Raw genomic sequence first — 288358 nt, 5'->3', positions numbered from 1 at the left:
ACGGGCTCCTGCTCCTCAATCTTGTTGTCTTCAGCCGGCGCCATTTTCCAAAATGGCGGCGAAAAATGGCGGCGGCCATAGACGAACACGATTGGACGGCAGGAAGTCCTTCCGGACCCCCGCTGGACTTTTGGCAAGTCTCGTGGGGGTCAGGAGGCCCCCCACAAGCTGGCCAAAAGTTCCTGGAGGTCCAGCGGGGGTCAGGGAGCGATTTCCCGCCGCGAATCGTTTTCGTACGGAAAATGGCGCCGGCAGGAGATCGACTGCAGGAGGTCGTTCAGCGAGGCGCCGGAACCCTCGCTGAACGACCTCCTGCAGTCGATCTCCTGCCGGCGCCATTTTCCGTACGAAAACGATTCGCGGCGGGAAATCGCTCCCTGACCCCCGCTGGACCTCCAGGAACTTTTGGCCAGCTTGTGGGGGGCCTCCTGACCCCCACGAGACTTGCCAAAAGTCCAGCGGGGGTCCGGAAGGACCTCCTGCCGTCCAATCGTGTTCGTCTATGGCCGCCGCCATTTTTCGCCGCCATTTTGGAAAATGGCGCCGGCTGAAGACAACAAGATTGAGGAGCAGGAGCCCGTTCCGGACCGCTGCCATTCCGGACCGCTGCTGGACCCGCAGGTTATTTAACTCATTTGGGGGGGGGTTCGGGAGGGTGGGGGATTTAATTTAAAGGGTCGGGGGTGGGTTTTAGGGGGTTTTAGTGTGCCGGCTCACGATTCTAACGATTTATAACGATAAATCGTTAGAATCTCTATTGTATTGTGTTCCATAACGGTTTAAGACGATATTAAAATTATCGGACGATAATTTTAATCGTCCTAAAACGATTCACATCCCTACTATATGCAACACCTTGCACTTGTTCACATTAAATTTCATCTGCCATTTGGATGCCCAATCTTCCAGTCTTGCAAGGTCCTCCTGTAATGTATCACAGTCCGCTTGTGATTTAACTACTCTGAATAATTTTGTGTCATCCGCAAATTTGATAATCTCACTCGTCGTATTCTTTTCCAGATCAGTTATATATATATTGAAAAGCACCGGTCCAAGTACAGATCCCTGAGGCACACCACTGTTTACCCTTTTCCACTGAGAAAATTGACCATTTAATCCTATTCTCTGTTTCCTGTCTTTTTAGTTTTCGTAGAAGCCTCTCATGAGGGACTTTGTCAAACGCCTTCTGAAAATCCAAATACACTACATCTACCGGTTCACCTTTATCCACATGTTTATTAACCCCTTCAAAAAATTGAAGCAGATTTGTTAGGCAAGACTTCCCTTGGGTAAATCCATGTTGACTGTTTTCTATTAAACCATGTCTTTCTATATGCTCTACAATTTTGATCTTGAGAATAGTTTCCACTATTTTTCCCGGCACTGAAGTCAGGCTCACTGGCCTATAGTTACCTGGATCGCCCCTGAAGCCTTTTTTAAATATTGGGGTTACATTGGCCATCCTCCAGTCTTCAGGTACAATGGATGATTTTAATGATAGGTTACAAATTTTAACTAATAGATCAGAAATTTCATTTTTTAGTTCCTTCAGTACCCTAGGATGATTACCATCCGGTCCAGGTGATTTGCTACTTTTTAGTTTGTCAATCTGGCCTACTACATCTTCCAGGTTCACAGTGATTTCATTCAGTTCGTCTGATTTATCACCCCTGAAAACCATTTCCAGAACTGGTATCTCCCCAACATCCTCATTAGTAAACACGGAAGCAAAGAATTCATTTAGTCTTTCTGCAATGGCCTTATCTTCCCTAAGAGCCCCTTTAACCCCTCTGTCATCTAATGGTCCAACCGACTCCCTCACAGGTTTCTTGCTTCGGATATATTTTTTAAAGTTTTTATTATGAGTTTTTGCCTCTATGGCCAACTTCATTTCAAATTCTCTCTTCGCCTGTCTTATCAATGTTTTACACGTAACTTGACAATGCTTATGTTTTATCCTATTTTCTTCAGATGGATCCTTCTTCCAGTTTTTGAAGGATTTTTTTTGGCTAAAATAGCCTCTTTCACCTCACCTCAACATCTGGACCAGTGGCGTAGCCAGAACTGATTTTTTGAGTGGGCACAAGGTTATACTTGTGCATTTAAAAACTTTAATAAATTGATCCAGATTAATAAGGAATTTTTAATGCTGGTAAGTGCTTGAAATAATTGAAGTAAAATATTTTAAAGTTTCATGCAAGATGCATTATGGCTGTTGCAAACTACTTAGGAAGCCATTGTAGGGTTCAGTATATGGCATTATTTATCAATAAGAATACAACCAGTAAGTCTCAGACCTGCATGCCATTGTCTACAGCCCTCCCATGTTAACCTTGTGCCCACCCAAAAAATCAGTTCTGGCTACGCCACTGGTCCAGATGTTGAGGCTCCAGATAAGGAAAGGGAGGGGTGCTGGAGGGAACTAAGCTTTCTTCTTGTCCCATGATGGTCGAGCACAAATGAGGAAGAGGAGAACCTGACCTGAACAAGGAATAATATAATGCATCCTTGGCAGTGTGGACAGAGATCACTGGGCAGACTGGATGAGATGCTTGGTCTTATTTGTGCCATCCTGTACTAAGTTCATTCAGACTTCCATCTAGTGGAAAGGTTTATTGACTCCTTGACATTAAAGGAGAGAGTTCAGACTTTTTCTAGAAATAGGTTTCTGACTCCACACTGCCTCTTATGGGTTTTAAAATCCTATTGTGATTTTTAAAAGCTGTAAGAAAATGTGTGTGCAAAAAGGCAGAAGCAATCACAAGCCAAGGGTGTATCGATCCTTTTTGCATTTTTATTTGTGAACATTGAAGCCAGTGGAGAAAAGCAGACTCTGTCGTCATCAGCTCTGCAGTGGTCCATGCCAGGATGATAGCGGGAGAGCTGACTGTAATTTGAAATTTCTTGAAATATCTGAGGACACTGGTGGAGGGGGAGGGATGGCCTGCTTTACTTTGGTGTTACTGATACATGAGCTGAATAAGATCAAACGGTAGGAACCAGAGGAGCAGATCCTTATCTACCTGATGTAAAAACAAGCGACTCTGTAATTTAAAACAGTTCTGCCCTCAAAATATCAGTTTTCCTGTTTCTTGCATTTGTTTGCAATTCTGCTACTCCTTATTTGTAGGATTGTTCCTCCAGTAATATTCGACATGCATTTTTTAAACATTCTTTTGAGGATTATGACCCTAGTATCTGTTTATAAAACTTTCCATCCCTAAGGTCTCTTCTGTATGAAGATACTATCGAACAGATTTTGGAAATATGGAGGACTATAAATCTTGTATAAATAAATAAATAAATAAATATTAGCACATGCTCCTGATGTTGAACAGGACAGTAGCAGCTTGCTGTACTTACTTAGTTCATAGGGGTGGCTATGACTTAATAACAGAAGCATTCCAAAACTGCAGCCAGAAGTCATTGCCCCATGTAGAGAAACGTACTTAAAGCTGATCCAACCTGACGAGGTATCCCACAAGAGGGCCTGCTAAGTACTGCAGCCGCTTCTTGGCTTCTGGATGTCACTGTTAGAGGTCAGCTCTTGGAATCAGAACAATTACCCTGCTCTCCCTTTATAAATCTCTGAGCCATTTGGGTGCAGGAAGAAGCAACTCTTGCCAAACTGAAGGGAGCAGGTGCTTCCTGCCCCAGCACAGAAATGGGAGGATGAGTAGCTGCATTGTCGTACTCCAGTGCCCGGCCCTCATGAAATGAAGAGCTGCATTCTGGTGCCTTGGGTGGAAGGAGATATACACAAACGACATGCCAGCTAAACATTACAGCACCGCCACGATTATATCTGTTAACTGCAAAAACTGCTTTTAAGCCAGAAGCTCGGCGAACAAAGGACAGAAGTTGTTCTCATATTAGCCTGCTTGCCATGTTTAATCAATCACAAGGGAACTGTAATTACTTTACTCTCTTCTTAACAAACTTTAAAGAAATGAAGTCTTGAACCTACAAAGTAAATGTCATCTGTTTGGATACTCGCAGTTTTATAGGTAATTTGTAACAGCTTTTATGCAGATAGCTGATAATTATTTCCTTTCATGCTCATCTTCATTTCCACAGTTCACTGTTAAAACAAACAGAAGGGCTCCAGATGCCAGAAAGGAATTGATGTTAAGTTGTCTAATCTTCATGATTTGGTGCTCACATTACGAACATGTTGAAGGGCCACTCTGCTACTGCACTTCTCAGCAATGTGCTGCTTTTGGACAGGGGCGTACAGCTCTGAGGGTGGGGAGAAAAAGGGCTGGAAAAGACATCCACGCATACAGCCTACTTCCGAGAGATATTCGTGTAACCCCTGGGCTGAGGTCCTCACTGAGGAGTCCAAGGGCACACTTTGTTTTCATGGGCTTACTGCGCTCACGGTTTCAATACTTTCCACTAACCCCGCTGCTTTCCAGGATTCCCTGTCGGGGAGGGGGGCGGGGAGAAAGAATTCTCTCCAAGGCCCCGTACGTTGTTTTATCAGTCTTTAGAATGCGCAGTAAGAATCACGCTGGGCGATGAACGTGGCACCAACAAAACTTTGCCGATAACTGATTTTAAAGTCACGTGAATAACAATTTACAAGCCCGTTACATCAATCCTTTTTTCAAGAAAGCTGGTGGCTTTGTACTGATGGTTTAATCTGATCCTTTTGCTTGCATATCCCATCCCTATTTCAGGGGCGGTTTTGGAGCTTCCTGATACTTGAATGAATCTAGATGGCATAATTTAAAGTCCCATTACTCATACCTTGATTCAGATGTCAAGAATACGCTTCTTGCTTCTTATCCAGCCTCCTCCCGGAATATCCTGATGAAATTGTAGAGGTTAGAACTGGGTAGATGCCAGGGTTCTCCTTGCTTCCTCTTCCAGGACCTCTGAAGGGTTACCGGATCTCTCTGGTGAGAGACTCCTCTGGAAAGCTTCTCTCCCAATGATGGTGACTAAATTCCCTTGGCAACAGGGGACTTTAGTTAGCCAGCAAAAATAAAAACTAGTCTTCGACATGCAAACAGAAATAAGACAGCATGGGCCAATACTTCCTTCAGCAAAAATGACACAAAAAAACCCCCCAGAAGGACAAAATATTCCTTAAGACTGGGAAAAGAGACATCCCCTCTATCTGTCCTTACTCAGGCCTTGATCCATAAGGCCTACAGAGTCCTCTCCCAAAAAGAAGAAAAAACAGATCAGGATCAGAAAGAACACTATCCCACCTCCTGGCAAAGATAACTCAAAATCCATAACCATATTCTTTCGCCACCCCTACTGAATTCCCCCCTCAGTTCTCTCCTCCCAGTATACTATTATACTTTTTCTTGTATTTAAGCATGATATTTTGTGTGTAAATATTTGTACAGTTTAAAATTAGTTTCCCTTACCCCTCCACCCCCCTCCACATCCCCTCCCTCAATATCTCCCCAGTTTCTATGTAAAACCTCCTCCCTCCACCCCGTCCCCCCCCCCCTTTTGCCCCCCTCCCCTCTAGTTCTTTTATCAGTTGCATTGTAAAGCCCTGTTGGCCAATTTATTGTTCTATGGAAACCGATGTGATGTTTTCTTAACGAATGTCGGTATATTAAAAACTTTAAATAAATAAATAAATAAATAAATAAATAAATAAATAAATAAATAAATAACCTCTCTAGGTGTTTCCCCCATTTAATATCAATAAGAAACAATCAACACACAACCCACATGGGAGAGCTTTCATCCACTTGATTTGCCCTGACTCTACCTACCTGAATGATATGGTCTTCTTAGTAGAGACCCAGTAGGGCTCTCTATATTTAAAAATAATCTCTACTTCTACAACATGTGAAGTTGTCAACGTTAAAAAGAGTATGCAGCCGCTGATGTTGAGTACTGACCTAGGGCATAGCCAGTGTTTGTATGAAATTAGTTCCCTTTAAGATGCGTGGGCACATAATCCTGTGTGTACGCAAAAGGCCATATTTACTAAAATGTGATGTAATGTAAAGCATCACCTCACTGTGGCCTATTTACTAATAACATGTGTGAACATAGAGTAATGCATTTTAGTAAATAGACTCTTTAGTGAGAAGGATGACATAAGTAAACATAGTGACAAAAGGGAATAGTGCAAGGAGGGGCAAAGAGAGGATCAGTAGAGGCGGGAGGATACATGTTAGGAGGGGCAGAAAGAAACAGGAGTGAGAGGGCAAGCGTGGGAGCAAGTCATAGTAACTGTTGCACGCCCCAACCGCGTCCGGCCCGCGCACGGGCCTGCTCACCTTCCTGGCTTCTCTGAAGGTCCCAGGACAGCCTCCCCAATGGCAGCCGCAAGTTCCTCCAGGCCTCGGCGTCCCACGGCGGTGGTCGCTGGGTCTTCCACTGTGCACCAGGCTTCACACTGGAGTCCGGCGCCTCCCTTGGCGTTGGCCATGCCCCTATGCGTGCGGACCACCCGGCCTCTTGTAGGGCCAGGGGCGGGTCCTAGCTCCGCGACACGCCCTGATTAAAGGAGCTATTTAAGGAAGTTCCTGCCTGCACTTCCTTGCCTTGGCAATCGGTTTGCTTTGTGCTAGATTGTCACTGCGTGCTAAAATTTGTTCTAGTCTCATTCCAGTCTCATTCCAGTCTTGTTCCAGCTTTGTTCCAGGATCCTACTATTCCAGCCTTGTTCCTGCATCCTTCTGTTCCTGCATCTTTCTGCCCCAGTGTTCGTCTGTTCGTCTCCCCAAGCAGTACCCTCGGACTGTCTCTCTGGTACTGACCTCAGCTTGTTCCTGACTACTCTGCCTGCTGCCTGCCTTCTGACCTCAGCTTGCCTGAAACCTTGTCTGACTTCCTGAACCTGACCTCTCGATGTTTGACCACTCCTCGGACTGACCTTTGGATTTGACCTCGGCCTGATTGACTACGTCCTGATTCTGGCTCTGTCCCTTGCCTTGTCATCGCCTTCGCTGTACTGGCCTTCTTTGCTCCATCTGATCTCCAGTCTCGAACCCAACTGTGCTCCTCTGTTGTCCATGAGCATGCCAGTCTACCATCTCTCCCGGAGACCCTGCAAGTCCCACCTAAGTCCAAGCGGTCCAGGTCCCTACGGGCTCCACCCGGGGGGATCTCGGGCTTCCAGTGGTGAAACTCATCCTAGCCTCTGTCTCCTCCAGTGCTTCGCCCCTGGGGGCAGGTGTTTCCTGGTCCCTACCAGGAGACCATTCTCTCCTGCTCCAGGACAAGGGTCCACCTCTCTCCCCGCCCTCCTCCATAGTAAATGACAGCAGATAAAGACCAGTTGGTCCATCCAGTCTGCCCAGGATAAATTCTTCCTCTGGTTTCCTACCTCTTTGGGGTAAATGATTATATAAATTTCCATACTTTAACCAACTCCAGCTCACCCCAGAACCCCATGCCTTTTACTCTGTCTCAACCCTGTTTCCACCCTTGCCCTTCATACCTGTCTCTTCTATCTCTGCTGGTTTAGGCATTATCATCTTCCTCCTTGACTCCTCCCTACTCCCCTCCCTTCACCCCCCCTCACCTTATATTTTTTGACTAAATCTTATATTATATGTTAGCTCCCATTATTGTACATATTGTATATACTTGCTAATTTTGTTTATATCTCCCCCCCTCAATTACTCTCTTGTTAACATGTTATATTTGTTCGATGTAATGCGCCATCCCAGGCGTCTGTTTGCGTTACACTGTGAACCGATGTGATATCACTGATGAATGTCGGTATATAAAAACTTTTAAATAAATAAATAAATAAATAAATAAATAAATAAATAATCAACACCCAGGCCCTCTTCCATGTTTTACCACCAAATTTTCTATCAATCCACTCAGCCACCAAAATTTAAAAAAAAAACAAAACCCTATCCCACAAACTTCTTATCCCCATCTATGAGCCTAAATAGACATAAACTATCCTCAATCACTCTTCCCTGCTGATGAGGGATTGCTCCTGCCACATTTGTACCTACAAATAGCATAGAAAGTGAGCAAGGGCCCAAGAGGGGGGTTAAAATGTGGGTGATTATGAACGTTTTCAGCGGAGGAGGGGCAGGGCAGGGTGAGCTGTTTACTTTTATAAAGTAAATGGAAAATTATCACAATTTCATTCATTTTTCTTTCATTTTCTTTCTTAAAAATTATCTTGAATATTTCAGCTGTGGAAACCTCCACAACAGAAGGGCAAAAATAACTGGGGAATGTGCCTGACCCCTAAAGATGTACTGTAGATTAATGTTGAAACTTTTATGCAGCAAATAAATTGTAATTGCCCAGTTAATTATATGGAATTAAGGGTTAACAAGAGAAAGAGAGAGAGAGAGAGAGAGAGAGAGAGAGAGAGAGAGAGAGAGAGAGAGAGAGAGAGACTTACTATAATGCCTATGCCCTACATAGGTATTTGAATCCCTATGGGAGGGCTACCTACTAACTCGGGGTGGGGATTAGGTATGAGCGTCGGGGGTTGGGGGCCACTTTCGCATTCCACATGAGACCTACGGACAGAACAGTGGTCTCTAGTGCAGATTTGCTGGCCGTCGGAGTGAGGACGCTCACTCCAAGAAGTGGTTTGGGCAACGTTCTCTCTACCTAGCTTGATGGACACTCTACCTGGGCAACAACATGCTAGGTGGAGAGAATGTTGCCCAAATCTCCTTTGGAGTGAGCGTCCTCACTCCGACGGCCAGCAAATCTGCACTAGAGACCACTGTTCTGTCCGTAGGTCTCATGTGGAATGCGAAAGTGGCCCCCAACCCCCGACGCTCATACCTAATCCCCACCCCGAGTTAGTAGGTAGCCCTCCCATAGGGATTCAAATACCTATGTAGGGCATAGGCACTATAGTAAGTCTCTCTCTCTCTCTCTCTCTCTCTCTCTCTCTCTCTCTCTCTCTCTCTCTCTCTCTCTCTCTCTCTCTCTCTCTCTCTCTCAAAACCAGCAAATATCATGCACCGCAATAAAAGACTAAAAGGATCATCGCACACTGGGAAAACATTGTGTGCAGTGCTAATGTTTTCGCGAAAACATCGCCGCACGCGATGTTTCCCCACTGCACGAAAGAAGCCTCATTTGCATTGGTAACGCCCCCTAATGCGTTATTGGAAAATGAGGCCCTTAATAGGGATGTGAATCGGGCTTCAGACGATTGAAAATATCGTCGATATTTTCAAAATCGTCAGAAATCGGGGGCTCCTCTGAAATGATAGGAAAACCCCACGATATTGATCGTGGGGGTTCTCTTATCATTTTGGGGGAGGGCGGGAAAAACAGCACACAAAAATAACCTCTAAACCCACCCCGACCCTTTAAAACGAATCCCTTTGCTTCCCCCACCCTCCTGACCCCCCAAAAACCATTTTACAGGTACCTGGTGGTCCAGTGGGGGTCCTGGGAGTGATCTCTTGCTCCCAGGCTGTCGGCTGCCACTAATCAAAATGGTGCCGATGGCCCTTTGCCCTTACCATGTGACAGGGTATTCGTGCCATTGACTGGCCCCTGTCACATGGTAGGAGCACTGGATGGCCCGTGCCATTTTTAAAGATATCTTTGAGTCCTGGGGCTCCTGAGACTCCCTCACCATCGGTCCATAAAAAATCAGCTGATTCTACATCTCCCATTCGACCTAAGATGTCATCAATGGGAGAAGTGTTCGAGGCAGAAATAGTTGATGGAAAAAATGGACTGAGTCAGGGCGAGAAAGTTTTGATCGCCTTGAAGGAGAAGAACATTGGGACATTAAGTGGGATTGGTAAAATAAAGCCAACTACCACAGAGGGAGAAGGCACATCAGAAAAGGGTTGTGTGGGAGATATTTCCTTAGGATCTAAGTTCAAAATACCCGAGATTAAATTGTCTGAGAAACCAGAAGTAGTAACTTTAGATGCTATATGGAATGTTGTATCGGCAATAGAAAAAAACAATGATTTCCTTGACTCAAGGCTTTCAAGGCTTTCAAGAACAAAATGCAATTGTTAATCCGGTAGTATTGTCTAATTCCAATAAATTACAAAATCTGGACTCTCAAGTAGCCCAGATAAGTGAAGTTCAGTCAAATTTGATTCAGGGAGAATCTAGAATAGATAAGAGGATAGAGAGTCTAGAGAATAGACTTAGATATAATAATCTAAGAATAATAAATTTCCCCAAGTGCAAACTTGTTTCCCCTAAGGAACAATTAAATAATTATTTTTGGGAATTGTTAACTCTCTCTTCAATTAATATGCCCAATATAATTAAAGCATATTTTGTGTCAGATAATTCTAAGAAATCTGTGGGGGAAGATATTCCTAAAAATGACTCTTCAGCAGTATCCCCATTAGAAGATCTTTCGGGATTTTTAGAAACTTCCCAAGAAAAACAGATAGAGAGGAGGGGTATATTATTAGTTACTTTTGCCTCTTCTGTTGAGAGAGACAACATATTAAGAATTTTCCTTAGAAATAGGAACAAACAGTACTTGGGTGAAAAGGTCTGGATATACCCTGATGTAGTTAGGACAACGCAATTACGTCGTAAAAAATTTTGAATATGTGTCCAAGAGTTCATGCCTTGGGCGCACAGATATTGATTAAATTTCCTTGTAAATGTGTTATGTCAATAGATAAAGAACGTTATGTATTTTTTGAACCAGATCTGTTAGAAAAATTTTTGGTTTCAAGAGAACAGCAACCTAATTCTGAAGTGAACTCAGTAGGTAAATAATTATACCCTATCACTTTCTAAATATCGAAATAGAAAAGTTAAATTTATTAAGGTTAAATGTATGCTCTATTTTCCTTATAATGGTCTCTCAGAATTTCATGGTAATAATAAGGATATAGCATAAATGAAAAATGTTATGTATAATAAATGTTTAAAATAACTTATATGGTTATATATTATATAATATGAATGCTATTCCTTATGATAAGGTATGTAAATCCTTATTTGTGTTTATATTGGAAAATTAATAAAGTATAAATATAAAAAAAAAAAAAAAGGAATTGTAGTTTAAAAAAAATATTTTAATATGGAGAGTATATTAAATAAAGGAATAAGTGTAAAGTTATTCAGAGGTAGATATTGATTATTTTATATTTGTATTAATGAGAATAGGTTAATGAAGATTGACAGATTAATTGAGAAGTGAAGTCCCTGTATGTGGAAGAAATAATAGATGCAATAAGTTGATCGGATGTTCCCTATATATGAAAGAAATAATAGATGTGAGAAGTTGATCCCCTGAGGAAACCACAGGGGTCTTTTGTCGGGAGTATTCTGAAGAACAAGAAAGGAAGTATTTTGGGAGTATTTTGAAGAACAAGAAAGGGAGTATTCTGAAGGATAAGAAAATAAGTGGTTTAAAGGAGAGTAAAATAAAGAAAAGTTTAGAGGGAATATTAAAGAATAGAATATAAGGGTAAAACATAAGGGAATAATTAAATTAAAAATAGGCTGCTATGGTAAAAAAATGTGAGATTTTATATGACAGTGTATTGTGCAATATGTATTGTAAATTGTATTATTGTTGTGAATGAATGTGGAGTATGAGTGATATGTTATATATGAAAATATGTGATGTTAATGTGTTTTAAAAAACTTTTGTAATAAAGTAATAAATACTATTGATAATATATACAGATATATATTGTATGATTATTCATGCATGACTCAAAGTCATACAGAGAGAGACTGAAAGAACTAAAATGTACTCTCTAGAACAGGAGTAGGCAACGTTGGTTGGGTTTTCAGGTTATCCACAATGACTATGCATGAGATCCATTTTCATGCAATGGAGGCAATACATGCAAATGTATTTCATGAATATTCAGAGTGGATTGCTTGAAAATCTGAGCAGCTTGCAGCACTTGAGGACCCAAGTTACTTATCCCTGTTTTGGAAGAAAGAAGGGAAAGGGGGAGATAGAATGCAATTATTCAAATATCTTTCAGGCTTCTATAAGGTACCAGAACAGGAGTGTGGCCAAAACTGGAGTTTTTGGGCAGGCCCAGGTTAACATGGTTGGGCATTGTGACCTGCCTCCCCACACCCCTCCCCAATCCTTTTCCCCATTATATATGGTTCTTCATGGTAGTGGCTACAAAATACTTTTAATTTTTGGCAACACTCTATTTTCTGTCTCTTCACAGTCACCATGTCTGTCCCTACTGTTTCTCATTCTTCTTCTGTGGTTAGGGCAACTACTTTATGCAAGTGTTAATCTCTCGGGCTGCTGAAGAGCAAGTATGCATATAGACATCCACCTGACCCAGACATTCCCAAAATTTGAAGGAGGCCCAGCGGAAGGGAGATAATTAATTACCTGCCACAAGTAAACAAAGAGTTTGATGGCCTCAAAGGGCAGTGGTGTTTCCCATTCAAGTTAGCCTCCTTAAAAGACATCAACTGGCAGTGATTCCAATGCTTCCAGACCCTCTAACCCAGTGGTTCTCAACCTTTCTAATGCCGTGACCCCGCAATACAGTTCCTCATGTTGCGGTGACCCCTCGCCCCGCCCTCGCCCCGTGAGGGTGGGGTGAGGGCGGGGCTTTGGTCATATGGGGGCGGGGTTATGGATGGGGTTGGATTTTAGTGCACACTTATCATTTAATTATGACATTTATAATGTGAATGTAACTCAACTCACCATAGGTTCTCACATGCATGGCACACTGACCCATGATCGTCACGGGGCTAGATGTAAAAGTACAGTTTGTATCCACAGGAACCCCCCTGATCCACAATAATGGATGTAAAGCAGAATTATGACATTCCCCATACAACTCACCCTACAAAAAAGATATTCTGGTTCTAGTGACATCTCAGTAACAGCAACTCAAACTCCTTCTATTTCCAGGCTCAATAGCCCTACTTATGAAAAGACAGCAGTTTACCACCAATGCATGTCCTCTGAGAAAACACAACAAATAAGACTGATACAAACGCTTACATGCTAGCAAAATATCTCATCTCGGTAACAGACACAGAACTGACCTAACATACTCCCAGGATCTGTAGTAATGCACATAAACTAATCCGCACACAGTTACACCTGTATTATGGAATACACTCAAACAGGAGCAACCCTATCTATGAAAAGGCAACACTACAAATATTAAATCAGGTCCTAAAAACCAATACACCTCTTATTAGGAAAACAGAACTAGCAAGCAGCTATATATCCCCACACAGAAATAATTGTAAAACTATACTAATAAGCAGAATAAATGTTTCAAAACAGCTATGAACATCCAACAATTAAAAACTCATAAAAACTATTAAACATTCTCCAAACACCAATAAAATATTTCAAAAAAGCAGACATCACACAATTAAAATGGCAGTCAAGAAAAATAAACTTAAAAAGCCACCTTTACTTACCCCCTCCAGCAGCTCTCCTACTCCCCTTCCCTGCAGGCCGTGGCACTCACCAGAAGCAGCAGTAGAAGCTAAGCTCTATACTTATGGTCCTCTTCCTTAGTGCCCATGTCTCTCACACACACACACACACCATACCAGTCATGCCCCCATGACCAGTTTCTGTCTCTCACACACCAATCATCTCCCAAACAGTCTTTGGCACACACACACCAGTCACCTTCCTGAACAGTTTCTCTCATGCCATACACACACACACACACAGGCTTCCCACTCCCGTGTTCTACTTACATATACGGGCTTCTCACTCTCATAATCACTTTCTCACACACACACACACACACACACACACACACACCAGTCACCTTCCTGAACAGTTTCTCTCATGCCATACACACACACACACACAGGCTTCCCACTCCTGTGTTCTACTTACATATATGGGCTTCTCACTCTCATAATCACTTTCTCTGTCTCTCTCTCTCTCACACACACACACACACACTCACTCACTCACTCACTCACCAGTCTCTCACTCCCATGCTTGTTCTCTCCACGTGCACAGGCTTCTCATTCCCTGAATCACATTCTCTCATATTCACACACACACACCAGTCTTTTTCTCTCACACGCACCATCACCTTACCAAGCAGTCTCTCTCTCTCATGCATGCACACTCACCCAGGTTTCTCACTCCCATGCTTTCTTTCACCCCCACAACACCAGGCTTCTTACGCCCATGCTTTCTCACATACCCAGACTTCTCACTTCCATGCTTTTTCTCTCTCTCACACACACACATCAGTCACCTCCCTGACTAATGTCTCACACTCTCACATACACATCAGTCATCTCCCTGAGCAATCACTTTCATTGTCTCTCACATACACACACACATCAGCTCTCTTACCAGTCAATCACACAGGCTGGCTGGCTGCTTCTCTCTCTTTCTCTCACTCACTTCCTTCCCCACCCCTCCCACCCCCCGAGCACAAATGGGAGCTGCAGCAGCCTCTGCTGGCCAAGAAAGAAGAATCCCATCGGCCGCGGGAGGCTCATTCTGCTGTCTCCTTTCTCCATTACCGGCTGCTTCTATTGCTCGAGGACCGATGCTGCAGCCGCTGCTGCTACTTTTTCGCACGGCGCAGCGCGGCGCGGCTCTCTCTCCTTCCCACGCACCGCGATTCACTTCCTGTTCCGGGTCACGGGAGGGGGGGGCAGGCGCAGGAAGAAGAAAAGGCCCAGCCACGGGTGCACAGCTTCTTCTAGCGCCGCTGCCGTTCCCGCTGGGCTTGAACGTGCTGACAGCCCGGCGGCAACGGCAGCGGGAGAGACCGGGAGCGCGCGACACAAGGCGACCCCTGTGTTTTGGGCGTTCGACCCCCGCCGGGGTCGCGACCCATAGGTTGAGAACCACTGCTCTAACCCCTGTACCTTTAAGGGATTGACCCAGATTGGACATTACCCTGCTGCTAGGGGTGGGGGCCTGAGCCAAAGGTGAGGGCACAGGCCCCTGAGGCCCACTTGTGGCTCTACCTCTGTACTAGAAGGTAGCATTTTCCATCCAATGCAAAGCTCAAGAACAGGGGCTGCTCTATGAAGTTAAAGAGAGAGAAACGCAAAAGGAATGTGAGAAAATGCTTTTCCACTGAGAGGAGGGAAAACATCTGAAAGAGACTTTCGGTGGAATTGATAGGAACTAAAACAGTGGCAGAATTCAAACATGCATAGGACAGTTTAAAAAAAAAAAAGGGCCTTTGTGGTGGGGGAGGGAAGATAGGAAGTAGACCACAGATCAGGCAAGTAGACATAAATGGGTATCATCTGTGGGTTTTTTGTTTTATAAGGGGGTGTTTTTTGATGTGTTAGGATAATGCCCTCATCTTTTAAAACATTTTTCTTTCACATACAGAGGACAATTTTGGAACTGCGTGCACTGGTGCAAATTCTGTGGGTACTTTTTACCTACTAATTTTCAAAGGAAAAGTACGCGCATACTTTCCCTATCAAAATTATCCCAGAAAAACTACCCGCCTACGTTTACACCTACTAATTTGTGCAGGCAGCTATTCCAAGACAAATGTGAATCATCATCCTCCATCTGGCAACTGAAGGGCTGGATCAAGAAAGTGAAAAAGGAACCAGCAAATCACTGGGCTCCTGGTTTGTGGCTATCCGGAGTATAAATTACAAAGGTTTAGGTCAATCCATCTCTGCTCTTTGACTTCTGAGTAGATGCTGCGCCCCGCATGACGCTTGTGCAGATACAGTTTGTTGAGCTACACATAGCAGTGGGCCTTCAGGAGAGCAGGAAGAGGAATCTCCAGGTCACCACCAACAAGTATGCCAACAGAAAGAGCCGGGATCGTTATTCTCACTGAAGGAGTCACTGGACCCCCCTCTTTCACTGGGTCTTTGCTTAACTTGATGACCCGCGGTTCCCATGGTTCTTTTAACATATTCCATGGTTAGGGAAAAGATGACAAGAGTGACATTTCAGTTTCTCACCACTGGCCCCATTAAAAACTGCCCTGTCACTTAAAGAAAAGTGTACCAGACTTAGCATTAAGCTCATTCGGTGTCTCTCTCAATTTTCTCTTGACCAGTTTCCCCATGAGAGGTCAACATCAGTGAAACAAGGGCTTCAACAACATATTTGAGAGACATAGTGCACCGATTGGGTTGCAAAGTAATGGGTATTCTATGTTATACAATCCGAGGGTAAAAATAAGCTTGTCTACAGCACAATGGGTTTTATGCATCTCACATTTGTGAGCTAGTTTGAATGAGCCTTTGGCATAAATGGTATGCTTGTACTTAGTTCATTGTTAAGGTCATTGTCTGATTATTTTCAAAGTTAGCAGTAACAGTGTGAGTTTGTTTTAAGATTATATATGTATTCATTTTATACTAATTTTTTAAGGCCTCAGTTTATGTGAACTGTTTAATATTTTTTGTATGCAATTTCTATGTGATTTGTGTTACATGGCACTTTATCATTTCAGAAATATATAATGATGTCACATGTATAGCTAACTATTAAAACTGAAGAATGTTCAGTTATTTTATGCATATTTTGTTAATAAAAGTAAGTTATTTTTAATGAACATTCAGCATTAGTGCTCTGTTTCATTATCTCATCTTGCATGAGATTCTTTTCTCTCTCTCGTTTTCTCTTTCTATATATATATATATATATATATATATACAGTATGTGCTGAAATATAACAAAAGATTGCCATACAATGCCTTGCAGAATGCAAATGTCCACACATCATCAAATCGTCTTAAAATACCATTCACTGTAATGAGCTCCATTTGACCTCATGCCCTTTGTGATTCTACAGAGTGATCCACCTGGCAAAGGGGTCAGCTTAGAAGCCTACCAGCTTCCAACGCAATTTAAAGCATCAATGTTTTTTATCTTAAAACTGGAAAAAAAAATGCTTGCCTAATCACTCCTCACTTATTGTGAGCAGTACATATGGTTTAACTTTGCACCCAGTTTCCCACAGAACAACTTAATGTTAACACCCAGAGACACCTGTCTTAGATTAGCTAAACAGTTTATATCTATAAGAAATGAGCAAACTGAATAGATGTATGGGTAACTCAGAGCCGTATTTTTTTTATCCTCCTCAAAATGCTTCAGCAACTTGTAAATAGTTTAGCAGTATACACCAGAGAAAGAGGCAACTCTACCTTCCTGCCAGACCTCAGAGCACCTGAAAGCCTTCTGTCCATTTGCAAACACATTTTTGCCATTCCACACTGACAAGACAAGTGCAAACTCTGAAGTGGTCAGCACAGATGGCCAAAGAGGGTAGGAAAGGTTTTCTTGGGTCACCTTTTTGGGGGCTCTAAGTAAATTTTATGGTTCCAGCTGTCTGGATGATTTGCAGAGGACATCAACAGTAGACGGCACCCCGCTGTGAATCCTGATCCTAATAAGCTAAGCTAAAGCAGTTGGCCCCCAAAATGATCTTCAACAATGTTAGGAAAGCAAAACCAATTCCTTCCCAGAAACAGCCAGCTTGCGATTTCCTGCCAGCTCATTTGAGTGACTGTAAGAAGGCAAACCTCTGCCCCTTATATCTTCAACTGAAGACTTAACTCTAGAATAGGCATGTATGCAGTCTTAGATAATACAAAAAGCCAGAAGGAGATGACTGAGGAACGTGATTTTGGTTACGCAACGATTGCTTCCGTAGCCCTCACATTCTGGAACCCATAACCACAAATTCAACCCAAGCAATAATTCAGTAAATATAAGTAAGATATTTCCTAAGCTAATTTTTTGTATTGTTCCCCTCCTTTATTTGCAATATTAGCTTAATTTTCATTATGAGAAAACAATAATCTATAGTTATGTTTGCATTTAGACGATATCAATGACATTTTTTTTTCATTTATTTTAGAGTGTTAGTTGGGAAACCTAAAGAAGAACAAAAGTCTTAACTTTCACGTGGGCTCTTGCGGAAAGGTAGTGGATACTGGATAGCAGTCTAGCAGGGAACATGCAACACAGTAACACAGCAATGACGGCAGAAGAGGACCAAATGGTCCATCCAGTCTGCGCTGCAGTTTTCTTATGCTATTATCTGCCGCGCTGTGCAGGTTTATTTCCCTGTTTCTCTTCTAGTGGGTGAGGAGCCCTCTTGAAAATTTAGACAGTGCCGCTTGACGTGCATTGCTTATGGCCTTGGCCACAGAAGCAGGCCTGGGCTTTTCCCCTTATGTCTGCGTGTCACTTAGCATCACACCAATTACATAAATGGCTAATTGAAATATTTACAAATATGCTTCGTTATTAGTCATCCGATGCAGATTTGATGCCACAGAGGGTAAAATATTTTTACAGCTGAAAAGAAGATTCCTTCTAAAATGATAGGCAAGCACAGAAAAACGACATTTTGCCTTCTCCGGCAACTTAGTTTTCCTTCCTCAGCTGATGATTTTTAAAGGAATCTACCCAGGTAACTAAGAAGTTGCCCAGTTAAATTCCCCAAGCGGAACATTGCCCGCCCATCAGTGCTCAAAGCACACATGCTAGGAAATGGGAAAAGGCAGGGTCAGGGGAAGAACAGCAAAGCATGCATGGGGGTTTCATTTTGTGAAGCGAGTGCAAATAAGCTAACTGCAGTCCCTGCGGCCCCTCTCTTTTGAAGGGAAACTCTGCGGGGAGGGACCCTCTGAAAATCAGATGGCGGGACTGGGAATATAAAGTATCCATGGATCTGTGAGCTCCCTACAGGGTTTAAAACTTCCCCTTAATGGACGCGAGAAGAAGAAAGGCATTTTTAAAGATGGGCGAATGAGCGCAGAGTAACTTGTTTATGCTAACTCCACAATTTTGCCCATTTGCCTTCAATTGGAAGTCATCCATTTAACACTTAGCAAACAGGATATGTGGATTTTGGAGCATTAAGAACAAATCTATATTTTTAAGAGGATGCTCTGATCGTATTAGGAGAAGGGGGATCAACCCAACCAGTAGGCTCTACTTTCACCATTATCTTCCCATTTAGAGAAATTCTAAGATGTTTTGGGCCTGTAAATATATATTTCACCGGCAAATTAATCAAACCCTTACAAGGGTAGTGCAGGAAATATTCAGAGCCAAGATCAAGAATCTCTTGGTGCATTGCAAGGAAATGTTTCTTCCTAGTCTGGGATGCTGGCAAACATCTGAAAACATCCATATTTGTTTTTCCCATAAATAAATCATCTGTATGTTGGAAAAATAATCTAAGGGTCTAATTGTGATCTGGCTCCAACAAAAGGGTTGCGATATCTACTTTTCCTTTCAGAGACTCTTCCAGATATAGAGTAACAGGGATAGTTTCAAAGGAAAATGTAAATGTAACACACTTTCATAGCAATTTTCAAAAGCCCATTTACCCGCATTAAATTCAAGGCTTTTGAAAATTGCTATAATATATGCTATGGATTGCCAACTCCAGTCCTCAAGAACAACAAACAAATCAGGTTTTCAGGATATCTACAACGAATATGCATGAGATAAATTAGCGTGCACTGCCCCTATTGTATTCATTCCTACCAGCAAATGGAGACGGAGTAAGCTGACATCACAGTGTATATACACCCCTGCAGTTACATCACCCTGCCAGATGGTGGATGTACATCTCCCCACTGAGGATTGCTTCATTTTAAAATAAAATAAATTTGCCCCGTTTTCCCCCAGTTGAGAATTCCTGAGGTGATTTCCGTGATCCCTCAGATGTGTGCCTTGGTCTGGTAGCTGGTTTTGCCGGCTTGGACTTAGCTGCTTGAGCAGCTGAAAGGCAGCAGGTGCAGGAAGCCGAGTGCGGCGGTGACGACAGATACCCTCTCCCACCACAGCCGGAGATCATCTTTGTGCTCAGCCAGGTATGGCTGAGCTCCGATAATTAAAAAAAAAAAAGAAATAGATATAGAGACTTAGCAGGAGGATTTTTTTTTGGTGTGCAGGGTTTCCTTCTCTCCTGGTTTCCGTGCTCGGTGCGCCAGTCTGACGTTCGTTCCGTTCCGTGGGAGGTCGAGTGATTTGGGCAGCCTGTTGGGTTGAGCAGCCTCCTTAGGCTAGGCCTCACTCTGAGGCTTTCCTCTGTGCACCGAGTGGTAGGTCGCAATGGCTTTTCGTGTACTTTCTAAGGTTGCCCTCTACAGGATTATTGGTCCAGCGTGTGCATCTTGCTTTGCATACAGGTTGTGCGCCCATGTTGTGCCTTGTAGTCTGTGTGTCCATGTTAAGCAACGCATAGTGGCCATGCGCTTACCTATACGCACAAGTGATACTGTGTCCTTAAGTTTTTTGTGCACTTAATTTTTGGCCATGTAGGTAAGTGCCTAGGGGTATGTGCCTCAGTGTTGGATGCTTAACTTCTAGGTGCCTAGTTGAGCGCCTATCTAAAAAAAAAAACCCAGCTAGATGCACTCCTCCGGCCACCGCTCAGCGCATTGTCAGCCATCATGGTGCCTGTGCCTTAGAAGCCTAAGCTTCTTTCTCTTTGCACTGCTTGTTATATTCGGGCAGCTCAGCCAGGAGTGCCTGCTGATTGTGCCAGCGCTGTTTGGAGGCTCAGGGTGAATTGTCTTCCTCTGATTTCACTAAGCCTTCCCAGCCGGATGTGGATCTGGGTAAAGGCGATTCAGGTGGGGTGCCTGATTTTGGAACTCCCCTAACTGGTTCCTCAGCAGGGGAAGGTAGATCAGTGAGTACATCTCAGGTTACTGCCAATCTGGTTGCTTCTATACTTTCATGGGCAGAATTTTTTCAGGGTTTTCAGTCCTTTCTACAGGCACAGTCCTCAGCCCTGTCCCATGCTCCTAGAGCAGAGGCACAGGGGAAAATCCCTGCCTGGCTTTTTTGTTGGGCACCAGAGTACTCCTGGAGTGGCAGTGGGTCCTCTGGATGGAGATCCAGATGGCACAGATGATGACGCCGATCTTGCCTCTCTTGAGGATGGGGAAATTCCCCTGGATTAGAACTACGCTGCGGTTCTTTCAAAGAGATAAACTGCCAGCTCTGATTTCCCAGACCTTGAAAATTGCTTGGAGTTCCTGGGGCAGATTCAGCATCTAAGCCAAAGAGAAATCCCACTTTGGTTTCCTTGCATAGTTTTCCCCCTATGATGGAAGCCATTCAAGAATTGATTGATCTTGAGTGGGGCATCCCAGAGGCTACTTTGAAAGGGGGTCAGATTTTGGAAGGCCTGTACCCTCTGGATCCAGTGATAAGAGATCGCTTATGTTTTTCTCAAAGTGGAAATGCACTTTTGTGTGCAGTCTCCAAACGGATCACTATTCCCATGGAAGGAGAAGCGGCCTTGAAGAATACTCAAGCTAAAAAGATTGAGACTATCCTTAAGCAAGCATTTGAAGCAGTGGCAATTACCTTGCAGATTGCTTCTTGTTGTTCCTTGGTGGCTCGCTCTTGTTTGCTTCTTTCCCAGGAGGTTGATGACTCTAGGTAAAATCCAGGGCAATTATGGAACCAGCTTCTGCCTTCTTGGTGGAGGCAGCTGTGATATTGTCCCCACTTAAGCCAGAGGGCTGGCTTTGATAGTAGCGGCCAGGTATCAATTATGGTTGAGAAATTGGTTGTCTGATGTGATCTCCAAGGCTAACCTCACCAAATTGCCCCTTAAAGGCTCGCTTTTGTTTGGTTGCGAATTGGAGAAACTGACCAATAAGTGGGGCAAATCTCCAGTTCCTCATTTGCCAGAGGATAAGAAGCAGGCACAGCACTCCCTTCACATGAGAGGGCGTGCTAGAGGATCCAAGCATTTTCGATCCTGCAGAGGAGCGACCTTCAGAGGACATGACCCTTCGGTGGGTCTCAGTCCTTTCATCCCCAACAACCAGAAGAGGTGCAGGCTTGGTTAATGGAACCTCCCAAGCCTCTCAATGAAGGCTTGCTGGCCCACCCCTGGGAACAGGAGATAGAGGGACGCCTCTCTCTAGTTTATCAGAGGTGGGTCAAAATCACATCAGATCAGTGGGTCCTGGAGGTGATATGAGAGGAATATGAACTGAGGTTTTGCAGTGTTTCCTCAGGACAGGTTCATGGTGTCTCCCTGCCACTCACCAGTAAAAAAAAACAAAAAACAGGCAGTGGAAACTGCATTGGCAAGGCTCCTCAGTATGAGGGCTGTGGTCCCAGTGCCCACGTCTCAAGAAAATATGGGCAATGTTCCATTATTTCATTGTGTCAAAGAAGGAGGACTCTTTTTGTCCCATCCTAGACCTTAAAGGCATCAATCGTCATCTGCAAGTGAAGCATTTTAGCATGAAGGCATTGCACTCAGTGATAATGGCCTTACAGTCGGGGGAATTTCTTGCCTCTCCGGATCTGTCAGAAGCATATATCCATATTCCCATTCAACTAGAACATCAACACTTCCTGTGGTTCACAGTTCTGGGACACCACTTTCAGTTTTAGATGCTGCCCTTGGTTTGGCCACCACTCCCAGAACCTGTTCCAAGATAATGGTGGTAATTGCGGCAGAGTTGAGAAAGGATAGATGCCTAGTTCACCTGTATTCCAAGTAGCTGGAAGAGAGCTGCCTGGTGATTCATAAGGTGATTTCCCTGTTGCGGGAGCTTGGCTGGTGGTTAACCTAAATCTTACCTCGCAACTCCGCCTTCACACATCAAAAAGACCTATCAGATATAACTACAAAGGTTCTCTACACACTCCCCCCGATTAAAACCTCGCTAGCCAAACGAGCACTCTCCACAGCGGGGCCCACCCTTTGGAACTCACTACCGCCAGATCTTCGACTCGAAACTTGCCATCTAACATTCAAGAAAAACCTTAAAACATGGCTCTTCCGGCAAGCCTTCCCAGAATTGCAGGATCACTTCGACACAGGACAAAGAACAAAATAGTGCTATATAAAGTCCACCGCTAACTTATTACCCTCAGGAACATCAGGACCTTATTGCTTGTTTTAAAGTAACTCTACACATTCTCTGTTTAATACTATGTTTACTGTTTAATTGTTTAATGTAACGACCTTATTGATTGTTAAATGTAACGCTACACGTTCTCCGTTCAATACTTTGTTTATTGTTTTATGTAACGCCCCCCCGGCAACAGTTGTGTTAAATGGAAACCGACTTGATTTGATATATATATATCAAGAAAGTCGGTATATAAAAACCCTAAATAAATAAATAAATAAATAAATAAATAAATAAGAGCAGCCTTCAGTCTACTCAGTTGCTGGAATATCTGGGGGTTCAGTTTGATAAGAAGCAGGCCAAGGTGCTCCTGCCGAAAACTCAAATTCAGAAGTTGCTAGCTCAACTCCATCTGTTGTTGAACAATCTGCGCCCAACCATATGGTTTTACCTGCAGGTCCTTGGCTTGATAGCGGCAACCCTAGAAGTGGTGCTGTGGACGAGGGTGCATATGCGTCCTCTTCAGTTCTCCCTACTGTCTCGGTGGAATCCGCAGTCTTAGGTCTATTCTATTTGGCTCCACCTGCTGATGGAGGTCTTCTCCCAACTGCAGTGGTGACTGCAGGCAGATCATCTATGGAAGGGAGTTTCGCTCTCCCCTCTGGACTGGCTAGCCTTGACAACAGATGCGAGTCTCCTTGGTTGGGAAGTTTACTATCAGGAGCTGATGGAGCAAGGGCACTGGAGTGCAGAGAGTCTCTCTGGAACATCAATTGCCTGGAGGCCAGGGTGGTCCAGTTGCATGTTTATAGTTCAGTGACAGGCTGCAGGGTTGCTCAGTTTGCATAATGTCAAACAATGCAACGACTGTGGCTTAAATCAATCGCCAGGGAGGTACCAAGAGCCAGTAAGTGTCGCAGGAAATAGATCATCTTATGCAATGGGCAGAGGTGTATCTCCAGATGATCTCAGCCTTGCACATCGTAGGCTAAGTCATCGTAAGAGCAGACGTTTTCAGTAGGGAGAGTCTGGACCCAGGAGAGTGGGCGTTTTCAGACAAGGAGTTTCAGCTGATTCGGGATCAATGGGGTCTCCCATTCCTGGACCTGTTAGCGACTTTGCACACTGTAAAAGTTTTGCGCTTCTTCAGCCACAGAAGAGATCTGAGGTAATTGGGGATCAATGCCCTACTGCAGGAGTGACCGGAAGACAAGTTACTGTATACTTTTCCTCCATGGCTCATGTTGGGCAGATTGATTCTAAGGATCAAACACCACAGAGGAATGGTGTTTTTGATTGCTCCAGATTGGCCCAGGAGACCGTGGCATTCAGATCTATGGAGGGTCCTGCTGGATTCAACTCTTCGACTTCCGGCACACAGGAACCTGTTGCAGCAGGGTCCTGTCCTTCACAAAGATCTGACTCGATTTTGTCTTATGGTATGGCTCTTGACAGGGCTCACTTGCTGAAATGTGGATACTCTGTGGCAGTGATCTCTGCCTTGCTAAGAGCTAGAAAGTTCTCCACTTCCTTGGCCTATGTGTGGATTTGGAGAGTGTTTGTGGCCTGGTGTGAGGATCGTGGTACTTTTCCTTGTTCGGTCAAGATACCATTCATTTTGGAATTTTTGCAGGATAGCTTGAATAAAGGCTTGGCCCTTGTTCCTTAAGGGTTCAAGTAACTGCTCTCACCTGTTTCAAGGGTCTGGTCAATGGTAGATCCTTGTCAGTTCATTCTGATGTGGTCTGATTTCTGAAAAGAGTTGAACATCTTCATCCTCTTTTGCATTTCCAGTGCCCCTATGGAATCTCAATTTGGTTTTGGATTTTTAGGTAGGCCCTACGTTTCAACTGCTACATACAGTACACTGTCCTTGCGGTTTCTGACCTCAACAACAGTGTTCCTTGTGGTAAATTGTTCTGCACACAGGGTTTCTGAGCTGCAGGCCTTGTCCTGCCAGGAGCCGTTTCTCTTTTTACCAAAAGAGGTTGCTGAGTTTCAATTTAACGAGTGTGTCTCCCTGCCATCTCTGGTGAGGAAGAGAGATGTAGAAGAGTCTCACCTGTTGCAGCCCTTGGATGTCAAGTGGCATTTTGTCAGATATCTGGAGGTTACTGGGCCTTTGCATAGCTCAGGTTGCCTATTTGTCCTCCATGGCGGTACTAGACAGGGAGAGCCAGTCTTGCGGGCTACAATAGCTTGCTGGATATAGGAGGTAGTCACGACCACATATGTGGATGCTGGGAAGCTGTTACCTAGTTGGGTTCAGGCGCCCATTCCACTCTAGCTCAGGCAGTGTCATGGGCAGAAGTTAGATTGTTGTCTCCCGTCGACATTTGCCGAGCTGTGATGTGGTCCTCCTTACACACCTTTCCAGGATCTCAGATGGCTTCCAAGGCTCCAGGTAGGCCCAAAATGTAACTCAGGAAAATATCCAACCTTCCTTTCAAACTGTCAACTAAAAGTGTCCCCAGCGCCCTTTGCAGAGCTCTGCTGTAAAACCTCCTACAGGGAACATACATTACAGCCCCACAATTGGAAGGCTGCTAAATGAATGGATCCTCCCCCTAATTATCTCTTTAACTGCACTATTCTATATGGTCCCAGGGCTTACTGGTAACCTGGTAAGGTGCCTGGGTTACATTTATATTATCCCATAAATGCATAGCTTGTATAGCTCTGCATATATTGTTAGGTCAAATTAAAAACTTATAAAAATGTTCACATTTTAATGCATTTTGGGGGGGAGGTTTAAGTGCCTTGAATGGTTTTCCATATTTCCAGAAACAAAGTCAGGATACAGATTTAAATGGCATCCGAATCTTTTATGACCTGTTATAGACAAACTGTGTAATTTTGATTGGCTGCTATTTCATAATTATTAATGAATACCCTGTTCAATAACCTATTTTCAACAAGTACAATATTCTCCTGGTTTTCCTTTATGTTCAACACATTGGCATTTTACTTTTAACCTTTCAGGCAGTATCTATATAATCCTGTGACTAATGATAAATCTAGAAACCAAGAAATAAACTTTGTATTGATCAGAGAGATGAACTAGGACCACAAACTCATTATTTTTCCCTATAGAAAAAAGATTGCTTTAGACTTTATGGACTATAAATAAGTGGCAATATATAATGGAGCAGATAACTAGTTTCTGTAGACAAACAAACGTCATGGAAAAGCAAATTGCAAAGTTAAAACACATTTTGCCAAAATAAGATACAGGCACATTAGTTGAATTAAAAATGTTGTGATTATTTCCCTCATCTTAAAAATAGAAAGTAAAAGTAAAGTGTGCTTGCATTTAGGAATGGGATGAAAAAATATAAGTTTCAATCATGATCCTAAATTTCACCTCTATTTCCACTATATCCTCACCAGCAGTATTTATCAGATTTGATTCCGGGTGCCTGTAAATTCAACAAAAAATTGACCTCTTTGGTACATATTTTATGGAAAAGCAGTATATTAAGTCTTCCAAAACTCAATCTCCAGTATCACCTCTGTCAATATTTGCAATTTATATGAATCAATATATCACAGCAGCATAGATACTCACTAGCTAGAGAAATAGTGGCCAAGTGTCAACCAATCGGCACTTTACATGGTAATGCTGGTCTTATTCATGGATCTGGAGCCATATTTCTGTGGAAGAGACAAAACTATGGCAAAAGAATCAGCAAACAGCAAGCCACTCACTATTCCTGAAGGTCCTCCAACATATTTTTCAAACTATCACCCTCCCATACATACTACATGTCTAATCAAATTTTAAGTATTCATTGGAATATCTTTGAAACCCCCAAACAGACAAAAATTAACTGAAGTCAGAGTATTATTATAACAGGGAAAGGGACATCATATGTGATTAATGGAGGGAGGAGTGTGGTGAACTAGAAATAGCATGGCTCCTCCTCTTTTATCTCCTGTAGAAGTTATGTTGATCAAATGCCAAAAGTGGTAGCCAAGCTATCCACACCATGATTCTGTTTGCATGCAAGAAACCAAATAAATAGAAACTATTTTTACAGTATAGATGATAATTTAATAAATGTAATTATAATGCATATGAAATGTATATTATAAATATACTTTCACATGGGGATCTATACAATAAAACTCATGCAAAACCAACTTTAAAGTGGGCTTGCAAACAAAATTTAATGGGCATGTTAAAAAGCCACTTAATGAGTGGGGCAAAAAAAAATATAGTATAAGCACAGTAAAGGCTGACAGAAATAGCGTGCTCATAGGGGCCGATTTTAATTCCTACGAGCGCGGGGTACATTTGTGCGCACTACCCGACGCGCACAAATGTACACCCGATTTTATAACATGTGCGTGCTGCCGCGCGCATGTTATAAAATCCAGGGTCGGCGCGCGCAAGGGGTGCACACATGTGCACCCCTTGCGCGCGTCGAGCCCAAGGAGAACCCCAATGGCTTTCCCCGTTCCTTCCAAGGCCGCTCCGAAATCGGAGTGGCCTCGGAGGAAACTTTTTTTTGGATCCCCCCACCTTTCCCTCCCTTTCCCTATTTAACCCACCCCCCCCCCGGCCCTACCTAAATCCCCCCCACTACCTTGTTCGATGGAGTTACGCCTGCCTCTGGCCTCTGGCAGGCGTAACTTGCGCGTGCCGGCTGGCCAGGTCCCGACACAGGCCGCTGTGTCGGGGCACTCGTCCATGCCCCCTCACCCCAGACACGCCCCGGACACACCCCCGGAACGCCCATTTTAGCAAGCCCCGGGACATATGCGCGTCCCGGGGCTTGCGCGCACTGCCGAGCCTATGCAAAATAGGCTCGGCGCGCGCAGGGGCAGATTTCCTCAGGTTACGTGCGGATGTTACGCGCGTAGCCTTTGAAAATCTGCCCCATAGTGTTCTTAAGCATGGAAACTGAAAAATGCATCAGCTAAATATCACTTATGGAAAGCATCCTACATAGCGTGAGCATACTATATGGAGCATACCCAGTTCTCTTTTTTATCTTGACTCACCCTGCTGGTTTCCAAAGTGTATTCAACCAAGCCTGGTACAGAGTCATTGCTTGTCAGTGCAGAAGGAAAAAGGGGGAGAGCAAGAACCCTCCAGGTGATGAGGAGGTTGAAGGAGAGCAGAAAGTTCCAGGAGAACAAAGAACTGACATGACTGTGTGCTTAGGACTAGCTTTCTTCTGTGTCAGTAAGGATCTTCAAAGAGTGGTATGAAAATACATGGTCGATGATAGAATGGAACGTACAAGGAGAAGACATACAAGGAGGAGAAATCTGGCCACTCTCACTCGGCACCGGCATCTGAACATTCCTCCCTTTATAACCGCCCTGTTGAATTAGCACCACAATGGCTGGGTGGCACAGTCTGCTACTGCCTCAAAGCTCACCAGCATGAGCTCTGCACTCAAACCAAAGTAATTGGTGGGCTCAAAAAAGCTTTTAGTCTACTCTTCAGTCTCAAGTCTCTGAATGCCTACAGTAGTCTTTGGCCACACTAACAGCATCAATCACAGCAAAGACATTTTTCCTTTGGTAATTTATTGCTTGGAAATGCATTCACCTTATATAAATAAAAACAGATATAGCTTTAGAATGCCCCAAATGGGAGTCAGTGGGTCTCCTCTGTCACCTCCTCCTCCTCTCTCTCTGTCATTCTCACCCTCATCGCCATGTCTTCCCTGTTCTAATGGTACCCTGTATAAGTTTTCTTTTCTACTGGGGAGGGGGGCACTAGTTAGTCATTTGCCTCCAGGATGAGCCCACAAGAAGAAGAACTCCTGCTTTTCTGACTAGTCAGAGGGTGGGGGGTGGACTTCCCACAAAAAAAAAAATAAAATAAAATAAGATTGTCATGGACAGATATTTACCCACCCTGAACAATTTGGAAGCGTGAGATATAAATAATTTAAAATAAAATAAATGCCGGCAATGCTCAGTATCCAGTCTAAACCCAGCAATGATAACAATGATCCCGAGAATCATGCCAATATCTTGGAGCCTGTCCACTTCCACACTAGTATGAAACCTCTGTGCCTTGAACATTGTAAAGAGTGGAGCAATGCTTGAAGAACCTGTGTGATATATCACCATTTTGACTGAGAAAACCTCTTTGTGGCATGAACATGTATAAGAATTTGTGCAAAAAGTGTGCCTTTGTTTTGTTTTATTTTTGGCAAAGATAAGTGTGATCAAGTGCAATCATCCCCAAGGGCCTATGGATGGAGTTGTACAAGATCATCTCCTGTCCATGGCCTTGATGTTTCAGGTCCTCTATTTCCAGTGAGCTGAGCACTCTCAGGCGCATGGCTCAGTTTAGCTAAAATACAGGTGCTATTTTTCCATAAAAAGCAGAAAGCTGGGGTTCATGATATGAATCTGGAGGGAGAAAGGCTCAGGAAATATAAGGAAATACTTCTTGATTAAGAATGACCTACAAGCAGAGGTGGTAGAAACCAATACTGTGATAGAATTTAAGCATATTTGGGATAGACAGAGAGGGCAGTGGAGATAACTTAGTTGAGAGGGCAGTGATATCAGGGGGTCTAGCCTTAAAATGGTTTTTGCTCATCACTAACAGGAAGAATATACCAGGCCATTGTGGGTGACTCCTTTTCATCTGTCAGCCCTATGGTGCTCCACAAGGATCAATCCTCTCACCAACCCTTTTCAATAGGCTATTTCCAGCTACTGATTGAACAATTACGAAATCCAGCATCCAATGCTTTTTCTAAGCCAACAAACAAAACAAAAAACTGGAAAGAAATGCGACTGAATAATAATGTTCTAAGAAATAAAGTCACATTAATCTCATGGTTTTATGAATAAGGAATACCCTCATACCAGGGCTGATGCACACTTCCGCCTACCGGCGTCTTTTACTTTTATGTACAAACACCAATTTGGCTGCCCATTAAAAGTGCAATCATAGGGTAACCTTTGTTTTCTAAGCCGACGGCATTCAGGGCTTTATGTCACTGGGATCCATCGTGCGAAAAACATAAACAGCTGTCTTGCAGAGATCAGAAAATGGGACATCCCTAACAAACGCAAACTCAATCCTCAAAAAACAGAAGCATTAATGCTGTGCCCTACAAAGAAAAATACTTAAAACTGTCACTGAATGATACCACACTCTCAGTGAAGGCTGAGGTCCGAAGCCTGGGCACCATCATTATAGATACCAAGCTAAGGGCCTGATTTACTAAAGCCTCTTTGCCCATTGACATAAAATGGGAGAAAAGCCTTTAGCAAATGAAGCTTTAAATATGGAAAATCAAAACACCTCAATTGCAGGAAATGCTTTCTTTGACCTTCAGAGGCTGAAGTCGGTCTGGCCACCTTTATATTCGCATTTGTTTTATCCCAATTAGACTATTGCAACACACTGTAAGTAGGTCTCTTTCAAAACTCCTAAAATGCCTGTAGATAGAGCAGAAAGATGCTGCATGGCTGTAATCTGACTTTGGCAAAAGATACCGCATTAGCCCAGTCCTCCAAAATCTACACTGGCTACCAGTCCTCTACTAGGCCCAATTCAAAGCCCTCTACATTGCCTTCAAATCACTAAGAGGTCAATTTTCAAGTTAGGCTCCTAACATTTGGAGTTAGGCTCCTAAATTGTCAATTTTGAAAATTTACTAGGGCTGAGTGCCTACATTTAGGCTCCTGGATTCATTTGGCTCCTGAATTTGGGAGCCTAAAAAGTGGGTGGCTACAGGGGCAGAGTTAAGATGGGTAAACAAAGTTAGGAGCTTAGCACTGATTTTCAGAACTAGGCACTTAATTTAGGACCCTAAATCTAGGAAAACAAACAGCAGGGCTAAGTTTAGAGGCCTAACTTTTAGGGCCCTAAATTTATGTGAATTTTCAAGTGACAAGTTAGGCACGTAACTCTGGCTGAAAATAGATGCCTAACATGCACCTAAATTAGGAGTCTAAATTTAGGATCTCTGCTACTTTTTAATATCAGTTTCTAAATGATCAGGACCCAATCTATCTGAAGGATTACCTGTCTCCCCACTAACCCTCTTGCATTCTGCAATCTGAAAAAGAGGCACTCCCAAAGACTCCAGGTTAGCCCAAACTCACAAATAACACCTTCATCTCATTCATCCCCAGATTATGGAGCTCTTTCCCAACAGAGGCCAACCTAGCCACCCTCATAATGACAGATCAAGAGCTGTCTCTTCTATCAGGCCTCCCCGCCCCCTGCCTTGTTAGCTGACAACCTCCCTCTCATCTTATGCCCACCCCTTTCAGAACATCCTCATGGCTGTCCTAGTTTGCCTAAACACTACCGTATACCAGTAATACCCATACCAGCTATCTATCTATGCGTTGTCTAGATATTGTGCATTATATTCATTTTGTATTGTTTATGTAATTGTTTATGCTATGCTTAAGTACTACGTAGTATCTTTCACTTTTTTTATATTATGTCTGTAAACTATTCAGCTAATCCTGTACCTTGCTCTAAGTGCTCCAGTAGGATAGCAAGTAACAAATCCTTGTAATACATGATAACTAAAAGAGCTGGGAAGAAGCCTAGATGTTGGTTTAAGAATGGGAACTTACACTCCCATCTACTCTGAATGGTAGAAGGACCCAAGAAGGAAGACCACAAAACACGTCTTGGAAAAGAAGTGATATGTTGCAGGCAATTAATCTCATCAGGCTAACAGCCAGGAGTGGGTATTTATTTATTTTCAAAAGTTTCTATAGCGCCTAGTCAGTGGATTCAAAGTGGTTCTAGCAGAGTAGAAACATTTGTAAAAATTAAAATAAATCAATAAAAGACATAAAAACAATGATAAAATAATCTAACCCTCAACTAAAATATCTCTATAGCAGACCAGGTTCAATAAAACATAGCTTGATAGTTAAACCATCTTAACAGTAATAGCCCATGCTCTTACGTGCAAAAGGCCACTTTAAAAATTCACACCCGATCCTGGTATGCATGCACCCATGCATGTAGAATGTTCCAACTTTAACTTTCTTCCTGTATAGTTACACGCATCCTTTTGGAAGTGAACAGGTATGAACATAAATGCTTCCCCCCAGCCCCACTTCCCTCTGGAGTACCATTTGCTTGTGCGGGTAGTAGTACAGGCAAAATGGAGTTTCCATACCAACTCCCTAATCGATTTTCAAAGTGTACCATTTGTACACATAAAACAGGGTTTTATGTGCATAAGTTGCTTTGATTACTCAAGCCCTAAACCAAGCCCTGGGAGAGTAACTTTCAAGCAGCCCACATAGCGGTAAAAGTCTATGTATGTATGCACCGTCAGGCCGATGCAATATCGGTACGTGGAAAACGGGTGCTCAATCGTGAGCGCCTGCTCTCCTAACACGCGTCGATCGACCTCTCTAGGGCACCCGATGCAATATACAAATGTATTTATTTATTTATTTTTAATTTTTATGTACCGATGTTCCTGTATAATATACATATCGCACTGGTTTACAAGGAACTGAAATTGTCGCCTCTGGGGCGGAATACATTGGAACAAGTTGAAATAAAGAACTTACAGAGAGATAAAAAGGACTACATTCAAAGAGACTATTAGCTGAAATAAAGTACAACTCAAAAACATATGTACAGTGGGATAGATGGACAGGGGTCTATAAAGTCATCGACTTCATCAGGCCTTAGCTCTCCGGGAATGCTTGGGTGAAAAGCCAAGTCTTTAGCTTCTTTTTGAATGTCATGGGGCAAGGTTCTTGACGGAGATCCGGAGGGAGCGAATTCCAAAGTGGGGGACCTGCAGTGGAAAGGGCACGTTTCCTCAGTGAGGTTTTTGCCGGCTGGGTGTGTAGCATGTTCTTGTACGCACTTCTTATCGGTCTCTTAGTAATGTGCTGCTGCAGTTGAAAAGTTAGGTTGAGGGGGGAGATGTTGTGTAGGGCCTTGTGTACCATCATGAGGGCTTTAAAGTGAATCCTGAATTTAATAGGCAGCCAGTGAAGGTTCTGGAGGATGGGGGTGATGTGATCCCTTTTGTTGGTATTTGTAAGGATTCTGGCCGTCACGTTCTGGACCATCTGAAGTGGTTTGATGGTGTTAGCGGGAAGGCCCAGAAGGAGTGAGTTGCAGTAATCCAGTTTCGGGAGGATGATGGATTGTAGTACCAGGCGGAAGTCTCGGAAATGCAGAAGTGGTTTTAATTTTTTTAATACTTGCAATTTAAAGAAGCATTCTTTGGTAGTATTGTTTATGAACTTGCTGAGGTTGAGTTGGTTGTCTAGTAGCACACCCAGGTCTCTTACTTGCGATGTGTGGTCGATTGAAGTGATAGAGCATTGGGTGGAAGTTGGAGGGTTGGGCGGGATGCTGTTTTCAGGGGCTATTAGGAGGATTTCGGTTTTGTTGGTGTTTAATACGAGGTTGAGGCTGGTGAGTAGGTTGTTGATTGCTGAGAGGCAGTTGTTCCAATAAGACCAAGTTTTGTGGAGAGTTTCAGCTATAGGGATGAGGATTTGTATGTCATCCACGTATAAGAAGTGTGTTAGCTTGAGGTTGGTTAGTAGATGGCAGAGTGGGAGGAGATAAATATTGAATAGATTGGGTGAAAGGGATGATCCTTGGGGTACCCCCAACTTTGAACTGATAAGGTGTGATTCTTTGTTATTGATCTTGCCCTTATAGAAACTGTTTTCAAGGAAAGATTTGAACCAAACGCCGATCCTGTGATGCCGATGTCAGCTAGACGCTGAAGGAGGCAAGTGTGGTTTACGGTGTCAAACGCTGAGGAGAGATCCAGTAGTGCGAGTAGGTAAGGTTGACCTTTTTCCAGATTAAGGAGGATGGTGTCTGATAGCGAGGTTAATAAAGATTCGGTGTTCAGGGACTTTCGGAATACGGTTTGAGGTGAGGATGTTGTTTTCTTCTAAGAATTCGGATAGTTGTTTGTTTACAACCTTCTCCATGACTTTGGCGATCATTGGCAAGTTAGCTATGGGTCTGAAGTTGGCTGGGTCTATGGGAGGAAGGTTGGGTTTTTTGAGGAGAGGCTTGAGCATTGCGAGCTTGAATTGGTCAGGGACTTGGCTTTGCGACAAAGAGCAGTTTATGATGTCTGCTACAGGTTTGGCAATGATGTTAGGGATGGAGAACAGCAAATTGGATGGGATGTGGTCTAAAGGATGAGACGAAGGTTTCATCTTCTTGAGGATGTTTTCAATTTCTAGGGCAGACGTCAGCTCGAAGGTGGCAAGAGAAGCTGGGGTTGAGTTATGTTGTTGGAGGGTTGTGTGTGAGAGTTGAGAACCGGAGGTGGATGAGTAATTCGGATGATGAGAGGGCCCCTTGAGGGGAGCGACGAGGGTGATGATTTTTCTCTCGAAGTAGTCCGCCAGTTCGTTGGCTTTGTTGGTAGCTTGGTCGTCTGGTATGAGGGGCATAGCTGGTTTTGTGAGGGCTGATACATAGGAAAACAGAGCTCTTGAGTCAAAGATGAAGTGGTGGATCTTTTTGGAGAAGAATTCTTTCTTGGTTCTGTTAATGACATTTCTGTATGAGTTTAGGCAAGATTTATAGGCTAAGAGGGTTGTGGTGGAAAGGCATTTACGCCACCTGTGTTCCTTATATCTGAGTTCCTGTTTGAGCGACTTCAACTCGGGGGGTGAACCAAGGTTTCCTGTTGTCCTTGTCCGGATGGAATGTTTTCTTGGTCATGGGGCACACTTGATCTGCAACCTTGTTGGTAATGTTAATCCAGGATGTCGTGGCAGTGTTGACGTCTGAAAGGTCAAGGTGAACTGCCGTGGTAAAAAGGAGGCACTAGGGGAAATTGTGCACCCCCTAGCGCCTCCTCGGCAGCGGGCACCCAAGAGAGGTGGCTGTCAGTGGGTTAGGAAACCAGACGCTCAATTTTTCAAGCATCCATTTTCCTAAGCTGTGCACAGGCACGGATTAGGAAAATGGGCATTTCTTAATTGAGCGTTCCTTTTCCTAACCTGACTGCCAGCATGGTTTTTTTTTTGACAGCTCTCCTTTTTGTGTTCCTTTGACTTAATATCCCCACGATTTTAAGTTGGAGGGACAACAGAAAAGCAGTATTTTCTGCTTTTCTGTACACTTTTTGGGCTCCTCGAAAATTTACGCCTGCTCCGGGCAGGCATTAATTTTTTAGGGTAAAACTGTGCACTTCGGGCGCATATATATATAATTTTTTTTTGCATCAACATGAATTTATATGTGATGAGCGCAACACGCTCTATTGGATGCATGTTTTGGATGCACTGACCCCCGTTTTGCATCAGGGTTATGGACGTGCATCTAAAATGTGCCTTCAATACCATGTTGACCTGTGTGCTGCGGCCAGCACACGGTATTGCATCGGCCTGTATATGTGCAGACTTGGCTGAGTCTTTTTGAAATAAACTGAGGCAGATACATTCACCTTGAAAATACTCAGATACCTGGGCCAGCTCTTCAGAGCAGAGAAACTTAACTGTGTTCATTTACATGCCGGGAAGTTAGCTTTCAGGCCGGCGCGCTGCCAAACTTCGGCGCATGTGTGTCGGCACATGCCCAGATACACGGCCATTTTATAACTTGTAGCATGTTATAAAATAGCCTGGCCATGTGCACATGTGCGCACCATTTTAAGTGGGTGCTCGTCTAGGAGCATAAATCCCGATTCTACCCCCCTAAATCAGGGTATCCTATAATGGGCGCATGTCCACACCATTGCCAATTTTACCATGTTGCCAACAGTTTGCCCGGTTAAGTGCTAGGTCCTCCAAAACCCCCAGTTTGATAGCCTGCACTTCCCCCCAGTTACCCCAGATCCTTTAAACCTGGCAGAAATGTCAAATTTCTTTTATTTTTAAAGTACACCTCCTCCATGGCAGAAGGAAAATTACGTGGCAGTGGACCTAGGCACATGCTGAGGCGCATAAGTATTTACATGCACATCTCATGGTCTCAGTCTGAAATGCTCATGTCCCGCCCAGACTTTTCGTGTTTTGAAATCAAGTGAGACATGCGTGCATCCAGATGGCTCTTAAAATTTAGTGGGCACACATCTCCTGATTTTGTCAAAGGCCAGGCATCTTATACTTTTTTGAAATCAACAAGTATGCACATAAGGGCCGATTCCACCCAGTGTGCACAAAAACGAGTTATGCACGTATTTTTACGTGCACTGATCCCAGGTCGCTTTTAGAACAGTCATTTGTTCAGCATAAAATCAGGTCTTATGCTTGGAAATGACTTGGAAAGTTCCTCCTTAAATGACTACATCTTAATCAATGTTTTATTGTAGTTCTATGGCTATCGAAGACTTGATATTTTCTTGATCATGATCTTTTGATAATTAAAGTCTACAAAAGTACTATAAGGAAGTATAATAATGGAAAAGTTAGTAACTATTAGAGATGTGTATCTTTTTTATTTTTTGCTCATGGTTGAGTTCGGGTCCCCCATGAGTAATTTCATTTTATCTGTGGTTTGGGATTTTTTTTTTCGTGGTTCCTGAATTTCGTGCTAGTGCGCACTAACTGTCTTAAAATGTTAGTGCGCACTAACACAAAATACAAATTTTTCTAAAATTTTTCGTAAAAATTTCTTTCGTTTTTGGATGCTCCTGAGCCATGACGAATTAGACAACATTGCTAAAACTGTCTAATTCGTTTAAAATGAACACACATCTCTAGTAACTATTAGTGAGCTTTATCAGACTTCAACCAGATATTCCCTGTGATAGAATCTGATTTAACATTTCTGGACTCAACCAATTTTGAAATTCTGGGACCCCCAGGTGAACGGAGTCAGCAGGGACTCCTGCTGCATTCATTCTTACCACTGACTTTTAGTGAACTTGGAGAAAAACCACAAAAACAAAGGGCACTTGATAATGCAAAAAGCAAAGGAATGTACCTTTCTTCGGATTTAAGCTATGGGATGCCAGTCTGTTGGAAAAGTCAATTGTTTTGACAGTTTAAACAAAGAAAATGAGAATAATATAAATGCACAGCTCATATCCTATAGGTATTATTTGTGACTTTGCAACTGCATTATTGTATCTACAGGTGTTGAAAGTGCAGATAGTGGATCTATTCAAGTCATAAATGGATCACGTGCTTGGTTGGACCATGCCACATAGGAGGCCTTATTCAAATTCATTTCAGTAGTTAAAATGACCATTATTAGAAGTGTTATTAAGGCTTATTTAACATTCTCCAATTTGTATTGTTGGGTTTTCATCTACTTACCGCATATTTGAATACATTTACTCTTGCTAACTTATAGAAGAAAGAAGCATGTTATCAAAGACTAGAGAAATGATATTCAGGAGATAAACAAGTGATGGAAAAGGTAAGAAGAGGATGAGGATCTTGGATAAGAGACATAGAGACAATATGGCAGAAGATGATCAGTCATGAAATCAAAGAGATACTTATGAGGCAAATAAAAGGGAAGAGAAAAGGTAAGACAGATGTTATGGAGAGGCAGAGAAAGCTTGAAAGCTTTATAGGAGCCAGAAAATAGATCTAGTCTTCCATGAGCGCAAGAGCTTTCCAAAATGATGTGACTCCAGGAGATCTATTGCATGAAACATCTGGAAATGAATAGGTAGACTGGGTGGACCAAGAAGTCCTTTTCTCTAGATATCTTCAATGTTTCACTGTAGCTTTCTGTAAATGATCTAAGAAACAGTAAGCAATGTATTTGAAAGAAGAAAGTTAATAATGAAATCTGCCCTTTAGGTGAGACATAACAGAAGTCCTATTGATTCTGTGGTCAACAGACAACTCATGTTATTCTTTGTTAGAGATGGGATGAGAAGCCCATAGTCATGGGCAAATTCTAGCACAGATGTATAAACTTCACTGCTGAAATTCTTTCTATAGAGACAACTTAAGTAGGCTCAGAAAGACAACTCTGTCCCTTTTTCTAATAGGGATGTTTTTTTGTTTGAAACAGGAAATTACAATAAAATCTCCTATTGCATTTCATTTTGAAAAAAAAAAATGAAAAAATGAATGAAATTGTATTCATTTTCATTTTGCTTTGTTTTCAAAAAAGGAAGAGCCACCAGCACCGGCCACAGCCCCGGGCTTTTCCTCTGCCCTGAAAAACACCAGCACTGGCACCATCAAAATTTAAATGCTGAGCCTCCCCACTCACAGTCCTTCCCCTATTCCATTCATGCCCCCTTCTCCCATCCTGGAGCCATTTTACCCACTCTGCTGAGTCTAAATGTCCAAAAGGGATATGAGTGATCCCTAGTCTCTCTGCCCTGCTGGATCGGTATATAAAAATGGCACCGACTATGTTTAAATACTGAACTGGTGGAGCATGAGCAACTGGGGTTCACTTCTGCATCACTTGGACATGTGGATCTCATGAACAGGGTACAACAGACTTGGGGGAGGGGGGATGAGATAGGGAATGGCCTGGGGTGGATGGGGCTTCAGCATTTGATTTAATTACTCTCTTTTTCCAAATCCAAGCTCAAGACAAGTCACAATTCGGGTACCGTAGGGGTTTTTTCCCTGCTATAGAGGGCTTACAGTCTAAGTTGTACTTGAGGCAATGGAGGGTGACATGACTTGTCCAAGGCTGCAAGCAGCATCCGAGGGAAAAGCAGGATTCGAACCTTGGCTTCCCTGGTTTTTAGCCTGCCACTCTACTCTTCTGGCGCGGGCACTGGTGATTTCTGTTGGGGAGAAATGGAAATCTGGCTCCTTCCTTTCATTTTGTTTTTTTATTCATTTCAAATAAAACAAAATGGAAGAAAGGAAAACAAAACAAAATGAAAAACTGTTAAGTGCACACCCCCATTTTCTAATGAACTTTCACTTAGGATACAAGTGTGATGCAAATGCATTAAAAACAACAGCAGCAGCCTCCTTCAATATCAGTTTGCTTTCCCTACTACCCACAATAAATCTCTCATTTTAGACAACTACAGTCTTTTTCCTCTCCGCTGCTACATAGAAGCTGACTCAAGATGAAAGAAGACATTCTGGCAGCAAATATTTCTATATATTGTTTTTCACTTTATTATACAGTATATTCTGGCATATGTTTCTGTTTTCAGGTCTTTTCATACGTAGCTCTCAATTGCTAGAGCTCTTGAAGTAGCTTTTGAAAACCTAATCTGAGCTAGGTGTGAAGAATTTATTCATGGAAGTTGCAGGCACCCTTAGATGTTGGAAACCTGAGGCTACATTTGTTGCCTGAAGCCTCTGCGGTCACTGGAGCCTCAGCGTGGACCTAGCTGCCTGTTTTCAGACAGGAAAGAAAGAGGTTTTTGTCTTTTAAAAATGCCGCTGTCGATGAACTCGACCCAAAATTCCCCTTTCAGGTCTTTTCCTGCGTAACTCTCTGCTCTATGGCTGGAGCACTTGAGGTAGCTCTTGAAAACCCAATCTGGGCTGGCTCCCTCCCTGCCACATTGCCCCTCACTCACTCACCCCTTTCCTCTGCTTTTCCTTATATAGATTGCATTTTGGCCCAAGATCTGATTGTTTTTGCTGATTTATCCAATTTGCACTGCCCTGCGAACCTACCTTTGCTCCAGAAGTGGTAATTTGCTGCATACTCTCTCATAATCCCTGCCCCCCATCCCAGTGGAAGGGAAAATTGCTTAACTAGCTGTGAAAGGATTGCCAGGTGGGGGTCTGGAAGCTGCTTTTCAGGTGCAGATCTGTCTCAAGTAATTAAAAAAAAAAAAAAAATCTCATCCATCCCACTGGCTGTTTTTTAAATTAGCTCGTAAGATATCTCTTTCCTTATGGCTTTACTTAATCACACCTACAGCCAATCGCGGCCTTGCCGGCCTAACTCGGAGCCTCTTTTTAAAATGTTTAATTCTGTGTCCAGAAAGCAGCGACTGTCCTTCATATGTCTCTGTGCAGTGCTGTGCACATCTGGCAGGCGCCATACAAATCCCGATAATAAATAAGAATAATCAGGTTGCTCATGCTGAGCACACGCTGGTAGAAACCGGCACCGCCCTGTGTGAAGGTCGGAGCAAAGCAAGCCAGGTGGTTTCATTCCTTTTTTTCGCTGAAGTGTGCACGAGGCGGTGGCACACCCTGGGTCTCCAGAGCCTGGAGGCCCCCACCCCCCACCCCACTCCCCACATCCTTTTCATAGAAATACTTACATAGTCACAGAAAACCACAATAACACAAACACAAAAGTGATCATTAGAGGTGTTCCATTTCTGGCCTTTGGGGGAAAAAAAACAGAAAAAAACATTTTTTTTTATTTGAATTGTTCTGTTTTTTTCCTGGGCCTTCGCATGTTACTGTGGCCTCGTTACATCACACTGACCGCCTCTTCATGTAGAGGGGATGTATTGATGTATGGGGACCATGCAGCCACACAACGGGGTCAATATTCAAAAGTGGCCAGCTTCATCAAATCACGTTAGGGCCCTATGGGTTTTATTTATTTATTTAGTTATTTAGTTATTTATTTAAATTCTTTTACTATACCGATACTCAAGACGAGGTCTTATCGTACCGGTTTACAATAGAACAAGGGGAAACCAATTAACAACTATGTAGAAGGTAAAGTTACATTAAACAGGGAGCGAAAACATGGGAGATGGAAGACAGGAAAGATATTATAACGATAACAACTGGAGAGTGATACAATAATCAACGAAAAAACAATAGGGTATGGAGGCATAAACATAATATATCCTGTGGAAGGAGGAGACATGGGGAGGTAAGAAGGGGGGGGGGTGTCAGGGCAGGGACTGGAGCGGGGGGGAGGAGTTAGGGAAGAGGTCGGAGGGGGAGAGTCAATGTTGGTTGATAGAGGTTACTTCAATGGTAAGCTTGTGTGAACAGCCAGGTTTTCAGTTTTTTTCTGAAGGAGAGATGGCATTGTTCCTGGCGTATATCTGGGGGAAGCGAATTCCAATGGAGCGGACCCGCTGTCGAAAGTGCTCGCTTATGAATAGAGTTGTGGATTGAGGATTTGTTAGGGGGGGCCTTGAGCAAACCTTTGTAGGCGGATCTGATCGGCCTTGCGGAAGTATGTAATTCGAGAGGGATGGTGAGTTGGAGTGTGGATTGCTGGTAGACGGATTTGTGGATGATAGTGAGAGCCTTAAAGAGTATTCTATATTGGATGGGTAGCCAGTGTAGGATTTTTAGGATTGGAGTGATGTGGTCCTTACGACGTGTGTTTGTAAGGATCCTGGCTGCTGCGTTGTGCAGCATCTGTAGAGGTTTAGTAGAGGAGGCAGGGAGACCGAGTAGTAGAGCGTTGCAATAGTCGATCTTTGAAAACAGTATGGCTTGAAGCACTGAACGGAAATCCTGGAAGTGTAAGAGCGGTCTTAGTTGCTTCAGGACCTGTAGCTTAAAGAAGCATTCTTTGGTTGTAGTGTTAATGAACTTTTTGAAATTCATTCTAGAGTCAAGGGTGGCCCCAAGGTCTCTAACCTGGCTTGCTAGTGGAATAATTGTATTATTAGCGAAGAGGTTGTTATCGCTAGGGGAGATAACCAGGAGTTCTGTTTTGGACGTATTAAGGACCAGGTTGAGACTCGAGAGAAGAAGGTTGATGGCGTGTAAGCAGTTGTTCCAAAAATTTAGAGTAGAGGAGATGGGGTCCGAGATGGGGATTATGATTTGCACATCGTCTGCGTATATAAAATGGGTGAGATTGAGTAGCTGACATAAAGGGAGTAGATAAATATTGAACAGGGTGGGGGAAAGTGAAGAACCCTGTGGTACTCCTTGTTTTGAAGGTATAGGGTGGGATTCTTTGTCATTTATTTTAACTTTGTAGTGCCTGTTGTTCAGAAAGGATTTGAACCATAGCAGTGCAGAGCCAGAGATGCCTATTTCTGTTAGATGGTTGATGAGGATAGAATGGTTTACCGTGTTGAACGCCGCTGAAATATCGAGTAGGACTAGGAGGTAGGATTGTCCCTTGTTGCCCGTTAAAGAAAGAAGGAGGGATTCTGTGTTTAGGCGTTTCCTGAATCCAAATTGAGACGGGTGGAGAATATTGTGCGAGTCAAGGTAGTCTGTGAGTCGGATGTTGACAAGCTTTTCCATTAGCTTGGCTATAAAAGGTAAGTTTGCAATGGGGTGGAAATTTGCAGGGTTAGCTGGGTCCAGGTTGGGTTTTTTTTAATGGGCAATGAATGTGTTTTAATGGGCAATGGGTTTTAATGGGCAATGAATGTGTGATGCATCGTGTGTTAGTATACACATATAATAATGAGTATGTAAAGCTAGAAAAGTATGCAAATGAGGGACTCCTACCAGATTTTGCGGTGAATAACACGGAATTTAATGTGGAAAATAAAACCTTTTTTTTGCGGTAGAGGGGGAAAAAGTTTTTATCAAGCAATAGCAGCTGTTATCACGGATTGCGGCTATTATCACACCTATTTTCGCACGCAATAAAATAAGGCCTTCCATCGGACACATCTACAAAGCCCTCCTGGGCCTATAAAAACAGCTATTCTTACCTGACCTGTCTTCCTAAAGCTACTATCAGGCTGATACAGTACACTGCGCTCCGGCGGAGCGCACTGTTAACCCGCATTTGGATGTGCGTTTTCGATGCGCTAGCTTTACCCCTTATTCAGTAAGGGGTAATAATGCGTCGAAAACACGTGTCCAACCCCTTGAAACTAATAGCGCCCGCAACATGCAAATGCATGTTGATGGCCCTATTAGTTATTCCCGCGCGATTCAGTAAGTAATATTTGCAGCCAAGCCACACATTTTACTTTCAGAAATTAGCGCCTACCCAAAGGTAGGCATTAATTTCTGCCGGCACCGGGAAAGTGCACAGAAAAGCAGTAAAAACTGCTTTTCTGTACACCCTCCGACTTAATATTATGGCGATATTAAGTCGGAGGTCCCAAAAGTTAAAAATAATTAAAAAAAAAAAAAAGTTAAATCGGCCTGTGGCTCGTGGGTTGAAAACCGGACGCTCAATTTTGCCGGCGTCCAGTTTCCGAATCCGTGGCTGTCGGCGGGTTTGAGAACCAATGCCGGCAAAATTGAGGTCGGCTGTCAAACTCGCTGACAGCCGCCGCTCCTGTCAAAAAAAGGCGCTAGGGACGCGCTAGTGTCCCTAGCGCCTCTTTTTACCGCGGGCCCTAATTTGAATTTTTTTTTACTGAATCGCGCGCACAGGAGAGTGGCCTGTGCGTATGCCGGGAGAGCGGGCGCTCGCCTGCTCACCCAAGACTTTTACTATATTGGCCTGTATGTTTGTGGGAAGTTTATTTGTAGCTGGATATTGGCCGTTTCAGGCAGCTAGGTGGCGACAACAACAAGAACCACAACAACAGGCAAGGGAAGTTGAAGCCCCTCCTAGTCCCTGCACTGGAGCCAGAGCCATCAGCCCTGCTGGTAGTGCTTTCTGGCCCATGGCAGAGCTTGCCATATAGGAGGGCACAGTGGCAATACAGGGAGCACATCTTTCATCCACAAATCACATTGCTGGGCATGCCTGAGGGACAGGTGGTATCACCTCAGCTATCAGGCTATCATATGGAGAACTCAGAGGGGATCTGGATCCGGTCATGGAAAGGTCCCACGCTATACCAGGCCTCACCAAACTATTGTGTAGCCTGTATTTCATGGCATCTGGCTCCTTCTAAATTACAGTTGGGGTCATCGGAGAAATGACCCAAACCTCATTTTTCCACTGTCTAGGTCAGGTCATAACAGCTACATTAATTGCTACATAACATTCCCTCGTGAAAGACAGGACTTGATGGAATTGAAGAAAGGGTTTTATGTCATTGCCAACTTTCCAAATGTACTGGGAGCTATTAACTACATTCATGTATCCATCATTCCACCCAGTGGCAGGCAGGAGATCTACTGCAACAGAAAATTCTTCCACTCCATCAACGTACAAGTGGGCTGTGACTCTCAAATGCACATCCTCAATGTGGTTGCCAAGTACCTGGAAGACACACATGATTGGCAATCGGCCCTGTTTGAAAATTTTGAGGACGGCCTCTTAAGTAAGAGTGATGCTTCTTTCACTAGTCCCTCTCCAGCTATGTGTTTACAGCAAATGGCACTGACGGGGGGGGGGGGGGGGGGGAGGCTGTCAGGGACAACATTGGTTACATGACAAAAGGCTTTTACAGTTAGGTCTACCAGCCTTCGAGCCAGGCTCTGTCTTTCTCTCTCCATGCTGAAGAGGCCTGCTAATGTGGCCAGCCCGAATAAGGCAATTGACACAAAGCTCTGTGTATGACCAGGCACTACACACTTTCTACTGGTTGACTTTAAGCAAATGGGTTTTCAAATCCTCCCATTCGGAGCTGGTGAAATGTCACTTGTTAACTCAATCCTTTTTGTGTACACAGTGCAGGGACTCCAACATCAGGTGTGCCCTGTTAGTGATCAGTTAGCCAGGATGTCGGCTACAGTTTGTCTTCACCATTACATGGGATCTATAGAAGCTGGGGGCTGTGCATTTAGGCCCTATCATAGTCACTGTGTCAGGTCAGACAATTGTGTATCTTTGGAGGACCTACAGCAGAACAGCCAGGGACATGCACTATCATACTATGAGGTTGTTTTTCAGCTATGACATGTGCGGCAGCTGTAATGAACTGTTTCAGTGTTACAGGAGTGCTAGAAATAGCTCATGGTAGCTTGGTTCTGAGTGACATGGACACATTTGCTAGGGACCCCAGATGCAGTTTTCCATAGCATAAGAAAGTGCTAGTGTTCATAGAGTTTCATAGTAAAAGGCAGCATGGACTTTGGATTTGGAAAGAGCCTTTTAAGGCTCATGCTAGGCTAGAGCATATCTTCTACTGTCTTATAGCATGCTGTGGGTTGGCAGTGAGATGACAAAGTCACAGGGATGTGCGTGATGCCACTATTCTCTCTTTGCCGTAGGAGATTCAGGATACGGTTGCAGGACCTGGCTTCTCACCCCTGTCACTATGCCCAACAGCAGGTGGAGATGAGGTACAATGAGGCTTTATTTTGTAACTGCTGTGTCATAGAATGCACCTTCAGAATTCTCAAAAGGAAATTTTGCTGTTTGGACAAAACAGGAGGCGTGTTAATGTATGCCCCACCCAGAGTTGCCGAGATAGTGCTGTTCTGCTGGGCATTCCATAATCTCGCTATACTCCATGGATTCCCAATGGACATAGTTCCATATCTACCAGAGGATTCCCCATGTCCCCCTGCAGAAGATGGGGACAGCACACAGACTGGCAGTCAGTTTCGGCAAAGGGTCATACAATTCTACTTTACCAGTTAGTCCTCAACTACTCCTTCCCCTTCCATGGAAGAGAACCCTGCAGAGTATTTCCAGCTGGTCTCCTCTTTACCTTTGTTTTATTCACAGGTTCTCTGTCTGGGTCAATGTCACAGAAACCAGCTAAGCCTAATTAGGCTACATCTAGACATTGGAGCAATAGGCTATAGTAAATAAAGTAGACACAAAATAAAGATTACACCAAAGACATGTGGCTGTCCTAATGTATTCTGAGGGATTGTCAGTCTAATAAAGCTATATCTGGCAATAGCATTCATGTAGGACTGTCCACACAGTATATATTAGAGATGTGATTTGGCCGAACCTTTGGTTCGGCCTTCATTATCGGCCCGCCGTGGGAAATTTCATTTCCCGCGGTTCGGGCCAATTTTTTTTCAGCTGTCCCAAACCGAAAAAAAACAAACAAACCATCTCAGCCCTTCAGATTTAATTAATTACAATCCCCCCCCCCCCCCCCCAAAACTTGCTTAAAGTCCCTGGTGGTCCAGCAGGAGTCCCGGGAGCAATCTCCCACTCTCGGGCTGTCGGCTGCCAGTAAATAAAATGGCGCCGGTGGCCCTTTGCCCTTACCATGTGACAGGGGCTATCGGTGCCATTGGCCGGCCTCTGTCACATGGTAGGAGCAATAGACCACCAGCGCCATCTTAAAAAATGGCACGGACCATCCATTGCTCCTACCATGTGACAGAGGCCGGCCAATGGCACCGATAGCCCTGTCACATGGTAAGGGCAAAGGGCCACTGGCGCCATTTTGTTTACTGGCAGCCGACGGCCCGAGTGGGGGAGATCACTCCCGGGACCCCTGCTGGACCACCAGGGACTTTAGGCAAGTTTTGGGGTTTGTCGGGAGGGTGGGGGATTATAATTAAATATGAAGAGTTGGGGTGGGTTTGGGGGGGGTTATGTGCCATTTCTCCCCCCCCCCCATGAAAAAGATAAGAAAACCACACAAAATTTTGTGGGTTTTCCTATTGTTTCAGGGACCCCCCAAACCGTGACGAAATAGGAAATATCATCTATATTTCCTATTTCATCGCAAATGAATGCACATCCCTAGTATATATAGCTTACCCTAGCTTTTGCCTTCTTGCTTGCCAGGGCAAAGCTAGGCTTTGGATCCTGTCCTAGCCTTGACGTGTGGGCAAGATAGTGGCATAGATATGATGGAACTCCAGTAGGGCCTAGGACATGAAGCCATTTCAAAATCTAATTTCATTTAAATACTTTCTCATAGGATATTCATAGACAGTCAATGGAGGCCAAATTTCAGGCTGATGACAGTTCATATTGTCTGGGCTCAGCATCTGTAGATATTATTGAGTAAGAGAGCCTAGCTTGGCAATAATAAGCACCTTATATGATACTATGTATGCATAATATTACATAATGTAGTGTTCTTTATTTTATGGTCCAACCTATTGTTCAGTCATTTAATAATTATCAGTATCATAAGGTTCAGAGAGCATTTGTTCAAGATATCATTCAGTTTTTCCACTCAAAGATGGGCTATCTTTGCTGTAGAGTTTAGGCATCTTAAGCACAAGCAGACCTTGAAAGATCCACTGAGTCCTTTTCTATTTTCATTATGAATTTTTGAGATTGATTATCTCCTAACAACACTTCATACATATGAGACTCTGTCCATTTGGTATGTAAGAAGGTACTTGACTGGGAAGATGTCAGTTTGTAAGAGAATACATGGATGAAGGGATAGTTACAAGTACAGTGAAGAGGGAAGAAAGTGCTAGCTTTATCATGCTGGGAATGGGAAAGGAGCATGTTGACTTGTCAATAAAGTGATAAGCGAAAAGAAACGTATAATGGGTTTTCTGTAAATAATCAAAATTATAATAATGCAAAAAGGTACCCTTCCAACTAGATTACACAACACGCAATGCACAATAACTTCTAATGGTGGAGGAAAAAACTTCAGAACCCAATGGATCAGCAAGAGGCTCACAGGTTAGATTAAATAATCATTAGTCAGAAAAACTTTCACAATTATTCTCTTATGGAAATGGGAACAACAAGTGAGGTGATCAAATTTGCAGATGACACAACATTTTTCAAAGTTGTTAAATCACAAGAGGATTGTAAAAAATTACAAGAGGACATTACAAAACCGAGAGACTGGGCATGCAAATGGCAAATGAAATTTAATGTGGACAAGTGCAAAGTGATGCACTTAGAGAAGAGTAACCCAAATTATAGCTATATAATGCAAAATTCCATATTATGAGTCACCATTCAGGAAAAGGATCTAGGGGTCATTGTTGAAAATACATTGAAATGTTCTGCTCAGTGTGCAGCAGCAGCAGCCAAGAAAGCATATAGAATGCTAGGGATTATTAAGAAGGGAATGGAGAATAAAACAGGGAATATCATAATGCCTCTGTATCGTTCCTGGTGCGACCTCATCTTGAGTATTGTGTGCAGTTCTGGCCACCATATGTTAAGAAAGATATAGCAGAATTAGAAAAGGATGACCAAGATGATAAAGGGACTGGAACAATTCACCTATGAAGAACGGCTAAAGAGGTCAGGACTCTTCAGCTTGGAGAAGAGATGGCTGAGGGTAGATATGATAGAGTTCTATAAAATAATGAGTGGAATGGAATGAGTAAATGTTAATCGGTTGTTTACTCTTTTGAAAAATACAAAGACCAGGGGACACACAATGAAATTAATAAATAATGCATTTAAAACTAATAGAAAATATTTTTTTACTCAAAGCATAATTAAGCTCTGGAATTCATTGCCAGAGGATGTGATGAAAGCTATTAGTGAAGCTGTGTTAAAAAAAAGATTGGACAAGTTCCTGGAGGGAAAAGTCCACTAACCATTATTAAGGTAGAATTGCAGAAGTCCACTGCTTATTCTTGGTATAAGCAGCTTGGAATCTATATACCCCCTGGGATCCTGCCAGGTACTTGTGACCTGGCTTGGCAACTTTGGAAACAGGATGCTGAGCTTGATGGACCTTTGGTCTGATCCAGTATGACAAGTCTAATAAGCACCCTCTTACATAATTTTGAAGTAATGAAAATCTTGACATAACTGAAGACTAGATGAAATAGCTGCAAACTCTGATGTGGCCAACATTTTGCCGATATGGCCGCATCAGGGAGATGTCTGGTCAAAAACTTCAAAATAGTCTTTTAAAAGAAAAAAATAAAAATTACTACTTGCTCTTTTGAAATGAATATATATATCAAAATCTCAAAAACTCACCATGCAAATTGTGAATCTAAATCCATCAAAACATTTTAATCGTGGCAGACCGCCTACAATCAATTTTTCAAATATAATGACAAAACGGCACTACATGTTAGAACTAAAGAGAATGTAACCAATTACATTCATAAGGAACAGGTGTAATGATTAGTCCTTTCAAATAAATCCACCTCTCAAAGGACTGTAGCTATCTAAAACAAAAACCTCACAGAAAATGTCCCCATTCAGTGCCGCTTTTTAAACTATTGAGAACAAAGATCCATCTCTGCACAAAATCAGGATTAGTTACATTTTTGATGTTGGAAAATCAAAGGATCCATGTATCCCAGTTTGTACAAATAAAAAAGAGTGATTATTTCAGAACAGGTAAAGGGGGCTCTGCACTAAAGCTTAAAATGCATGCTAAGGCTGTTTTAGATTGCACAAAACATAATGTACTATGCATGAAAGTCTGCGTGTGCAAGCTAAACCTGACTGAAAGGATGTTAGCATAAATGTGCATGCAAATGAAAGGACTTCATATGGAAATTAGACTTTAGCATGAGCATGAAAAGTTTCTTGGAATGGTCTACTCCATGTTCTATGTAGCATGTATTCGCTAAATCCTGATTTTTAACACCTGTCTTAGACCAGTTGTTAACTTTTTGCGCACATGCCACTGAAAGGGCTCAGCTAACAGGATGCATTGGGAGTTAGAGGAGAGTTAGAGGAGATGTGTCTGCTTCAACAGGAGTTATGGAAGACAGGATAATTTTTGTTTGTGCATTCAAGCTGAAATTTGGCACCTGGTTCATTAAGTGGTGCTTCAGGATGCACATTATAGTTTTAGAGATGGTCATTGTTGTGACGACAGGCGAAAATGTGGACCACTTGCCCAAGATAGAGTTGGCACAACATGAGAGGGCAAACCCTCACAGGTCCCCACCGTCGGGAAGTGAGGCTGGGCTGTTGCAGGTGCCGGCTGGAGCTTCACCAATACCAACCCAGTTCCCCACAGTTGAGACCTTGGGTGCGGGGGCCAGCTGGTCTTAGGTGGGCCCCTGTGAAGACAGTCGAATAGCAGCCGGGAGCGTCGTCCAAAGTCAGTCCAAGATCAGAAGCCAAGAGATCGCAGAAAGCCAGTCCGAGATCAGAAGCCAGAGAGTCGCCAATAGCCAGTCTGAGGTCGAAGCCAGAAGAGTCACCGATAGCCAGTCCGAGGTCGAAGCCAGAAGAATCACCGAAAGCCAGTCCGAGGTCAGAAGCCAGAAGATCCATCCGCAGGGACCCAAGGAGGAGGAGGAGCAGGAACAGGACTCGGAAGGCAGAGACAGGACTCGGAAGGCAGGAACAGGAAACAATGCAGCTCAGAAGATGTCACCAGAGTGAAGCAGACTCGTTGCCAAGACATGGAAGGATCGGAAATTGCGAGCCTAAATAGGCTGGATCAATGATGTCATCAGGGAGAGGTCCCAGAAGTTCCTGCTGTTGGCCCTTTAAGGATCAGCAGGAGGTGTGGCCGAGTGCCTAAGGAGGCCCCGACCGGAAGCAGGCTGCAAATGGCGTCGGGCCGCCACCCGACGCTGTGATGGAGGGACCGAAAGTCGTCCCCACAGCCGCGGAGTGCGGCACAAGGCTGGCGGCAGGAGCCGTGAACAAGGAGGAGGCTGGACACCTGCGGAGAGAGCGTCTCCCCACTGCCGCGCGAGCTCCGACAATTGCCCTGGTGCCGGAAATGGAGGTGAAGGGGGCCGGCCGCGGCCACCCGTGGCCAGAGTGCCAAACAGTACCCCCCCCCCCCCCTTAGGGCACCTCCTCGGGGGTTTAGGTTTGGAAGGGTGAGTCATATGAAAGTGTGCGAGGAAGTCCTTGTCCAAGATATTGGCGATAGGCTCCCAGGTATTCTCCTCGGGGCCAAAACCCTCCCAGGCTTGTAGGTATTCTCACTTCTTCCTGTGTTTCCTAACATCAAGGACTTCCCGTATTTGATAGGTGGAGTCATCCTCGGAGGAAAGAGGCTGCGGTTCAGGCAGTTTTTTCATTGCCCATGACAACACCACTGGCTTCAGAAGGGACACATGGAAAGAATTATGGATTTTAAGGGAAGACGGGAGTTGGATCTGGTATGAAACATCGTTTATGCGACGGAGTACAGGGAATGGACTGATGAAGCGAGGGGCAAGACGCATGATGGCAGTTTTAGTCAAATAAACTGCATACTTAGCCAGACCTTCTGGCCGGGTCTAAGAGGTGGGTTAGGTCTCCAGTGGAGATCCGAAAACCTTTTGACCGCTTGGCTAGTTTTGTGCAAAGTCTGTTGGGTGAAGGTCCAAAGTCGATGCATTTCCCTGGCGGACAGTTGAGTGGCTGGTGAAGGGTTGGTCATGGGGATGAGTAGAGGTAGGAGAGGTTATTTGCTGTAGACTACTTGGAAGGGCAAAGAGCCGGTGGTGGCAGATGGGTGAGAATTGAGGGCGAATTCGGCCCATGGTAGTAGATCTGCCCAATCGTCTTGTTTGTTATATACATACGCCCGCAGAAATTGTTTGAGGGTTCAGTTTGTTCTTTCGGTTTGCCCGTTGGTTTGTGGATGGTAGGCTGACGTATATTCCAGGGTAACATCGAATTTCTGACAAAGGAATTTCCAGAATTTAGTGGTGAACTGAGGCCCATGGTCCAATAGGATGACTTTGGGCAGGCCATGAAGATGGAAGACATGGTGGATAAACAGCTGAGCTAGTTGAGGAGCAGATGGTAATCCTGGTAAGGCCATGAAATGAGCCATTTTCGAGAACCGGTCCACGACAACCCAGATGGTAGTGTTGCCTTTGGAAGGCGGCAAATCAACAATAAAGTCTGTCGAGATGTGTGTCCAAGGTTCACTGGGAATAGGTAGTGGGTGAAGTAGACCTTGAGGTAGACCTGGGGTTTTTGTGACGAGCACACATGTGGCAGGATTCGACGTAGGATCGAGTGTCTTTGGCCATCCCTGGCCACCAATAAAACCGGCGGAGCGCAACCAGGTTTCAAAGTTGTTCGGGATGGCCCACGCTGTGAGAATCGTGTGCCCAGTTCAATACTTGCTTTCGGAGACAAGGTAGAACAAAGGTCTTCCCGGGGGGAACAGGCGTGGTGACAGCCAACAGAACTCAAGTTGGGTCGATGATGAAGCTAGGAGGGTCCAAGGTGTCTGTGATGTTAAAGGCTCGAGAAAGCGCATCCGCTTTCAAGTTCTTCAGGGCTGGGCGATACCGAAAGACGAAGTCAAATCTCATGAAAACTAAGGCCCAACAGGCCTGCTGGGGGTTGAGGCGTTGTGCCCAATGCAGATATTCTAGGTTTTATGGTCGGTATAGACTGTAATCTGGTGCTGAGCCCCCTCCAACCAGGGACGCCATTCTTCAAAGGCTATTTTAATAGCGAGGAGTTCTTTATCACCAATGGCGTAGTTGTGTTCTGCTGCAGAAAATTGGCAGGAGAGGAAGGAACAGGGATGAAGGGTGCTGTTGACAGAGTATTGACTGAGGACCACCCCGACTCCTTCCGTGGAAGCATCTACCTCGAGAATAAAAGGACGTTGGGGGTTAGGGTGAAGGAGACAGGGCTCACAGAAAAAGGCTTCTTTTAAGTGGAGAAAGGCAGAGACTGCCTTAGTCGGCCAATGCTTGGGGTTGGCTCCTTTGCAGTTCAAGGCAGTCAGAGGAGCCACCAGGGATGCATAGTTGAAGATGAAAGATCGGTAGTAGTTAGCAAAGCCCAAGAGTCGCTGTAAAGGTCGCAACCTGGAAGGCTGGGGCTAGTCTTGGATGGCTTTGAGTTTTTCAGGATCCATGCTCAACCCCTGGCTGGAAATGATATTCCCTAAGAATGAAAGAGCTTCTTGTTCGAAGATACATTTTTCGAGCTTGACAAAAAGCTGGTTCTCTCGAAGACGTTGGAGTACTTGGGAGATGTCCCTGTGGTGAGCTTGCAGAGACCGAGAGAATATCAAAATGTCATCGAGGTAAATGACAACTGAGTGGTACAGCAAATCTCTGAAGATTTCATTCATTAAGTTTTGGAAGAAGGCTGGGGCGTTACAAAGCCCGAAGGGCATAACTAGATATCATAGTGCCCATCTCTGGTATTGAAGGCCGTCTTCCATTCGTCACCTTCTTTGATCCAGATCAAGTTGTAGGCTCCCCTAAGATCCAATTTGGTAAAGACCTGCACCCCCTGGAGTCGGTTGAAGAGATCTGAAATTAATGGGAGTGGGTAGCGGTCCTTGATGGTTATGGAGTTGAGGCCAGAGTAATCGATACAGGGGCGGTGTCCTATTCTTTTTGCCCATGAAGAAGAACCCAGCTCCCACTGGAGAGGTGGACGTGCGGATGAACCCTCTATCCAGGTTTTCTTAGATATAGTTGGAGATGGCCTGGGTCTCGGTAGGGGAGAGAGGGTAGGTGCGCCCCCAGGGTGGCTCAGAGCCTGGTAGCAAATTGATAGAGCAGTCAAAGGAACGGTGAGGTGGTAGGGTCTCGGCCCCTTTCTTGGAGAACACATTTGCAAATTAAACATATTGTGGCGGCAACCCAGCTGGAAGGGTGGTCACAGCCACACATTGCCCAGGAGAGACAGGTTCGAGATACGTGCCTTGTCAGGCTGAACCCCAGCGGACCAACTGCAGTGTATTCCAGTCAAATTGGGGGGAATGCACTTGTAGTCAAGGAAGCCCTAGCACAATGGGGTGTATGGCCCGATTGAGTAAGTGGAAGGCTAAATACTCCTCATGGAGCACCCCAGTGTGGATTAGGATGGGTGCGGTAACATGGGTGATGTGGCCCAGTAGGGGCTCACCTTGGATGGACAAGAGCACCAGTGGGACCTGGGAGTGATGAAGCAGAAGTCGAAGATGTTCCACCAGGGTCTTCATAATAAAATTACACTCAGCTTCTGAGTCCATCAGGGCCAAGGTATGGAAGTCGAGGGACTCCTTCTTCAAGGTAACAGGTAATGTTAATGGAGGAGTGGGTGAAACAAGGCCTAGGAAGAGTCTTCCTTCAGGACCTAGGCCCGAAAGTTTCCCGGACGCACCGACATGCTGCCAAGACATGCCCTTCACCACCGCAGTGAAGGCAGAGGTCGCCTTGCCGACATCTAAGGTGTTCCTGAGGGGATAGTTTGCCCCGGCCCAATTGCATGGCTTCCTCTGTGGTGACTCCTGGAGAGCTCAAGTCGGCCTTTGGGGAAGGTGAACGCCAAGGACGTCTGAAGCCAGTGGAGGATTTCCTGGAGAATTGGACCTCCCGGGAGCATTCTTGGAGGCATCGGTCAATGCGCCCGGTCAAGTCAATGAGAGCATTTAAAGACTCCGGTAGCTCACGGACTGCGAGTTCAGCCTTGATTCTGGGACTCAAACCTTCCAGACAACCAGTGTCCCAGTGAAGTTTGGAGGACAAGGTTCGAAACTCGATTACGTACTCGGCTAGTGTCTGGGAGCCTTGGCGCAGGTGAAGACGCTTCGCCCCATAGGCCGCCTGCTGAGTGGGGTCTTCAAAGACGGTGCGGAAGAGACCCAGGAAACTGTTCAAGTCCTGCAAAACGGGGTCAGCATGTTCCCACAAGGGAGATGCCCAGGCTAGGGCTTTCCCATCAAGAAGAGACAAGATGTAGGTCGTCTTCATGATGTCTTCTGGAAAAAGGGATGGTTGAAGACAGAAGTGCATGCTGCACTGGTTAATGAAGCTCCTACAGGCCTGCGGGTCTCCAGTGAAGCGGGGAGGAACAGATAGCGGAATCACCGGGCGGTATCGGCAGTGAAGCGGTAGGCACCGGTGGTGTGATGGACATTGAGGGAGCAGAGGAGTCCAAACACCGATTCAGGTTTTATACTGCTGAGGCGAGTGACTCCAGGGCCTTCTGTTGCTCCAGGATCCTTTGGGCTAGGCCCGGAATGGCTTGGAGGGCAGAAGCCTCTGCCGGGTCCATGGACTTGGCAATCTGTTGTGACGACGGGCAAAATTGTGGACCCCTTGCCTGAAGTGGAATTGGAACAACCTGAGAGGGCGAACCCTCACAGGTCACCACCATCGGGAGGCAAGGCCGAGCTGTTGCAGGGGCCGGCTGGAGCTTCACCAATACCAACCCCGTTCTCCGCAGGTTGAGCCCTTGGGTGCAGGGGCAGGCTGGTCTTAGGTGGGCCCCTGTGAAGACAGTCGGATAGCAGCTGGGAGCATCGTCCAAAGTCAGTCCAAGATCAGAAGCCAAGAGATCGCCGAAAGCCAGTCCGAGGTCAGAAGCCAGAGAATCGACGATAGCCAGTCTGAGGTTGAAGCCAGAAGAGTCACCGATAGCCAGTCCGAGGTCGAAGCCAGAAGTATCACTGAAAGCCAGTCCGAGGTCAGAAGCCAGAAGATCCATCCGCAGGGACCCAAGAATGGGAGGAGGAGCAGGAACAGGACTCAGAAGGCAGGGACAGGAACTAACGCAGCTCAGAAGACTTCACCAGAGCGAAGCAGACTCATTGCCAAATTATGAAAGGATTGGAGAGGTAGGCCTAAAGAGGCCTGGGTCGATGATGTCATCAGGGAGAGGTCCCGGATGTTCCTGCTGCTGGCCCTTTAAGGATCAGCAGGAGGCGTGGCCGAGCGCCTATGGAGGCTTCAACCAGAAGCAGGCTGCTGATGGCGTCGGGCTGCTGCCCGACGCTGTGATGGAGGGACCGGAAGTCGTCCCCACAGCCACGGAGCATGGCGCAAGGCTGGTGGCAGGAGCTGCGAACAAGGAGGAGGCTGGACGCCTGCAGAGAGAGCATCTCCCCACTGCCGTACAAGCTCTGACGATTGCCCCAGCACCGGAAATGGAGGTGGGGGAGCCGGCCGCAGCCATCCGCAGCTGGAGCGCCTAACAGTCATGCTAAAATATAAAATATTTTTTGAGACAGTTTTAGTGCATAGGCCCAAAAGTAGTGTAATGTTGGTAAGTTGTTTAAAATTCAGTCTGCTTTGACCAGCAAACATTTCCCGCATAGAAGGGAGATGCACACCTGAAAAGGTGGAATACGTGATTTGTCAGATTTTACTTTTTCCAGCATGGATCATCTGCTTTAAGCAGCAGATACTTGCTGATATGTTGCCACTACAACGCAGGCTGTGGACCCTTGGCCTGAGTTGGAGTTGATGCTACCCGAGAGGGGTACTTCCCGCAGGTCACTAACATCAGGAGTCGAGGCCAGAGGAAAACAGGGGCCAGATGGAGCTACGCCACTACCAGCCCCCGTTCCCCGCACGTTGAGCCCTTGGGTACCGGGGCCAGCTGGTCTTAGATGGGCCTCTGTGGAGATGCTCTGGAGTACAGTCAGTGTGTCCGAGGGTCAGAGCAAGAGGCAAGCGGCTAGCAGGCAGGGCGAAGCCCAGGCTGAGGTTTGGTGGCAGGCGGCTGGCAGGCAAGGTGAAATCCTGTCCAAGGTACAATGGAAGGCAGCTAGCAGGCAAGGTGAAGTCCAGTCTGAGGTACAATGGAAGATGGCTAGCAGGCAAGGTAAAGTCCAGTCCGAGGATCAAAAGCCAGAGAGATCCATCCGAGGAAGAAGGCACGAGGAGCAAGGAGCTAGAAAAGGAGTCAGGAACTGGAACAGGAGTCAGGAACCGGAGTAGGAGTCAGGAACTGGAACAGGAGACAGGAACTGGAGAACTTCGAGGAAGCAGCACAGGATCCCAAGAGGAAGCAGCACAGGAGACTCATTGCCAAGCTGTCTGTTTTCAGCCTGGAGGAGCCTTAAATAGGCCCGGGTTGATGATGTCATCCTCTGGGGCCTGCGTAGGTTTCCCGCCGTTGGCCCTTTAAATCATGGCCGGAGCCGCGCTTGCTTAGGGGAAGCTGGCGGTGTTCCATGCACCGGCGAAGCCGGGGAGGCCCCAGCATCAGAGCGAGTGAGCGGAGCCAAACAGGGGAGACAGGCCACTGCAGCCAAGGGCCTGGGGACCGGCGGCATGGCAGGGAGGCGCTGAAGAGCAGGAGGAGCCGGCCTAGGGGTTCCACGGTTGATGAGTGCAACATGATATGAGAGTTCCAACTGGCAAAATGTCATGGATCATTAGTGTTCACATGCACCCTAGGCATCCTCTGGAAATTCTAATAGCTATATAATGGGGGAGCGGCTCATTAGTGTTCACATGCACCCTAATGCACCCTAGGCATCCTCTGGAAATTCTAATAGCTATATAATGAGGGAGCGGCTCATTAGTGTTCACATGCACCCTAATGCACCCTAGGCATCCTCTGGAAATTCTAATAGCTATATAATGGGGGAGCGGCTCATTAGTGTTCACATGCACCCTAATGCACCCTAGGCATCCTCTGGAAATTCTAATAGCTATATAATGAGGGAGCGGCTCATTAGTGTTCACATGCACCCTAATGCACCCTAGGCATCCTCTGGAAATTCTAATAGCTATATAATGAGGGAGCGGCTCATTAGTGTTCACATGCACCCTAATGCACCCTAGGCATCCTCTGGAAATTCTAATAGCTATATAATGAGGGAGCGGCTCATTAGTGTTCACATGCACCCTAATGCAGCCTAGGCATCCTCTGGAAATTCTAATAGCTATATAATGGGGGAGCGGCTCATTAGTGTTCACATGCACCCTAATGCACCCTAGGCATCCTCTGGAAATTCTAATAGCTATATAATGAGGGAGCGGCTCATTAGTGTTCACATGCACCCTAATGCACCCTAGGCATCCTCTGGAAATTCTAATAGCTATATAATGGGGGAGCGGCTCATTAGTGTTCACATGCACCCTAATGCAGCCTAGGCATCCTCTGGAAATTCTAATAGCTATATAATGGGGGAGCGGCTCATTAGTGTTCACATGCACCCTAATGCAGCCTAGGCATCCTCTGGAAATTCTAATAGCTATATAATGGGGGAGCGGCTCATTAGTGTTCACATGCACCCTAATGCACCCTAGGCATCCTCTGGAAATTCTAATAGCTATATAATGAGGGAGCGGCTCATTAGTGTTCACATGCACCCTAATGCAGCCTAGGCATCCTCTGGAAATTCTAATAGCTATATAATGAGGGAGCGGCTCATTAGTGTTCACATGCACCCTAATGCACCCTAGGCATCCTCTGGAAATTCTAATAGCTATATAATGGGGGAGCGGCTCATTAGTGTTCACATGCACCCTAATGCACCCTAGGCATCCTCTGGAAATTCTAATAGCTATATAATGAGGGAGCGGCTTGACAATATTTAGAAACTTGTTTATGAGTTAAATTTTTCACTGCTCCTAACAGTTTATGAGGAACTCAGAGGTTTGGAAACAATAAAACACCTTATTTTTCTGTAAAGATAAGCTTTTGCCTTGGTTGAACAGAACACAAATGACCTTTCTCGGAAAAAAGTACTTCACATCAGTGGCATACTGAAGGCAGAGGTGGGGAGTCAGGGAGGGGTCATGGCCCATGGGCATCAGGCTGCAGGAGGGCACTGGCTGGCCTGGATGCCACCCCCAGTACTTGTGCTGTTCAGGGAGTGTGCATATACCTGGGAAACCTGACCCGTTTTGTTCTGTTCCCTGCAGGCTGCCTGAGAGGAGGAGAAACAATAGAAAGTGGTGAGGCTGGATTATGGAGCAGAATAGCTCTTCCTTTCTTTGCTCTGCTCTGTCCAAACTCAGCCCAACCCCTGCAGATAATAGAAGGGGAGAGGGGCGCAACAGGAAGAGAAGGGCTGCATTAGGGAACAGAGTGGTTCCTCACTTTATTCATTCTGTTCCGATCTCAGCCCTACCACATCACCTCCTGTTCCCTGCCAGCTGCCTGAGAGGGGAAGAAAGCAGAGGGTTGCTCTTTGTTGTGTGATATTCTTGTACTAACCCTGTGTGCCCATGCGTAGCCAGGGGGCAGAAAACTAGGTTCAGGATGAAGAAGAAAGGGAAGCATGCTGGGCTCAGACTTGGTGGGAGAGAGTAGAGAGTGCTGGGGTTATCCAAGGAGGAGGGACAATAGAAAGAGAGAATGTGTATGTATCATTTACAGAGAGAGAGAGTCTGCTTGTGCCTCTGTGTATGTGTAAGAGAAAAGAAAGCCGTGGATCTGTGGGTGACTGTGACACTGCTCCCCCTCCCCCCCCCCCCCTTGCAGCCCTCAGTGCCACCTGTGTGAGATGATTCTTCCCTGCTGAGCCCTCCTCTGCCATTGCGCCCCGCACCTTCCCCTTCCCCTAGCTTTCAGCCTTGCTGCAGTTTTCACCCTCCGGTAGATGGCCAAAAACAGAACCTCAGTCCCCTGAATGGCTCTCGCTGTCCCTTAGTCACAACGAGGTCGATATTCAAGGCGTGTTCAGTGCTATTTAGTCAGATGAGCGGGACTTATGTGGCTAAGTAGCAGCCGCTGAATATGCGCCCACTTTCAGTGGCCGCAGACCGGAGGAGGAGCCCCTTGCCCCATCATCATGACACCTACAGAAAAGCCCCTCATCGAACAGCTGGGCCCGGATGTCTTTGAGGGGATGGCTGAGCAGCTGGATACCACACGAGCCAGGGTTGGTAAGTTCACCTCACTTGTAAATGTCAAGGCTGCTAAAGATGTCCACATATTTTGCCATAAGATGCTCACATTGACCTCCAAACCCCCCTAGTTTAATAGCCTTTACTCCTCTCAGTTAGGCCAGTCCCTTAAAACCCCTCCAATATGGCTAGTTTTCCTCTTTTTTTTTTAACTTACACCTCCTCCATAGAAGAAGTAAACTTGCACGGCACTAGACATGAGTACACGCCCAGGCACGTGAATACTTCCATGCAAATCTCTCTGCCCTGACCCGGAGCGTCCATGTCCCTCCCAGACTCTACCAGACCATGCCCCTTTTCGAACTGGAGACAGATGTGCGCGCAGGAGGAGACAGGTGTGCATCTGGGCGGCTTTTAAAATACAGTGGGTGCGTGCAACCCAACTTGTTCATGCATTCCCTAATTGGTGCGTGTGCCAGGCTTTTAAAATGTACATATACTAGAGAGCTAATCTGAAGACTTGTAACCTCCAAGTCCCAATTCAGGCTGTCTTGTGTGAATACCTATGGTGAATAAATAAATATATACTGTAACTCACATTTGGCATCTGGCAAGTAATACTCGTATTTTTAAATGTGTGAGTTTTGGTAGACATCCATATTGTATGATTCAGACCATGGCAACTCTCAATTACTCATGAATGAGGGAGTTTCTTGATGGCTGGCATAAATAGAAAATCAGGTGTTTCCAGCTCATGGGGAATATTATTTGCAAATATGCTAAATATACTAAGTATTCCAGAAATGAATACATCCCTTTTCTCACCTTCTTAGCAGAGTTGATATAAGTGAAATTCCAGTCAAATACTGCAAAATAAAGATTCTTTATTGATCATTAAGCACTGCAGTATGTTTCTCTCTCTCATGAAATCCTTCATGAGATGTCATGAGATATCCCAGATCTTGTATTACAAAAGCCTTTTTAAGAGCATGTGTTGCTGACAGTAATAGTCCGCTATAGTAGTCTAAGTCCAACAAAAAGGATGATTTAGTGTGTTTCTTTCCGTTCTCAGACAGAGCAGCAGCTATCACTAGATCTGTCAAAAGGCACTGGCAAGTATTATCGTTATGTCTATTTTTTTTCAAGAATCTCGGGTGGTGGTTTATACGAGGGGTAAGAACATCAGGGTGGCGCATGCAGATTCCCCTATAGTTATTGATGACACACAGCCGATTTGCCCAGTTTGGTTGTGGCAAGTGCAACTTGTTCATCCACCATGATAGATGTGGCATGGGAATATCCTGTTAGCAGAATTTGGATCACCCACCAACATTACATTGATTGTACTTCTGATTTTGTTATGTATCTCATTCAATGTTGTGTTTTTAGATTTATGTAGGGCAGACTAAGTAGGGCAACAGGTACCTCTTTTGTTAAGACAAGCAATTGATTGTTTGTAATTAACTGTGTTTAATGTTTCAAGATAAAAAGTTTAAAATGATAAAAGAAGAGCACTTCTGAATGTGAGACCCATGATGATAAGGGCTTCGTAGATGACAGTGTGACATACCTTACTGTTTCATGTTGATGTATGAAGGTCTCATTCACCGGGTTTTTTTGTGATTGATATTTACAGATGTTTAGAGGGTTTTGGCACATAGGTAGTGTCTGTTATTACAATCTTTCAATTGTTCCTAGCAGATTTTCTTTATCATTGCTATTATTTGTTGATGCAATAAATCCAGGTTTTGTCTTACACTTGCTGCAATAATAATTATTCTCATATGTACAGTCTGAATGTGCAATCATTTTTAAGCTATTATTTAAAATACATAAATGGATAGCCCCAAATTTTGCAGTATTCCAGAATGCTCCAATGTTTCTTATATAGATAATTCTGTATCCTTAGAATTAATACTAACAACTTACATTCAAATGTGAAATTTAAAGGAGCAGTTAATTCACTCTCTGTAGAAGGTTTGGGCTTGATTCACCCAACTTTAAGACATAGAACAAATTTAAGGCAGAAGGATCTTCCTTACATTTGGCAAATAAAAGTAATTGCATTCTGTTTTCCATTAAAGTATTCATGACCCTTATTGTCACTTTCACAATATCCAAAATCACTGATATCAGCAATGTCTAGAACAGAGGTGTTATGGTTAAGTGGAGATTGGGTGGATTCTTGGGTACAGTGGCAGATGACCACACCCATGGGGAGGGGCCCCATGGGGAGCCACAGTACTGGGCTAGACTCAGGACGCACAACACAGAATTAGATCTTTTATTGTACAGCTTGATGTGTACCACCAGAGGTGGCAGCAGTGAGGTAGTCTGGAGGTAGCAGTCTCAGTACCCTTGGCAGAGGGGACCCTTCTCACCCCATTGGTATATGCAGATGACGTTCAGGTTCTCATCCCGTTCACCGACTTCTTGTCTAATGCCCTCAAAACCTGGGATGAATGCCTCAATTCAATCAACAGTCTTCTCACCAACTTCAACCTCGCTCTAAACACCTCAAAAACAGAGCTTCTTTTTATCTCACCTGTCCGCCACATCCCCCCTCCAACTCTCCCCTCCCACCCTTCCTCACATCATGTCAGAGATCTTGGGGTCACCCTGGATAACCACCTTAATCTCCAAAAACACATATCTAACATAGTAAAGGACTGCTTCTTTAAACTTCATATACTGAAGAAATTAAGACCCCTCCTTCACCTCAGTGACTTCCGAACAGTCCTCCAAGCCACCATATTCACAAAGTTAGATTATTGCAATGCCTTATTCATGGGTCTGCCCTCAACCACAATCAAACCACTGCAGTTGCTGCAAAATGCAGCAGCTAGAATCCTCACAAACTCTCGCAGATCGGACCACATAACCCCAATTCTCAAAGACCTTCACTGGCTACCAATCCCAGCCAGAATCCATCATAAATGCCTAACAATTATCCACAAAACTCTACACAACAAAGAGATGCATTGGCTCAATGGTTCACTCCAATATCACTCCCCCAACAGACCAACCAGATCCGCCTACTTAGGAACCATGTCAACCCCTTCGCACAAACTTACTCAGCTCGCCTCCACTCGAGAAAGAGCCTTTTCCATAGCAGGACCATCTCTATGGAACTCGATGCCACCCGACCTACGCCTCGAGCATTGCACAACAACCTTCAACAAAAAGTTGAAAACCTGGCTGTTCAAACAGGCATTCACTTAATCTTATCATACCCCACACCTCTTAGCCTAGTAACAGAGATCGTAATGTAATATAATGTAGTATACCTACGGATAATGTAATTCAATACTCTGCTATTGTATCACACTATAATGTTAATGTTTTGTAATATAGTTTCGGTTAATCTTTTCCTAATTTCTGTATCTATCTTCCTCCCTCTAGGTCCCTCTGACCATTCTTCTCTCTTCCCCGTTCCTCATGAATCCCCTGTTAGATGTAACTATCTATTTCCTTTCCAACTGTAAAGTTGTTACCCCTGATTTATGTAAACCGATGTGATATTTGTTTGAATGTCGGTATATAAAAACTCCAAATAAATAAATAAATAAATAAATTCTGGTATAGGTTTCCCAGCAAGGCAATGCTGTGGAGGAGACAGACTGAGAGATTATTCACTAGATGGTAGCTGTAGGTATGTGATTCCACATACCTAGCTTGATGGACTCTCTACCTGGGTAACATCAAACTAGGTGGAGAGAACATTGCACAAATCTTGTCTTTGAGTGAGTTTCCTCACTCCGAAGGTCATCAAATCTTCACAAGAGAGCACTGTTCTGTTCATACGTCTCACTTTGAATGTCAAAGTGGCCCCTAACCCCCTACTCTAATACCTAAACCTCACCTCGAGTTACTAGGTGGGCCTCCCATAGGGATATAAATACCTATCTAGGGAGTGGCCATTATGTCTAGTCAGTCTCTGTCTCTGTCTCTTATTTAACATTTTACCTAAAGCAACTGCATTGGCTGCCAGTACAAAAAAAGGTTAGAATTGGTAGTAATTATTTTTAAAGCACTAATTATAGAAAATCATTGTTTATCTGCACATATTTTATGGTCCTCTTTACCAATGTTCTTGGACATTCCTACAATTTCAGATTGTCAAATAAAAAGATTTAGAAACAGAACATTTTCTATCAAAGGCTCACAGCTTTGGAATAGTATCCCATTAGAAGTAAGAGGCGAACTTGATCTTTGGAAGTTTAAGAAGAGACTTAAGACATTTCTTTTTAACCAAGTTTTTATTGATTTTTTTTTTTTTAGACTTGCCATACTGGGTCAGACCAAACGTCCATCAAGCCCAGAATCCTGTTTCTAACAGTGGCCAATCCAGGAAACAAGTACCTGGCAGGATCCCAAGGGGTTCTAAGCTGCTTATCCCAAAAATAAGCAGTGGATTTCTGCAACTCTACCTTAATAATAGTTAATGGACTTTTCCTCCAGGAATTTGTCTAAACTTTTTTTAAATGCAGCTACACTATGGGGCGGATTTTAAAAGGGCCGCGCGTGTAAATCCTTCTGGATTTACGCGCGCAGGGCAGGCGCGCCTATTTTGCATAGGCCGCCGGCGCGTGTAAAGCCCCGGGACGCGCGTAAGTCCCGGGGCTTTCGAAAAGGGGCGGGAGGGGGCGTGTCCGGGGCGTCCCCGAAACGACGCGGCATTTCGGGGGCAGGCCCGGGGGCGTGGCGCCGGCCCGGGGCCGTGGTCGAGGCCTCCGGACCAGCCCCCGGGACCGGAGGACGGAGCGGGGCTGCCGGCGACGCGCGCAAAGGTAAGGGGGGGTTTAGATAGGGCCGAGGGGGTGGGTTAGGTAGGGGAAGGTGGGGGGAGGGCGAAGAAAAGTTCCCTCCGAGGCCGCTCTGAAATCGGAGTGGCCTCGGAGGGAACAGGCAGCGCGCGCTGGGCTCGGCGCGCGCTGCATGTTCCCTCCGAGGTACGCGAGCACGTACTTTTGTTCGCGCAGCAGGTGCGAACAAAAGTACGCTGGATTTTATAAGATACGCACGGCTACGCGCGTATCTTATAAAATCCAGCGTACTTTTGTTCGCACCTGCTGCGCGAACAAAAGTACGTGCTCGCGTATCTTTTGAAGATCTACCTCTATAGCTTTCACCACATCCTCTGGGAATGAATTCCAGAGCTTAATTATACGATTAATAAAAAAATATTTTCCTTTATTAGTTTTAAATGTATTACCCAGTAACTTCATTGTATGTTTCCTGGTCTTTGTACTTTTCGAAAGATTAAACAACTGATTAACATTTACTCGTTCCATGCCACTCATTATGTTATAGACCTTTATCCTATCTCCCCTCAGCCGTCTCTTCTCCAAGCTGTAGAATCCTAACCTCTTTAGCCTTTCCTTTTAGAGTAATTGTTCGATCCCAGTTATCATTTTGGTCTCCCTTCTCTGTACGTTTTCTAATTCTGCTATACCTTTTTTGAGATGTAGTGAACTGTTTGTAATTGTACCTGATGATGTAAAATGTTTTATGCAGTAACATAATATTTACAGAAATGTTTTTACATGCTTTCTGTTTGGTATATATTGCTATACAGCCTATGGAAAACTATGCATGTTAGTTACAACCCACATGAATGTCAGAGATTTGCAGAATACAAATAAATAAAAAAATACAAATCTGCATAGAAAGAAACAGGGATAAAGTATGAAGAAAAGAAAATAATAAAGATGTCATTTCTGGTGTAAACAACATGTTTGCGGTTAGAAAGAAGTAGAAAATAAAGTTATAAAGGAGTTAAACATTTTTCGCATGTATGCTAAAGTATGAAAATACACAAAAAGGTGGTCCCAAGTAGATTGCACACTTTGCACTGCCTTCAGTCCTTTATCAAATGCACTGAACATCAAGAAGGAACATACATTTTGGAAACAATACAGCTCTGCTCTCCATAGCTGATGCTTTATTCTGCATTCCAACCCTCCTAATAATAATCATCATCATTTTTATTTATATACCACCTTTCATGAATAACACTTCCTAGTATAACATGCATGCACATCTATAGATTGCATATAATAGAGCTAAGTATTCAAAGGACTTGTGCTAGTACTAGAGATGTGACTAAACATAGGTTATGAGCCCTCTGGGGATAGGGAAATAATTACGGTGCCTGAACGCAGTCTGCTTTGAAGTATCTGAAAGGCAAAATATAAATCAAATGAATAAATGTAAATAAACATATGCAAGAGACAGTGTCAGCAAAGTTGTGATTGCGAGGAAATAAAACATTTCCTATTTTTCCACAAAAAAAAAATGTTTTGAAAGTGCTAAAATCATTCCCATTGAAACTACTGGGAGCTCTACAGTTGTGGCACCGTTGCAGCCCAGACCTACAGTATAACAGTATAGAGCAGATGTAAATATGTTTGAGTCAAAGGACGCTGAGCTGTGAATCAAGGGTGTATATGTATTTGGATAAATTGGTGTATATCTGTGAGTGGCTTGGAAGGCATTAACTCAGAGTTTATGGTGGATGTCTTTCCAGCATGTTCACAAGATTTTTTAAAAGGCTATGATGAATATTTTTGTTGGTGGTGATGGTGTTCAAAATCTGCTGAATATCTCCTTTTACAAGTTACTGTTGAGTAAATCCTGAGTAGTTTTCGTCATTCAATCTTCATCATCCAAAAAGGGATCAGCATGGGTCCATCTAATAGAAACACGAACAGCAATTTTCAAAGGCATTTGCTTGGGTAACAAAGCAGTCACCAGGGTAAATTTCCTGAGCTAAGTATTCCCCTCAGTAGCCAAAAGTATGGCACTGTGCTTGAAAACGAGCTCACAGGTTCACTGGGATGAGGATGTACCCACGGTCATCTGCTCCCCATGAGTTTTCAAGTTGCCCCCATGATGGGTGGTTCATGCATATTGTAAAGAAGCTGGTAATATGTTGCATGATCAGAAGGCTGGACTGACTAACAAAAGCATCCATAAAGAGGTGTTTTTGGTTTCCTGGGATATGCTGGGTCCCTGAGGCATGGGCCCTTTTTTAACAAAGGATAGGATCATTTTTATTCAACAAAGTTTGTGAATAAGTCCCTAATCTTTGGCAAACTGAGGGGGTCATTTTCCAAAGGTATCGCATGTGAAACCTAGATCGGAGTGGGTTCTGGGCAGCGTCCCCACCAGAAGGGGAGGATGCAGTGAAGACATCGCAAAGGTAAGGAACCTTATCACCATCAGTAACTTGGCCAATAGCACCACCATTCACGGTGGAGCTATTAGGGCCTCATTTTCCAATATCGCATTAAGGGGTGTTTCCCATGCAAATGAGGCTTTTTTTTGTGCAGCAGGGAAACTTCATGTGCCACGATAACATCTTCATGGTGCATGATAAACAACCAAAGAATCATTGCATTGCATGAACAGCCTGTTTCATGAAAGGTTTATCACAGTTCATGATGTTTCCACACAGCCTGTTTCAGTATCCTGCAGGGAGAGGGAGGGGGAGGGGAGTGGGAGGGGGAGAGAGAGTTGCTATAATGTCTACTCCCTAGACAGGTATTTGTATCCCTATGGGAGGCCCACCTAGTAACTCGAGGTGGGGATTAGGTAAGAGTGTAGGGGGTTGGGGCCACTTTCACATTCAACATGAGACGTACGAACAGAACAGTGGTCTCTTGTGAAGATTTGATGGCCTTCGGAGTAAGGAAACTCACTCCAAGATGAGATTTGGGCAATGTTCTCTCAACCTAGCTTGATGGACACTCTACCTGGGCAACAACAAGCTAGGTTGAGAGAACATTGCCCAAATCTCATCTTGGAGTGAGTTTCCTTACTCCGAAGGCCATCAAATCTTCACAAGAGACCACTGTTCTGTTCGTACGTCTCATGTTGAATGTGAAAGTGGCCCCAACCCCCTACACTCGTATCTAATCCCCACCTCGAGTTACTAGGTGGGCCTCCCATAGGGATACAATTACCTGTCTAGGGAGTAGACATTATAGCAAGGTACTCTCTCTCGCTCCCCCCCTAGCCTGCAGGATACTGAAATAGGCTGTCATGAATCACAATAAACCTTTACCAGCCTCTAGCACACAACATACCACAAATGAAAGGGTTGTAGCTATTAGCTGCGCTAACACTACAGCTGTTTTGCCGCACATGATAACTTTACATATGCTCCGCCCCCTGAATACAAAATTAAAAATTTGCATTCGCAAATCGCGTTAACGGCTGTTAGCACGATTTGCGGAATTATCTCCTGCGGTAACTCCTTGGAAAATGATCCCCTTAGTTTGCAAAAGCCGGCAGCAATCGCACTGCAGTGGTGCGATCGCTGCCGGCTTTCGCAGGCCCGCTCCCCATTACCGCCAGATTTTCTAAGTTCTGCGAATTTAGAAAATCCAGGCCTAAGCCCTAAATAAATCTACTTCTTGATCGCCTATTCCCATCTGTATTTCTGTAAACAAATAACGGTATCCCTGTACACTAATAATTAACTTGGAAAAGCTTCCATATATGGATGTTATGAACCAACAGTATTCATCTTCCCTCATTTAGTAAGCATTGTAAAACAAAGTTAACTAATTTTTATTTTTTTTTATGAACACATTCTTAGAAAATCATGCTTCTAAAAGCTTATATGGTGCTAGACCAAAGCAATCTTTTTTTTTTTTTTTTTAAATTTATGCTATTTAAACAAAAATAGACAGCAATTACAGCTTGCCAATGAATGGGTTAAATTATTACAATCCAAGTAAATAATACATATTGGCTGATCCACAATCTTATACACAATAAGGAATACCTCAGTAGAAAATCTGCTCCTCAGCCTTATATATAATAAAGTAATACTCCCGTTATAAGGTAATAGGGGAGATCCAGATTGCTAAACATTTAGAGCAAGTATGAGAAAACATGGAGATGTTTTATACTAGACTGAGGCTTGTAGCAGAAGATAATTATTTGCATTTTTATGCTTGAACTTGTAACCTTTTTATATATAATTGATACCACAGCATGATGTATAAATGCCTCAGCTTAATATGCTGAACAAGATGTCCAACTAAGATTAATTTCTTCAGTTCTCAGCCTGAGAAAATGCATGTGCAGGTGTACTCTTCAAGGATAAGGAAGCAGTAAATATCTATGACAAGATAAACCCCAAGATAAAATTATGAATTCTAAGTTCTCATTCATGCAGACATTCGATATCTTAATTTCATAAATGGATGGATTGCGCATACTGCAGATATTCTGGTTTTGATCAAAGGATGACTGACTTGAGAACTTACACATACTGTATTAATTTTGACATCTTAAGAAGCAAAATAAAAAAAATAAAACTCTAGATACATGAAAATTCAATTATACCACTTATGCTTCATCGGTTTCCAGTAACTTTTTTGTAAATTGTCAAGAAAAATACAAAACACAAGAAAAAAATGGAATTATTTTAAACCCATTCAACCCTCCATGCTTGATGGTCATAACCATTTCCCTTTCATGATCCACGTGCTACCTCCTTACAAATCCTCCTTGACCACCATAGTACAGGCACTTAGGGAAATACTACCAGAATCATCCAAGTTGATGGAGTTGACCCTGTCTTGCTCCTTTCTCTTACTGGCCACAAAAGATTTGCAATAAGTTTAGACTTGAAAGACAAATAATGCATTGCATTATCATTAGAAAATCCTAACTCCCAGGTCATCACCCAGCATAATGACAATTCCGAGGCTTGAGCGATTTTGAAGGCCAATCTCCCTGAATTAGAAAGCTCCGGGAATGCCTTCTACAACAGCTGTACCATGAAAATGAAGACGTACGGTACATGATTTTGTTGTGTACCAGAGTGCCAAAGAAGAATAGCATGCAATCCCATTAGGAAAATGCATTTATGATGTCCTGGCTGAAAAAATAGAAAATAGTAAGGAAACTATTTTGCTCCACCAAAGCATTATCTGCTGATTTCTGCCCACTTCAGACTCTATCTATCCAAACTAATTAATGCATTCTTTATAGTATTCTAGTAGCTTAAATTTGTTGACTGTATGAGTACATATGCAAAAGAAACATTCAGAAACAGTTTATCAAGTAGGGATATGCATTCATTTTCTTCTGGTTTGTAAAGTGCACGCAGTCATATTTGCCTGCATTTGAACATGCATAAAAATCTATTTAAAGGTGAATTTTAAAAGTTAGGCGCTTGCCAAAATCGGAAGAATTGTACGCACCTAGCACGTGCACGTATCCACCCGATTTTATAAGCCACCCACATACATGCACAAGTACCGGTGCATGAATATTTCACATCTGAGAAAAGAGGGGCGGAATGTGGGCAAGGCATGGGTGTTCCAGGGTGGGGCCAAGAGATAAGCGTGCAAGTAATTACACACCTGGGCACACCCAGATGTATTTCAGTGCAAATTTACTTCTGCTATGGATGAGGTATAAGTCTTAATAAAACTATTTCTAGGCATTTCTGAAGTGTTTCAGGGCTCTGGGCTAACTGGGGGTAGTGTGGGCTAAAGAACCAGAGGGCTTTGGAGGACCTTGCTCTATACTGGGCATACGAACTGGTGAGACTGGTCATGGCGTGGACGCATGCCTGTTATAAAATTCCCTCACTTGCATGCACACTTTTAAAATTAGGAGCACAAATATGCCCGGCAGGGCTATTTTATAACATACCTGCGTAGGCGCGCACAGGATATAAAATTGCCATGTATCTAGCCACGTACCCACACACGTGTGTATATGTGCACGCATGCACCCATTTGAAAGTTACTGTCTAAAGGGTAGATTTTTAAAAAATACACGCGCGCCTCCATGTGCCCGCGCTACCCGGCACGCGCACTTGGAGGTGCAATTTTATAACATTTATTATTTATTTTTAACTTTTCTATACCGACGTTCCTGTATAAAATACATATCACAACGGTTTACAATAGAACTGCCAAATTCGCTCGGGGGCGATACAATGAACAGGGGATACAATTAACAGTATCGAGGGGGAAATAAATCTTAACAAGTAGCAACTGAAATGAGAACTGAGAAAACAAAGAGATTCATGAACTGAAAGAGAAAACAAAGAGATCCATGAACTGAATGAATGACACTGGGCGATACAATGAGCCGGGGATGTGAGTAACTGTGGTGAGGGGATTAACCATAACTATAAAAGTGGAATCAGAATTGAGATCTGGGAGAATCCTAGGTTAAGGCATTGAGAGACTTACATTTGAGAGATCAAATGGCAGGGGGGCCCAGCCTTAAAGGCCAGCCTTAAATTTCCACAATTACAGAACTGAGTGACAAAACTTAAGTAAGATAGGGAGCAAAAAACTGATGTACAGCTTGACATGAGGAGCTTGATTACATACATTTTTAACTTTATAAAGGAATGGGTCCCGGGCTGGGACTGTTGAATCCACTAAGCTGCGGATTACAGTGAGAGCGTATATGTGTGATAAGAACAGAAGAGGTTACGGGGAATAAACAACAGTAAAGGGAAATTTCAGACTGAAAGCAAGGGTATGTTAAATGTTAAAATGTTAAATGTTAAATTTTATAACATGCATACCGGCGCATGCATGTTATAAAATCCGGGCCAGCGCACACGGGGGGGGGGGGGGGGGGAGATTTGCCCTGTTTACACGTGGCGACGAGATTGGGCTTCCCCCAGTTCCCTCCCTACCTACCCTTCCTCCCTCTTCCCCTCTCTTCCCAGATCCCTTTGAAGTCTCTACCTTTTGTTATTTTCTTTGTTTCTGAACTTACGCTGAGCTGGCGTAAGTTGCGCGCAACGGCAGGCTGCCGGCGCACGATCCCCCGGCATAGCAGCAAATGGCTGTTATACCAGCGGCCTTCAGCTCCACCATGCCCTGCCCCCTGATCGCCCCTCCCCACTCCCGGGACTGCCCCTTGATAGAGGCCTGGTTATTGTGCGCATAATGAGGGTTATGTGTGGGGCTGGTCCTCTTCTAAAATGCACGCAGCGCACGCAAGGCCCAGCCTCATGCGTAACCCCTGTTTTCCCCATGCACAGGGGATTTAAAATTTAGCTGTTAATGCACATAAAATGAAACAAAACAAAATTGCAAAATGCAATAAAAATAAAGCAAGAATCATCAAAATGAAACAAATAAAATTTTCTATGCACAGTCCTATTGTTACATGCAAAGGTGCACCGAGGAGAGGTTCTATTGGTGCACACTTTGGGATTTTATTTATTTATTCATTCTTATATTCCACAATTTCCAATCCAGTTGTCCAACACAGATCCCATAATAAACATTCAGAGATGTACATTAAACATTAATGCCAGACTATCTGCTGTTTGGAAACACTGTAAGGTGTAACTGTTCTTTGTAGCCTTCTCAACTTGAGAATATTTTAGTTATTGCTCTTGCTTTGAGAATTTTTGATTTGTCATACTAAAATCTATATCTATATATACTTTATTCTTGAATTGCAAATATTAAAATAAATGAGCAGTTCCTAATATAATCATGTCTAATATGTTTTTATAAATGAATGTTACTAGATTTATACAGTGTTACATATTACACAATGTGAACCTCGTGCATCACAGATATATATGTTATAATATTATGTTGGACCACTGTATATCATATATTTTTTTTTTTACACACTAAGATTATAATACCTTAACATTTTAATGCCCTGTTCCTAAAATCTTCATCAAACACAAATGAACAAATGCGGGGCCCCCTAATTAAACAAATCCTATTTGTTCAATTAGTTTGAAACTAAAAAAATGAAAAGTTGGCAGTTGGGCATTGGCCCAAGGCCATGGCCTTACCTAGGGAACAGGTCAAGGCTCAAATTAGGGGCCATGGTCCACATTAGAGCCTGACACCAGCGCCTCAGCCTAGGCCTCACCTAAGCCTAGGCCATGGCCCAACACAGGAGCTGTGGCTTAAACCCCAGGTCAAGGCTGGGGCTCAGCCTATACCCGGGCCTGAAAAATGTAGCCAGAGTCGAGAAATTTCCCAACTGCCACTTTTACGTGATTCTTCACAGATCCAATGTCGCAGTCAGGCCCAGGCCCAACATTGGGGTCTAGCCCAGAGGCTGGGTTTTGACACATGGACCTCAATCTACGCCAAGGCCTGGATCCAGGACCAGGCGTCTTCAGTCTTCTGTCTTCTTTCTTCTTGAAATGATGCCATCCGCTAGGGATGTGCCGGAGTAAATTAAAATGAAAGAAATGAATTAAACATTAAAAGAAACAATATTCGTGGGGACCCCCCCCCCCCCCCCAAAAAAAAAAAAAACTAAACTAAAAACAAAACTAATTTTTTACCCTTGCTCACTCCCAAATATAACATGTACACATAATAACCCCAATTTATACGTGGAGTCTTCAAAGGTGATACTGGCTGGGTGAGAAAATACTGCTGTAAGGGTCTGGAAGAGGAACTGAAAGAAGATATTTTGGATGGGAGAAGAGAAGGCTAAGAACTGTGAGGGGAAGAGGGACTGGGAGAGAAACTGAAAGGAACCTCTCTCTCTCTTTTTCCCTCACTGCCTCAGCAACAGGTCCAGCTACCGAGCTTAGAACATGCTGCTTCTCAAGCCTGCTCCAATCTTCATCTTTGGCCTGTTCCAGTCTTTGTCTCCACGTCCCCTAGTCCTCGCCTGCCTGACCTGCTCCTGCCTTGCCTATCTTCCTCAACTCTATCCTTTCCTCTTCTCCCTCGGATGGACATCTGGTTTGACCTCTGCCTGGACTCTGGATACTCCTAATCGCTGCCTGCCTCTGACCATTGCCCAGACCTGCCTCCGACCTTTGCCTGGCCTTGGGCCATGTCTCCAGTCATCAGCAGAGACCCTCACCTAAGTCCTGCCAGCCCCGGCACCCAAAGGCTCAACCTGAGGGGAACGTGGGCTGGTACAGGTGAAGGTGCTGTTTGGTTTCTGCTTCGCCTGGGTCCGCCTGCCGATGGCGAGAACCTGCAGGGCTCCTCCCTGCAGAGAGCGCCAATCTCGCCTCAGCCCAGGGGTCCACAGACATAAGAACATGCCACACTGGGACAGACAAAAAGGTTCATCAAGCCCAGTATCCTGTCTCCACAGTAGAAAAATCCAAGTCACAAGTACCCGGCAAGTACCCAAAACACCAAGGAAGGGAAGCCTAACATGCTGATGAGAGTTGGGAATCAGTGAAAAGATGTGCGAACCAAGCCTGCCAAGGAGGAAGGCTGGCTAAGGAGGGGTGAGGAGGAGCCTGCTGGCAAGTAGAGGGAGAGAAAAAGGAACCGGAAGGGGAACAGAGAAGGACAGGTTGGTAAGAAATGGAAAGCAGAGCAGGCTAAGGTGATATAAGGAGTGGAGCTAGAAGAGGGGTATTAAACCCCCTCCCCCAAACCTAAAATTCAAAGTATGCCCATGTAAAAGGGGGAGAATTAAGAGTGCAGATGGAGGAAGAGAAAGGGAGGGCAAAAAGAAAAAAAGATGGGGAGCGGAGGAGGAAGAGGAGATTAGGAGAATGAGAGGAAAACAGGGTTGAGAAAGAATGATGGTAATAGCTGAGGGTGGGGGAAGAGCCTGTGGTGTGGATGGGGGGTAATGGGGCAGGAAGGTGGAGACTGATGGGGATGAGCTGGGGTTGGGTGAGAAGAAAGACTGGCTGGATTTTGAGTCTTCCCTGGCTTTATTTTGGCCTGGCCACATGAATCTTCCCCATGTCCATATTACCTTCTCCTCTCTGGACAGTTAAATACTGGCTTGTCAGCCACACTCACAGCACATTGTATTCTGTTATGTTCTTTTTTGCTGGGGGCGCTGTAATTTGTGTTGAATTCCGCACCCCCAATCATTTTCAAATGTTGGCTCCTATGATGTGCTCTACTCGCGAGCTATTTTGCACATGCAAACAAGGCCTAAAAGTTAACAGCTGCCTCAGATCAGGTGTTCAGATTTGTTAGCATATATGCTGTGAGTTGAAACCCTCATGCTAGCCCTCTATGTCCTGCCCCCAGCACAGCCCCAAACCACATAACATGAAGCCCTGACCGGATACAGCCCTGGACCTTTCAACATGGCTCCCTAACTCTCCAGTACAGCCCTGGACCCCCCAGCATGGATCCCCCAACCTCCCTCCATTGTCACAAACCAGGATCCACTTTCAGTGAACCCTCCATCCTGAAACAACTCCATGCACCTCTCAAGGTAAACCCTCACCTCCCACCCTGAGACAGACCAACACCTTGTCTGAAGGCAAAACTCCTCACTGTGAGACACTCATCTCCCAGAAACAGACCCAAACCCCTGTTCCCTATAGACCTCCTTCCAACCCTCTACAACCATTCCAGAATTATTTCCTTAGCATTTCAGACGGTCCAGTCTGGGTTGGACACCTACAACTGAACAGTAGGTCAAAGTCAGGATGCTCAGCACCCGTACACTGTTCAGCAGTAGGTGCCTGCCCTGAGAGCTTACACAGGAAATTAAACTCCTGGGACAAGGTAGACTAAACTCACATTTCTGGTGGCCAAAGTTATTCTATTGCTGTGCCCAGTGTGGTAGAAGCAGCGAGACACAGCCACACTGGGCACAGCAACGGTATAACATGGCACCAGAAATGTGAGTTAAGTTTAACTCCTGCTCTGACCAGGAGTTAAATTTCCACCAATAAGAAACTGTGCCTTAAGCTGTCTTCTCTTTAATGCACCTCTCTAGATTGCTGGGGAATGGCTAATACCTTCTTTAACATGAGCTTTTTATGCGCTATCTACTAAAATCCAGCGTACTTTTGCTTGCGCCTGATGCGCCAGCAAAGTAGGCCAAATCGCGCGGTTTGAAAATCTACCCCATAGATTTTCAAACCGATTTCGGAGCGGCCTCGGAAGGCTCAGGATGGGAAGTCATTTTGCTATATGCTATTAGTTTATTTTGCAGACTGATGCTGTTAGTTGATACAATAGATGGTGCCAATTAAGATATGTTCTTTGAATGTTGATGGGCTGCATTCCCCAATTAACAGAAAAAGGGTTTTGAATGGGCTCAAGCATATGCATGCTAGCATTGCCGTTCTAAAGCAGACTCATTTAAATAATGATGAATATGATATATTAATAAGGGAATGGGTGAGGCAGTGCTTTTATTCATCTTTTTCTACTAGACAGTGCAAGTTGCCATACTCATTCATAAGGGGGTGCCTTTCCAGGTTGAGAGAATTGAAGATGTAAATTGGTGCTATATTTTATTTATTTATCGACTTTTATATACCGTCGTTCGGTTTCGCCATCACAACGGTTTACAAAGCTACGATGTTTAACAGTGTTTCCAAAACAGTTCATATGGTTGCTAACATAGAAGATATCATTTCGGAACTAGGTTTATAGATTAATCAAAACATATTACAGAACTGAGTAATAATCACAAGTTTCTTGGGTCCATCTGTTTTCCTAGTGTTAAAGGATGGGAGTGGAGTTTTGAGTCAGTGGGTGAGTTGGTAGGCTTTGATAAACATCCATGTTTCTTTTTTGAAAGTTTTTAAGTTTTCTTGTATTCTGAGTTCTATTGGAAGAGTGTTCCAGAGTTTGGGGCTTCCAAGTGAAATTGCTCTCTTTTGAGTTGAGGTGAGTTGTTTGGATCGAAAAGGAGGAATCTTTAATAGTCCTTTATTTTCTGATCTGAGGTTTCTGTTTGGAACATGCAATTTTATGGATGAACTAAGCCAGTTTGTTTGTTTTTCATATATTATTTTATGTGGTATTGATAGAAATTTGTATTTGATCCTAAATTTTATTGGGAGCCAGTGTAGAGATATAAGTGTGGGAATGATGTGATCATGTTTTTTAGATCCGGTGAGTATTCTTGCAGTTGTGTTTTGGAGGATCTGTAGTGGGTGGATTGTATTAAGAAGTAAGTTGAATAATAGGTAATTACAGTAGTCCAGGTTGGAGAATATGAGTAGTTGAAGGACTGATCTGAAGTTGTTGGGGGAGAGGAAAGGTTTCAATTGACGTAATGTTAGGAGTTTGTGATAACTGTCTTTGATTTTAGCTGTGATATGGTTTTTGAAGGAGAGTTCTTTGTCAATTATGACTCCAAGGTTGTGTGCATGATTGACTGGAGTGATAGCCACTTTTTGGTTTATTAAGTTGAGTGGAGGTGGTTGAGAAAAGTTGTTCTTTCCAGTATGATTATTAGGGATGTGAATCGTTTTTTGACGATTTAAAAAATCGTCCGATATATTTTAAATTGTCAAAAATCGTTAGAGGCGTGATACAATAGGAATTCCCCTGATTTATCATCAAAAATTGTAAATCGGGGGAGGGGGAGGGGAAGGGGGGGGCGGGAAAACCGGCACACTAAAACAACCCTAAAACCCACCCCGACCCTTTAAAATAAATCCCCCACCCTCCTGAACCCCCCCAAAATGTTTTAAATTACCTGGGGTCCAGTGGGGGCATCCCGGTGTGATCTTCCACTCTCGGGCCATGGCTGCGTTAATAGAAATGGTGCCGGCGCTACCTTTGCCCTGTCATATGACAGGGCAAAGGTAGCGCCGGCGCCATTTTGGTTCCTGTCACCCGACGTCACGAGCACAGGAGATCGCTCCCGGACCCCCACTGGACCCCCAGGGACTTTTGGCCAGCTTGGGGGGCCTCCTGACCCCCACAAGACTTGCCAAAAGTCCAGCAGGGGTCCGGGAGTGACCTCCTGCACTCGGGCCGTATTGCAAAATGGCGCCGGCCGTATTGCCGTATTGCAAAATGGCGCCGGCCGTATGGCCGTATGCCCGGCGCCATTTTGCAATACGGCAATACGGCCCGAGTAGCGCCCTGTCATATGACAGGGCGCTACTCGGCAAAAGTAGCGCCCTGTCATATGACAGGGCAAAGGTAGCGCCGACGCCATTTCTATTAACGCAGCCGTGGCCCGAGAGTGGAAGATCACACCGGGACCCCCCCACTGGACCCCAGGTAATTTAAAACATTTTGGGGGGGTTCGGGAGGGTGGGGAATTTATTTTAAAGGGTCGGGGTGGGTTTTAGGGTTGTTTTAGTGTGCCGGTTTTCCCGCCCTCCCCCGATTTACGATTTAAACGATTTAAAAAAAAACAAAACCGCGACGATCGGATTCCCTCCCCCCCCCCCAGAGAAAAATCGATCGTTAAGATGATCGATCACACGATTCACATCTCTAATGATTATTTCAGTCTTATCAAAGTTTAGTATGAGTTTCAAGTTGGATAGTAGTTGCTTTATTTTGTTTAGGTAGGTGGCTGTTTTTTTGTAGGTTTCTTCCAATGAGTTGATTATTGGGATTAATATTTGAATGTCATCTGCATATATGAAGTGGGTCAGGTTAAGGTTTGATAGGAGGTGGCAGATCGGAAGGAGATAAATGTTGAAGAGAGTCGCTGATAGCGTGGAGCCTTGGGGGACTCTGGTGTCAAGATTTATTTTTTAGAAAGGCTGTCATTGATCCATATTTGGTATGTTCCTTGTGATAGATATGATGTGAACCTTTGTAGAGTTTTATCTTTTGCATCAATTTCAGATAGTCGTTCAATCATAATAGAGTGATTTACCATGTCAAAGGCTGCTAATAGGTCGAGTAGTACCAGAAGGTAGCTGTGGCCATTTTCAAAACCTTTGAGCACGGTGTCATTCAAATAGTAATAATGTTTCCGTGTTCCGTTGTTTTCTGAAGCCAAATTGCGCGGGAAGTAGGATGTCGTTTTCTTCAAGGCGGTCGCTGGGATGGGGGTGTACGATTTTCTCAATGATTTTGGCAATGAAGGGTAGGTTTGATATGGGTTGGTAGTTCAGTGGATTTTCTGGATCGAGGTTGTTTTTTTTCAGAATGGGTTTAATAATTGCCGATTTTAGGCATTCTGGGTAGTTTCCTTCAGTGAGGGATAGGTTTATGATGTCAGTTAAAATTTTAGTTATTGAAGGTTCAATATTTTTAATCATTGTTATGGGAATGGAGTCAATAGGGTGTTTAGCTGGGTTCATTTTTTTGATGATTGTTTGGATTTCCAGTGATGATGCAGTTTCAAAGTTGGGCCAACTTAATGTTTGAGAGTTTTGTATTTTCTGGTCTTGTGAGTTGCTGTTGATGTTGAAGTTGTTATTTATGAGGTTTTTTATTTTTTTCATTAAAGAATTCTGCGAATTCGTTACTTGTGATCTTGGATGTTGAAGATAACTGGTCATCATTGAATGATTTGGTTAGGCTTTTTACAATAGTGAAAAGCATCTTTGGGTTATGTTGGTTTTTGTTTATTTTATTTGAGTAGAAGTATTTTTTTGTTTTGTGGATGAGTTTTTTGTATTCTGTTAGTTGTGCTCTGAATGCATTAAGTAGAGTGGATGATTTATTGTTGTTCCTCCAGGTTTTCTCTTTTTTCTGAGTTCTCGTTTGGCTGATTTGATATTTTCATTGTAACATTGGTTCTGATGTCTTGGATTTTTTATTGTTTTCTTTATCATGGGGTTTATCTTATCTGCTACTGTTTTAGTGATGGAGATCCAGGATGAAGTTGCGTTCTCTCCATTTGATAGGTCTATGTTTGTTTGTTCTGTTTGTAAGAATTCTTGAACTATTTCGATGTGAAAAGGTGGTCTGTATGTGAAGGATTTAGGTGGATTTTTTATTGTAGTAAATTTATGGTTTGAGTATAAATTTGCGTGGATTATAGAGTGATCTGACCAGGGTATCTTGGTGATCCTTGCTTGGTGGTTATTCCATGTGTTAGTATTTATGAAGATGAGGTCAAGTGTATGACCTGCTTTGTGCATTGGGCCATTGATGATTTGGCTAAGGCCTATTGATGAGTGCACGTCGATGATTGAGGAACATGTGTGGGAGTGGGGGATGGTATCTATGTGTATGTTGAAGTCACCTAAGATGATTATGGGTTTGTTGATGGATATTTTTGTCAAGAAGAATTCAATAAGTGGTGAGCAGTTTTGATCCAGAGTATTGGGGGGGGGGGCAGTATATCAGACAGATTTGTAGTTTTGGTGAGTCAAATAGTGCACTTTCCAGGGGGGTGTAGTTATTAGTTGGGAGTAATTTCATCTGTAGGTTTTTTTTTATAAGTAGCATTAAGTCTCTGCCTTTCTTTTTTGGTCTGGGAATTGAGAAGGTTTTGTAGAAAGGGTTATTGATTTGGTTGATTAGTACTGTGCCTGTGTTTTTTATCCATGTTTGCTATGAAGTCCGGTTTGTCATCTTGAAAGTCATTGATGATGGGAATTTTCTTTATTATGGATTGTGCATTAAAAAGTGTGAATAAAAGTGCTAAGTAGCTGCTGAATGTTTTTGTGTTGTTGTGAGTTAAGGTAGAGTGTTGGTATTTGTAGCTTTTTTATTTCATGCTTATGTCGTTTTGGTTAATTTCTAATTTCAGTTCATTTCTGTGGTTCTTGCTGTAGTCAGGGGGTTGAGGGTTTGTCATTTCTTGGGTCATTTAGGAAGAGAGTTTTATGATGATTTAGTGCTTATTAGAGTTAGCACTAAGGTTTTCACTAATGGGTGCACAAAGGGGAGTGCCCCTTTGTCACGCCCCTTCGGGCACGACGCATGGCGCGCAATGCTTGGTGGTTGCGACCGTTTTAAACGGTCCGCTGCTTGAGCTGATGACGTCGGGGGCGGGGCGGGGCGGGGCGGGCCTCCCATTCGCGGCTGTCCCTGTTTTTTTTTAAACTTTTTTCGGCACTTGCCTTCTTTTCCTTTTGCTTTCTTTTCTCTTCCTATCCCTCTGGGCGCCTGGCGTTGAGATTCATTGCAGCTCGAGTGTTGGTGGTTGCGACCGATTTAAATGGTCCGCAGCTTGAGCTGATGACGTCGGGGGGGATGGGGTGGGCCTCCCATTCGCGGCTGTCCCTGGTATTTTTTAAACTTTTTTAGGCACTTGCCTTCTTTTCTTTTTGCTTTCTTTTCTCTTCCTTTCCCAGTGGGCTCCTGTTGAGATTCGTTGTAATGGGCACCCTCTATGGGGTTAAGATATCACTAGTTAACTCGCTCTAAACAAATACTCTCATTGTTTTTTCTATATATTGGTCTCTAAACTTTCTAATTGGGCAGAGAATATTTGGGGTGGATTTCAATATTACAGATAACTCAATTATAGATTGCAATCCTTCTAAAACCCCTAAGAACTAGATGCTTGGAGTTACCTCCATATAGAGGATAAAAAATTTACATTTTACTCATATCCATCATGTGTACTCCAGGTTGGACTATTTATTATTATCGAAATTTTGGTATGATAAAATACTTGCAAGTGACATCACTGAGGTACCATATTCAGATCAGGCAGTGGTTTCGCTGCAGCTAACTATGGTGGATGAGCGTAATAGTATACTAGAATGGAGAATGGCACCCTCCCTTTTTCATAATAAGGAGTTTATGTAATTACTTCATGAAAAATGGAGAGAGTATATACTAGTGAATAACACGCTGAATATTAATGCCATTCCATTATGGAATGCGGAGAAAAAAGTACTTAGAGGTCATATAGTTTCATATCAAACAGGCAAAAGGAAAAGGCAAAGGAAACAAATCTTAGAACTCATGCATAAATTGTTGCAATTAAAAAGGATTCATATAAAATTAATGGACCCCAAAATTCAGCATGAGATGGATATGGTGCATGCTGAATTAAACAGTATTTTTGAACAAAAAGTGCAGAACAGTATTTTATTTTATAAATACAAACTCTTTCAATGGGGTAACAAGGCAGGTCATTTAGTTGCAAACTTAGAAATATGAACCAAAGAACATAAATAACTCGATTAGAACATAAAGGGAAGACAGTGGGGGTACACAACTGAGATTTTACAGATGTTTGTAAAAGTTTATTAAGAGTTATATACAGAAGGGAAGTCTGCTTCGATCATGCCACAAGAATATTTTAAAGATAGGGTCTTTCTACAGCTGTCTATGACACAACATGAGGCACTTGAGAAGCCCATTCAGGATCTTAAGATTAAATACAAGATACTGGGGGAGGAGGTGGTTTGTCCTTTAAGCAATATGTTTCAAGGGCAGCTTTTTAAACTGGGTTAAATTAATGTATAAGAAACCTTGAGCACAGATTAAGATTAACGGTGCAGTATCTGCTGCTAGTTTCCAATTATATAGAGGCACCAGATAGGGCTGTCCTTTATCGCCACTATTGTATGCTCTATCAATAGAACCTCTGACATCAGTTTTGAGAGACCTGCCTTCTTTTAAAGTGCTCTCTATTGGCAGAAAAGTATCAAGTTAAATCTGTTTGCAGATTACATGTTTATATTCATTGGTAATCCAAAAGAAAGCCTGGGTGATATAATGAATGCTTTGAAAAGTTTGGCACTTTTTCAGGCCTAAAAATAAATTAATGTAAATCAGAGGCTTTCCCAATAGATATAGCTCTTAAGGATAGATGGGATTCTCCTTTCCCATTGAGATGGAATACAAATGCAATGAAATATTTGGGTATTAGAGTGGCCCATTCTGAGAGTGTGCTTTATTAACATACTATTGTGGCTGCTTTGGACAATTATGCTAAGCTTGTAATGAAGTGGATTGATTATTTATCATTTTTGATGGGTAGGTGCACAGTTAACAAAATAATAATTTTATCCAAATTGTTGTACAACCTGCAGGTGTTACTATTGTGGATTAGAAATAAGGAAATTCAAAAATTCAGGTCTTTAGTAAAAAATGTTATATGGAGAAAAAAGAGAGCACATATATGATTTGATAAGGTGATCAGGCCAAGAGACAAGGGAGGATTAGCACTTCCTGCCTTGCAAGCTTATAATGCTGCCAGTGCCACATTATTGTGTTATATTCAAGACTGAATATCGCTGAAGTCTAAATTCAGTGCGGATCGTTTGCTATTGGAAATGGCTAGACCATTTAATCCAGTAAACATGTTACATTTTGCCAGACATCAAGGGCAAACATTCAATGCTTGGAGCTTTTGGTTCCCGGCACTTAGAAAAGTATGGAGATGGGGGAGGACCTTGCAACATCATGAGGGTGAGGGGTTCCCCTTTTTTTCTTCCTATTGGGTAATCCTGAATTCTCGGGGAGAAGAAATGATAATCCCTTTCAGGTTTGAAAGGATCTAGGACTGTACCATGTGGGTCAATTTATTCCCACAGAGCCAAAGATTTTATATTCTTTCCATCAGCTGCAGGAAGCGTAGACTATCTCCGGTAACAGCTTCTTTGCATATCTGCAGGCCTGCCAACACTGTTTTTCTTGTAGTAAAGGCGAACTATCGGTTATTTCCTTTTCTGAAGCAGACAAAACGTTTATGGAAACTATACCAAAGTTTAATAACTTATGTATTTAGATGAACCATAATAGGAAATTTCAGGATTGTTCACAGTTACAAAAACTAGATGTATTGGGAGAAGGGGGGGGGGGGATTGGGGAGTGGCTTTGGAGGGTGCTGATTATGGAAAAAGCCTCTGTGGCTTTATATGGAAATCAGCTACCAGCTGACTTGAGAGAGATACAATTAATTTAAGATCTTACCAGAGTATATTTAATGAGAGCAAGGGGGGCACGAATGCAACTTTAGGATAATGACATGTTTAAAACGAAATAACCAAACTGGCAATCTGTGCCATATGTTTTCTGAATGCCCAAACCTATAAGCATATTGGAAACAAATTCAGGATGTCCTCCACTGTGTCTTAGAAAAAAATTATTGCTTGGAATGGAATGATGACATATTTGCATAATTTTAGCGCAGATAGAAGATGACCAATAGGAGGAGTGAAATTTGCATGTGTTGCTCTTACTATTGCAAGGAAAATCATCTTCTCGTGTTGGAATTCTGAAGAGTCACCATCCTTTTTGTCCTGGAAGATTGAAATGCAGTCTTATGCAGTGATGGAGATACTTCGTCAAAGAGACTTATCTGGTCATAAGTCTCTATTGAGGCATAGAGAGAGTATTATAAGCTGTGGAAAAGATTTCAGAGCGTGTAATAACTGAAGTCATTCTGATTGGGTGTTATGGTGTTCAGAGTAGACAGGGTGTGAATGTATGGGTGAATGGTGTCTCTGCTTGGATGGATGGGGGCGTGGGAAGTGGCCGGATTCTAAATTACAAAAGCTATGAGTATTTTGGCCATTATAAAGTTTATAATGTTGTATTTTGGATTTGTATATATTGTTGCATGCCTATTCTTTTTTTTTTTTTAATGATGTTATCTGTATGCTGTGTTATGGCTCAAAGTAATAAAGATATTAAAAAAAAAAAAGAACTGAATTGAGAAGAGGGGGAGTCAGCAGAGTAATTGCTCTCATAAGAAAGCAGAAAAGCGAGCATCAGTCCTGAATCTAGTCCTCTTGTATCAAATGGACTGTCTTTTGCTTTACAGCCTTTTTAGGCCACTCATATCTGCTCAAGAGGCTTTTCTTCAAATTCCCTTTGTCACTGATATTAAACGTCAAGGGACCCACAGGAAAGCTTTTTCATATGCTGTCCCCAAATTCTGCAATGCTTTCTTAACAGTTGCCTGTTAGCTTAGAGAAACTTGCCCTCTCTTCCTGAGGTATTTTATGAATGTTTACTTTATTTATAGACATTTGATATTCTGCCTTTTCCCAAAAATGGTCTCAAGGCAAATTATAAACCAGACAAATTACAGTAGCAGCTGCATCATAGTGCAATCCTCATTTAGTTGTATCATAATTAATAATCACAGGAGTGACAACCACATTGGGCATCTACAGATATGAGAGGAATGTAGTATAGCATGTGCTAGGATAGAATCGGTATGTGCACAGAGGCAAGCATCATGCATGCATCAGCATCAAAAGAGAAGAGATGTTAGAATAAGAGTGCTTTGAGAGGTTGAGGTGATTTCATAATTAGAGTACTAGTAGCCCTTGCTTGGAAGAGAGTCACTGCCATAGGGCCTAGGAGGAGAGACTCTGCTATGGGACCTACAGGAAGGCCTAGGTAAATAGCCATGCATTAGTTTGCTTTCTGAAGGTAAGGTAGCTTGCTTTGATGCAAAGGGGTAGCAGCAATTTGTTTCCTTTGGGTCAGACCCTAGACGGTCCTAGGTCTCTGATTAGAAACAACATCTCTGTGAGCCTTCATCCCCTTCAGTCCCTCCCAACCTGGAGGACTGGGATTGGTTGCGTGTGCTTATTTAGTGAAGCCATTTTAGTATTCTGTGAGGTCTGAAGAGCCTTCTTGCTCGCTGATCATGGCTGCCACCCTTCCAAACTTCCTCTTCCCTGGCAGGGAGTCTCGCGAAACTCAAACCTCTCCACAGTGCCTCCGGGAGAATATTCTTAAAATAGTTTTCATACAATTGAAGGACCAGTTAGAACAAGAGAGATTGGAACATTAAAGCTTGGAAAGGGAAACAACTGTGTGCAGAAGAGGTTGGAATCCTTAGTCACTAAGAAAGATGAAGAGATATGAGCTCTATGCATGTTTCTTCAGCAAGGAGAGAAGTAACCTGTACTTTTGTCTGTCCTTTATAGCCTGCACCCGGAAGGGAACAAGGCCATCGTTATCTCAACTCTGAGACCTGTCCTCAGCCAAAGAAGCTCAGAGGAGACCATTCCTTTACCTACAGTTCAGTTTCAGTCCCAGGAATTGCAGGAACTAGGGGACAAAACCAATCATTTGGTTGTAAAGACTACTTCTCAAAACAAGAAACCTGCAGGGGTCCGTAAGACTCTTCGCGGATGGTACCCCACAAACTCATGATCTCTGGGGGGACTTAAGAGGGGGGGTACTGCTATGCTCAGTGATCTGTGGGCTATTTTCACAGACCATTGCTCTCACTTCCAGCCCAGCCTGAACAAATGCGCCATGTTCCGGCGCAATGTGGGCCCCCTTGTGTGCTGTGTTGCCACCTGCGGCAAGAGTGATGTTATCCAACATGGTCTAGGGGTCAGTAGGACTCACGGCTGAGATGCTACTGACAGGGCTCAAGGCTGTGCACTCCTAGTCTAAATTTAAAGGGACCGCATCAGGAAAGCCCCGTGGCCCCCATGATGAGGTCATTGTCTTGAGCCTATAAAAGGCCACTTCTCTGGTTGTCCAATGCCTTGGCAATAGGTCATCTTGCTTCAAGAAGTGCTTTTCCACCATATTCCTGTTCCTGATTCTTGTTCCTTATTCCTGGTTTCTGCTCCTGCTGTGTGTTCCTGATTCCTGTGTCACGTTCCTGTTCCTGTTTGGCAGTCCAGTTCATCTTGAGTTCTTGTCTTCATGGTCAGTCTACTTTGTCTGTATTCATCGTCTCCTGCTCCTGTGGTCCCCTTCCTCCTCTTCATTCTCTGTCTCTTTGGATTGGACTTCTGGCTTGACCTAGAAATGACTCTGATTCTGACTTCTATTGGATTTCTGGCTTGACCCTCAGACTGGACTATAACCCTGCTTGTCCTCCAGCTGCTTTGACCACTGCCTTCTCATCATCTCTAATAGAACTCTACCTGCCTGGACCAATGCTTGGACCACACACTCTCTGAACTCTGCCTAACTTTGCTTCTTTCTTCCATACTGGCCTGCAACCTCTTCTATGTGATTGATCTTCACCTCCACAGAGGCCTGCACCTAAGTCCAGCTGGCCCCTGCACACTAAGGCTCAACCTAAGGAGAACCAGGTCTGGTATTGATGAAGCTCCAACTGGGCCTCTGCTCCAGCCAGCTCTGCAGGCCAACAGTGGGGACCTGCAGGGCTCCTCCCTGCAGGTTGCATCAACTCCACCTTGGCCTAAGGATCCACTTTCACAACAGCAAATACTGAAAGACTGGATGAGGTCACAGATTGGCCTAATGTATATGCTGAAGAGGATCAGGGAAAGAACTGAATTCTGAGGTACTCTACAGGTGAGGTCTTTCAGTGTCAAAAATATGTTGGTTCATGAAACAGACTGGGTCCAGTTATTCAAGAAGGATTCAAACCATTTGAAGACTGTGCTTTTGAAGCCAATGTCTTTTAATCTTTGAATCAGGAGCTGGTGTTTGACTGTGCCAACATAGACATCAATGGTAGAATTTGATCTAAAGGCAGAAAATCTTCCAGTTCTGGGGAATTTTGTCAATTAAAAAAATTAGAAAACGTCTGTGAGCATTACAAAAGAGTGATTTTCCTTATCTTCCACCATTATCAAACATTCTGACATTAAATTCTATGGGAAACTAATAATAATATATACAGACACAGGCATTTTTCTGCAAGCTTTTGCATTTTTTTTTCTTTCATTGCTAACATTTATGCACTTTTGTAAGCTGAAAGCCAGAGGAAGTCTTAGCCAGTACTCGGATATGAACTGACATTTTCATTGGTTTGTTGTTCTTTAACTTTATGGTAGCCTACTTAATTATTTAAACTAACACATACAATTAAGCTGTCATACAGCACCATGCAGCGTGAGCATGTTATAACAGACATATCTGTGTTCCTAGCTCTTTCCCACACTCTGCAGTATCTGTTATCATTAAAAGTGAGAAGCATATAGCATGTGACAAGAGAGAAAATCCACAAGAAGGAATCTAAATGCAGAAGTCACTGAAATATGTAATGCAATATATTCATTTATTTATTTATTTAAAACATTCTCCCAGCATTGTATTGATTGCATGCAATGCAAAAATGTAGGCCAGCCTCTACTGGCACATATGAAAGGACATGTCCCTTCTCTTCCCACTGCCAGCAATGGAACTTGACTTGTACTGGGAGTCATCCTGAGGAGCATAGATATGTGAGTAATTCAGTTTTTTTATTTGCACAAATATGCAAACTATGAGGTAGATTTTCAAAGGGTTATACACGTAATATACGCGCATAACCCTTTAAACACCCCACCCCTCCGCGCGTCGAGCTTATTTTGCATAGACTTGGCGGCGCGCGCAAGCCCCGGGACGCGCGTATAAAATCAGGTATACATTTGTGCGCGCCGGGTAGCACGCACAAATGTACCCCACACGCGCTGGTTTAAAAATCTGCCCCTATATGTTTTGAGAGCCAATATCCATAGATAGGAATGGATTTATTAGCTATTCTCTCTCTCTCTCTCTCTCTATGCTTTTTATTTAACCAGCACTTGACTCTATCCTACAGAATTCCTAGGTAGTCTAAATGGCCAGTTCTCTGGAGGTAATCAGTTTATGGCACTGCAGTGAAACATCATTTGCCTCTTCCTGAAGATTCTGTGGCTCTTGTGTTCAATACACCAGCTGGAACTAGCATGACTACGTTGTAATATCTTGTCACCGTTTACTTTAATCATGTGCTTTTGATAATTCAGTAGGGATGTGCATTCATTTAAAATGAATAAGGAATGCAAACTGAATCAGGCACATTCAATCTGATTTGTTGAAAATTATAAAAAATGTCCAGTGCCCCAAAAATCAATTAAAAAATTTAATTTTGCATTTGTTTGTTTTTTCCATTAAAAGCTATGGAACAAGCAAAACAATAAGGGTACTTTTTAATTTTTATCCTGAAGGCAGCTAGCAACCAGTGACGTCACTTGACCCTAGAATGACTGGAGCTGAGGTAGGAAGGGACAGAGAAGAAACCAGGAAGCAGAACCAATCAAGGTGGAGCATTTTTTAAAATCCAGCCTATCCAAGCTGGCATCTGCATGGCTTGACATTGACTTCTCTTTTTTTTATCAAGCTGAAAGTGAAAGAAAAGAAACTTTTAAGTTTAGTGAGAGAAGATAGTTGTGTAGCACTGTGAGCTGAAAAAAATAGCAAAAAGAGTGAAAAAAACTGAGAAAATACTGATAGACTAGAAGTTAAAAGTGAGGTATATTCTAGCTTTGTTGTTGTCACACCCTGTGTTACTGTGTGTCAAAAATCTTTTTCTGTTTTTCAGTATTACAGCACACAGAGTGATACACAGTGTAACACTGAAAAAAACCCCAAAAGGAAAAGTCAGTCAGAAATCTCTTTAGTGGGTGCAGTAGTCAGTGTGCTGCCACAGACATTTTTAAACACAGAAATGCAGTTACTGACTAAAAAATATAGCAAAGAAGACAGGCTTGAATTTCTGCTTCTCTGAGTCTCATTTTGGAGTGGAAAAAGGATTCAAATAGTATATGTGTAAACTGTGCATGTGGTATGCTGTTTTTCCATACATTATCATATCTGAGGGAAAAAAAAACTGTACCACTACCAGGCACAGGCAGACACTCACTTGGCTGACAGTCAGTGCAGTGGCACTCGCAATGAACAAGAGATAGTGTGCTTGGTCTGCGTGCAGTTGTGTAGTGCACCCTCTAACTGTGAGTGTGTATCACAGTTTCACAGTGGTGTGTGTGTATGAGCAGTGAATAAGAGAAGTACACAAACTAACACTACTTGTAAAAAGACAAACCCCTTTCCTTAAGCAGAGCCGCTACTGCTGCTTCACGTCTTTCTCTCTGCCTTGGTGTGCTCATGCCATTATTACTTGTCTTCTGCTTTGTTGCTGTTTAGGTCCCTTATGGTGTTCAGGCCACTATTGTTAGTGTTCTTTGTTCCTCTTTAGGCACCTTACTATCCCTGAGAATGAGTAACAGGGATTATTGGCCACTATCAGAGACAGGATGCTGGTCTTAATAGAACTTGGTCTGATCCAGCATGCCAATTCTTATTAGGGATGTGAATCGTTTTTGAACGATTAAAATTATCGTCAGATAATTTTAAAATCGTCCTAAATCGTTAGAGTGCACGATACAATACAAATGCCCCCGATTTATCGTCAGGGGCATTTGTATTGTATCGTTAAATAGGGCACGGGAATTATTTGGGGGAGGGCGGGAAGACCGGCACACCAAAACAACCCCTAAACCCAGCCCGACCCTTTAAAACCAATTCCTTACCCTCCCCCACCCTCCCGAACCCCCCCAAAATGTTAAATTACCTGGTGGTCCAGTGGGGGGGGGTCCCGGCACGATCTCCCGCTCTCGGGCCATCGGCGCCATTTTGGCTGCCACTAATTAAAATGGTGCCGATGGCCCGATAAAAAAAAAACCCCACCCGACCCTTTAAATCGACCCCACCCTCCCGACCCCCCCAAAACCTTTTAAAATTACCTGGTGGTCCAGGGGGGCCTCGGGGGACCTCGGGGAGAGATCCAGGGGGGCCTCGGGAAGAGGAGAGATCCAGGGGGCCTCGGGGAGAGATTTCCCGTTCCCAGGTATCAGCTGTTCTAAAAAAAATGGCGCCGATGCCCTTTTGCCCTTACCATGTGACAGGGTATCTGTGCCATTGGCCAGCCCCTGTCACATGGTAGGAGCACTGGATGGCCGGTGCCATCTTTAAAGATGGCGCCGGCCATCTTTACTCATCAGCCCCTTTTATAGAGTATAGTATAATAGGGGCTGATGAGTAAAGATGGCCGGCGCCATCTTTAAAGATGGCGCCGGCCATCCAGTGCTCCTACCATGTGACAGGGGCCAGCCAATGGCACGGATACCCTGTCACATGGTAAGGGCAAAGGGGCATCGGCGCCATGTTTTTTTAGAACAGCTGATGCCTGGGAATGGGAAATCTCTCCCCGAGGCCCCCCTGGATCTCTCCTCTCCCTGAGGCCCCCCTGGATCTCTCCCCGAGGCCCCCCTGGACCACCAGGTAATTTTAAAAGGTTTTGGGGGGGTCGGGAGGGTGGGGTCGATTTAAAGGGTCGGGTGGGGTTTTTTTTTAGCGGCGCGGGCCTTCCTAAAAAAAAATTAGCGATGTGAATTGGAATCAGAAACGATTCCAATTCACATATCTTAACGATCAGATTTCCCCCCCCCCCCCAGCCAAATCTGATCGTTAAGATGATCTGGCACACGATTCACATCTCTAATTCTTATGTTCTTATGTTCATACCACTGCTACTACTGCCTCGCCTCTCTCACTGTGCTTTGGGGCATTCATGCCATTGTTGCTAGAGCCATTTGCTCCTATTTTGTTGCCTTGGTTTGTTCATGCCTCTATTTGGGCTATGTAGCCCCTCTCACAGAGCCTTGGGCATTAATGCCACTCTTCTTACTGCAATGCTCTGAACCCATGCTTTGTGGTTTAAAATGTAGAGATCTTGTCAGACCCGTACCAAGAACCATTCAGGATATTCCATTTGTGGAGGGAGGAAACAAATGAAACCTGTGGGCAGGTGGTTCCCCTGTGGGAGTCATGGTGTGTTCCTCTAATAATATAAATACTCAGACCACCATCTTACATTGCGGATTTTCTGTTTTCCTCCCAGGGGCAGCATGTCATGGCTGTTCCCTGATTTTTTGTTGCTTAAGTCTTAATGCCGCTATGAAGCCTTTTATTGTGGATGGGAGTTTCTTTCCAGCCTCTCCTTCCCTTTTATATTTTTAGGCTGACTTATTTGAGTTCTGAGTATCCATTAACTAGGGACTCAGTTAAGCTATTTTCTTTACTGGTCTAACATCAAATGGAGAGTTTGCTTCACTGAGACAGACCCTGATGATTATCTATATATCCAGAGGAGGGATGACTTACAGCCATCCAAAAGGAGAAGAAGGAGAAATGTTAAAATGAATTAGAATGGACCCCTTATAGGGCCCCATGAACATCTACAGGAGATTTTTGGAGAAGAGGAGTAACAGGATTATCGTTCTAATACTTCAGGGGAGAAGAGGGGGAATAGTTGGTACCTTCGAGATACCGTGAGGAGACTTATGGAGTATAAGAAGACAGTATGAAAAAGCAGGAGGCAAATGACTGTATGTTTGTCTAAACATCTAAAATTGGATTTCATCCTTAATATTTCACTTACATTGGAAGAGAAGCATTCAACTTGCCCTAGGCTAATGGGACAGGAGAAACTTCATATTAAAGACTGATTAACTGGCTTTACCAACCTGAAGTTAAATTAAATTCTAAGAAGTCACAAATTTAAGAGATACTTGTAACATTGATAAATGAATCAACCGCTGTAAAGATTATCTCCATCTTTTCACAGCATCTCAGTAAATGTAATGTTGGAAACCAAATCAGCTTCCAGCTTGCTTTTTGCTGCACAGTGATCTAAGACCTCATTAGTGCCGTGTACAAGAGCAGTGACCTGGGATTTAAGATTTTGCAATGCTCAGGGCCTTGAAAGTTATTTCCTTCCCTGTTCAGGGATTTCTAGACGTTTAAGTCATTTACTATCAAGGGAAGTTTACCATCAGACACTATTTGAGATATTTAGTTATTTATTTAGTTATTTTCTATACCGGCTTTCATGACCAGGGGTCACATCAAACCGGTTTACATTGAACAGTTTGTGCATTAAAACATAGAACTGGAACAACTAACTGGTGCAGAAAATACAGTTACAATGAACAAGGAATTATACAACTGGGAGAGTGGGAAGAAGAAGAAGAGAGTATAAGAATTGATAGAAATGCATTTACAATGGATCTTTACAAAATATGTAACTTAAAAACCCAGACTGAGAGCAGTCCTGGTCTGGAGTAGGTGGTGGATGATTAAGACTTTATAGTGGAGTTATGAGATGATGCGAACTCTGAAAAAGTAATTAAGGGATAATATTAACATGGGTTAATCTAAGATCGGAAAGGCTTTTCTGAAGAGCCAGGTTTTTAGTCTTTTTCTAAAAGTTAGTAAGCATGTTTCCTGGCGCAGCTCTACTGGGATAGCGTTCCATAGGCGTGGTCCTGCTGTTGATGGTGCTCTGTCTTCAAGTGATTTGTGTTTGAATGCTTTGGCGTGTGGAACCTGTAATGTTTCTTTATAGCAATTCCTGGATGGTCTGACTGTGGAGTGTTTTTCCAGGGGGATTTGTAGATTTAATGGTGCGAGATGATGGATGACTTTGAAGATGGAAGTTATGGACTTATACATTATTCTGTATTGAATAGGTAGCCAGTGAAGGGCTATCAGGATCGGGGTTATGTGGTCGATTCTCCTAGAGTTGGTCAGAATTCTGGCAGCTGTGTTCTGCACCATTTGTAGCGGTTTTGTATGAGAAGCTGGAAGGCCTAGTAGAATGGAATTACAATAGTCCAGCTTGGAAAATATAATTGATTGTAAAATTGTTCTGAAGTCGCGGGAATGGAAGAGCGGTCTGATTTTTTTGAGGGTGAATAATTTGTAAAAACAGTCCTTGGTCGTTTGGTTAATGAATGGTTTTAGGGTTAGGCGGTTGTCGAGGATAACTCCTAGATCTCTTACGTTTGTGGTTTGCAGGTTGGCTGGTGGATTTGTGGTGATCTTGTTGTTGTCGTGGGCTATGATGAGGAATTCTGTTTTTGAAGCGTTGAGAATCAGGTTCAGACTGTTGAGGAGGTGTTTGATCTCCGTTAGGCAGCTCTCCCAGAATTCTAATGTGTTTGTAATGGATTTATTTATGGGGATAACGATCTGCACGTCGTCTGCGAATAGGAAGTGTTTTAATTTTAGTTTAGTAAGAAGGTGGCAGAGTGGGAGAAGGTAAATATTAAAAAGAGTTGGAGAAAGGGAGGAACCCTGTGGCACCCCTTGTGAAGACAGATGGTATTGAGATTCTTTATTGTGGATTTTGACCTTGTATCCTCTGTTCTCCAAGAAGGTTTTGAACCAGGTCCGTGCAGTGCCTGAAACTCCAATGTTTGCCAGTTGGTTTAGTAGGATGTGATGGTTAACCGTATCGAATGCCGCCGAGAAGTCTAGGAGAATTAGAAGGTATGCGTGACCTTTATCGATGCCGGCTAGGAGGAAGTCTGTAAGAGAGAGCAATAGTGTTTCCGTGCTTGCTGCTTTGCGGAATCCAAATTGATTGGGCGATAGTATTTGGTGATCCTCCAGGTAGTTGGATAACTGTGTGTTAACTAGTTTTTCCATAATTTTTGATATGAATGGGAGGTTAGAGATGGGGCGGAAGTTGCCGGGATCATTGGTGTTCAGGTTTGGTTTTTTGAGTAGGGGCTTGATTGAAGCTGTTTTAAGGTCATCTGGGTAGATACCCTGGGCTAGGGAGCAATTTATAATGTCGGCTAGAGATTTAGAAATGGTATCCGGGATAAGTAAGAGTATTTTGGTAGGGATTTGGTCGAAGGGGTGTGATGATGGTTTCATTTTTTTCAAGATCGTTCGGATGTCATCGGTAGTGATGGGTTCGAAAGTGTTGAGAGTGATGTCTTTGTTTGGATGAACATATGAAGTATTGGAAGGTCCACTTGCATTTGGAGTCAACTTATTCAGGAGGTCGGATATTTTTCTATTGAAGTAGAGAGCCAATTCGTCTGCTTTAGTTTTTGCTAGGTCCTCTGGGATTGCTGGGGTGATGGCTTTTGTGAGGCTGGACACGTAATTGAATAAAGCTTTCGAGTCAAAAATGAGGTGGTGAATCTTGCGGGCATAATAGTCTCTTTTTGTTTTTAATGTGCTGTTTTTGTAGAAGTGGAGGGTGCGTTTATATTCCTGAAGCGAAGTAGGTGAAGGGGTTTTTCTCCATTTTTTTTCCTTCTGTCGTAAAGTTAATTTGAGTTTTCGCAGCTCCTCGTTGAACCATGGTTGACTCTTTGGTGCATTATGTTTGAGATTTTTTGGAGTTAGGGGACATAGTGTATTGGCTGCTGATTCTGTTATTTTCGACCAGGATTGGACTGCTGAGTTGGGAGTGGAAACGTCTAAGAGTGAAAGATCTGGGGCTAGATGCTTGGCGAGGAGATCCGAGGGGCATGTTTTCCTGTATAGAAATGGTTGAAGTGGGGGATTATTGTAGCTTGGTTTTAATAGAGAGAATGCGGTGGAGATTAATGTATGATCTGACCATGGGACCTTTTTGCACTCGGGATGTTCTGGGAGAGAGATGCCGGAATTGGTAAAGAGAAGGTCCAGCGTGTGACCCGCTTTGTGTGTGGGTTTGTTAATTTGTTGTTTGAAACCTAAGGCTATCATGGCTGTGAGAAATGTTTCGCAGTTAGAAGAGAGAGGGGACTTGTCCACGTGGAGATTGAAGTCTCCCATGATAATGGTTGGAGAGTCCAAGTTTAGCTGCGCAGTAATGATTTCCAGAATAGAAGAGGAGTCTGATTCTAGGAGGCTTGGAGGGGCGTAGACTAAGAGAATTTGAAGATAATCAGATTTAAAGAGGCCTATTTCGAGTTTGGTTGGTGATTTGATTGGATGATGGGTAAATCTCAGAGATTTTTTTACTGCCAGGAGGATACCCCCGCCTCTTTTTTTTTGCCTCGGGATGGAGAAGAGGTCGTAGTTTTGGGTAGGGAGTTGGTTTAAGAGGGCGATATCCGATGTTTTGAGCCATGTTTCCGTTATGGCGCAGAAGTCTGGCTTGTCATCTTGAAGAAGGTCGTTGAGTATCAGCGTTTTGTTAGTAAGCGATTGCGCATTGAAAAGGATGATGGTGAATAATGTGAGTCCTAAAAACTGAGTTGTGGGGGAGATCATGATCGGAATGAGAGATTTGTACGTGGTTGGCCGGTTGATCATTGTAGATTTTGTAGATGATTAAATTGCCCGCTGAGAAGATGTTGTGGGTATAGTAAGTATTGTCTCCTTGCTGATAGTGTGGTTGTTCGAGGTGGCGTTGAGAGAGGAGTTTATGGTCCTGTGTAAAAGGTAAGGAAAATGCTTTGCTACTCGCTGTTCTTTCTCCGAAGTGTCGTCCTTACTGAGTTCTATGAAGTTGAGTCTGGTTGTGGCTGGATGGGTGTTGTATGGTAGTGGAAGTGTGCTGGGTATGGCTGGGTATTGTTGAGTGGGTCCTGGATGTGTGATAGACGAATATTGATGTGTCCTGTCCGTAGCGCTCCTTAGTGCAGGGAGTGGTACAAATTTAAAGCCCTTAGTGCTAGGCTCTGATAGGCCTGCTGCCTGTCGTGGGGCGTGTCTTACTCACTGCGAAGGATTCTGCTGGGCGGGGTCTTCTCTTTTGTTTAGTTCCCTTTTTTGATTGTTTGATTGGCTCTTTCTCTGCCTTCTGGTTGGCTGGATTGGTGGCAGCGGGTGGATAGGCCGTCTGGGCCGTCTGGCCTGCGGGTTCGGGTGCAGGGCAGCTGGGGCTTTAATCAGCGGTCGGCGGGGCTGAGTCCCAGGGTGGGGCGGCGCCGACTTGTTTAGTTGGAGCCGGTAGTTGGAGCCGGTAGTTGGAGCCGGTAGTTGGAACCGGTTAGGTGCCGGTAGTTGGAACCGGTTAGGTGCCGGTTAGACACAAATTATAATTCCTTCTTGGGTGCCTAATGGGGCTGCCGAAAGGGGCTGCTCGAAGGGGCGCTCAAAGGGGCAGGCCCCTTTGACGCGCTCCTTTGAGCGCCCCTTAGGCGCGTGACGCTCGGCGCGTGACGCCTAGAAATAGATTGAGTTTTATAGAGGAACAGTCTCCTTAGTCGCTCTTCTCGGACGTCATCGGGCGTGCGACTGACTCGTGGCGGCTATGGGAAGCAAGGGGAGGCCTGCTGAAGGTAAGTAGAAATCGGGTGCTTGGTCGCGTCGAAAAGCCTGGTGGCCGGTGCGGTGCCGTCGGAGGTAGGGCGAGAAATTAAGGCCTTACCCCGATGGGTCCTGCGCCGGCTGCGCGGCCCTTCTCCCAGCGCCTACAGGATCGTGCTCGGTCAGCTCCACGGACGGGACGCAGGCGAAAAAGATATGGCCTCTGGATCCATTATCCAAGATAAATCAGCCCAGGGGTTACATAGACGCCAGTCCGCCTGCTGCTCCAGCCTCTCTTGGTGCTTTTGTTTCTGCCTCTGCCTCTGCAGCTTTGAAATTCCCTTACAGTACTTACTTATTTGCCTTGCGAATCTGATGCTTTACACATTTGCTGTACCTCTCATGGTTTTTTTGGGGAGGGGGGTCTTCATGCCACTGTTGTTGTTGTTGCCCTGTGCCCCTCTTTCGGAGCCTTGGGAGGTTTTTCCCACTTTTTGTACTGCTTTGCTCTTTTCATCGAGCCCTGGGCCATTGATGCCACCATAAGAGCTACTCTGCCCTGTCTCGGTGCCTTGAGCTATTCATGCCACTCTTGCACCATTATTGGTGTCTTGCTGTGCCCTTTCCTTTGCTGCTAACGTCTGCCTGCAAGTTTCACTAAATGGATAACCCCCAGTTTTGGAGCTCAAAATATGATACCGTGCTTCCTCCATTGAGGTTAATGGGAAACAAATGAATGAACGAATGACACAATTAGACAAAAATATTTATTTTTGTTTGAAATGAATTATGGAGATACAAATTCGCATATCATAGTCTTCTGCACTGTGTGGGCAGGGATGGTTTGATGACAGTCAGGAGTAGATCATAGGGGATTTTTACAATCGGATGCAAAGTTTAAAGAAATATGGTTAGCACAGGATAAGCAGAGAGGATTCCTCCTTGTGAAACTGTAAATGGAAAGCCAGAGATCAACTCGGGTCTATGGCATTGTACCAAGAAGCAAATCTGGCAGATTAGACGAGTTTTATGGTCCTTATCTGTCATCATATCCTTTGTTTCTGTGATTGATTCAGTGCTGAGTGAAATTGTAATATAGGAAGTTTAACTGAAGATCACTCATACAAAGTGTGTGTGCTATGATGAAAGAGGCTGAAGATTGTGGAGAATATCTCTGAACTATGCTTTTGTGGCATCGAGATATACTAGTTCCTTCACTTCCCTCCTTTGGGTGACATTTGTAATTGTTTACTTCCTCTTCAAATGGAAATACTGAAAGCTACTTTAATACTTATAGCAAGCAATTCCAAAAGTATCCATGCATAATATAGTTCAAATTATGGTAATGTAAACCCCCACATGCAGTGGTAGGGTCACTGGAGTTTTCCAGGTCATAATGGTCAGATAATGCAGATATTATTTTAAGGCAATCAGTATTGACCAGTGATCACCCTATTTATGCAGAGTTAACAAAATTAACCCAATTTCTCAAATGTATTGTTAAATGGATAGCACAGCCAAAAGTTCTCCCAGAAATACGGAGGAGAAATTGGAGCAAGGAACACTTACTAACCAAGTTGTTAATGCAGATAACAAGATGCATTTTTGCATGTAACTTCTTATGAATTTGGTGGAGGGTTTGTTTGTTTTTTTCATTTAAGCTTTTATAAATTGTCATATATATCATTAGTAGAAATATGATATATAGGTCCTAGAGGATGACTCCTTCTGCAGGAACTGCTTTGACAGGAATAGCTGGAACAGCTAGAATCACCAGCGTAAAACTGAGAGCTAAGGGCACCATTGCAGGAACTATAATTTACACAGCTCTACTCCTTTAACAACCTAAGAGGGTCATTTTGTAAAGCTTATCATGTGCAATAAGCCGCTATCGCATGCGAAAAGTCCCTTTTCACGTGCTATAGCTTGCTAGGGGCAGAGTCGGGGTGCCGAGGGGAGGAGTCTGGGTGGCATCAGGGCAGACTCCATGATATCTTTGTTGGCGGCAATAAGGTAAACCACTTTATCGTCGCCAGTAGCACCACCTTTCACGATGGAGCTATTGGGTGCGAAAGCCGGCAGCGATAACACTGCGGTGGTGCAATGGCTGCTGGCTTTTGCAGGCCTGACCCCCCTTCGCCCCCTGCTTTCTCTGGATTCACCATTCTGCGATAGAATGGTGAATCCAGGCCTAAATTAACTAAGAGCACAACAATATTAAGCATATAGCAGTCGAGCAGCAAGATGGGAACCTTCCAGTCTTTTGCATCAAATACCATATGTATGATTATCAACCAGCTGGTGAGAGGTTGTACGTGTGCACCCAGTGCAAAGATCTTTTGGCTCTCAGAGAACAAGTCCAATCTCTGAAAACTAGAGGAGCAGACCTGGAGGAGCTCAGACAGTCAGAGAGGTTTCTGTATTTTTTTTATATACCAACATTCAATCTGACATATCACATCAGTTTACATTCAGGTACTGGAGGTAGTTCCCTATCCCCAGAGGGCTTACAATATAAGTTCAAACCTGAGGCAATGGAGGGTACAGTGACTTGCCCATGGTCACAAGGAGTGACAGCAGGACTTGAACCCTGGTCTCCTGATTTATAGTCCACTGCTCTAACCACTAGGCTACTCCTTCAAGGGCATAGTAACCAAGTCCTAACTGCAGTCTAGCAGGTGCCCGGTGCTGCCTTGGAGGAACAAGGTCACCTGTATGGAAAGCATCAACTTGGTGCAGCAAGCTGGCAGTCATAGTTGGTGATTTGATCATTAGGTATGTAGACAGATTGGTTGCAGATGGATATGAGCATCACTTGATAACTTGCCTGTCTGGTGTAAAGGTGGCGGACCACATGCATTACCTAGATAGGATTTAGACAATGCTTGGGAGGAGCTGTCATTATACATGAGGGCAACAATAACATAGGAAGGTGTGGGAGGAGGTTTTTTAAGCCAAATTTGGGATGTTAGGTAGAAAGCTGAAATCCAGAACCTCCAGGGTAGCATTCTCTAAAATGCTCCGTTTCACACTCAGGACCCCAGAGGCAGGCAGAGCTCAGGAATCTTAATGTATGGATGAGAAGATAGTGCAGGAAGGAAGGTTTTAGTTTTCTTAGGAACTAAGCAACATTTTGAGGAAGGGAGAGCCTATTCTGAAAGAAGGGCTTCACCTTAATTAGAGTGGAACCAGGCTGTTGATGCTAATCTTCAAACAGGAGATAGAGACGCTTTTAAACTAGAACACAGGGGAAAGCTGACAGTTGCTTAGCCGTGCATGGTTCAGAGGGAGATATCTTCAAGGATACTAAAATGACAAGTGAATAAGGATATCGCAACAGAGAAGTTCTCCATTCAGTTCCACCTTCGGAGTCCCACAAGGATCTTCGCTTTCACCTACCTTATTTAACATCTATCTACTCCCACTTTGTAAACTCCTCTCTGACCTTAAATTAACACATTACGTATATGCAGACGACGTCCAAATCCTTCTACCTGTAAATGACTCCTTGGACAACACATTACACCACTGGAATTTCTGCCTTCGCTCTATCAATAACCTCCTCTCAAATCTCAACCTGATACTTAATACAGACAAGACTGAGTTCCTATTAATCACTCAAGATGGGAATTTTCCTCTAAACAGCTCGCCCCTTACAGTGCTCCCAACCATCTCTTCTAAAGTCAGAAACCTCGGGGTAGTCATGGACAACCAACTGAACTTCTCTGGATTCATCAATAACACAGTGAAGGAGTGCTACTTCAAACTTCAAGTTTTAAAAAGATTAAGACCCCTCCTTCATTTCCAAGACTTTAGGTCAGTCTTGCAAGCAATTATCTTCTCAAAAATCGATTATTGCAATGCTCTTCTTCACGGCCTGCCAGACAACTCCATCAAGCCCCTCCAGCTGCTTCAAAATGCAACTGCAAGGATTCTCACTAAGACTAACAAAAGGGACCATATCACACCAATCCTTAAGAAGCTCCATTGGCTCCCAATCAAATACAGAATCCTGTACAAGCTTCTATCAATTACTCACAAAGCTATTTTTAACATCTCTCCGCTAGACCTCTCTACTCCCCTGCAGCTTCATACCTCAGCCCGCCCTATCAGATTAGGGCAGAGAGGCACTCTTCAAGTACCTGCAACCAAAAACTCCCTAAGTAAAAGAGCAATCTCCTCCGCAGGTCCCAAACAGTGGAATTTGCTCCCTCCCGACCTCAGGCTGGAACAATGCCCACTCATTTTCAAGAAGAGACTTAAGACTATATTGTTCAGACAAGCTTTCCCATAATCTCTTGCCGTTCACCACTTTATCATTGAACCTATCTTCCCCAGCTTAGGTTCCTAACCCCATCCGCCTCATCGCCCCAGCTTGCCATTTTACTATCTCGCTCTTGATCCCCTTTAAAAAATGTAAAAACCCCTCTTCCTTCCACACCCCTCTCTTTCAGGCCATTCCTCCCTCGCTCTTGATCCCCTTTTTTCAGGCCATTTTTCCCTCTCTATAACTTATCAAATTGTTTTAAGTTTCCCTCATGTACTAATCTATTTAAGTTGCACCCAAGTTATCTCCTCCCTTGTTCTATGTAAGACAACTTTTGTTGCTGTCAATGTTTTGTTGCTATGTAAACCGGAATGATAATTAACTCCGTTAATTGAACTTCGGTATAAAAAAGTTATAAATAAATAAATAAATGTAGCCCATTTGCTTATGAGTTAAAGAATAGATTGAGTTAAAAGATTCCAAATTATCCCTGTCAACTGCTAAGAAAGTTGTATATACACATTTAAAAAATGTACCTAGTAAATATTTATCTGTATGCTAATGCCAGAAGTTTAAAAAAGTAAGATGGAAGAATTAAAATATATAGCACTGAATGAAAAGGTAGATTAACTGGCATCTCAGAGACCTGGCAAAATGAGGATAACCATAACCAATGGGACTGTGCTATAATATGGTATAAATTATATTGCAATGAAAGAGTGGACCTGTTTAATGGGGAGGGGGTGGTTTATGTTAGGGATGGCATGGAGTCCAACAGGATAAACATCCTGCAGGAGACTAAATGTACATTAGAATCTTTATGAGAAGAAATTCCATGTGTGGTGGAGGAAAATATAGCAGTGGGGGTATGCTATTGTCCACCTGGCCAAAATTAACAGATGGATGATGAAATGCTAAAGGAAATTAGAGAAGTCATCAAATTTGGCAGCACAGTAATAATGGGAGATTTAAATTATCCCAATATTGACTGGGTAAATGTTGGATCAAGACATGCTAACGAGGTAAAATTTCTAAATTAAGTAAATGACTGCTTCATGGAGCAGCCTGACAGAGAATTGATGAGAGGGGAGCCATTTTAGACCTAATTCTTAGTGGAATGCAGGAGCTGGTGCAATCAGTAATATTATTGGGGCTGCTTGACAACAACGATCATAATGCAATCAAATTTGAGTTAATGACTGGAGGGAGGACATTGAGGGGTAGATTTTTTTAAAAAGCGCGATCGCGTACTTTTGTTTGCGCAGCAGGCGCAAACAAAAGTACGCTGAATTTTATAAGATATGCGCATAGCCGCGCATATCCTCTAAAATCCTGGATCGGCGCGTGCAAGGCTGCCGATTTTGGGCAGCCTGCGCGCGCCGAGCCGCGCAGCCTGCCTCCATTCCCTCCGAGGCCGCTCCGAAATCGGAGCGGCCTCGGAGGGAACTTCCTTTCACCCTCCCCTCACCTTCCCCTCCCTTCCCCTACCTAACCCACCCCCCCGGCCCTATCTAAACCTCCCCCCTTACCTTTGTCCCTAGATTTACGCCTGTGAGAAGCAGACGTAAATCTACGCACGCCAGCGGACTGCTGGCGCACCGTCTTCCAATCCGGGGCTGGTCCGGAGGCCTGGACCACGCCCCCGGGCCGGCGCTACGCCCCCGGTCCCGCCCCCAAAACGCCTCGTCCCGCCCCCAAAACGCCGCGTCATCCAGTCCCGCCCCCGACACGCCCCCTTCAAAAAAACCCAGGACCTACATGCGTCCCAGGGCTCTGCGCGTGCCGGCGGCTTATGCAAAATAGGCACGCCGGCACGCAAGGCCCTGCTCGCGTAAATCCGGGCGGATTTACGCGAGCAGGGCTTTTAAAATCCGCCCGTAAGTAAATATACTTTTCTAGTATTTAACTTTTAAAAGAGAGACTTTGATAAAATAAGGAAAATAGAAAAAACTAAAAGATGGCACTACAAAGGTAAAGAATTTGCATCAGATAGGGACATTGTTTAAAAATACAGTTTTGGAAGCCCAGACCAGATTTATTCCTTATATTATAAAAGGCCATTATGATTAAAAACTGGGGGGGTCAAAGAGGCTATTTTAGCAAAGAACTTCTTTAAAAAATTAGAAAACGGATCCAACTGAAGAAAATGGGAAAGAGTACAAGTACTGGAAATTAGATGTAAAACATTGATAAGGTGGACAAAATGAGAATTTGAAATGAAGCTGGCAGTAAAGGCAAAAACTCATAATAAAACCTTTTTTAAATAGATCTGAAGCAGGAAGACTGTGAGGGAGTCAGCTGGACCATTATATGATCAAGGGGTTAAAGGGGTACTTAGAAAAGACAAAGCCATAGAGGAAAGACTAAATTTATTCTTTGCTTTGGTGTTTGCTGAAGAGGATGTTTTGGAGATACCTGTACCAGAAATGGTATTTAATGGTGATTCAGAAGCACTGAAAGAAAATCACAAGAAACCTAAATGATATAATAGAGCACATTGCTACTAAAGAGTAGCAAATCATCTGTACCAAATGGTTTACACTAGGGATGTGCAGAGCAAAAGTTTAAGTTCATATGTCCATATGTCCAAAGGGGGTCCCATTTGCGGTCAATATGGACATAAACAGAATTCAATGAGTTGAGTATATGTCCATATGTGCAAATAAAAATTTAAACCCCCTCACCCTCCTTAATCCCCCTCCCCCCAAGACTTACCACAACTCCCTCGTGGTCCAGCGGGGTCAGGACGCCATTTCTGACCAACTTTGCAAGGAGCACGTGACGCGGCGTCACGTGATTCCCCGCAGGTTCGCGCCGGAAAGCTCGTTTGGCCCAAAAGGAACTTTTGGCCAGCTTGGGGGGGCCTCCTGACACCCCCAAGCTGGCCAAAAGTTCCTTTTCGGCCGAACGAGGATCCCGGAAGCGACCCCGCGGGGAATCATGTGACGTCGGCGTGACGCGGCGTCACGTGATTCCCCGCGAGTTCCCTCCGGCACCCTCGTTCGGCCCAAAAGGAACTTTTGGCCAGCTTGGGGGGGCCTCCTGACCCCCCCAAGCTGGCCAAAAGTTCCTTTTGGGCCGAACGAGCGTTCCGGCGCGAACCCGCGGGGAATCACGTGACGCCGCGTCACTCCGACGTGGCGTCGACGTCACTTGCTCCTCGGAAAGGCTTTCAGAAATGGCGTCCTCACTCCTCGCTGGATCACCAGGGAGTTGTGGTAAGTCTTTGGGGGGGATTAAGGAAGGTGAGGGGTTTAAATTTTTATTTTGGATCAACAATCGCAATTTCCAACTTATTCAACATAGCTATGTTGAATAAGTTGGAAATCCGATCGTTTATGTCTTATCACTTTTTTAAGTTAAAAAAAAAAAAAAAGTAGCGTTTTACATTTATGTTCAATACGAATGCACACCCCTAGTTTACACTTCAGAGTTCTGAAAGAACTCAAAAATGAAAATTACTACTAGCAAATTGTAACCTATCATTAAAATCATCTATTATACCTGAAGATTGCAGGGTGGCCAATGTGATATAAATCTTTAAAAAAAAGGTTCCAGGGATGATCGGGGAACTGTAGATAAGTGAGCCTGACTTCACTGCCAGGAAAAATAATAGAAACTTTTCTAAAACATAAAATCACAGAACATATATAAAGGCATGGTTTAATGGGACACAGCCAGCATGGATTTACAGAAGGGAAGTCTTGCCTCATCAATCTGCTACATTTTTTTGAAAGGTTAATAAACATGTGGATAATGGTGATCCAATGTATATAGGGGCGGATTTTCAAATGCCCGCACGCGTAAATCCTTCCGGATTTACGCGCGCAGGGCCCTCGCGTGCCGGCGCGCCTATTTTGCATAGGCCGCCGGCGCGCGTAAAGCCCCGGGACGCGCGTAAGTCCCGGGGCTTTCGAAACGGGGAGGTAGGGGGCGTGTCTGGGGGCGTTCCCGAAACGATGCGGCGTTTCGGGGGCGTGCCGCAGCGTTTCGGGGGCGGGCCCGGGGGCGTGGTGCCGGCCCGGGGGCGTGGTTGAGGCCTCCGGACCACGCCCCTGGGACCGGAGGATGGAGCGGGGCTGCCGGCGACGCGCGCCTGGTGCGCGAACAAAAGTACGCGCGGGCATACTTTATTAAAATCTACCCCTGTGTGCGCAAGGCCCAGTCATGCACATAACCCCTGTTTTTCATGCACGCAGCATTTTTTAAATCTACCCAAATGAGTACAAGGAATGGGAGCAACTAACCCCATCTTCTGTCAGGGAATAATCCCCAGGCCTGCTGGGAGGGGGAATTTGGTCTCTGCCCTATCCTGTAACAGTCCGTGGCTCTATTCCCTTCTTTTCTACTGTACATTGAAAGCAAATATCACAAAACTGATTGACTTTTAGGAGCTGGTTCAGGCTTCTGATCAAGTACAGGGCTACGGACTAACGTTCTGTCATGGATGCATACAGTGGCTATTTCCTCACTCTCTCTCTCTCTCTGCTGGATTATTTTCTCCCCTTTTCCCAGTGATTTCTATATCACATTCTTTCTCATTCTTATCATCAGAGGGCGTTTCAGGTAGAGTGTGAACAGGTTTACACTAATTCCAGAGGATTTCTATCTCTTCATCTTAATCAAGTAACTTTTTCTTTAAATGTATAATTTTAGACTTTAAAGCCTCATTCTGGGTGCTAGTAATTTTTAGCTTCTCAATCAAATCAACCTCATACTCCTATGGTCTGGCTAATTCCGCCTCCTATCATTGTCTATCTTCTTCCAATGTTTCTGTGTTAGTCTATCACAGTTGTACTGCTTTAGTTTATCTGTCAACTGGGATGTTGTAACAAGGCTTTTGCAATATCTAGTAACAGCCACTCTGTCTGTCCTCTTTTATTCCTTTCCTTGGGGACTGAGGAGTTTATATCCTTAGTAATAAATTCCTCCACATCAGCAAAATAATTTAAGTCTGTCACAACATTAGGACACCATGGGCTCTTCCCATATGTTGCTGAAATCTCTAAAAGATACTTTTCCTTGGTTTCTGCTTTAAATTCTACTTACTGTCTCTTGTCCCTTAACAATGACACCTTTTGTGACCACATGATGTTGAAGTTAAATATACAATATTCAGTACCCAAATGTTTTCTTGTACTCTATTCTGTGTTTTACAGATTACAAGAGAAATCATTAACACAATTTATATGTAACCCCATCCCCACATGTACACTAGACACGAATGGGGCCATAAAAGTTTGAAAGTCTCTTCGGGGCTCAAACCACTACTGGCTAGCTCTAAACACAATTTCCATCCCCAGGATTGGGATTCTTTGTGGATGAGGAAAAGGAAATGACCCGTTCAAGACAGGAGTGACTTGATTGTGCTTTCTAGTCCCTGGGAGAGGTCACTGTTTACCAATGCTATGGATACTGTAAGTACTAATAACAAATTAAATCTTTACTGAACATGTTCTTTAAATGGTAAGTGGCGCAATGACAATTAAACTCTTTTTCCCAAAGGTGGCTGTTATAGTCTCTCTTTCGCTCTATCTGTGCAAAGGTCTCTTTATTGAGGTCCAGGGGCAAGTGACTGGAAAAAAACAAAACCCCTACAGCTGACCCAAAAAAATATATTTCACTGTTTTTGTACTGGAACTGGAATTACTGAGACAGCTGGACCCAGAGTCATTGGTGCAAGAATTAGGGTCACTAATTCAGGGACTGGACCTGGATCTAGATTCAACGGTGCAGGAACTGGAGTTACTAGGATAGCTAGAATCACTGGTGCAGGAATTGCAGTTGTAGAGGCAGCTGAGATGAGGAAGCCAGAAAAATTGACTCCTGAGGCTGTGCTCCAGCAGATGCCCTGAGATGAAGAGTTAAACTGAGCACCTTATCCATTTCAGATGTTTAGACAGGTGCTGGTTGAAGTTTTCAGAAATCAGACTCTGCTAAGAGAGATCCATTTGGCCAGAGCTTGATGTAATGGCATAGTCAACCAAAGCCAAGAGTAACCCCAAAGCCAAAAACAGAGATAGGCATCTTCAGCCTACATCAGCCACCTTCATTTTGGGTTGAGCCCTCGGGTGCTAGCAGCCGGCAGAACTTGGACAAAACAACCAGGAAACACAAGGCTCACAAAAAATGCAATATAGAACTCAAACTTGGAGGAATGAAGCAGCCAACATAAGCAGTTTAGGATCACTGCAAGAGGAATAGATACACAGTAATCTAGGACCAAACAGAGACATGAGATGTAGTATAGGGAACCCTTGGTTTCCGTCATTAAAAGAAATATACCATTTAACTGGGAAGGTTCAATGTAGGAGTAGTGAAGAGAGGTTTGAATTTTACTCCCCCATGTGAGAGCTGCAGGTGGTGTGATGTAGCTATTTATCATCCTCAAGCACCATCAATCCTCATGGATTTTGAGTTGGATTTGCATGCATACAGGAGCTCATTGCTCCTGCTGTACAATATTTTTTCCTTGTTTATTGGAAAGGAGTTGGGATTTTCCCTTTTGTGGTCAGCTTCCTGTCTGACCAGATTCTGCTTGATTTTTAGTCTTTTAATCCCTTTTTTGAGAATTCTAAATGAGAGCCTAGTCACCTTGGTTGCAGTGGATTAGGGTGTCCCTGTATTCAAGGCTGGATCATCAGGTAGAATAGCAGTGCGCTATTTCTCCCTCAGAGGACAGACCTGACAATAACCCGATGCAGAGGAGTTTCAACTTTAAATTAGCTGTCTCTTTGGACTACCTCCTTTGTTTTGAGGCAAGGAAGTTTTATTCCACCCTTGCTGTCTCTTGCTTGATTTTACCCCTTTTTGGGTCCAGGGGTTGGGAGCAAGAGGCTACAAGGGTGGTGGGACACTATTTCGGAACTTTTCTGCGGCGTGGATTGCTCCATATGATAAGTGGGTAGCTGAAACCAGTTTTGAGGTGGACAAGGGCCTCATATGGGATTTTTCAGCCATTTTGTAACTGTGCACAGTAGATCTGAGATTTACAAGAGACGTCTGAGAGTTACTCGTGAGAATTGAGTGGAGAAGTGAAGAAATACAGTGAATTTGCCATTTGTACACTGTGGGGCAGATTTTAAAACATGCGTGTGGGCGCAGATTTGTTTGCGCAACCCGGCGCAAACAAATCTACGCCCGATTTTATAACGTGCACGCAGCCACGTGCATGTTATAAAATCCAGGGTCGGCGTGCGCAAGGGAGTGCACAATTCTGCAACTTGCGTGCGCCGAGCCACGCAGCCTGCCTCCGTACCCTCCGAGGTCGCTCCGAAATCGGAGCAGCCTCGGAGGGAACTTTCCTTCCGCCCCTCCCCCCCCCCCCCCCCCCGCATCTTCCCCTCCCTTCCCCTACCTAACCTGCCCCCCAGCCCTACCTAGAACCCCCACCTTACCTTTGTTGAAGAAGTTACGCCTGCCTCCCGGCAGGCGTAACTTACATGCACCAGCCAACGGCCGGCCCGCGATCCCGGGCACAGCGGCAAATGGCCGCTCTGCCTGGAGACTCAGGCCCCGCCACGCCCCTGCGTGCACCGAGCCTATGCAAGATAGGCTCGGTGCACGCAGGGGGAGGCAGGGGTAGGTTTTTGGAGGTTGCGCGTATATCTTACGCACGCAACCCTTTGAAAATCTACCCCTGTGTGTACAAATGGACAGCAGTGTGTAACATCCATGAGTTATTTTGGATATTGAGTGATGGGGAACATCTGAGGCAACACTTCTGGAGGAAGCTAGGGGGTGGTTTGGATAGAAAAGGAGTATTTTTTGGACAGTATGTGGTGATTGGGTGACTGGTATGAAAGAGATTGTGGTGAGTGCGTGAGAGCGGGCATGTCAGAATAAGGTAAAGGGAGGGATGTATGTTTTTATGAAAAATTGTAGTGTTGCAACATTTGAATATGTAAACAAATGATAGAGGTGTTTCTAAAATATATAACAGAAGTAGTTTTATGTGCAATTAGTGAAGAATAAAAAGAGCTGTTCATTGAAAATGCAGACTGTCTCCTTATATGGGAGGTGGGGTATTTGATGTGTATTTTTAGACGGTCTGGGTAGCGGTGTGTTGGTTTTTTTGTGAGAAACTATTTCCAACAACGGGGGAGTAGCTTATGAGCTGGGTGGGTAGAGTCAGAAGTGTGCCAACTTTATTTTTAAACTTTAGCCATTTCAGGGCTCAGCTGGACGTGGTGGGAGAGGTCTTACTAAACCTCCAAGGATTTACTCACTCAGGCTTGGGAGTGGGTGGAGTCTGAGGGACTCAGGGCCTCTTTAAAAGATGATGGCCATAGAAGGCGGGTCCACCCATCACTCATTGCCATGGCCAGGAATGCACAAAGTTCCTCGGTGAAGCAGGTTTCTAAAACTCACGGGAATTCTCACTGCAGTAAAATAATGCAGCTTAGTAAATAATATATCCCTTAGATGGTAAGCACCGAAATTTAAAAATATAGTGGAACTTTAAATAAAAATGTACAATAAGCTTTCTCCTGGGTTGTCGCCAGACCATTCATTTATGTCTTTCAAAGCACTCTTCTAACTATAGTAACTGGAGGACAGCAATACAAGTAGCTTTGTGCAGGTCACAGGTAAATTACAAGGGACCTTGTATGAAATGGTGTAGCTGAAAAAGTTGTAACACAGGTCTGAAATTAGACCCTTGTAAACATCATTATGTTCCAAGCTTTCCTCATGGGCCTTATTCAACAAACATTTTTCCATAGGCACAGAATGGGGGAAGAATTCTTCGCTGAGGGAACTCTTCAGTGTATCTGGGCCCCTACATGTATTCCAGGATACTCCAGGAATGAGCTTCAGTGGGAAAAAGGGTTTCTTAGTTCCACCACTTATCGCTTTTCTAACCCGCATTCCTCATCTCCTAGTTCTCATCAAGTTAAACAAAATACCTTCTGTCTTGCTGAGTCTGGTTCATTTTTTTGTCCAGTATAGTAATCAGGAGACACTAAATAAAGTTAAGAATATTGGATGCTGGACATTCTAATCTGTCTTCATTATGTTATATTTGTTCTTTTGCATAATTTATTGATTTGAGATAATAAACAGGTGCTGGAAAATGTCTCTGCCCCTTAGATGCTTTGCATTGCTACTCTTCCCAAGAAAAACATGCATGCTAAGCCTGCACTGTGTACAAGCAGTTCAAATCACAGCAGCGTTCCAATTTGTGAGGGCTGGAAACCCGCTGTTGCAGTATCCTCCTATTTCTAAGAAAAATATATCCAGCAAATGAAAAGTTACATACTGCATAGCACAGTACAACATAAGAATTTGTGTTGCATTTGAATGTTTTGAGTTACCCACATGCTTAAGATATATTGTCACACTGTTTATATGTTCTTTTGCAAAAGGGCATATAAATGTCCTGATAGACTGATTAATTTACAAACTAGACCATGACTAAATATTTAAATATATCTCATAAGTATGCAATCACAGTGCATGGATATATCTAATCCAGCTTCTTTATTTTTTAGAAAAAGATTTTTTTTTTCCATATTCTGTGATGACATAAGTTCAACTACATATCAAGCTGCTATTTTTCATGTGCATCTTGAATGGTAATCTTGTGCAGTTCTGAAATTCTTCTAGAGCCGTGTTTCTCAGGACAGTCCTGGAGCACTCCCTAACTAGTCTGATATTCAGGATATCCACAATAAATATGCATGAGAAACATTTATGTGTAACGGAGGCAGTGCAAGCAATTCTCTCTCTCAGCAAATTCACTATGTATAACTGGAAAACCAGATCAAGCTAGAGGCTGCTCCAGGACCAGCTTGAGAAATGCTGTTCTAGACTAGAATACATGGCTGGCACAAGACAAATGCAAAAAAACAAAAAATCTTTAGAGAAACTAAGGAATACACAACCCAGAAAACTAGTTTAAGGAAAAGGGCTACACCCACAAAAGAAGTAGCCGTTTTTCTGAGTATTGAAAAAAATAAGGAGAATGGGGAAGTACAGTTGCCATGAATACTGTCAAAAACTATTGACTGCTGTCATGGGAGTAAGACATTTTGAGATCTTTTACTGAGACAATTTTATTGTTATTTATTTTTTTTTATTTATTTGTTTTATTGTTTTTATATGCAGCTGCCATCAAACTGGTGCTCAGGGGCGCTGTACAATATAGATCAGTAGGAGTCAATCAGATAGAGGTGGTGACAATGTAAGTGGTAAACAAACAAACAAAACAGTAATGGTTGTGCAGAGAGCAGCAAAGATCAATACAATAATGGCGATAATGTAAGATATAGATCAGGTAATTTAAGACAGAGTTCAATACAATAGTGGAATTTGGAAACACCATAGATCAATTTGATAATAAAAATACATAGTAAAGACCAAATGGTCCATCGAGTCTACCCAACAAGTTGCTTACGGTAGTACCTGCCGCTCTGTGCAGGTTACTCCCATGCGTTCTGTTAAGAGTAGTAACTGCTGCTCCGTGTAGGTTATTCCCATTTATTGTATTAACAGTAGTAACTGCTGCTCTGTGCAGGTTACCCCACTGGCTTCTGTTAAGGGTAGTAACTGCTGCCCCATGCAGGTTATCCCCATGCCTTCTGTTAAGGGTAGAAATTACTGCTCCATGCAGGTTACTCCCATGTGTTCTGTTAAGGGTAGTAACTGCCACTCCATGCAGGTTATCCCCATGCCTTCTGTTAAGGGTAATAACTACTGCTCCATGCAGGTTACTCCCATGTGTTCTGTTAAGGGTAGTAACTGCCACTCCATGCAGGTTACTCCCATGTGTTCTGTTAAGGGTAGTAACTGCCACTCCATGCAGGTTATCCCCATGCCTTCTGTTAAGGTAGTAGCTACTGCTCCATGCAGGTTACTCCCACCTTGCAGGTTACTCCCACCATGCAGGTTACTCCCATGTGTTCTGTTAAGGGTAGACTGCCTCTCCATGCAGGTTATCCCCATGCCTTCTGTTAAGGGTAATAACTACTGCTCCATGCAGGTTACTCCCATGTGTTCTGTTAAGGGTAGTAACTGCCACTCCATGCAGGTTATCCCCATGCCTTCTGTTAAGGTAGTAGCTACTGCTCCATGCAGGTTACTCCCACCTTGCAGGTTACTCCCATGTGTTCTGTTAAGGGTAGTAACTGCCTCTCCATGCAGGTTATCCCCATGCCTTCTGTTAAGGGTAATAACTACTGCTCCATGCAGGTTACTCCCATGTGTTCTGTTAAGGGTAGTAACTGCCACTCCATGCAGGTTATCCCCATGCCTTCTGTTAAGGTAGTAGCTACTGCTCCATGCAGGTTACTCCCACCTTACAGGTTACTCCCACCACGCAGGTTACTCCCATGTGTTCTGTTAAGGGTAGTAATTGCCACTCTAGGCAGGTTACCCCCCATTTTTTCTGCTAAGGGTAGTAACTGCCGCTCCGTGCAGGTTACTCCCTTGCCTCCATGCCCCCAGGCCTTCTGTTAAGGGTGGTACATATGGGTGGTGAGATGGTGAGGTATCTAGAACATAATGGGAGAGCAAATAATTAGGTGTGGGGAGGCTTTGGACAGGATTAAGAGAATTGGGAAGTATCAGGGATAGAGTTCAGTGCTCGGGGAAGTAAGGTGGCAGAGGGGGAGGGAAAGGGGCCTAGCAAGGGGGAGGTTTCAGTGCATTCTGAGAGACTGACATAAAATTATTCCAAGGCAAATTCTGTGTGAAGATCTTTAGGGAAGATCTTGAGGAAAGGCAGTTCTGACTAGCCATGACTCGCAGTGTTTCCTGCATCCGAGGTAGCCTTTGAAGGCTCTTCCTTTTTGGGGGACTGCATTTCACAGTTTGCCTCCCAGGTAGAAGAAGGTTTTGTTGCTAGTTGCAGATAGCTTGGCCTCAGCTGTGGGTAGAGGGTGTAGGTGGGTCTCTTGCGTGGAGCAGAGCATTTTGGCTTGGCCATATAGATTTCGTCATTCTTTGAGGTGCCTTGAGGACTATTGAGAGGCTGTTGAACTTCATCCTGCTGGTAATGGGTGGCCAGTGTAGGCTGGAAGTGATGCGTTCTGACAGTTTCAAACCCAGCTGCGGGTGAGCTGCAGTGTTTTAGAGAAGTTGAAGGTAGCAGACTTGTGCTGAAGGCCTGCTTATAGCAAGTTGCAGAAATCCAGTCTTGTGGTGAACAGAGGGTGCCATTCCTCCACCAATTTGATCTGCCGTGCTGTATTGATATAATTTAAACTCTGATATCACAGAGTTCCATTTGTTATCCCCTCAACAAACACATTCTTGTGTAAAAAAAAAAAATTAAATACAGCTTTTATTTCATGTGTGCAAACATGGGAAGGAAAAATGGCATGGTTTTAGTCCATGATGATCACTGAAATGTTATATAAAAACTTAAGATATACCATACTGGGTCAGCTCAGCATCCTGTCTCCAACAATGGCCAATCCAAGTCACAAGTACCTGGCAAGTACCCAAACATTAAATTAATAGATGCCAAGCTACTAATTCTTATTGATTAACAGCAGATTATGGATTTTTCCTTAAACCTTTTTTAAATCCACTTACACTAACTGCCATAACCACATTCTCTGGCAATGAACTCCAGAGCTTAACTATGTGCTGAGTAAAAAAGAATTTTCTTCAATTTGTTTTAAATGAGCTACTTGCTAACTTCATGAAGTGCCTTTAGTCCTTCTATTATCTGAGAGAGTAAATAATCAATTTAAATGAACTGAAGAGGGAGTTGCCGGAGTTAATTAATTCCATTGCTTCCCAAGCAAATGCCATGATTTTAAGAAGAAGAAAAAAGAAGAGGATGCTACAAGGCCTGGGCTCTGGCCTTCAAGGCTGGGCCAAGGCCCTTGCCCCAGCATTGGGCCAGGGCCCATGCCAGAGCCTCAGCATTAGGACCAGTCCTTGGCATGGTCCTGGGCCCAGACCTTGGCATAGGCAGAGTCCAAGACCCCGGTGTCTGGTCTAGGAAAAGGTGTCAGGACCAATCCTCGAAGCCTGGGCCTTGCATAGGGGCCAGGCCAAGGTCACAGCAACCTACCATAACCTAGGCCTATGCAAGGACAAGGCTTCGGCCTGTGCCTTGTTCTCTTCATCGGATCCTTCCTGGACTGGGTAAATCAGAGTTGAGGAATGAAGCCTAAAATGGATAGTATACTCCATTGAAGACTAAATAGTAGAGGAGACCAATAATCAGTAAGGGTCATAAGAAAATTTGAAAAGAACTTTGAAGACAGCAGGAGCAGAGGAGAAAACACCCAAGGACACCAAGAGAGAAACAACGTGTCAGAACATTGCCATCAACACCCAAAAACAGTGACTACAGAGCAAGACAGCAAAATCAGTGGCATCAAAACCCCAAGGCACAGAGTGGAGTGATGCAGGAAACACAGTGACATGAAGACACCAACAGCAAGTTCATAAAGCTTCAGATAAGCTTGGTAATGGTATCAGTATGAATGTCTTTACTTTTGCTATATTGTTTGATCAAACCAAAGGGCACTGTAGACATGCAGAGGTTTGATTCTGAATGGCCAGTAGTACCAGTAGTACATACCATAAGAGATTTCAAAATGAAGAAATAGTCAAAGAGAACATAAAACCATTAGAGACAGATGAGTGATGAGTACTGATGGTATGGTCTGTATGGGGAAACAGATCATCTGTGTCATGTGTAAGCAATCCTGACACGCAAGACATTGAGCAGAAGCCAAAGCAGAAGGAATGGAGGTGAAAGACAAAGCAGCAGAAGCACTGGCATTAAAACCCCAAAGCCGAAGTGAAGAGCAAGAAAGCAAGAAGAGTGGCATCAACCCCCCAAAACACAGAAGGCCGAATTTTTATTTCCCCTTGCATGTAAAATATGGGGGTTACACGCGCGGCCGGGCCTTGCATGCTCCGTGTGAATTTTAGAAGGGGCCCAACTGAGCTCGTAAATCCTGTTATATGAACAAGAGCCGGGCCTCGCAAAAGGGCGGGGAGGGGCAGTCCAGGGGGCAGGGTGGGGCGGAGCTGGAAGTGGCCGGCATAGCTGGTAGCGTAAGTTCTAAAACAAAGAAAAAAAAAGGTAGGTCATTTTAAGGGGTCGGGGTGGACAGGGGAAGAGAAAGGGAGTATGGGCAGGGGGGAAGGGAAGTTCCCTCCCAGTCCGCTCCTTTGTTTTAGAACTTACACCAGCCGCTGTACCAGTCGCTTCCAGCTCTACCCCACACCGCCCCCTGGACTGCCCTTCCCCGCCCTCCTCCCTGCCCTTTTTGCGAGGCCCGGCTCTTCTTTGCGTAACAGGGTTTACGCGCAGGGCTGGCCCCTTCTAAAATGCACGCAGAGCGTGCAAGGCCTGGCCGCACGCGTAACCCCCGTATTTTATGCACACGAGGGAATAAAAATTCGGCCTTCTGTGTTTTGGGGGGGGTTGATGCCACTCTTCTTGCTCTTCACTTTGGCTTAATTGGAGCAGACTGGGAGGGAACTGGGGAAGGCTGCGATGCATTGCCATGCGAAAGTTGCTGTTGCGCTGGGACGAGTGGAGTTTGCCCTTGGACCTCAGCGAACCGGGAGAGGAGCTCTGAGGAAGCACCGAGGGAGATGAGACAGAGCCTCATCTGGGCAGAGACTGGAAGCCCAGACCCCTGCTAACCTGTACGGCCTCCGGGAGGCCAACCATGCAAGGTTGGTCTCTGAGTAGTCCTCCGACCACTCCAAGTCCTTTCGGACCTGCCACTGGGTAACAGCAGAAGCGGCAGGCCGGACAGGAGGCAGAGGCAGACGAAGACCACGAGCACAGTACAGACTCAGGTGCTGATGAATGATGAAGACTCAGAAGCTGAAGAAGACGAAGACTCAGATGCTGACAAAGACAAAAACTCAGGAGCTGAAGAAGACGAAGACTCAGGAACAAAGCAAGGCAAAGCTAAAATCAGGCAAGTAAAACTCAGGATGGAGTGGAATACAGATAGCACGCTAACTCACTCAGCTGGAAAGGAGGCTTCAGTGGCCGGAACGGCCCTCAGGCTATCCACTGACAGTACAATCCGCCGGAGGCTAGGCAAAGCCGGAGTTCAAGACATCAGAGATCTCAAGACCAGACATCTAGGGGTAGGATAAAATGTCAGGCCTCCACGGCGAAGGCTCAGGACATCCCCATCAGACTCCCAGGACACTCACTGAAGGGCAGCGAGGAAGAGCAAGGCGAGGACATCAAGGAACTCCGGGTCATGGTAGTGGACTAACGAAGGACATGGAGGATCCTCGGCCCCAATGAAAGGAGTTATCCCACTGAGCGCCCTACAAAACCCTGCCGGGCTGGTCGTGGACCACGCAGGGACGGGACAACGTGGAGCAGTAGGAACCTCAAGAAACAAGCAGGACAGCAACAGGCAGAGATCAGGACATCACAGAAGAGACATCAGGATCTCAGAGACATGGTGAACATCAGAACAACATGAGGACATCCAGTAAGAGACCAGGAACAGAACGATGAGGGATCCCAAGACGAAGAGAGATGCCGGGCAGAAGCAGGAAGCAAGGAGTCCTAAAGAGGTCTAACCCCTTGCCAAGGCAAGGAAGAAATGAAGGCAGGACCTTTTTGTAGGCAGAAGAGGTGACTCCCAAGATGACATCACTGGAGCACCACTCCCTTCACTGGCCCTTTAAGAAGCTGAGAGAGGCATGGCCCCGTGCCTCAGGAGGAGGAGTGCAGGACCTTGGAGAGCAGCATCCCTGCCACTGGAGAGGGAGCCGAAGCAGGAACCAGGCCGCAGGACAGTCCCCAATGTGAGAGGCGGCTTCCTGCCATGGAAGAAGGACCAAGGGCAGCCCCGATGCAAGGAAACACCGGTGTCTGTGGCCTCAAGGCCGCGCGGAGGAAGAAGACATCAGCAGCTCCTGCCGCAAAGGCAGGAGATTTCAAAGCGGCCTCCAGGCCACGGAGGGATGGAGTCAGTGGCCGTTCCAGGCTGCGGCGGCAGTGGGCCCGCCGAGGAGACTGCGTCGAGAACAAGCAGGCTGGTGGAGAAAGGTGAGAGGCTACCTGTGGCCTTAGCCACGGGCAGAATCACAACAGTTGCATTATTTCACCCCCTTGCACGTGCTGCTCCAGATTTTATAACATGTGCGTGCCAGCGCACGCATGTTTAAAATTGTGTAAAAATGTGCGCACGGCGGGAAACGCGCGCACATGGACGCACGCGCTTATGTTTAAAAATCTACCCCAGAGTGTAGAACAAGGCAGGAAGCATAATGGCTTCAACACCTCCAGAAACTGAATGAGGAGTAAGACAGCAAGCACTGTGATTGACACCCCAAGGCATCCAGTGAGGGACAAGGCAAGAAGAAGAGTAGCATCAATACCCCAAAGCACCAAAAGATACTAATGACACAAAAAATAGTGGGATTGATAACATACAGCCGTACTACAGCTATTCTGAAAACGGGACCCTGTGGGGCAGGAGCGACTGAGGGGGTCACTCCTTCCCTGTTTCAACTTCATACCTCTGAATGCATGGGGCAAGATGGATCTGGGTAGGATGGAGGGATAGGGGAAGGCCTAGGGGTAATTGTTTTATTTTGGCAGCACTGGGAGGAGGGGGTTGGTAATGGAAGCATCAGGAGATCAGACCATTGCGTTCCATATTTTTGTTAAGGTTTTCTTTTTGCTTCATTTTGATTTGACATATAATGAGGCATGAGTGATTTTTTGCATTTTTCATGTCATTTCAAAACAAATACATACCCTTGTTATCTGGTCCAAGTCTACCTGTAGCTAAACACATATTGAATGACCTACTGTATTTACCAATGTACATTTTTATTGTTTACTAAGTACAGCTGCCACTATTTATTTTTTTATGAACTATAAATGTCATTGTGCAGTCATATTTAAATAATAATAATGAATCAGTTATACGCTGTTTCCAACTGTGTTCAAAGCATGGTGCAATATCCATATAAAGTACATCAATAATTACATATTTGCCTAATAAATTAATTAAAAATTAATAAATATTTATATATAAAAGTAAAAAATAAATAAAAATAACTGTACACATTACAAATAGGTGTGTAAATATATATTTACTTACAGGTTTTTTTAAAACAGTTTTCCAGGCCAAATATATTTATTTACAGGGTTTCCTTAAACAGCTTTCAGGCCAATTCAATCACCCAAAGTGGCAGTATAAATGAACATAGCAGCCGCATTTCAAAAAGTAAACATCATCATCTCAGTAATTTAAAGGCTTATTGCAAATAAAGGCTCCAATGATTTGTCTCACTACACATACACACACAAAATCTAATTTCCCGAGAAGCAGGTTCAGATTTTTTTTGCTGAGGTGCGGGGTTCTAACAGATATTTCTGTAGATAAGACTATAGAGATATATTTCTAGCTCAGCTTTCTGTGAAGCAGAATGTGCCAGAAACAAGTCAGTTCAGGCAAAGATGCATGTGCATACTTTGCCTAGGAGAAATATTCATGTCACATAAAGATCCCACTATTAATCATGAATCACATTATAGCTCCTGGAATGGCATTTCCTTTACTACTCTTTAATAATATGCCCAAGATAAGATAAAATTGGTAATTGTATGTTCTATTGCGATGGAAGATAACAGTAAAGTGGGATAGAAATTTGAGTTACAAGAGTATATTCACTCCCCTAATAGCTTCTATTATGTGATCTTTACTGATTTATTCATTATACATTTCTTCCATACTGAAGCCTTTAATTGAAAGTTACTTATAACTTTCCCATTGTCACGAAATGTTAAGTAGAATGAGGGGTAATTTGGGGTAATTGTTCTTTGTAGGAAGTTCTGTATCCAGAGAGTAAGCCTGTGAACTGTGAGAGTAGGTGTCCCCTGAAATCATTATACTGAGAGAAAACAACGTAAACAGCACCTTGCTCAGGGAAAAATTTGGATTAAACAAAACAATATTAATGTGAGCATTATTAGCATTAGCATTAGTTATTTGAATTCTTCAAATAACTTTATCAATGCAATCATTTTTTAAAGCATAAATCTGTCTATTCCCCCTTGCCCCCACCCTGCACCACCAGCTCTGAAACTCTAAATTAGATTATTTTACATAAGTAGGTTCTGGATTCTTCTTATAAGTATGACATTCCATTGATATAAGTGGAGGATACCACTTCTCCATCTATTATCACAAATAGTTCCTTCACTGAAAGTCCTTGAATATATGGTTGCCATATCTCCAAAAAAGACTTTCTAAGCAAAAAAAAACCCCATCTCTATGAATTCAACTTGCAGTTATATAGGACCCTTCTTGATAGGATCCAAATGCCCTGGCCCCCGACACGCCCCCGACAAAAATCCCCGGGACTTATGCGAGTCCCAGGGCTCTGCGCGCACCGGCGCGCCTATGGAAAATAGGCGCGCCGGCGCGCAAGGCCCTGCTCGCGTAAATCCGGGCGAATTTACGTGAGCAGGGCTTTTAAAATCCGCCCCAAAGTGAACTCACGTGCATAGGTTTGCTTTGAAACTCCATGAGTAGCTGGCCGAGTAAGCGCTCAAATCACCTGGCACGAAGTTCCACCTGCTCCAAACAGGGCAGAATTTGTGTGCAAGGTTGCCAGCTGGCTCCAGAGTTTCAGGACAGGCTGATCCAGTCCTGGTTTCAACCCCAGTGCCTATGTGGACTTGGTCTTGCTTTTCGTAGGGAAATCAATAGGGATACCAGAACTGCGAGCAGTGGTATAAAACCAGGAGTGTATCAGCCAGTCCTGAAAACCTGGAGCCAGCTGGCAACCCTGCTTGTGTGGAGTAACTTAGCTAGACCCTTTTTACATAGAAACTTTTCTATGGAAATAAACATAACAAATAAACTCCCTGGCATATATTGGTTTCTTATGTACATTGGTTTCTTATGTACAGTACAAACAGTTATCGCATTTTCCATGAATTCTTCAAATAACTTTATCAATGCAATCATTTTTTAAAGCATAAATCTGTCTATTCCCCCTTGCCCCCACCCTGCACCACCACCTCTGAAACTCTAAATTAGATTATTTTACATAAGTAGGTTCTGAATTCTTCTTATAAGAATGACATTCCATTGATATAAGTGGAGGATACCACTTCTCCATCTGTTATCACAAATAGTTCCTTCACTGAAAGTCCTTGAATATATGGTTGCCATATCTCCAAAAAAGACTTTCTATGCAAAAAAAAACAAACCCATCTCTATGAATTGTTTTCCATCTGCATAACATTATGTAGCAAATTCTGATAATGTCAATAAGATAGTGGATAGTATCTCTCCATGCTGCCAAAATTATCATTTTCCCCACCAAAAAAGATTTCCTCAGAAATATCCTTACACCTTTATCTTCAAATAATATAGCTTCTGTTAAAAGTTGAATATTTTGGCCTATTACTTTACTCAGAAACCTTGTTAGTGACCCCCCCAAAAAAAAAAAGTTCTGTGTAAGGGCAGGACCAAAATGCATGTGTCATAGTCCTTTAATCTACTTTATATTTGATACATCTGTCTGAACACACAATCTTAGCTTTATAAGCCCTATCTTGAGAGATACAGGCCCTTTTCAAAAATTTGTATTGATTTTCCATTAAAGACATAATCTCTGTAAGCTACTGAATTCTTATAAAATAATGTTCCAACTGCTTTCTTGTCAAACTGACTTCTAGTTTCCACTTCACTACTAAGCTATCATACGAGTTATTGTGAGTCCTCTCCTTTAGAGCTTTATATAGACAAGGTATAGCGGATTTATCCACTTCTTCTAAAGAACCTCTCCAACTTAGCAATCAGGTTTCTGTTTAGCTCCTGCATATACAAGGATTCCACATAATATCTTAATTGCAAATAAAGAAATTCTTATTATCAAGATCGGTGTTTCCCAACCCTCTCCTGGAGGCACACCTAATCCCTAATGAATATGCATGAGATGGATTTGCATACATAGGAGACCCAGGGTATGCAAATCTATCTCATGTACATTCGTTGTGGCAATCCTGAAAACCCAACTGGATAGGTATGCCTCCAGAAGAGGGTTGGGAAATGCTAATCCAGATCATATTAGTCTTCAGGTTTTGGAAAGACAACATGAGTCCATCGTAAGATACATGTGCTATTTGTTTTAGTTTTATTAATATTTTGTGCCCATTCTATAAAGGCTGAAACTTGACACCCAAGTATAAATTCCAGATTCTCCCTATTCAGAGGAACAGAATAATATTCAAATTATTCCCTAGAGTCTTGGTAGTATGCTTCCAGAAAAATCTCATTAATGCTACAAGTATTCTATTTTGAATACTAACTGGTCAGTTACCCACTTCAGCATGCAGGCTTTGTCAATGTTACTTCAGCTCTGATATCTACATAATGTGAAGAATTATATAACCAATCATTTAGTATTTTAGTAATACTAGGCATATTATATATTTCCAAGTCTGGTAAATCGACAACTCTTTGTCTCTAAGTCTTGGCATTCTTTCACAAAAGTATTGAAAGCATCATGTCTAGACTTTTAGCATCCCTTTCTAAAAGTTGTATGGAAGTAATAGTGAGGATATATAGCCATTTGGAAAATGAAATCATCTTGTAAAGATTTCTTTTTCCAACCACCAAGATTGATAAAAAATGGTCATTACTGTAATTTTGTTTTGGAGCAATCTATAGGGACCTGCACTGCTGCATCAGAGGTGGACCCTTGGGCTGAGGTGGGGTTGATGCAACCCATAGGCAAAGACCTACGGGTCCCCACCAACGACAGGTGGAGTGGGCTGATAGAGGCCGCTGGAGCTTCACCTATACCAGCCCTCATTCCCCGTGGGTTGAGCCTTTGGGTGCCATGGCTGGCAGGACTTAGTGGGCCTCTGTATTGAGTTGCAGGAGAAGTTGGTTCAGCCCAGAGACAGCAGGCGAGAGATGGTGCAGTCCTACTCTGGACGGGATAATGTCCTGGAAACCTGAGCGCCAATGGAACGAAGGCAGACAGAGGGTGCTCGAGCAAAAGTAGGCCAAAGCCTGATGAATCCATGTTCAGGGAGTAGGCAGAAGAGGCGTCCAATGGTAGGCTTTGAGTCAGAGCTGGTGGCGATCCAGAGGCAGTAGCAAGCGAGGCTGAGGTCTGATCACGAAGATAGTCAATAGCATAGTCAAGCAAAGCTGAGATCTGATCACGGAGATAGTCAATAGCATAGTCGGACGAGGCAAAGGTCGGGGTCTGGAGATAGGCAATTCGTAGTCAGACAAGCAGAGGTCTGGGGCTGGAGATAGGCGGTAGCGTAGTCAGGCGAAGCAGAGGTCTGGGTCTGGAGATAGGTTGTAGCGTAGTCAGGCAGAGCAGGGTCAAAATTCCGTGTAGTCAATCCAAAGCATAAGCAAGGCAAGAACGAGGAAACAGGAACCAGGAACAATGAGGATCAGGAACGCAGGGAAGAGACGAATCTCTTAGTAGCAACAAGTACTCGACCAGCAAGGAGACCTGTTGCAAAGGCAATGCTATGGAGCGGAGCCTGAGCTTAAATACTATGAATAGGTTGATGTCATCATCTGGGGCCGTGGCTCGGTTCCCGCCGTGGTCCCTACTTAAGGATCAGCAATGTGTGCGTGCCTAGGGAGGGGCGTGGCACTGGTGGTGGCGTCTCTCCGTAGGCCATGCGGAGAGTCCCAATGAGCAGTGGCAACAGGACCGGGAATGCCGGGGACTGTGGAGGCCCGAGGATGGAGCTGGTGGCCCACCGCCGCCAGAGAGGAGGAACTAGAGGCTGGAGTCCTTGTGGAAAGGTGAGAGGGCCGTGCCACAGGTCTGCCGTGGATGGCACACGTAACATGCACAGTACATCAATAAAATTCTTGGGCTATTTGGGTAATCTTATTCCTAAATATGTAAAAACCCCATCTGCCCATTTATGAACATGCATTTTAAAATTAAAAGTATGCATGAAAGTCATATCACCCCAACTCTGCCCCACCCCCCGGAATACCTCTCTGCAATGCACATAAAAGTGTGTGCAAGTTATGCACATATTGAGTCTGGGTCGGTTTTAGAACAAAAATAAACCCATGTCAAAATGACAGAAAAAACAGTAGTATGAAAGAATGATGTGCTTTTAAAGAAGGACCATCATAATAAGCACTACCGGTATTAATGAATATACCTTTGTTGCTCTACGCTTATTATATTGGTCTTTCTATAAAACCCATCATTCTTTCATACTAGTCAATTTTAGAACACCCATTTATACTCATGGAGTTGGATTTCATGCAAGTAAACGGCTTTGAAAATCACCCCCAATATGTTAAGTAGGCTTCTTAGACCAAATGTACTGTATGTAAAATGTCTCTGATGCATATTCACTGTGGATATCCTAATAATCAGACCTGATTGTGGCACAAGGATTAGGGGTCATGACAGTTTTCAAAGAAGAAAGACAAAGTGTGATAGAATTAGTGTCATGATATATATTTGTAATGTTAATTATCCAGAGATTCATTCATCCAAAATCAGGACTTTTACAATGTTACTTGGGGAATTTGACAAATAAACAGAATTGTATTCCATGTTTTAAAAAAATGCAGCTCAGAGGTCCTAACCCTCCCTCCCCCCCCCCCCCCACAGAAAATCCTAATATTTATTTTTTTAGACTGAACCCCATTCTGACGTGCATAATATATTATTATTGTAATATGCATGAGCCTGATTAGCCCTATTTTGAATACATTCTAATGCCAGCAATATCTGAAAATGGACACAGAAAGAGTACTGAGCGTGTTCATGTCATGACTCACATTAAAGGCAAGAATCCACATGGTTTCATTAGATATGCTCCAAAACACTTGCGCAGCCCATCTCAATAGCGAAGTATGGGAGGAAATGACAAAGCAATTTAAACATCAACTTGAGGTGGGGATAATGCTGCCAAATGGAGGAGTAGCCTGCTGGTTAGAGCAGTGTGCTAAAAACCTGGGAAGCCAGGATTCAAATCCTACTGCTGCTCCTTGTGTCCTTAGACAAGTCACTTTTCACTCTATTCCCTCATGTACAAAACTTAGGGGCCAATGCAATATTATTCGCGGAAAGCGGGCGCTGACTTTTTAGCGCCCGCTTTCTTAATGCACGCATGGTGCCCGCAAGGGGGACGCCATGCGATACTCAAATTAGGGGGTCACGCTAGCAAGGAGGCGCTAGGGTCACTAGCGCGACCCCCTAATTAATGCCGGCTGCAGTAATGAAAACCGATGCCGAGCTTATCGGCACCGAGCATATCGGCGTCGGTCTTCAAAGCAGCCAGCAGAGGTTTTTTTTTCTTTTTTTACTTTTTTTCAGTGTGCTCAGCTATTAACGCCTGCTCCACACAGGCGTTAATAGCTGAGCGATAAATGTGCTTCTGAGACATTGCATTTGCGTGAATGTCATGCATGTGATGAGTGCTAACTCATTCACTCCGTGTCGGACATGCATTAAATAGGCGCTAATCCTCCTATTGCATTAGGCTGAGCGCACTGTATTGCATCCGCCCCTTAGAGTGGGGACAAGGAAATATTTATAGTACCTGAATGTAATCTACTTTGAAGTGGTAAAATATAAATAATTGAGTAATTTACAGAAAATTCTGTAAGGAGGTACAGAGTTCTCACATACAAAAAATGCATTTTTTTATTGTTCTTATTCATGGATATTTCTTGTTATTGCTGTGTTATTTGTATTATTATTTTATATGTATATGATATTTTTTTATGTTTTATGGTGCATATTGTTGTTAACATATTTTATAGTGTGTATCACTTTGATTTTAGGGAAAAGCAGTATATCAAAAATACTCAACATTCATCCAGGGTCAGCCCAGAGGCTTTCTGGAAAGTGCTCAGTTTGATCTCTGAGTTGAGTCTTCTGCTCCTGGGGTTGGTTGGGGCTGGCGATTCTGTAAAGGCAGGATTCACAACCCCCCAGGAGGTAAAAGAGTTGTGATTATTGCTTAAGAATGACACATAGTGGCTAGATTCAGGGTCTATGATTGCAGGGTTATGAAAGGAGCCATAGTGCATGGCCCCTGGCCCAGTATCATCACTGCAATGACCAGACTAGGTATATTTCAGAGGGAAAATCAGATGGAAAATCTCTGGATAGTTGTGACTGAAAACTCCTGGTGCCAGACCTCAACCCTGTTTCTGATTGAGCTGGAAATACAAAGACCTTCATTGTCTTACCACTTTTAGTGCATATAAATAAGGAACGTTCCACTCACAGATAACATATCATACTCAGTCTGAACTCTACCCCTCCTAGTATACAATATCCAGACAGTCAGATGTGCACTATGCCAAGAAGCCTAGCAAAACAGGCTAGGGGGATGGGGAAAGGGATGCTTATCTACCTCACACAAAATAGACTTCCTCTCCTACAAACTGTTGTTTACAACCTGAAACACACAAAAAAAGAGAACATGTAGATTGCAAACTGCAAAACCATAAGAGATACACAAATTATCTCACACCCCAACCAGAAACATTAGTACACTAAACCCAATCAATACATCATGCCTAATTTCCTAGACTCAACTAAAGTAGTATTGTAGTAATAAATAATCTGATTTCTCTGAGAGGCTGTGCAGAACCTGAAGCTTCCATCTCCTTTTTTCAGCTCTAATGAATCCTTCACCTTAGTCTTGGCAGACTCTCTTTTCAATCAAGGCAAATAATGCTGGTCTTAAATGTTGTGAAACATGCTATGCACCAAAAGAGCTCAGTTCAGTTTGGTGAGAATCAAGAACAGAAAGCAACCAGTGTGTTTCAAATACCTTATTGGAAGGTCAATTGTGTGCTCAACAACTGCCCTACTAGACTTGTGGGCACTATTTTACCATTTTACCATTTGTAGCTGAGCACAGAAATGGAGTTAACGTCTAGGGCAAGAGGGGAGACCCATTATTATATATAAACATACAACAGAAAGGACATATCAATTCCAGGACTCATTTCATACTTTTCTCTCAGCAATACACCCAAGAACTCATTGATTTACATATCTACCCACCAGAACTTTGACCCAAGGATCACAAACACACCTAAACTCATTAGGGAGGTTATATCTTATTATTCAGGGGTTCATGGCAAGAACCTGAAAGTTTGGTCACCACATCCATTACCATGTGTTGTGTGTGCTTTGGAGGGGTATGAGTGATTTATACTGGTACTATGTGTAATCCTAAGCAGATATCTCTCCATGTAAATTTAAACTTTCACCAATTACTTGTATTCTTGAATGTGACCTTTGTGACTTATTTAGCAAAAAATAGCTTCATAGCTTTCTGTTTGCCATTTATATAATCATTGTTGTGCTGGAGGTGGACCCTTGGCCTAGTGCAGGATTGGTAGGCCCTCTGTTCAGACCCAGAAAGTGCCTGCCACCAGGAGTCGGAGCATAAGAGGAGACAGAGGCTAGCTGGAGCTTCACCAATAACAGTCCAGGGTACCTGGACTGCTTGGACTTAGGTGGGCCTTAGATGGTCTCCCGGAGAGGTAGCGGAGAGATGTGCCCACCACGAGCAATGGTGCGCGGCTGATGCAGATAGGATGGACTAGACCTGAACTGGAAGCTCCGGAGACCTCAGAAAGGTCAAGTTCAGGAAGATTCTCCGGGTGAGACAGGCAGCGCCTTGGGTCTAGTCAGGTGTAAGCCACAAGTGGATTCCCAGCAGGTTGGTCTGGTAGTCATAGTAGGCTAGAAGAGAGTGTCCGAGTGAAGCGCAAGGGTCAGAGCCAGAGTATCAGTCCAGAAGTGGTCAGCCAAAGCAGGGCTCAATACGCAGTCCGAGCATGGTCAAGGCAAGCAAGGGTCAATTCCAGGTGGCAGACAAGAGAATGGTCAGGCAGGCAGAGGTCAGTTCCAGGCGGCAGGCAAGAGAATGGTCAGGCAGGCAGAGGTCAGTTCCAGGCAGCAGGGAAGAGGATGGTCAGGCAGGCAGAAGTCAGTACCAGAGAACAGTCTGTAGGGGTACTACCTGGGAAGGATGCAAGAACACATGGAGACTCAGGAACAGGGAGACACTGGAACAAGGAGATGCAGGAACAAGGAGACGCTCGAACAAGGAGACACTGGAACACGGAGTTAGGCAAACTAAGAACACACTGTATTGACCTGATTGCCAAGGCAAGGTCCTGGGGAACAAGGCCTCGCTTTTATACGAAGTCTAAGTGATGTCATCGGGCTGCGCCGTGGAGCTGGTTCCTGCCCTTGGCCCTTTAAAGGGCCGGGCGGTCTGTGCACGTGCACCTAGGGGCAGGGCCTGTGCCGGAGATGATGCTGCGCCCCGGCGTGGAGCTAGGCCCGAAGTGGAGGGCCTGGGAGATGCCGCCACGGAGCACTGCGGACAGGAGGCACTGGCAGCGGCAGTGGGAGAGGATGGCCCGGGGCCCGACAGCGCAGGAGCAAGGTGAGCAGACCTGGGCATGGGCCTAGCGTGGTCGGGTCGCGCAACAGTACCCCCCCCCCCCCTTCTAGGCCTCCCCCTTACCGGCCTGGGTCTCTCAGGATGGTCGCGGTGGAAGTCCTGGAGTAGTGTCTTATCCAGAATGTGGTGGGAGGGCTCCCAGGAGTTTTCTTCCGGTCTGAAGCCCTCCCACGACAGGAGGTACTCCCAGTGGCCTCACCGGTGTCGCACATCCAGGACCTCCTTGACTTGCAGGGTATGCTCTGGTTTTGGTGCGTGTTGCATGGGTGGAGGAGGCTTTCGAGAAGGCCAGGACAGAACCAAAGGTTTAAGAAGCGACACATGGAATGTGTTGTGAATTCCCATGGAAGCTGGAAGTTGGAGCTAATAGGTGACTGCTCCTATGCGTCGAAGGATAGGAAAAGGACCAATAAACTTGGGGGCTAGCCACTGGGACAGCAATCGTAGCCAGATATGCTTGGTACTGAGCCAGACTTTCTGACCCCGCTGGAACAGGGGTGCGGTCCGACGATGGTTATCTCTGAAGCGTTTGGCCCGGTCAGCTGCTTAGCAGAGTCTTTCCCTTACTTGGTTCCAGAGCCGGCGTATGGTTTGTGCTATAGATTGGGCTGCAGGTAAGGGTACGCTAAGTGGAACCAGCAGAGGTAGGCATGGTTGATGGCCAAAGACCACTGTAAAGGGTGAAACTTCCGTGGCAGATGCAATTTGAGTATTATGGGATAGTTCTGCCCATGGCAGGAGGTCAGCCCAGTTATCTCGCTGGTCGTTAACATACGATCGTAGGAAGGTTTTCAAAGAGCAATTAGTCTTTTCGGCCTTGCCATTTGCTTGCGGATGATAGGCTGATGTTAAGTTTAACATAATATTGAACTTTTTACATAGAGACCTCCAATATTTAGCAGCAAATTGGGGACCACAATCAGAGATGATGTCTTGTGGTAGTCCATGTAAACGAAATACATGGGTCAAGAAGAGTCTAGCTAACTCTGGAGCCGACAGAAGTCCAGGTAAGGGGACAAAGTGGGCCATTTTTGAAAAGCGGTCAATGATGACCCAGATTACAGTATTTCCTTTTGAAGGAGGCAGATCCACGATGAAATCTGTGGAGAGACTTGACCAGGGTTCGGTGGGTGAAGGAAGTGGCTGGAGAAGCCCCCATGGGTGGCTAGACGGGGGTTTTTGCTGTGCACACACCGGACAAGAGTCCACATATTCACCGGAGTCCTTTACCATACCAGGCCACCAAAAGTGCCTTCGGAGCACCTCGAGAATCCGAGCTTGGCAGGAGTGGCCAGCCAGTTTGGAGTCGTGAGCCCAACGGAGCATGTGCTCACGGAGATGGCAGGGGACCACCGTCTTTCCAGCTTGTACCGTGAAGTGACAGCAATAGATATGCAAGCTGGATCAATAATGTGCCTGGGAGTCTCGGGTGTGTCTTCTGGCTCGACGGAGCGAGAGAGCGCATCCGCAGGGATATTTTTTGCCGCTGGGCGATAGCGGAGCTTGAAGTTGAAGTGCTCAAAGATCAGAGCCCAGTGGGCTTGTCTTGGGTTAAGTAACTGGGCCTCCTTTAAGTGTTCCAGATTCTTATGGTCAGTAAAGATTGTGAATTTGTGTTGCGCCCCTTCAAGCCAGGGACGCCATTCCTGGAGGGCAGGTTTCACTGCTAGGAGTTCACTGTCCCCTATGATATAATTTTGTTCGGTGGAGGAGAATTTATTTGAATAGAAGGAACATGGTACTAGTGTTCCCTTGGTGGAGTATTGACTCAAGGCTGCTCCTGCTCCAATGGCAGATGCGTCGACTTTGATGATGAAGGGACAGTTAGGATCCGGGTGATGTAGACACGGGCCAGTATAGAAGGCCTCCTTTAAGGTGTGGAAGGCTGATTGGGCCTTGGGGCTCCACACTCGAAGATCGCATCCCTTCTAGTCATGGCAGTGAGTGGAGCAGCCAGCGTGGAGTAATTGGCGATGAAGTTTGTGAATCCGAGGAATCTTTGTAGGGCTCGGAGACCCACTGGTTAAGGCCAATCTCAAATACCCTGGAGTTTGTCGGGGTCCATGGTGAACCCATGGTTGGAGATGATGTAGCCTAAGAATTGGAGACTGGGTTGTTCAAAAATGCACTTCTCCAATTTAGCATAGAGATGATGGTTTCTGAGATGTTGGAGGACTGTCTGAACGTGAGAGCGATGAGACTTCAGGTCTTTGGAGAAGATTAATATATCATCTAGATATACTACAATGGATGAGTACAAAAGGTCCTGGAAAATCTCGTTCATTAGCTGCTGGAAGACTGCATGGGCATTGTAAAGTCCAAAGGGCATTACTACGAACTTGTAGTGACCGTCTCTTGTGTTGAAGGTGGTCTTCCAGATATCTTCCGGTTGAATCCGTATTAAGTTATATGCTCTCCAGAGATCCAATTTAGTAAAAATTTGTGTGCCCTGTAGTTCACTGAGTGGTAGTGGGTACCAGTCCTTATGGGTTACTGAGTTCAAACCTCTGTAGTTTATACATGGTCTTAGACTGCCATCCTTCTTCTTTACAAAGAAGAACCTGGTGCCTGCCAAGGAATTAGAGGGTCTTATGAACCCTTTGGATAAATTTTCTTTGATGTATGTTGACATTGCTTGGGTTTCTGGGAGTGAAAGGGGATAGGTTCTGCCCTTGGGAGGCAAGGTTCCAGGAAGGAGCTCAATGGGGCAGTTAAACTCTCGGAGTGGAGGCAGGATATCGGCGTTTTGTTTGGAAAACACATCCTTGAATTCTGAGTATGGGGCAGGTAACCCAAGAAGGGTTGTAGAGCTTAGAACTGTCACAGATGGAGATTCTTGCCGCATACAGTGGGTTTGACATTGAGGGCCCCACTGGGTGAGATGCAGGGATTGCCAGTTGAAGTGGGGTGCATGTAACTGGAGCCAAGGAAGTCCAAGGACTACAGGGTGTGTTGATCATTTCAAGATCAGGAGAGAGATCTCTTCATCATGGAGGGTTCCAACAGTGAGGCGAATGGCCATGGTACGATGAATGATACGATCGGGAAGATGTTCTCCTTGAATTGAGGCGATACGGAGTGGAACGTCTGAGGTTGGACTGTTATCTGAAGGATATTGACGATCTCTTCCATAATGAAATTTCCACTCGCATCTGGGTCCACGAGGGCAGTAGTGGCGAATGAATGTGACTCCCTAAGGCAGCAACAGTTGAGGGCCAGAAACGGTAGCACCCAAGCTCGGGACCCCCGCCAGGCTCAGGTTTTGGAGTTTCCTGGACTACAGGGCAAGTTTGGAGAAGAGGTCTGGAACCACCACAATATAGGCAGAGACCCGATTGTCTGCGTCGGAGACGTTCCTCTGAGGTAAGGCGACCATGGTTGATTTGCATAGGCTCCTTGGGAGGTTGAGAGGCTGCTGGTAGGGCGTTCAACCGAGGGCTCTCCGAATGGGGTGATCATAGGGCAGGAGGTTTTAGGAGCCTTACCTCCTGATGCCATTGTTGAAGGCGGGAGTCGATTCTACTGACCAGAGAGATCAGGTCTTCCAGAGATACGGCAAGCTCACAGGCAGCCAGTTCATCCTTAAGGGCAGGAGACAGTCCCTCAAGGTGGGCTGCCCACAGGCAGTCTTCTTGCCAAACTAACTCAGTAGCTAGAGGTCTAAACTCAACTGTATATTTGTAGGAGCTCAGATTCCTATGAACAATCGTTGAATGTGAGAAAACCGAAAACTTCTGATTAACAACGCCAACATTGAAACGCACAGCCATATTGAATGCACCAATATCTGACACGCAAGGGAATGCACTACGTACTGACATACCGACACGCAGTGAAACGAAGGGCTGAGATTCTGCTTCTTTGCCTCGTAATTTATCATATAATGGTTGAGCAATAATTGCATAGTTAGCAATCCAAAGTCTACAATATCCTGCAGCTCCCAAAAACACACGGAGTTCCTTTTTACAAGTAGGTACAGGTTGATCTCTTATAGAACTAGTAATCGCCTACCCCAAGGATTTAAAAATTCACCCACTCTGTTCTCCGAACAACTAGCCAAGGACCTGAAGATGTACCAGGTCACATATGGGCCCATTGTGCAATATGTGGATGATCTCTTATAGAACTACGGGCCCATATGTGACCTGGTACATCTTCAGGTCCTTGGCTAGTTGTTCGGAGAACAGAGTGGGTGAATTTTTAAATCCTTGATCTTCAGCGAGCAAGTGCGAGCCTTGATGGAGGTGGAGTAGGTGGTGGCCAGCGACCGCCTGTCGGCCTGGGTCCTCAAAGGTGCGTCGGAAGAATGAGATGAACTGAGGGACCTGGTGAAGGATTGCAAGAGAGGATGAATGTAATCTTTGTTGCCTCATCGGGAAATAGCGAGGTTGCAGTAAGAATTGCAGATAACATTGATTTATGAAGCCTCGACAGAGGCGCAGATCCTCATTGAAATGGGGTGGAGCTGGGAGAGCCAGCGGTGCCCGAGAGGGAAAGATATGGGCAAGAGCCCTTGGGTTGGACATGGCTGATTCCTCCAATTGGGAACACATCTTTTCCACGGAAAAAGCCAACGCTTCCATAATCCGTTGTTGTTCTCTGACACGATTGACCAGACCAGGGATGGCCTGCAAAGCAAAAGACTCCGCCGAGTCCATGGCCATAGCAACCTGTTGCGCTGGAGGTGGACACCTGGCCTGGTGCAAGATTGGTAGGCCCTCTGGTCGGACCCAGAGAGCGCCTGCCACCAGGAGGCGGAGCACAGGAAAAGACAGAGGCTAGCTGGAGCTTCACCAATAACAGTCCAGGGTTTCCGCAGGTTGAGCCCTTGGGTACCCGGACTGCCTGGACTTAGGTGGGCCTCAGATGGTCTCCCAGAGAGGTAGTGGAGGGGTGTACCCACCACGAGCAAGGGTGCGGGGCTGACGCAGATAGGATGGACTAGACCCATACTGGAAGCTCCAGAGACCTCAGGGCGGTCACAGTTCAGGAAGGTTCTCCGGGTGAGACAGGCACCGCCTGCAGGTCTAGTCAGGTGGAAGCCGTGAGTGGATTCCCAGCAGGTTGGTCTGGTAGTCACAGTAGGCCAGAAGAGAGCGTCCGAATGAAGCGCAAGGGTCAGAGCCAGAGTATCAGTCCAGAAGTGGTCAGCCAAAGCAGGGGTCAATACCAAGGTCAGTCCGAGCCTGGTCAAGGCAAGTGAGGGTCAGTTCTAGGCGGCAGGCAAGAGAATGGTCAGGCAGACAGAGGTCAGTTCCAAGCGGCAGGCAAGAGAATGGTCAGGCAGGCAGAGGTCAGTACCAGAGAACAGTCCGTAGGGGTACTACCTGGGAAGGATGCAGGAACACACGGAGACTCAGGAACAGGGAGACGCTGGAACAAGGAGACGCTGGAACACGGAGTTAGGCAACTAAAAACACACTGTGTCGACCCGATTGCCAAGGCGAGGTACTAGGGTGAAGGGCCTCGCTTTTATACGAAGTATATGTGACATCATCGAGCTGCACCACGGAACTGGTTACCACCCTTGGCCCTTTAAAGGGCTGTTGGTCCGCGCCCACGCGCCTAGGAGTGGGGCTGACACCGGAGAGGACGCTGCGCTCTGGCGTGGAGCTAGGCCCGAAGTGGAGGGCCTGGGAGACACCGCCACGGAGCGCCACGGACGGGAGGCACTAGCAGCAGGAGAGGACGGCCCGGGGCCCGACAGCGCAGGAACAGGGTGAGAAGTCCCAGGCGCAGGCCTAGCACAGACAGGACGTGCAACAATCATTAGTCAGCCTTTATAATTTTTTAAATTTTATGATGCAGATAAAACTGATTTTTCTTAATATAAAAAAATAGCTTTATATAGTAAATCCTCATAATCTCTAACATATCCCAACATGAGTCTGTGTTTCAAACAAGAGTTCAGAACAATTCCCTTTTACCTTGTACTGGCCACATGTCTTCACTCTCCGAGTTCAGCGTCTTCTTCCCATCTCTGATGTTATCTAGTGCTATGAGTAGTCACTGTGGTTGAGTCATGAATGCTAATGCAGATGTGCTGAATGACAATAGTGCAACTTGTAATATACCTATAAGAACATCAGAACATAAGATATGCCATACTGGGTCAGCCCAAGGGTTCATCAAGCCCAGTATCCTGTGTCTGACAGTGGTCAACCAAATCACAAGTACCTGGCAAATATCCAAACATTTAATGAATAGATCCCAAGCTACTAAACCTTTTTTATTAATAGCAGTTTATGGACTTCTGCTCTATGAACTTATCCAAACCTTTAAAACCCAGCTACACTAACTGCCATAACCACATCCTCTGGCAATGAATTCCAGAGGTTAATTATGCATTGAATGAAAAATAATTTTCTCTAATTTGTTTTAAATGAGCTACTTGCTATCTTCATGGAGTTCCCCCTAGTCCTTGTATTATCCAAAAGAGTAAATAATAAATTAACATTTAACTGTTCAAGTCCCTTCATGGTTTTGTAGACTTCTATCATATCACTCTTCAGCCATCTGTTTTCCAAGCTGAATAGCCCTAACTTCTTTAACCTTTGCTGATACGGGAGCCGTTCCATCCCCTTTATCATTTTGGTCGCCCTTCTCTGTACTTTCTCCAGTGCAACTATATCTTTTTTGAGATGTGGCGACCAGAACTGTACACAGTATTCAAGGTGCGGTCTCACCATGCAGCAATACAGAGGCATTATGACATCCACCATTTTATTCACCATTCCCTTCCTAATAATTCCTAACATTCTGTTTGCTTTTTTGACCGCCACAACACACTGAGCTGATGATTTCAAAGTATTATCCAGCCCACTATGACACCTAGATCTCTTTCCTGGGTATTAACTCCTAATGTGGAACCTAACATTGTGTAACCACAGCATTTCATCTGCCATTTGGATGCCCCATCTTCCAGTCTCACAAGGTCCTCTTGTAATTTATCACAATCCGCTTGAGATTTAACTACTCTGCATAATTTTGTGTTTCTGCACTTCACTCATCATGTCCCTTTCCAGATCATTTATAAATATATTAAAAAGCATCGGTCTTAGTACAGATCCCTGAGGCACCCACTGTTTACCTTTTTTCTACTGTGAAAACTGACCATTTAATCCTACTCTCTGTTTCCTGTCTTTTAACTAGTTTGCAATCCACAAAAGGACATCACCTCCTATCCCATGACTTTTTAGTTTTCTTAGAAGCCTCTCATGAGGGACTTTGTCAAACGCCTTCTGAAAATCCAAATACACTACATCTACCGGTTCTCCTTTGTCCACATATTTATTCACCCCTTCAAAAAAATGTAGGAGATTTGTGAGGCAAGACTTCCCTTGGGTAAATCCTTGCTGACTGTGTCCCATTAAACCACGCATATCTATATGTTCTGTGAATTTGTTCTTTATAACAGTTTCCATGATTTTTCCTGGCACTGAAGTCAGGCTCACCAGTCTATAGTTTCCCGGATCTCCCCTGGAGCCCTTTTCAAATATCCTTCCTCTACATGAATTCTTCCATAGATGTGTGATGTGTATTTCAGCTGATGCCATTTGAAGTTGTCATAAAAGAATGCAGATGCATGTAGAAAGTATACATTGAATAAGTTTGAGTGCATGAAGTGAGACTAAATGAGTATCAAAGAATTAAAAAATAAAGTGTTTACAGAAAATAAAAGTAGGCCTAGCTTAGAATAAGTGCCATGAATGCTTTAAAGGCTAATGGAGAGATAAGAATAAGCTAAAGAGATTTTTGATAGGAGAGTATAGTCAACTCCAGTGGGACAAGCAGCCCTTGCTCTTTAAAAGTGTTTTTTTCTCTAACAAAGTTGGGTTGCTAACTATGTTTGTGGAAGTGGGGGTATAATCAGAGAGAATCAATGAAGAGGGTGTTGCGTAGGAGGTGGATCCTTGGGCTGAGGTGGGATTGACGCAACCCATAAGCAAGGGCCTACGGGTCCCCAGTGTCAGCAGGTGGAGTGAGCTGAAGCTGGAGGCCACTGGAGCTTCACCTATACCAGCCCACGTTCCCCTCGGGTTGAGCCAGGGCCGGCAGGACTTAGGCGGGCCTCAAGGTTAAGTACAGGTAGCAGATGGTTCAGCCCACAGACAGCAGCCAGCAGATGGCGTGGTCCTATCCTGAATGGGATATGGAACGGGAACTCAAGCACCAAGGAACAAGAAGGAACTGAAGGTGCCTGAGCAAAGGGAGGCCGAAGGCTTAATAGTCCGTGTCTAGAGGATAGGGATAGAGGCGTCACTGTCAAGCTTGAATGGAAGCTGGCGGCAAGAAAATCTGAGGCGAAGTCGTTTGTACCAATGGCCAAGGCACGGAGAAGGCAGGTGTGGTCAGATGGAGCAATGTCTAGGCACGGAGAAGGCAGGCGTGGTCAGATGTAGCAATGTCAAGGCACGGAGAAGGCAGGCGTGGTCAGATGTAGCAATGTCAAGGCACGGAAAAGGCAGGCGTGGTCAGAAATAGCAATGGTCAAGGCACGGAGAAGGCAGGCGTGGTCAGGCGTAGCAGTGGTCAGGCTTGGAGAAGTCAGGCAAGCTCGGGCATAGCAGTGGTCAGGCTTGGAGAAGGCAGGCAAGGTCAGGCGTAGCAGTGGTCAGGCTTGGAGAAGGCAGGCAAGGTCAGGCGTAGCAGTGGTCAGAACCAGGAAGTCAATCAGCACACAGACAAGATGAACACAGAACAGGAACCAGGAACTTGGAGAAACAGGAACACGAAGCAAGGCTCATGGAGAAGCAACGAATATGAGGAAATCTGGAACAGGAGACCAAGGAGACATGTTGCAAAGGCAACGCTTCAGTGCGAGGCCTGAGCATTTAAGCGCTAAGGGAACTGATATCAGTATCTGGGTCTGTGGCCAGGTTCCTGCCGCGGGCCCTTTAAAGGTTTCATTGGTGCGCACGCCTAGGCAGGGGCATGGCGCCGCCAGCGGCGTCTCTCCACGAACCCCGTGGAGAGGCCCAATGGATGGCGATGAGGAGCTGAAGCCTGAAGCTTGTGTAGAGAGGTGAGAGGGCCACACCCCGGGGCTGCCTCGGGTGGCGAGCATAACAGAGGGTTGGTCCAAGCTAGCTTTGCCATTTTTCCCAAAGTATTAGAAATGTTTAATACTGCCAAAATTACTCCCATAGGAAGTAACAGGATTTGTGCGACCGTGGCAGTGCTCTGGCCTGGGTTTATGCCAGACTCCAGCAGAAGTAAATATATTCGCCCAAATTTTCAAATGCTGGCACATGTAAAATCCAGGAGATACGCAAATGGCCAGGCTTTGCGTGCGCCGAGCGCATTTTAAAAATGGCCTGGTCATGCTCGTATCTCCCGATATGTGCAGAAGTGTCAGCCTTGATGAAAGGGATGGGGGCGGGGTCTGGGCAGGGAGGGGAGGGGCTGGGTGGAGGCCGTCTGGGACAGTGGCTTGGAGGAGCGGGTAAGTTTTAAGACAAAAAATTCAAGGATAGATAGGGTTAGTTTTGGGGTCGGGAAGAGAGGGGAAATGGGGGGAAGGATAAGTAGGGGTATAGGAAAGTTCCCTCCCAGTCCACTTCTTAATTCAAGCAGACTGGGAGGGAACTGGGAAAGACCTACTCGTATCGCCGAACTTTGTTTTTTTAAATCCCCCCCTCCTCGCACATGCGAGAGGCCACCCGCCCGCACATGCACGCGCAAATATTAAAATATGGCGCGCATGTGTGCACGGGAATCATATTTTATAATATGCACACGGCGATGCATGCATGTTATAAAATTGCCGCATCCATGTGCGCATGCCGGGAACCACGCACACATGGATGTACGCGCGGACTTTTGAAAATCGACCCCATTCCGTTCTGAAGGCATGGGGAGGTAAATAAAAACTATGGGGTAGATTTTCAAAGGGTTGCGCGCGTAAGATATGCACGCAACCCCTAAAAACCTACCCCTGCCTCCCCCTCCGTTCGCCGAGCCTATCTTGCATAGGCTCGGTGGCGCACACAAGCCCCAGGACGCGCGTATGTCCCGGGGCTTCGAAAAATGGGCAGTCCGGGGGTGGGGCCATGGGCATAGCTGCGGTCCGGGGGTGGTCTGGGGGCATGGCCGAGTGCCCCAACACAGTGGTCTGTGTCAGGGGCTGGCCAGCCAGCGCACTCAAGTTACGCCTGCCTCGGGCAGGCGTAACTTTCTCAACAAAGGTAGGGGAAGGGATTTAGTTAGGGCGGGGGGGTGGGTTAGGGAAGGGAAGGGAGGGGAGGGGAAGGTGGGGGAGGCCAGAAAAAAAAGTTCCCTCCGAGGCCGCTCCGATTTCGGAGCGACCTCGGAGGGAACGGAGGCAGGCTGCTTGGCTCGTCGCGCGCAGGATGCACAATTGTGCACCCCCCTGTGCGCGCCAACCCTGGATTTTATAAAATGCGCCGGCAGCGCACGCATGTTATAAAATCGGGCGTAGATTTGTTTGTGCAGGGTTGCGTGAACAAATCTACGCTCACGCATATGTTTTAAAATCTGCCCCTATGTGTATTTAGGTGAATAAGTGTTTGGAGCAGGGGGCATGTCTGCAGGCGAGCTGAAGATATGAATACAGTGTCTATGGAGGCTCCTCTTCCTCCTTCAGACTCCAATTATCATTTTTCAGGCCATGACAAATATTTTTCTCTTTCTGCTTTTACAGCAGTTGCTATTCAGGATTTTGCCAACCAGAAATTTAAAAGAATTTATGTTCTTATTACATAGATTCATATTTTTTTCAGTCAGATTATGTTTATTCTTTCATTGAACAAGTACATCTATTAACCCCTTTCCTTTTACCAGCAGGTCCATAGCATTGATCTGTTCTGTATTCTACACATGCAAAATAAATAAGAATGGGTTGGGGGCCAAGCCAGTCCCTGAGAAACAGATTTGTACAATGGCCAAGGCCTTTATGACATCACAAGTCAGACTTCTGTAAGTTCTGCTGGCAGAAGCTGTGACCAATCAATATTAAAAAAAAAAAAAAAAAAAGTGTTAGCGTTAAGGTCAGACTTCAGACCCACCTCACATATTTAAGGCCAGCAAAACGTTTCCTGGGATGGACATCTCAGCTCCAGCTTTCATCAGATGAAAGCTCCACTCTGGCCCTGAACTATGGATCACTAAAGGTTTAACTGGTCTTACACCCATTAAGGTCTGCCTGGATTCTTTTTGTTTTTGTGGATTCATGCTGAGGATTTGGGAGCTTGCCTGCATTCTCTCTGCAGCACCCAGCAGTAATGTTACTATTTGTATAAGAAATCCCTCAAAAACAAGGTCCCTACTTTTACTCACCAAATGAACTTATACTCATATTTATTCTTTTAATTGTCAATATATTATCATTTCTTAAACTGTATAAATAAATGTATCATCAATTAATATTATTCATATTTCTATAAAAAACCCCATTCATTCATCCCGATTCATACTCAAACTCACACAAACCGCATACTTATAATCCCAAAAATAGGGACCTTGTTTTTGAGAGATTTCTTGTTCTATTGGATGACAGGGTTAGTCGGTATTATATAAAAAGTGTATACTATTTGTATAAGACCTTGTGTGCCCTTGGACTTTTTCTGAAGTTTAATGTGGAAAAGGCATTGCTTGAAGATTATATAAACCCTTTAAAAAAATAGTAAAACCTGTACTGTGGCCACAGTTAGTTATTCCATTGTCCTCTCTCTGATATGTCCTACTGGTCATAATGAACATTCAGACAAGCCTGTGACATGGAGTATGTGTAGTGAGAATAGTTTCCATATTTTCATGGTGCGCATACCAGATACCTCCTGCAAATAACTGAAATAGTTCTAGAAATATCTGAGACGGGAATGTCAATAATGTTTCTATTTCACTTACCCATAACTAAACTACTGACATATGGGCTCCAGCACTGATAGGTGATAACAATTCATAACTCACAGAGAAATCCAAGGATTCCACTAAATTCCACTATTCATGCATCTAATATTAAATATATATATAATTTTTTGAAATTTTGTTGAATAGTTTTGATATTCTTTGCCATTGTACAATAAAGCTTGCAACATTAAGCATTTTTCAAATCATTTAAAACATTAGTGGTGTTACTTACCCTATTTTGGGGTTCTCTGATGGATAGACCATTTTAGGTATCCACATATCATTTTTGTTTATTTAAAGCCTAGATCCAATATACACATACTGTATGTATCTGTGTGTTTATGAAGATATATATGTTACAAGTGTTACAGAATATAAGGCTGATGTACTAAGTGTAGAACGCTATTTAGGTTTCTGCATATATGCAAATACACCTGGTAGCATAATAGCATGCGTACTTTTTCTATGGAAAATTTCACAAAAACTTTCCATCTCATAAGGTGTCTTGCTTTGTTTGCAAAATCGCAATTGTGACAGTTTTTTTCCATTGTAGTTTATCTATGCATTCATAACTAATGAGCTGCTTTGCATAACTTTAAATTCCAGGCATTCATTATCTATGAATTTTAATAATAGTTATCAAGCATTAAAACTACATGTGAAAAACAGCTATCTGCGAAGCAATAGTTAAACGTTTGCCTTCTAAAAGTGAAAACAATGTGCTTTATATCCCATTTAACACACACTGTAGTATTTTCCCTTGTAGCATGCAAAGAGATCTTAGCGCAGTTCTGCACACTTTAGTACATCAGCCTCAAAGAATGGAATATTCACACTGTCCAATGCCCCACTGTAGCATCTATGGGGCTCCTTTAGAAGATGTTAACGCCAATACTAAGGGCTTGGTCAGCATCGACAGCCGTTAACGTTGACAGCCTGTGTGCAAGGGCAGTGCTGAAATGAATGCCGTATCTTGAAGTGAAGACTCACAGCACCTGCTTTTCGCGTTGAATCCCACTGCATGTGCCTGTGATCACATGGAAATGAAGATGCATACATTTCACGTGGTCTGAAATCGAATTGCAAGGAGAGGGCATATCTCCTTGCAATTCGAGTTCTATCTATGAGTATGGAAATTCCACACCAGATCGGCAGGAGGAGTGCTCTACTTATTGATTTCATTTGTAATTATTCTGAATGTGTAGTTCCACTGTGGACTCTATCCAGTCCACCCAAATTCTGTGGGAAAGTTTCAGGATGGGATTATCTTTGGTGCACCAGAGTCGACAAATAGCTTTCCGCTGAAAGTTTTCCCGAAGTTCTGGGTTTGTGTGATTATGCTTATGCGAGCCGCATGTTCTCTTTTTAAATACTGGTAGGTAACCCAGATGTGCTTAAACTGCTAATATATCTTACTGCATGGGTGTCCCTTTACTAGTTTGTCAGCATTTACTTAGATAACGCAAAGGCCGTAGAATTCCTTTCTATGAAGGATTATAATTTAAATGCACCCACAATGCTGTGGATAGGCTGCTGACCCAGTCCTACCTTATTAGATTATTATCTTCATAAGCTTGGCATTGGTGCCACACATTTACTTATCTGGCTGGCATTACACTATCTGTTCATTTAATTTTTAAGCATTCCCTAGGAAAGGAAAAAAGAGCATCTTAAAGGCACAAACTGTCCATCTGGGGCCTGGTATCAGCGGAGAAGCTAGTGAAGGGATTTGGATGAAATTTGGTATTTGAGAGTTATACACAGACAAGATTGGAATATGATACATGGAGATCAGGCCACAGGATTTCAGTTTCCTACCCATGCAAATGACCTGCGTAGCAAACCTTTGTGGGGAATCTGCAGGGACCAGCAAAAAAAAAAAATGATAAGTATACCTCACCCAGGTGTACTTATCTTTCTTTGTGAAAATGTTTCTTTTTTTCGTGCTCTGGTTTTTGCTGAATCCGGAATTAATGTGCTGCTTTGCATGAACTCGCATCACAGCAGCTCATTAAATTGGAATTTGAATGTTGCATATAGCAAGCCGCGCTTGAAATTTTACGATTTTGCATAGCAGAACCAGTGAAACATTTTGTAAAGAGAGTTTTGTGTGCAAAAACACTCACACCCCTGAAATTTTGGAGGTTTTGTCTCCCTGTCTGTCAAAAAAAAAAAAAGACAACTATTTGAATGTAAGGAACTCCCGTGGACGTTTTGTGAATTCTGTAGTGCACCTTTCCAATCTTGGGGGGTTTTGTTGTTGTTGTTGTTGTTGTTGTTTCTTCATCTTGGTTTGCTTTGTAGACGTATTAAACTTTTTCTTACTGATGTTTTTTCTTGTGTGACGTCTTTTTTTTTTTTTACTTTTTTTGAGATTCCTCCAATTCATTGTAAGAGAGCGCGGCACAGAATGTTCTTTATAACTTAACCCTAAAAACGGATTTCGGCAAAACCAGGGAAACTGTTTTGAGCAGACAATGCTTTATTTAAAGCGCTGTCTCTGACAGGCCTGGCTTTGCCATTAATTTCAGCGCAGGTGGCAGCTGAAAACGCGGCTTTGGCCGCGATCCTGGGATGCATGTGGGCCAAACGCAGGCACCTAGCATGCTGAAAAGTTTGGAAAGCGATTGATGCTAAAAAATAAGCAGCAGTTATCGCACCTCCAAAAAAAAAAATATATATATATATATATACACATCTTTTTTTATCAATTAGCAGTAGGACGTGATCTCCTTGGCTTGCTTTAATCGCGATTCCGCAGGCGATGCAGAATCTGTAAAACAGCCTCCATTAATCTTGTGGTGACAGCTACTGTGGTTGTCCGATGTTAAACACAAGTGGACTTTTCTTTAAGCTAGTTCTAAAGCTGTCTGCATCAGCTTTCCCCCTTCAACAAACATCTGTAGCTCATCTTATCGTTTGAAGAAATATATGAGTATCCCCATTTGTCTCTCTCTCTCTCTCTCTTTTTTTTTTTTTTTCTTGTTTGCAGATTCCCTAGCTTGATTTTTTTCTCTCTCCCTCTCTCTCTTGGAAGACCATCTGCTACAAATAAAATTCCGAGTAGATAGATAGATAGATAGATAGATAGATAGATAGATAGATAGATAGATAGATATATAAATTGGCAGGCAATGAAAAGATGCTCATTTTGTTTCCACTTCTGTTTTGTTGACGGAGTCTAGACACCTTGCTGCTTTAAATCTGCATTGCCTGCAGCCCCGGCGTTGCGTGCATAAGACAATACACGCCCAGAAGGAAAATGCCGCCGTGCCCCCGTGCGCTGTGCTCGGGAAGCAGCGGAAGAGGTAAAACGCCTCCTCGGAAGCAGATGGAGGCAGCACGTGGTTAGACCAAAGAGTTCTGCTTCGTCGCCTTTCCCCCGTGCAGCCGAGCGCAGTTATTGTGGCTCGTACCTGCCTGGACGCTAGGGAGAAATCTCACCGCGGCGATTGTAAATGTGCAACAAAGAATCCCAGGGATGTACAGTAGACTGTGTCATTGCATGGAAAAGCCACTGGGTGGTAGAAGTAGTGCAGCTCCTTGTTTTTAAAACCCTGAGGCAAACTTGCTGAAGGGAGAATTAAAAGAACGAGGAAGAAATCAGATGCGTCTCGCCTTTATTTTTTTTTTTTTCTATTTCAGTTAGGCTAAACAGAGGTGTCAAAAATTACCTTTAGCTCATGGAAAATCCAGATGTTAAAACAGTTGACCCATAGCTAATCCTCCTGCCAAGCGTGCCCTAGCGCTGTCATAATACAGCACATGCGGTAAGAATCGCTTAAGTTCCAAGACGTACCACACAGTTAGGAGAAAATTAATTTTTAAAGCATATTGCAGGGGTAAAAAAACAGCACCACCTTATCTGTTATCCAAAGTTTAGCAAGGGGAGCCCCAGCAGGCAGTGGCTGCTAAAACGCGTTAAGTACACCGAAATGGCTTTTACAACTGATTTTAGTTTGAAACTTTTTCGATGATCTTTGGTTTAAATTTGCTCATTTTTTTCAGACACCTGCTTTAACTGACAAAACTGATATTTTGACATGGGTTTCTGTAATCTATGTTTATTATTCCCCTTTTTATACTACTGCAAAAGGAAATTATATGGTGTCAGAAATTATTCGATTTATTAAAATGTGTATTTTTTAATAGAACATTTTAAGAGGATCACTGATAGCATTATTTATTAAAAAGATTCATTCACATGATGGATTATTTTACATTTTAAAAATAAATAAAAATCAGAACTAGGTTTTTCAAGTGCTTAAATTTTCCCTGGGTGATAAAAGTTCTTGTGTAAAACTACATTTAGGTCGTGTTTGTGCGGCTGTCCTACACAGAAATAATGTAATATGAGGTACAGAATATTTTGTCCTTTAGATGTTATAAGCCAACAAGATGGTCATTGGCTAATGAGGTTGGCTAATTCTCTGCTGACTAGATTAAAAAACAAAACAAAAACAAAAAACACGCCTTGAAGTTATGCTCCACTTTTATTCTCCAGGAACTGAGAAGATATATTCAACCTTCTTCAAAATATATTCATACAAGATGGCAAAAAAAATTAAAAAAATTAAAAAAAAACCCAACCCCCTGAAAAATGTTTGCATCTTTTTCCAAATTGGTCATTGGGCCTTCTTTGCAAAGATAATTGCCCAGATACCAAAGCAGAGCCAAAGGCCCTTCAGTTCTTCAAAAGAACCAAAAACAGATTTAGCCAGATTATGGGATTTGCTTCAAACTTTCTGCAAATTTCAAAGCGAATTTTTCAGATCCTCTTTGGATCTTTCTCGGATTGCCTTCAAACTTCACTCAAATCTGCCGAGGGAAATTGAACGAGGAGAACACCTCCAGAGGATCTGGGTGAAACCCGAGATTTCGGCAAACTCAAATCGGGGTGATACCCTCCACTGCCAGCTGTTCGCCTGTCCCTAGCCTAGACTCCGCAGGTTAAAAAAAAAAAACCCAACAAAACCTGTCACAAGTGAATCGAGCAGATGTGACACGGAGGCCAAACTCGCTTTTGCAGCGAGATTTTTCATCTGCAGCGAATGTGTTTGGAAAGTGCATATATCCCGGGTATTATCCAGGCATCAGTACAGGCGCACCTAGAAGTTTAAAAACATATTCCAGGTTTAGATGGCTGTGGTGCCATAACTTTTCAGATCGCTCATAAAAGCAGCACAGCAGCAAGTTAAATGTATCAAAATGACACAAAATAATATAAATCCACTACCGTATAATCATACACGTTTTTCTGCATCAACGCGCTTTCAAATATGCAACAGAGAGAAAAACTCCACGATCCCTTTGAACGGGGACACAAATTTATGTCAGCTGCTCAGATTTATGGGACAAAGAGTTTTTCACTCTAAAGAAATAAAAAAAAAAAGAGTTTCTTGTCAATCACCTCTAGCAAATGAAAATAGGTTTGCTAGCGAATTTTTTTCAGTTCTACATTTGTTTTTTTGTTTTGGAGAGCCCTTTTTTTTTCCCGGCCTTAGAAATGGTTTTCTTCATGGATGTATAAAAAATAACAAACACTTGTGTTGCACCGCATTGAGGGTGTGATTTGTTAGTGTACTTTTATGTATGAACTGTCTGCATCTGGTAAGCTCTACCACTGCACCTCCTTGACAGCTCCAGATGTTGTGAAGATGGAATGCCTCCCGTGCGAGGAACGACTGGAGAGTCGGGATCCACGATAGGTGTTCGGAGTACGCTTTTTACAAGGCATCTGTCTTTGGGTAATTCCAACCCCCTTCGCTTTCTGTTTATCGCGCTGGTGGTACATTTCTTGAGCTGGATGAAAAGAATTTGTGTGTGTGGGTGCAGGTTTTTTTTTATAAAGGTTTCTCTGCTAATAATTTATGACCTATTGACGATGCTCATCTCGTAAGAGGAGAAAGAGAGGAGATGTGTTGTATTATTATACCCGTGATACTCAATCAGAAATAAGACCAACGAGATAAACTAAAAAAATAAAAATAAAAATGCAGTAAACTAACCGGACATTATGCCCCCGTCAGGGTTAGCAGGGGTAAAGCATTTTTAAAGCACCGGTTTCACTTCATTCAAGATTCTTCCTGGTCAAGATGAATAAAGGGAGCCAGCATAGACTGGAAGAAATCAGCTTAGCTGCCCCACCTCACTGCCACAAAACTTGCTATAGTTATATCATTGAGGACCTAAAATATTGGCCATACTTCACCCATATTTCTATTTCTGGGTTATATCTGAGCTTGAATTTCCACAGGTGAAAGCTGATGCCTTAGGACCCCCCCTATAGATCATCACTCTTGCCAGTTCTAGTACCTATTAATGTTATTCTTGGGTCATTTAACTCCCTCTCAGTGAAGAGCGGAGAATGGTGCCCAGCTGTAAATCACTCTCTTGTTCTGGAATGGATTTGTGCCATAACAGAACAGATCATCCTGAGAATTCCAGCCTTGTTTGGCCATGGTAAAGAGATTCTGGTATGTGCGATTCTGCTAAACATAGCTTGTTCCATTTTTCTGCTTATCTGACAGTCTGTCTGACCAGCAGAGGTTAAGACCTCCCATCGTGGACAGGACTTCTAAGAAAGAACAACATGTTACGAGAGAGCACCTGGGCAACATATTTGATAGGTGTAATATAAAATTGTAATAAATGAAAATGTATGTGAAAAGCAAAAAAAAGAAAAACAGAGCCCTGTTTACTAAAAGGCCTGATTTTACACTTTACTCCTGTAAGTGGACTTTTGAATATTCTGCACTATATGCCATTGAATTGTCCATGGGATTCACTCCCGTAAGTGCACGATGCTCCAGTGAATGGCTTTTGAAAATTGCTACTACAGTAGTTACATTTACCTGCTTTAATCCTTTTGAAAATTACCCCCTCAGCATTTTTTTTTCCCAGAGACACAAAATCTTTAGTAAATAGGCCCCAAAGATTGTTTTCAGCTGCTTCAAGGAGGTTCACAGACCTGCCTCTGGCCTGTTTTGCAGATGTGCTTTGGTTACCTTCACAGTGATATATACCGTCACCATAGTTGTCTTCAAATCTTTTTTAGTTAACTTTCACTTTCTAAACTTACTCATATGTCGAACTTAAGCTAAAAGTATGGTTTGCTCTTTTGCAGTTCATAGACAAGCTAGCTGGAGAAACATATGTATGAATAGATTTGTGTATGTCTTTTCAATGTTGCAATACATATATAAATATATATATATATATACTTTAAATATATACACAGCAAATGTGGAACATTTATATTTGGAAGTATTTGTGAACATGCATGCCTGCCTATAAATTATCTTTGTGTGTATAAGAAAGACCACAGACAGAGACATCTGTGAATTAACAAATCATACTTTTCTAAAGCCATGTCATTAATTCGTTTTGCTGAGCGAGGTAGACCAAAAATGTAATTTTTATTAGCATTTGTTCAGGCTATTCATCATCTAAAATTTATGTAACAACATTAGCAACAGTGATTCCAGAGCAGCCAGTCCCTGTAGCACTGTTGTGGCTTCACCGAGTCAGTCTGCCAGATGTTGTATGATGTACAGACTGAGCCTTCGGATGACTCTGTCCTTTTAAACAAGGACACAAAATAGGTTTGTAAGTATACAAGAATTGAGGGGAGAAGGACCTCCTCAATAATCAACATTATGAAATGTACCTCACTTTCACTGTCTGGCCCTTCATCAGCTGCTGCTCATCACTGGTTTAGTTTCTTTAATGTGATGACAGTAAATAAATTTTTGATGTGGAGTTTACCCTGGAATTTAGCATCATTTGATAGCGCCCATTGAATGCATCTGAACTATAAATATGTTTATCCTGCTAATTTTTAAGATCTCAGCTTCACACTTTTATTTTTGCTGGTGTGATGTGAATGGAAAACCAGAGTATGGTGGCAGGTGATAACTTCAGACATTAGGTTTGCTTGCAGTTATTATTTGTTTCATGTTGTCAGACAATGTTTTCTCCCCTTCTCAGTCACTTTTAGTCAGCTTATTGTTCAAGTGAATTGAATTTTTAGTTGTTTTGTCATTTCAAACATGTTTCCTGGAGCAGAAACCAAAGTTTACATTATACTGAAATAGTGATAACTTTTCTAACTCCGAGATCATTATGCATAGACATTCATTGCCACATTTATTGCACACCACTAATTACATTTCTAGATTTAATATTCTCGTTTAAAAATGAATCTTGCAGAAGTTCATTGGTTAAAATTCTCTTACAGTGAGCAATGTAGACAGTGCTTCTTTCTTTTGGGCCATCATGGATAACCTGGTTTTGCACAGGGATTAATCTGATGATCAGTACTCAATGATATATAGTTCTAAGAGAAAGGATATACTAGCATTAAATAAATTGGGATGCCCTAGACTTGCACTGCAAAAACTACTTGCTAAAATTAATTTAAAATGCACCTTAACATACATCTTTTATTGCACTTTAACCCCACACATGCTATTCAGTAAAGGGTGTAACAGCATTAGAGAATACTGCATTAATGCGGTTTTACCATGGTCGGTAACACGAATACACTAATTGATTCCTGTTGAACATTCAGTGAAGGGTGTGTCAGACTGGAAGCGTTCAACACTCTCTCTCTCCCCAGCATTCCCCTCCACTGCTCCCCATCTGGACCCTTTGTAGTCTTGCACACACCCACCCTGCCAGCAGCCTTATTCTGATCCCAGTACCTGCTGCCAACTCCCCTTCCCCAACCCAATCAATCTCCTCTTGTCAGCCCCAAATCCAGCACTTCTTTCTCCTCCTATTGGACCCCAGAACTCACTGACCCTCCTTCCCCAGCATGACCACAGCATACTCTTCCATCTCCAGCCCATCCCAAGTACTCTTTTCCCCCCCACTCCAGCCTAACTCCAGCAATCTCTGACCCTCTTCCCAGCCTGACCCCAAGCTCTCTGATTCACCTCCATAGTATGAGCTAAGCACACTCTGACCCCCTCTCCATTCCTGCTCTAGCACTCTCCTCCCCCTTCCCAACCTGACCCCAGTACTCTCCTCCAACCCCAGCATTTTCATCCACCTCTCCCCATCTGGTCCTCAGAACTCTCTTCCCCACCTTCCCCAGTTTAACCCTCAACATACTCCAACACCCATTCCCAAACTGACTACAGCACTTTATTCCCACCCTCCTCAGTCCAACCCCAGCAAATGCCCACCCCTCTTCCACGGCCTGTTCTCAGCACGCACTCCCTGACTCTTCTGTAGCTGAAACCAAGCATTTTATGACCCCCCCCCCATTTTCCAGTTCCAACCAAGCATACTACCTTCTAAACCCAAGCCCAGTATGTTCTGCCCAACCCCAGCACACTCTCTCCCCCCCAGCAGCCTGAACCTAGATTACTCTCTTCCCTAGCCCATATTTCTCTTCCTGTCTTCACCAGCATAGTCCCTTCCTGTCCTCTCTAGCCCAACCCCAGTACTTCTTTCCTCCAATCTGATTACAGCACATTCTTACTTGGTGGCTGGTGGGGTGCACATGTGCGCTGGCGCACACATGCAAACTCAGGTGGCCACTGCATCTGCATGCATAGTCTCTGAGGTATGCATGTAAATGCAAGCTCAGTGCATAGCTTGGCACTTAACACATAACCATTGAACTCTATGCAGAGCGCACACTTACATGTGTAATTCAGAACAATTTTGGCTGATATGTATTAGGATATTGATTGTACATCACTTTTAGCAATTCTTAATCAAGAAGAGAGATTTAAATAAATAAATAAGCCCAGTTCCTCTCCCTCTCCCCCAGATAAAGAAAGGATCTGCTGTGGCCAGATGACCCCACACCCCCACACTCCCAGTAGTTTATGTAAGGGCACTGTGGTCTGATAACCCCCTCCTCTCCCATAACAGAGAGAGAGGACCCTCTGCTGCCTGATGACCCTTCTCCCATCTTCCCAAAGCTGATGTTTGGACTCTGAGGCCCAATAGCCACCTGACAAGCCTCCTGTGCTCCCCAGCAATCCCCACATACCCAATCGGATGGCTGTACAAGGGCTACAGGGGCAGGAGCAATCACCACTCGCTCCATACTTGTGGGCTTCAAAGATCAGAATGACACTTGTGTACCCACAAGGCACAGTACACTTAAAACATAAATTAATTTCACATATAATTAAAATACACATTTTATTTTAATTCATTTATTACACTTATTAATTGCCTGTGGCTTGCTCCAAGCAATGAACATCAGACTTACAAAAATCAACACCCAAACCACCTACAATAAAAAGATATAATAAAGCATAACAAAAGCTGCAATAACTGTAACAAAAACAAATCATATACAATAAATCCTAAAATAATTATAAAACATTTACATATGACCTAATTCATAAAATACATAAACATTTAGGAGAGCAAATGCTTTCCTTCTGTTATAGCTGTACAACCTACAATAGGCTCTGTGCCAGCACAGAGGAATGGTATATCAGGCTCTATGTTAAATGTACTTCATGAAAGAAGTGCTACATTGTACACAAAGAAATATACTTCATAGTAGGCAATATAGGAGAATGATCATAATGCCTATGATGTCTGTCAAGTAAATATTAAACAAATACATATGCATAATCTTATACATCCAACACAATTGCTACTCCCCCACCTAAGAATTTTGTATTGTCTTGTCCTCTCTTAGACATTTTACTGTGTATGCTTATTTTGTACCCCACTCTGAACATAGGAAGGGCGGGCAATAAATGAATTTTAAATAAATAAATAAACAATTGAGGTAGCTGATACAAATTGAGGGCCAGTAATCATTCCAAAATACTGCCAAAAAGTTAATCAATAAATAAACCATCCTTTCTAAAGAGGGAATACACAATGTGTTCAATTCCATAGAAACACCATTTCTGTAAATTCAGATCCCTTTCCACTTTAGTGTTGCTGAGTTGCTCAGTCAAGACACCCTTGCCATTCTGATCAATCATTGGGCCTGCCTATAACTAGCCCCTCCACATACATGGCACCTCAAGACCTGTGATGGGGAAAGAAATAGTTTATCCTGTAACCTGAGTTCCAGAATCAATGCATTCAGTGATTTACCAATCTGATCCTTTTATACATAGACCACGATATCTGACACATTTCTCCAGTTGAGCACGCCCTTCCTTATAACAATAAAGAAGAAATATACGCAGTAAATACTTTTCATGTGAATTCAGCTGCTAGCCCTTTTTCCCTATAAAGCCTATTCCCACCATGCAGATGAAAAGATTAAACAATACAATTCTTCAGGTCTATTTCATGCAGAAGACTCAACTGGCACATTTACCAAATGCCAAGTATGCCTTGGAAGATGAAAAATTAATATACCTGAAGTCTTCAGTGTAGGGCTATATACACACACTATATATAGCACACTATTATTACGCCTCCTTCTGGAACTCTCGCCATGCAGTGCTGAAGGGCATTTCTTGTATGATTCTCTACATTACGCTTTCTGTGACCCAGGTAGAAACAGCAGAGAACATTTTCAGGGGAGACCTGGTGATTGTGAGAGGAATGAGGACTGAGGTATCAGAGGGAAGTGGTGATTCTGGGATACTCTGAGGAACAATGGGCACTGGGGAGTGAATGGCATCCTAGATGCATGAGGTTTTGGGAGACACTTGGAGATTGAAAATGGGGACTCAGGTAGAGAGAAATGGAGAAAAGAGACATGAAAAGGGAAAGATCAATGTCAGAGACTGATGGGGAGGAAGTGAAAATGACAGGAGAGGAAAAAAATGGAAAATGGAAAGAAGACCCTAGAAAAGGAGTTAAGAGAAGACAGGCAGAGGAAAGCAGAAGAGAGACTGGGACCAATGCGATTAGAAAAATAAAATGCCTGTACAAAAAAAGTAGGAAAATGCATTTTATTTTCAATTTAATGATTGGAATATGTCAGTTTTGGAAATATGCATCTCTGGTATCTTTATATTTTGCTTGGTACAGGAATAAATACATTTCTATTTCTATTTTCTAGTGTTCCTCTTTAATTTTTGTCAACATATTTCTATTTCTAATTTATGTTCATTTGTTTTGAATTTGATGAGGTTCCATTTGTGTTCTGCTAGCATATAGGTTCTTTGGCCCAGTGTAGGGATCTGTAACAATCCAACTTATTCTGTTTTCCCAATAGGAGGTGTATTGATTTTCTAGGGCCTGTTATAATATATTCAGTGCTGCCTTGTCATAAATAGGGTCCTTGCTGTGTGAGTCCTGGGAGTGCTGTTATTGTATCGCAGGTTTGTTCTTTAGGGATAACTTGCAAACTGCAAGTTGCTTCATGCAGTGCAAGGCTATAATGTGATTATTATCAGGTTATCAGAAGTAATTATAAAAAGAAATGTTTATAGAGCCATAGGAAAACTAGCCCACCAATCAAGTGAGACAAAGCTGTGTACCTCACTGTTGTCACACAAACACAAAGATGTAAAATGCATTTATATTCTTCCTTTCAGACACTTCAAAGCAGGTTACATTCAGGCACTGAAGGTATTTCCCTGTCCCTAGAGAGCTCACATTCTAAAATTGTACCTGAGGAAATGGAGGGTAAAGTGACTTGCCCAAGATCACAAGGAGCAGCAGCAGGATTTGAATCCCAGCTTCCCTGGTTTGTATGCCCACTGCTCTAACCACTGGGTTACTCCTCGTCTACATCTTAACTCTTTCTTCGGGGGCCTCTTTGGAAAAGGCAAGAGGTCACGTTCCAATGCTGCAGAGCACTGACCAACACAGTACAGCTCCGGAATCAGGATTCTCCAGTGGGGAAGGCGGTAAAATACTGCAAGACCCAAGGGGATCGCCAACACAGTCTCTCAATTGAAAAGTCTCCACACAGTGAGTGTTGTTCCGAAACAAAAATGATACTTTATTAAAATCTCAAAGACAAGCAAAGCAGCACTGCAGGTGTACAAAACACACATACAGATAACACTCTTCCAAGTTCAAAAGACACAATAAAGTTGTAGGATGCTTAAAATTTCCACTGGTCCTAGCAGGTTTCCTTTTCCTCAGATACCCTGTCAGATCCTTGAAAGCCTCTTCTCCCACAAATAGATTGTATCACTTTAGCTTGTTGGTATACTCAGCCTCACAGATAAGTCTCCTTCTCCCTTTGGACTTAAGAAAGTATCCCTCTAGAGCACAGATTGTTGAGTTCCTCCTGGAACTCATTCCAGCTGACAGAGAGAGAGAGAGAAACTTACTCTTTCAATGTAAAGGAAGACAAACCATTCATCCTCCTCCAGGCCCCTGGAGAGCCGTAGCCCTTGCTGTCTCTCTCTCTCTCTTGCTTCTCTGAGTGTCGTGATTCATGGAGTCACCTTTATATCATTTGAGCATATGACCCACCCTGTGGGGAGATGGGCCATATGTATCACTCAGAAAATAACTGCACTAGCAGGGAATCTCTCAATGCTGGAAGTTTGCACATTTTATACTGTGGTGAGCCCTAGTCAGCCTTATACTGAAAATGATTAGTACATTTTTTGTTTTTTTTAGGTGATAGGTTCCACCTAAAAAATAATGTTTTCCTTTCCTAATTTCAGAAAAGGCTAAACCTAAAACATGTAACCTATTACTTACCATGATCAAAAAGGCTATTTAGAAGCAAATAGAAGACCTGTGATTATGACACTGGAAGATGGGTAATCTCTGCCTTTTTAAAGTGCATGCCTGGATGAGAAAGTGCATCATTCTCACTGGGAAGTTTTGTGATTAGACTAGGGCACTGGACAGGGACAACATATTTTAAAGTATCTTTCATGTCATTTTCTGTGTGCATTTCGGAATATAATTTCTGTCTTGAGCGCCAAGGCCTGGAAAGAAAAATGGAGCAAAGAAATGCAGCTAACAAATACCGTACCGCATGCATGTGGGATCTTTAATGCTCTGCTACAAAACAAAAATTGCTATTTGTGCAGTTCTCAAAAAAGAAAAAAGATAATGACAATATATATTCAGACCCATCACCATGGTACAGACAGCAGCTAAACAGTTACAAGAAGAAAGTTTCACTAACACATTTGTATTTTCACACCGAGTATGTTTGAAATATTAAGAAAAGAATCCAAACCATGTTTTATAAATATACTTGTTCACAAAAGAGTTGAATGTTTGAATCAAAACTTCAGCCAGGTGCTCAGCCTACTGCAAGTCCATACCCATGTGCTTCTCTGCAAGCGGATAGCTTCAGAGATATCTAGTCCATCAGAGATACTGCCACCTTGCTTTCCACAACCCTCATAAAACTGTTGTTACGCCACATGTTCAGGATCTGCTCCAAGACAATCTCTGGGAACCAAAAACTGATCATGTTAAATTGGTTAAAATCCGAGGGTGAAGTCATGCCTATAGAGAACGCTAATGTCTACCTTCTCTGTCCCCTACATTTTAACTGACTGACTCACGGGGACTGCTTCATAACGTCTTGGCGCGTTCGCTGATTACCTTTGCCAGGGGCATTTCGGCCGTAACTCCGGGACATCAGATGGGTTTAGATCAATCCAACATTTTCATCAACATGTCCCAGTCTTCTCCATCCTGTTCTAGTTTTAGGAACAGGATACCAGACGTGGACAGCAGCCCCACCGTGACATTGAGGCGCGACGGCAACACTGTTTCCACCACTTCAGAACTTTCTGAATCGCCAACTGATAGTCCTTGTTGAATGATGTATTGCTTTAGTTAAAAAAAAAAAACACAAGACAACAGCAAAACAAATTAAATTATTTCCATAGCATAAGTCATAGGGATTTAGACAAAGGAGCTTTAGTCAAATCGATTATGGACGGAATGTATTTCCACCAAACTCTAAAGCTCTCCAGCAAAAAGAGAACAGTTGTTGGCATCAAAACATCTTTTATAAAATCATGGGATCTGAAAGTATTTTATTCTTAAATCAAAGCAAACAACAAATAATAAAATTAAGACTATCCAAAGGACTCTGAACGTACACATTCATTCATAGATATTATCCCTCAACAGCAGTGCAATCGTAGATATTTACTGTCCAAAGATGTTATATTTCAAATTATATTAAACATGTCATAGTAAAGAAACAAATGCAGGGGACAGCATATATTGGAGATACAATTTAGTATAGCATTGCAACTAGAGTATCATATACATTAGAATTCTACAGCAGCATCGGGCTCTATCACCAGTAATTAGAAGTACATTTAAGACAACATGATCACTATGTACAGATTACAGAATGATACATTACTGCTGTTGCTGTACATACATATCTGTAGTCACAAGCGATGGCAGCTGTGTGAGCTGAGTACTCTTAAAGGTCTGTGTGGGTGACCCTCTTTTGGGAATGTATTGCTGGGATAACGACTCACTAGTGGCTGCTTCTTTCCAGGCAGGAGTGAAACTTAGTAACTTACTACCTACCAGCAAGAGCTTAGCAAAGGTAGGTTGTGCCTTACCAACCCTCTGGAATGTATTGCAAGTGTGGATGAAAGTAAGCCAGCCAGCATAATGCATTTGGATTTTGAAAAGGTGTTTTCATAAAGTCCCTCATGAGAGATTCATTAGAAAACTAAAAAGTCTTACTGTGGATTGATAACTGGTCAAAAAGACAGGAAACAAATAGTGGGACTAAAGGGTCAGTTTTCCCAGTGGAAAATGGTGGAATATCAAGAGGGTAATTTCATCACAGCCCACACAGGGCTGCTGTCTGCATGTGGAGCTTCAATTCCACATGTAAGTCCTCTATGAAAATTAATGGATATACACAGAGCCATGCCCAGCATACCACATATATTTACGCCTTCTAGAGAGCAGGCGGAAATAAATGTGCACATGCACATGAGGAAAGGCTAAAGAGGTTAGGGCCCTTCAGCTTGGAGAAGAGATATGACAAAGGTCTATAAAATAATGAGTGGAGTGGAATGAGTGAATATGAAGCAGTTGTTTATGCTTTCAAAAAGTACGCAGACTAGGGGACACACAATGAAGTTATTAAGTTGTACATTTAAAACCAATAAGAGAAAATATTTTTTCACTCAATGCATAATTAAGCTCTCAAATTTATTGCCAGAGGATGTAGCAAAAGCTGTTACATTTGCCAGCTCGCACTTACTCCGAGACCCGCCAATGCTGCTCTTCTCTTCAAGGTGGCCAGGACACCGCTGCCATGTACTATCCAGGATTCACCATAGGCACACTTGCGTGGCGCACACCCACTCTTAAAGGCCCCACTACTGGACCTCCTCTATTCCTATGTTCTGGTCTACTTGGTCGACATTCTTATCTACTCGCAATCCTAGGCATCACACTGAAAACATGTCAAATAAGTACTCCAACAACAACAAAAACATCATCTCTATGCTAAACTCGAGAAATATCTCTTTGAACAAGAACATCCCCCCCTTCCTGGCCTATCTCATTTCTCAGACTGGTCTCTTTATGGACCCCGCAAAGCAACAGGCCATCCTCGATTGGCCCCAGCTGGTCGGCCTCCACACCTTACAACGTTTCTTAGGATTCGCCAACTATTACTACCAGTTCATTCCTGGGTATTCTACTCTTACTGCACCTCTGACTACCCTGAACAGAAATGTGCTGACAATCAGAATTGCTCCACAGAAGTCATCAATGCCTTCCAGGCTCTTAAGCACATCTTCTCGCTAGGATCCTGTCTTCGGCATCTAGATCCTGGTTGCCCCTTTGTCTTGGAGGTAGATGCCTCTACCCTTGGGGTTGGGGCTGTCTTCAGTCAACACGGCCTTTTTCATTCTTTTCTAGGAAGTTTTCCCTGGCTGAAAGGAATTACACAATTGAGGATCGTGAACTCCTGGCAGTGAAATTGGCAATGGAAGAATGGTAATACCATCTGGAAGGAGCCAAACATCAGATCACAATCTACAATGATCATAAAAATTTGGAGTATCTTCAGCAAGCTCAACAACTTAATCTCAGACAGGCTCATTGATCCATATTTTTTTATTAAATTGATTTTGAACTTCACTATTGACCAATAGCTAAGAATCAGAGGGTGGATGCAATGGAGAAACAGAAACATCACCAGTCCTCATAAATCATTCATCAAACAATAAAATCAAGGAATATAAATCAATCATTTTAGTAAAACCATACTTGTAAAAATAATATTTCCAATGGTTAACATCCAATAAAAGAACTCATACAAAATTTTTAAATATTTCCCAAGCAACAATAAATTATTTCAAAATGGCACACCAGAAATCCAATAATTAAAACTAATAAGGTTGGCAAATTCACTGCTCTCCATACCTGAAAACCTTTTATTTCCAGTCATCCTGAATAAGGTGTGGATTACTGGGGCAGCACAAATTTTCATCACACAAACATACACACCCAGGGACGCTCCCATTCATACCCACAAACATCCCCAGACAGGTTCCCATTCTCTCTCTCTCTCTCACACACACACACGTCAGGTTCCCATGCACATAGAAACCCCCCCTCCTCCACCCCCCGTCAGGCTTTCATTCACACACATACATACCTCAGACAGGTTCCTAAACACACACACACTCACACGTATAGAGTCCACTGGTTGGTTCGCAGAACTCCTTTTCCTCCGGGCCACTGGTGTTATGTGGTCTACCAGCAGTTTCATAGGCTTCTTCTTCTTCTTGGCCTTGGTGGAATGGGGTCTACCGGCAGCCTCCCGGGCTGCTTCTTCTTCCACCACTCTTCTGGCCCTGAGCAATTGTACGGTATGCATACCCAGTAGCTCTGGGCCTGAGGACATATCAGAGGTCCCTCAACACATCATTGATCCTGTAAGAATCATTCTCACTGTGGCTACACCAGGTCCTCCTGGGAAAATGGTAATTCCCAAGAAGCTTCAGGAAAAAGTGTTAAAATGGGATCATGACTTTCATCCCGGAGAAGCCTGTATGTTCAATGGTGGCTTCAGATAAAGATGGATGTGAAAAGTTACATGAATTCCTGCCATACCTGTGCGCAGCATTAATCTGTTCATGTACGACCTTGTGGGCTCTTTAACCATTGCCAACCCCCAGGAAACCCTGAACCCATCTGTCCACAGATTTCATCGTGGATCTCCCCCTCTCACATGGCTCCACTGCAATATGGGTCACAGCAGATAGATTCTCCAAGATGGCACATTTTATTCTTCTCCCCGTTCTACCTTCTGCTTCTGAACTAGATCATCTGTCCATCCAGCATGTGTTCAGACTGTATGGATTACCTTCTCCGACAGGGACATTACACACCAGACTTCACCAATGCTTACCAACTGCAAAGCAACAGGCAAACAGAGATGATTAACCAAGTCCTTAAAACCTTCCTGCATCTCTATGTCAATAAGAGACAAGATGACAAGGCCACCCTGCTACCATGTGCTGAGTTCTCCTGCAAAAACTACATCATTAGTGCCACCAGCTATTTCCCCGCATGTCTACTCTTAAAGGCCCCACGGCGGGAACCTCTGCTGCCAGCACTTGGAGATGCACTTGGAGATGCATCACACGGCTGGGTATTTAACTCCTAGCCATGCAATGAACAGACGCCTCAGCAACAGGTTGGCTACATCTTGTATGCAGAGTGAGTTGCTGCTTCTCCTGTGCCTGACTTGTCTCTCCAGTCCAGCCTGCCTCGTCTCTCAAGCCCAGCTCGTCTTGTCCTTATCCTATCTCCTTCCTACCCTTCCGTATCAGTCCTTCTCCTTGCTTCTCCTCCTGCTCTGGATCTGACTTTAGCTTGGACCTTGACTACTCTTGCCTGCAGCCTGCCTCTGACCCTTGCCCAGATATCAACCATTTTTTCCTTCCACCTGCCACCAACCTTAGGCCTGGACCCTGACCCTCCTATTTGACCCCCGACCCTAGCCTGATATTGGACCTACACCTTCACCTCCTACTTAGAGACTCTCACCTAAGATCTGCCAGCCCCCAGAACCCAAGGGCTCCACTTGAGGGCAAAGGGGTTGGTATAGGTGAATCTCCTGATCCATCTCTTGCCAGTGTAAATCTGCCGGCTGTTGGTAAGGACCTACAGGTCCTTTCCTGTAAGTTAAGCCAATCAAATTTACCATTTGTTGTGAAAATTTTGGAAAACATTGTGACTAAACAAATACCAGAATTTGTGGAAGAATTGCATATTTTGAATATCCCTCAAGCTGGTTTCAGAAAGCGTAGTAGTAGTACAGAGACAGTGCTGGTTACCCTTGTGGATGAGGTACTTCCTAGAATGGATAAGGATGAATCGATGCTGCTGTTATCATTAGATTTATCCAGTACATTTGATTTGATAAATCATGAGGATTTGATTGCACGGTGCCTGGAATCTCAACTTGGAGGTGCCATCCTTAAGTGGGTGGCTGCTTTTTTGAAGGACTGTATGGAGGTATTGCTCCAACAGGGAAAGGTTAGGTCTCTACATGTAGAGACGTTGTGCAAGACCTGCCACAGGGATTATCCCTGCCGCTGCTCCTATTTCATTTCTTTCTGGCTCCATTTGGGAAGTTAAGATCTTTTGGGCTCATCCCCTTTTTTTATTCAGATGATATCCAGACACTGGCCCTGCTGGGAAGAAACGAATCACTGGTTGTATTATAATTGAATTAATGACTATCATCAGTGGCTTACTGGTTAAGAGAAAATGGATTGGTGTTGGATTCCAGTAAAATAGAATTGTTGAGAATAGGTAGAGGATTGGAATGTTTTCATTCTACCTTTAAAAGGGGTGAGGTTACTACCGGCAGAAGAGGTAAAATTCTTGGATGTAAATTTGGAGTCAACTTTACCTTTAAAGAAACAGGTGGCGTCTGTAGCAAGAACAGGGTTTTGTAGAGTACAATGGATCAGGCAGTAGGGGTGTGCAGGGATAAAAAATGTATTTTTGTTATTTAGTTCGTGTACAGGAGGTTTGTTCCCCATGAATTTCGGTTCATGCAATGCTTGATTTGTTCTATTCATGTAAAAAATACAAAGCAAACATTTAAAAAAAACCCAAAAAATGACCCGATGGCCAAAGAAAAGAGGGCCTCCCAAGTCCTCCTGTCCTGTCCACACCACCCGTCCCTCGTACCCTGGAAAAAACCGAGAGCAGGATCCCCCTTCAGGCCCTGCTTATCCAGTCTGATGGAGATCTGCCGGTGAGACCTAGGTCCAGGCTGGGTCCTGACACCTGAACCTCAGCCTAGACTGGAGCCAGGGCCCAGGCCCAACACCATGCCCTGTCCCAGAGGCCTGGTCCGGATGCCAGAGCTTTGCCTGGACCCAGGCCTGGACTGAAGGCTGGGTCCCAATGCCTGAGCCCTGGCCTAGGCTGGGGGCTAAGACCAAGCCTGATGCTGCAGCCCAGCCCAGAGGCCGAGCCCCAATGTTGGGGCCTCAACCCACACCCAGGTCCCAACACCTGGGACTCAGACTAGGCTGGAGCTCAATGATGTTGATGCAGCCCGGCTTGGAGGCCATGCCCCAATGCCGGGGCATCAGCCCAGACCCGGGCCACAGCCCAGCCAGGTGTCGCAGCCTGGCCCAGAGGCTGGGTCCATATGCCGGGGTCTCCGTTGAGGGTCAGGCCCAGGTCTGGAGTCCAAGCCTCGCAGCTCTGATGATGCCATCCTCTTCTCTGTTCTTTAAACTGATGCTATGCGCTGGATTCATTCCGGAGTTAACTAATTCCAGTGCATTCACCCCAGTGGACAGCGCCATTTTCATGAATGGCGATGCCATGCATCAAAATGGCGCCATGGTGAATGTGCTGGGCCTGGGTCTGGATCAAGGCCTTGGCATTAGGACCCGGCTTCCAGGCCAGGCCATGGCATCGGACCTGGGACCTGGCATTGGAACTCGGCCTAGGGGATTCATTTGGGAAGGTTCATTCTCTGAAAATACTGATCCAATGTTTGTGGTTTTGAAAATTTTTCTGAGATACTCCCAGTGAGCCAAATGTAGTGACTAGTCATCCCTTTCTTTTTGAGAATTATTTTACCTCTGGATGAACAGACAGCCACAGACCTCTATATACATAATTCTTTGCAATGTTCCATAAGTTAGAAAGCATAAGAAAAACAACTACTCTGAAAATGTGGGGGACACCTTTACATAAGAACATAAGAAATTGCCATGCTGGGTCAGACAAAGGGTTCATCAAGCCCAGCATCCTGTTTCCAACAGAGGCCAAACCAGGCCACAAGAACCTGGCAATTACCCAAACACTAAGAAGATCCCTTGCTACTGATGCAATTAATTCTATAACATATACCAATACAAGGGATGCTTGTGTCCTGGTATTACTTATGTACGGTGGCTATTGTGCAAGAAGGTAGGCGCCGTCCACAAGTAGGAACATTATCAACATGACACTGGAGAACTAACAGATATCGAGTACCTGTTTAGGACACAGCACAACCCCCCCCCCCCCCCCCCCGTAGCCCCTGAAGCAGGCACAAGAGTGCCGAAACATGGCCCATGTCGGGCAGGCAGACGCGATCCCCGCGAGAAGCAATTGAGACGGATGTCCTGATAAGTATTGACAAACAAGTAGCGGGTCGCCTCATAAAACGGGGAGATAAGGGGATCTTTTTAGATAAAAGAGAAAAAGACAAAATAGAAAATCTACATTGAATTTTGGATAATAAAGATTAATAGACGGGGCTAAAAAGAAGGACACCCATAAAATTGGCTGTCCTTGAACAATAGCCACCGTACATAAGTAATACCAGGACACAAGCATCCCTTGTATTGGTATATGTTATAGAATTATTATTGAAGGGAAGAGGTTGGTTGAACTGATGCAATTAATAGCAGTGGCTATTCCCTAAGACGTTAGTAAACTTGATTAATAGCAGTTAATGGACTTCTCCAAGAACTTATCCAAACCTTTTTTGAACCCAACTGCACTAACCACATCCTCTGGCAACAAATTCCAGAGCTTAATTGTGCGTTGAGTGAAAAAGAATTTTCTCCAATTAGTCTTAAATGTGCTACTTGCTAACTTCATGGAATGCCCCCTAGTCCTTCTGTTCTATTATCCGAAAGTGTAACCTTTGCTCTGGTCCATATTTAATAAACTTTGCTAGAAAACAAATTGATAAAATAAGTAAAAAAAATGAATGATATCTGGAAAGGTTGTATTCTGAAAATAAAGATTATAGCCTCTATTTTAAAATAATTCTAGAACCTCACAAATGACCACCTATCCAGAGATTTGGCTTTTCTTTTACTGTTGCAACCCCAAATTTCTCAGAACAGAGGGCAGATACTTAACTCAAGGAATGTAATAGTAAAAAGGGGAAACATGGGTGTCATTACAATTTTAAACTGAAACAACTCAAAAGATTTGAATACACTTAACATTTTGTTTGGGGGAAGGGGAGCAGCTGAAGATTGTGATGCATGCTGTTTAGCCATGTCTAATTTGGCAGTACATTAGGAAGACTTTGAGTCTAATACGCTTGAGGTTTGTTGTCAGTATTTAAGCATTCCAGTCAACCAGACTGATCAAAACAATTTAACGGGGCTATTGGCAAGAATGAACTCACATTTGCTACTGCTAGGTGCCGTGTCTATAATTGTGCATGCCAAGACCTGTGCATTTTTACTTTTGAGTTTGATTGGAAAAGATTTAATGAAAAAATAAACTCCACACTTAATATATTCAGTTATTCTTCACTAATTTTTGGTAGCCAGCATGGAGTATGTGCAAAGCTTTTGCATATTTCAGACAAGTTATAATTACACATTCTACATCAGTGATATTCATTCCCAGCCCTTGAGGGCTTGCCAACAGGTTGGGGGCTTCAGGATATCCCTAATGAATATGCATGAGATAAGTGTGCATACACACTGCCTCCATTGTATGCGGATCTATCTTATACCTATTGATTAGGGATACCCTGAAACCCTGACCTGTTGGCAGCCCTCAAGGGCTGGGAGTGAAGACCTCTGCTCTTCATGGTCAGGCTTTAAGCGAGTGCTCCTTTTATAGTCAGAGCTCTACAAGCATTTTGGAAGTACAAGAAGTTTTCAGATAGGCAGATATTCATCTTTAAAGACTGGGAAAGACTGGGAAATGGAATATCAGACAGTAATAAGGATTGGGGGGAGGAAAATTTAATTCAAACCTGTCCTATGGACCCCGGAGCCAATTGGGTTTTTCGAGATAGCCACAATGAGGGGGAGAATGTGTGCAGTAGTTCTGCCCTGCAGCCTTACCATCTGGCCCTCGATTGGCTCCTGGGATCTTGTGACGCCTGCCCAACAGCAGACAGATGCATCCAGACCCTTTAAAATCAGCGCCCTGCAGCATGAGTGTAGGGAGAGTTTGGGAAGGATCTCTGCCCTGCAGCCTTACCATCCGGCTCCCTGATTGGCTCCCGGGACCTTGAGACGCCTGCCAGACACCAGCTAGATGCATCTGGGCCCTTTAAAATCTGCATCCTGCGGTGCAAGGGTGGGGAGAGTGTGGGAAGGAACTCTGCCCTGTGGGCCTTACCATCTGGTCCCTTGATTGGCTCCTGGGACCATGTGATGTCTGCCCAATACTAGCTAGACTCATCTGGGCTCTTTAAAATTAGCATCCTGCCGCGTGCAGCTGCCAGCATGCCGAAGCTACGTAGCAAAGGGGCTTGCCCTAGGGCCTTTTTTTCAACTACACCTTTTCCATACCGGTTTAGAAGTTTATTGGAATGGGCAAGAAGAAGAAAGGAGTCATTAGAGCCTACCCATTCAGGCCAGCTGCTGCCTCCCCATCTGGTCAGCCCACCTTGGAAGCTTTTCATTTTGTCCAGCAGCGAGATACTGTGTCAGCACTTTCTGGGCTTGAAAGCATTTCTCCTTCTGCTCTTAGTGAAAAGATTGTTTCTCTCAGTCCTGATAGCTGTTCTCTACCGCGAGTGGTTCATGTGGTCTCTACAAGTCATGGGTATGGGGCTATTATAAGGGATACACCCACTAATGTCTCCCAATCCTATGAGAGCATTGAGAGAAGTTCATCTTGCTGGTGGCTAAAGAGGATCAGTAAGTATTATTTTGGGAAATTTTAGGACTTTAAAAGTTTGGGGGAGAGGTGAAATAGTGGGATAAATTCTTTAGTGTGTGTCTACCTAATATAAACAACAAGCCAAAAGTAGTTAATAGTTTAGTTTGTGTGTACTGTAATAAAAAGCAAGCTAAATAAAGGTAGTTAATAGTTTAGAGTTTGTGTGTGCCAGTAATAAAAGGAAAGCAAAAGGTAGGTAATTCTAGTGTCTTTCTTTCACTCCTTCCCACCCCAATCCCCACCCACCCATAGCTCATCCTTTGATTTATGGCAAGAGACACTTTCAAATTAAAAATCAATCAGGATTTTTCCAAAACACAAGATTGCCCCAGCCTTTATCAAGTTTTTAATTATCCTCTTGCAGGTCACTACCAGATTAACAGTCAATATACCAATAAATGCTAATTTATGCATTCCTACTCCCTTAGCCACCTAAAAGCTAAACAAAATTATAATGAAGGCAGCAATCCAGAAGCAAGAGGGGGGCCTTCCAGTCTTTTGTATTGAGTCACATGTATGATTTTTTACCCAATGGTGAGATGTTATATGTGTGCACTCCTGACTCTCAGAGAATAAGTCCAATCTCTGGAGGCTAGAGCGGCAGACCTGGAGGAGCAGAGGCAAACAGAGAGGTATATAGAGGAGACCTTCAGGGACATGGTAGCCAAGTCCAAACTAGTCCTAGTGCTGCCTTGGAGGAGGAAGGTCACCTGGTCAGAGAGAATCACCCTGGTGTAGCAGAAAGTGATCCTAAAGCACAGACCTGCTCTGTAGTTGATGCATTTTCCTTTCACACCAAGGACGACTCTCCCAGGGCTATTGCCCAGGAGGGAAGGGTTAGGTAGGCCATCAAAGCTGGTGATTTGATTATTAGGAATGTAGATAGCTGGGTGCCTAGTGGATGTGAGGATCGCCTGTTAACTTGCCTACATGATGCGAAGGTGATAGACCATAATTAGATAGTGCTGGGGAGGACCCAACAGTCATTACCGTATTTCCACGACAATAACCCGCCCACGTATATAACCCGCCCACACACATAACCCGCAGGTTTTCAAGATTTATGTAAGAAAGTTTTAATATACCCCGCCTCCTCATATAACCCGCAACGCCCGATTACCGTTATATTCAACGACGAAGCCATACCGATCGCCCCATTATAACCAATCGTCGTTATATGTTTTGTTAAATATGCTACCTTTTACCTTTAAGGTTTTTTGGGAGCAATCACGATATAGTGTGCAACTAAGACATACAAATAAACAAAAGATCGAAACCGGGAGAATTCATAATCAAATGGTTACCCATTCATAATCGGTAACCATTACTTAAGCGCTGTTTCATCATTTGACCTAAAGCCCAACCGTTGGCCTAACAAAGTCACATGCTTTTCCTTAGAAAATAGTGGGAACCGTTGATACGTACCCTTTAGCAAAAGCTCAGGTCGTCGCGTACCCCTTCCTAGGTGATCTTTTTTTACGTAGAGTCCATCAAATAAAAGCATCATGCTTTTAATCAAATTACATCATGAAAAAGAGCGCAGCAAAAGTACAGACGTACAGACTAACCAGACTTACGTCCCAACATTGCTGGATCTGCAGAGCTGAATCAGGAAATTTTTGCTCAGTGGACGTTGCTGAGAGAGTGGAGCAAACAGTATGCCGGCTGCAATTGACAGAGTGAGCTATATATAGCGGCTGCCAAGGGGCTTACGCTGCAACGCTGCACCCAATAGCGTTGCTTAACTATTGCGCGCGTGGTGTAGTATGTGTCAATCGAGTTTAGTTCACAAAGTTCTTCGCACCGCCGCTGAATTCTAAGAGGTATGTTTAGTTTCGTTGCACTTGAATAAATTATAAAAAATGAACAATATGACTTTAAAATTCTACTGACAAATTAAAATTTCTCAGAAATGTTAAAGATTATTAAATACTTAAAAATTCTAATTACAAATAATTTTTTCTTTAGAGAACCATGCCTAAGCGAAAGTCATACACGGCCGAATTCAAACTTAATGTAGTTGCACGTGCTGAAGCAACCAACAACAGATCAGCTGCCCGAGAATTTGAAGTTGACGAAAAGTCTATAAGAGAATGGAGAAAAGATAAGGCTGCATTAGAGAAAATGAATCCGAGAAAACGCGCCAGACGAGGTCATGGAGCGAAATGGCCGCATTTAGAGGAAGACCTAAAGAACTGGGTTTTAGAAAGGAGAGTGAATAACCTAGCCATTTCTACATTGGCCATCCAAATAAAAGCTAGGCTTATTGCCGTAGAACGAAATATACCCGATTTCAAATGTGGCTTAACCTGGGTGGCCAGATTTATGAAACGGAACAATTTATCCGTGCGTATGCGCACAACAGTTGGACAACATTTACCGAATGATTGGGAGCAACTAGTCACTAATTTTAGAGATTTCACAATTGAGAGCATTAGAGAACGTGGAATTTTGCCTTCTGAAATAATTAATATGGATGAAGTTCCGATGGCCTTTGACATTCCTGCTACGAGGTCAGTCGCTGAAAAAGGAATTAAAACGGTGGCCATATCGACTACCGGTCATGAGCGGACCTGCTTTACTGTGGTTCTGGCATGTACCGCAAACGGTATAAAACTTAAACCAATGGTTATATTCAAACGAGTCACGATGCCCCGCGAAAAATTTCCACCTGGTGTATTCGTACACTGCAACAGAAAAGGTTGGATGGACAATGAAGTCATGCTGTTATGGATAGATAAATGTTTTCGAACCCGACCTGGCGGATTCTTCTCGAAGAAATCATTGGTAGTATTTGACAGCATGGCAGCACACAAGTGCGAAAACGTTAAAAAAAAATTGAACGGACTTGGGGCCCATGTTTCTGTTATCCCTGGTGGTTTAACTTCTAAACTGCAGCCACTTGATATTGCAGTAAACCATCCGTTTAAAACCTATGTTCGTGCCGAATGGGACAAATGGATGCAGTCTGGGACTCATAGTTTTACACCGGCTGGTCGTTTACGCCGTGCAACCCATGCAGAGGCCTGCAGCTGGGTGCTTAATGCATGGAACAAAATCTCTCCTGATACTGTCCAGAATGGATTTAAAAAGGCGGGCATCATTGTTGACGAAAAAGAAGACGCTTCAGACCTAAGCTCGGCAGACGAAGATGACGACGATCTGATAGAAGATGCTGTGACGGCCGAACGACTGCAGACCGTTTTAGCCGCCCTTAATGATGATTCAGGCGATGATGACTTCGAGGGGTTTTCTTCAGCTAGTGAAGAAGAGGACAATTAAAGTCTTTTAAATTAATTGCTAGTTATAGGACAAGTATTTTATAAAGTTTAATTTAGGTTGCTTATTTAGGGCTCTTTTATATTGATGTATAAGAACTGGAGATTTATTTAAAAATTATTCATATTTTGACTTTGTTTATTACTACTGTTCGGAGTTGAATGCGTTTATAATATGAAAATGTTTTCTAATTAAATGTTTTCTTTTTATTTTAATATTGCCATTTGTTCAATTTTCATACAAACATTCTGTACACTAACGCTTTACCTATAAATGCGCTATATAACGTAATTACTATTAACTTCCCGTAGGGCTTCCGCTAAGTGATAAGATTCACAATCTGTATTAAAAGTAGTGAAGTAATAAAGTAACAAAATACCATATAACTTTGTTTTAATAAATAAAAATTACAAATAATGCAGCAGATTCTGAACAACAAAGATAAGAATCTGAAACAATAATGTTAAACAATAACAATAAAGTTGATTCATGCTTGTTTACCGATATACTGGTACGTCTCCCTTTGGTTAGGTATTCTGTTAGTCGTTTTCATGTAAAATTTTTTCTGGATAACCCGCCCACGTTTATACCCCGCGGAGGCATGCGGGGTAGGTAAAAACGCACATTACCCGCGGGTTATATGCGTGGAAATACGGTAATCATGTGGGCATTAATGAACAAGGAAGTTGTGGAAGAGATGTTTTAGGTAGACAGCTGAAATCCAGAACCTCCAGTGTAGCATTCTCTGAATTGTTCCCTGTTCCGTGTGCAGGTCCACAGAGGCAGGCAGAACTCTGGAGTTTCAATGCGTGGATGAGATGATGGTGCAGGGAAGAGGGATTCAGTTTTGTAAGGAAGTGGACAACCTTTTGGGGAAGGGGAAATCTTTTCTGAAAGGATGGGCTCCACTTTAACCAGAGTGGATCCAGGCTGCTGGTACTAACCTTTAAAAAGGAGAATAGCTTTTAAACTAGAACAAGGAATAACTTGTTGCAAGCGCAGAGTGTGGTCACTTGCTTGAGATAGAGTGAGCCCTTGGATCACAGCACAACCTCATGGTGAGACTCCAAGGTAGACACCGTGGGAGGCGAACGTATCCAGGTATGGGCTAGGCTTGGAATATATCTTGTTCTTGGAACATTGATCTCAGATCTCCGCTGAACCTGCACGCATGGACTGAGACCCAACAATGCAATGCTGGTCTCTAGGTTAGCCCTACGACCAATCTATAGCACTTTTGGACCTGCTGCTTGGAACAGCGAGTGCATCAGGACAAAAGAAGGCTGAGGACAGGACATGACATGACGAGGAACATGGATGAAGACACTGAATGTTTGGAACTTGGACAAGAACTTGGAACATGCGCGAAGGCTCTAGAGATGAGGAACATGGATGAAGGCTCTGGTTCAGATTAGAGTTCCACTTCCCAGGGCACTGCACCTCAGCGCATCCTACACAGCCCACCATGGGCTGGTCATGGACCACACTGTCCCGCTGTGTACCCTACACAACCTGCCATAGGTTGGTCACAGACCATGCCAGGAGCAAGACCAGCTCAGGACTGAGACTCAGACGAGGACAGGAGCCAAGACATCCCTTGGAATGAGGAACATGGCTTGGAACAAAGATCATGGCTTGGAATGAGGAACAAGGAGATCCGCTGGATGGACAAGCTCCACGAGCCCTGAACTAGAAACATGACTAGGAACTCGAAACTTGTCTTGAAACTTGACTTGGAACAGAACTCTAAAAATCAAGGATGGACTCTGAGGACTTGATACAGTGAAGATCAGAAAGCTCCCTACACAGGCCCCCATGGGCTGATCACAGACCACAATACTGGCATGCCTGGAAGAGGGTTGAGACAGGAACTAGAAGGCTGATCTTGAAACAAGACAGGAACATCAGGAACTTAATTGAAGACTTGGTAGAGAAGACTTGGACAAGGCACTGACAAGAGATTGGGAACATGAAACATAGAACAAAGCAACCAGGAACATCCAACAAAGAACATGAAGACCATCAAGACAGGAGAATGATTATGGAAGACCTTGCAGGAAGAGAAGCCATGGATAACCATGAGGATCCATTCTGAAGCAGAATGTGATAAATTGCAGGAAGACCTTGTGAGACTGGAAAATTGGGCATCCAAATGGCAGATGAAATTTAATGTGGATAAGTGCAAGGTGATGCATATAGGGAAAAATAACCCATGCTATAATTACACAATGTTGGGTTCTATATTAGGTGCTACAACCCAAGAAAGAGATCTAGGTGTCATAGTGGATAACACATTGAAATCGTCGGTACAGTGTGCTGCGGCAGTCAAAAAAGCAAACAGAATGTTGGGAATTATTAGAAAGGGAATGATGAATAAAACAGAAAATGTCATAATGCCTCTGTATTGCTCCATGGTGAGACCACACCTCGAATACTGTGTACAATTCTGGTCACCGCATCTCAAAAAAGATATAATTGCGATGGAGAAGGTACAGAGAAGGGCTACCAAAATGATAAGGGGAATGGAAAAACTCCCCTATGAGGAAAGACTAAAGAGGTTAGGACTTTTCAGCTTGGAGAAGAGACGACTGAGGGGGGATATGATAGAGGTGTTTAAAATCATGAGAGGTCTAGAACGGGTAGATGTGAATCTGTTATTTACTCTTTTGGATAGTAGAAAGACTAGGGGGCACTCCATGAAGTCAGCATGGGGCACATTTAAAACTAATCGGAGAAAGTTCTTTTTTACTCAACGCACAATTAAACTCTGGAATTTGTTGCCAGAGAATGTGGTTAGTGCAGTTAGTATAGCTGTGTTTAAAAAAGGATTGGATAAGTTCTTGGAGGAGAAGTCCATTACCTGCTATTAAGTTCACTTATAGAATAGCCACTGCCATTAGCAATGGTAACATGGAATAGACTTAGTTTTTGGGTACTTGCCAGGTTCTTATGGCCTGGATTGGCCACTGTTGGAAACAGGATGCTGGGTTTGATGGACCCTTGGTCTGACCCAGTATGGCATTTTCTTATGTTCTTATGTTCTTAGAGAGCCCTTTTATAAGGCTAAGGATGTAGCGAGGTGGTGATGTCATCAAGAAGGGCCATTGGGCTTTCTCCACTCCGGTCCCTTTAAATCAACAGAAGAGGCGAGCACTCACGCTTAAGGAAGTCATCAGATGCTAGAGGAAGTCGGTGGTGTTCCAGTTGCAAAGAAGCAACATCGGAGGCAACCGGGCTGTGAAGAGCTGGAGGTGTCGGCAGCACCGTGGTCGCTAAAATGAGGAAATAGCGTTGGCAGCCCTGCCATGGTAGGAGCATTGGTGGCACTCGGGATGTGATGCAGACATCAGTGGCAACTCCAGCTGTGCTTGAAGGAGTCAGCACCGGCAACAGTTCAGCCGAGAAGAAGATGGTGTCAGGCTTGACGCATGAAAGGCCACGCATGGGCCATAATCCCACCGGCAGCATTGGAGAGAGCATGGGAACAGCGTCCCACCAGTTGAGATAAGAGGCTGCTCGAGAGCTTGTCCCACAACGGCATCGCAACATAACTAATGAAACAGGAGAATTAGAGCATCCCATGAGAGAGGTTCCAATAAAAGCAAAAGTAGTCTTCAATTAAATTCCTGACCAGGAACATGGAACAGGAACAAGATGACCAGGAACATCCAAAGAAGAACATGAAGACCAACAAGACAGGAGAATGACCATGGAAGACCTTGCAGGAAGAAGAGCCATGGACAACCATGAGGATCCATTGCAAAGGCCCCAAGCATCTCTGCAGAGAGCCCTTTTATAGGGTTGAGGATGTGATGAGGTGGTGACATCATCAAGGAGGGCCACGGGGTTTTTCTGCCATGTGCCCTTTAAATCAACAGAAGAGACATATATCTACAGAAGTCATCAGATGCTGGAGGAAGTTGGCGGTGTTCCAGCAGTGAAGAAGCAGCATCGGTGCCACTCAGGCCATGAAGAGCTGGGGGCATTGGCAGCCACAGCCGCGAAGAACAGGAAGTGGTGGCATCGGCAGCCCTGCCAAGGTAGGAGCATCAGCACTCGGGCTGCAATGCAAACATCAGTGGAAACTCCAGCCACGCTAGGAGGAGTCAGCGATGGCGGCAGTTCAGTCATGAAGAATACAGCATTTAGCCTGCCACATGAAAGGCCGTGCATGGGCCGTGATCCCACCGGTGGCATCGGGGAGAGTATGGGACCAGTGTCCCGCCGGCAGAGGTGAGAGGCTGCTCATGGGTTTGCCCCGCAGTGGCATTGCAACAGCACCCATCCTCAAAGCCCTCTCCTTAAGCCTCCTTTCTTCAGCTTTAGAGGAGATGAAGGTATATCCCTTATGCCATCAGAGGGAAGCGAGGATCCAAGGACAGGAGCTGGTAATTCCTTGATTCGGGACTAAAGCAAAGAAGTATTCAAAACTGAAGGCAGGAATGTATACAAAGACATAACCGAGTGCTTGGACAAAACATGAATAAAACGAACCAAAAACAAGACTGGAGGTGCAGTTGCCTTATCATCCAGGAAGACTAGTCCAATTCTTTAGGCTCTCACTTGATTGTGATAAAATGTACATCACATTAGAGTTATTATCCTCCTGCTATTCTAGCAAAGTTGGTAGATAGTTAAGGAACATCCTTGCTTGATCTTTTGTAACTGGAAATGTTGTACCAAGATGAATAAATAAACCAAACTGTGAGATTACAAACAGGCTGGCTTTAGAGTAGCAAATGTTATTGGAAGAGAGTGATCTGAAGATCTTGACATCACTGTAGAGCTGTTATGGTCCTGGGCTGTGCCCTAGTCCCTCCACTCACCTCAGGGCCGACCTGGCCTGCTGAAACACCTCTCCGGCTGGCAGGGCCTGTCCTGGCCTCTGCCGCGGCGCTCCCTCCTCGAGGGAGAAACCGCCGATCCGTCGCATCTGGCCCCGCCCCCTAGGCATGCTCTAGATTTAAAGGGTCCAGCGCGGGAAGTTGCAGGACAGCCTCCTGATGACGTCAGACGCTGTAAGAGTATTTAAACCGTACAGCTAGGCCTGTGCCTTTGCCTTGCAATGAGGTTCACTCTCCTTGAGAGTTCCTATTTGCTGCTTTGACTACTGGCTTCTGACTTCGGCTTCCAACTACTGGCTTCTGACTTCGGCTCGTTCACTGGCTTCTGATTCCGGCTTTGGTCCACTGGTTCCCATCTCCGGCCTTCGTCTAGGAGGCCCCTCCTAAGTCCAAGCGGCTCGGGTCCTCACGAGCTCCTCTCGGGGGAACCGCGGGCTTCCAGTGGTGAAGTTCCAGCTGACCTCCTGGCTTTGGTCCTACTCTTCTCGATCTTCTGGAACTCCTGTTCGGACATCTTCTAGGTTCATTGTGATTTGGTTCAGACCATCTGAATCATTACCCATAAAAACCTCTGATCCAGGTATCTCCCCAACATCCTCTTCAGTAAACACTGAAGCAAAGAAATCATTTAATCTTTCTGCAATGGCCTTAGCTTCGCTAATTGCCCCTTTAACCCCTCGATCACCTAACGGTCCAACTGACTCCCTCATAGGCTTTCTGCTTCGGATATATTTTAAAAGGTTTGTGCTGTGAGTTTTTGCCTCTACGGCCAACTTCTTTTCAAATTCTCTCTTAGCCTGTCTTATCAATGTCTTACATTTAATTTGCCAATGCTTATGCATTATCCTATTTTCTTCTGTTGGACCTTTCTTCCAATTTTTGAATGAAGATCTTTTGGCTAAAATAGCTTTTCACCTCACCTTTTAACCAAGCCAGTGATCATTTTGCCTTCTTTCCACCTTTCTTAATGTGTGGAATACATCTGGACTGTGCTTCTAGGATGGTATTTTTTAACAATGACTATGCCTCTTGCACACTTTTCACTTTTGTAGCTGCTCTTTTCAGGTTTTTTCTAACTATTTTTCTCATTTTATCAAAGTTTCCTTTTGAAAGTTTAGCATGAGAGCCGTGGATTTGCTTTCTGTCCCCCCTTCCAGTCATTAATTCAAATTTGATCATATTAACATCACTATTGCCAAGCAGCCCCACTACCATTACCTCTCTCACCAAATCCTGTGCTCCTCTGAGAATTAGATCTAAAATTGCTCCCTCTCTTGTCGGTTCCTGAACCAATTGCTCCATAAAGCTGTCATTTATTCCATCCAGGAACTTTATCTCCCTAGCATGGCCGATGATACATTTTCCCATTCAATATTGGGGTAATTGAAGTCTCCCATTATTACCGCACTACCAATTTGGTTAGCTTCCCTAATTTCTCTTAGCATTTCACTGTCCATCTCACCATCTTGACCAGGTGGACGGTAGTATACCCCTATCACTGTAGTCTTCCCTGATACACAAGGGATTTCTACCCATAAAGATTCAATTTTGTATTTAGTCTCATGCAGGATGTTTATCCTGTTGGACTCTATGCCATCCCGGACATAAAGCGCCACACTGCCTCCCGGGTGCTCCTCTCTGTCATTGCGATATAATTTGTACCCCGGTATAGCACTGTCCCATTGGTTATCTTCCTTCCACCATGTCTCTGAGATGCCAATTAAGTCTATGTCATCATTCACTGCTAAAGACAAATCAAAAGAAATGGCGAAACATCCCAACTGTGTACAACAAATGAAATCACCGTGTTACGGATTTTTTATCTCATTTTGATGGGCCTCATATGTGGGCATAGATATCAATGCATATTAGCAGAGACTGCTAATGCCAATAATATAATCATAGGACCAAAAATGATTTTTATATGCTTGTGAATTCACCATTGATTAGTGATGTACTGTTAATCAATTTTTTTCATTTAAGAATATAGTGGTAACATATTTAAGTGAATGTTACTTAGCTCTTAGCTGTATTATAGCAAAGAAACACTGTTTTTCAAAGTCAAGAGGCTGTAGGTGTCAAAGCCCGACACGAACCGTGTTTCGGCAGCTGCCTTCTTCAAGGGGCCGAATTTGTCTGTAATCATTGAAAAAATCATGTTGATAAAACAATATTACACGATAAATCACAAGTCAGAGCAGTGTGGTACTAACGTATCGTGATGTCAGCGGCATTTCTTCCAGCTAGTAATGCGTTTCCTCTATCACAGGTGTCGCACAAGCGCCATTTTTAAAGGGACAATCAGCCAATGGACGACAAGCACGTAAGAGGAAGGAGATAACGTCAGTAGTTATCGGCTTATATGCCCACATATGAGGCCCTTCAAAATGAGATAAAAAATCCATAACACGGTGATTTCATTTGTTGTACACAGTTAGGACATTTGGCCATTTCTTTTGATTTGTCTGTGCTTATATGGCTATCATCCCCCCTTAAAAAATGTCTGTGAGAGATTTTTTTATTTCTGTGTTTGAATCATTCACTGCTATACATTCTAATTCTCCCATCTTACTTCTTAGACTTCTGGCATTAGCATATAACATTTCAAAGTTTGTTTTTTGTTTGTATTTTCATTCTGCTTTTTAATTGATAGGGATAAGTTGGAATTTTTTAGCTCCCTCTGAACCATGCGCTGCTGAGCGCCTGTCAGCTTTCCCCTTTGTTCTAGTTTAAAAGCTGCTCTATCTCCTTTTTAAAGGTTAGCATCAGGAGTCTGGTTCCACCCTAGTTAAGGTGGAGCCCCAGTTCCTTAATTGAAATTTGCTCCTTACTGACTGAGCATTAACGAGACTGAAAGAAAAAGATAAAGTAGAAGAGACATGAGAAGCTTCATTAAGAAAGGCTGTCTTGAGAGCAGACTGTAGTCGAGATCAGTAAGAGTGTTTGTAAGAGGCAAGGTTACCATAACACTCTGAGCAGTGAGAGTAGGAATATTAAAGTAAGCATGGCAAACAGCATAAATCAAAGAGTCATCAATCTCAGCTACACTCAGCGTGCACGAAGGAGCGCACAAAGCAGCTCCTTTGTGCCAGCAGGGGGAAAAGTTGTTCCACAGTCATTCTCTCATTGGCAACTGAGCCCAAGGTGTTAAAAAGGGCTCAGTAGGGCAGGACACAGCATGGCTGCCCCGTGTGTTCCATGTCCCCCGGCATCTCACACAGGCTCTTCACCCCCCTGGGAAGGTGACATCCTCAGGGGGAGGGGCTGGACGCCATCGCTATTACGGGAGCCAGCAGGGAGGAAAGTTGTTCCACAGTCATTCTCCCATCGGCAACTGAGCCCAAGGTGTTAAAAGGGCTCAGTAGGGCAGGACTATAGCATGGCTGCCCCAGGTGATTCCATTTCCCAAAATGGCACAGACCAGCCTTTGCCCTTATCATATGATGGGGCAATGACTGATTGGTGTCACTTTGGAAAATAGCATTGACTGTGTCTGAAAGTGAGAGCTCTGGGCCCCCACTAGCCCACCAATGAGTCTTCTTTGTGGTAGGGGGAGGAAGAGCACCCCCCCCCCCCCAGACACCAAGGCTTTTTTCCTTGAGAAGGATGGAGGGGGAGGGCTTATGGTTTTTGTTGGAGGGTAGGAACTGGGGGTGATTTTGCATCTAATGGAAGGGGTTAGGGTAGAGATGGGGCATCACTGCGCGAGTTTCTTTTTTTTTTTTCTTTTTTGGGACCATGCCACCTCGAAAGGTACAGGGGTGTGGAAAGAGGTCGTGTAAGACCCCACGGAGGAGTTTCAAACTTGGGGGGGGGGGGGGAGGAACAAGACTGCCTGGCCCTTTAAGCTGATGGCAGCCCCAGGTCACAGGAGCCACCATTGGCACTATTAACTGTTTAGCAATATTTTTTATAACAGATGTTTTCAGATGTGAAATTGCTGCAATAATTTGTCAGAAAGGGACAAAAATATTTTGGGAACACCCCCATGATATTTTGCCCCCCTGCAGTAAAATATTGCAGCTTGATAAATTACCCTTTTATATATATAGTGAGCCTTATGAGGATAGGGAAATACTTGCAATATCTGAATGTAATCCATTTTGAAGTATCATGAAAAGCAGAATATAAATACAAAAATGTATTATTATTATTTATTATCCTTGAGCTAGAATGAGCTGCTGAAATCACTCTGTGGGAGGAGGCAGAGTGACAGTTCAGAGTTACTATTACAAGCTGAGAGGGACAAGAACTGAGCTGAGGAGAGTACAGCTGTGTATTGAGACCTAAAATTGTTTACAGACTCAACCTCTGGAGTACTGTAAGGCTCTGAATGCTGAATGGACAAAAACAGTAAGAAAACCAGCACCTTGTCTCTCATCTGTTTTTGATATAAGCCTAAGAGATCTGACTGTGAATCCAGAAGGAATAACTCCTGTCCTGCTGGGAAAACTGCAGTGTTTACTTGGAAGACAAGTCAATGGTAAAAGTATTAGTTAATGTTATTTGTAAAAACTCTTTTTTTCCCTGTTTGTTACTGCAGCATTTCAGTCTTGTTTGTGCGCACTGTAAATCCTTGTTAATAATAAACTTCTTAGTTTATTAGCACTGTATGTGAGATTGATTAGTGAGTCAGGTAAGTGAGTTTCTATATGATCCCAATGTTTTTAGTAAATGGTCTATGAATGCTTTACTGTGTGACTTCAGTTTGATGTGAGGTCACAATGTCCCCAGAAACCATCAGAAAATAGCTTGTGGACAGGGTACTTGCCCAGAACTAAGTTGTGGGTGGAAGGTTACTAGGACAGGAGCACATGCATTCGTACAGGTGAGATCTGAGTGGTGGTTGTTGGCAGGGCCGCCATCAGGGCAGTATTCTTGGGCCTGCAGTATGGGGCCCCAGGATCTACTGCCACATATGGGGGCCCGCAGCCGCCAGGCGGCAGGTGCGCTTGGGGGATGTATTAGTTCATGGTAAAGAGGCCCACTGAGGCTCTCTCCGACAGTCTGTCGCCCAGGGGCCTACTGAAACCTGGAGCCGGCCCTGGGTGCGGGCCCCAGAGAAGGGAGAGAATCAATGCTATGCGTGTCTTTTAGACACACATAGCATTGATTTACAGAGCACCGCAGACAGAGACTCGTCCGCGCGCTCTGTCCTGCCAGCGTTCACTGTCTGACGCGGCTGTGACGTCACCGCCGCGTCAGACAGTATGGGGCCTCAAAATTCCTGATGGCGGCCCTGGTTGTTGGTACTCTTAAGTGGATAAGGGTTGATCCTGGTGGATGTTTTTGGTAACAGGGAGATGTTATGTGACATGTACAAGGTACTAATAGACATTTGCACCTGATTTTTACAAAGGTTGTTTTCCATGGAAAATAAGCACAGAGAATTGAAAACACAAATTGGGGCAGATTTTCAAAGGGGTACGCACATAGGATACGCGCATAACCCCCGAAAAGCTGCCCCTTCCAACCCCTGCGCGCGCCGAGCTTATGTTGCATAGGCTCGACGGCGCGCGCAAGCCCTGGGACGAGCGTAGGTCCCGGGGATTTCCTGGGGGAGGGGGTGTCGGGGGCATGTTGTAGTAGCACGTCATCCATGGGCGGGGCCACAGGCGTGATTCCAGGCCGGGGGCGTGGCCGAGGCCTCCAAAACTGCTCCAGGGTCAGGGAATCGCGCGCCGGCAGCTGGCCGGCGTGTGCGAGTTATGCCTGCCTCGCGCAGGCGTAACTTTTATAATAAAGGTAGGGGGGTTTAGATAGGCCTGGGGGGTGGGTTAGGGAGGGGAAGGGAGGGAAAGGTGGGGGGGAGGCGGACGGAACGGGCAGCGCGCGCAGGGCTTGGCACGCGCAAGGTGCACAAACGTTCACCCCCTTGCACGCGCCAACCCTGGATTTTAAAAGATACATGTGGCTACGCGCATATCTATTAAAATCCGGCGTACTCTTGTTGCGCCGGGTGCGCGAACAAAAGTACACGCTCGCGTATTTTTTTTTTTTTTTTTTAAATCTGCCCCTTTATGTGCAATATTTTTCTTCCTGACCTAATCATGCTCTCAGGAATGCCTCCTCTAAACATGGCTACAACTATGCCCTAATATTGCTGATGCATGGGCCTGACTTATTAAGGGTACAGGCTTTGAGAAAATCAAAGTTTCACACTCCCCCCCTCAAAAAAATGAAAGAAACATTCATTAAATACTAGAAGGGATGTAAAAATTAAAAAAGGAAACTGAAAAGGTGCTGGTCGGTCTCAGCAAATTTGCAAGCATGTACAGTCTAAGAGGTCAGTTGTAAAAAAGGACTCAGCATCAAGATAGGAATCAAGAAAGGAGAGATGTTATTTCCTCATTAGCAGAAATAGTGCCAGGAACCTAACAGAACCTAATTACCAGGCTAACTGCATCATCATCCCCAGCAGTAAAGTCCTCTGTCTTCATTACTATCAACACTGTAGTTCTACTGCAATGTTTGTCACCTGTTGAATAATTTTCTGGGGGTTTTTTTTTCAGCTTTTGTGGACCACGCCGTCCTCCACTGAGGATGAATTTTCTTCAGATACCAGATCATGTTGAACCACTATTAGCAAACCCTATCATACAAACAGTTATGTTGCTGGAATGAGGATAGTAACATTTCAAGCAATTAGAATATTTCCTCTTTATTTTTTATTTATCTTTTACTGTAGCATCGCTGCTGGGCTTTCCTCTTGCTTGCCTCTGCTTAAATTACTGGACCTGAGATCAATTCCATGCCAGATGGATATGCTTTGTCGACAGCAGCAGCCACAGGAGCAGTGACCGCAGCAGGTAGGGTGGCAAGGGAGATAAACTGTTTTGTCACTTGCTTCCATCTCTTTCCCCTGAATACTATGGACCTTCCCTAGCTGCTCCTGCTCTGCCTACTACAAAAATAGGCTTTTGCTTCTCAGTTCCAGGAGGTTCTGATAGCAATTCTGTCTCAATACTATCTATGCCTGTCAGATTTATGCTGAATGCCCTTCAGACCTCTTGTGCAAATGAGTACATGGTGAAGAGGAGTGTCTAGTCTACCACCAGAAGCATGTAATATTATTGATGCTATCCTGACTAGAATAGACCTAGGACAGATTTCTTTCTTTTACTCTGCAGGGCCTGGCTGTGTTTTTTGAGTGCTTCCAGCGTGCCAGTACAGCTGCTTTTTCTTTAAGGATGTGTATTCGTTTGAAATGAAATGGGAAATTTTGATGAAATTTCCTGTTTTGTTTGGTTTTTATTGGGTTTTTTTTACTGAAATGAACAACAACAAAAAATGAATTTGTTTTCATTCACTTTGTCTTAAGAATTTGCCCCACTGACAAAGAAACCACCCCCCTCTCTTTTTATTCATGGGGTAGGAACAATTTCCTAGTTACTCTTGCCCCTCCAGAGGAATGCCTAGAAATGGTGCTGATGCTGTCGCGGCCCGCGGCCCGCAGCCCGCAACAGCATCGAGCGTTGACAGAGAGCGTTTAATCCATCTTACTATGGCATAATAGCGAAGCGTTTCAGCTCGTGGAAAATTTTGAATGAACATTAGCAGTGAAGGAAGGAGGTTCCTCTACAATCTTTTCACTCTTCGATTATTGCATAGCCTTTGGAGAGGCATGAAGATTTCGGAGATCTGAAGAACATCAAGTTTAAGATAAGTAAATCCGACTAGCTAATAACGCTTATTGACTTCCCCTGAAGAAAGACCCTGTTGGGTCAGAAACAAGGCCTTGTCGGGTGGACTGTAAATCTCTAGATAGAGTCGGTGTTATCATTGAGTGGTTAGTGAACTTTCAGACACATGGTCGGTGTTATTAATGAATAACGTGGGACTCTAACTTATCACTGCCATTAAGAACATTTATAACATGTTTTTAAAGCACATTGCAATTTATAAAAAATTCTAAAAAAACAAACAAGGTAGGAGGTGGAATGTTCATGATTAAAACCGATATAAAGCATTACAAACAAGTAGTGCATTGAAGTTCTATGAAACAATCCACTTCCTTCTTCAAAAATTTCTTTGTAATGAATGTATTATTCAAAGAAGTTAGTTGAATCAATACAAAGAGGGATTTTCTTCCCCTTTTAACGCTTTGAAAGGCATTTTTGAAAATTATATACGGGACACTTTCCACTTGAGAAACTAAGGATGGCACCATTGATCATTTTTTATATGCAAAACAATGCTGGCCAGCCCCAGGCACAGGCTAACACCATTTTGTCAGTTAAGTCAGTTTTTGTTGTCTTTCGCTTTGGTAGATAAGCACACAGATCCCATCCTTAATCCAACACTTAGTAGCCCCGCCCATCCTCCCCACCTCCATGTTTCACCAACAGGCTTTGTAATAATCACTACCATAACTAGCAAAGCTGTTGCTCAAACTTCCAGCTCCTTAGGCCACCTGGTCTTGCTGGATGGTACTGGCTACCATCAACTTGCCAGTATCGACCCGATTGGTTTGTGGGAAGTTGTAGCATTTTGGTTCCAACCAGGCTACCTATGTCCTACAGTGTCACTAAGTCATGCTTCTTTTATCTGCCCCTTGTTTTGCCCTTATCATCTAGCTGGATGATGCTGGACCAACACCAGCCTGCAAACATTGACCCAGTTGCTTTCTAGTAAATTGCAGCATGTTGATCCAAACCCAGCTGCTGTGTGACTTGCGGTGTCACTGGGTAATGCCGCTGATTTATTCGGGAAAGTTTTTAGCCAGGGAGACAGAGTTGGGGTGGACCTTGGTTGGTTTGGTATCCCCAACCAAAAAGGAATTTCTTAGCATTCAGACAGGTTGATCCGCACCAGTGGGTTGTGCACCTCTACCAGCAGATGGAGACAGAGCAAAGCTGATGTCACAGTATACATACCCCTGCAATGATATCAGCCTGCCAGTATTCTCTGCAAAAGTCAACTTTGGACAGACTAACAATATTTGATTATAACTATCAACAAACTCAAGCAGTCAGATAACAGGGAACACTGAGCTCTGACAAAGAGTGTAACATCATTAATCTAGGGATTGAAAACTCAGCCACTCAAGACAATAGGACCACAGACTGGCAACCAAGGGTGGGAAGGTGGATTAACCTGTCTTCACTAAAGAAAAGGAAATTATCAGATAAGTAGTAATTTCTCATTTCTTAGCATTCAGATAGATTAATCCACACCAGTGGGATGCACCAAAGCTATTCCCAAATAGGACAGGAGGCTGCCCTCGGTCCAACCCACACCATACGCTCAAAGGCTACATCCTCCTGGGTCTGCACATCCAAGCAGCAATACCTGGAAAGGTATATAATGAATAGGGATGTGAATCATTTTTTGACAATTTAAAATATCGTCCAATATTTTTAAATTCGTCATTAATCATTAAAGTGAGCAATACAATAGAAATTCCACCGATTTATCGTGAAAAAATCATTAATCGGGTTAGTGCACACTAACAGGAGTTAGGACACAACCTAAAAACCCACTCCGACCCTTTAAAACCTCTCCCTTAGCCTGCACCACCCTCCCGACTCCCCCAGAAACGTTTTAAAATTACCTGGTGGTCCAGCGGGGGTCCCGGGAGCGTTCTCGCACGCTGTCGGCCGATAAACAAAAAACCCACCCCGACCCTTTAAAACCGCTCCGTTAGCCTCCACCACCCTCCCGACCCCCCCAAAAACATTTTAAAATTACCTGGTGGTCCTACCATGTGACAGGGACCGGCCAATGGCACGGTTACCCTGTCACATGGTAAAGGCAAAGGGCCATCGGCGCCATTTTTATTAGTGGCAGCCGACGGCCCGAGAGTGGGAGATCGCTCCCAGGGCCCACTGGACCACCTGGTAATTTTAAAACTTTTTTTTGGGGGGGGGGGGGTTGGGAGGGTGGTGGAGGCTAAGGGAGCGGTTTTAAAGGGTCGGAGTGGGTTTTTTGTTTATCGGCCGACAGCGAGAGAGAACGCTCCCGGGACCCCCGCTGGACCACCAGGTAATTTTAAAATGTTTTTTTTTGGGGGGGGGGGGGGTCGGGAGGGTGGTGGAGGCTAAGGGAGCGGTTTTAAAGGGTCGGGTGGGTTTTTTGTTTATCGGATCGGGCGCAGCCGATAAAAAAAAAAAAAAAACGATCGGGCAAGACGAAAAAAAAATGCACGATTTGAATCGGAACCGGAACCAAACCGATTCTGGTTCCGATTCACATCTCTAATAATGAAGGATCACGTCACAGCTTGACAAAACTTGATGGGAGACAACAATCAAAGCTCTGCCCATGACACTGCTCAAGCCCTAGTTGAATGAGTCCTAGCCCATCTAGGTAACAGCTGCTCAGTTTTCACACATCCAACTGTGATAACTTCTTTAATCCAGTGGGCTATGGTAGCCTGCGACACCAACTCACCCTGTTTACTCTCACCGTGGAGAACAAACAGCGATCAGTGTTCTTGAGAGGTTTAGAAACCTCCAACTATCTATCAGATGCCTCTTAACATCTAAGATCTGCAAAAGAAGATATTGGCTCATATCTCTCTCTGTGTCCAGCATCGGCAGGGAAACTGAATACTCCAAGCGAAAGTCCGAGACCACTTTTGGCAAAAAGAAGGAATAGATTGAAGCTGGACCATCCTTGGAGACACCCACAGGAAAATCCCTGGCCAAAGAGCCTGCAACACAAAACTCTACACGCAGAACAAATTGCTATGATAACACCGTCCTCTAACTCAGTAAACTCAAGGAGAGGTGACATAGTGGCTGAAAAGTGAAACTTGTCCAAAAGTTCTAGAACCAGATTAAGGTTCCATAAGAGCACTGGCAACCGTAAAGGAGAATGAAGATGCTTCAACTTCAAAAACCGGATCACATCCGAATGGGCTGACAAGGGTCTACCATTCACCTGACCCTGGAACTGGGCAAGATCTGCCACCTGTGCTTCAAGGATTTAAGAGCCAAGTCCTTAAGGAATCCATCCTGTAAGAATTGCAAAAAGAATAGAATCTTCATCGAATGAGGAAGCATGCCTTGTTCCTCACACCAAGCCTCAAATACATGCCAAATTCTAACATAAACTAAAGAAGTGGAAACTTCCATGCTTGGAGGAAGATGGAAAACAAAGCAGTGGAAAATTAAGCCAGATCTAGTGAAGAACAGGTCTGTATCGTAGCTGGTCCCTGTGGATCCTGAACTGGAAGGAGAGTTCACCAGGAACCTCCATAATTGTATATACCATGGCCTCCCGGGCCAACCTGGAGCCACCAGAAGCGCCAAGTCTGAGTGTCTTTTGATCTATCAAATCACTCTACCCAACATAGGTCATGGGGAAAGGGCATACAGAAGCTTGCCTTCTGGCCACTCCTGCATTTGCACTGTGTGATATCGCCAGAAGTCTATAAAACAATAGACCCCAGAGGGCCACTATGAGCTGGCACACCTCATCTGACATCTCTCAGTCTCTCCCTGCTGAAAAAATTGGCTCTTACATTGCCCTTTCCCACCATGTGGAAAGCAAAGATCTCCTGGAGATATACCTCCGCCCAGTCCCTGAGCTGGGCTATGTCCTGCGACACTTGCTTGCCTTTAGTGCTTCCTTGACAATCGACATAAACCACTGTCATCGTATAGACTGACCTTACTCAGTCCACTAGACCCTGAATCGGTCAATGAACCGCAAGCATGCCAGCCGAATGGCTTGCGCTTCCAGCCAAGTGATGCCCCAGAGAGTCCTCTGCACTGCAAAGCCCCTGCGCTATCAACTCCTGATAGTGAGCCCCTTAACACTGGAGGCTCACATCCTTCATGTGTATCAGCCAGTCCAAGGTCCATAGGGAATGCCCTTCCTTAGATCATCTGCTTTCAACAACTACTGCAGTTGGATGCTGCCCTACAATGATAACTGAAGCCATATCGAATAGTCCCAAGACTTCATGCAAACAGTATGCGCTGAGAAGAATGCATATGCATCCTTGCCCATGGAAGCACCTCCAGGCTGGCTGCCATCAAAACTAGCAGCTGTAGGAAAGACCACACCATCGGGAGGAATACCTCTGTCAATAGCCACACCTGTGCCAGTCATTTCTGAATGTGGCCTTCTAGCAGAAACATTCTGCCTTGCTTCCTTTTGAAATAAGCACCAAGATAGTTCATCGTCTGAGACAGCTGTTGACTTCTCTTGGCCAGAAGATCACCTTATGCAGGCTCTTGGCCCGAATTAACCAAACTAGGTATGGCAGAACTAGAATGCTATCCTTTCTCAACCCTGCCACTATCACCACCTTGACCTTAGCAAAGGTTCTGATTGCGGCAGTTAGACCAAAAGGTAGCACACAAAAACTGATAATGCTACCCCAAAATAGCAAACTGCAGAAAACTGCTGATGCTGTAGCCGAATGGGTATATGTAGAGACACCTCTGACAGATCCAGAAACAGAATTTCCCTGACTATATTGCCATTATCACCAAGCTTAAGGTTTCCATATGGAATTGAGTCACTTACAGATGATGACTGACCCCCTTTTTGGTCCAGGATGAGGCGAGAGGAACCTTCCTTCTCAGGAATAATGAAATAAATAGAATAATGGCCTGTATCTTCTTGTGACTTGGGCACTGGAATCACAGCCTGTCAGTTCAGGAGCCTTGACAATATAAACTCCACTGCCTGCCTCTTTTGTGGAGAGATGCAGAGATACGCCATGAAGATGTCCCTAGGGACATAGAGAAGGCTGAAGAGCATAGACTTTCTTTATCACTCCAGAACCGACTAGTCTGATATGAACTTGATCCCCTTCCAATTAAAAGGAGATGGGCAACCCCTTATCTCCTGCTCTGTGAGATGAGTCACAGACCTTCGCTGAGGGGGTTGGGCGGCACCTCCACCCAAGCTGCGCCCCATCTGGGCTGCCCAGGCCAAAAGGACCAAGCCCTACTCAGGGGCCGTCCTCTGAGAAGCCACCCTTCTAGCAACCGAGGAACCTGGACTCAATTATTGGCCATCTTTCTTTGTTGTTCTTTCTTTTTTATTTTTTTTTAACTCACTCCAAAATAAGAGTGATCCTTTAAGGGGAAATTCCATAAGATTAAATTTTGAGTTTGTACCAGCCAAACTGCTCAGCCACAGCTGTCACCTGGCTGCTATCCCCAAAGCCATTCTTCTGGCAGAGGTACGAACCAAGTCCAGACTACTTCTACCCAAAAAGGCAGGGGCTGGTTCCATCACTGCTCTGGTATTCAAACCAGACTCATCAACTTCCTGAGATCGGTTCAGACATGTGTGAGCCACCAGGGAGCAGCAAGCGGCTATCTGCATCCTTCAATGCCGCTCCCCTTCCACAGGAATGATTGTCCGCTTGTTGACAGAACACATCATTGCATTCCCATTCTAGAAAACGCAATTGCTCTCTCTCTCCCAATGCCAGATTCAGGGGGTACAGCCCAACTGTGGCTCATCCCCCTTTAAAATTAGCTTCTGGAGCATCCTATCCAAGATCATCAAGACTTGAATAGCAACCATAATGGGGAAGTAAGTTCTTTGGCTCAGAAATGGAATCAACACCCAGCATTCCCAACATCTTCTGTGTCAGGGTGAGAGGAACCGGCAACTTATCTCTGACAGAATGCTCTGTAAGGATCACTTTTGTCATCCATGCCACCTGGGTCCCCATCAGAGTGACCCAGTAGTGGGCCATGCACATGCTGACTGTGACCTGCAGCACCAGACTTGCAGGATTCTGCAGCCTGCTGCCTTTCAAATTATTTCACCCACGGAAAGGCGGGAGGATCCATACCAAATCCAGGGGGCGTCGGACTGGCACCCACTCCCTTGCTGAAAACTAGTTAGGGGAACCTCAAAACCAAGCGAAAAACTCTGACAGATCCCCTTCTGAACCCATTCCTGCATCCTGCTGGGAAGGGCTGGGCTCACAAAAACTAACGGGAGACAACTTTCCCTGCACTCTGAACAGCACTGACAAGATTAGAGGAAACCCCAGGCTGTAATGCAGCAGGGTAAATCGCATATATGCCAGCAGCTGGGGCGCCACAGGGCTCTGCCCTTTCGGCAATGTTATTTAATATTTATCTTGCCCCCATTGCTAAATTGTTGACTATCATCACCGATGGTTTTAAGATCTATGCTGATGATATTCAGTTCAACATTCATGGCAAGAAACAGTTGATTCTTTACTTCTGTTTATAGACACCATTAAACAATGATGGAGACAAAATAAACTCTTGTTGAATACAAGTAAGACCACTATACTCCTCATTCATCGACCACATTCAATACCTTCTCATGATACAGTGTCTATAGATAAGATCTCATTTTCTCTAGGTAAACCTATAAGGAGCCTTGGTGTGTTGCTTGATTCTACCTTTTCATTCAAACCTCAGATTAGGTCTCTTACTAAAATCGGTTTCTTTAAACTCTGTTTGTTAGCAAGTTTACGACACTTACTTTATGACAGTGATTTCTTGACAGTGGTGCGGGCGATCATATTCCCGCATATTGACTATTGCAATAGTCTTTATATTGGTTTACCTAAAGGTTTGATTCATTCAATACAGCTTTTACTGAATTCAGCCACCAGATTAGTTTCTCATTCTAAGCGTTTCAAGCGGATCGCTCCTACTTTATGTAGGCTTAATTGGCTGCCAGTTACCAAGCGGATTGTGTTTAAAATTGGCATGATAGTTTATAAGCTTCTTGCCTCAGATTCTTCATACTGGCTTAATGCATTATTACGGATTTATAAACCTATAAGATGTTTGAGATCTTCTCAGTATGTATTATGTTGTTATCATGTAAACCGGAGTGAAGGCAGAACGCTATACTTTGGTATATAAAAAATCCAAAATAATAATAATAATAATAATAACTGAATCATTTAGAGATCCCTTCAGTTCAACATGCTCAGTTGTTTAGTAGAAGGGAGACCTCTTTTTCCATAGCAGCTCCTACTCAGTGGAATCTCATTCCTGTGGAATTGAGGTCTTTGGATGATGTTAAAAGATTTAAATTAGAATTTAAAGAGTTTTTACTCCATCGTGCTTATAATATGTAACAGCCTGAAGTATGTGTAATTCAGTTATCAGAGAAAAGAATGAGAGAACATGGTTATTAAAAATGAGAATAATGTGAGTAGAGTAATTGCTATGAGTTCTCGTTAATGTCAACTGACGAATAATAAATAACTTGATCTAGGGACACAGATACCAGTATTTGGTAGCACTTTTCTTCAGTTTCTGTGAAACAAAAATTTTTGTCTGAAGTGTATGTTTATTATTGTTTTTACTATGTATGTATTTTTGTTCATCACCTAGGCCTATTTTGTGTTAGGCGATCAATAAATTTTATGAAATGAAATAAAAAGTATATGTCATAATTGTATATTATGGCAGCAGGATAGATATAGATATCTATATACTGCTGCCATATATGCCATATATTTTAAAAGATCATTGGTATGGGTCCGATTATGAAACCATCAACTTTATATACTATAAACCCAACCTATACGTTTATTAAATTTCACTGCAAAAAGGCACTTATTATATTGGCTTCCAAACTGTAGACTTCAAAGTAAAATTTTTATAAGGTGAAAGGTGGTGGTTTCATACACTATTATGGCAATAACCATCCAGGTTGTGCCGTTCTATTTTATAATCATAAACACACCAGCCCTCCTCCTATTTATATTTTGAAATTTCACATTTGTGCCAAGTGCTTTGAAATTTATAAATTAATGTGCAACCTCAATAAACTTTGTTGTGCTTATACTGAGCCGTGCACGGCTTCCTTCTATTCAAACGACCGCCACAATGGTTACTTAACTCTAGATTATAGCATCATCTTCTGCTCGTTTATGAATCACTCAACCCAGTTGTGCTCAGTAAAAGCATAACAAAGTTTATTGAGGTTGCACATTAATTTATGAATTTCAAAGCACTTGGCACAAATGTGAAATTTGAAAATATAAATAGGAGGAGGGCTGGTGTGTTTGAACGGCACAACCTGGATGGTTATTGTCATAATAGTGTATGAAACCACCACCTTTCACCTTATAAAAATTTTACTTTGAAGTCTACAATTTAGAAGCCAATATAATAAGTGCCTTTTTGCAATGAAATTTAATAAATGTATAGGTTGGATTTATTGCATATAAAGTTGATGGTTTCATATATGCCATATATGCAATTATGCATATAGATATATAGATAGATATAGAGATATATATAAATAAAAGGCAGCAGTGTAAATCGCAAGGTGTTTAGGCTCCTTTACTACCAGCACCATGGATAAAAACCTCCCCTAGCAGCACACTTACAACAAGTGACTGACAATTGTGCGTCCAACTGTGCGTCTATACAAGGCAAACCCGTCAATATGCCCAAATTTAGGATGTCTAAATTTTTAAGGTGCCCAAGCAAGGACCGTTCACATATGGGCTGCCCAAGCAAGGATCACCCAGGAATAGGACGTCCAAGCCCAGGGTGCCCGGGTACGGAACATTTACATGTATACACGTGTACTAGGGAGGCTCAAAACTTGTACACCCAACCATGCGGCCCAGATGGATGCCCAGTCTGGACGCGCAGGCACGAACTGACATCAGGCACTATTTCGCGGCAGACCTGCGCAGAAAAAGCGCACAAACACCACTGCAGCCTACCACACAGCAACTCAGAAAGTCTGAGAGCAGGGCCTTAGCCCAAAAGGCCGCTCAACCAGCCAAAACTGCTGCAACTCCCCATCCCCTCATGGAGGCGGAGCCAAATGTCAGATCAGCCCGCTGAGGCTCCGAGACCAGAATAGAAGAGAGGGTGAGAGGAATCCCTAACATTATCTCACTCTCATTTCCTTCTACTTCTCTTTTGTTTTCTTTTTTTTAACTCCATACCTGAACTCAGCCCGTCCTGGCTGAGTACAGTGTCCGGCTGGGTGGGGGAGAGAACTAATGCCTTCACCGCCACGCTCAGCTTCCTATATCTGCTAGCCTTTCAGCTTCTCTCCTGACAGCTAAGTCCATGCCAGAAAACCAGCTACTGGACCAAGGCACTAAACTGAGGGAGGGATCATGTGATATCACCTCAAGAGAACTTGACTGAGTAAATAATCTCCTTCTTCTTTCTCCTTTCTCTCTCTTCTTTTTTTTTTTTTTAACAAGCAATCCTCTATATGGAAATGCTCGTCCACCATCTGCTGAAGATGGAGAATACTGACGGGCTGATGTCAGTGCAGAGATATATATACTGTAATTTCAGTTTGCTCTATCTCCATCTGCTGGTAGAGGTGCATAACGCACTGGTGTGGATTAACCTGTCTGAATACTAAGAAATGCCTTTTTGGTTGGGGGTACCAAGCCAACTAAGGTCCACCCGCTCTCCACCATCTACCTCTATCTCCCTGGCTAAAAACGTATTTGAATAAATCAGTGTCAGTCAGAGCAGCAGGAAATTAAAAACCTCCTGTTGGTCCAGCTAAGTTCAGACATATCCAGACAAACCACTTTGAATATGATCTCGAAATAAAATTCAAGCCTGGCACAATCTCCCCCCATCCTACAAAATAACTTATATAGATGTCAGCATCTAGGACCTAGTCTCTCCAACCCCCAAAATAATTACATCAATTTCACTGCCATAGCAACCCAAGACCCGTATCACCATTCCCGCCAGGTGAGAAAATTCATCAGCTCTCCCCAGGCCCCCTTGTGCTTTCCAACCCAACCAGGGTTGGGTTGGAAAGCACATCCTCTCACCCCACCCCACCATGAACCCACTAAACTTCCAAGGTCCAGCTGGGAAGCAGTAGACTCTTAATGCTGCCGGGCACATTCAGTTTTACTGTCAGAGCAACACTGGTTGCAACTATGAGTAGTAAGAGTTTAGTGCCATCTCCTGGCTAGGCTTTGGGAGACTGGGGGGTGTTTCAGCTGGGGTGGGAGTGGGCCCAGAGCAAGCTGTTTAATTTTTTTATCTGGTGGAGTGCCTTGAGCCACTATGACAGAGATATTGATGCTATTATTTTGTGGGTTTAGAGGATTCAGTGCTAGGCATTGACATTTTTGTAAATAATTTTGGGGGCTGGAGCAATGGGGGGTTGGTAGATCACACATGTTTGACCTTTTTGCTTTTAGTTAACTGGTTATTTTATAAACCTCAAACATACGCGTGTATTTTTGCTTTCTCACACACATATAGAGCCTAAAAAGAGGAAAGTCTAGAGGCATTCTGGGGCGAAACCAACAATTACTTACATAAATTGGTATTCTAAAAGATACACATATAGATTTGCTAACTTACATAACTTTACACCTGCTAATTATCTTGCGTAAGTGATATTAGACTTGTTTATTGTGTACTATTGGCTGGATGGGAGGTCTGGGTGACCTGGAGGGAGTTCAGGCTGAAGATCCAGGAGAGTTTCGATGACTTGGAGAAGGTCTGGGTGAACTGATGGACTAATTGGTAAAACTGGTCATTTCACTTATGCATGCATATTTTAAAATATACTGGCCTACGCTCGTAAATCCTGATTCAAATGAGTAAATCCCACTTTATTTTCATGTATAAAATATACCCGCATATGGGGGAGGAGCCAAGATGGCGCTGTGAAGAGAGAACATGGCGTTTAGGTTCTCATACACATGGAAGCTATTTTTCCTCTGGTAACTGATGCCGCATACCAAAAGGAAGGGTCGGCTTAGGGAGGTTTCCTCTGCTCCTCCCGCGGCTGGCCCAGCACATCAGAGCATTGAGAACTTCTTCACCCAGCCAGAACGGGAAACCCCGGGAGCGTCCACTGCAGGTGTTGGTGAGTTGCGCACCTCCCCCCCACTGGACATGCATGTTACCTTGAACCCCGGAGCACCTTCAACTCTCTCTACCCCGGTTCATGACCAGACTGTGGACCTGGTTACACCAGCTAGATGTGATCCATCGATGGAACTGGTGGTGGCGGAGGCTGGGACCCAGCCTAGCATGGCGAGTACCGGAGTTGGTGGCCAGAATGGAGAACTAACACCACACACCCTTTTCAGAGATTGGTGAGACCTAAAGAACACCTTGGCACAATCCAAGCATCTACCCCGGTCGGGGATGAGGAATCTGTGTGGCTCCATGGATTGGGTAAGTCCCACAGCAACAACTTGGCTAGTATTATTTCTATACCAAAATTGGTCATGCCTGAAGTCATTAGCTTAGACTCAATCTGGAAAGCTCTTATTTCTATTAAAAGATTTATTTTTTGTTAACCACGATTATGACTGAAAATAAACACTCAGTTCAAGCTATAAAAGCTGTAACTTCTGCTCACAATGTTAAGATTACCACCTTGGACCAACGGACGGAGGCAATACAATTAGTCCAGAATGGTCTTGTAAAATCTGATATAATTAATACAAAAAAGCTGGAAAATATGGAAAACACTCTAAGAGCTTTAAATTTTCCTTATGTCAAGTTTGCGACACCTCATGATGTATTTAAGAAGTATTTATAGGAGGTCTTGCTTTCTCCATATATCTCGGATATACGTTACATCTCAAGAGAAGAAAACTGATCCTCTTAATGCATTACGAGAGAATTCTGGTCCAATGGTTCCTAAGGAAAACCTTTCCGCATTTTTGGAATCCTCTTGGACAGATCAAGTGGAATATCGTGGAACTTTGTTTATTGCATTCTTCTTTCCATCTGATCGTGATTCAGTATTGAAATTGTTTCTCCGTAATCGTGATAAGTTATTTCTTGGACAGAAAATACGGATTTACCTAGATATTACTAGGGCTACCCAACAGCGCAGAAAGAAATTCCTTGAGATGAGTCAAGAAACATGTCAATTAGGGGCTAACATGGTGATACGCTATCCTTGTAAATGTATTCTAAGATTTCAGAATAACAGATATGGGGTTTTTTAGCCCTTTCAATTACGCTTTTTTCTTGATTCTTATTTGCCACTAAATAATTAGCTAATTGTAAGTTGAAGTATAATGTGAATATGCACCGACTTCTCTCTGTTTTCCTTTAATATTTTTCTTTTTGGGGTGCGTACCTAATCCTTGATACGCTCCCCCCCAATTTCTTGGTATATTAGTTATAAGGGTTAAGATTTATCTTAATTTTCTTTTTATAATTGTATTTTTTTCTTTTTCCTTTAGAACCCTATTACTCCGTATTGCATTGATATGCTGTATTGCTGTCTAAATTGTTAAATTTAATAAAAAATATACCCGCATATATTTTTAAAATCAGTAGGGAAAGTATGCATAAGCATATCTATGTGCGTATGTTACTTGATAAAGATATGCGTATTTTATGATACGCGCAGGTTATAATACTTTAGTAAAACTCCACGCAGCCACATATGTGCATGTATGCCACCCTGCAAGTTATCCTCCCTGTGCAAAAAATTCCAATAATATGGGTAGGCAGGACATACACTTCTCCCAGCATCCGCCCTTTTACAAATATCAATGCAATAAATACACCACCACCAGAGTGGGATCAAATAGGCCGCAGCTTTATTTTACATAACAACTAGGTGTCCAAGCCCAACAGACTCAAGAAATAACTAACCCACAGTGAACACCTGCTACCAACCAGCAAGATGAAAACTGCCAGGCCATTAGACGTGTCAGTTATCAGCATTGCACTATGGCCACTCCCACGACCCCTGCCACCACCCAGCAAGGAGCAGTGTATGCATAGCCCACCACAGCCCAGCAAGAAGCCTCATGTGGGACAAATGCATCCAGTTCCCACCTGACCACTGTCAAGTCAGCAACTATTCAGCACCAGGCTGAACCCCCAACCGGCTCGGGCAACCCACCACAGGCACAGGTAGGAACTATCCTGTGACCCCCCAAAGATATGGCCAAGATCCCTAACAAAGCAAGTCCTCCAAGACCTCCTGAAATGTATTCATAAACAAATCCAAGCCAATAAAGGACAAGTGTACTCCATCATCCCGGAACAAACCCTGATCCAAATCCCATGACCATGCATGTCTGATATGACAACCCCCCAGTAACCCCAACCAAGAACCAATCTGCTGATTGGTGTTTGCTCGACTGCGCTGCCAAATTCTCTTGTCCATCTTAGCAGGCCTTGGAATCATGTCAGACCAGCAAATTACAACAGCAGGTAATAGTACAAAAATTACTTTAAATCCTTCCTGACCATGCTGATGAATCTGCACCCCAACATCTTACCCCAATCATTACTCCCCCAAATGTATTATCAAATCTGCAATTGACCAAAACATTCAAGCCCACATCGCAAACAGGGGATCAATTCATCCCAGTGCATCTCCCTATGCCCCAACCAATGGATACTTGCACTGTGCTGAGACAAGTCCAGCTGCGCCCCATAAGGACGCCCGCATGCATGCCCATATGCCCACATGATGTACGAATGTCCATTGATCCATGTAATCTTCCCCCAGCATGCAGGACCTGCAAAGAGAACACAATTAGTAACGACAAACATCATAAAGGTCCTGGTCACATATACCCTTCGAAGACATCGGACTTCCACTGCCCAAACCTCTGAATCACAGCACTGGACAAACCAGAGCAGGTCGCCGACATTGCAGCTCCAATTCTGAATGAATGAGTCCCAAACTGACTCACTTCCAAACCAAGTGCAGATAGCCTTGAACGCAACACCATCTTGAACTGGTACTTGGTCAATGGACGAAAGTCAGAATGAACTAAAAATCTAGACCCACCTGTCGGCCGAATCCAACTAACAGTAACAGAATTGGCAACCGGACAAGTACGCAAACCCGGAACAGCTCAAAGAAACATACATAGAAACATAGAAACATAGAAATGACGGCAGAAGAAGACCAAACGGCCCATCCAGTCTGCCCAGCAAGCTTCACACATTTTTTCTCTCAAAGAACCACCAACGTACCCTTACCCCCTTGGTCAGTTTTGGACCAAGTAAAAATCACTGCACAAGGTGACATGCTGGGCTAACAGCCCAGAGGACTCCGCTCCTTTTGTTGTCTTGGCCACGAGCTCACTAATCCGAAAAGCTCCAAAAAATGCAAGTACAAAAGCTAAGCAGAACAGACAGCATTCATATTGCAACATGCAAATACTCAAGATCAAGTCCCATAACCAGAGCAAAATGTCATGCGTAAAGGGCACTCACCCATCCAGCCCACGCACTTCACCTCTGGACCAATCCAGCAACAAACGATGGACCAAGAAACGACCCATCAGAAAACTCCAACCATGAACACTCATAAAAAAATAAAACCCCAATAACTGCCTAGAAACCGCGGCCTTTGAAGCCCCTTCAGCCTTCGCTTTCTCAATAAACCGCAACAAGAAAATATCAGGGACAGGGCCCCACCTCCAACCCAAAGTTGCAAAAAAAAAAAAAAAAAGACACCACCTGGTCAGCTCCTTTCACGTAACCCATCCACATAGAAAGGGCTAAGGATGCTCAAAGCAGCTTCCATGCTTCCGGGAACCAATTTTCTATAGGAATGAAGTACTGAAGCTCCACACAGATCCACCTCTGGAACAAGCTTCCGAAACAGTAACGAGAAAGAGAATCAGACAGAACATTAGTTACCCCCAGAACATGACGAGCCCAAGCAGTCTCATTCAACTCCATGCAACGAAGGACGAACTCATGCAACAAATCGGAAACCATTAGACATTTCACGGCTCTCTTATTGATAACCTCAACTACACCCAGTTTATCACACCAGAAAACCAGCTTCTTATCCCGGAGACATGAACCCCACAGGAATACCGCAACCATTAATGGAAACAATTCCAAAAAGGTAATGTTTTTAGTTGTACCAGCTAACTTCCACTCTTCTGTCATGAGGCCACACACCAGAAGCACTGACAATAAGCACCAAAGCCAAGAGAACCTGCAGCATCCATATATAGCTCCAAGTCATAGTTCGATACAGAGCTATATCGCCAAAGTGAAGAACCATTAATGTCTGACAAGAACCAATCCCAAAGATGCAAATCATCACGGATGCCATACATAATCCAAATATGATGATTGCACTTCTTAGCACCAGCACCTGTGCAGAAATACTTTCCCCGTGGGAACAACCCGACAGGCAAAATTCAAACTAACTACCAAGGATTGTACATGTTGCAAGATCAGTTTTTTACAAAGTAGGGCCTTCCCAACCATCCCCTTCTAACCTTCTACCTTCTCAGAGGGCAGCTGTGAAATCATATCCATTAAAAACCAACTCAACCCCCAGAAAAACTAAGTGAGTGCAAGGCCCCTCCATTTTCCCCTCTGGGATAGGAATACTGAAATTGGCAGAAATCTCCTGAAAGCATCGCAGTACATCGGCACAAGCACTTGAACCCGCCCAGCCCACAAATAAATATCATCCAAATAATGAACAATATTTGAAGACCCAGACTGCTGTTCAACTACCCAGTGAACAAAGGTACTGAACACCTCAAAGTATGCACATGCAATAGAACACCCCATAGGCATACATTTGTCAAAATAAAAGAGAGTCATTGAAGCGAAAACCCAAAAGCAGAAAACTCTCTTGATGCACTGGTAAACGCCGAAAAGCAGACTCAATATTCACCTTAGCCATTGAGGCACCCCAACCACTAAGCCGAACCATCTGAACTGCCAAATCAAAAGAAGCATATCGCAGAGTGCAAAGCTATCGCGGGATAAAATCATTCATGGAACTACCCTCGGGGAATGACAAATTATGTATCAACCGAAGTTTTCCAGGCTCCTTTTTAAGGACCACTGCCAAAGGTGACAAAACCATCCCCTGAAACGGCGGTTCCACAAAAGGACCCACAATTCTTCCCAACCCAATTTCTCCCTGCAACTTGTCCAGAACCACATTCACCATTTTCTGTACCAAAGGACAATTTTCTCCCACCCTCCACATCAACCAGCCCCACAAAAGGGATCCAGAAACCATACTCAAACCCACGAAGCAAAAGAAGCTGTAGCGACCGTCGCTGCTCGACGTCCTCACTCCGCCCTCTTTACCTCTGTGGAGACTCCCTCCGGGTCTGATGGATGGCTGGCTGCCGTTGCGTCTCCATGCTGCCTCCCTCTGGCGTCCCCGGCCCGACGCTGCAACTCCGCCATCTTGTCCTGATGCCTAGGGCGCTCGCGCACATCCCGACTCTTGTACCAGCAAGGGCGTGAACCTCAGGGGCGTCCCCCTGAGATGACATCATCTGCTTCCAATATTTAAAGGTCTTTGAAAACACTAACAAACTGAGTTAGCAAGGATACAGAAGGGATAAGGTTACGGACAAGATTTCCCTATCCAAGCTACTCTGGCCCCTCGGACTTACCAGAGGTACCCGCTCCTTGGGGGCCTCGCTCTTTTCTTTATTTTCAGATTACAGATAGGAACCGGTATTTGCTCCTCGAGGGCCCATGTTCCTGGACACTCTGAAGATTCTCTACTGCCTGGAAGCTATTTAAAAAAAATGTATTTAAAAATGTTTCTATACCGTCGTTAAGTTAAATACCATCACAACGGTTTACAGAAGGGCACGATAAAGAGAAATATGGGTGGTATAGATTACAAATTACTCGTGTGCCATCATAGTACGGTAACAATTTAACATAATAAACTAGGTGTGTAAGTTAAACCTGATTGTTAGGAACAAATTAGGCAGTTTGATTTTAACATTAATATGCTTATGTAGGTTACTAAAAACTTCTAGCTTGGTGCATCCTTTTCGCTCAACTATTTTTTCTCCTTTTCTTTATCTTTATAAAATGCTGGTTTAAAAAGCCAGGTTTTCAGATTAGTTTTGAATAATTTCAGATTTGTCTGAAGTCTTATTTCGAGTGGCATGGTATTCCAGAGTACAGGACCGCCAGTGACAGTGCTCTTTCCCTTACTTGCGTGAGATGTGCTGATTTGACAGAGGGGACAGTTAGTAGAGCTTTATTTGCAGATCTCAGGTTTCTTTGTGGGACATGCACGCGCAGTGCCGTGTTAAGCCAGTCGGCTTTATCATCGTGGATTAGTTTATGGATTATACAAAGTGCTTTCACTGCTACAAACAATTGTGAGTTACCATCGCTCTCCCAGAGCTTTCCCTGGAACCAGGTACTCGCTCCTCGAGGGCCTAATCCTTTCCAGCACCTGAGCTTACTTGAGACCTTACGTGAGTTTTGTCATCTAGTTCTGTTCATGAACTCTGCCTACTCACTTTCTACAGTTTCTCAACAGCTCAGCCATCCTGGGATCGTTGTTCCAGTACTGAGGGACTACAGCCCTGCCGGGCATATCAGCTCACTACTGCTACCTCTGGTGGTTTCTAATAACCTGTTTAATAAAAGAACTAATGTCTGTCTGTCTCCATAATCTAGCCTAGCCAGTGGTCCCTCTTGGGGTATCCTCCCGAGGGCATAGTCATCTGCCATCAGCCCAGGGATCCACCCACAACTATATCAGATTCATTACAGATTGCTACTCCTTAGCAAGATGATATCTGAGACACTACAAGATTGCTGACTCCTCCCTCGCCAGGAGCCCACTATACAGAGCTTTCTCTACAGATTACTCTTCCCATCAAGCATCAGATTTCCAACAGATTGCTAACTCCGCAGTCTAACCCACAACAGATTGCTAACTCCGCAGTCTAAAATACAACAGAAGCGCAACCTCCTCCTTTGAGTAAAGCTCCAACCAAGGTAACAATGCAGCCACCCATACCGGAGAAGGAGCCTGCTCGAAAGCACTCTGAAGCACCTTTCGCTGCAGCTTCCTCAGCGACTCCATCACCAGACCAGCTCAACAACCAGAGCACACATGCCAGAATTTGCAATCCAGGAAGTTACAAGCAGAGCGATTGAAGCACCAGCAAACGTCAAGGGTTCGACCCGTGCCAATTGACAAGGAACCAGCTCAAAAGGGGTGCCTGCCCAACCCACTAGCTACCCCATCCACATTACCTGCCAAACAGGAAGGGACCTTGCTATTCATCTATATTAGCCACAAGCCGACATCCTACGTACCCCAAGACATAAATTTGTTCTCTTCCATACGGTCACAAAAACGCTCATCATAATTGAGCCAAGACCACCCCTTGTACTCCCTGCTAGCAGTCAGAATAGCATCAGCATAAGCCAACTAAGGCCCATACTGCAAATTATCATGATGTCCTACAACACTAGCCAAACGCAAAAAGGACTGGATCCAATTAAGAATGTTATGTGCCACCTTTTTTCTGAGTTCCAGGAAAACACTCCACACTCCCTTTCTTTTCTCCTCCCTCTATGACCTTCCCACAATTGAAAGATATCGATATACTACCTTTGCCGAATTTTCTTCCTAAGGGACATAGGTACATCCTCCCACAATTCCGAGAAAGTTACCAGTGCTGGCGCCCCTCTATCAGCTCCTTTTTCTCCTGACCCTACACCAGCAGCCAACGAAGCATGTGAGGAGCTCAATGAGGAAGAGGAAGATGACAAGGAAGCAGAAGAACGCAACCTATCACGTTTCTTCCTACACTTAGACTTATCACACCTCTTAACCCTCAAAGAACCGCCTGACTTATCTATAGCAGCAGAAGACTCGCCCACAACTGCCCCACCCTCTGATGAACTCACAGCAATAGGCACAGAAACAGAGTCGAACTCGCACCTGCCCAAGATGAAAATCCAGTTGTCATGCAGTGCTCAGTTCTGCCTCCCTCGTAGTCTGAATCAAAGGACAAGTAACATTGGCCACCACAGACCCTGGATCATTTCGCCATCCTTCTTCACGTGAGGGGCCTGGACCATCCGCAGATTCATGCGAAGCATAAGCCTGTGAAGAAACAGAAGCAGCCAAAACAGCAAGACCAAACAGCCCCGCTAACCCAAACCCCCAATAGCCACCCTCGAAGCATCAGGAAAAGAAACCTAGCCCAAAGAATAGCCAGGGGAAGACCACCACGCTCCCTGACCCAGAGGGCCAAATGAAACTCCAACATCAAAACCAGGTGGCCAATAACAAGAAGGGCTACCCCAGCTACTCCTGACTGGAGAAGGCAACCTCCCCTGGAAACATGACCCTGACCAAGACACTGCAGGACCCTCCCCTGGAAAATACTGTCCCAAATTGTCCCACAAAAACCCCGCACATTCTCAGCCTGACCACCAGCCCCCATTCCCCAATCCACAGAAAACCCAGCCCCAGGAAAAACAGCCCAACCATCTCCCATCATGGCCTCAGTACCAGGATGCGAAGCTACCACAGCACTGTAAACCCCCCACCCCCAACTCAGGCCGCACACTACACGGCCCCGCTTCAGCAGCATAACCCACACAAAAACCTGGAGCGCGCCCCTCTGCAGAGGCAAGCAAAGAGACACCTGGGGCAGAGGCGGCACCCGCGGGTCACCGCAACTCAACTGCAGCACCACTAAACCCCGCTTAGCAGCCCCCTCCACCCGAGTAGGCAAAAGATCGGGCCTGATCACAAATAGTGCCCTGTCCAAAGCCGCAGCCTTCTCCCTCAAGGAAGACGCAAAAGGACCATGGCTATACCCATAGAACGCACGCCCTGACCTCCTGATATGCCCCGAGAACCTGAACTCTCCCTGATCGGCTGCGTTGGCAGGACCGACTCTCACCCAATGCTGGCAGCAGGAACCATTGCCCAACCGGCACACTCACCAAAGAGAGCCCTGACTCAGCACCAGGTCCCGACAGGCCACTCCGCCAGCACCAGCTGCTGCTGGACACAAGGTACCGCTCGTCTCCCCTACCTCTGCATCAGCCATCGCAGCCTCCTCAGGCTCCATGGTGGGCCTCGCTTTTGGACAGTGACCACCACACTCAGCCAAAAGAAAAAACGATGCAGCGGCAAAAGACGACGAAAGGCAAAGTGCGCTTCACACTGCCGCGTCTAACCCCGAGATCGCCCGACTCCTCCCCTTACCCTGCAAGCCCCTCTCCCTGGAACCAATCACCTCCCAAACCCAGTGATTTGAATTCAAACCACAACTGCCCTAACTTAACAGACTGGAGATTCCAGTCAAGCAACCCCCATCCCCCACTCCACCCCTGGCCTGCTCACGAATTGAGCCTGGCACCATAATAGTATTGGGGCTGCCCATCCAAAATGAAGAAAACAAAGATGGAAAAAAAAGAGAACAAAAGAAAAAAAAATGAAAATCTCCAACCAAACAAGCCAAAACAAAACTCTTTAGCCTGCACATCCCTACCTTCCAGTAATTCTCACTTACATTTTACACTCCTCTGGCAGCATTCAGAAACTACATAGTGCACACTGCACAGAGACTAGGTCTTGATGTCTGAGGCAGTTTTTTTCCAAACCTCCCTTCCCCAACATAGACACGCGCACGCATGCACACACACCCCAAAACACCTCTCGCTTTCATTCTCGTCCTCTCTAGAATGCGTATGCAATCTGGATAATCGATGCTGGTACTACACTGCCTCCTAGCTACTGCCATGGATGGAGGATGGTAGACTGCATCACAGATTTAATCGTATCTGTTTCTGTGCCTCTTCTTCTGCCTCCGACGGCCACAGTGTAAGGCTGCAGCACATCAGCAGAATACAGTTTTCAAAAAAAAAAAAAAAATTTAAACTACTGGTCACTGCAGGCTGGGCACTTCCTCGCTGCAGGCAGGCTTGCACCACCTGCCTCATGGTGTATATATTTGTACTGGGCGACAGCATCATTAACCAACTGCTATAACTCTCTCTCTTAGGGCTGCCAAACTACGCGGTTTTGGACCGGACAGCCAGGTTTTTAGACGTGCTGTTCAGCGTCCAGGCAGAAGTCCCGACGGATGCTAAACGTCGGGTTTCGCAGGTGACTCCTCCTCTCCCCCCCCCCCCCCCCCACAGTCTCCCCTAGTTACAGGGAGAGATAGGTAGGGTGGGAGCCTCTCAGCGGGGAGCTGTGTTGTTTTCCTGTCCCAACATCTTATGCTGTGACTGGACAGCACAGGGAGAGGAGATGGAACACAGCAGCCGCCCTCAACAACCAGCGAGCTCCACAGATTTCTGTAGCAATCACCCTCTTGGTCCCACTCACCCCTACCCCTCTCTCACAGCATGCGGGGCCAGGACCCAAGAGAGGGGCTGCAATGAGCCAGCCGAGGTGGATACAGGCACAGAGGGGAAGGTGGAGAAATAGACAAATGGAGATACGGGTGAGGAGAGGGGAGAGACACAGAGGGGAGGAAAGGGGAGATAGGCACATGGGCAGCATAGTAGGGTTGACAAACAGAAGGGGGGGGGGGGGGGATGGAAGGAGAAAGTGGGTCACAGGGTCTCTTGCTCAGTCCAGGCAACAGCTGGATCTGTCTGGGAAATTGCTCTCTAGGCTGAACTTCCTCCCTCAGGTCTCACTCTGGACCCATGCCTTGTCCCTTAGCAACTTAGAATTTGATGTTAAACAGAAGCATATAATGTACTGCAGGGATCCCCTTCCCCTCTCTGGTCATGCCTGTACCCCTTTCCTGGCTCTTCCCCTTCCCATTGCTCCCCTCAGACCTATTGCTGGCCTGCCCTGGGCAATGTAGGTAATGTGGCTGCTGGGGGGAGGGGAGGGGAAGGCAGGCAGTGCCTCCTTGGATGACCTGACTAGCCAGCAGTCACTTAGGGACTAAGGGACACTTGTTCCACTGCAAGGGTGGCATTCAGCACTGGGGGCCAGCCCCCTGGTGAGGCACGTTAGTGCCCCCTGGGCCTGGCACCCTGGGCAGTTGCTTGCCTCTTCTGACAGCCCTGGTTCTCCCCTTTCTCTCCTTCCCTGCCCAGCATTGTGTGTGAGAGAGGGAGCACAGATGAGTGAGCGTGTATGTGTGTGACAGAATGAATGTGTCTGTGTATGAGAGAAAAAGGTTGTGCTACCCATCACCACCCCCTAATAATCCACCAGATAAGAAATGGGGAGCAGCTGAGTGGCAGGGAGCCCTTTCATTGCCCTGAGAGGCTGGAAGAGAAATTGTTGCCTGGGTGCAGCCTGTCAGTTCATTATTGCCCTTTAATGCATGCACAGATGCAGTGTTTAGCAGTTCATTGGCAGGGGTCTAACATTTATGCAAATGAGGGATACCATCTCTCTTCTCCCCATCCCCGGTCCTCGAGTGGCCAGTCCTGGTCTGTGGAAGTGTTGGCGACCCTAGTCTCTCTCCTTCTGAGGTTTCGCACCCAGAAATAAGGCCAGACAAGCAGTGCACAAGTCAAAATATTAAACCACTAGTCTGGTCTCTGGGACTAGGACTCTGCCCAGGCAGCCGGGCAAACTATCTGTGCGTTTGTGCAAGCGACTTTCAGAACCCCAGGCTCTCTCCTCTCTTTAGTATTCCTGGTTTTCTTTAAATACATGTTGATATGTTGTTTAACTCTTTAGCGCCCCCCTTTCCTCACTTCTTGGCCAGCTTTTGGCCCTTTCCTGACTCGTTTGCCTGTCTCTGGCGGCTTTTCTCCGTCTCCCCATTCCTTGCCGGCATTGCAGAAAGCTGCTCGGCCTGACCTTAGCAGCCGAACAGTGACTTTAAATGGCGGAAGAGATTGAGAGGACGCATGCGCAGAGTCGCCGAGGAGCTGACATTCCATGAGGACGACCAGAAGAGGTCATTGCTGCTAAGTGAGAATCAAAAACAGAAGCCCTCCGCGCAGATCAAAGTTCCGGCAACGCTCCCCTCTCAGCCCGCTTTTGGGGTAGAATTGTCTGAAAGCCCCAAGTCAAAGGAAGGGGGGACTCGGGGTTTGTTTGTTTTTAAACATCGTGCACTTCTTCCTTACGCGCTTCACCGCAATCTTTTGTGTGTGTGCGTGTGATTTCTAATGTTCTAGGGACAACACCCTTCACCGTCCTTCCACGAAGCCCTTTCAAGCTTGCTGCATATGGTTTTCATAATTGTTACTCGTGGTGCGGCTGCACTGCCTGCACGCATTCTCTGTGAGTTTCCCTAAATCCTCATGTGTCATGAAGGGGAAAGTGAGCAACAGGAGGGCCTCTCTCTTTGATTTTTTTTTTTTCTTTCAAGCACTAGCTTTTCACTAAGCAGGAGCTAGTGCTCGGAGGGAGATCCATGCTGCTGCTGGATGAAGCAGAGCCTTGCTACGAAATAGCATGCCATTGCTACGGTCTCTCTCTCGCCCCGATGTTAAAAAGGTGCAGGAGCGGTTTATGTGCCCATTTTGACCAGTGCAACTTCGAAGACGGTTCGCAGGCAGAAATATGCGTACAAGTTTACGGGCCTCCGTGCCATGCTGGTGGAGGCATTAACTATTACACTGAAATGCAGGAAAAGTGTGTTAAAGCCCTGAAGGTTTAGAACACGTTTATAAATACTGGAAATGGAACTCCTGGTCACAGATGGAGTAAAGTTCACTCACATTTCTGAGGTTTTAGTGTTAATATCTGGTGCTACGCCCCCCCCCCCCCCCCCCTATAATCCTGGGCTGTAGTTTGGGGGTCCTGGACTCGGACTGTGTGCACACAATTGTTATGCTCGTAACTCGTGTTTTGTGTGCACAATTTTAATGTGCACAAATCATATTTTTTTGTGCATAACAATGTGCACAAACCATATTTTATGGGGAGAAGCCATGTTTTCTTTGTTCCAATTATATTTTTGTGTGCACATTTACTGGGTTAGGGTGCTGATGCATTAGCATACTGTTCGTTTACTGCATCAAGCATTAACCCTTTTTTCGCGTGAGTAAAGAAAACGTTCACTGAAGTTCCAGACATATTTCACCCTCACATCTTATTACATCAGGTTCTCAGCTACTTAACAGCCAATAAATTAATGCAGCCTAATTTATTTATTTATTTATTTATTTTTGGTTTTTATATACCGGAAGTTCCTGTATACAATACATATCACTCCGGTTCACATTTAACAAAGATAACTATCGCCGGGGAGGCGGTTTACATGGAACATATCGAATATAATGAACGGATAATAATCAAAGTACAATCTATTATGAAACCACTAAGATCAACTTAGAAAACAACTTGAAACATATAACTGACGCAATATGAACATTACAATAATGCTGTAAGACAAGGCTGGATGTTTGTTCTTCTTGCTTTTAGCTCTCTGGGAAAGCTTGATGGAAAAGCCAAGTCTTGAGTTTCACTTTGAAAGTAGTTTGGCACGGTTCAAGGCGGAGGTCAGGTGGTAGTGAGTTCCAGAGAGACGGGCCCGCTGTGGATAGAGCGCGTTTCCTCAGGGTAGATTTTGCTGGTTGGGTGATCATTCTGTTCTGGTATGCCCTTCTGGTTGGTTTGTTAGAAGAGTGTAGTTGAAGCTGGAAAGTTAAGTTGAGTGGGGAGATGTTATGTAGTGCCTTGTGAATCAACATGCAAGTCTTGAACTGAATCCTATATTTGATGGGAAGCCAGTGGAGATGCTGGAGGATTGGGGTGATATGGTCCCTTTTTTTGGCATTGGTAAGGATCCTTGCAGTGGCATTCAGAACCATCTGGAGTGGTTTGGTAGTGTATGCTGGAAGGCCCTGCAGGAGTGCATTACAGTAGTCTAATTTAGTAAGAATGATGGCTTGGAGTACTATGCGGAAATCCCTGTAGAGTAGAAGGGGCTTTAGTTTCTTTAGCACTTGTAATTTAAAAAAGCATTCTTTTGTAGTGTTATTTATGAATTTATTGAGGCTGAGTCTGTTGTCTAGTAGTACTCCCAGATCCCTGACTTGAGGTGCAGTGGCATATCCTGAGGTGTCTGGAGAGTTGCTGGATGTTGGCGGGGTAGATTGATCCGGTGCTATTATGAGAATTTATGTATATGCACAGACTTATTTTCTCTTTCTGTCCTAGTCTCAGCATTTTATGGATCATTTGAGAGAAGGATAAATGCTGATCATTAAATTTTATATGCATATTTCCTTTGTCGGCTGCTTTGCACCACATGTATTCAGTTAAGGAACATGGTTTATGTAAATGAAAGTTAAGCCTGAATTAGTATCAGGGCCTTCTCTGTAGTTTCTTTCCCCTGTATTTACACCACGCTCACAGGTGTGGTGGGCAGTTAGTGATCCCAGTCCCCAGGAGGCTGTACCAGTTAATTATTGTGCTATAGCAACACCTACTGGTCAAGCTCAAGGTGCATGGACATTGGGTTGAGGAGGGAGCTGCCATCTGCAACTGCTAACTGTGGATTTTGGCTGCGATGGCTGAATTAGGCAGGAGGAGCAGGGAACTCAAGGGGGGGGGGGGGGGGAACGGGAGGCACATTGAAACCTGTGGAGCCAAAGCTCCAACTGGAAGCCATTTCTGGATGAGCTGGAAGACCAGAGGCACGACGAGGATTAAGTAAGAATGCTGCCTGGCACGACTGGGCCTTGGGAGGTCAGGCTCACGTTTTTCTCTCGACTTCAGAAAGTTGAGTATAGTGGTCATGTCACCGGAAACTGGAGAGTACTGCCTTACAGGGAAGAAATCCCTGACATCTACAAAGTTGTGCTGGTGAGAGACCACATTCGTTACCTTCTCTCCCCGGGTATTGCCATGGGTCTAGTAACAACAGCAAGCAGCGATCACCACCAGCGTTGCTCTCACACCAGCCTGCAGTCACTGCAGATGCACCGTTGTAACCTCGCCGGGCCAGTGTGTAATTTGTATGTAAGGGAACAGATATTTTAGAGTCGCTTGCGTTTGCCACGCCACGTTCCGCTGCACAGCAGGAGGTAATCCCTTCAATGAAACCTCTGCTTTAATTTTCAGGTGCTATCATGCAATTGCTTGGCTGTAAAATTGCATCAGTCTTCTTTATCACCTGGAGTCCGAGCTAGGCGTACAATAAAATTTGATTGCATAATTTAGAGCAATTGCTGAGCAATAATTTCCCGGGCTGTTTCTGGATTTTGAAATCGGGTACTTTTTATATAAGGCAAACATATGAAACTCACCGTTTTAGCAGTTGAAAATAAATAAATAAAAGTGATACTTTATTTGCAAAAGTTCATTTTCAAAATGTCTGTGACGGAACGGTGGCAATTAAATGTTGAACCGGAGCTGCTCTGGCTAACTTCAAAGCCCTTGCTCATTTTGCCTGATCTAGCACATTTATTGAAAGATCATGGACCACAGGTCTTCCTAGCAAACGCAGTTATGCACACAGCTAGTTGGGTGGTAGCACGGGCACAATATAAAACTGTTGCCTACTGTTCCACTCCGCTTTGCGCCCTCTCCCCCCCCCCCCTTGAAAGGGGAAAAAAAAATCCCTCATAATTCAGGCAACAGCTGGAAAGCTTAACCTAATGGTCTGTGCTTAAATGTAGAAGGGTCACAGGGCGCTGATCTAAGGAGCTTGGAAGTCTTGCTCACCGGACTGTTGACGCTTAGTAAACGGAGGAGGAGACCCATGTGCCATAGCCCAGGCAGCAAGGAGAATAGGAAGCAACTTCTATTCAAGGTTTGCAGGGGTCCTGCAACCAGTAGGGAGATGCAACAAGGCTCTTCGCCGCCTCCGAGCCAGCTTGTATTATAACAGGATTAAAGTAACATTTCGTTGCTCTATTAGCATACCTAGGCCTGCTTGATGTTTTCCGCTGGCCTTTGATCAGCCTTGCCTGACGCTGGACCCAGCTCATGACACAGCAGTCAGGAAGCGCAACTGTGAAATTATCCTGATGTTGAATCGCACAGGAGAGACACTGCTGCCTCTTCTCGTTTACGTGTGCCCCCCCCCCCCCCCCCCCCATATTCATTTTAATTTCCTTTAAAGCAAAAAAAAAAAAAAAACTAAGTTCAAACTGAAAGAAAAAGGTAAATAAGTAACTGATAATTATTAGGTCTTAGTGAAACCCAGAATGCTGGAACATATGCCGGCTTTGAGCCTCGACTGCAAACAGTATAATTTCTACACTGCCTGCCTTTTATTGCCTACATTTGCATATAAATTAAACCCATATTGTAGCTCTAAGGCAAGCTGGGTTCAGAATGCCATGCATCTCCGGATCCTATTGTTTCTCCTCTCCTTTCTGTCCTGTGCTTAAATGAAAAGGAGGAGAGAATGCAGAGAGAAGAAAGCCATTTGTAACCTTTTTAATTGCTTGTTTGTTTGTGGTTTGTTTTTTTCACCAATTACGCCAGAATTAATATTTAAACTCCTTATGAGAAATAGTTCACAAAATATACTTTCTGATGAGCGCTGCTGCTTGCCAACAGCATTATTCAGATTCAAATTTTCATACATGGAAATTAAGAACAATTAAGGGATTTGGTTTTTTTTGGGTGTCTTTTTTATATTTATTTGTGCAAATGTGTAAAAAAAAAAAAAAAAAAAGCAGTCAAGTTATTCTGAAAATGGATAATTAAAATGCAAGTGAAAAAAATGGAAATAAAAATCCCAGGCAAATAATTGCATTATATTAACAAATGTACTCAATTGCAGGTTTTTATGTTTTCTTTGGTAAATCAGTGCTTATTGAGGTTTAGGCACCTGAGATTACAACTGTTCTCTCTGTTCCTGCATGCTGTCTAGGCTGGGACAGGGAAAAGGGTAATAATATTTAACTCTTTGAATGTCTAAAGATTCAGTGAGCCCAATATGCAAAGCTACTTAGCGGGATAAGTTGCGACTTATCCGGCTAAGTGGCAGCCAATGAATATTCAGCTACATTCAGCAGTCATCACTTAGCCAGATAAGCCACTTAGTGCGAGCTAAGTAGTTAGCCAGATATCTAGTGGGCAGGCAATGGGAAGTTTAGGGTGGGTCTACTTATCTGGCTATCAAAATGCTGTAATATCGAAGGCCTAATGCCTGCGATAAGAAAAAGGGGCATGTTTACAGTTACTGCACCATAGTGTAGTAAACTTCCTATTTTGCATCTTACAGAGAGAGAGAGAAAGAAAGAGACTGAGAAACTATCTATAAGGCCCTCCTAGTAATCAAGTATTTCTATTTCTATTAGGGGGGGGGCAGCTAAAAGCTCGAGGTGAGGTGGTGGTTTAGGGGCCAGCTTTTCATGCATAGGCAGATGTACAAACAGCACAGTACACCTTGGTGAAGATTTGACTTCAATTGGCGTGAGGAAAGTCTAACAAAGATGACATTTCTACTATGTTCTTTCACCCTAGCTTGATGGACTCCCTCTCCCCTCTCTCCTCCCCATTCCCAAGCCCAGAAATGGCCAAAATGCAATTCAAAAAATTTATCGCAATTTGTGTTACGGCCATTTTGGTCATATCGCACAGCTTAACACCAGGAAAAAAGGTGCAGTTATTCCTGGTGTTAAAACCATGCGATAGCATGCATTGTGCTATCGCACCATGCGATATTGCCCCTTATTTTCATAACTCCCACCTAAACTCCTCCCTAATCCCACCCCTTCCCAAAATTTGCATTCGCACCGTGCGCTAGTGCTATTATTGCTTGCGTTCTGGCATTAATGCATGCGTTAACACGTTATCTCATGCATTTAAGCTATAATGCATTTTAATGAATGACCCTGTTTGCCGGATAAGTGTGGATATTCGGACTTAAGTGGTTAAGTTAAATGGATAAGTTAGACCTGCCATAGAACAAATTTAACTTGGCCAGATATAACTTATCTGGCTGAGTAGTGCTAAATAGAGATGTGAATCGTGTCCTCGATCGTCTTAACGATCGATTTCGGCTGGGAGGGGGAGGGAATCGTATTGTTGCCGTTTGGGGGGGTAAAATATCGTGAAAAATCGTGAAAAATCGTAAAAAATCGAAAAAACGTAAAATCGCAAAACCGGCACATTAAAACCCCCTAAAACCCACCCCCGACCCTTTAAATTAAATCCCCCACCCTCCCGAACCCCCCCCCAAATGACTTAAATAACCTGCGGGTCCAGCGGCGGTCCGGAACGGCAGCGGTCCGGAACGGGCTCCTGCTACTGAATCTTGTTGTCTTCGGCCGGCCCCATTTTCCAAAATGGCGCCGAAAAATGGCGGCGGCCATAGACGAACACGATTGGACGGCAGGAGGTCCTTCCGGACCCCCGCTGGACTTTTGGCAAGTCTTGTGGGGGTCAGGAGGCCCCCCCCCCCAAGCTGGCCAAAAGTTCCTGGAGGTCCAGCGGGGGTCAGGGAGCGATTTCCCGCCGCGAATCGTTTTCGTACGGAAAATGGCGCCGGCAGGAGATCGACTGCAGGAGGTCGTTCAGCGAGGGTTCCGGCGCCTCGCTGAACGACCTCCTGCAGTCAATCTCCTGCCGGCGCCATTTTCCGTACGAAAACGATTCGCGGCGGGAAATCGCTCCCTGACCCCCGCTGGACCTCCAGGAACTTTTGGCCAGCTTGGGGGGGGGCCTCCTGACCCCCACAAGACTTGCCAAAAGTCCAGCGGGGGTCCGGAAGGACCTCCTGCCGTCCAATCGTGTTCGTCTATGGCCGCCGCCATTTTTCGGCGGCATTTTGGAAAATGGCGCCGGCCGAAGACAACAAGATTCAGTAGCAGGAGCCCGTTCCGGACCGCTGCCGTTCCGGACCGCCGCTGGACCCGCAGGTTATTTAAGTCATTTGGGGGGGGTTCGGGAGGGTGGGGGATTTAATTTAAAGGGTCGGGGGTGGGTTTTAGGGGGTTTTAGTGTGCCGGCTCACGATTCTAACGATTTATAACGATAAATCGTTAGAATCTCTATTGTATTGTGTTCCATAACGGTTTAAGACGATATTAAAATTATCGGACGATAATTTTAATCGTCCTAAAACGATTCACATCCCTAGTGCTAAATAGGGGGATATTCAGCAGCATAACCATACTGCTGATTATCAATTGTAAGTCAGCTTATAACTCTTATCCAGTTAACTTACATAGACAGTCACATTTCAATAACTACGTCTTTGTGTTTAGTACTGTTACGGGAGCACTAGGGAGCGCTCCTGATTCTGGAGAGATGTATGCCCTTGGACCACGACGCGACTGCAGAGAGGAGCTCCATGGAAGCACCGAGGCAGGTGAGACGTATCCCAGCACAGGCAGACAGGCTGAAAACCAGAGACTCGGGCCTCCACCGAACCTGACACATTAGTAGAGACCCAACAATGCAATGCTGGTCTCTGGGGTAGCCCTCCAGCCACTCGATAGCCCTTTCAGACCTGCCATACGGAAATGGCAAATGCACCAGGATGGAGAGAGGTTGAGGACAGGCGAAGATACTGGAACAAGACGAAGACTCAAGACATGGTCAGACAAGGATACTGAAAACATGGTCAGATGAGGATGCTTGAAGACACAATCAAACGATACTTGAAGACATGATCGGACAAAGGTACTTGGAGACATGGTTGGGCGAAACATCAGGCAAGAAGGCAAGGCTGGGTCATGGTTATATCAGGGTCAAGGCACGGTTACAAGGCATGGTCACATCAGGGTCAAGGCAAGGGTATGTCAAGGTTCAGACATGGCTATGTCAGAATTCAAACAAGGCAATGCCAAAGTTCAGACATGGCTTCATCAAAAGTCCAGTCATGGCTATACCAAGGATCAGACATGGCTACGTCAAGGTTTGGGCAGGACTACATCAAGGTCAAGACAAGGCTAAGGCAGGGCTGAGGCAAGACAAGGACTCTTGAAGAATGGACAGATGATGAAAGGCAGAACATCAGAAGACTAGACGGCATGGTCATCTGGAGCAAAGACCTCGGGGATGACAAAGATGATACATCTGAAAGCAGGTTCAACTGGGGTATCCAAGGCAGGGACATCAGGACTTCGGACCCCCAAAGTCACTCAATCAAGAGCAATGAGGAGGCACAGGAAGATAGGACATCTGGATGCCAGGCCTTCCAGACTTCGGACCTGCCAGACTCTCAACCAAGGGCGTCACGAGGGCCCCAACAGACAGGACATCTGGACGTCTACTGGCAAGGACTACTTCAGAGAAAGACTTCTGCGAACAGGGCATCTGAGACAGACATCAAGGAAGACAGGACATCTGGAAGCAAGGTCGTCTGAAGACAGAGGCATCTGTGGACAAAGACATCAGATGAAGACATCAGACGGAGACATCAATGGACAGGAACATAGGATCTGATGAGAGACCAGTACATGGAACAAAGATGAAGGCAAGGATCAGGGACCACAGAGGAAGACAAGGGAATTCCCATGAAGAACAGAGTGCCTTGAAGAAGTGAAGCTGGACATCAGGAACTCCTGGACTGAAGAGCTGGAATGGAGGATCCAGGAGCAGTCCGACTCCATGACTGACTCCTTGAGAAGGCAAAGAGGAACTGAAGGCTGAGCCCTTTTGTAGGACTGAAGAGGAATGCCCAGGATGACATCATGAGGAGGAGCCAGGAGGACTGGCCCTTTAAATCTCAAGGAGAGGCGCGGCCCCATGCCTAAGGAGGCAGGACCAGGGACAGCATCCATATGCAGAGCAGGAGAATGCAGGCACAAGGCAACGTGGCTCCCTGCCACAGGAGAGAAGCTGGGGGTGGCTCCCAGGCCATGTAGCAGGTCCCAGCGAGGGTGGATCCATGCCGCAGAAGGAGGAAGAAGGATGTTAGCGGCCTCCGGGCCGCAAAAGAGAATAAGACAGCAGCTCCGGCAGCATGGAGAGCACGTCGGCGACCTCCTGGCCGCATCGGAGCATGGCCCGCCGTGCAGGGGAATGGCGCGGGTGGTTTTCTTACTGCGAAGGAGCACCAGCGACGGCCTCCTGGCCGCGAAGGTTGAAGACAGCAGCTCCAGCCGCAGAACAATGGCCTCAGGGAACAGGACCAACTGGAGGTGAGAGGCTGCTCGCGGCCAGGCCCACAAGCAGAATCGTAACAAGTTCCTTTTAGAATATGCACACTTTACACTCCTCTGGTCTATTTATTAAGGCATTTCCTCTTCAAAGAAGACAAAGACTGACATGGCGTACAGTGGACGCCAGCATTTTTAATGAATATTGGGCTAGCTTGGGATAAGAGGACAGCGATGGGAAAAGGCTTGGTAGATTGGGTAAAAGACAAGCAGGGGAGAGGGGTTTGGATTCTTTTGCATTTGCAGATTTATAAGCTCATCTACCCATAGGGTAAGAATCTCACTGGGAAGGCTGGATGGTCTAAGTCGGACTTTATCTACTGTCATCTACGAGGTTACTCTGTGTCTCTGGGAAAAGAACTGAAGTGATTAGGATGGATGGATCCTTTAACGTGCACCCAGGGGCACATAGAACTAGAGAGGATGATGAAACCTTTCTGCACACACTTCCTTCAGTCTCTCCACGGACAGCATTTACATTCTAAGTTCCAGGGCTCCCTGTGGGGAGGAACAATAGTTCCAAGGCCCTTTTGCCTTAGTCCCAGTGCAAGCCCCTGTCCATTCTTGTAAACAGCACTAATAATCACCACAGTCTTTTATATCCAAAAAGCACACTGAGAAGCAATGTGGTTTCCAACTTCTTTTACTGATAGTTGATTAGATGGCTGAAGGATATTTACAGCTCAAGTTCAGCATTTACATAAAGTCAATAAATAATAGGACAGCAGAAAGATTAATACACTTGTTACCTCACTCGTTAACAAAGTCTCTTAATTCCTTTGCAAGCACTTCTTAACACTTAATTTCTTTATCGTCCCAATTTCTCAGTTTACTCAGATTTTTCCAATTTTACAATGTTTGTTTTTTTATTTATATAACCTTATGTATGTAATTTTTTTCCTACTCTTGTTTTTATTTGTTTTTTACACATTGTAAACCGTTTTGTTCAATATTTTATTGCTAAACAGTTTATAAATAATTTTAAATAAATACATTCTCAGATTGAAGATTGTTCCATCTTCCTTCCAGTTCTTAGTCTGATCCCAGATTCTCCCCACTGAGAGTGGTTAGATTAAAGTTCCAGTATTGTATCAGAACATAAGTTCCAAATCACATACCTTTCCTGAAGTCTTCTCAATCACTTTTCATCTCCTTATGAAGTACCAGATGGGGCTCTCGCCTCTTGAATGTCCTCCTCCTTATTCAGTAGCAACCACAATTCTTAACACCTTCCGCTCCTTCTCTCTGGATAAGGAACAGGGCTCCACTTCTTAGATGACAAAAACAATTTCACTCCTCAGGCTCTTTCTAAGTGAAAAAGACACCTCTTACCAATGGAATAGGAAACTGATACCCATGTACCAAGGGCACTCAGTTTCTGGTGGGAAAACAATATTCTTTGACTGCAAAATAGGGGAAAATATACACGAGACAGGAAGGATGTAAAAAAACCTCCTTGTTTCAAGAATGAGGAGATAGTTACTAAGAGAAATCAACAACTGAAGGTCAATATACTTCTCTGCATCGAGTTACCAACAGGTCTGTCCCCTGAAGGAGTGATAGCACACTGCCAGAGTCTTCCCTACCTCTTGATCTAACCTTACACAGGGATACCCCAATCCTCTGAGAAGGGGTGCCAAGACTCTCACAGGGGAAAAATCTGGATCAAAAAGAGTAAAATCTGCTTTAAATGAGTTAGTCTGTCCAGCTGACTTCAAGGGAAAAACACCACTTGCTTCTCTCTGCATTAACAGACAGGAGACACAGGGCTCCTGCCCCAACAAAATCCAAACTTAAAATCCACAAGGACTGATGGTGCTTGAGGATGATAAACAGCTAGGGCACACCATCTACAACTCCCACATGGGAAAGCAAAACCCATACCTCTACTTACTAATTCTGCACTGGACCCCCACAGCAAGTTAGTAGTACACGCCTTTAGTAAGGGAAACCAGAGGTTCCCTACAAACAGAATAGCATTCATCAAAAGTAGGCCAAGGGCCAAGGTTGATAGCACTGCATTCAAATCACACTCCAAGAACCTACCTCATTCCAAGCCAGAGAGCTATTAAAATGAAAATAAAATTATTCTTTATGCAGATGCTTATCTCCAATGAAAACTGTTTTCAGAAATGTTATTTCTTCATTCTTGTAGACCATTTACTCAGGAAAACCTCCTGCTCGGGGTGGTGTACAACAAAAATATCTTTAAAATAACAATTACAATAGCATAAATAAAATAAAATGACATCAAATTAAAAAAAACCCATAAAAACAGTATAAAATACAAAATAAACTCATCGTCTCTCTCACTGGAAATATTTATGCTAAAACTGAAGTGGAATGTCTGATTTTATGTTAGCACTTACCCTACAGGAATAGATAGCTTGTTTTTCATATGGGCAAGTACATTCCTCCTGATCTAAGGCTAGTTCTGATTCAGCTAGAAGCCCAAGCAGAAGGCAGGAGAGGCTGCAGGGCACACACAATAAAAGCTGTTTTCCAGCAGTATAAATACGCACTTTGAAAATACATTCCTAGGGTCCAGCTCACCCAAAAATGTTTACCATTGGCACAGACTGGGACAGAAAAGCAAACAGCGCATACTGGACACACATAATAAAAGAGAAAAAAAGGATGAGCCAGCACAAGTTTGAAACTTTGGAAGTGGTAATGCCTCAGCAAGGCTTCGGAGCATGCCACTGTACGTTCTTTCATAAGCATTCATTCACCAACTGGAAAGAAAAAAAAAGATTGTTAGAAAAACGGTCCGTTTGTTCTTCTGTCATCCAAGAATGAGCTGTCAGGCAACACTTCAGCTTTTCTTTTGACATGTGCTAGGTAAAAAGGGCACATGTACTGTTTTCTGAGGCAAAGCTATACACGCAGAGGCTTAATATAGACTTAAAGCAAAAACAGCAAACATATATTTAAGATATATATATATGTACTCACAAGCATAGGCATATCTAAATGTTCTGCTGAGTAGGAATTCCCGATGAGTCATTTTTATCACAAACCAAATAAAGTAATACAAATGCAATAATAATAATTAGAACGCAGAAGGATAAGAAATTGAATATAACGAATGATGGCCTAATTCTGACATGAGATTTACAGTGTCAGGCAAGGGCAGGCTCCATCCAGTTAGCAAACCTTTTACTCACTGAGAAAAATGTCACAAAAGAGTAAATACATCAAGCAGGCTTTTTCCATATTAGATGATGCCCCCATTCTCAGTCTCACACACATGGGGAGGAGTGGATGGTGATAGGGAATAGTCACTTCTAGATCACCAGATCACATTCAGCTTGGGTCAACAGGGACCTTAAATTGGTGGCCCAGGCAAAATCAACTGGTGGATTCGAACCCAGGTCCAGGGAACAGGGCAGACGTGTCAGCTTCCTACAGATCTGGGAAATCTGCTGCCTACCTTTTACTTCACTTGTAACAAGGGCATGAGGAGCAAATTATTAGTCTGCTCTGCCTGCTGTGAGCTGATGTCTTTAGCTCTTATCTGAACCAGCACTAGGGCAAATGGTACCCTGGTGCACCCCCCCCTTCCCCAACTGATCCCTATCCCCAGTCCTTGACATGGATTGGATTGGGGTTAGGGCTGCTTGCGAGTTTTCTCTACAAATGTGCGGTGGGGGCAGAGGTGTGTCCCCCCCCCCCTCCTCTCCCCTGGCCTCTTGTTCCTCCAGCATCCTCTCCCCTGACGCTTACCTTCCCCATATTCTCTCTTAACCCCCTCCCCAGCATCTGCTGCTGCCTTTCCCTTCTCCCCCAGCATCTATCTCTTGCACCCACCCTGCTGCTGTCATTGCTCATATTTCCCTCTTGCATTCTCCCCATGCAAAAGTACCTGTTTTGCAACAAATCCACTGCCACCACTACGTCCCATCATTGCCGGCTCTGTGAGTAAATTCCACATTTGCGGGCCAGCATCTCCTGTATACTGATCTTGCGCATACAAGAAATGCTGGTCCATGAATTCCGAACAGGTCTGCAGGGCCAGCAGTGATGGGAAGGACTGAAGGAACAGGCTCCCGCCTCTCCTCCTGGTTGCCTGCCGAAAACAGGTCTGGGCCTGCGTGACTTGAGATGCAGCATGTGTGGCTGCTTAAGGAACCCTCTTTGGCCACATATCAGGGAACAGTATTGGCACTGACCCTGACCACAGCGCCCCCTCATTGAATGGTACCCCAGGCAACAACCCTGCTTGCCCTACCTTAAAGCCATCCCTGCCCTTTATGTAGAGCAGGATGCAGAATTTGACTACAAAACTTCAACATCAGTCTTGGTATAAAATAGTAATACAGTCACAAATTCATTTCAGTGATTTAAATGCTTCTGTACATTTCACCACAAGTGTCAAAGCTGCAATGTAGTCTGTAGCCTTTCCTTTTCTATATTCATGCAGCAAGTTGACCACTATGTCTGAATCTTGACTAGGTTCCACTTTTGGATGTCAGAGAGAGGAACCATCAGCCTTCAAGGACATAATCTACACAGTTGATGATGGAACTCTAGAATAGGGGTATACATGGTAAAATCTTGTTTCATTTTACTTTTCATTTTGTAGACTATTTTTTCATTTTTTTTTCTTTATTTTAGCACATGTTAAAACCATTTAGCATGCTTTAATAAAACAAAATTACATTTTATTGCTTTTCACATCATCTCAGATGGGAAACAGCACCAAATGAATCAACAAATGTTGTTGTTTCCTGTATTGTTTTAAACAATTGCACATCCCTACTGTAGATGCCAAAGAACTAAAGTCAAGGAGCAGGAGCAGTTGGACTGTACGGTAGCTCAAAGGATTACAATTAATAAGATCCAAATCGTTGTTTGTCTGCTTGAAAAGAAATGCTACAACAGCTTTTGTTAAGTGCATTGTCACCTTTTAGTTATGATTTATTTGTCTCTTGCTAAAATGCTTTTGTTTGTAATAGTTTACTGTAGTCAGCTGTTCTGTATGAACCAGGTTAAAGAACATCCATAAACAAAGTTCCAGTTGAAATCAATTCATTTCTGGATCAGTCGTACCCGAGGAATGAGGGCGAGGTCTAGCAGTGAGAGTAATGGGCTGTGAGCCAGAATACCTGAGTTTAGATCCTGCTGCTTCTGCCGCCTACATTCACTGTGACCTTATCTTAGGCAAGGTGCTCTAGTCCATACCTGTGCTTCAGCTAGTCAAGTAGGGCTCGTTATATCTATGAGTTTTATTGTATAACGTCAACCATCCTGTCTGCACTTTATAAATGCAATATGGGAGGCAGCTCAGGTTCATCCAAATATAATATGGGCCCCAGCCCATATTATATTTGGATGAACTCAGCTCATACTCCAGGCTCATACTCCAGCTCATACTCCAGGCTCATACTCAGCCTGGAGTATGAGCCCTCACTCCCCCTTCTTTGGCCATTTGTCAATTAAAAAAAAAAAACATCACTCCCTCCTGCGTCAACCGGACAACACGATCCCTCTCACCTATAAAGAAGTTGGGCCCAGGCAGAACAGGTTCCAGGTCTGGTCAGGTTGGGTCCGGATCAGGTTGGGTGAGGTCCAGATCGGTCCTCCTCCTCTTCTCAGCCCTCCTCCCTCTGAAAGGTCAGCTTTCTGGAAGGGGACTGGTCCTTTCACTGACATGTGATAACGGAGGGACCAATCAGCAGACAGTGAAGGGTTGGGCATGTAATATTAATTTACTCATTCATTTATTGTGAGAGGGAGGGGGTTCAGCAGGCTGGGGAAGGAGGGAGGACTTTTTAGGCCAGCCCAAGTGGATCTTCTTTACCGAAGGACCAGGTGTTAAATTCCCCATGGTAAAGAGAAATGCACAAGGCAGCCTCCTTACATTGCAGGGTAATGGCTAATAAGGCTTCTTACCCTGCAATTAGCAAGTGACATGGTAACCTTGCGCAAGTTTTATAGCACGGGATTCTCTGGCACTAAAAACTCCTATTACATACTGAGCTTAGGGCAGCCCTGAGAAACTCACTCTAAAAAAGGGAGTTAAAACCTCCAGTCGGGTCAGCGTGGCTTATTACATCAGTCCCATATAGAGAGAGAGAGGGCAAGCCTCAAACTCTTCACAAAGTCTCCTTTTGAAAAATTGAGACTCCTCACCCCCCGTGGCACCTTCTTTTGCAGGAGGTGCAACATAAGTGCAGTAAAGTGCACACGGGGAGTTTGAAATGAAATGCCCGTGCTTATTTTACCTTCCTTGGGTAAATAGGGAGCCCAAAGTTAAAAGAGGAGAACGGCTACCTGCGTGGGGGTAGGAGTAGGCCAGCAGGTGAAGGCCTGACGGGAGGGGCAGCGTCAGGCAGCCATGGTGTTCCCAGCACTATGATGTCATCGCAAGCAGGGATCCCAGAATGCATAGCAAAGCTACCGACACTTTTGGAATCTGGGCAGAGATTCTGACTGATGTTAGAACAGCGGCGCTGATGTAGCGCTCGGCTCCCCAGGCCTAGTAAAAGTATTCAAAACATAAAAAGGAGAAGGAACAGTAAAATGAGAAATATGGCGTGAGAGGGAAGTATGTATGAGTATGCTTACAACAAAGGTTCCTGTCGAGGTGAGGGGCAGAATAGGATACAGTAAGGGTAAAGTGAATGCTGTACCGCGGATTCATTGAAGTTACTGTGTCCATGAACAGAGTGCCTGACTAAATAAACTCTCTGAGCTTTGTTCACCCCAAAGTGGCAAAAGAAGTGGAGGAGAATCATAGAAGTAGCTCCCTGTCTGAACAGCACATAGGCTGGCTGTGCCAAAGAAGTAAAAAAATGAGCCTAAGCTCATTGGAGCTGATGGCAGGCCTTATTCTATACAGTATATGGACAACCAACAAACACTTACTCTTTTGACAGCTACAGCCTCATCCCACCCTGAGTGTGCCTTTAGATAACATTTCAGGAAAGGGCAAAGATAATTACCAGATAATAAAATAAGTTGTAACAAAGAAACCTTTAACTGGGAAAAAGAGAGAGAGAAAAAAACAAAACAACAATTTGAATCTGATACAAAAGTTACAAATTCCAGGTGGAGACAAACGTGAAAATAAATGGTTAGTGAAGTTGTTACTTCTCAGAAGTTAGGGTTTATTAATTATCATTTTGTTTATTAGCTAGCGATACACATTCACAACAAGCAGGCATGGACTTCACCCCGAGGGAACACATTACAAATCTTAGCTACCGGAAGAGATGCAGTGAGGGTGATAGACTTGCTTTCTAAGTTTGTTGAGACTAGGTTAGTAGGCGAGAAGATACACGAGAAAGAAGAAATAACGAGACCACAGCGCTGGCCAGTCGATGACCTTTGTTTCAAGAACCACAGCTAGGTGTACAGCAAATATTTAAAAAATAGCCAGGCCTGAGCTTTCAGAAAAAAATATATAAGCAAACACAGAGATATAACAGACAAAAAAAGGACAGACAAAGAAAAAGAAAAGAAGAGTTTACAAAGGAATCACAAGGAAATAAAAAATAGGAATATATATATATATATATATATATATATATATATATATAAAAAAAAAAAAAGAGTTACATAATTACCAAAACAGGAGTCTTGAAAGGAAGCTTCTGTCATGGATCTGAAAGATAGATGGCACCCCACAAAGACTCAATTCTTATGGACATCATTTAGATATTTATAAGAGTTTAAAGTTTATTTAAAGATACTTATCTGATGAACTGTATTGAGCCGATCCAGAGCAAGAAGTCCTAGCTAATCTGAATCCTTAAACCTAAAAACAACAGGTGTACCTAGTCAAGGAAAAGTCAAGTGATATTGTTTTAGAATACATTTAAAGAAAAAGGTTTAAATAAAAGAAATTGCTTATTTGCTTGAACCAAAAAGAGAATTGTATGTTTTGTGTTTAAGTTATCCTTGCCGTCCCTTCCTAGCTTGGGAGAAACTGCTGGGTGGGATGCAGGCCCCTTTTCTCATTGGTGGGAAACTGAGCAGGGAGGAAGGAACTAACCCGTACCCCTGTGGGCAACATCTGAAAGCTTGCTGCCTTGCTCAAATGGTTTACAGTTTACACTTGTCCCTACCTCACCCCATGCCAGTCCCTTTTCGCCATGGGTGGAAGTTTGCTTCTTGTGAAAGAGCACACATACTTTTGTGTGTGAGAGAGTAACAGTTGTTCCAAAGTTGCTGCTGGGTGTAAATGTATTTAGATTTCACTTGCACCTTTTCATTGGCGTGTGATTTGGATTGTAATGTGGGGAAACTGTCTATATAGAGATGCTGTTGCTAGTGAGGATAGTAGTCCCATAACTTTCATGGAAGAAAATTGAGTATGATGTTGATTGGTAGCATAATAAACTGAAAGTACATTAACTGTATATAATTAGTAACATATTGTTCTGATATAATGTTACTGTTTTGTTAGGATAGAGGAGGTTATTAGTTAAGAGGAATTTTGGGCATAGTTATGGTAAGGTCCAAAAGCACTCCTAAAGGAGGCTGAAAACTTGGTTAAGTCCTAGGAAGAAGAGAAGAAGCTCTGGAAGTTTCTGGGAGTTTGGAATGGGAGCTGAATGAAGGAAGCAGGTCAGCCCAGAAGCTCCAGGTCTGGGAAAGGCCTGGCGAGCTAAGGACCATAGAGAAAAGTGTGCGGAAATCAACACTGTCAACAACATAACCTATATCTTAAATCTATACCAAGTTGAATGTAGAAAGAGAGAAGAAGGAATCAGAAGATGTATCTTACATACGTTAAACCTGGTTTGTTTGGGAAATAAAGTACCAGTTACAACTGTCTCAGCATGATCATTGGGAGAGAGAAAGAAAGGAGAGATTTGTGGTTCCTGGAGGAAAGGATTGCCCTCTCCAGCAGGTGGAGGCCTGAAGGTACCAAATGGAAAAGGTTGGGAGATCCTGCCCAGATAGTTGGATTCCAAGGACCTTAACTGGGGACCCAGTTTTGGGGTTTAAGCGGGTGTTACAGGGATAACTTATTCTGTACACCGTTTGCAAAGTAATGGAGATCAGCTATAGAGTATGTTTTTGTGCTATAAGGCATAAAGAAGATGAGTGAAGATTTAAAAGTGAAAATCTTAGACATTCATATTCAGCAACCCAGGGAGTGTAAAGTTACCCAAGTTACTGTAGATGAGAAATTCAGCAGGATTTCCCCCGAGTACGTCTGCCAGTGAATATATATATTCCTAAAGTTTCCCGGGTAACGTTCCTCAGGTAGCTTTAAGACAGTAACTTCTCTGAGCAGACCTATCTGAGTGAGTTTAGCCAGGTAGCACTCAGTACCAGCACTACCCAGTCGTACTTACCCTCACCATTAGAGCACAACCCACTCTCCTTCTATTAACTCTGCTAAAGTTTACCTGGGTAAAAGGTTACCAATGTGTAATTTATCTGATGACAAGGAGGAAATGTTCAAGAAAAGGGTTTTGTCCCGGTAACTAAAAAGTTAGTTACCCCTGGACCCCCTGTGGGGTTCTCCTATACAGCAAGGGGAGGGCGCCAGCTTCTCCCTGAGGTTCCCTGGATGGTAGTCCTATAGGAATCCTACCCTCCAAGCGGGTAAGTTGAAAAATGGTAGTTCCCACCCAGCCAGTTGCAGCCCTGGAGGCTCGGAGGGGAGGGTTAGGATTCAGGGAAATAAATGGAAAATGTGCATCCCCACCCAACAAACAGGCATCCAAACAAATAATAAAAGAATCAATGCCATCCTTTTTATAGGGGTAAATACGATAGCCACTAGCTAGGACTCAAAATGTACCAATTTTACTATACCAGTCTGATCACTCGGGACTGACACACAGCTTTGAAAACCCAATATTTGATTTCTCCAGTCCAGTGTCTGCCACAGAAAATAGCAAATTTGCAGTTTTTCCATTTCCTCTTCATGACAATATGTTCTCCATCTCATAAATGTTAAAACATAAAGCACGCAAGCACATGAGTTCCACACCAATTAAACACACGTGCGTTAATCATTTTAAACAATCAGTATATCAATAATTCTATGGTACTCATTCCAGGGCATAAACTTCTCTCCTGTTTCTTTGTCTACGACTTACAACTTACATTTCCTTGGTTATAATTTTTCTCTTGAAAGCCAGCTGAAACTCTTTTATCCTCACAAGCCACTAAGTAAGGACCAGATCAGTAGAAGAAAAAAAAAAACAAACAAACTACAAACACTCGGGCGGATTTTAAAAGCCCTGCTCGCCTATTTTCCATAGGCCGCCGGCGCGCACAGAACCCCGGGATGCGCATAGGTCCCGGGGTTTTTGGAAGGGGGCGTGTCGGGGGCGGGGCCAAATGACGCGGCGTTTTGGGGGTGGGGCGAGGTGTTTCGGGGGCGGGACCGGGGGCATGGCTGCACCCTCCGGAACCGCCCCCAGGTCGGGTCTCGGCGCGCCAGCAGCCCGCTGGCGCGCATGGATTTACGTCTCCCTCCGGGAGGCGTAAATCCGTGGATAAAGGTAAGGGGGGGGGGGTTTAGATAGGGCTGGGGGGGTGGGTTAGGTAGGGGAAGGGAGGGTAAGGTGAGGGGAGGGCGAAAGAAAGTTCCCTCCGAGGCCGCTCCGATTTCGGAGCGGCCTCGGAAGGAACAGAGACAGGCTGCGCGGCTCGGTGCGCGCCGGCTGCCCAAAATCGGCAGCCTTGCGCGCGCCGATCCAGGATTTTAGAAGATACGCGCGGCTACGCGCGTATCTTATAAAATCCAGCGTACTTTTTTAAAAAAAATCTACCCCACTGCAAGGCACAATGAGAGTAACAAAGTAGCATCAACAGTGACATGAATACCCCATGGCATTGTGAGAGAGACAAAGGGCACCATCCAGTGGCAAGAACACCTCAAGGCATCATGAGAGGAGCAAAGGGCACTAAGAGTGGCATGAATACCACAAAGCACTGAAAGAGGAGAAAGATGGTATCAAAAGTGGCCAAAGCTCCCCAAGACACTGTGAGACCCAGGGAGTAACAGTGTTAGAACAACACAGCAAGGCGCTGAACCAGGAGAGAGGTGAGGTGGGAGAAGAACTGAAGAAGATCTTTCTTTGTTTTAAATGTATTTTGGGAGGGGTCTAAAACTTCCAGTATAACCAAGTGTAACACCCCCCCTTCCCTGGGGATCACCTGCAGAGATTGCTGAGCACCAACTAAAGCTTTGTGCAGTGCCTGGAAAAATGCACGGATTCATGCTGCGGGGACCAGGATTCACCTGCAAGGCCCAAGAGATCATCAGAAAAAAAAATGTAGTCCACACAAAAGGTTGCTTTCCTAAAAAAAAAAAAAAAAAAAAAATGTATTTAAAGTCCAATATTCAAAGAGAGGCAGAGAAAAAATCAGCAATCAGTCCAGAATAATAATTAAAAAAAAAGAACAGAAAGCTTCAGTCTTCAGTGGTTACTCCTCTCTCAGGCAGCTTGCGTCACTAAATAGTTCTGGTGGTCTCCCTTGAGACCAATGAAAATGGGGGTTCATTTTTCAATTGCTACTGCATACCACTGTTTGTAAGACGACTCAGAATGTTTCCGCTACTGAAGGTCTTACCACAGTGAATGCATCCTGCAAAAAAAACATTGGTCTTCCCGAATTCTAAAGCCCCTCCACACCTCGGATGTCTTCTGAGATCCCCTCTACTCTCTGGATTCTTGGGTGCTGCTGCTCGTACTCGGGTTGAGGGTGGAAAAAGACCAGGGGCATCTATCCTGCTATTCACTCCCTGCTCGTCCAGGAGGGTGATCTGCCTCCTGCGGCTGCTCGCTGGATAGCAGTCTCCCAAAATCCTCCTCAGCTCTCTAGATCTTCAATATCCTCTGACTCTGGCAATCTGAATCTCTCAGTGCTCTGCTAATAAATCTTTAATATCCTGTGACTCTGGATTTATCTGAATTATTCTGAAGACGTTCTTCTGATAGACTTCAGGAGGGAGTAGGAATGAGCAGCAGTGCTGTCCTGCTTCTGGTTTCTCCACTCCTAGTGACCCTCACCACTTACTGCTGATCCCACTCTGCTTTCTTCTGCCCCTACACCACAGTGGAGAAGGCAAAGGGAGAAGGGAACAGCTAACCCTGCTTCTGTAGATGCTCCCCCCCTGGTCTGATCGCTAGTATTATCTGTGCTGCTTGTGCCGGCACTAGTTCTCAATGCAGAGCATGCTTCCATTCAGATCCTTTCTTCTCTGAAACTTGCCACCACATCTGCCCTTTGAGTCTACCAGCAATGCCATGATGCAGTTTTATACAGACTATGGCACTGGCTGGGGTCCTTCATATTATAATACCCCCAAGTAGCATGGACAGACAGACAGACTGCAGTTACTTTTGTTTTGAAACAAACCATACATTGTCCGGCTATGTGCTTCCACTAAGTGAGACACACAATCATTGAAAGAGGACATGCTGCATTGCTATGCTATATACCTTCCAGTCAAAGAGACAGATGCACAGATATCTCCTACTATCTGCTGGAGACAGTGAAACACACTGACTTTCTCAATAGCCCTCCTGACTCCTGTTGAAATACTCTTAACCCTAAGAGTGAGAGAGATCAATGTCTCCTATGACACACTAACAAGAGGGAACAGCCTAATCCTACCTTCCTCTCACCTAACTAAATATTTTTGTAAACTTTTTTTTTCACTCTGAAACACACACAGCTACAGAAACTAATCCCCCCCCCCCCCCCCCCCCCCCCTCTCTCTCTCTGAAATCCAAGACAGAAATACTTCAGATTAGTAACTGTGCACAAGGTCCAAATTTCCTTTCGGTCTGTCTGGCTTGAAAAGAAAAAAGTTGCAGTTTTGCTTTCCTCGTGGACTTTAATGGATCTGAAAATGAATTCAAATTAAATTTTGTATTATTTTTTGAGCCTTCATCCATTTGTTTCATTTAGGACAAAACAAACTGAACATGTGTTTTGTTTTGTTTTTTGTTCAGATTACCTATTTGTTCCAATTGAATGCACATCTCTATTATTCAAGCACTTCTTGCGGGAGGTGACAAAGGAAGCTATTCCTCCTGCATTTAAGGAGTACTGTCTATCTGAGTAACAGCCAAGTGTTAAATGTAGGAAGCAACATTTCCTATTTTGTTTTCAAAAATAACAAAAGAAAATTGAACAAAAGTTCATTCATTTTCCATCTGTTTTCTTTTGAAGATAAAACTGCTGCCAGAATTATTTTTAAAAAAAAACAACTACCACATCTGGTCCAGGTCACTCTTTCCTGCCCACCAAACCTGCTTAAAGAAAGCCCCTCAAACCCCAGCTCTTACCCCAGTTCGTTCAGGGGCAGGAGCAATCCTTAGTCGATCCTGTCCCAGAGCTCCAGCTTTTCAAAATGGCTGCTGGTCAAATAGAGGCCAACATCAGTACAACAGTGACCATATGTCCCCACCAGGGAGCACACATGAAGACAGAGGGAAAGTAGGAGGGAAAGTGGTTGGATGCACTCCAGTGAATGGTGTCCTGGTTAGCATAGGAGTAATAAAAACAAAGGTTCAGAACTTTCTGAGACTCATTGAGGTTGGATATAGAGCTCTAATAAGGAGCCTCTGGGTTAGTCAAGGATTAAGTTCCTGGAGCAGCCCATGAGAAAGTTCCATGTGGAATCTGGAAGAGATTCCTGGAGGTTTGGGTAAATGAAAGAGTTACAAGGGATCAAGTTGGTACAGGGTATGTGAAAATTGTGGAAGGCCTGCACCTAAGTGGAAGAGTACTACAAGACTTTTTCTGTTGCGATCCCCCCTGTTGCTGCGCTACAGGTGGTCTCTTACCTTCCTCCCGGAGGCCGCTTCGAAGCCAGGGCCTCTCCTGTGCACCATCCGGGACTTGCTCCAGGGCCTGAGAGGCCTAGCTGTTCCTGTGGCCTGCCTGTGGCTTGCATGCCTCTGTGTTTGGACTTCCTGTTTGGCGACGCCCTTCTCCTAGGGGCCGGCCCGCAGCTCTCCACCTTATTTATAGGGCCAGCGGTGGGCGGTCCTGGCAAGCTCCTCCCAGGGAGTTGCCTTCTACCTCCAGTATATAAGGACTTCCTTGTCATTTGCAACTGGCCTTCGGATCGGGCTCTACAGTCGTTTGTAACCTTGCCGATCCAGGTCTTCCGTGATCGCCTATGCCTTGATGGGTCCCTGTCCAGTGTCTCTGCCTTGATGTCTGTTCCTGACCTTGCTTTGATGTCTGTTCCTGAAGCTGCCTGATCCTGATCCTGTTCCTGTTCCTGTTCCAGTTCCGGTTGTTCTGCCCTGTGTCTTCGTCTGGTTCCTGAGCCTTCTGTCCTGTTGGGCCCTGGAGTGGCCAACAGGAGGGATTCGTCCCCCGGGCTCTTGAGCTTCTGTTCCTGCCAGCCGAGGGGCTTCGGATGTCAGTATCCCAGCATCGGAGTTCCTGCTCGCCTGGACCTTTCCTGCCCTCTTCTACAATGTCTCGCTTCAGTCCTTGCCCTGATGTCTCCAACGTCTTGCTTCAGCCTGCCTTGGATGTCTGCTTCAGCCCCCGTCTGACGTCTTCAATGTAGAGGACTCTGTCTGCCCTCGCCTCTGTCCGGCCTGCTGCCCATTGCCGTTCCCAGCGGCAGGTCCGAAAGGGCCGGGAACAGTTGGAGGACAGTTCATCAGTCAACTTCCCACTGTTGGCTACCATGGGCGTGCAGGTCCGGCTGAGGGTCAGACTCTGTGCCTGCTTCTGTACCCGCCTGGCTCACCATGCCTGCCCAGCTCACCTCCCACGGTGTGGCTGGGGCTCCTCCCTAGCTTTCGCCGTCGCCCAAGGGCTCACCACCAGCTCGAGACGACCGCGCCCGCGCGCGCTCGTAACATTTTCCAGTTGTTTTTTGAGTCCAGGAGGAGAAAAAAAAAGACAGAGAACTGCTCCACAGCATTTGAAGTAACAAGAAGAATCAACAGTGTGAGGTCAAGGAGATTCAAGTACAAAGGAGAGCCAAAGAGTCATAGACAGGCCTTTGGAGTAGCTTGAAAGGGGATTTAGAGTAAAGACAAGCCCTTGATCTATGCAAGTGACTTCTGTAACTGTGTAAAGGGATATTGCAAGAATAAAGTGGATTTTCTTCCAATGTAAACTCTATTTTGGAATAACAATTTCTGGTATGGATTGCCTTATTTTTTAAAGTTTCAAGAGGATCATAACTGTCATAAGGGCCTTGAAGCAACACATTCTCCCCTAGCAGAGGAACTCTAGGGAGCTTATTTGGTTGCAATATGGCCCAACAACTCCCAGCTGTACCCCCTTGTGCAGTGAAGTTTTGGAAGGGGGCTTATGTTTGCATTCTTTGCCCTCACAAAGAAGATCTCTCAATAGTGATTTTAAACAGCTTTTATCAGTTTTGTGGCTTCTACATAACCAAAGGGCCTGTATTACAGACCATAGGAGAGGTCTCCTGAAAATTTACAATAAGAGTTTGATTGGTCATCAAGACAACATGGTCGATTAGCAAAGACTCAAACTTTCCATTTTAAAATGTTATTTTGTCATTGTTTCCACCTTAATGTGTGGATTCTTCATGAAACTTCAAAATATTATTTCAGGAAATAGCTGGAGAATAAAACCTTGACATATTATACACAATCCTGCTAGAATTAGAAGAGAGTACTTCATTTGCAACTCTTCTGCACACAGGATTCTAGGTAAGGTCAGCAAAACTCATTGAAGACATGTCTAGTGGTGGACAACTCTATGGTACACTGTGACGTGTCTAGTGGTGGCCAACTCTATGATCCACTGTGACGTGTCTAGTGGTGAACAACTCTATGGTCCACTGTGACGTGTCTAGTGGTGGCCAACTCTACGGTCCACTGTGACATGTCTAGTGGTGGACAATTCTATGGTCCACTGTGACATGTCTAGTGGTGGCCAACTCTATGATCCACTATGTCCACGCATAGCTGAAATCAATCATTTTTATACTTCTCTATATTTGAAATCTAAAAAAAAAAAAAAACCAACCACTAGGTAAATATTGCTAACAATCTTATTTAGTTCTTAAGCAGCTGTTTAAACTTATTGAGTTAATTATTCCTTTTCTTAACCAAAACTGATTTCCTCATTGACTATACTGTATATGGATCACTGTATTTTATTTTCAGTCACTAACTATTAAGCTCAGGTTAATGAGAGTTCTTCCCATCCTGGGAAAATGGAATAAATCCTAAATACCCCAATTCCAGACACATACAGTACCTTATACCTGCATGCATACTGCTAAAAACTCCTGAAGTGCTCATCTGAATCCAGCTGATCTGATAGCAGCAAAATATTGCTCCCTCAGGAAGGAAGACTGATATCCAGAAGTAATATTCACCTCAGTCAGAGCCTCCAGGCAATATAATCTTCTGTCAGTCACTATTCTCTCCCTTGGAAGTAATATGTTTCTACTCTAAGACACCTTGCATGTTTGCAATTTACAATCTCATTGCTCAAAAATGACACTCAAAGTTGATATTTTCTTAAAGGTTAGGAGCCTGTCTTACCCCCTGGAAACAGTGCCATTCCACTCTATATACGTATTGCTTCATTATTTTTCTTTTCCATTTGAATGTTATTTTACTTTTGACAACCTCTTTATTTATTTATTTTTTTCAGTCTCTGTGGCTTTCCGCTTTTGTTTTACTTTAAATCCACATTTGTTTGCCTATCACTTTATTCCCTGCCTGGCATTTTTCCTTCACTGTCCCTCTTTTCCTGCAAGAGAACTAGAAAAATGCCTTCTTCCCAACCCTTTGACCAGTCCCACCCAACGTCCAGTGTAATAGTGTGTAAGCAAACAGTGAGGGTCTGAAAGTACCCTGGGACAACATCAGATAAAGGGCATCTTTTACTAAAGCATTTGGCCATACACACAGAATGGGAGAAAAGCCTTAGTAAATCAGGTCCAAAGATTGAACATTTACGTCACTTCAAAAGAAAGGCCTTACCCATCCCCTTGAAGGAAATAATGAGTAAAAAGGAAAATGTTGCCAAGCTTTAGGCTTTATGAAGAATGTGCATGTGTAAGTGTGATGGCCATGGATAGGTATTTCCATCCACAAATATTCCATCCAACAATCCCAAACATGCTGCTCCTCTAACAAAGCTGGCTCTGTTTTGCCGTGCAGAAATGAATGAAAGCAATGGATTCTACAGAATTTTCAGACCTGTTTAAGCTCTTACGTGAACGTCAGAAAGAGGTAATCGAGGAAAAGGCCGATATTCAAAGCCTTTTAGCCGGATAACTCATAAGTTATCCACCTAAATGCTGAGTTTCAAATATCCTTACTTCTTATCCAGTTAACTTTTAGCCAGATAAGTCATTATCTGCTTAAAAATGAGCCAAATAAGTAATGGTTGTTTCAGAAGTAGTTCCAGGGCAGGGCCACGTAACTTATCCAGCTAATGCCAATATTGCGATTTAGCCAAATACGTTTTTCACCTAACTCTAGCAAAGCCCTGGAGCATGTTTAAAGATGTCCAGCCTTGTGTGGCCAGATAACTTATTGCTATATTCTTAACTCAGCTATATTCAAAATAATATGGCCTGTTAGGTGGCTTTACTGTTGCACCAAAACCAAGGCTCCCCCAAGCCTGGCAGTCCAAATCACAAATCCCAAATCCCTACCCATTCTGTAAAACAAGGGGCCCTGCAGGGCTGAACCTTCCCCACTCCTTTAAATCCCTCTGAGAGCATTTTAACACTAAAAGTCCTAGGTGTCTAGGGTTGGCAACAACCCTCCCACCCCGCCCACTTCCCAGTTTGACATAATTTTGCAACAACGAGCCCTCCTCTGCCTCCATCTAACCCCCTCATCCCACTCCTCACCCCTAACACTCCCACACTCTGGGTACCTTTTCAAATCTTTATCTTCTGTCAGGATCATGGCACACAGCTACCACGATCCCAGATAGCATTGCTATGTCAGCAGTGCTGAAAGCCTAAGGTAGATGCGAGGTTGCATCAGCAAAGTGTGTCACCTGCATGTATCTAAAGTCATTTGTGTATTACATTCAGATATCTTTCAGTCTCCTAATATCCATTTATCATCTCGACATCCTATTTGACTGACTTGGTTTCATCTATGATTAAGTGATCTTCCTATGAACACTTTTCTTGCCAATGACCAGACAAAGTGCCTGCCTTTGATGTACCAAGTCATATGTGAGTGCTATTAAACCGCTCTTGGACAAATGCCAGTCAATGTTCAGCCAGCCATTTCCAATGGGATACTGTTATAACTCCCTTTGCACCTGTGGACAATGTCCCATATCTCTGATGATTTCTCATTGATCAACTTTGACGGTTGGTTGGCAGCAGTGAGCACCACAGCCGACATTGCATCAGCATGGCTCACTTGAGTTAACTGCATATTCTACTGCTAATAAATATCTTTTCCAGCACTGAAAATACCAGAAACTTTGAAGGAGATGTATCAACTCATCATTTTCATGCCCTACTGAAACTTGGAAAGAAGGTCATACAAGACTTCTCCATTCTAGTCCAAGAGGGATTAAGAGTAAGAAAATTTTGGGAAGGAAATTATTTAGCCTCTTTCTGAAATCCATATTTTGTGTACCTTTAAAAGATATACATTATCTATGGAATACCTTTATTTTTCAACTTTTGAACTCAAAACACCAGAAAGTGGATTTTGGATGTTTGAGAGCCTTCTTGGAGGCTGCATCTGTTTCTCTTATTTAAACAGTATTTGCACATTAAAGCATATTACCACAAATTATATTTTCTGAAACTAGATAAAGTTGCTTTATTAGGAAAAGGTGCAGTGTTACCTATAATTCTTCTGATGAGGATGAGAGAGGAGGAGATATGATAATGCATTTTCAGTGCTAGAGTTTCTTCACAAATTTTGCATATTGGTTTTTAACAGATAGTTCATCAATTTGACTAAAGTGTCATAGTAGCAGCTTGGAATGATATTAATAATGTACTTTAGCAAGGCCAGCACCGTGGTCTTGCTGTAGTATTCTGGTGCCGGAAACTCAGATTCAAGTCTCTTACCTTTGATTATTATGTATTACTTGTTTGATTATATAATATGTATTTTAGGAAGTATTTAACTATGTACCGTATATATTATGTATTTTTAGGATGTACTTGACAATTTATTTTTTTTTTAATTGCTGTAAACTGCATTGGGGGTTTTTGATGAATCAGGAATGTGGTATATAAACTCAAGATTAGATAAACTCAAGATCGGAAGACTAAAAAAAGCCAAGAATAGCCAATCAATGCAAGGACAGAAAAAGGACTGACTGACTGACTGACTGACTGACTGTAGCATTTTACCAAAAAACGTCACAGACATGCTGTGGTGTTTTCTTTAACCAAGTTTAATAGCATCAAACAATATCAAATGCTGAGTTAGTACTTACCTTTGCTTTTATGTCACTTATATCACATTGTTTTCTCTAATTTCTCAAACCCAGGCATTTATGGAACAAACACCAATAATTTTTCTTATGTATATTCATGTGTTGAAGGATAGATAGATAGATATTATAGACTCTATTCACTCAAATTTAGGACTTTATGGAGGTAATTTTCCAAGAGTTACAATGGGGTTGCACCTAAAATTAGCATATATGTGCATATGTAGCATTATGAGTGTATATGCTAATTTATAAATCCCAAGAGTATGTGCGTACTTGCGGTGTCAAGTGTAAATGTTAACTGTCCACCAGCAACTTTTATTTCTAATTATTCTCCAGTGATTGAGATTTTAGTAGAAGTTATGAAACTCAGAAGATCTGAGTTTAATAACATTATTGTACTGGGAGATGTTAATCTCCATATGAATGAGCAGCCATTATCAGCTAACTGCAAAGGCTTTTTAACAGCCATGTCTTCTTTGGGCAGGGAGCAGCTGGTGGAAGAGCCCACTCATGGCCATCAACATATGCTGGACTTGAATTTTCAAGTGAAAAGATGTTAGCTTGTCCATATGTGAAAGTGAGCAAAGTTCCTTGGACTATTTATGAGAGATTGGTATAGCAAGATCATGCCTACCACCTCTGATGGGCAACATACCAAGAGGAGCCATATTGATTTAGACAAATTTCATGCTTTTTGGTTTCCACAGTTAGATGTCATCTCATGTGGAAAATACCCAAGAGATTGTTGATAGATGGTACATGAATTTGCCCTATTAATGGTGTATAAAATTAATAGATCCAATAAAGCCCCTGGTTCTCCCAAGGACTTAGGAAAGTTAAAGTTAGATTGTGGCATATTGAACAGGCCTAGCATAAAAAATGTTCAGATGATTCTCTAACTCAATACACATTTGCTCTGAGTAAATATAAAAAGAAAATATTGGCATAAAAAAAAAAGCTTTCATTTATAAAACAATTCAAAAATGTAGGGAAAAGAGCCCGAGAGTTCTTTCAAACTGTTATCCGTTTGACCAATCGCTGGTGTGGCTGTTACTACCCTTAACCAATAAGTCTTCATACGGTTGATGCAACTCCATTATTGCTCTCTGCTTCAACAGCAGGGGAAAAAGAGGAAAAGGGGAATTAGATTCAGACAGCAACCAACAAGGACATTGAATTTTATGGTTTGGGAAAACAAATAAGCATGGGGGTAACTTGCTGGTGTGGCTGTTACTACCCTTAACCAATAAGCCTGATACTTTTAATGCAACTCTACCATTGCTCTCTGCTTCATCGGCCGAGAGTAACAGGGAACTAGATTCAGACAGCAACCGACAAGGGCCCTGACTTTGACAGTCTTGGAAACTGATAAGTATGGGGATTACCTGTATGGTGCAGCAGATACTACCATAAGCTTGTTGGGCAGACTAGATAGACCATTTGGTCCTTTTCTGCCATCACTTCTATGTTTCTATGTTTCTGGCCAATCAATCTGGCTTAACCCTAGACCACTTTGCAACATTTTTTAAGACAAAATTGGAAATGGCTGCGCCAGATTTGTAAATGTCACTACTATGAACTTAGAGCAAGGTGGTAGAACTGAATCTAAATGGGAGCATTTTGATCTTGTTTCCCAGAAGGAAAGAAATAGCATAATTAAGGGAATTAATCTAGTTTATTGTTCTCTTAATATGTGCGACATATCTGTGATGAAAGTTATAGTAGAAGAAATTAGCGGACCTGTGGCCCATATAGTTAACAACTCATTAATGGAAGGTCATCTGCCAGTGGCTCTGAAAAAAAGCTTCAATAAGACCCTTACTTTAAAAGTAAATAAATAAATCTGGACAAAGCTTATTTTGCTAATTTTCATCCAATTTCATCCATATCATGTTTGGTTAAAGTGATAGAATCGGCCATGCTAAAACGGTTGCATATTTTTATAGATGAGAATAATATCTTGGACCCGTACCCAGTGATGGATTTAGGATTTTTCCACCCCTAGCCACTGCTTATGCTGCTGCCTTCCCTCCCCCTTCTAAACAAGGGAAAATAGAGAAGACGGTCTAAGGCGCAGCCTTTTTTTTGCTTTGCTGTATCTGCTCCAGGCTCACCTCCTCTTTTCATGTCTCTGAAAGACAGGAAGAGAGGGACTGGTTTGGGGAGCAGAGAGGCGTATCCTTGCGCTCTGGCTTCATCCCTTCTCCTCCTGTTGCCTGCGCAGAACACGAGGGGAGGGGCTGTAATAGGGAGAAGAGCAGTTTTTCCTTGCTCTGTCCTGTCCAATCTTACCCCTCCCCTCCTGTTCTCTGCACTGGGTGGGAGGGGGACTGGAGCAGGAATCGGAAAGAAGGCTGTTCTCTGCTGAGTGAGATTCAGCACAGTGGGAGGCAGCAAATCTTCAGCTGGTCTGAAGATTGTTGCTGCCCTAAGCTCTGGCCTAGTGTGCCTATTGGCAAATCCAGGCCTGCCCGTACCAGTTTTGTTTTACTACTAACTAGAGTACAGTACATTTGGATACTTTTAAGCATGGTATAGAATGATTCTGGCACTGACTATATTTTGGTTTCACTGGATGTCTCATCAGCATTTGACACTCAGGAGGACCATGATGTACTATTGCCAAGACTTTCTGAAAATGTTATAGAAGATTCAGTACTTATCTGGTTTAAGTTGTACTTAACAGATAGATTGCAGCAACTAAATTATAAATCTATGACTTCAGAATGGTTTTCATTATCATCTGGATTTCCAGAGGGGTTGATGTTGTCAGCTATGCTATTCAAAATCTACGTGAACCCAATAAATAAGCTATTTTCGGGTGGGGGGGGGGGGGTGTGTCCTGTATCATCAAATTTATGAGGCCGACATTAAATCTTTTTTCCTATTGCATCCGATGTTAACCCCACTCTAGATTTGATTTCTATCTACCTGCATGCCATTAAGAGCTGGCTCATTTCAAATAAGTTAATATTGAATGTGGCTAAAATGGAAATCATTGGAAAATATAGGAGTGTTGACCCTTGTTTTAAAAAAAAACAAAACCAAAACCTCCAATTTGATGGTTGTAAGATCTTCATCTTGAATGAGGCTCGCAATTTGGGTACAAGTTAAGGCTATAGTCAGAAGTTCTTTTTTTAAATTAGGCATTTTGAGGAAAATTAAGCCCTTCTTGGAGTATAATGATTTTCACACGGTACTACAGGCATTGGTTATCGCTGGGTTAGATTACTGTAATATAATCTATTTTGGCCTTTCTGCATCAACCCTAAGAGCTTTGCAGGTGGTTCAAAATTCCTCGACATGTGTGCTCACTGGAACTAACCAATCTGATCGTATTACGCCAATTCTCCGTAGCTTACATTGGCTGCCGAATGAGTGGAGAATGAGGTTTAAAGTGTTAACATTAGTGCACAGGGCTTCGAACAGTGATCTCTCTCAATGCATATGCTCTATAAAAATCTTTAGACCAGTGAGGAATTTGAGATCATCTGATCAATGTTGTTTAGATGTGCGATCTATGCATGGTATAAAACTGATGGACTCCCATGATCGAATGTTTGTGATAGCCATTCCAATTCTGTGGAACCAATTACTGGCTCCACTCAGAAGGAACCTTATGTCAAGAAATTTAAAAAAGCCTTAAAAAGACACATCTGAAGAGGCATAGAAAGAAATGTTATAAACCAGTGCAGTAAAGCCAGAGTGTGGAGAAGGTATTTGCAAAGAATTGTAGCACAATGCTTTGTTTTGTTTCATTCACGCTACTTAATGATGGCAGCTTGCTTCTTTTTATTTTCTGTGTTGTATATGATGGGTTGTAAATTTTAATTTATGTTTTGTAAACCTATTAGAGTAAAGGATAATGTGGTATAGAATTTGTTTTATAAAAATAAATAGACATGGAAAAAAAGGAGCTGTATAGGAGCATTCCGGGCTGGAGTTGAGAAGGGAGCACCCAGGTTGCGATTTTGTAAGTGCATGCATTTCCAAACGTGTTCATATACTTTGGTCCCTGCTAGTTGACTCAGGCAATTGAAATCTTTTGGCAGCAGCTTTTGGGTGGGAGGTCCGGGTGATCTGGTTGGAGATCAGGATGAAGTGCAGGAGGGTTTAGGTGAATTGTTAGAGGTCTGGGTGAATTGGTGGAGGTATTGGCAAATTGGTGATTTCAAACACGCACGCAAGTATTTTCAGAAGCGAAGTACATACATACTTTTAAAAAAAAAACCTACCTCCATGTTTAATTCAGGGTTATTATGCATGAATTGTTACGTGTGTAAAATGTACGCAAGCATTTTTATAAAATGGGTAAAGAAAGTATGTTTGTTCTTGAATTATAAATATGTGCACTTACTGAAACATGTACATCTACTTTCAGGGCAGAAATATGCAGTATTTTATAAACTGTGTGGCTCCTGCATAAATCTCTGCGAGGTACATATTCAGTCACCTTGTGTACAGGCTAGCAGGTGTATAACCGGCTAACTTTAGGACAGCCCTTCGGCCCAACCAGAGTTAGCCAGATACATTAACCAGCTAACTCCAAATATCAGAATCACGGCAGATAAAAGGGTATTAGGCACCCTAGGAGAACCTTAAAGCCTGCCCCCCCCCCCCCTCCAGTTGACTACCCCACCGACAGTTATTGCATTTATAACAATAGATTTTACTTGAAAAAAGGCACTCTGAGGTAAAAATATAATATACATGTTATTGTGAAAATTGCAGGCACTGCTGGGTGCCAACCACAAAAATGCAAAAAAAAAAAAAAAAAAGGCTTGGAACCCATATGGTATTAAGCTATTGTAAAATGTTGGGTGTGGGCTTGGCTCTCCCATACCAAAATAGCACTAACTGCCAGCACTCAATCAGCAGACAACCTTACCTATGAAAAGACACACTGCAAATATTACAGCAGGCTAAAAAATACCAATACACCTCCTATCAGAAAAACAAAACAAGCTAAGCTGCTATAGATCCCTACACAGAAACTACACGCTAACAGAATATCTCACCTCTGTCTCACATGCAGAACACAAAAAGACCCTCACCAAACACAGAATAAAAAGACCATAAAGTATAAATAGAATTGTGCAGACAAAAACTGAACTGTAAATCGCAACAAGCCAGACTCTGTATGCAGTGCAACAACAGAAAAACAGAAACATCACCATTCCTCATAAAACATCAAACAATAAAATCAAGAAATATAAATAATTGATTAAAATTGTAAAATCATACTAATAAAATGATAGTTCTAAACAGCTGACAGTGGTGACAATGCACAGACGGTCTTTCACTCAGCGCATAGTTAAGCTCTGGAATTCATTGCCAGAGGATGTGGTTACAGCAGTCAGTGTAACTGAGTTTAAAAAAGGTTTGGATAAGTTCCTAGAGGAAAAATCTATAAACTGCTATTAATTAATAAGCAATAGTAGCTTGTGATTTATTTAATATTTGGGTACTTGCCAGGTTCTTGTGACTTGGATTTATCACTGTTGGGAACAGGATACTGGGCTTGATGGACCTTTGGTCTGACCCAGTATGGCATATCCCGACCCACCTCAGATTAGAACCATGCATTATAAAATTCAGAGCCCAACTTAAGACTTGGCTTTTCAAACAAGCCTTCCCCCAAAATCCTTGACAACCCCTTAATTGTGATCTTTTATTGTTCCGAATTGACACTGATTTTGTCTTCGAGGCTCTCTAGTTCACCTGTTGATTTGTTCCTATGCTTTCCTTGCTCTCCTTTTGGTTCATTGTACCCCCTCCCCTTTCCCCTGTTTTTTGTAATTTCCTTCCTATAGTTCGATGTAAACCGATATGATGTTTTGACTAATATCGGTATAAAAGACCCTTTAAATAAATAAATAAATAGATATCTTATGTTCTTATGTTCTCTCTCTTTCTTACATACACACTCTCCAATACATACACACTCTCTTACTCACACATGTTCATATGTACACTTTCTCTTCCCCACATTCTTTCACATACACTCACCCTCTCTCTTTCCCACATGCTCTCCCATACACATGCTCTCATACACACATGCTCTCTCTCTCCTCCCCATGCTGTCCCATACACATGCTTTCCACATGATCACACACAATGTTCTCTCTACTCCACATAATCACACATACAAATACATGCTCTCTCTCCTCAAAATAATCTCACACGTGCTCTCATACAAACACCATCTCTCTCCCACATGCTCTACTTTACATGTGATCTCATACATAATCTCTCATCACACACACATGCTCTCTGTCTCTAGCCCCCACATGATCACACATGCAAGCACATGCTCTCTCCCTCATATGATTACAAGCATATGCTGTATCTCTACATCACACACACATGCTCTCTCCCACATAATCACACACACATACAATTCTCTCTCTCTCTCCTCTACATGCTCCCACATGCTCACATACATACTGATATATGAACTCTCATATGCTCTCACACACACTCTCTCTCTTTTTTCTCTCCCCAGAATATGAAGGCAGTAGAAGCAACTTTCTAATTCAGTTCTCACACCATCAGGAGGTCTCCTTTCATCATTGTGGAGAAGATGCAACTCCTCTTTCAGCTGGGCCCATGCTCCTCTTTGGCCATGTGGCCCAGTCCCTGCTCCTCTTTGGCCATGAAGGCCAACCTGCTGCTGCTACTTCTCTCTTCAGCCATGCAGCTCGACCTGCTACTGATCCTCCTCTCTTCAGCCACATCTCCACCACTCTTCAGACACTGCTCCTCCTCTCTTCAACCACATGACCCAATCTGCCACAGCTCTGCCGCTCTTCAGACATAATTATGTCTCGACCTGTAGCTGCTCCTCCTCTCTTCAGCTACATGGCCTGGCCTGGCACAGCTCTGCCACTCTTTACTTCAGGATACTATGGAGTTTTATTTTCTTCTGGCACAGTGGAGCCATGGAAGAAGGAAGCCTAATCGCTGCTGGTCAGTTCAAGAAGTAGGCAGCCGCCCCCATACCTGTGGCACCCTAGGCAGCCACCTAGTTTGCTTAGTGTTTCCACCGGCCCTGGTCAAAGTTAGCCAATTAACTTAACCAGCTAGCTTCAGTCCTAAGCAGAACGTCTCCCGCCAACCCCCAGAATACCCCAATTTATCCGGCCAGATATGGACTGAATATAGCTGGATAAGCCATTTAGACAGATGACTATTACATTATCCATCTAAGTGGCATTTGAATATGGACCTCTTTGTGCCCACCTTCACACAAATGTACCATGGACAGAATTGAAAGATGGGCTCTGAAGAATTTATGACCAAATGATATTCAGTATGGTCAGTAAATAAATGTAATTGCATCTTCAGAAAACAAACCCCTAATTTTCTGATTTATAGGCCAATCCCCTCTATCATTGACATAGTACACTATCAGCCTCATTATAATATCTACAAATGTTATTAGCCCTTTATGGTTATGCAGAGTTGATCTCTTGATGTCACCAACATCTGGAATTAGGCAAAGGAAGCACACTGAACATGTTCATGTCATTAATTCAATTCAAAGTAAGGGCAAGAAGCCAAAAACAACTGCTCATTCATCAGTCACTTCACTGTTTCATTTAAATATGCTCAAAACCACTTGTTCTGTCCAATTCCATAGGGCTCAATGTGGAAAAAACCAAAAGAAAAGACAAACAGAAATATTTCAATCTTGGTGGGGAAAGTACTGCTAAAAAGGCTTTAGAGAAAGGTCACATGTATGCAGAAATCAAAAAAATGAGAATAAAATGTTTCATCCCCTTCGTACTTGTTGCCTTTGCCTTATTAGTTGTAGTACATATGAAGGCGGAACATTCCATGTGGAAACAATACACCACAGCTTTGTACAACTTAGAGGCTTCAGTCTCTACTCTACCCCTTCTAGGGCAAGATGCCCTGACAGCTCAGAACTACATTATACTGAGCACACATGCACAGAAAGGCTAACGGGGTGGGAAAAGAAATGCTCAACTGCATCAAATAGCACAGGTATCCTCCACCAATGAACTGAAGCACACAAAAAATGCAGGAAAAGACATATTAAAAACTGCACAATTACAACGCAACCCATACACTCCATCTCACGCCCCAACCAGCAACCTTAGGATACCCGATCCAATCATCATATCACACATACCTTCTAGGACTTAGCTGACATATAGATGAGCAATTCAGTGTCTCTAAGATGCTGTCCAAATTTCCCCATCTTCTTCCTGCTGTGGATCTTACACCTCAGCTTCCTCAGGCTGTTTTTCTGGTCAAGTCAGGTAATGGTGAACGTATTTGCTAGGCTTTCACTTTGAGCAATTTGTCAGAAGTTAGGGGTTGAAAGTAGAACAGACAGCAAGTTTTCAAAAGACCAAACGTGTATGTGGAACACCACTGGTACTGCTGAAGCGCTCTTCAGAGACTCTAGCTCATCACAGGAATGTAGTTCACAGTGGGCAATGCCCATTAGCACCTGCAGATATCAAACAGAAGCAGACAATATTAATTATAATATTTACTTCATACTTCCCTCACAGGACCTCACAAAAAGACTCGTGCACTCTAATGCTGACCTATCAGAACTCTGCCCCACTACCACAGCAACACCTCTCTATACTGCCTGATTAAGAACATAAGAACATAAGAACATGCCATACTGGGTCAGACCAAGGGTCCATCAAGCCCAGCATCCTGTTTCCAACAGTGGCCAATCCAGGACATAAGAACCTGGCAAGTACCCAAAAACTAAGTCTATTCCATGTTACCGTTGCTAGTAATAGCGGTGGTTATTATCTAAGTCAACTTAATTAATAGCAGGTAATGGACTTCTCCTCCAAGAACTTATCCAATCCTTTTTTAAACACAGCTATACTAACTGCACTAACCACATCTTCTGGCAACAAATTTCAGAGTTTAATTGTGCATTGAGTGAAAAAGCACTTTCTCTGATTAGTTTTAAATGTGCCACATGCTAACTTCATGGCGTGCCCACTAGCCTTTCTATTATCCGAAAGTGTAAATAACCAATTCACATTTACTTGTTCTAGACCTCTCATGATTTTAAACACCTCTATCATATCCCCCCTCAGCCATCTCTTCTCCAGGCTGAAAAGTCCTAACCTCTTTAGTCTTTCCTCATAGGGGAGCTGTTCCATTCCCTTTATCATTTTGGTCGCCCTTCTCTGTACCTTCTCCATCGCAACTATATCTTTTTTGAGATGCGGCGACCAGAATTGTACATAGTATTCAAGGTGCAGTCTCACCATGGAGTGATACAGAGGCATTATGACATTTTCCGTTTTATTCACCATTCCCTTTCTAATAATTCCCAACATTCTGTTTGCTTTTTTGTCTGCCACAGCACACTAAGGCTTTTCTCTCATTCTGTGTCTATGATGAATCAGGCCCTAAAACAGGTCTGGCCATCATCGTCAGCCTCCCTGAATACAGCAGCCACAATACATCAGGACTGAGAAAGGGAGGGGCCACTGCACTTGTGAAGGGAGACCACCGCCTCTCTTTTCTAATCACTCGGCACCACTCCCGTCTCCAGGGATCTATGGAACAGGTCACGCAGCGGACCCGCCAGCACATCTCTGAGCTCCCTCAGTATCCTGGGATGAACCTCATCAGGCCCCATGGCTTTGACCACTTTCAGTTTTCCTAGCTCTTCCCATACATTCTCTTCTGTAAACAGAGTTACATCTACTCCACCCCCATCCACTGTCCTGTTAACTAGTGTTGGTCCTTCTCCAGGGTCTTCTTTAGTGAACACCAAACTGAAGTATTTGTTTAATATTTCCACCATTTCTTCGTCTCTCTCCACACACTGATCCTTTTCACCTTTCAATTTCACTGTACCACTTTGGACCTTTCTCCTTCCTCTGATATATCTGAAAAATGTTTTGTCACCTCGCTTTACCTCTTTGGCAATCCTTTCTTCTGCCTGACTTTTTGCTTTATTAACTACTTTCTTAGTCTCTCTCAGTGTTGTGTTCCATGGCCATGGATGGCCATGGCCACGGCCCCCTACCTTACCCATGGCAGCGACCCGCCGCGGCAGCTTCTAGGGAAGCTGCTGAGTCTGTGCCCATCGCTCCAGCGTAGGCCCCCAGGATGGCACCCAGGATGGCACCTGGGTGGGGAGCCGTCTCTACTTCTCCCTAGCGGCGTTAGGCAGTCTTTCCTCCGTGGAGGAAATCCAAGATGGCCGCCACCATCTTAGGCATGAGGCCGCGCCTCCTTGCTAGATTTAAAGGGACCTCATCCCTTTAACTACTCTCAGCTGTTCTCAATGATCCAGAGCAGAAGAAGTATATAAGTAGACTTCCTCTGCTCATTCTTTGACTTGGCAACGTCTCTTGTAGCACTGTTTAAGTCTGCTTGCTTCGGTGAGTCTTCTAGTGCTTTGGATCCTTGTTCCTGGTTCCTGTCTCGTCTTGGTATTCCTGGTTCCTGACTTCGGATTGGCAAGCAGTGATTCCTGGTGTGTGACTTTGGGCTGGCAAGTGGCGATCCCTTGGTGTATGACCTCGGACTGGTGAGTGATGACCCTCTGGCACTTGACCTTGGACTTCTTCTGGACTATCATCTCCAAGGGCCCACCTACGTCCCAGCGGCCCAGGTCCCTACGGGCTCTCCCGGGGGGGCCACGGGCTTCCAGTGGCGAAGACACAGTTCCTTTCCTTGACGTCACAACTCTTCATCTGCCTCCACAGTCGCCTCAGTCTCCAGTGGCGAGGGTCAGCTGGTCACTTCTTCTGTTCTGCCTCGCCACCCAATGGGAGAACCTATGGATCCACTTCCTAAGGTATACCATCCTCCCATCGGTCCAATGGTTCACAAGCCTGAGCATAACACTCACTTTCACCAGATATTCTTCCCTGTGTTCCTCTTTTTGGGATCCTTTATATTTCCTGAACACTGTTCTTTTTGCTTTTATTATATCGGCCCCCTCCTTTGAGAACCAGATAGGTTTCTTAATTCTCTTGCTTTTGTTTACTTTTCTAACACATAGATTTGTTGTCTTTGTAATTGCTCCTTTTAGTTTGTCCCACTGCTGTTCCTCCTCTCTCATTTTCTCCCAGTCTTCTAGTTCTACCTCCAGGTACTTCCCCCATTTCAACAAAGTCCGTATTTTTGAAATTCAAAACTCGGGTCTTCGTGTGACTTCTCCGTATCCTATTTTCGATATCAAACCATACCGTTTAATGATCACTTGGGCTGAGGTGGGCACCCACCCGGACATTAGAGACATTATCCCCGTTAAGTAGAGTATAATGCCCTCTCGCATGAATCCATTACCATTTGTTTGAACAGAGCCCCTTGAAGGGCATTTACCATTTCTCTACTTCTGTTAGATTGTGCAGAAGGGATTCTCCAGTCTATGTCTGGCAGATTAAAATCTCCCACAATCAACACTTCTCCCTTCTTTCCCACGTTTTGGATGACTTCAACCAGATCTCTGTCTAGTTCTTCAGTTCTAAACATATCTTTGTAACACCATGGCCTAGTAACTTTCTAGCTTATGCAGTAATTTTATCTAGTATCTCTTTTGCGGTGTCTGTCTGTCTAGCAAAAGCAAAGCACAAAACTTAAGCATACATGCTATAGAATACTTATGAATAATTATAAAGCTACTTATGATCAAAAAATCAAACACTTAGGAGAACGAGAATAATGATTCCTTGTGTGACAAGCCAAAAAGTATTTTACTGCCTCTTCACTGCTTTCCATCACAAGATATGACTGTAATAGGACCCTTAGCACCCACATCAGAAGCCTGTTGGAAGTTACAGGCCTGGCAGGTGCAGGACCATTTTCGACAGTATGAGAAAACCTTGGCCATTATCTTGGAGGAAAGCTTGGAACTTGTGGGGTACTTAACATATTTCAGGGTATGGGAATTGCAGGAAACCTTGCTATAGAGGAGCATGACTTTTAAAATGGAAGAAAAAGTGATGTGTGTGCTCCCGCAATCCATCTCTGTCTCTTTTTCCAGGCCTCACGCTAGAGGACACCACAACTGCCTCTAAGGGACAGGAATTGAAGCAAGCAGATGGCGGATTCATCGTGGAGGCTGTACCACACCTACCACTGATGACCAACCCATGCCTTCAGATAACATCCAGCATGGAGGATCTACAAGGAGAAGGACCAATGTTTCAACCAGACCCGACATACGCCTCCCTTTGATGCCTGGGAGGAATCTGACAGCCCTGAGGAAGAAAGAAGCTGCCCACTCTCTAAGAATACCACGCAATGCTGGGAAAGTAACAGTGCAATGGCACAGCCTGATAGTCAGCGTCACTTAGCCAGAGAAGTTCCGATTTATCCAGCTAAGTGATGGTGTTAATATTTGGCCACGCTCAGCAGCAGCTATTTAGCTGTAGTCGTTTATGTGATTGTGAAATGTGTTTTACTCTTATTTTTGTGTTTTGTACTAAATTTTGATTATGATTGTATCTCTGTCATCCGCTTAGATTTGTGGATCAGTGGGATATAAATAAAATAACTATTTATCCGACTAAATAGTTATCCAGCTAACTGACAGGAGGGACGAGGATGTTCTGGAGTGTAGGGTTATTTATCCAACTAAGTTAATCAAATAAATCAGACCTGCTGTTGAGCAAGTCTAAAGCTAGCCGGATAAACTTATTTGGCTAATTCAAAGTTATCCCGGTATATTCAGTTGCAATGCCACACTACTGAATATCCCAGTTAAGTTAGCCAGACGTGTTTATCTGGTTAACTTTCCTAGCCAGATAACTTTTGAATATGGACCTCATATAGTCTAAGTGTACATACTAAAATAACCCTGTCTAAGGGGTTATATACAGACTTTTTTTTGTCTATTTTGTATTATAGCTTTCCACAAAATGCTGCTTCAAAGAGCCAGGTTTTCACCAATTTCCTGAAGGATAAGAACATAAGAACATGCCATACTGGGTCAGACCAAGGGTCCATCAAGCCCAGCATCCTGTTTCCAACAGTGGCCAATCCAGGCCATAAGAACCTGGCAAGTACCCAAAAACTAAGTCTATTCCATGTTACCATTGCTAGTAATAACAGTGGCTATTTTCTAAGTCAACTTAATTAATAGCAGGTAATGGACTTCTCCTCCAAGAACTTATCCAATCCTTTTTTAAACACAGCTATACTAACTGCACTAACCACATCCTCTGGCAACAAATTCCAGAGTTTAATTGTGCGTTGAGAAAAAAAGAACTTTCTCCAATTAGTTTTAAATGTGTCACATGCTAACTTCATGTGGCACATTTCTATTATCCGAAAGAGTAAATAACCAATTTACATCTACCCGTTCTAGACCTCTCATGATTTTAAACATCTCTATCATATCCCCCCCCCCTCAGCCATCTCTTCTCCAAGCTGAAAAATCCTAACCTCTTTAGTCTTTCCTCATAGGTGAGCTGTTCCATTCCCCTTATCATTTTGGTAGCCCTTCTTTGTACCTTCTCCATCGCAATTATATCTTTTTTGAGATGTGGCGACCAGAATTGTACACAGTATTCAAGGTGCAGTCTCACCATGGAGCGATGAGGCATTATGACATTTTCCGTTTTATTCACCATTCCCTTTCTAATAATTCCCAACATTCTGATTGCTTTTTTGACTGCCACAGCACACTGAACCGACGATTTCAATGTGTTATCCACTATGACGCCTAGATCTCTTTCTTGGGTTGTAGCACCTAATATGGAGCCTAACATTGTGTAACTATAGCATGGGTTATATTTCCCTATATGCATCACCTTGCACTTATCCACATTAAATTTAATCTGCCATTTTGATGCCCAATTTTCCAGTCTTACAAGGTCTTCCTGCAATTTATCACAATCTGCTTGTGATTTAACTACTCTGAACAATTTTGTATCATCTGCAAATTTGATTACCTCACTTGTCTTATTTCTTTCCAGATCATTTATAAATATATTGAAAAGTACGGGTCCTAATACAGATCCCCGAGGCACTCCACTGCCCACTCCCTTCCACTGAGAAAATTGTTCATTTAATCCTACTCTCTGTTTCCTGTCTTTTAGCCAGTTTGCAATTCACAAAAGGACATCACCACCTATCCCATGACATTTTACTTTTCCTAGAAGCCTCTCAAGAGGAACTTTGTCAAACGCCTTCTGAAAATCCAAGTATACTACATCTACTGGTTCACCTTTATCCACATGTTTATTAACTCCTTCAAAAAAGTGAAGCAGATTTGTGAGGCAAGACTTGCCTTGGGTAAAGCCATGCTGACTTTGTTCCATTAAACCATGTCTTTCTATATGTTCTGTGATTTTGATGTTTAGAACACTTTCCACTATTTTTCCTGGCACTGAAGTCAGGCTAACCAGTCTGTAGTTTCCTGGATCGCCCCTGGAGCCCTTTTTAAATATTGGGGTTACATTAGCTATCCTCCAGTCTTCAGGTACAATGGATGATTTTAATGATAGGTTACAAATTTTTACTAATAGGTCTGAAATGTCATTTTTTAGTTCCTTCAGAACTCTGGGGTGTATACCATCCGGTCCAGGTGATTTACTACTCTTTAGTTTGTTAATCAGGTCTACCACATCTTCTAGGTTCACCGTGATTTGATTCAGTCCATCTGAATCATTGCCCATGAAAACCTTCTCCAGTACGGGTACCTCCTCAACATCCTCTTCAGTAAACACCGAAGCAAAGAAATCATTTAATCTTTCCGCGATGGCCTTATCTTCTCTAAGTGCCCCTTTAACCCCTCGATCATCTAACGGTCCAACTGACTCCCTCACAGGCTTTCTGCTTCGGATATATTTTTAAAAGTTTTTACTGTGAGTTTTTGCCTCTATCTCCAACTTCTTTTCAAATTCTCTCTTAGCCTGTCTTATCAATGTCTTACATTTAACTTGCCAATGTTTATGTATTATCCCATTACCATTTTCTTCTGTTGGATCCTTCTTCCAATTTTTGAATGAAGATCTTTTGGCTAAAATAGCTTCTTTCACCTCCCCTTTTAACCATGCCGGTAATCGTTTTGCCTTCTTTCCACCTTTCTTAATGTGTGGAATACATCTGGACTGTGCTTCTAGAATGGTATTTTTTAACAATGACCATGCCACTTGCACATTTTTTACTTTTGTAGCTGCTTCTTTCAGTTTTTTTCTAACAATTTTTCTCATTTTATCAAAGTTTCCCTTTTGAAAGTTTAGCACGAGAGCCTTGGATTTGCAAATTGTTCCTCTTCCAGTCATTAATTCAAATTTGACCATATTATGATCACTATTGCCAAGCGGCCCCACCACCATTACCTCTCTCACCAAGTCCTGTGCTCCACTGAGAATTAGATCTAAAATTTCTCCCTCTCTCGTCGGTTTCTGAAACAATTGCTTCATAAAGCTATCATTTATTCCATCCAGGAACGTTATCTCTCTAGCGTGTCCCGATGATACATTTACCCAGTCAATATTGGAGTAATTGAAGTCTCCTATTAATACCGCACTACCAATTTGTTAGTTTCCCTAATTTCTCTTAGTATTTCACTGTCCATCTCACCATCTTGACCAGGTGGACGGTAGTATACTCCTATCACTATAGTCTTCCCCAACACACAAGGGATTTCTACCCATAAAGATTCAATTTTGCATTTAGACTCATGCAGGATGTTTATCCTGTTGGACTCTATGCCATCCCGGACATAAAGCGCAAGTGATATGAGATGGTAAGGAGTTCCACAGTGTCGGGGCTGCTCTTGCAAAGGTTTTCTTTCTGGAGTTAGTGAGAATCATTGTTTTTGGGGATGGCACCTCCAGACATACCTGAATTTGTGAGTGCAGAGAGCATATTGTTGTATATGGGGCCAAAGATCTCCTGAAGTAAGTTAGGGCCAGATCATTGAGGGTTTTGTAAGCTAGGACTAAGAGTTTGAATTTGGTATGATAGAGTGTTGGAAGCCAGTTGTTGTGTTTGGTGGTCCTAACACCAGCCAACCATGAGGCAGGATGCCGCTTCTCAATGTGGTGAGATGCTACCAGCAGCACACGGTCGTCAGAACAAGCCACTCTCTACCATTTAAAGGGACCATGGCAGGAAAATCCTCACAGCCTCTAGTGATGACATCAGAGGCATAACACTGTATAAGGGCAGCCCTCCAGAAGCAACACACCTCAGCAACAAGTCCTCCTACTCTTCAGTAGAGTGTGTTGCTATCCAGCATCCCAATCTTCAGTTCTTCAGTTCCAGAGTCTCTGTCCTCAGTTCTTTGGTTCCAGCATCCTTATCTTCAGTTCTTCAGTTCCAGCGTCCTTTCATTCAGTTCTTCAGCCTCTTACTCGTTGACTGCCTGTTCTTCTCTTTGCCTTACTGCCCTGCCTATCTGTCCCACCTCTCCTTTCATACAGATACCAGGTTTGACCTCGGCCTACCCTTGGATATGCTTGACCACTGTCCACCACTGATGCCTGCCTGCCATCAGATATGCTTGACTGTTGCCTGCCTTAGCCTCTGCCTGCATTCAGATACACTTGACCTCTGTCTGCTTCAACCCAGCTACCTCGACAAACCCCTCTGCTATCAGCAGAGGCCTCTACCTAAGATCTGCTGGCCCCAGCACCCAAAGGATCAACCTGAGGATAACGAGAGCTGGTATAGGCAAAGCCTCAGCTTCATCCGGGTCTGCCTGCTGATGGTTGGAAATTGCAGGACTCTTCCCTGCAGGTTGCGTCAATCCTGCCTCAGCCCAAGGGTCCACAAAAGCAACAGGTTTCTGAGGTCATGTATCTGGCGGACTTGAAATCCTTGCAGGCCATTCCAGGTCTAGCCCACAGGCTGCAGGATCAGCAACAAATTCTGGAACTCCTGACCTCCTCCATGGACTGATTGCATCACCCAGATCCTATGTGACCCTTCATCTTAGAAGTTGATGCCTCTACGCTGAGTTTAGAGGATGTCCTAAGTCAACACACTCCAGAAGGAGTATTTCATCCATGTTCTTTCTTTTCAAAGAAGTTCTCGTCAGCTGAGCATAATTACAGCATCGGAGATTGAGAGCTTTTGACTATCAAATTGGCCCTCAAGGAATGGTGCCACCTACTTGAAGATGCCCAGCATCGTGTTACAATATAAATGGATCACAAGAACCTTGAACACCTACATCAAGATCAGCAGCTAAATGCAAGTCAGGCCCACTGGTCTTTGTTCTTCGCTTGCTTCAACTTCAATTGCTGTATCGCCCAGCACTCAAGAATCAACAGGCAAATGCTCTCTCTCGCGCCTTCCAAACTGAGTATATTCCAAAACCTCCCAGACACATCATTGATCCTGCTAAGATTCCCCTGGCTACTACAGTAACCATCCCTCCAGGGAAGGCAGTTGTACTCTCCAGACTATGTGAGAAAGTGTTAAAATGGGTCCATGACTCACATGTCACAGGTCACTCTGGGCCGGCGCGAACCCTTGAATTGCTTTAACAATACTGCTGGTGGTCCCAAGTGAAGCAAGACATCAAGGCGATTGTTGATTTGTAGCACAGCAAAAAATGCTGCATGGCCAACCCTGGGAGCTGTTACAGCCATTTCCAGGGCCTAGGGAACCTTGGACCCATTTGTCCATGGATTTTATCGTAGACCTTCCTATCTTAGATGGCACCACTGTGATTTGGGTGGTGATGGACCGATTTTCTAAAATGTTACACTTTGTCCCACTACTGGACCTTCTGTCTGCACTGGAACTAGCCTGTCTCTTCACACTGCATGTCTTTCATCTGCATAGCTTGCCAAAACACATATTATCCGATAGAGGAGTCCAATTCACCGCACAATACTGGTGCTCTCTCTGAAGTTTGGCATCACGCTGGACTACACCACATCCTGTCACCCGCAGGGGAACAGACAAGCAGGGCACACCAATCATACTCTCAAGACCTTCTTCCGCTCATATGTCAATGAGCGCCAGGATAACTGGGCCACTCTCTTACTGTGGGTTGAATTCTCTCATAACATTCATATCAATGCTGCCACCATTTTTTCTCCTTTCTAATTAGTCTATGGGAAACAACCTTTACCTCCTCTGCCACTGCCAGTAATAGTGCCTTCATCAGCAGCTCAACTCTCTAGCCAGGATTTGCATGAACTATGGGAATGGACCAATCACCTAACTGAGAGAGCCGCTGACAGAGTCAAGATATCTGAGGATGCCCATAGGAAACCAGCTCCCCATTTCAAGTTTGGAGAGAAAGTGTGGTTGAGTACTCAGCATTTACACCTATGGCTTCCTTCCATGTGCCTAGCTCCATGTTATGTTGGATCTTTCCCCATGCTTTGGCAATTGGGATTAGTCACATACCAATTAAAGTTACCACCGGTGTTAAAGATTCATAATGTCTTCCATGTGTCGCTATTCAAGCCAGTGGTACTCTCGCTCTCATGACCCTCTAGGGCTCTCACCTTAGGGCCAAAGTTCTTCCATATTTTATATGGAAGAACTATGGCCCAGAAGAAAATTCTTGGGATCCAGTCTCCAACATCCTGGAACCCAATCTCTTGAGAAACTTCCATGGTCAGTACCCCAAGAAACCCAAAACCTCAGGGAGGAGGCTTAAAAGGGGGGTACTGTTGCATTTGGCGGTCCTCTGGCTGTTCCTGCAAACTGCCACACTAACCCCCATCCGGGCTGCTCCTGCTTCTTCCCAATATGGTGAGCGACACCACTAGTCAGCCATGCAGGCGGACACCACTCCTCTATGCGGCAAACACCACCAACAGACAGCCTTGCAACAGGATGCCGCTCCTTAATGCAGCAGGATGCCATCAGCAGGATGCCATCATCAAAATGCACCACACCTTCCCTATGCGCACACGTGCATCACTCTTCCATTTAAAGGGACTGCAGTGGGAAAGTCCCTGAGGTCCATAATGAATGCATCAGCAGCATAACCCTATATAAGGGCAGCCCTCTGGAAGCAACTTGCCTCAGCAAAGGGTCCTCCTGCTCTTCAGTAGAGCGTTTTGCTATCCAGAGTCCTTGTCTTCAGTTCTTCAATTCCAATGTCCTTGTTTTCAGTTCTTCAGTTCCAGTGTCCTTGTTTTCAGTTCTTCGGTTCCAGAGTCCTTGTCTTCAGTTCTTCACCTTCTTCCTAGTTGCCTGCCAGTTCTTCTCCTTGCTTCCTGTCTGCCTATTCATCACTCCTCTCCATTCGGACACATACCTGGTTTGACCTTGGCCTGCCCACAGATATGCTTGACCGCTGCCTGCCACTTGACCCCTGCTTGCCACTGACCACTGTCTGCTACCAGATATGCTTGACTGCTGCCTGCCTCTAACCTCTGCCTGTCTTTGGATATGCTTGACCTCTGTCTGCTTCAATCCAACTATCTCAATGAGCTCCTCCTCCATTAGTAGAGACTCCCACCTAAGACCAGCACCCAAAGGCTCAACCCGAGGGGGAACAAGGTCTGGTATAGGCAAAGCTCCAGTTGGACCTCTGCTTTGTCCGGTTCTACTTGCCAAGGGTGGGATTCTGCAGAGCTTCTCCCTGAAGGTTGCACCAATCCTGCCTTGGCCCAAGGGTCCTTGAATGCATCACCAATGTAGTGTTTTTAGAACATTTATGTGGCACACAATATAGACCAAATCTAAAATTTTGGAAATGGATAGAAGTATGGGTTGGATTTGTGTTATATTTTGTATTAAATATTAAGATTTGTTTATACTGTTAGGTATTTTGACTTTTTAATGTTTTTATATATTTGATTGCTATCTGCTTTGTTCAAGCTTGCTTGAAATTTGCAGAATGTAAGTAAGAAATTTAATTTAATTTCTTTGAGTCCCTACTTCATGCTTTTCTATGAGGGACTTACTGTTCAATAGTTGCAACCTTATCTGTGGTGCAACACCTGTTTTGCAGACGGTACCATGTGAGATCATGCAAGACATACAACATATGCAGTGCAACCTTTCAACAGAGTCATGAAACTTGTGGGGTGGATCTCTCTTTGCAATAGTTACATCATTATGCCTTGCACACTGAGCAGTGTACAACAGTGTTTGAAAAATAGTTGCCATCTGTGAACTCTTTGTTTGAAAATACATTCTCTTGCTTAAATGTGGATTTAATTATTTTGACATGCTTTAAGTGGGTGTTGGTGTATCTCCTCTCTTTCTCTTTTACTCTCTCTCTCTCTCTCTCTATCACTGTCTCACTCTCTCCCTCTCTTTTAACTGTCTTCTGTTCTCTACTTCTCATTTCCCACAACATTTCCTGATCTATCTGCTACATCTCTTCTATTGTTATCCACAATGCATCCTCTTAGCTGAGTCCATGAAATAACAAGTGCATTCAAAAGTTAATGCCTAGTCCTAGACAGGTGTTAATTTTTAGGTCTTAGCCTCTGCACTCTAAATAGCTCATGGAAGAAAGCATACCACATTATTTCCCATGTGCCTGATAAAACCTTATTTGTGTTAGATGTACTTCATTTACAAGTGCATACATGCTGACATTTTTACGGAGAGATTTGGTGTGCATGCTAGGGCATTTGTACATAGCATGCAATTTAGCATGGCTGATACATGGACTTAACATGCATGCTAAGCCTTAGTACATAGGCCCAATAATCTTTTGATAGCTGTAAATTTTGCTGTTTGTCTCCTTCAACTTTCTAATTGCACTCTAAAAATACCCTCTTCCCTTCTCTCCTTCATTTTATTTTACAACACTTTACAGCCTGGAAAATAAACATCACTAGAATAATGCAACCTACAGACTACCTGTATATCGGGTAACATCAACCCTTAGCTTATTCTGAACTGACCTGATGAAGGAAGTGTGCTCTCAAGAACTAGCCACAAATGTATTGTTGGACTAATAAAAATGTATTGTTTACAATCTTTTGATCTTGACAGATAGATAAAAAAACTAACATGATAAACACAAAGAGATTGTGTAGCTCTGCACAAAACCATGTTATATCATTTGTCCTATTTGTAAATATGGTATTGACCTGTGATTGTATTTCAAATCTGTTGATTCTAGGACTTTTACAATAAAATAATGTAAAGTAAAACTACAAGGCTTTGCTGCCTTACAATCACTATTTTAATCTTCAGACCACAACCAGTTCCTCCTGTTCTAGAATTGTTATTCCCTTGAAACAGAAAGAAAATCTCTTTTCTCCCTCTCTGTAATTAGCTTGTTTGAAATGTTCCACTGTGTTCTCCCTATCATAAATTTTGCATTGCGCCATGCACAATAATGCACATAAAATTAAATAAACAATTTAATTGATTTAATTAAAATTAAATATTAAATATATTGTGTATAATAAGCCAATGTGTTTGATTTAATTGGGCAGGAGTACCCAAAGCAGTTTGGGTGACAGTGAAAAATAATTAAAAACAACAAGGACGGGAGCCTCTGGGTATGAAGAGTTGGGAGCTTCCTCTTGAGAAAGGTTTATTTAATTAAAATTAAAGTAATCTTTGGAAAACCCTAGATAAGCTTTTCATAATATAAATCATAACCCAGAAAGAGAAAAACTCATTCTTATATATATTTATAGATATAGATAGTCCGTAGATATACTGTATATATATATATTTAGACAGAGAAAGAAATATAGATATATAGATAGGTGGCACAGTGAGAGTACATTTGTTATAAAAGATAGTTTTGAATAATTTTAATTTGCTGCAAGCAACTTTCTTCAAAGATAAATATGAATGTACTATAGTTCATGAAATATAATATTTGGTAGTTTAATAGAAAATCTAGTTCCACATAGCAGCTAAATGTAGTCACCTCATTTCATTTCCGTCTGAAAAAATTCAGCAGAACCAGGGGTCACGATTTGAAGCTCCAGGGAGGAAGACTCAGAACCAATGTCAGGAAGTATTTCTTTACGGAGAGGGTGGTGGATGCCTGGAATGCCCTTCCAGAGGAAGTGGTGAAGACCAGAACTGTGAAGGACTTCAAAGGGGCGTGGGATAAACACTGTGGATCCATAAAGTCTAGAGGACGTGAATGAAGAGTGGGTGGCTCGCGGGAATGACGGCTACTACTTGGAGATAATACCCTTATTCAATAAACATACACACGGTTAATGTGACTCCAACATTGCTCTAAGCTTCAACGGCAAGAGGAAATGTGGAAAAAAGGATTTGCATTCACAAATCAAATAAACAAACAGAATGTTGGGAATTATTAGAAAGGGAATGGTGAATAAAACGGAAAATGTCATAATGCTTCTGTATCGCTCCATGGTGAGACCGCACCTTGAATACTGTGTACAATTCTGGTCGCCGCATCTCAAAAAAGATATAATTGCGATGGAGAAAGTACAGAGAAGGGTTACCAAAATGATAAGAGGAATGGAACAACTCCCCTATGAGGAAAGACTAAAGAGGTTAGGACTTTTCAGCTTGGAGAAGAGACGACTGAGGGGGGATATGATAGAGGTGTTTAAAATCATGAGAGGTCTAGAACGGCTAGATGTGAATCGGTTATTTACTCTTTCGGATAGTAGAAAGACTAGGGGGCACTCCATGAAGTTAGCATGGGGCACATTTAAAACTAATTGGAGAAAGTTCTTTTTTACTCAACGCACAATTAAACTCTGGAATTTGTTGCCAGAGGATGTGGTTAGTGCAGTTAGTATAGCTGTGTTTAAAAAAGGATTGAATAAGTTCTTGGAGGAGAAGTCCATTACCTGCTATTAAGTTCACTTAGAGAATAGCCACTGCCATTAGCAATGGTAACATGGAATAGACTTAATTTTTGAGTACTTGCCAGGTTCTTGTGGCCTGGTTTGGCCTCTGTTGGAAACAGGATGCTGGGCTTGATGGACCCTTGGTCTGACCCAGTATGGCATTTTCTTATGTTCTTAAGCCTGATACTTCACTTTCAATGCATATCCAGCATAGCTCTCTGCTTCAACGGCAGGGGAGAAAGACTGATACTTCAAGCATATCCAGCATAGCTCTCTGCTTCAACAGCAGGGGAGAAAGTCTGATACTTCACTTTCAATGCATATCCAGCATAACTCTCTGCTTCAACGGCAGGGGAAATGAAGAAAGGTGGATCTATATATAGACAACAACCAACAAGGACTGAATTATTTAGTCTTGGTGGGCAGGTGGGTGTGGCTTGCTTATTGCAGCGGTTGCTACCCCTAACTAATTGGGCTAGATATTTCACTTAGATGCAGTTCCAACACTGCTCTCTCATTAGTGGTGGGGGTGGAAGGGAAATAGAACCAAAAGGTTACTAAGAGCCAAGAGTAACATAGGTATGAGAAAAAAAAAAGTGTGAAACTTGCTGGGCAGACTGGATGGATCGTTTGGTCTTCTTCTGCCGTCATTTCTATGTTTCTATGTTTCTATGTAAAACTAGGCAGCTAGATTTAGCCACTCAAATTCTGGGCTGTTCCAGGTGGGGTGTAGCTGAATTGGGGGAACAACTTAGTCAACTAGTGCTAATTTTCAATGATAGTTGACTATGAAGGTCATGCATCAAAGGGCATTATGGTGTTAATGCATGCGAAAAACACTGTAGCACACATGTACGAACTGAACAGTACAGTCTTGTGAAGATTTGATGTGCTTCAGCATGAGGAAACTCAGACAACGATGAGATTTGTACAATGTTCTCTCAACTTAGCTTGATGTTACCCAGGTAGAGAGTACGAACAAAACAGTATGTCATGTGAAGATTTGATGTCCTTCGGCATGAGGAAACTCAGACAACGACGAGATTTGTACAATGTTCTCTACCTGGGTAACATCAAGCTAGGTTGAGAGAACATTGTACAAATCTCGTCGTTGTCTGAGTTTCCTCACTCTGAAAGACATCAAATCTTCACATGACTGTACTGTTCTATTCATACGTCTCCCTCTGCATGTAAAAGTGGCCCCTAACCCCTACCCTACTACCTAAACCTCACCTTGAGTTACTAGGTGGGCCTCCTATAGTAGCATAACTAGCTGCTTACTCTGGTGTTTCTTCAGATGCTCTCATTTTCTCTCTCTCTCTCTCCCCCCCTTCCCACATCTCAGACCTTTCCCCCAATCCCCTCCCACATCTCAGGCCCTACCTCAGCCTAAAAATGCCCAAAACAGAATTTGCAAACAAATCACAACTTGTATTATGGGCACATCACAAAGCTTAACACTAATGAAAGAGGTATAGTTATTTTCAGCATTAAAACTGTGAAATATCATGCATTATGGCTTCACACTTTGCAAAGCCAGCCCACTTTTACAAAATTCCTGCCCCAACACCTCCCCAGTCCCTCTCCTTTTAAAAATTAGCATCGTACCATGTGTTATACTGCTTTTCGATTGAGTTAAGGAGTTTTTCGCATGCGAAAACGCCATAACGTGAGTTGATAAATGACCCTGTTAGATTGAGAGCCCTCTGGGAACAGAGAAATAAATACAATACATGAATGCAATCTGCTTTGAAGTGGCAAAAAGCAGAATGTAAAAAAAAAAAAAAAAGCTTCCTAAGTTTGGGAGTTATTTAGCCAAACCTCCACATTTGATTGCCCTGCCAGTGGAAAGTTTTACTTTTTATCATAAGATCAGAAAGGGAGAGGGAGATCAAGAGGGGGATTGGCCTACCCCTACTCCCATACGTCTCAGCTCCCCGCTGCCCATTCATCCACTCTTACTTCCCTTACTTCCCTTTCGCCCAACCCATCCCCTTCCCCTCTCCCCCCCCCCCAGCCCTCCTTAGATTCCTGGGCCATCCGGCCGCCACCTTCTCCCCCAGTACTCCTCTCTCCCTTTACACCCCCAGCCTCCCGTTAAATAAACCATATCATAGTGAATACCGTCGCCCATTTTAATATGGCCGGTTTTTCCAACACTTCCATAGTACTACTTAAGTTAATAGTACCTGTACATATTTCTACTGTACATAGTCTCCCTCTATTCTATGTTATCTTTGTTTTATTCTTCATCTAGATATGCCTTTTCCCCTCCCGCTCCCCATCCCCCTTTCCCATCCTCCCCTACCCCTACCCTCCCTCCCTCCCCATGACCTGTCCCCTGCCCACCCTCCCCTTCCTTCCCCCCTTTTGTTATTGCTCCATTTTGGTTCATTTTGTATTCTGAATTTTGTTTCTGTTATTAATGTTTTACTGTTATATTGTTTTATTGTATTTCCCGCCTGAGTTCTTTGTAAACCGGCATGATGTGTTTCACGAATGTCGGTAAATAAAAGTTAATAAATAAATAAATAAATAAATACAATGTTTTTAAGATTGGGTAGACAGGGGGAAATTGAGGAGGTGGGAGGGATTTTGCCTACAACTTTTTTTAAGATCTTGTAAGAGGTAGAGGGTACTTGAAGAGACTTAGATGACTAGCACCGATTTTGAGCACTAGACAGCTAAGATTAAGCATCCATAGCAAGAGTCTAGCTGGTTATGTTTTCAACCAAAAATCTAGCTGGCTAGTTTTGACTGAAGATCGGTTTACCTTAGCCAGCCACAATTTGGCCACCTATCGGGCCGATACCATAAAGTCTGCGGAAGAGCGGGCGAACGCCCGCTCTCCCAGCGCACGCACAGGCCACTCTCCTGTGCACGCGATTCTCTATTCAAATGAGGCCCGGCAGTAAAAACAGGCAAAAGGAGGCGTTAGGGACACTAGCGCATCCCTAGCACCTCCTTTTGGACCGGAGCGGCGACTGTCAGCGGGTTTGACAGCCGACACTCAATTTTGCCGGCGTCGGTTCTCGAGCCCACTGACAGCCACGGGCTCGGAAACTGGACGCCGGCAAAATTGAGTGTCCGGTTTTCGACCCGACAGCTGAGGGCCAACTTCAAATTTTATTTATTTATTTACTTATTTACTTTTGGAAACTTTCGGGACCTCCAACTTAATATCGCCATGATATTAAGTTGGAGGGTGCACAGAAAAGCAGTTTTTACTGCTTTTCTGTGCACTTTCCCAGTACCCGAAGAAATTAGGCGCTAATTTCTGAAAGCCTGTTTTCTGAATCGCGCGGGAATACCTAATAGGGCCATCAACATGCATTTGCATGTTGCGGGCGCTATTAGGTTCGGGGGATTGGACGCATGTTTTCGGCCCCTTACTGAATAAGGGGTAACGCTAGCGTGTCAAAAACGTGCGTCCAATGGCGGGTTAAGAGTGCGCTCCGTCGGAAGGACTGCTACCTAGAAGAGGGCCTGATTTACTAAACCATCTTCTCGAAAACACAGAATGAAATTTAAAAAATCCTTAGAAAATCCTGTCCTTAGCTAGCTAGCCTTAACAATTAGCATTAGCCAGTTAAGTAACTCTCCATGATCCAACCACACAACCCTAGGACCACTAAGAATTTGAGTGGCTTAATCAAGGCACCTAGATTCACTCCACATTTAAGGAGCTAGGTTGCTTTGAAAATCTACCACATACTCTGAATATTTCATTTTAATTCAGTTAATTAGCCAATTTCTTAACTGCCTTTTCAACAGTTGCCCAAGGCAGTGTACAAAAAAAACCCACATCAATTTTGCATACAATATTAAAAATTACAATTAAAATGCTTCATAATTCATAATTATATCAAACCACCAAATAAACATAACAAAAAACATGTAACTCAGACTTCAATCTCCAAAGCACAACAAATATCAGACATAGACAGTAACACAAATTACACATGTCATCAATATATCAAAATTATATCAAAATATTAATCATGAATATAAAAACTGAGAATAATATAATACTCCAATCAACTCCCAATATAAAATATATGCCAAACCAAGCTTCTTAACTCACAAATCAAGACTAAAACCAACCTTGAATAAGGAGAAGTCTCCCTCCACTCACGTCTATCAGAATTTAGATATTTCACAGCAAAGTATGAATAACTCCTCTTCCCACCTAAAAATTATAAAACTGTTCAACCCATATCATCACCTAAAAATTTAGAAAAGCACCTTGTTTTCATTTTTTTTTCTGAAAGACAGATAAGTGCCCTCAAATCTGTTGCCTTTAGATAGCACAGAAATAGGTCTTATCCAAGACTTCACCAGGCATAACTGAATGCAAAGCTCCTCTCAAGAGTGTAGAGTTTAAACAGGCCATGAGATACAGAGGACCAATATTGTTCAGAATTATGTAGGTAAGAGTCAAAAATTTAAAATGAATTTACACCAGCACTAGCAACCAATGCAGTTCTCCAAGCAAAGGGGGTGACTCTGTCTCTACTGGCTTTCCCCAGCACTAATCTAGCCGAAATATTTTGCAAAAATTCTAATTTGTTAATGCACTTCTTAGGTTGGTCTATCTATATAGGAAATTACAATAATCTATATTGGGCCTCATCAAGGCTTGTATCAGAGTTTTAAGATTTTTCTGCTCTGAGTAGGGCCAAAGCTGATGGATCAAACGTAACTTTATAAAAGCCTGTTAAAATCCGTCAGATATTTGGGGTCTCTAGAACAAGACCCAAATCTAGAGTAAAGTCATAGGGATGCATTTTGTACCCTCAGTTGTAAGGAAAGAATCCCACTTTGAAAGATCTTTATTTGTAAGTTGGCATCTCAAAACTCTGAAAATCTATTTTAGACTCTGAATGTAGGCATCTTAAAGCTTCATCCCACTTGTTTCTCGCTCTGCGCAATCACAAATTTGATGTAGACTGGAGAAAATGTATCAGAGATCACTGAAAGAAAAATTATAAATCTGTGGGTGGGTGAGGAGGGGGGGTGGGATGTTGGTATGAGATACACACATTCCTAGAAAGAGAAGATCGTCAACTATGTCACAACTTCAATATCAATGCCATTTTTAAACAGCCTGCCTTTCATCCACAAAACTATATTTCATGTTCAGCATTTCGAAACCATTCTGAGAACAGCTCGTTTATAATCTCAGCACCACGCTGTTGCCCAGTGCTGACGATTATGGGCAGTGATAATTTGAAGTCCCTGGAAAACATCTTGGTTCAGGAATGTAGGATGACAAACCCTCCACCAGGACCCGGGGCTGAGTGACTGCTCCGCACAACTGTTCTCCTGCTGGAATGCACACAAACAAACCAGGGCTCCTGTGGCCCCATTTCCAGAACAAATGCTGGGTCTTAGCACCTGGGCAGCCACAGATATGGTAACAAGATGAGGGATTATTTTATTTAAATAGATCCGGGCCGAATGCTGTCAGCAACTGCTGCTGATAACTGGAGATTAAAATCTTTTTTGTGTCTGCATAACTCTCTTCCAAAGTGATCCTGTTTGACACCCTGGTTTCAAAAGCGACTCTCTTTAGTCTCTATATGTCTGACTCTAAAAGTCCTGGTCTACAAACAGGGTTGATGTTTGGACTCCTTTCTGAATGACAAAAAAAACTGCTTCACATTACTGATATCTCTTTTTTTATAAGGTGCAGTTGGTAATTTGTAACAGATTATTTCTTTGAATGTATCCTGGGAAAATAAAACACTCGTTGTTACCTTGCTCATCAATGCCAGGTAATTTTGTGTTGGTGCATAGGTACCCAATGCACGCATGTGCATACACAAATGCAATGCCAGACCAACTGCACTTTGTAACAAAGAGATTCAACTATGTTATACCTTCATACTTACCAGAAGAGCCTATGCAATTCATTTTTTTTTTCAATTGCCAAACTTTTGCAACTACTGTAAAACAAAATTGCTTGCCTATGCCCAACTTGCTTTAATGAGTTATCTACCATCTCCTCTGAAAATCTGAGGAGATATAGATAGATACTTTGAATCCTTCTCAGAACTTACTGGGCATGGTCCACCAAGAGGTTTTTTGACCATTCTGTGTCCCTGGGAAAAGTCCTTGAGGAACTGGGCCCAGAATATTTTGGTCAAATATGGGAGTCTTGTACAAGGTTCCACGTTGCCAGAAGGGTGCCATTTCCACCTATGAAGAAATTGAATTTTTCAGATCATTCGGTTTGGGACATAATCCGTAGGTATTTTTCACCTGAGTTCCACAGAAAAAGAAAGCATGTCTATCCTCTATGAAATTTGCCCTGAGTACAAAGTTCTCCCTGACTTTCGTGCCTGCATTTTGTGTGAGTACTTTCACCATGGACAGTAACATACAAATTGCTGAAAATACTATCTGCGTGCATTATTTTCTGATCCCACCTCTGAGAACCCCTCCCCTAAGTGCAACTAGAAGTACGCAGCCTGAGGGGACAGCAACAATCAGGCTGATAATTTAGGCACAGAAATCGCCATTAACCCACGTGAATGACGCTGAAAATTGCCCTTCCTGCGGAAAAAGAAGAGTCAGGCACCGTGATGCATGAAAAGTTCCATAACCCATCTAAACGAGGATAAATTGCTTCCTGTGTTAATTACAAGACAATCAGAAGAACTTTGCATAAAATGTCCCTTTTTTCCCAGCTTGGCGCCACTCACGCACCGCGGCCTGCCTTGGCAAGCTGAGTTTTACGCTTCTGTGGCCTGTACACGGGCAGCTACAGTTCTTGCTAGCTTTCATATCATCTATTTTCATGTGTCCAGCTGTCCGTAATTTCTTTTGTTTGATTTGCAGTGTGTGAGTGAACATTCATCTGCTTGGTCTGGTGAGGAATTATAGTGTCCTCTGTTCTAATAACATCTGTCCCCTGTTTCTAAAACGTAAGCTTTAAATTTTGAACAGCTACACACCTGACCCCATTCTTTGGTGGTCAGCTTAATTTTAATGTGGCATTGAAGAGTAAAAAAATAAATACAAATCAGAGTAGGCTAAGTTTATTCACCCCAGGAGGACAAGTGAAGTCTGAATTCGTGCATGAATCTCTGTCCTGAGATGAATTCCACATTCTGCTCTCACCAGGTACATCCTGTAAACCTCTCATACCTATAAATATATTAGACAATAATTTATTTTGAAGCTATGTCACTTTATCAGGTAGATACTTCTATGTCTATTTGCCTATATACTCATATGGCTATTTGTTTTGCATATATGTTACTGCCAAAGAAAATTAGATAGTATTTCATCAGATGTCACTTTAAGGGTGTGCAGCCTGTGCAACTGCACAGAGTGTCCTGCACAAGGGGGGCGTTCTGCCATCAACTTTCTTTGCAAGTTGTTGCATGAGAAGGGATCTGAGAGCAGTAGTGCATCGCTGCTGACAGACTCTAATGTGTCGGATATCTGCCCCCCATCCCAGTGCAAATACACAATGACTACCCCTTCCAACCTCTTCCCCTCACAGTCAGAGATGGAGAATAGCCCTTCTTCCCTGAGGATGCCTCTTCCTCCTCCTCTGTAAGCTTCGCTATGACGTTTGACACCCGCTAGCCAGCAAAGGCAGGGAGTAAGTGCTGTTCTCCTCCTTCAGCTGCCGGCAGGAAGGGATTACCTTGAAGGCAGCAGTGTCAGACTGAGCTCAGACAGTGCAGTCGCTGGAAGTGGAGCGCTGCCACCCGGGGAGGGCTCACACCTGCAGGTGGGCGGCAGGAGATGGGCTGAACCCTAATCACCGTGGAGGCAGGGGTGCACTAGAGGGAACTGGCTTCTGCCATTATTCCTGCTCTGCTCACTGCCAACCGCTGCTTCTGTTATTGTGTCTGTCATATGCAAATGTGAATGTTTATTGTAATCTGCATTCAGCAATTATATTGAATACAGCGGGATATAAGAATAAACTAATAAATCGATCTGGCCCAAGCTACAGCGGCTATCCAGGTAGCTGGCAGCTTCCTCCATTGCCCACCCCAGCCCCACGACTCATAAGTTTGTTGAAATTGGTCAGGGCTGGGTCTCCTCTCCAAGCTAAAGTGGCTCCTCCTGCATCTGATCTACACTGGCCCTGAGCAGCCACCCCTGGGGATCAGGGACTTTATCTGCAGAGGCCGAAGGAAAGTGCCCGACTGGAAGAGGTGAACCTCTTCTTCAGCCTTCTCCTTTATTCCTTGCTGCCTTCTTTCCTGACCTTATTCACAGTGAACATTTTGTCCTTTTTTTGAATTTCCAAACCTGTCCATGGTTCATCTTTGCACACAAGATTTAGCTCAATATTTTATAAACTGTGTGGTGGGAGGTGCAAGGTTTATAAAATAATTGCATTTTTCTGTCCTTAAGGACATGCATATGTTTCAGTACACGTGTACATTTGTAATGCAGGAGCACGCATACGTTTTTGAAAGAATGCACATGTATATTTTGGACAAGCAACTGTAACAATTTGGGTGTAATAAGTAGGCAGGCATTTTATAAAGATTGAACATACTCCACTTCTGAAAATACTTGCACATGTACTAGGACTCACCAGCTGGCCTCTACCTCCGCCGGTTCACCCAGTCCAACTCCAGTTCACTTAGACCCTCCAGGACGTGCCCCTGAACTCCCACCAGTTCTCCAAGAACTCCCACCCAAAAACTGCAGACAAAAACTAGACCTGATTTCCATTGCACAAGTCAATTAGCAGGGGTAAAAGTATTTGGAGGCGCTCAGTATTGTAAATATATACATATACACATATATATATATATATATATATATATATATATATATATATATATATATATATATATATATATATATATATATATATATATATACATACACCACTTGCAAAATGGCAACTTGAGTGCACGCTTCTGAATCCTGACCAGGATCGACCCTAGACTGTCTCTGTTTTTCCCTGTTAACATTTACACACAATACTGCAAGTATTTGCCTACTCTTGAGGTTAATAAAATAGCACATAGGCACGGACATAAGAACGTAAGAAATTGCCATGCTGGGTCAGACCAAGGGTCCATCAAGCCCAGCATCCTGTTTCCAACAGAGGCCAAAACCAGGCCACAAGAACCTGGCAATTACCCAAACACTAAGAAGATCCCATGCTACTGATGCAATTAATAGCAGTGGCTATTCCCTAAGTAAACTTGATTAATAGCCATTAATGGACTTCTCCTCCAAGAACTTATCCAAACCTTTTTTGAACCGAGCTACACTAACTGCACTAACCACATCTTCTGGCAACAAATTCCAGAGCTTTATTGTGCGTTGAATGAAAAAGAATTTTCTCCGATTAGTCTTAAATGTGCTACTTGCTAGCTTCATGGAAAGCCCCCTAGTACTTCTTTTATTCGAAAGTGAAAATAACCGAGTCACATTTACTCGTTCAAGACCTCTCATGATCTTAAAGACCTCTATCATATCCCCCCTCAGCCGTCTCTTCTCCAAGCTGAACAGCCCTAACCTCTTCAGCCTTTCCATCCTCATAGGGAAGCTGTTCCATCCCCTTTATCATTTTGGTCGCCCTTCTTTGTACCTTCTCCATCGCAGCTATATCTTTTTTGAAATGTGGCGACCAGAATTGTACACAGTATTCAAGGTGTGGTCTCACCATGGAGCGATATAGAGGCATTATGACATTTTCCGTTCTATTAACCATTCCCTTCTTAATAATTCCTAACATTCTATTTGCTTTTTTGACTGCTGCAGCACACTGAGCCGAGGATTTTAAAGTATTATCCACTATGATACCTAGATCTTTTTCCTGGGTGGTAGCTCCTAATATGGAACCTAACATCGTGTAACTACAGCAATGGTTACTTTTCCCTATATGCAACACCTTGCACTTGTCCACATTAAATTTCATCTGCCATTTGGATGCCCAATCTTCAAGTCTTGCAAGGTCCTCCTGTAATGTATCACAGTCTGCTTGTGATTTAACTACTCTGAATAATTTTATATCATCCCCAAATTTGATAACCTCACTCGTCGTATTCCTTTCCAGATCATTTATATATATATTGAAAAGCACCGGTCCAAGTACAGATCCCGGAGGCACTCCACTGTTTACCCTTTTCCACTGAGAAAATTGACCATTTAATCCTACTCTCTGTTTCCTGCATTTAACCAGCTTTTAATCCACGAAAGGACATCTCCTCCTATCCCATGACTTTTTAGTTTTCGTAGAAGCCTCTCATGAGGGACTTTGTCAAACGCCTTTTGAAAATCCAAATACACTACATCTACCGGTTCACCTTTATCCACATGTTTATTAACCCCTTCAAAAAAATGAAGCAGATTTGTTACGCAAGACTTCCCTTGGGTAAATCCATGTTGACTATGTTTCATTAAATCATGTCTTTCTATATGCTCTACGATTTTGATCTTGAGAATAGTTTCCACTATTTTTCCCGGCACTGAAATCAGACTCACTGGTCTATAGTTACCCGGATCGCCCCTGGAGCCTTTTTTAAATATTGGGGTTACATTGGCCACCCTCCAGTCTTCAGGTACAATGGATGATTTTAATGATAGGTTACAAATTTTAACTAATAGATCAGAAATTTCATTTTTTAGTTCCTTCAGAACCCTAGGATGCATACCATCCGGTCCAGGTGATTTGCTACTCTTTAGTTTGTCAATCTGGCCTACTACATCTTCCAGGTTCACAGTGATTTCGTTCAGTTCGTCTGAAAACCATCTCCGGAACTGGTATCTCCCCAACATCCTCATTAGTAAACACGGAGGCAAAGAATTAATTTAGTCTTTCTGCAATGGCCTTCTCTTCCCTAAGAGCCCCTTTAACCCCTCTATCATCTAATGGTCCAACCGACTCCCTCACAGGTTTCTTGCTTTGGATATATTTTTAAAAGTTTTTATTATGAGTTTTTGCCTCTATGGCCAATTTCATTTCAAATTCTTGCGTGCGTATGTGCCATATTTAAATGCGTAACCCTGGTGTAATTCTTTGATAATTCCTTCCACTATGTTTATGTCTTATGGGGATAATTTTCAGAAGGATTTACAATTTTTGCACAAGTTTATGCATGTAAGTTGGCATTTGAAAATTATCCAGGGGTTGTGGGGGGGGGGGGGAGGGGCAATGCACATACATAGCTCAATTATGTGTGGCTTTTTACCCACTCTCACAGTAGGCATTCAGAGGGTGATGATGGAGCGGGGAAAGCAATTTCAAACCCAAAAACCTAGGCGCCTACCTCCATGGTTAAGCTGAAATCCTTTATAAAATTGTTCTGCATAAAACTTCTAGAGTGCTTTTCTCTAGGACATTGTGCATTGCTTGATATAAGGTATTTTATTAAGAAAATAAATGTAACATAATTTGACATATAGCATAGTCAGATTGTCCTGCACAAAACTCCGGGCTCTCAGCTGTTATACACCAAACATTTGGAGCAAAGCACTACTAACTCTGCATCTGGAGCCGGGCTACCTCATTCAGGAAAATAAAAGCTAAGGCATGGTTTTTCAAGAAGGCCTTCTCTAAGGCCCACATCTTCAACCCAATATCCTGAAGCCGCCAGGAAGGACTGTGTTATAAAGAAAAGGGATGCAACCGGTCCTGAAACTATTCGCAGAGGAGATTCCTTCTACTGGTTCCCAATGCCTCATTAATTGCCAATTCTGATTTGGCAGTAAGTGGTTCCAATGCCTCTGTTCATTTCAATTTATTGTGCTCTGCATTCAGACCAACTCTGGGGAAAAAGCAGAATAGCAAATGTCCATAAATGCTACCCAGCGAAATCAAAAGTTAGCTTAAACACATTTTCAAAGTCATTTCCACGCGCAGAAGGGCGTTTAACGAGCGGAAAGGGGATCTTTGAAAACGTCCGCGTGTCGTACCAGCTATGTGTGTGTGATTTTGCGCACATAACAGGGAAAAAAAAAAGCATTTTATTTGCGTGCATTCGCTCCCCTAAACTCCCCCTGCCCCCCTGGGATTGCCCCTCTACTCAGTGTGCTTGATGTTACTCGGCGTGCTTGCTTTTCCTCCTGGATCGACATGCACACGCACCGAGGGGCCGTGCATGCGCTTCTTACACTTTCGGCGGGCCAAAGGGTATTGTGTATTGGCACATGGCCTCTCTGTGAACTGAGGTTGGGCACTGCTCAGAAGGCCGTCGTCCATGCAGAAACAGATTTATACCCGCGTGAAATGTGTAGAAAATCGCTGTTTGCATGTGTGCCGCGAGAAAATCATTTCCTGGCATTTCATGTTCTGTTAAGAATATTCAGGGCCAATTTTGGGTGGGATGCCAAGAGCAGACCCTAAGAAAAGGGAACCAATCAGTAAACGTCCATCAGAGACCGGGCAAATATAGTTTTTGGCGCATGGCTCAAACAACACCCAAACATAGCAAACTATAGAGAAAAGGAGAGAGAGAGGTTTTATGTTCTGTTTTCACCCCTTTTAATCCCCTGTCCCTTTTTATTGTACTATTTTAAAATAAAATAAATGCAGACTGCAAAACCATCTAAGAAAGAAGAAAGATAGATGAAAGTTGAAGCAGAGAGGTTCAGATGATAGCAGAGAAATGGGAAGAATCACCCCCACCAATCTGGGCATCTTGTTTTGCCAAACCGTGGCACAGTTGCAATGGAAAAACCGACACACGAGAAAAAAAATAGAAGTTGCCTATATTTAAATCTGTCTGGGATTCCTTCCTGCAAGGAGCACTGTACTTTTTTTTTTATTCAAAGGATGTACACAACAGCTCCTACAGCAGACAAAGAGACAAACATTCCTTTTAATATGGAACGGATTCAGAAAGACTTGAGAACATTATTTTTTTATGATTCTAAAAGCGAATATTTCATAACATGTTTGTAGGAAATAAGTGTTCATTTAGATTTGGTTTTTTTTTTAATTATTATTTGTAACTGTCTAGCAAACCTTTACACAGTGGTCTCTCTGTTTTATTACATTGCCTTGCAACAAACGAAAGTCATAGCCCTGGAGGCCGATTGCTCCCCTCCTGCGCCCACCCGCTCCAAAACACACCCTCACCCAATATCCAATAAAAATATAGACTAATGAGCATCATGGAAAGCCACAACTTTATTTTTAACACAATAAATGCAGCACACCTGTGTGTATGCCTAATCCATTCCTACACCTGTCTCATTTTCACCCACCACAGGACCAGCCTCACCATCCTCCAAGGCCTCTCTAGGTTCTGCCATGTTCCCTTTTATCTGCACTTACCTTCCAGCAAGGGGCTTCCTGGGGGTCTGACCACTGCCACAGCATCTACAGTCACCTATGTCCCTGACAACAACGGTAAGATCCAACCACTGGCTTTCATGTCCATTCTGCAATGGCCGCCCCCCTCCTCAAAGACCACCAGCAGAGCCTGCTGCTTCCTCGAACATCAGTAAGATGCTCTCCTGGCTTGGCTACCCCACCACAGGCAAGGAGCAGTGGATCCACTTGCCTCTGGACCATCTAAATTAATCAGCAGCCCTATGCCTAACTAAAGGCCTGGTGCCACTACAATAGGCTCCTGCCACTTCCAATTAGATAAATAATTTCCCATATCCAACTGGTGAACTCCATCCCCCATGTGTAAACCAGTGCAGTTTGGTGATACGCAGATCATGCTGCATGACTATGTCACGGGGGCACCGAAAAAAAGTCACTTATTAGTGGTTTGCCCTGCTGCCACATCTTCTCATAATATCACCACCTTCTGGGAATTATATTTTTATTTATTTATTTATTTAACACTTTTTTATACCGACCTTCATAGTGATAACCATATCGGATCGGTTTACATAAAACAAGGGTAAAACTGAGGCAATAAATAAAAGTAATTAACAAGAGAGGTGAATAAGGCAAAGTTACATTTAACAAGGAGTAAAAACTTGGGAAGCTTAAAAGCTGGAAGAAAGGTAAAGGCAGAAGGTAATTAAGAGATAAAAAACAAAAAGGAATTTGGTTAGAGCGTATTGAGCTTTAACCAGTGAGTGCCAGAGTCCTTCGTTCGAATGGATAGAGGACCTCAATCTTCTACGTCCAAGTGAGGGAAAAGATGGCTAAGGATTGTCTGGAGGATCATCGAAGGCTTGGTGGAATAGCCACGTCTAGACCAAAGAATCCATATCTTCATGTGCTGCACTCAAAATTGCAAGATACCTCTCTCTCTATATATATACTTAGTCAGACAAGAAAGAGGAAATCATATTCGGGCCAGTTCCTCTGAGATGTATCAGCCAGGCATGCTCATACTGTGGACTGCGGCAAGAGGAGTGAGATTCACCAGTCCCAGAGTATTCCCTGCCTGCACATCCAAATCAAGCAGTTTGCCTTCCCCATCAAGCCAAGGTGCCAGCAAGAGGGTCTGTTTTCTACCCTCTTGGCAGTCCAGGAAATGAAGGCCGGCCCAGCTATCCACATCAAGTGACAATAATCCCACTCTACCTGTATGATGAAAAATAAAGATCCAGCTGGTCCAATGTTTGGGGGGGGGGGTTCCATTCGGAAAGTTCAGTCCCTGAGTCAGAGCTTCCCCTCACTGGCTCGTCTGGGGCTGTAGGGTTTCCAGCCACAGGGAGGAGAGAGAGAGAGAGGCTGGATTTAGGGTGCAATGATTGCAGCGCTTCCCTTCCCCTTTCTTCCAGCCCAAGACTGTGACTTCACTGAGCAGACCGCATTTGTAGAGGAATACAGGTTAGAGGGGGGAAAATCCCTGGCTGCCTGCACATGAAGGCTCCCGGCACCAGATCCCAACCCTAGCCCCCAAAGGAGCAGGAGGAAACTGCTGGGTCAAAATTGTAAAAGGAAAGAAAGGTCCTGCCTATTCCTGGGCTTTTTTTTTTTCCTTCTGGTCCTCAGTTCACAGTCATCACATTTTCACGTCGCTGCCCGATCCCTGATAATGCGCCAAACGTATTTTTTGTTTTATTCAGTTAATGGCGCGCTACACAAATTCACTATTTATGAACCGTATCGGAGTCCCTATAATGTTTTACTTCTCATCTGCAGCTAACAAAATATTATAAAAACTCTGTTTGAGAAATATAAATGAGGAGTGACATGAGAGCACTCTGTTTTAAATAGCGTAAGGCAAACTGTGCCACTTCTCGCCCATTGGGCTGAGATCCAAGTGTAGGATCTGTGCTGCCAGATGTGGTTGGTTCCTTCTTGACTTAGAAACTATGCAACATGGGGGGGGAGGGTTAATTCCCTGCCACTCAACCCCCACTAGAAACACAATTACATTATGACCAGTGCCAAAGGATTAAACCTTCTGCTTGTAAAAAATAAAATAAAATAACATTTAATTTAGAAAATGCTCAGTTATGTATTTACTGAGAAATCACTGTAAGGGAGCGGTTTTACTATAAAATAATTATTTCCAGCAGAGTAATCTCTACCGGAAAGGTCTTTAAAAATAAGAAGCCATCCACACCCCTCGGGAAGGAGGGGGGGATCATTGCTTATAGGTGAGACCTAGTGGCCAGGTTCAGGAGCCGTGATTGCAGAGTTCCAGAGCGAACCTCCGGCCCAGAACTGCCACTGCAAGGACCAGACTCAGATACATTTGAGGAGGAGATATAAAACAGGATAGGGAGGGATCACTGGGTGGTTGTGAATGAAGGTTCATGGTGCCAGCCCTGGCTTTTATTGAGCCGGAAGGTGCGAAACAGATGGAAGAAACTACCGGGTCAAAACCAGATCACCAAAATAAGGATTGGAGGCTTTCATATTAGTGCCAGTGCAACACAGGCCAGCCCTCGTGACAGTTAGCTTTGCCTGGAACCTAGGATGGCTCTTTTAGCCTTGGGTAACTAAGTCATCCAGCGTCCAAATAGTGACGTACAGGGCTATTCAAGGGCTACTGAGTCACAAATTCAGAACACGGAGGTGATCAATAGATCAGCCCACTGGTTTAGTGCTGGGACAAAAATAGCTCCAATAGGGTTGCAAGTGCAGTTTAAAAAAAAAAAAGAGTTCTTAAAATTGAAAACTACAGTGGTTTCCATGTAAAATTTAAATTGCAATGAAAAATCAATATGTCCAGAAAATTGAGGGGGGGTTGCAGACTTGACCAGGAACAGCGATGTTTTGCTCCTAGGCAGGAAATTCAGCAAGTGACATTCAGAGAGGTGAGGCAATAAATAATTCTAATGCAGCACTACTGGGGCTGCCTGCTCCTGGATAAATTCTGCGGGTGCATAGAATTTGCACAGAATTCCCTTCCCACACGGAATTAGGCGCGTGAGGACCAGAAAGCAGCAGCAGTGGCAGTGGTTGGGGGGGGTGCCTGCCCGGGCCGGAAGTGAGAAAGGAATAGTGTCGGTGGTGTCAGCCGGAAGTGAGAAAGGACCAGGAGCAGCGGCGGGCCAGGCCCGTGCAGACTGGGAAAAAGAGTTAACAGAGTCGGGCGTTGGCCTCTGCAGACCGGGAGAGAGGAGCCTGCAGTGTCTCGGCCTTGGCCTGCGTGACCCCAAACAAAGGAGGAAGCAGTGTGGGTCCGGCGGAGCCTGAAATGAGAGGGGTAGAGAGCGAGGTTGGGGGAAGGTGGCAGAGAGAGAGAGAGAGCCCTGAGTCTTCCTAAAGAGGGGGTGGCAGACAGAGAGAAAGCTGGGAGTCTTGCTGGGATGAGAGGAGAGAACTGGAGTAGGGGGAGCTTTCTTTCTACCTGACCCCCCCCCCCCCCCCCAGGAATGAAGCCTGGAGTGGCCTTTCTGAGTTGATGTGTCTTGATCCCTCTCTGACCATATTACGATCCTGCTTTGAAATCCCACCTTACCAAGATGGCTTTTAAATCCCAAAACCCTGACCTTCCTAATCTTAGCCCTCTCACATTAAATAAGTTTTAGTACCTGATTCACTAAGGGTTTCTGCCATAATGGGAGAAAAGCCTTAATGAATCTGGCCCTTACTCTGATCATTAAGTGACTACTATAAAATTATTTTGCCTTGTTTGTGTGTTTCAACTAAACTGTGAACGCCGTGGAGAAGGGACTTTCTCATGTAGCTGTCCAGCCCTGCATATGCCTACTACCACTATAGAAATCCAGCACTATAGTAGTAATGCTTCATTCATACCTATCATTAGACAAAGAGCTTTGTTTAAAACACCCGTTTTCCCTAGTCTGCATATTTTATCTGCTTGCCCTGCCTTCTTGGGCATAGTATAACAAGAGCACAAAGCAAATACTGGCAAATCTGGTGCCATCCAGCACCCATGCTAAATTGCCCTGGAATCCCAGCACCCCCTCTGTGTGCTCCAGGTGGTGCATATCCCCCCCCCCCCCCCCCCCCAAAAAGAAATGTAATGTAGGTGCAGAATCCTTTGTGCTGATGCTAAACATAAGCCTTGTGTCCCTTAGCCCCCCGGATGTCTTTTCGCTCATCCTACCATTCAAATTGACCCTTGGTAAAACTACTCGTGGACCCGCTCAGATCGGAATATTTGAAAAGGTTAAGCTTGTTTTAATAGAATTGTAACAACAGCTATAAAGGTTACAGACCTCTTGGTGAAATCAAAACATTTCGAATTGTAGATTATCTGACCTAACAAGAAAGGAAAGCCAACAGCTAAGCAAAACTCAAATATTAATAAGATAAGTGATAACTTCTTAAGGAAAAGCTGCGCCATTGCCTTTTTAAAAGAATATTTGTAGAGAGTTAAGGCATATTAAACATCTGGAGTTTGACATTTTGCAGAATGAGTGTTCTCTAATATTTCAAAAGTAAAAAATCTAGAGTGAATACAGCAAGGATAAAGCATTGCAAGTCATCAGTACTGCTGATGTGATTCAGCCATGTGATCCGCTTTAATCTACATAAATACATTTTTTCGTATATTTATTCTAATAATTTATCCTGACATGGCTTAAAGGACAAAAAACGAGGCTGTATAAACATAACAGTAGGCTTTCGAGTTAGTTAAAAGCCTTGATGTTTCACAAGATTTTTCTTCGGTTTTCTGCAGCTTCACCAATGTTCTCTCTTTGCACTAGGAATTTTTTTTTTTTTTTTAAACCCACACAACAGCTATTTTGAATAATCTGATAAATGTGTCTTCGGTATATAAATGTTCAGAAATCCAGTTTAGTGGTTTTCACATGCACATCACACAGATTGGAAGCCAATTAATTTTTAAGTTGATTAAAGAATCACCTTCCAGGACAGGAGCGCATAAGAGCTGGGCCATTATGCGAACTTTTCGATTTGGTGGAAGAAAAGAATAATTAAGGAATTGGAGCACAATAAAGCAGTTAATCGGTCTCTTCCTGAAACAGAGCCCAAGTCTTGACCTTTTGGCTTCTTTGGCTTTCTCCATGTTTTCCTCGGGTACTCTCATGACTATGAAACCAGTTGAACAGCAAACGTTCATTATATGTTAATCGCATGCTCTGTCTTCTTCTTTTCTTTTTTCTTTTTTTTTTTTTACTATTAATATCTGTTGCGGCTGCCCCTCTAACTGAAAGTGTTGACCAGACCGACAAAGGTATTTTGTCACGCTGGATACAAAGGTATCCAGCGTGAGCAGGCTTGGATGTTAACACCAAGCATCCTCATCTTGAGGACTTCCAAGTCGTGACCCTTAAGGCTAAGTTCACCAGTCAATACGGGAGCTACATTTGACTTCCAGCTCTCAGGGCGAATCCTATAGCGATTATTAATCTATTAGTACTACTTCGACTTCCCGGACACGATTCATTTCCGAAGTCCTCGCTGTGCCGCTGTTGCACTGAGTAAAGGCGAGGCTCTGTCACTTTAAAGAAGTAAAGATTATCTAGAAAAAGAAACACAGAGAGAGAGAGATGTTTTACACACAAGAAAATTACTCTGAAAAAGAATTCGTAAGCTCGTGCAAAAAAACCTAGCACAGCTTCCTGGGGTCAGGAGAACTGGAGTTCTTAGGGCATTCTTTCCAAAAAGGATTTTCAGAAAAAAAAAATAATAACATTTTAGACGAGGTCTAATGCAGAAATGTTTACTTTGGGTCAAATTTTCCGGCTAGTAGGGGTCCATAACTAAGCAGGTTGGCACCGTAAAGTCTATGCTTAGCGAAAGTAAAACAGGTCTTTTCGGTCTGGGTTTCTGAGAAAGTGTGGCTATCTATATAGCTTTCTGACCAGCACAAGGTCAGTATATAACATTTGTGGGATGCTGGAGCAAAGCAGGTTTCTTCAAATGTGCGCGAGTCTGAGAGAGCAAAGCAAGGTGGGACCAGAAAGAAAGAAATCTTGGAAATACAGAGGTGCACAGCACGCATTCATACAACCTCGAAGAAGAAAATTGTGAATCAGACGGAATTTGCAGCTTCTGATACCTTACAAAGGGGATTGCAGCACATGAACTCTCCGACTGCAATCTGTATTGTTTGGTTCTTTAAAAGGTATCACAGCCTTCAAGGACTCCAGCTTTCCCCAGGATCAATATGGCTACTAACCCTAGACTGTGGCTCAGATACAAATGGATGTTAAAACTCTGGCAAGGCAAAGTAAACTGCTGAAGGTATTTTATTTGTATCCGCCCAGCAAGAAAATCTATTGTTTTCTTATGGAACAGAGGAATAGAAACGTCATCAGTGATATAAGGAGCGAAAACATAGTGAGAGCATTCATTGACCTTTTAGTTCATTGTATGTAAAACCATATAAACGTGGTCTAAATTCTTATGTTTATCAAACAGTTGCATTAAATCTCAGTTTCCTCTATTTGCACTTTTGATCATGTTCCCTGCTTTATAGAAAATGCCAAGCGTTAATCACACCCTCCTATGTGCAGAACGGACCCTTCCTCGTGCCTCCAGAAAGTTAAATAACCATTCTCACTCAGCATTGACCCCCTTTTCCAGCGTCTACCAGCCAGTAAAGCAACACTTGAATTGTAGCTTTTCATATGGCTGGATGAGACCCGGTGATCCCACTAGGAAAAGCAAGTCACAATCAAAGGGCGAGTGAGGGTGCAACTCCGAGGTCTGGAAGAGCTGTGAAACTCACGGTGAGAATTCAGACTCTCTCCTAAAAGTTATTTCCAAAGACCTGTGGTTACCATAATTTACTGCTTTAAGAGGTCATCCCACGAGAATATGACCACAGAATTATCCACTTGTCTTTCTGTTTTCCCATGTCCATCCTAAAACTGTAATAGCCACAGAACATCCCCGATCTAACACTAACTTTCAATCATCCTTTTTTCTGAAACCTGATATGGTACATCTGGCGATTGTTTGACTTGCATTGCGCTTATGATGACGACAATAGAGGATTCAAACTCTGGCCGTAGCTTTTTTTTTTTTTCCTTTTAAAGACTGCAGATATTTGGTGCCAGACAGTGTGAAATTTTAGAAGTGCAAAACCCGAGAGTTCGGGGCTGATGGGGATAATAAGTAACCTCATGCTTTTAAATCCAGATTTGCCAACAATAATCTCACTTCAAGGAGTGATTAAGTAAACCCCCAGTATGTCTGGCTGCAAACATTATCATCCCTGAGAGCACTATCATCCACGGAAACATTTTCTTTTTTTTTTTTTTAGATGTTCATATGTCTGCGCAGCTGAATGTTCAAAATAAGAGCCTCCATTCATCCAAAATATATATCTAAATCCGATGAATGATTCGCATCCTTTGCATCTGCTCTGCAGCACTTCTGCCATTCAGCTACTCTCATTATGGCTGTGCTTAGATAACTACGAAGGTAAATTGAAAGAACTGATCAGTTCACAGTTTGAGGGAAACACCTTTAACAGTTTTGTTTAAAAAAAATAAATAAAATCAGCTCTTAATTGTATTCCTCATTTGAATTTTGTTTGCTTCAGGAACGCATAGTTTCTATCGTAATATGACCTCATTCTAAAATGAAAGTCGCTGCTCTAGTCCAAATTAACTTTTATTTATCTAAGTAACTTCTAATTGAAATATTAACGTATCCTCTCCCTTCATAACAGGACCAAAAAAAAACTGGCCAGAGATTCCCTCTCTTTTCAAATTTTCAACCAAACAACACAACAAAATGCAGCTTTCAGATTCTGAATTCTTCATAGCAAAAAAAAAATATTTTTTTTCATAACTGTGGTCTTTAATGTTGTTATTAAATGTGAAGTTTTGACTTTTTGGGTAGAAGAATAACTTCAGCTTTTCTTTTCAAAGTTGTTGTTTTTTGTTTTGTTTTGTTTTCCAATCTGGCTTGCAGATTCCAGTTTCAAACAGCTCTTCTTGCCTCTTTCTAACAGAGGTTGGTTTGTTTCTCAAGTGCAATATCTCCTCCGAATTCTATATGTTATTGCCTGCACCCCACTTCTGGGAAAAAAAAAAAACGTCCAGATTATTTTGCTTGATTACTGCGCCTAGTACAACAGAAGGAGGCATAGTTTTCCTGGAATTAAAGGGGACAGCTCACCTGTTCCAGTGGAGTTCAGTTCTCAGAGAAAATGCATTCAGCATCTGAAAAAGTCTTCTGCCACGGGGCGAGCGCGCCGGAAGAAAGATGAGTTCGCATGAACTCAGATCCCCCAAGCGTCGTCAAAGGTGCTTCACGTGTAGGATGAGTCCCCTTTACAGCAAGAAGTTAAAGGAAGGGCCGCGAAAGTTTAAAGTATTTGTGGGATGCCATGAAAATGGAAGAGATGCAAATAAACCTTTCTTTCCCCCTGAACTTCATTTCAGGGTCCGCCCCACAGGTCTTCCCGGATGCTTGAAGGAATCCAAAGGCTTTTGCCCAAAGAAGCAGGCTGAGCCAGAGCTTGGTAACTTAGCAAGAAGCTTGCGAAATAAGAAATTGAAATCTTCAGCTCTGTTTATGCTCCGCTGAAGATTTGTATTCTCTCCAGCCCTCGGACACAAAATAGCACCATTTGAGGAACTTTTTTTTACCAAAACTTGCTGGGAATTTTCCAGAATAAGCTGTGTATGTTTGTGTGTGTGTGTGTTAATTATATTACTAACTTTGGGAATAATTTTGTTCTCTCCTTACCAGCAAAAGTCAACTTTTTTTTACATTCTGTGCACAAAACTAAAATGGGCCGATAGGTGAATGGGGTGTATAGAAATAGGCAAAGTAAACTAGTGACGCCTGCGTTTCAACATCATAAAGTGGATTATGTCTTGGTAATTTGGGACCATCGCAAATGAATTGATGCATAAAACTTTCTTGCCTGGTTTAGAGGGAGGCTGGGGCACATTAATATATAGATCCCGACAAACCTCGGGAAGGATGCGGCCTGTGCAGCTAAAATGCTAAAGGAACATTTGCGCGGGTGTCTTCCTCTTTCTGTTCATTATCATTCCTTTGATACTGGAGAATCAGTTATTTCCTATTAACTTATCTGCCTTCATTCTATGTCCTTCTTTAACCTCAGCCTGTTTTCTTCCAAAACAAAGTCGCACTTTGAGAACTATAAACATCTTTTTTTTTTTTTTTTACTTGGCTTGACTTGAAATATCCTTTGTAAGTGTAGGCAACAATGCGTGCATTATTTAAAAAAATAAAATAAAATGAGAGCAATTTAAACCAGCAAAATAATTGCTTGAGCGATTCATCTGCTGAAAATACACTGCGAAAGTTGTACAATCGTTGGGTTTTGGTTTTTTTTCTATCCTCAATAAAAATATAATATTCCAGGAGGCCGAGCAGTCCTGCGCCTTTGGAGCTGGAGATACTTGCAGCGCTGAAGGTAAACAGTGGAGAAAATTGTTGTCGTGTGGTGTGGATAGGGAGAGCTGACCTCTGACCTGCCAGCTAGGGCTCACGAGAAGCTCTGCTTTGATTCCAGGAAGGAGTCACAAAGGAACAAGCTTCCTAACATGAGTCATCCTGATATTCGGCTTCCAACAAAGCAGATCTAAACGCGTGTCCCCAACACCCCCATACCTAGCAGGGTTCATTTCAATATCCGAACGTGGAAAATAGGCCACTCTTGGGCAGATACTTCCTAGCTATGTTAAAAAGACATACAGAGTCCCAAAGTCAGATTTACTTATAGTTAAAAATAGATTAAAATTGATGGCAAAAAAAAAAAAAAAACACCAACAGCAACACCGTTTTAATTGGATACTAAAGAGACACAGGATAAGAGAGAGATTTACAAATATATATTTATATATACATTAGAAAAAGGCCCTTCAGACCTAGCTACTTGGACCAATCTATAAGGCCAAGTTGCATCCATGGTAAAAATAAACTACATTTATATTTAGGTATATACAGATATCCGCTCTTGTTTAGAGTGAGGTGAGTCATAAATCGAAAGATATAAATATATACCTGTGTGTGTGTGTGTGTGTGTGTGTGTGTGTGTGTGTGTGTGTAAATTCTGCATATACAGTGAGAAATATATTCTACATAGCGATACACTCTGTATTAATACATATACTAACCTATCTACACAGATATGGATCTTGGCCTTATGACTTGAGGTTATGACTCAAGCATGGGTTATTAATAAATAATCCTCTCCAGTTGAATTTTTAAGGCAATGAGACAGATCATCAGTTCACCCAGTAAAGAATAAAGGACTATATTCCAGGCCGTTAATCCGCCGTCTGTCATAACATCTCTCTAGGTGGAGAAGAGGAGGGCCATCTCCTGGGCCCGGACTGATCCCCTTACAGGAGGTCCTCTCCGAGAGGTTATTTGACCGGTGCGCGCCGGGCTGCACCATTCACATTGATCGATTAGGGCTGCTGCAATGCATGAATGCAGAAGTCCAGGAGGCCATTCGGTTTGGGGGGGGGTGAACGAAACCGAAGCAGGAGTTCGACCAGAATGCAGGTGGCCGGCTACAAAGTCGGTTCGTGCACCGTTCCCGCTAGCGCAAAACCTCCCCTGCTGCGCGAGAAACAGATGTGCTGAGCGCTGAGATAATGAAGGAGAGAAAAGAGAGGCTTAAATTCCCTTCACAAAGCTCCGAATTCAAACCAGCAAGAAAATATGAATCAGGTTCATCTTCGGCTCGGAATTTTAAACGGCAGCCTTCCTACTACCGACTGGTTTAGGGGTTAAACGCGCAGATCGGCCGCCATAGCCGTTCACTTTTAGCACGCTTTTGCGTGGATGGGGGAAGGGGGAGGGGGGAGGCACAGAAAATGCAATCATTCCCCCTTTTTGTTTCCCTAAATTAGTCTGCTAGCCTTTATTTCTTGCCAAATATCTCTTTGAAAGCACGCAGGTCTCTAAAATGAAATTATTCAGAGGGCTTATTCTCTTGTTTGCCCACCCAGTGGTACAAACATTATAGGCGGTCTATGATGGAGAGTATAGCGCAGAGAGAGGCTGCAAATAGTACCACAGTGAAAAAAAAATGCTGTCTCTCAAAACTGCAAATTTATACTTAACCTCATAGTTTTTTTTGCCATTTTCCTTAACCTTAAGTTTAGCGGAATACATTAGACTGCTATAATGCAGTTACTGGAAACTGAATTACCATAAATTTCCCACAGGCATTAATGCTGACAGTGGACTTACTGAAGGAACAGCGTTTAATAAGCAGTTTTCAGTAAGATGCATGATAAGGAAACACAAATTTATGAATTATGTGCACACTTCTTTAACCTGAATTAGAAATAGATGAGAGGGGGGAAAAGTATTCTACAGAACACAAAAATAAAACAAACAAACAAAAAAAGCTTTAACTGGAAGTAAGGATAATTGGGCTCCTTGCCCAGAGGTACTAATTTTGGTGCTGCACGGATTTTAAGCCGGGGTCCTTCTGCGCTAAGCAGGTTCCCCGTAGACATCCTTTAGTACAAGAGGCGCTAATAAAACGTACGCAGAACTACACGGGCCGTGGTTTTTGAAAACTGGCGAGAAACAGCGATAGCGACGGTCTCTGTCCTTGCGGGTTAACATGAGAGGAGACTGAACCGAAGGCTTATTTTCAGCTCAGTTCCCTCCGCTGAGCCCTTGTGTTAACTTGAAATCGGGAGGGGGGGAGGTGGGCGAGGGAGAGAGCCAGGGCAGCATTTTGTGTTGCGGTGCACCTTGCTGCTAAACTGCCCACTTGGCACAGATACAGAGAAGGAGGTAAACAATTATATAATAGGGCTTCTATTTTTAAGGTTTTAGAAATTGTAAATGTAAGCGTTTATTTTCCAGTTAATTAGGGGCTCTCTGAGGATACAAATAATGTGTTTTCGCTGCACAGGTAATAATGCTGGGTAGCTTTCTCTGTTGCATCATATCCAACATATGAGCAGTTGGGGTGAAGGCACAAAAACGGAGTGAGGGATCCAAGGCAGGCAAGGTGAGGAATGTGAAAAAGTACAAGGGTAAGTGGTGTATGTCCAGTGTGGATCCAATAAACATGTAATTATGTATTTATTTATTTATTTATTTATTTTTGCTTTGGGAATGTTTTATCAGGGTTAATCAGTTAAGACCTACACTCAGAAGCCCTAAGTATACACTGCACTATTCCGGTGCTAATTTAAGCATCCAATTTAGACACAGAAGGACCAATGTAATAAGGTGTATGCAGCAGGGGGGCACAGTTTGTTTTTTTTCTGCATATATTTTACTGCCAATGCAGTAAGGAGTTTTGTAGATTAAAAAAAATATATATATGTGCACCCAACAATATGAATACAGCATGATGCCCTCTCATGCAAATCCCATGCCAATGATCCTAGACGTTTTTTCCCCCTGGCTTAACTTGTGTTTTCTCAGCACCAGAAACGTAACTCCTGGGCTGAAACTGGCCTCCTGGTGCTGAGACCTGTGATTGGGATTTGTGCACAGAAAACATGCTTTATGCTCACAGAGCATGTTCCATGCATAAAATATGATTTATGTGCAAAAGAAAATGTTTTATACACATAAAAGATGTAACCACACAAAATTGCTTGTTTTCCCATGCACATGAATCATGAGTCCTGGAGGCTCCCTTTTCTTTTTCTCCCTGGAGTGAAAATGTGTGCGCTGCTTACACAAAAGGATGAGCGCGCATTTGAACTTGGGTTTGCGCGCTTTGAACTCCTGATGCTTTAGAATACTGTTTGCTTGCTGTATCGGGAGTTACATATTTTTTTACCTGCCTGGGCTAACATTTCAGCAGTTTTACCAGGGTCCCCTCTTACATCGAATCCAGAGTGGGAGAAAAGCGTTAGAGAAATCGAGCCCTAAAAGGGTCTGGGGCTGAGGCTAATGCAGAAAGACAGGAAAACCACAAAGCTGTCTCAAATTGACCCTTTTTTAATGGTAAAAAAAAAACAAAACAAAACCCCGAAAACTTTAATGCACAACAAAACATTTTATTCAACATCTGGAGGAGGAGCTTTTAAAAACTTTGCCCTGGCTTTTCAGGGACACTCAGTTTGGAAGGCAAGAAAAACTTCCAAGGCACAGTAATGTCGCTTGGCCACTTGATCCACCTTGGTTTCTTTAAATGAAATCGCAACAACGAGTCAAGCTAAGGAGGCAAAATCGCAGCATCTTGCAGACTTTTCCTCCCCAGCCTAACACTGGTAGCACCAGGTTTGCAGCTGAGGATTTGGTTTGGCTCGGCACCCACAATGCCTTTAAACCACTGTGGACGAGTCCCATGCTTCCAAAATACTGTCTGAACTCAAACGATATGAAAATGGCAAAAGTTCCTGCACAATTCAATGAAATGCAGAAAACAGATTGTAAAAGGGTAGGTGGCCTGCCTTTTACTTTTGCGCTCCAAATGTGTCAACCGTTGAAAAACAGATCCCATTAGCTGTAAATGCTCCTCAGCTCTGAAGGAAAGAAATATTTCAAAGTTTGGTGGTCGCAGTACAAAGCTGTCCACACTGGGGGATTTTTTGTAGACTTTCTATCTGATTAGAGATCAGGGGTGGGGGAGGGGGGGAGCTGTTTTCCCCACTGACCTCTAACCTGGTGGGCTAAGGCCAAGGGCAGTGCTATTTTCTATCAGACCCTGCTCCTTTTAGATGGCAAACAGAAGTGCTGCTGCCCTGTACATTTCCTGAGCACCAAATTAAGGGCCTAGGTGGCAGAGCAGCACCACTTTGCCTGGCGCTGGCACTGCTGGTGCCATTTTGTAAATCAATCCTGTAGCTTCTTCCCACTGCTCTCCAACCAGACTGAGTGGACAGCGGCTGATACAAAGGTAAAAATCATTTTGTGTATTGAGTTTGAAGGATGCGGCACAAAGTTTTGTGCCACAGCCCTCCAAACAATACCTAAAATGATTTTTAAAGGTTTTACAATGAAATGTTCCCCTGTGTTTCTGTAAGGCTGTAAATCATGTCCTTAAATCATGGCCATCCTGTAGCATTGTGTCCTGTAGAAATGTCATTATACAGTTTGCCAGTCTCTGTGCTGCGTTACTTTTCATTTCATCATCTTGCTTTACATCAATTACTGTAAGACCCACAATTAAATCACAATTAGCAACCTCTTCTCAATGCCTCCCTATTTCCAGCCTTATTAGAGCTCTCATCTTTTTTTGACACCAGGCCTGGATTTATACCCCTCCCTGTGCCCGAGGAGAAAACATTATTTTAGAGGTGGGTGGCCAGCACCCTGCCACTGCCACTGGGATGCAGCAGCACCAGAGTCACCAGAAGCCGCCGTGAGCTGCTGGAAATTTGCTGCCAGAGACATTGCCGGGTGCAATGTCTCTGGCAGAGCCACTGCTGCCACAGCCAGAAGCCATGAGAGCCAAGGAGGGGGGGGGGAGGGGAGGCAGACTGGAGTCATGCAGAGGGGAAAGGGCAACAGAGGTCTGTGGGAGAGAGAAAGGAAAACCCAGTAATGTTCCCTGTGAGCTGTGCAGGTGTGAGCCCGGCACAACTTTAATCCCTCCAACACAAGCTTCCCTATGTCCAAGCAGGCCAAGACTCGACTACCTTCCGGTTCCACTTCCTGGTTGCCCCGCAGCCAATCAGCTGAGCCTGAGTGAGTCCTCCCACCCACATGCAGCCAGTCAGCTGAGCCTGAGTGAGTCCTCCCACTCACATGCAGCCAGTCAGCTGAGCTTAGTGAGTCCTCCCACCCACATGCAGCCAGTCAGCTGAGCCTGAGTGAGTCCTCCCACCCACATGCAGCCAGTCAGCTGAGCCTGAGTGAGTCCTCCCACCCACATGCAGCCAGTCAGCTGAGCCTGAGTGAGTCCTCCCACTCACATGCAGCCAGTCAGCTGAGCTTAGTGAGTCCTCCCACCCACATGCAGCCAGTCAGCTGAGCCTGAGTGAGTCCTCCCACCCACATGCAGCCAGTCAGCTGAGCCTGAGTGAGTCCTCCCACTCACATGCAGCCAGTCAGCTGAGCCTGAGTGAGTCCTCCCACCCACATGCAGCCAGTCAGCTGAGCCTGAGTGAGTCCTCCCACCCACAGGCAGCCAGTCAGCTGAGCCTGAGTGAGTCCTCCCACTCACATGCAGCCAGTCAGCTGAGCTTAGTGAGTCCTCCCACCCACATGCAGCCAGTCAGCTGAGCCTGAGTGAGTCCTCCCACTCACATGCAGCCAGTCAGCTGAGCCTGAGTGAGTCCTCCCACTCACATGCAGCCAGTCAGCTGAGCCTGAGTGAGTCCTCCCACCCACATCCAGCCAGTCAGCTGAGCCTGAGTGAGTCCTCCCACCCACAGGCAGCCAGTCAGCTGAGCCTGAGTGGGTCCCCCTCTTCTGCAGTCCTGCTCTGGGCTGGGTAAAACGGGTGCAGGGGGGGGGGGTGCAATCTGAGCTTGCTTTCTTTTCCTGCCTGCAGACCCTCAGCTGAATCCTCACTTTTGTGACCCGCCTGGGGGGGAGGGGGTGGGCGCAAGGGATGTGATCTCAGTGTCTCCTGCCTCAAGATACCAGGGAGGGATCTACAGTGCCAAGGGGAATGGATGATGGGAAAGGGGGAGGGGGAGAGGCAAGGAGGCAGATGCTGATGAAAGGAGAGGCTGTGATGGGGCAAATGCTGGGAAAGAGGTAGGGGAGGATGCTGAGGAAAGGGAAAAGAGGCAGATATTCAAGGGGGGGTGGGCAAATAATGGGGAAGGGGGAAAAGGCAGGGAGAAGTTCTGAGCCTGAGTCCTGGTAGGGAGAAATTGAAAGCCTGGAAGGGGTGGAGGGCTGGCTGAAAATGAAATCCCTCACTGTAAAACAGCACTGTTGTTTTAATGTCAGAGCAAATGCCTTGCAATGAGCCCCAAAAACTCCTTTTTCTGTGACTTCTGGGGTTTATGGAGCATTTGGGAACCGTATAATCAAACTTCCTGTGCCCTGCCCACAGCTGTAAAGTGTAAGAAAAATGTTAGAAGGGGTGCACCTGGCCGATTCTAGTGCACCCCCTAAGCAGGGCTGGCATGGAGATTTCTTGCCCTCCCCATGCACGAGAAGGCAGAGAATGCCTTCTGGAAAAGGGGAGGTGTCAGTGCCAGTCAGTGCCCTGTGCCAGGTGTGAAATGTGTGGGGCCGCGGGGCTTCTTTTGCCTGCACATTTACCCTGCTGGGTCAAAATGAAATGAGATGGTTCTGGGCCTCATTTGTCATCGGGATGCACTGCATGTTGGGGCGATCACTGAGCAGTGCTGCTGTTCGTGGGGAAAACAAGGAACATTTAGCACGGGATGAATGTTACCATCTCATGCTGATGAAGTAAAGCCCAATCAAGAGCTATCCTAAAATGAAAATAGCTAAGAGGAAAAAAAAAATATTGTGTGCATTCAAGTGGCCTAACAACAGGACCGCCAGAAGACTTTTCACCAGACGAAAGAAAATTCAAACTTAAGCAAGCCTTTAAAACACTTTGCAAGAGAATTTGCACTTTAATTAGGGCAGCAGAAATAGCTTTCACAAATAGCGCCGCGCAATGTTTAGATGTCCTTGTGCCCCCAATTCTTTTTAATGTGGATGTTTATTTAAGGCTTTATTTATCAACAAGTTGTTGTTTACAAAGCATTTCATTCTGCTGGATTATACAGTCACATGACAAGGTCTGTTAGAAAACTCGTAGGTTTTTGGTGTACCTCCATCAAGATTTCTTTTTATCCTACATCTCTACTCATCTCATCTTGTTAAACATGTATCAGTATCATTAGTAGAAACTGGGAGAGACTTAGAGAGGATTTCTTAATTCAGGAAATCACCGGGAGTGACTCTGTCTCATTGAGTCTTCAGGTCTTGGGACATACTCTGGGTATTCTGCGGTCCGCCTTCAGATTCAGAGACCGTTTTCAGTGCTTCAGTTAAAGGGACTCCTGAAAATCATATACTGGTTATATTGGTATGTAAGTAGCATGGCTGCACCCTTCCTCCACACATACACATACACACACACACACCACCCATGTGGTCAACCAGTGGTCTGTTGCTGGGCCTGATGATGATTTTCCAGTTTCTAGCCAGTGCAATCTTGGCTGCCTGCAGTAGGTGTGTTCCCTGCACTGTCCCCGTCTCTAAATTCAAATAGAAATTGTTTGAAGTCTACCTTCAGCTAAAAGTTTAGGTTCACAGTTTTACTTATCCATTCTAAAATCGATGTCCAATTCTATCTAGTCACTGTTTTTGCATTCATTGAATGATTGACCTGCCTTTTCAAATATAGTATCCCTTGCAGGCCACTGATATTTTTTTTTTATGGAATAAGGTGCTAATCCCTATGTTGAGTTAGAATTGGTTTAAAAGTGTATCTTCAGCTATATCTCTTTCCATTTCCCGTGAGGTTCATGTATCCTCGGAGGGGGACTTCTCCCTGCCCCTTCCTTTATCCTACGCCTATGAGTGCCGACCAGATAAATCCGGCCTTGGATATATCCTTAGCACTGCAGTGCAGACCAGAACTCAGAAGATTGAGGGGGCTAGTTGGTCTGTATCACCTATGTGGAGAAACATCTTCAGAAGGATAGCCATGCTAGTCTGGTGTAGCAAAAATGATGAGTCGAGTGGCACCTTATAGACTAACCAATTTATTAAACCATGAGCTTTCGAGGACATAGTCTACTTGGTCAAATGCATCTGAGGAACTGGACTCTGTCCTCGAAAGCTCATGCTTTAATAAATTGGTTAGTCTATAAGGTGCCACTCGACTCCTGTCATTTTTGTATCTCCTATGTTTCTCTCTGTGTTTGAAAGGTATCTTGGGCTTTTAATTTTTGTTTTTCACAAATTACAAAATAGTCTGCCTCAGCACAGTTATGCTGACTTCCCAGCTGCCTGTCCTCTCCGGTAGGAAAATCCAGTCTCTCACGTCTCCTTCCCTGAGGGCTATAAAGAGCACCTTCCTCGAAGTGATTGGCTTTAGAGTACCTGAATGTTCATCACCTTGATCCAGCCTTAAAATACTGACCCGGTGCAGCACAGCACTAGTGAGTGATAGCACGGGACACCTCCCCAGAAACACACACACACACACACACACACACACACACCCCATGCTTTAGGAGGCCGAGGTTTGTTTATATTGAAGTAATGCTGCTAGAACTAGTGAACAGGCAGGAGGGGGGAGGCCCCGAAAAGTTAATGATATTCACAAACTATTTTTCTCCATTCACTACGTTTGAAAAACTGTAAATACCGATCCTCACTTAGGTTTCCCTTGGCCTCCTGAAAGTGTAAGGTGCAGTAGGGATGCATGCATGGTGGGTTCTCTCTCTTTCCTGTCCTCTGTGTGTTTGTGCATTTTTCTGCCTCCTTTGTTCGTGCATCTCTGACTGTATTTTGGGAACGGTGTGTGTTTCCTTTGTGTGTTTGTATCTTTCTGCGCCTTCCTGCCTGCGTTGGTGAAGCTTTGTGCATCCTTTCTGTGTCTGTATTTTTGTCTGGTGGATTTGATTGAGTCTGGGTGGGAACGAGGGTAGGGTGTATTTTCTAGCATTTCGACAGTATAAATTTCAGATTTTCCCTCCATGACTAGAGAAAATACTGGATTTGGGCAATGGCGAGACTTACGATGAGAGAGAGAGAGTTAGGCGGTGTTTTGTGTATATCATTCATTCACTTACTTTGTCATAAGCTACACTGTTCATTCAGACCCAATGATATCTGAAATTAGATATTAGTTACTATGAGAAATCGAATCGAATTTCTTTGGCTTTAAACAAAGTGCCTTTAGTTTTTAATGGTGTTGTTTGCCCCTGCAGAATTCTAGTGGTGGGATTTTCTGCTCCGGTCCCATCCATCATGGAGAATGTAAGAACTTTAGGTGGCGCTGTGCATTCTGCGCCGTCTTTTATTTCCATTCCAGGAGCAGATCAAAACGGGTGTTGGGCGTGTACAGCAAGCCAGAAAAGCTAGACTTGTTCTTAAAATCGCAACCGCCGCCAGACATCCGAATACCCCATAGTATATAAAATGGCGCTTACGTAACGGGCAACAGAATGCACTTTGCAATCGGGGGAGTTTTAATTTATAAAAGCGGGGACGACTAGGCAGCATAATTTCAGGGTAAATCGAAGTTTTGAAATAACCCCGATAGTCTGGTCCCGTTCCTACCTGCCAAAAGCGTCTCCCGTTTTTTGTTTTTTTTTCTCAGCTGCAGTAATTCTGTATAAGGCCAGTGCTCGCCCGACTCTTAACGTCTGGGAGGCAGGTCAAGGGGGCACTCTGGACTCGCCACTACCCCGGTCCTCTCACACCCAGGATGTCCCTGGGGCTAGTCCTTCAGTTCAGAACCAAAGACACGGACAGGGTGCAAGAGAACGGACAGGTGGGGGCTGCTGTCTCAGCTATTTTTGCTCCGAATTCAGAAGGTGTAGTACTAGCGACGCCTCATAACAGCATCAGCCACGGAGCAATGCATCTAAGAGCTAAAAGCTTCCAGTGACGGGCTGACTGAAGTTGGACAAGTCGGTTTATCTTCTTCTCCCCTAATAAAAACCAGCGTTTAGTCTTTTCCCCTCTCCCCCACTCGGACACCCTCATGAAGATCAGATGCTGCATACCAGACAGGATTGGCCGGTTGTAGGTTTCCTGAAGAATTGTGAGTTTAAAGTGCATTAGAATCCAATTGGATTTGAAAAGCCTAAGGGAGATATAGATTTGTTGTTTTTTTTTAATATTAGATTGATTGTCAGGTCTACATCTGAAAAAGTCGCTAACAAGAAAGAATGCAAAAGTTGGGTGTGAGTTATACAGGATCCACTATATCAAAGGTTTTCCTTACAGGCGCAGAAAGAGCGAAAGCGCTTGACAAAAAATGAACATTTGTTCTTCTGTATAATAGTACGGATTGCATTTTGTCAGTCAGTAGTCTACAATCATTTCCTTTCACTGGGCCCGAATACGTGTCCCTCTTTTTTTATGCGGCCTGGCCAGATGTTCTACAATTAATCACATATTTGAGCTTTGGATTGCCTATAAAAAAAAAAGCCTATAACTTTTTATAGTAACTTGACAGCATCATTAAACTTAGAAATTAACTTTTTTCTTTCCTTGGCACAGTGTAAAATAGCAACGCTACTGTATCTTTAATTACCAGAATTATGCTATTATTCCATTTAATTTGATCACGTGATACAATGGAATAGCGCCCCCCCCCCCAATACCTTAAAACTATGCCCGAGAATTTCTACAATAAAGGCCGATGACTTCATAGACAAAACAAGTAAGCATGAACGTAAAGAGGGAAAAGAAGAATGAAAGATGAAAATAATTCAAAATATGAATGGATAAATGGCAAGTTTCTGCTTCCCCAGGGGAAAAAATCATACAGAAATCTCAGTATATAAAATGTAAGGCAGATGTCGTGCCATTTTCTTTTAAAGTGGCCTCTTTAGTTCTAAAACGACAATAAAGCATTTTAGAACGAAATTGCCACTGTCAAACGCGGGAAAGCGCGCGGTGAGATTCCCCGACCTCAGCTGCCCGCAATGGTCATCTCGGGCAGTGACAATTCTGTCCTCCCTGTTTTAACAGTTTCAGACGGTACCTGAAACTAGTTCCCTGTACAAACTAGATGTTTAAATACTTAAAAATAATAATAATCATAAGATCAAATAAGGCTATGAAAGGCCGATAGGCGTCTTCGATTTAAAAAAAAAAAAAAAAAAAAAAAAGTGCTGTGGTGCTTAAAGGAGAGGCTGACACAAGCATTTCAGCTCCTCTGTCCCTCAATAAAAGCAGAAGCCTCCAACATTCACCTACAGCCTCCAGAAGCCTCCAGAAGGGTGAGTTAAGGATTACCTTGACGGGAGTTAAAGACATGAAGCACATGGCATTTGCAAAATGGCATTTAAGTTTGATTCTTATGTAGCCCTGGGAAAAATGACTTACAAGCAGTCTGCATCCTGAACACAGTCTACACTTTATTTCAGACTACAGATCTCTGAACATAATAAAATCTTTGGCTTGGAGCGACCGTTCAGCATCGCAGTCTGGAAAAAGATTCTGAACAAGTTGTCAGAGGGAAAAACAAAAAAAAAAAACAAAAAGAGGACAGAAAGTTCACACGAAAACGATCAAGAGAGTCAGACATTTACTTAAACAAGGAGCAACAACATTCAAAATGTTTAAAAAAAAAAAAAGAGATAAAACTCCCAGCAAATAGAGATTGCTAGACAAATTTCTTACCTGAAATTAAATATATACAAGGTCATATGATGTTTGGCTATATAGAGATATTTGTAAGGGTTCGTAATTATTTTAAGTCCATATACCATGGATAAACATAGATCTTATTTAAATAGCACCTCTGTCCTTTTATATATAATTTTTTTTTTGTTCTTTTCATTCATTATTCCTCGTTTTCTTCTTTCCCGGTGAAATGAGCTTTTATGAGGGGGTGGTGTGTGTGTGTGTGGAGAAGGAAATATCATTCGCTCTCCTCTTTGTCCTGCACGGTGGTGGTGGAATGGTTGTAGAGTCCCTGGGCCATAAGATGGAGCGCTAGGCTGTTTTTGATGCCCGTGGCTTTCTTTATCTTGGCTCTCTTGTTCTGGAACCAGATTTTGATTTGGGACTCGTTCAGACTGAGTTCCTGGGCTAGGGTCTGCCTCCTCTGCTCGGTGATGTAGCGGTTGGCCTGAAACTCGGCTTTAAGTCTCTGCAGTTGCTCGGCTGTGAAAGCTGTCCTCGGCCTCTTGTCTTCCTTTTCGGTTTTTTTCTTTTTAAGTTTTCTGGTGCGTGGACCTGCGGCGAGTGAGAAAAAAAAAAAAAAGCAGAGGTGACAAATAGCGGGTCACTGGAAACGCAGTACTATTCATCAATTTTAAAGGAAATTTTATTCACACTATGTTTGCATAGCTGTTATTCTAAAACCCTTTCAGGGGAAAAAAAAAAAAAAAAAAAGACGGCCTGTGAGTACCTCTGTTAACATATTTATTCCAAGAGTTTTTTTCTTAACCTTCTCTCTCGCTTACACTTTTCCTCCCGCTCCTGTTTAATTAACATTATTGAAAGTAGAACATTCATGGCAGATTTAGAAATTCGCTCCTCCTAAAAGCTAGGATTTTTTTTATGTTCAGTACCCAAAAGTATGTTTTGGCCTTGGGTGTGCATTGGGGATTATTCATCTGTTTAGTTTTGCTGCTTTATAATATATAATTTAGTTTAGGAAGGGCCATTCTGTTATCTATGGGAAATGCTTAGTAAATAAGGCCCTGAAAATGCTGCTTATGAAATAATATATATAGCCAACCCGTTTCTCACTGGTGCAGAGTAAACCTACCGCTCCATATACAAATAATCATTTTATTAGGCTGGAATTCTTTAATGAATTTTTTACTTTAGTATTCACAACAGCAGCTAATGTAGATGATTTATACAAACATTTTATGGCAACTGAAAAAAAAAAGACTCTTAGCTGTATTCTACCCCTATTCTAAGATATCCACATCAGTAAATGTTAACAAAAAAATCCCTTTAAAGGCAAAAAATTAAAATTAAACAAACAAGTATTACACAAATGTGAGCTAAAATGTAACTAAACCAAAATAATGCAATGTTATTTCCACAAATGTAAAAAAAAAAAAAAATGAGAAAAGCTATTTTGTGGAATTCTCCAAAATATTTATAAGATGTTCAAAAGTTGACGGGCATTGAGAAATACGTTATTTTAAAATGCCAGGCTGGAATCCGATTTCTGTAGGAGCCTGCTAGCGGTAGGATTTCTATTACTGTACTAAACCAAAACGCGGTCGTCGGAGGAAATAAAAGTTAACCATAAAGCTTTCACTTGTTTATGAAAACGGGACACAGACAGGGGGGGGGGGGGGGGGAATGTCCGACATGCTCGTAGGTCTCTTTTTTTTTTTTAATATGTTCGGAAGTCCATGGGCAAAGTAAAAAAAAAAAAAAAGAAAAAGGAATATTTGTCTTTATTGTCAGTCCATTTATAATTAAAATGACGTTACGAATCGGTTTTGTTTTTGTTTACATTTCACTGCGTTTATATTTAGGGATGAACACAATGTTAAATTCCATGCGAAAAATCAAACGCTCTTGCACAAAAAAAAAAAAAGACAGAAATCACAAAAAACCTACACACAGGAAACAAATATAGGCAGCTGTTGTCTAGCTGTGCAGTTCACTTGAAAACACCCCTCAGATTTTAAATAGTGACTCTTCCATTCCAGAGAAAAATAGAAAAGGCCATAACACAACACACACAAGTCTGGAAATACTTTTTCACCTAGAGGCATAATGGAAAAAGTCATCAAGATATTTGCCATGCATATGAGGTGACTTTTAAATAATGTTCGGGGGGCGGGGGGAGTTATTTTGTATTAGGGAAGACTTGGAGTAATTTGCTGGCTGATCTCTTTCACTGAAAAATAAAATAATGGCAATTGTACTTATCATAGAATTTCAGGGCACCATGTGCAAATGTTTATATCTGTAACGAATAAAATAAAAGCAAACTTAAAAAA

At 43.8% G+C, this 288358-nt stretch overlaps 1 protein-coding gene across 1 annotated transcript in view; it reads right to left on the bottom strand.

Moving 5' to 3' along the window:
* Positions 1-285776: 285776 nt before the first annotated feature.
* Positions 285777-288358, bottom strand: part of EN1 (engrailed homeobox 1) — a 6407-nt gene continuing 3825 nt past the window's right edge. The window contains exon 2 of the mRNA XM_029604890.1: positions 285777-286619. Coding sequence (XP_029460750.1) covers positions 286303-286619 — 317 coding nt within the window. The 3' untranslated portion in view covers positions 285777-286302. The remainder of the gene's footprint in view (positions 286620-288358) is intronic.

This window comes from Rhinatrema bivittatum, chromosome 6, assembly GCF_901001135.1.
Source record: "Rhinatrema bivittatum chromosome 6, aRhiBiv1.1, whole genome shotgun sequence".
NCBI classification, from domain to species: Eukaryota; Metazoa; Chordata; class Amphibia; order Gymnophiona; family Rhinatrematidae; genus Rhinatrema; species Rhinatrema bivittatum.
This window is presented reverse-complemented; position numbering and strand designations above follow the sequence as displayed.